The sequence below is a fragment of the Canis lupus genome, chromosome 7 (assembly GCF_048164855.1).
Source record: "Canis lupus baileyi chromosome 7, mCanLup2.hap1, whole genome shotgun sequence".
Classification (NCBI taxonomy): Eukaryota; Metazoa; Chordata; class Mammalia; order Carnivora; family Canidae; genus Canis; species Canis lupus.
This window is the reverse complement of record NC_132844.1, coordinates 57,355,876-57,599,668: the sequence shown is the minus strand read 5'-3', so window position 1 is coordinate 57,599,668 and position 243,793 is coordinate 57,355,876. Positions and strand designations below refer to the sequence as shown.

The 243,793-nt window shown below is 41.3% G+C and overlaps 3 protein-coding genes across 25 annotated transcripts; 1 reads left to right on the top strand and 2 right to left on the bottom strand.

Annotated features, from left to right (window-relative positions):
* The first annotated feature begins 2,937 nt into the window (after nucleotides 1-2,937).
* Nucleotides 2,938-37,205, top strand: MEP1A (meprin A subunit alpha). The gene is made up of 14 exons (XM_072831596.1): nucleotides 2,938-3,027; nucleotides 3,114-3,138; nucleotides 3,226-3,276; nucleotides 8,329-8,369; nucleotides 8,881-8,956; nucleotides 16,316-16,433; nucleotides 20,002-20,177; nucleotides 24,495-24,716; nucleotides 25,483-25,632; nucleotides 28,589-28,804; nucleotides 31,959-32,432; nucleotides 33,384-33,557; nucleotides 34,300-34,597; nucleotides 36,407-37,205. Exons 1-14 carry the CDS (start codon nucleotides 2,959-2,961, stop codon nucleotides 36,561-36,563), a joined length of 2,247 nt encoding a protein of 748 aa, XP_072687697.1. The 5' UTR covers nucleotides 2,938-2,958; the 3' UTR covers nucleotides 36,564-37,205.
* Nucleotides 37,206-46,652: 9,447 nt separating this feature from the next.
* Nucleotides 46,653-148,844, bottom strand: ADGRF5 (adhesion G protein-coupled receptor F5). 12 transcript variants are annotated; one of them, XM_072832743.1, is made up of 24 exons: nucleotides 148,618-148,836; nucleotides 148,140-148,490; nucleotides 147,405-147,551; nucleotides 103,291-103,416; nucleotides 96,524-96,578; nucleotides 86,356-86,526; nucleotides 84,345-84,521; nucleotides 84,104-84,213; nucleotides 82,571-82,629; nucleotides 81,573-81,715; nucleotides 77,700-77,921; nucleotides 76,310-76,513; nucleotides 68,726-68,896; nucleotides 66,712-66,831; nucleotides 66,350-66,559; nucleotides 63,872-64,084; nucleotides 61,988-62,146; nucleotides 59,893-60,101; nucleotides 57,414-57,593; nucleotides 54,257-55,651; nucleotides 52,956-52,997; nucleotides 52,806-52,865; nucleotides 52,121-52,205; nucleotides 46,653-50,227 (listed from the first exon to the last, which is right to left on the bottom strand). In XM_072832743.1, the coding sequence occupies exons 4-24, from the start codon at nucleotides 103,390-103,392 to the stop codon at nucleotides 50,148-50,150; spliced, it is 4,167 nt and encodes a 1,388-aa protein (XP_072688844.1). In that variant the 5' UTR covers nucleotides 103,393-103,416; nucleotides 147,405-147,551; nucleotides 148,140-148,490; nucleotides 148,618-148,836; the 3' UTR covers nucleotides 46,653-50,147. The 12 variants fall into 12 exon arrangements, with proteins under 12 accessions (XP_072688844.1, XP_072688847.1, XP_072688846.1 ...); XM_072832746.1 differs by having other exon boundaries at nucleotides 84,104-84,210; XM_072832745.1 differs by lacking the exon at nucleotides 147,405-147,551 and having other exon boundaries at nucleotides 84,104-84,210; nucleotides 148,618-148,844.
* Nucleotides 148,845-182,326: 33,482 nt separating this feature from the next.
* ADGRF1 (adhesion G protein-coupled receptor F1) lies at nucleotides 182,327-236,328 on the bottom strand. Of its 12 annotated transcripts, none has more exons than XR_012034164.1 (19): nucleotides 235,005-236,328; nucleotides 234,794-234,877; nucleotides 234,616-234,700; nucleotides 222,796-222,874; nucleotides 220,627-220,719; nucleotides 219,246-219,303; nucleotides 216,901-217,050; nucleotides 215,484-215,657; nucleotides 213,726-213,826; nucleotides 212,819-212,877; nucleotides 208,747-208,907; nucleotides 207,460-207,623; nucleotides 205,617-205,805; nucleotides 202,524-203,897; nucleotides 200,794-200,835; nucleotides 199,737-199,796; nucleotides 196,002-196,068; nucleotides 185,002-185,377; nucleotides 182,327-183,678 (listed from the first exon to the last, which is right to left on the bottom strand). XR_012034164.1 is itself a non-coding variant. In XM_072832753.1 (19 exons), the coding sequence occupies exons 4-19, from the start codon at nucleotides 222,823-222,825 to the stop codon at nucleotides 183,668-183,670; spliced, it is 2,811 nt and encodes a 936-aa protein (XP_072688854.1). In that variant the 5' UTR covers nucleotides 222,826-222,874; nucleotides 234,616-234,700; nucleotides 234,794-234,877; nucleotides 235,005-236,328; the 3' UTR covers nucleotides 183,545-183,667. The 12 variants fall into 12 exon arrangements, 4 of the variants coding, with proteins under 4 accessions (XP_072688854.1, XP_072688855.1, XP_072688857.1 ...); XR_012034165.1 differs by having other exon boundaries at nucleotides 234,794-234,874; nucleotides 235,005-235,138; XM_072832753.1 differs by having other exon boundaries at nucleotides 183,545-183,678; nucleotides 185,300-185,377.
* Nucleotides 236,329-243,793: the final 7,465 nt, after the last annotated feature.

Sequence of the window (243,793 nt, the reverse complement as noted above, 5' to 3'; positions counted from 1 at the left end):
AAACAAAATAGCCAAGTCCCAAACCCCTACTTTCTGGCTCCTGAATGAACCACTATTCATTCTTTCCAGTTTTTCAAAATTTGGGAAAAACATTTAAGAAGTGAAAGTCTCCTGGGTTTCCCTCCCTTCTACTCAGAGCCAATTATTCTGGTAAAGCTGATGTCTATCAAGTCCCTCCCCACCCATCTTTTAATCATTAAGGATTCTATTTGCTGACATAAGCCATCTTAGCTGTTGGGCAAGTTCACGTTCCTTCGGAGAACACCGGTGGCTTCCCTGGCTGGAGAGGCAGGTGGCAGGTGGCAGGTGGCAGGTGGCTCTCTACCCCTCTTCGAACCTCACGGCCCACGGCGGGAGGGAAGGCAGGCGGCCGCGGATCCCCTCCCGGCGGAGGCTGGCCCCGGAGTCCCGCCTGCTGTTTCACAGCTCGGGAGGCCCCACGTTCGGCCTCGGGAAATGCTCTTCCGACAGGACGTGCTCTTCTGACCACAGGCTGACCCATCTGGCCACGCAGTAGGTCCCAGTAGGCAGGACCTGGACCTTGAAGATTGCTCGGATACCCCCCTGCGTGCACAAGTCGGAGAGTATGGAAACGCACGCAGTAGTACCTGCTGGGGCCGGCCGAGTCTGCAGTGCACACCTCTCCTCAGCACTGCATTCAGGGACATGATGCTGGCAGCTTGAAAGTGACCAAGGTGGGGGCATTTACACCCCGGAAGTCTGCAAACACTGCACATACAGGCTTGTTGAACATTGATCTGCATGATTGAATATGCCCCATTTTTTCTTCCAGTATGAATACATTTTTCTAGTTCTTGACAATTACAAAATTACAAAAAAATTACAATTACAAAAAAAAAAAAAAGAAAGAAAAAAACCCCACACCATAACAAATAGGTTATATGGTACTTTGTGTACATATGTGTGTTTTTTTTTTTTCTGTACATACCTGGAAGTATATCTTTTATTCTTAAAATTTTTTTTTGTTTTTGTATATTTTTTTATTGGAGTTCTATTTGCCAACATATAGCATAACGCCCAGTGCTCATCCCATCAAGTGCCCTCCTCAGTGCCCGTCACCCAGTCACCCCAACCCCCGCCCACCTCCTCTTCCACCACCCCTTGTTCCTTTCCCAGAGTTAGGAGTCTCTCATGTTCTGTCTCCCTCTCTGATATTTCCCACTCATTTTCTCTCCTTTACCCTATAATCCCTTTCACTATTTTTTTATATTCCCCGAATGAATGAAACCATATAATGTTTGTCCTTCTCTGATTGACTTACTTCACTCAGCATAATATCCTCCAGTTCCAACCATGTTGAAGCAAATGGTGGGTATTCGTTGTTTCTAAAGGCTGAGTAATATTCCATTGCATATATAGAAGAGGTGGACTTTTTAACTTATAAGCTATGCACATTTCAACTTATTAGACAGCATCAGGTTGCTGGTCTACCAGCAGTGTGTAAAATTTCCTATTTTCTCACATTCTTGTATGACCAGCCTCCTTCATTTAAGCCAATCTGAGCTTGAGGCGACATTTCATTGTTATTGGAACTGATATTTTTCTGATTGTGAGGTTAAAAATCTTTTTATATGTTTTTTATTGGCCTTTTGGGTTTTTTTGTGAATTCTGTGTTCATATTTTTTTGCCCATTTTTCTCTTAGACCATCTTTTTCTCTTTTTAAATTTCATATTAATTTGTAGGAATTCCTTTATATATCCTGGATAACTTACTCTTCCTCAACTATATGCAGTATGAATATTTTCTTCCATTTGTGGCTTTTAACTATGCTGTTGTGTCTTTTGTCATGAAAAGTTTAAATTTTGATAGATTTACTATGATTTATATGTTTTTTTCTTGTTTAAGCAATCTTTTCTGACCTCAAAGTTAAAAGCATTTTCCTATATTTTTTCAAAGTTTAGATTTTGTATATACATCTTTAATTCACTCAGTTTTGTGTGGGGTGTGTGTGTTTGTGTGTGTGTGTGTGTGTGTGTATGAACAGTGTATGTGTGAGAGTTAAATTTTTTTCTCATATGAAAACGCTGTTGTCTTGTCCCCACATTATTATTGAAAGACCAAAGTTTCCCTATGGATTTTTTGGTTCCTATCATATGTGAAATTCCCATATATGCTTTCATCTGTTTTGATAGTTCTGTTCTGTAGACTACTTGTTCTTTCTTTTTGGCAATATCACACTGTCTACCATAACTTTATAAAAATCCTTAATATTCTATTAGGGCACTTCCTTTCTCCTTGTTCTTTCTTTTCAGTTTTCTTATATGTTATTGGAAGTTTACTTTTTTCATGTGAATTTTAGAAACAGGCTATCTGTTTGTCAAGTTTCACAAAAATCCTAAGATATTTGTTGGAATAATATGATATTCCAATAATAAGATATTTGTTGGAATAATATTTATAGACTAATGTCAAAAAATTACCATCTTTGTTACCTGAAGTCTTCCCATTTGTGAATATTTTGTATGTATAAATAAATATATGTGTGTATGTATGTGTATAGATAGTTTTTACGTCCTTTGATAATTGCTTTAAAATATTTCCATAAAATTGTTATTGATTATTTACTGGATTTAAGTACTTTATGGTTATTTTATAGATTATTTTTATTTCTATTGTGAAGTGGAACTTTTATCTGTTATATGAACAAATTTTGTTCATGTAGAGGAATATTCTATGCTGGTGCATAGAAATGTTACTGATTTTTATATGGTCATCGCAGTATTAACCTTTTCAAACCTGTCCCTGATCTGGGGAGCTTGAGATTTTATGTTAAACTTGATATCTGTCCTTAAAAGGGTTAATGACATTTTCTTTGGTTACTTTTTTTAATGCCATGATACATATGTGAGGGTCAAAGTTTCTAAGATGACAGCCAGAGCAAGGTCCAAAAAGTATTTATTGCAAGTTGTCTTTGCTCAGTCTGTTCATTCGCAACAATGGTTTGGACTAGATCTACTTGTGTTGTCTCTTTCATCTTGTTTTTTGCCCACATAGCAGCTGTATCAGTAAGTAGAGTTCTGCTTTCTTGGGTATTTAGAAATGTTAATTCTAGTTTATGTTAACAATTTTCTGTATATTTATTTTCTTTCAGATTAAGCATATTTCTAAAGGAAATGGTAAGAATTGATTGAAATGCATAGAGTGTTTCTGAAGTTTCTTTTATTCAGCAAGATAAGTAACTATTTCTTTCCTACTTTTAACAGTATATGCTGAAGATTTTGATGAACAAAAGGATATTTCAGCAATCAATTTAGGTGGGTTCAATTTCTGTACTATTAATGCTCTGAAATAATTTTAAATCTTGTGCTACAATTGCTTTATAGCAATTATGATAGGGTATTGGGTAACCTTAGGAGAGAAATATCTATTGGTGCTTCATTTGAATTTGCAGTTTCTGAAAAATGGAAATGTGGGAAGAGAATAATGGTTAGACCTAATTTTCTAGAGGAACTAGTGAATGCCTCATGGATCTAGAAATACATAACATGACTTTGGTTTACAAAAACTTCACGTTTTTTGTATTTATTTATTTTTTAAATGAAAGAAAAGTAGATGATTACTCTGCTTGCAACATACACACGTGTATATGTATGTATGTATACATGTGTAGTATATGCCTAGGGTTATATTTAGTAGGGGGAAAACCCCAGCCCCTCTACTGGTGTATCATATTCATTAGCAGCTGTTTGCTCAGGACTTAGGGATGAGTGTAAAGGTGTTTCCATTTCAACACTTGTCTATAAACATTTTTCTTGAAGAACTCCATCAGTCTGGTCCATTACTGAGAGGAGAGAGAAGCTGGGGTTATCATCTCTTTTCTCTCTCTTACTCTGCTTCTAAAATGAGGAGAAGCCTTTACATTCTGGATATCTTTGGTTAGGTTTGGCAAGAAACAGAGATATTTATGATCTTAAACACCTTGTGGTTTACAAAAGCTTTATCACCAGTTGCATTTATAATTGAGGTTATATGTGAAAAGCCACAGTAAAGGGGATGCCTGGGTGGCTCAGTGGTTGAGCATCTGTCTTTGACTCAGGTTGTGATCCCAGGGTCCAGGGATCAAGTCCCACAATGGGCTCCCAGTAGGGTGCCTGCTTCTCTCTCTGCCTACATCTCTGCCTCTCTCTCTCTTCATTTCTCATGAATAAATAAATAAAATCTTTAAAAAAAACTGTAGTAGAGTAAGTGCTGTTACCATTTTGTAGGAAGATGACAAGGAAGTTCCTTGTGGTTGAGATAGTGATTGGGCTCATCTCCAGGTCTTCTGATTCAGCTCAGTGTGATTTGAAGACTACAAAACTCAAAAAAACCATACCTAAGGGATGAATTTCTGTGGCTTTGTCCCACTTACAGGGAAGGCAGGCTCATTGATATATAATTGGAAAAGCATGAAACAATTTTAAAGAAATAGTTTGATCAGGTAAATTGGTGAATGGGCCCCAAGACTTCAGAGCCAGGCATCAAATTCTCTCTCTTTAGTGCCAGGCAATCAAGGTGTATGGACTTGGGAGGATTTGCTGTAGTTTATACAGAGTTGGGACTAGAATTAGAGTTTTATTGATCTTGCCCTGATTTCTCCAGACCAAATAATTCTTTTACCTGAGAGCCACTCTTTATGCTTCTTCTTCACCAACCCTTCTGAGCTGTGCCTCCAATGAAGAAATCTTACCATGTGGATTTTTTTTTCTTTCCAACCCTGCTGCCAGAATTATTAAGGTTGCCCATACAGCCAGATCCTACATCACAAAAACTGTTTGGGAAAAATCGCAGAAAGGGAATTGTCCTCTTTTTGTCTTCTCTTTATGCTTCACATTTTAACCTTCTACCCCAGCATTTGTTGCCATCAGTGTTTTCATTTCAGTAAAAGCAATTCCCTCTTCTAGATCAGAGGCTCAGAGCCTCTGATTCTTATCTTTCTCTCAACATACTTACCATCTATCAGCAAATGAAATTGGGTTTTCCATCAAATTGTATCACGGGTTGTGACTTAGCACTTTCTCTTTTCCTGCCCCGGCCTAAGCCATCTGGTCTGGCCAGGTTCTTGCAGCCTCTCAACTGCCCTTGCCTTCCTGCCCTCCCCATGCATAGGCTATTCCTCAGAGTAGAAAGAGGTCTCCTCTGGAAGGATTCAGGCAATGTGTGGGACACCTGGGTGGCTCAGCAATTGAGCATCTGCCTTTGACTCAGGTAGTGATCCCGAGGTCCCTGGATCGAGTCCCACATCAGGCTCCCTGCATGGAGCCTATTTCTCCCTCTGCCTGTGTCTCTTCCTCTCTCTCTCTCTATCTCTCATGAGTAAATAAATAAAATCTTAAAAAAAAAAAAAAAGGATTCAGGCCATGTCACTTCTCTTATCCACTCTCTCAGTCTTCCGACATTGGCCAGTGATGATTGACATCTCATCCAACATAGAACACACGCCCTAGAACCTTGATTCCCAAGGTGTATTCCACAGGCAGTATCACCTATACCACCTAAGAGTTCTCTAGAAATGCAGCATCTTTGGTCTATCTGAGACCTACAGAAGCAGCACCTCCATGTGGATGGATCCCAGCAGATTCCCTGCAAATGAAAGTTTGAGATGAACTGACCCTGGCCAGCCATCTGATCTTACTTTTTTACTGCTCTCTCCCCTACTTATTTGGACTCTCCAGCCACCCTGACCCCCTAGCTATTCCTCTACAGAGGTGATTCTCAGTGTGTGGTTCCTCCCAACCAGCAGCATCAGTATCACCGGAAAACTTGTCAGAAGTGAAAATTCTTGGGCTCTGCCCTAGACTTGCTGACTGAGAAACCCTCAAGAGATTTTCATGCTGAAATTTAGAAAGTTGCTCTAAGACATCAAGGTTTTCTTGTATCATTTCTCTCTCTCTCTCTCTCTTTAAAGATTTTATTTATTTATTTGAGAAGGGGGGAGAGAGAGAACACAGAAGGAGAGGGAGAAGCAGACTCCTTACTGAGCAGAGAGCCCAACTCAGGGCTCGATCCCAGGACCCTGAGATCATGACTCGAACTGAGGGCAGATGCTTAACTGACTGAGCCACCCAAGTGCCCCCTGCCTCATTTCTATTTGCTTTTGCTCTTGCCATCAATACTCTTCTTTTATCTCCCACTCCATCAGATTTCTGCTTCAATGCCACCTCCTCAGAGAGGCCATCCTAAACCACCCTTTATAAAATATCAACCCTCCCACCCTTCACCACTTTTCTCCCCTATTTTTTTTATTGCTCTTTTCACTGTCTGCTACTCAACATTTATTTGTCTTTCCTCCGTCTCCAGTCAAGAATGTCACCTCCTTCAGGGCTTCGTTTTGTGCTGGCTTTGGTAGCACATATACTAAAACTTGAGGGCTTTGTTTTATTCTCTGCTACGTCCCTAGCATGTAGAACGAAGTCTTGCACACAATAGGTGCTTAATAAGTCTATGCTGCCCGAGCAGATTGGTCAATGAATCTCCTGAGGCTTATTTTTTTTTTTCATTTTTATTTTTTAGAGAGAGAGTGCATGTGTACTCTAGGATGCAAGCAGGGAGATGATGGGTGGGGGAGGGGGCAGGGAAGGGGCAAGGACAGGGAAGGGGGCAGGCAGAGGGAGAGAGAGAGAGAGAAAAAGGGAGAGAGAGGGAGAGAGAATCTTAAGCAGGCTCCATGGAGTCTGACAGGGTGCTTGATTCCAGGATCCTGAGATGATGACCTGAGCAGAAATCCAGAGTCAGATGCCCAATTGAGCCACCCAGGTGCCCCTCTTGAACCTTATTTTTAATGGATATCTGTTTCTTTGGGAAGTGCTCCCGGATCCCCCATTGCTGCACTCTCTTACCCCTGCAGGACCCCATCTATGCTGACCAACCTAGGGGCCAGGGTCTGAATGAGCTTGTTCCTATCACCCTAGAGGAGCCCAGCTGTCATCTCCATCCCTAATCCAGACCAATGTCAGAAAATGCAGGTGTTTGTTCATGACAAGCCTAAGCCAGAGTGTGAATAGACCAGCACATACTCCACCTCGTGAAAAGGAAATTCAAAACCTGGGTCCTATTTCCTATAGGTAGTGATATAGATGCTGTTTTTGTTTAATTTTGCTGTTATCATATGCAGAAGTTAGGTTTATGGAGGTTAAGAAATATGTGCATGGGGATCCCTGGGTGGCGCAGCGGTTTGGCACCTGCCTTTGGCCCAGGGCGCGATCCTGGAGACCCGGGATCGAATCCCACGTCGGGCTCCCGGTGCATGGAGCCTGCTTCTCCCTCTGCCTTTGTCTCTGCTCGCCCCCCCCTCTCTCTCTCTCTGTGACTATCATAAATTAAAAAAAAAAAAAAAAAAAAGAAATATGTGCATGAGGAAAGAAATCATGGTGCTTTATTTCATCATTAGCAAGTGAAACCATGACTCCTCTTAATACTTAAAACCCTGGTGGTGTCATTTACCATGAATGAGCCATCAGCTTTGCCAAATGGGACCTCTGTGACCGTATGAGGCTATGATGATAACTCTCTAGCTTGATTTCCCAGCTGTAAATCAGGGGCTATTCTCAGAATGAAATACAATCCACTGACCCTGTTTGGAGGACTTTGTGTTTTACAGGGTGGGCTGTTTGTCAAACATGAGGTTTGTCATAAGAAAAGACATTCTTTCAAATCCTCATAAATTTTTCCCACCAGGATCTTCCCTTTTAAGAATCCTATTTGCAAAAACACGATGAGGCCAGAATCAAGGAATACCATAATGGAGAAAGTTTATTATGCTAAGCTCCTGACAGCAGATATTTGGAGATACAGACTGAATGGATCAATACATAGTTGCCTGATCTTTATTGTAAGAGCATCATCTTGACCTTGGCTTTTTATTTTTGTCATGGGACAGAGCAAAACCAAGTCATTTACCTAGGTTCACGAGGAAGGATAGAACAATAGCAGAAAGGACTTTGGATAGGAAGTCAGGAGTTCTTAAGCCCACTCAACTGCTGACCACCTAATGCATTACTTCCTGTCTCAAGACTCCCTTGTGCCCCCTGAAGTCCGAAGAGGTTTGGAGTCAATGATCAAAAAGATCGCTTCTAACTCATTTCTTACTTTTAAGATTCTTGGACAAGGTTTCTTGTTCCAAAATGAAGACAAAGGATGTGATAATACACAATATTGATGGGCTGTTTACATTTACTCAATTAGAGGGAATTTTGAATTGCTTCCAAAGACTTTGATAAAAGACTAACAATGCAAGATTTATAATGGAAAAGATTAATTTTATTATGTAAGATGCCTTTCAGTAATGCTCGTTCAAATATTTCTTCTTCTTTTTAATCTGCCTCTAGCTGCAGGCTTGGACCTCTTTCAAGGAGACATCCTCCTGCAGGTGAGTATCTTCCAAAGACACAATAGCATTCCTCAGGACTGGCTGTTTTTTTATTACTAGGAGCCTCTGCTGTGTCCAACCCTGGGCTGGGCACTGTGGAGAACATGTAAGAATCTAATCTATCATCTATACCCACAAGAGTTTCCACTGTCGCTGATGATGACAAAGACAGATGAAAAATTAACAAACGGTACAAAGAATCTGTAATTATCACATTACTTGTTCACCCAACTTTCCTAGTAAGTGAAGACTGAGAAGGAAATGCACCAATATGTTTAAAATGGCTATCTCAGTTTTTAGAAATTGAAGATCTTCTAAATTCAGTTCTTAATAATTTCTCTGCAGTTTCCAAATTGTCTATAATGAATTAGTATTGCTTTTGTAATCAGAATACAAACACTCTCGTTTGAATCGTATGATAGGTTGTTTGTGGTATGAAAGTTCAGCAGAGGAGGAGGCCAGGGGGCCTCAAGAATTCACCTTCCCAGTCTTCTTTGCCTTGTTTCCACAGAACTCCAGAAATGGCCTGAGAGATCCTGAAGCCAGGTGGAAGTTCCCCATTCCTTACATTCTGGCTGACAATCTGGGTAATGTTAATTGTTTTAATTAGAAGCTTTGGGTTTTACTCTTCTCTCCCCTGCTTCTCCTATTCATCAGCTTCGAATTGGGAGTAACACCAATGCATCTGAGGGTTGCCAAGCCCTCATGATTCTTTATCCTGTGAGATGAAAGGCATAACATTATATTGACCCAGTGCTACTTAACCAGTCTGAGATACAGTTCATTGAATGGTAATTTTAAAAATTACAGAGTATCAAACAATAATTGTAAAAGTGCAGAACACATTAACATGTTAATGAAACCAAAAAGCACCCTGAAGAATAAAAGTACAGAAATATAATTTGGCTTCACAACCATGAAAAAATTTTCGCTTTCAAGACTAGTTTAGCTGAATCTAAATATATTTTCAGCATACTGATTTCTTCCCCTTTTGTTATGAGACAAACATTCTGAACTTTTGAGAAAGAGAAAAATCTGTATTTCATATGTTCAGAGTCCTTGTTCCTCAGTATTAATAATTTCAATCCTCTCTCGGGATAAAGGGCGGGTTAAGTTATAGTTCACTCACTGTTGGAAATAATACTCAGGGGAAATAAGTAAATATTTGAAGCCATGGTGGACCCTGGCTGACCCCAAGCAGGTGACTGACAGCTGAGCAGCCAGGATGATGCAATGCTTACAAGGCTTATACCACATGGATGGAGGTAGATCAAAGGAGAGGGGGAGCCGGGACAAGCTTGCTCAATCTTAACAGACCCTAGATTGCTCCCACTCTCAGGAGATAGAGCTTATGTTTCCCTATTTTCCACCACTGTCATCAGTGCTGATCCCTTTTCTGGAGGAGAGTGAGATATAAACAAATGCTGTTGTTCTCAGTGATTGTTTGGAAATTTGAGGTTTTATTCCTCCCAGTGTTTGGTGGCACACCTTCAAATTCACAGAGCACTCATATTTATTGGAATGCGATTGGAGAAACATCAGCTTTCCAGAGGGGTATATTTTCCCCATTGCAATTTTTCTTCCTGTCTATTGCACCTGCACTATCCTCCCTTCCATCATACATAGACACACTCATTGAATCACCAATATGTGCTGGACATGGTGCCTTCATCAAATATTTGATTTAAGCTTCACCAGGCCTCTGTGCGGTGTTAAGTCAGTGCCTCTCAGACTTTTATGTACATAAGGCTCTGCTGAGGATTTTGTGGAATTGCAGAGTAGGTCGGGGGGTGGGGTCTCAGATTCTGCACCACCCCCCAGGTGATGCTGGTGCTTTTGGGCTGCTGGCCATAGCTTGAGTAGCAAGGTCTCTTTAGCTGCAGGTTGGTGACAGATTAAGAGAGTAAGATGGAAGACAGGTGGCCTGAAATAAGGTAGCAGCAGTAGTGGCTCTTAAGTACCCCACATGAGAATCACTTTTAGTGTAAAAAAAAAAAATTAGATGCCTAGGCCTATACCATTGCAAAAAGCAAACATCCTAGAATTTCATATTTGTATACAATTCTTTTATTAAAGTTAGATTTACACAGAGTAAAATACACAAATCAGTGTAAAAGCCAATGACTTTTGATAAATGCATAAACTTATGTAACCCATTCTCCCATCACTCCAGAAATTTCCCATGTGCTTGTACAGCCAATCTCTACCCACCTCTCCAAGACACTACCATTCTAATCACCTTTCCCTATAGATTGTTTTACCTGATTTATAGATAAATGGAATCATTTAGCATGTACTCTTTTGTATCTGGCTACTTTTGCTTAACATAGTTTTGAAGTTTTTCCATATTGTTGCAGGTCAGTAGTTCATTTTTTTTTTTTTTTTTTTACAACTCAGTAATGTTCCTCAGTAATATGGCAATTTTTTAAAGATTTTATTTATTGATTCATGGGAGACACAGAGAGAAAGGCAGTGACATAGGCAGAGAGAGAAGCAGGCTTCCTGCAGGGAGCCTGATGCAGGACTCGATCCCAGGATCCCGGGATCACGACCTGAGCCAAAGGCACTCAACCACTAAGCCACCCAGGTGCCCCATTAATATGGCAATTGTTTATCCATTTTTCAATTGATGGACATTAAGTTGTGTCAAGTTTGAGCTCTTACGAAAAAAGATGGTATGATCATTCTTGTACAAGTCTGCATGGATAAATAAATATATATGTTTATATATATTTTTTGTCTTGAGCAAATTTCTAGAAATAGAATTGCTTGATCATATGACAAATATATGTTTAACTTTAATAAAAAATGCCAAGCAGTTTTCAAAACTCGCTGCACCATTTTTCATTCTCACTAGCAATGTAGCTGTGTCCCACTTGCTCTACATTTTCAATAACATTGGTGGTGTTAATGTTTCTTAATTGCAGCCATTCTACTGGTTGCAAAATGGAATCTCACTGTGATTTTAATTTGCATTTCCTAATGACTAATGATATTTCCCACATTGCCATGTGTCATTGACCATTTTTGTATGTTTTTTTATGAATGATCTGTTCTACTCTTATTATGCTTTTTTTATCATATTATTTGTCTCTTCATTATCTGTAGAAGAATTTCATATATTATGGACGAAGTCTTGTCAGAGATAGATAGATATCTCGAAAATTTTTTCCTAGTCTGTGACTTACTTTTTTTGTTTATTTTTAAAGCAGTGTATTGATTTATTAATCTTTTCAAAGAAGCAACTTTTGACTTAATTTTTTCTACCTTCTCTGCTTTCCATTTCATTGCTTTTTGCTTATCTTTATTATTTCCTTTCTTCTACTTAATTCCAGTTTAATTTGCTCTTTTTTTATATTAAAGGTTGAAATTTATATCATTGACTTTAAACCTTCACTTTTCTAATGAAATATAATTCTATAATATGACACCTAAAGCTATACATTTTATTTGAAGCTCTACTTTAAGTGTTTTCCACAAATTTTGATATGGTTGTATCTTTATTCAAGTTCAGATATGTTCTAATTTCAATTGTAATTTTTAAAAATCCATGGATCAGTTAGAAGTGTGTTTTTAAATTTACAAATGTCTATAGCACTTCCAGATATTCTGTTACTGATTTCTAGTTTAATTTTGTTAAGGTCAGAGAACATACTGATCTTTTTGAAATTTACTGAGGCATATTTTGTGGCCTATCTTTGTGACTATTCCATGTGTACTGGAAAAGAACTTACATTTGGCTGATTTGGGCTGTGTTATTTTATCAATGTCAAATAGGTCAAGGTGGTTGGTTGTGTTGCTCAAATATTTTTATCTGCATGGAGTTTTGGACTATTTTATCTGCTACTGAGAGAAAGGTGCTAAACTCTTTAACTATAATTGAGTGTTTACATATCTCTTCTTTTAGCATTTTCTTGAAACTCTTCCTTTGGGCAAGCACATTGTTATATCGTCTAGCTAAATTGACTCATCATTTGAGGAAATTTCTCTTGGTAATTTTATAGTAATCCTCTTTATTTTGGAATCTAATTCCAAAATTTAAATATAGCTACACCAGCTTTTTAAAACTTACTGTTTTCACTGTGTATCTTTTTCAGGTTTTCACCCTTAACCTATCAATGTCTTTTGAGTGTCTTTTCTTCAGACAATATATATTTGAGTCTCACTTTTTTTTATCAAATATATCAACTTCTGAATTTCAATTGGAATATTTGGTCTATTTACATTTAATGTAATTATTGATATAAATTGATTTAGAAGTATCGGTTATTATTTGTCTCCTAGTTTTTATTTTATTCTTCTTTTCCTGCCTTCTTTTGGTTAAATCTAACAATTTGATATTTCATTTGGCTCTTGTAGTGGCTTTTTAGCTCAACCCTTTTGTCTTATTTTGTGAGGCTTTGTCACAGGAATTACACAATTTGTAGCCTTCACATGTAACAGTATACTTAGACTTAACAGTGTGCATTTTGCATAAAATATAAGCATTTTACAACAGTATCATTCCATTTATACCCCTTCCTTTCATGTATTGTTGGCTTATATATATTTTCAACCACATATTTTTATTTATTTGTTTATTTATTTATTTATTTATTTATTTTTTAAAGATTTTATTTATTCATTCACGAGAGACACACACACAGAGAGAGGCTGAGACACAGGCAGAGGGAGAAGCAGGCTCCATGCAGGGAGCCCGACGCGGGACTCGATCCCGAGTCTCTAGGATCACGCCCTGGGCTGAAGGCGGCGCTAAACCGCTGAGCCACCGGGGGCTGCCCAACCACATATTTTTATAAACCTCATAATACAGTGTTAACATTTTTTGCCCTTTAATCAGTTGTCTCAGAGTAATTAATGAAGAAAAGTAGTCTTTGTATTTGCTTTTATACTTGCAATTTCTGGTGGTGTTCATTCCTCCTGGAGATCTGAGTTCCTATCTGGTTTCTTTTCTCTTCAGCCTAAAGAACTTCCTCTACCATCTTTTTTTTTTTTAAGTAGGCTCCATAACCAATGTGGGGCCCAATATGGGGCTTGAACTCTCAACCCTGAGATCAAGACCCACGCTAGATCAAAAGGTCAATGCTTAACTGACTGAGTCACCCAGGCACCCCTTCCTTTAACATTTCTTGTTAAAAAAAAACAAAAAACAAATTCTCTTCTTTCTCCAAAATAATCTGTTTACTGTCTTCGTTTTGAAGGGCATTTTTTTTACTGGAAATAGAATTTAATTTAATAGGTTTTTATTCTTCTTTAAAGTTGTAATTATCGTCTTTTTCTTTTCCCCATTTTGTTATGAAAAATCTTAAATATATGAAAAGCTGAAAGAATTGTGCAGTGAACACTCATATACTCATCACCTACATTATACAAACAGCATTCTGCTATATTTGCTTTAACTTATTAATCCATCCTGTCCATCCTCCTATCCATCTATAGATGCATTCAATTTCTGATACATTTCAAAGTAAATTGCAGGGACAGTATGCTTTACTCCAAACACTGCGGCATGTGTATCTTTAACTAAAGTCTAATATTTGTTTATGGTTCTTTTTTCTGTAACTGTACATAGAGTAAAATGGATGGAGTCTTAAGTGTACAGTTCAATGAATTTTAAAATATTTATGAATCTTGTAACTTATACATTACACTTATACAATGTAAAAATATTCATGCAACTACTATTAAGATATGGAGCACTTTTATTATCCCAGAAAATTCTCTCATGTTCTTTCACAGTTATTCTTATCCTTTCAGAAATAACATTTTGTTGTTGTTTTATTTTTTTAAAAAGATTTTATTTATTTATTCACGAGAGACACACACAGAGAGAGAAAGAAACAAAGACACAGGCAGAGGGAGAAGCAGGCTCCATGCAGGGAGCCTGACGTGGGACTCGATCCCGGGTCTCCAGGATCACACCGTGGACCGAAGGCGGTGCTAAACCGCTGAGCCACCCAGGCTGCCTTTGTTGTGTTAATCATAGATGAGTTTGCCTGTTCTAGAATTTCATGCAAACAGACATATTTTATGCTTTTTTCAATTACTCAGTAAAATGTTTTTGAGATTCACGAATGTTGTTGTATGCATCAATAACTTTTCCTTTTTATTATTGAGTGGCATTCCATTGTATGAATACAGTATATGACAGCTTTTTCAACCAATCTCCTGTTGATAGACACCTGGGTTGATTCTATGCTTGAGTTTTTATGAATAACTTACTATGAACATTCTTGTACATGCCTGTTTTGAATATATGGTTTTATATTCATGTCTCCTGTGTAAATATCTAAAGTGAAATTGCTGGGTTATAATACAGATGTAGGTTTAGTGTTGGATCTCTTTTAAAGTACTTGTACCATTTTACAGACTTCGACAAACAATGAATGAATGTTCATTTACTCTACATCCTTGCCAAAATTCATTGTTGTTATTCTTTTTAATTCTAGCCATGCCGGTGAACATATAATGGCAATTAATTGTGGTTTTAGTCTACTTATTGCTGTTTTACTTTCTTTTTGTTTACTTATTGGTCATTTGTATGTCTTCCTTTGTGAATATCTGTTTAGATAGTTTGCCCATTAAAAAAATTAGTTATTTGTCTCTTCTACTTTGAGTTGTAGGAGTCCTTTATATATTCTAGATACAAGTCTTTTGTCAGATATGTATTTTGCAAATACAGTTACATTGTCTCTGGAGTATTTTCCTAACTTTTGTGGAAACTTAGCTGTCTTGGGTACAAATGTTTATATTATAAATGTTACTAAGAATAGATAAAATTTCATGAAAATCTTTCAGTAGGTTTAGTGCATACTCTTGTTGTTGTTATCTATGTTATTTCCACAAGTAATTTATTGATTATTCCACTGATTATTTATTTAATGACATTAATATAATCTTATGACATCTGAGCTGTGGAATCTCCAACTCGGTAGTTTATTAAATGAAATAAGGGCCAGGAAAACATAAGGTAAGTACTTTGTAAAGTGCTAAGAATTATAAACTCTGAGAGAATGCACAAAATCAAATTTACAACAAATACAACTTTATATAACCTAGCTTAATTTTTAACTTAGAGCTCTACTTTCAAGGAGTTGATGGGAGAGAAAAAAGAAAACACACATACTAAGTAAAATATAATCTCTATTCCTCTGGAGTATCTTTCCTCCCCACCTCATGCTTGTCTTACGCAATGCCAGGGTGTGTGTATGTGCGGTGAAAGGAAAAACATTTGATCATTGGTCACTGGTCCTAACCTACAGGTCACTAATAAGCCCCTACTGTTCTGGCCTCTTCAGATTCATTAGGCTTCTGCTGCTTTTGTTCCAAGTTTGGGTTATAAAAATATTTTCCAAGGCTGTTTCCAGTGCTACCTGTTTAGTCTTGTCATCTTTCCACATGTCTTGCAGGGAAGCAGGTTAACATCACATGTGCTTCTTATGCTTCCAGAACCCATAAACCTTTCTAAACTCTGCTCTCTTCCTCCAGCAAGAGGGGGTATCTTATTAGACTGGGGTTAGCACCATTCTTATTGCTTCTCTCCAAGTGCTTTATTTACATAGAAGACAGAAATGAGTTGCAATCATTTCTGTCTTCTGCTCTGCAGTGTGACTCTCCTGAGGCAGTGTACTCAGGATCTTCACTTGAATGAGGAAAGGGGGAGAGAGGAAATGAGGTAGTTTGTTTATAATTTTGTCCAACTACACATACAGGTATATTCTTATCATGTAGGTCTATTTACATTATGCATTTAAAGTTTGCACTTAATGTTTATGTACCCGACTAGTTTTGTAGTTTTAGTTTCCAAGGAATCTACTTACTACCAAAAAATGTAGACCATAGACCTCTGTGAATTTCATGTGGTGGCAAGATCTTCTCTAAACTATGTTATGTGTATTATCTAAGATCTAAGTAATGCTCATTGATATTTTTACTGGTTTCTGCAGGGCTGAATGCCAAAGGAGCCATTCTTTATGCTTTTGAAATGTTCCGCCTCAGGTCCTGTGTGGATTTCAAGCCCTATGAAGGAGAGAGCTCATATATCATATTTCAAAAGTTTGATGGGTAAGTATGAAATTTTACAGAGTATGTAATCATGCATTCTTTTGTTTATAAAACTGATACATGTCTTTCTTTATTTTTGATACATGTCTTTCAAAAGAAGAAACTAGGAAGAAACTAAAAGCAAAATCACATCTTTCTCAGTGAATTTTAAAATTCAATAACATTTTTAATGCCCTAGATGGAGAAGGAGTTGCTTAGACACCTCTGGGCCTAAGGAGATTTATTTCGATTCTTTTCCTGGGTTTAGGTCATGATTTAAATTACAGTACTTTTTCTAAACTCAGTTGTATTAAAATATAAATTATAAACCCCTTTTTATGGTATTCCTTTAAATTATGCTACTCTGTTGGCTGGATTTCTTTGAGAAGTTCTAGATGTAGTTTGTAGTTATTTATTTCCCAGGAAAAATAAATGGTATATCAAGAAAAAGTTTCTCTTTTTCAGTGGCATTTATGTCAATCAACCTGGGCTAGATGAGGCTGGAAAGCCAAGCTAACATCTGCCTTGATTGCATGTTTGTGTCTTTAAGGCCCAACTGGAGACATTCCTCCTGCTGCTCCCAGATTGCCTCTAGGTGTTGCCTGGATTTGGTTGTCTAGTTCTGCTAGTGTTTTTGTTAATTATGGATGGATAACAGAGATGAGGAAGGAAGTTAACACCTGCTTTTGCCCCTTAAGAAAAAAAAATGCAAAATATAGTAGAAAAAAAATAAAATTGTGATGACCACTTAGATACCAGTTAAGTACCTTACTTACTTGAGTAGTTGCTCTCTTGGCTCAGGCTTTTATTAAAACTCAAATTTATGTACACCTAGTATGTGCCGGGAAGTATGTTAGTCTCTAGATACAAAGAAGCATAAGACACAGTCTTAGTTCTCATAAGGTTTAGAGTTGGCAATTGGGGATAGTGGAGAGACAACAAGGAAATAGTTAGATATGCTATGAGGAGTGCTCTGAGCCACAAGAAGACATAGAGACAGAGGAGAAAGAGGGACAAAATGGGGTATGGGAAGGGAGGGAGACCCAGAGAGAAAGGGGAAAGGAAGAAGAAGGAAGAGAAGAGAGACAGAAGAACAAAAGCAAACACGAATCTGGCGTGCCTGGAGAACTCACTAAGTTCTGAGTGTCTGAAGCTTTACATGTAAGGGGCAGAGTGGTGGGCCATGGAGCCAGGACCATAAACAAGAACCTGTTCAGAGATAAACCATATATGAGGAAATCCACCATTCTGTGCATGATTTATGATATGCTCAGGTTTCCATTTTAGAAAAATTACTCTAGCAACAGTGGATAAAGAATTGAAGTGGCAGCATGACTGGTGGCAGGAGACCAATTAAAGAATGTCCCAACTGTCCAGGACAGAAATAAAAAGGGACCTGCACTGAAGAAGAGTAGTTGAAATGAAGGAGCAGGACTGGATTTCAGAACTATGAAAACAGGGGACTTCTCAGAAGCTGGTTGTTAGGGGGCACCTGGGTGGCTCAGTGGTTGAGCATCTGCTTTTGGCTCAGGTCGTGATCTTGGGGTAGTTCTTAGTTCATGTGAGGGGTTAAGAAGAAAGAGGAATCAAGGGTGTCTGTTTGATTTTTGATTCAATGACTGTCGAGTAGTAACTTCATCCTCCGAGCCTGGCAATACTGTCAGAAGAACCACTTTAGGGATAAGATAGTCAATGTGTTTCTGAACATGTCCTGAGGTTCTTGTGGGTCACGTAAGTGGAGATAACCAATAGTATTTGCACAGTTTCTTTTCATGTGAAGGAAAAACATGTAAAGTATAGCTTGGGCCTTGCCAAGAACACAGATTTTGGAGGTTCTCTGTTTTTGACCTTTTCGTCTTGTCCCTTGGCAACATTTTAGCTTCAAGAAAGTGCCAAAGCCTTTAGTTATTTATTGAAGACTTCAGGGAAAAAAAAGTTCATTTTCTTAACACTTTTATATCCACTTTTAGCTACCACTGTCTTTTCTCTCTCTCTCTCTTAAAAATAAAACTAAGCTAATGTGATCACTTTCCAAAAGTTCTTTCCTTCCTAGTGAAATTCTGTCTTCTTTCCAGTTTTTAACTAAATCCCTGAAGTACTTGATAAAGAGGTAGGTCAACTTTGAGGGACATTCTCTGTAAAATCTGAATCTGGGAGATTCTTACTGCCTGTGGCCAGGAGGGGTCTCTGTTACATTTAAATTAGGGGAAGGGAAAAAGAGAGGAAGAAGGTCAGTTGCAGGGGGGAGAAGCTGCACCAAAGTGCCCCAAATCCTTCAGGGTTCTGGTCCCCTGAAGCAAGATGTTAACTGGGTTCTTTTAGAAAGACAACGGAAAAGATTGAAAGCTGCAGAGTTGTGGCATTTTTGCAACTTACATATTTCCATTGGAGGAGGGATGTTAAAAAAAAAAAGGTAAATAGTAAGTGCTTCCTCTGGATTTCGGATATTTCACGGAGTCAACTGATTTGGTAATGAAATGCTACTGTCAGAGAGGCAAATAGATCATGACCATGTTTGCATAACTCAGTGAGGTTACAAAAGATCATTGATTGTATTCTTAAAATTGGTGAATTTCATGGTATGGAAGTTATACCTTAACATGTTATTAGAAGATAATTAAGATCTACCTCAGAGTAGAAATCAAATCCATTAGCATTTGAGGGTATATGGTATTAACAATCTCCAGGAAGATGATGGCAAAGTAAGACAATGTGATTGTCACCAAAGAACTTGGAGTCCATTGGTCTCTTTTAAAATTATGAGCAAATCTCTGAATCTGTTGAGCACTGGTTAGAGTATAGATCCTCTTCCACAACTTAAAGCAGATAAGGAAACAATTCATGGAAGGCTTTGGATTTGCTAAGAGAGGTGAAAAGTTGGATTTATAAAAAAAAAGAAAAGACAAAATAATTGGGGAAAAAAGGGGAGCAAAATGCTGCACCATGTGGAATTTAGAGAATCTGGGAGAAGATCATGAATCTACTGTTTTTTTTTGAGAAGTTATGGGTCCTTCTTGCCCAGAGCCCTTCAGAAATGGTAGGTGGCCAGCTATGTGCTTTCATAACTCTGCAGATCCACTGACAGCCAAAGAAATGAATTGGCTTCTTCAATGCGGTTCTTGTTTGTGATCAAAGAACTTATACCTGTCCATTTAGGAAATTTGAAAATTCATTTAAGTATAAAGAAGAAAATTTAAATCACCCATAGCCACCACCTAGAGACAACTTAATACTGTGGTACAAAAGCAATGGTATTATTCTGTGGAATGCCCTTTGGGTTTGTGAAGGTGAGAAAGGATGCCAACTTTTACTTCTTTCTACCTGGTGCATTATTAGGATTGATTTGCCTCTGAGAATATGTCACTTCGATAATGCACCACAACTTTCAAAGCCTGCTTATTATTTCCTCCAGGAAATGTTGCTCATTTAGCCAGTCCCCTATTTTGAACTATTAGCTTATGAGGATGCTACTGATAATTTCTTTTTTAAATCAAACCTAACTTCCTTCAAATTTGTGTTCTGGAACCCTGTGAGTTACAGCCCCTTCAGAGTTCTTTAGGAGAAAATTTCCCTCTTCTCTTCTTTAAAGATGCTGGTCTGAGGTTGGCGATCAACACGTGGGACAGAACCTTTCCATTGGCCAAGGATGTGACTATAAGGCCATTATTGAACATGAGATCCTCCATGCTTTGGGATTTTACCATGAGCAGTCAAGAACTGACCGAGATGACTATGTGAACATCTGGTGGGATGAAATTCTTCCAGGTGTGTAGAATCCCAAGTACTTGGGTGGGATTTGCTGTCATCTTTATCACTTGCTGGGACCAACCCTGGGATGTCCAGTCTCATCTGTGTGCAGATAGAAGCATCAGCTGGGAACACAGATAGGAAAAGGATTTGTTGGCCTTTCCTGTGGGCTGTGCTCATCTGATTATAACTGACACCAGATAAGGGCCTTAGGGAATTGTATATGTTGGCTAACTCAATGTTAACTGAAACTTAATCAGAAACTTTTGCTTTGTTTCAGTGTTTTCATTGAAAAGCTATCTAAAATGCTGTCTATTTTCCTGTTGTAGTAAACTGACATCCTCTGAGGATGTCATAGTCATTTTTCCGGATGTGAGATCACATGTAGGTCTAGGAGTCTGCATGAAGTTTAGTTGAACATCCGATGACCCTAATATATACTCAAGAACTTTCTTGGTGCTTTACCAAATCAATGATAGGTGTTTAAAAACAAAATAAAACAACAACAAAAATAAATTCTTTCATTTGAAATTGTCACTTCAATTGTGTTCATTCTGGCTGATAGCCTGAGTTCTAGTTAACCAAAATTTACTGGCCTTTCTTACTCCTGTCTTACTCCTTCCTCTCTTCTAAGTACCTCTCTCCTTCTGCCTCCAGCCACATTATGCAAAGGATAATACAGTCTCAGTTCACTTATTGTTAGTCAAGTATGTTATTCTAACAATTTTTGTGTTCCTTAGCTTCTTTAGACCTCCTTGGATGCCACCTTTCCTAGTTGTTTGAGACAACTAAGTAAAGTGTTTTTGAGCATACTAAACACTTAAAAAATTATTTATTTATTTAAGAGAGAGCATGAGCAGGGGGAGGGGCAGAGGGAGCCTGAAGCCTTGCAGCTGATCCCAGGACCCTGAGATCCCAAGATCCTGAGATCATGACCTGAGCTGAAGGCAGACACTTAAACCAACTGACCCACCCAGGCGACACCCCGCCCCTTTTTATAGATTTTGTTTAATTATTTGGGAGAGAGAAATTGAGAAAAAACACTTTTATTGATCAGTTTCCCAATGTGCTGGGGAACAAAGTCAGTATTGTGTTTCTGAAAGCACCTGGTTTTTATTTAGGAATTAGTTCAGGAAGTGGAAAAACATTCTTTTTGGCAGCAAATTATTAATAAAACCTTAATGTATTAAAATGCCTCATCTATTACCATATGTGGCTTTCACAAAGCAAATAATTGCTTTATAATTATCTGTTTTAGTTAGATTCTAATTTCATATATGAGTTCATATATAGCAGTGTATTTATAATGATTTTATATTTAGGGACTTGTAAGATCTTGTCATACTTTAAAATTAAATACAAAGCTCCAAAGAGCTTCTGCCAAAACTAACTAATTTTGAAGTAAGGTGGATCAACGGTTCTCACATGAGGTAGGGTTAGGGATGGCTAATCATATCAAAATCACCTAAAGGGTTTCTCAATCTGGGTCCTTCCCACTACCTCATATTCTGATATGTCTATGAATGTGAAGTGGTGAGGAAAGAAGGAAAACTGTGTGGTTTGTGAAGACCTGATACAGCCAGGATTGACCCTGCACACACACACACACACACACACACACACACACACACTTCTATCCATCTTACCACCCAACCACTGAGCTAGAGATCAAGTAATATTCTTCTTTGCCTCCCAGTCCAATCTAGAAAAGTATTGTGGGTATTCCCCTAGACCTGAAATAACAGATCAAATTTATTGTATTTGTCTCCTGGATGTAATAGTGTTATAACCGGGTCTCTATAGGAGGTGAAAGAGAGTAGGGTCACTGGTCAAAGGATCTAATCTCCACTTGCAAGACTCGGGGCACTATTTGACTGTCTGTACATGCCTAGAGACTTGGATTTCCTACTTTCCTATACATAAACTTGGTTCTGTTGAATGTCAAATAAGGATGTAGAAAACATTCATGTTTTTAAGTATAAAGAACACAATGATTAGTGCTTTTAAAATGATTTTCAGCCAAATGAAGGTCTCTTTCTCAGAAGGAGCCAACACATTTGCCAGTGTAATTTTCAGACTTGCTCAGTTCTTAGTTGAACATGATTTACCCAACATGTGTTGCTTATTCCTATCTATATTTTCATCAGGTATAATTCCATTTACCTAAATGTCCTGAACTGTTCTCAAATGACATGTCAGATCAATAAGATGGTAAGCAAGGGCAGTATTCTTGCTCAGGTAATTTATAACTTTCTTTGCATCTTGTCTTCAGTTGATGACAATCTTACCCTTCAACCTAAGGCAATACTGCGCTGGCAATGTAGTTCTGTCCTCAAATACATCTCCCATCTCTTAAGCCAGAATTGTGTTTTCTGAATCTGTTCTCTTAAACCAAGGAAAGACTTCAATTTCTAAGGTCTAGCAGGAGCCCACAGACTACAGCCTGTGGGCCATATTCACAGCCATGCCCATTTATTTACATATTTTCTATGGTTGCTTTTGTGCTACAATGGCAGAGTTGAGCAGTTGTGTCAAAGACCATATATCTTGCAAAGTCAAAAATATTTTCTATCTGACCATTTACAAAAGATTTGCTGACTGGCCTCTGGTTTACAGTATCACTTCCTCTTCTAGGCGCTCAGCTTTAAGTTCCCTGAAGGCAGGACCTTGCCTGTCCTAACCACTGCCAGGGGCCACCACTACTTAGCACAACTCCCAGTACGTAGAGAGTAGGCCCAGCAAGAATGTGTTGAATACAATTTTTAAAAAATTATTCAAAACAGAATCCTTGAATGATAAAGAATAAAGTGATCTATCTATTCTAACTTGTTAATTTTAGTGACAGTCAAGGAAAACCTATCCAGTGAATTTGAATGTTCTGTTCTTTTTTTTTTTTTTTTTTTTGAATGTTCTGTTAAGATTTCACAAGGAGTAACCAGGAGAGCCCAGACCAAGCCCCAGTCCTCACACCAGCTGGATATTCTTTACAGTTCTATCCCATAAGTTAGGACAACCTGGGGCCAAATGCTCTGGAAGGAATTACTTTCCACTCCTGTTTGAGTCATTTATTTCTTACAGTCCTGGGCCACCTTTGAAAATGTTTTGATCCCTTTCAAGTTAAGTCTCCATGAAATCCCATGAGTTGGGAGGATGAAACACTGGTATTCTCATTTTACGGTTAAAACAAAGTTTTGATCAGTTGTGTTCATTGGCTTTTCCAAAAGCATTTGGAAACTCCCTCCAGCACCTGCTGGACCACTGCCCGGTAGGCCCATGTTGCATGGGTCTTCTTCACTCCTAAATGCACCTGCATTGATGTCTTTGCAAGGTGGTTACATTTTCTTCTAATTGTTAAAAATGACTAGATGGGAAGCTAGAAAAGGAAAACATGAAGATGGGAAGTCATGATGAGGGAGTCATGAGCATTCTCATTAAGTTTTCCTGTCACTCCCTAAGAAGGAAATTGAAAATCTGTGAACTTCTCATTATTGCAACTGAAACAGTAAATTCCTGATGGCTAGTGGATTAAAAGAACATCTGTTCGGTTTCTCATTTCAGCATTCCACATTGCAACATATATTATCTTACTTGCACTAATCTCATAAAGATCTTTTCCTCTTCTATTTTGAAAGGAAAGTCAATGTTCTTCTTCCTATTTTATTTTTCTCTCCATGAGGCTATTTCTGGAAAAGGATGTGAACCTTAACTGACAGGATACCCCTTTCTTGGCAGTTGCTGACTTTTCCCTCTGCCCCTTGGTCTTCCTTTCTCTAACCCATGAAAGAGCTGGCCAGGTACAGCTTTTGGTGGATGAGGTACTTGCCTATTAGCAAGATGTACCAATCCTGAATATTCTCCTGAATTCAAAAATTCCTTTTCCAGCCATTTGGAACGCCTGCCTCCACTTTGATATTATATCTTCTCTTCCTTAAAACTTTACATGTACACATACACACATATTTATTTATTCCTTTACTTGTAAAATGAACATTTGACTTAAATATATACATATATTTAATAATTTGTATGTAAAATTTATATATTAATTATAGCATTCCTTTTTATATTTATTTTTGAATATATTTTTAACTTTTATAAGTGTATGTACTACTGTATAAAATACTAATATATTATTCATTACTTACTATTAATAATATGTGTTTATTTTATATATATCATACTAGTTATAAACTATGTTAATATGTATATATATTTAAATCAACTCTTCATTCTTTTTCTTTTCTTTCTTTTTTGTCTCTGGGTCTCTGCTTAAGTATCTAGTCAAAGAGGACAGGAGAGGGGAAATAATATAACTGGATTCTCTCTCTCTGATAGGTTACGAGCACAACTTTAACACCTATGATGACACCTTCATCACAGACCTCAACACACCTTATGACTATGAGTCTTTGATGCACTACGAGCCTTTTTCATTTAATAAGAATGAAAGTGCTCCTACCATCACGGCCAAGATCCCTGAGTTTAACACCATCATTGGACAGCGACTGGATTTCAGTGCCACTGATTTGGAGAGGCTGAACCGAATGTACAATTGCAGTGAGTACTGATAGGTCTGAACAGTAGGTAAAAAAAAACCTCAAAGAGTTTCCCCCAGCCCTTCAGTTTCCCATACATTTCCCTTCACTATTTCTTCCTGTTTTAGTTAAGGAAATTGGACAAATTACATAGGCTAGTTTATCTCTAGAGTAGAAAAGATTGTAACACCCACCTCATTATAGGATAATTATGAAAATCAAAGATGTGATTGTGTTTTACAAAGTAAAAGTGTTGGACTGATGATATAAGGAGCTGTGATTGTCTAACATCTTCAGCTTCCTTTTGAAAGGTGCACCCTTATGTAACTCAGGATAAGGGATGAGCTTGAAACTATCTTTTATCCTGAAAATTTCTTTGCCCAATTTAGTTGTTCTAGAGTCATCTAGTGCTCAGAGATGGGATGTTTTCTAAGATGACTCTATTAGTCTTCAGAGACACATTTTTAAAATTCTGTTCAACATATATGTGCAGAAGACCTACTAAGTACAAAGACCTATTTGGTACCTCCTTCCTGATCTAAAGGAGTTCTTGGTTGACATTTACAGCAAAGTATGATGACATTTATCATTTGACTCTTGTGAGGTGGGTAGGGCTACATCTATGTTGGACGTTCTAAGACATAAGGGTGACAACAGGATTTGCATTTGAGGAAAGTCAAGAAAATGTGCTGGATGTAAACAATGCGGTCTTTTTAGCTTAAGACATTAGATAACCTGAAATAAAATGACTAAAATTTTTAACCAGGTGACAAAAATATCATTTGCAGCCACAACTCACACACTTTTGGACCATTGTGCTTTTGAGAAGGCAAACATCTGTGGGATGATTCAGGGTACCAGAGATGATGCTGACTGGGTCCATGAGGACAGCACTAAGCCTGGAGAAGTAGATCACACTTTGGTGGGACGATGCACAGGTAAGTGAAGGCAGAAAGTAAGCACACTGACGTGGTCCACCAGGTTCAATTTGAATATGACAGCTTACATGTTTTGCCTCAGTTGAAATGTTAGTTATCAAACTTGGAAATCCAAACAAGCACAAAGACTGTTTCTCATATCTTAATTATTAACTCAATAAAAAGTATGCAGGTTCTGGGCATGCCAAAGAAAGATGCATTTAAATGATGACAAAGCTAATACAGACATGTGGTTGATAAGGCATGATTTTGTAAATAAAGGTAAAATATCTAGAGCAGAGCCCTCCCATAGAACCATAATGCAAACCACATGCATAACGTGGAATTTTCTAGGAGCCATATAAAAAGAAACGAGAAATTCTTTTTAATGATACATTTTATTTAACTCTCTATATCCAAAATATTAGCATTTTTAACAGAATTTTTTAAAGATTTTATTTATTCATGAGAGACAGAGAGAGAGAGAGAGAGAGAGAGAGAGGCAGAGACAGAGGCAGAGGGAGAAGCAGGCTCCCTACAGGGAGCCTGATGTGGGACTGGATCCCGGGTCTCCAGGATCACACCATGGGCCGAAGGCAGGCACTAAACTGCCGAGCCACCCAGGGATCCCCAGTATTAGCATTTTGATATGTAATCAGTAGTAAAGTTATTAATAAGCTACTCCACACTTTCTATACTAGAAAGGTATTTGAAATCTGATGTGTAGTTTACCCCTATAGCACATCTCAGTTTGGACTGGCCACAATTCAAATACTCAGTAGCCACAGAGGTCTGATAGCATACATTGAATGACATGGCTCCAGATAGTTCTTACGTGTGGTTTGTATAGTGAAAAAGCTGTAAAATCACACAGACCTGGATTTGAAGTCTGGCTTCACAACCTGCTAATTCTAACCACAGATAGTTGTTTTTGTTGGTGTTGTTTTTTAAGTCTCTGCTTTTGTAAGCCTCTCTGACCATTCCAGGATATTGATACTTACCAGTGAGTTTGGAAGGAGCTAATGCATAGAGAGCCTCCAGCTGCAGACCCAGCAGCTTCCCTCTCCATTTTCTTCCAACTTCCCTTTCTGTCTAGAGGTTCCACTTATATTTTTATTTCCATTTTAGCATCTTTCTATTTTGTGCCTGCCCCAGAAATAATCCTGACCCTACAGACTATAATCAGTTTTTAAAAGCTAGACTGTTACAAAGTCCCTTAGTAACTGTGTGAAGTTGGCCCCTTCCCAAAAGGTACCCAGCTTGTCACCCATGCCAGGCTGTTGGGGTCAGAGTTCACAAGCAATTGCCACCTTTCCTCCAGCCTTGACAAAAGGCGAAAATTTCTCACCCATCATATTATCAAACACATAATCTCAAGTGTCTGAATTTCTTTCTAAATTTCCATCATAGCTTCTCATCCAATCTCTTCTGTGGACTTGCTACTAGGCTAGTATACCATTCCTAGCTAAACAGAAGAGTGACTGTCATATGAAGGAACACATTAGAACAGTGTTCCAGCACCTTACTAGGAAAAGAAAAGACCATACCTCAGAAGAAATATCTAGAAAAGTTTTACCAGTCATCATGCTTCTTCCACAAGAGGCATTTAATGGGAGTGCATTCCCTCTGTTAGAGAGCACCAATGGTGTTGAGATAGATGTGTATACTCAAAGAGCACAAAAGATCACTTGGGATAGAAGGCACCTCCCATTTGAAACCAGGAGAGATGAATGGATACCTTCGAGCTAGTGGCAGTGCCTGGGCAAGAACTCAGGTCTCTTGACTACCAAGTGTGGGTTATTAGGCTTTCATTTCCTACCCATGAGCATATCTGCTTGGAATTCCTCAGCAAGGACCATCTGGAGATCTTAGCCATGTGAGTTCTTATTTTATTTAACCCAAGCACTCAGTAATTCACAATGCGGAGAGCTCAGGCTAGCAAGTTCAAGAAAATATAATTTTTCCAGATGTAATATAAATGATAAAGCCATTATATATTTTTAAGCTTTAAGTAGAAAGCCTATTCAAAAGCTGATGCTTGCTGCCGTCATGGAAGGTACGATGCCTCATGGATGAGGCAGGATGAAGCGGAAAGTCATGTCGCCAAAGTACCTAGAACTGTACTAGATGCTCACTTCATTTTTACTTTATGAGATATTTTGAGTGGATTCTTTAGTAAGAAGTTGAATTCTGGAGTACAGTTTAAAGGACTTCTTTATATGCAAGGATTGTTCTTTGTGCTTTACTCTGATGTGACAATCGATTTTCTAAATGACATTTTCCTTTAGCTGCCTGCGTATTTGGGAGGAGAGAGTTCTGAGATATAGGAGTTGAGCATACCCAAGCTTGGTTACAAGCAGACACTTTTCACCCTTGTTTTCAGTGTTCTTTCGAGCCTTCTTTACATTCAAGAGAAATCTTCATGTAGTCCCTCAATATGCCTTGAATGTCCCTCTTATGACACAGTAAAGTTGACTCTTTGCTACCGATAATGCATCCAATTACAGGCTAGAAACAGGTGAGACTGAACCCTTATCGTTGTGAATATTTCTATTCCAAGTCCTAAACATTGGAATCCCATAGTCTGTCACACAACTAAAAGATCAGCTCTTTTCCTTGGAGTGAAATCTCTAAACAGGAAAGCCAATAAGAAAATTGTATTCATCTCAGAGGCGCTAAATTCCATCAACCTTCTCTTTGATGGAATTAGCCTGTGTCTCCTTAAGTCAGAGGTATACAGTTCACAAGCTTGGGGGCAAAGGCATCAAGAGAGGCAGTGGAGAGCTGGGCCTCCGGCCAGGGAATCTGTCCGTGGAGACAGAACGAAGACAAACCACCTTGGTTTCGTTATCCCCACAAGAGTCCTGGCCTTGGTTGCCCGGGAAATGGCTGTGGCTCACTACCCCACTTGGCAGGAGTCCGGGGCCCCCGGGGTGCGGGCAGCTGGAGAGGGGTCATTGGGCTGCTCTCACCGCAGGTGCTGGCTACTTCATGCACTTCAGCACCAGCTCGGGGATGGCAGAAGAGGCAGCCCTGCTGGAGTCTCGGATTCTTTACCCCAAGAGGAAGCAGCAGTGCCTGCAGTTTTTCTACAAAATGACAGGAAGCCCTTCCGATCGACTCGTCGTCTGGATCAGGAGGGATGACAGCACCGGCAATGTGCGCAAGCTGGTCAAAGTGCAGACCTTCCGAGGTACCTGGAGACATTCATGGGGGCGCCGATTCGGCTTAAATCTGGGGTCCCACTCCTTCCTCTCCCTCCCCTTCCCCTCTCTTTGTTACTTCTTCTCCTCTTCCTCCTCCCTCTTGTTCCTCTCTAGTCCTCCACCTCCCTCATCCTCTTCTAAGAGCCCAGCATAGCATCTGGTACCTTTTAACCTCTCAATGGGTATTTCAGCCACTCGGAAATCAGACACCGCATCGGGTATTTGGGTGAAGCTGAAATATGCTTTTGGAAGAGGCCGATCAGAAAATAGAAATCCAATTATCACTGCAGCTCTGGAGACAGCCAGGGCAGAGAAAATGGGCAATTCAGGGCTAGAGCTGGAAGCAGAAGGGAAGTGGGAGCTGATGCTGCTACTGAGAGTGGTTTGGTAGTTGACAAGTGTTTCTGCATCTGTTTCCAAAAAACTGAATGAATAGCGTTATTTAATACACTGAACTAACTTGAAGCCAACTTATAGAGTTGGAAGGAAATAGGACATGTGTATATATTAACTTCATTACCATAATTTAAATATTCCTAAATGTTATTTTATGTATTTTTTTAAGAGGGTCAGTATGAAAATACTAAGCTAGGTAGTTGGGTTTGAGGGTAATCTGGGTGTAAATCGAGATCCAGGGTTATAAAGTTAAGTTTTTACATTCTTTTGTGGTGGTGGTGGTGGTGGTTCATTCACAATCAGAAAAGGAGAGGCACCCATTCCTATTTTTCCATTCAACAAAGAATTTCTCAATTAACATAAGTCCGGAGAGGGGAAGCATCATTTGAGTACTTCTAGAAGAAGCTGTTGCTCTTGAAATGTGGAAGCTTCCTTAGAGGTCACTCTTTAGAACAGGTGCCTGAATCACCTCTACCCAGGCCCTCTTTGGGCTACCTAGGAATGCTACAGGTAATGGTTTCGAGGGGTTCACTTTTCTGGCTGCAATGTGTAGAGCATCTTTATCAAATGATGGATGACAGCTAGGTGCCCTTTAAGAGTTGAGAATTTGCTATGTTATCAAGGATTGTACATATTTAATGAGAAAATGAATTAGAGCCTTGGTAATATTGATGGGATCTATTATTGCTCACTTCTATATAAAGCTGGAAATGCTATCCTCATAAGCATAGCATCAGCCAAACAACCTTCTTATGCTTAACTCAGTTCCCTACACTGCTATGCTTTGAGTTGCAATGAATTCAAAGTGTGTCTCTGTTCAAAGTTTCCTAGAAGTGCCATATGAATGGATTTTTAAAGTAGCTCATTCTGATACTGGCTCGTAAATGAAGCTTTTCTAAAAGATTAGTTGAATATCATTTAATGTTTATGTGATATTCAACTTAAGATATTTATAGCTTAAAAATTTAAACATATGGACATTTTTATTTTATTTTATATGTGTATTATATTTTTCCAATTTTTAATTTAATTTATTTTTTAATTTAAATTTTGTTAACATACAGTCCAATATTGGTTTCTAGGGTAGTAGTCAGAGATTCATCATTTACGTACACCTGTGTTGTGCTCATCACAACACAGAAAGAGGAAAAGTACTTCCAAAGCCCTCTGGCCAATTGCATTTAGATTAATTGTCTATAATACTCATCTGTTTGAATTCATTTTAGCCAATATTATCCACACTTGGGGTGCAGCATTTTTCTTTTCCTTTCTAAACCCAGTGCTTAGATATACCCTGGCAAAATATCAAAGTAGGGGCAGATCTTTAGGGAATTATGAGTTGCTCTGGCCTGGTGGTTTCCTCTCCCTAGACCCTTAAGCAACTTTCTTTCTTTCTTTCTTTCTTTCTTTCTTTCTTTCTTTCTTTCTTTCTTTCTTTCTTTCTTTCTTTCTTTCTTTCTTTCTTCCTTCCTTCCTTCCTTCCTTCCTTCCTTCCTTCCTTCCTTCCTTCCTTCCTTCCTTCCTTTCTTTCTTTCTTTCTTTCTTTCTTTCTTTCTTTCTTTCTTTCTTTCTTTCTTTCTTTCTTTCTTTTTTCTTTCTTTCTTTCTTTCTTTTAGATTTTATTTATTTATTTGAGAGAGAGAGCACACATGACCAGGAGGAGGGACAGAAGGAGGGAGAAGTATATTCCCTGCTGAGCAGGGAACCCCATGTGGAACTTGATCCCAGAACCCTGAGATCATGACCTGAGCCGAAGGCAAATGCTTAACTGACTGAGCCACCCAGGTGCCCCTCCTTTCGGGTTTCTTCTGCTATGCAGCACAGAACCCCATGTTCTAGAACAGCCTTCTCACTTCTTACTTCAGCTTTTTATTCAAAATTCTCGCTTCCAGCTCAGTCTCAAGAAAAAAGCAAGTAGACATAATTTTCATTAGAATATGAATATCTGGAGAGTGGTAACTCCTTTTGTATTATTTGTTTTTTAAAAGAGGAAGAAGAGAAAAAATCGGATGTTAGTGGGTGAGTCAGTCTTTCATAGGAGAGATCCAGCTTGTCCTGCATGTGAACATTTACTCCAGAGCCATATACTCCAGATACCATATATCTCTCTGGCATCAGGTCATAGGTTGGACCCCATAAAATTGCCATTATTTGATTTTGAGCTTACAAAATGACTATTTTTATGATTCAGCCTATTACTTGGGTATTCAGTGCAAACATTAAGGGTTGAGGTACATTTATACCATGAAACCCAGCTTTGAAAGACAGAACCTATGGAATTGAATAATAATGGAAAACAAATTCTGATTAAGATTTGAATATGAATATTAGAATATTGCATGAATATTAAAATGATAGTGTGTCTTTTTATAGCTGTTTCCCCTCGGTAGGTATGTGGCTTTGGAAAAGTTCCTTACCATGTTTATAATAGTACATGTCTCATAGAGATATTGTGAGGATTAAATTAAATAATTCATACAAAGCACTTGGTATGCAGGGCACCTCAGTGGCTTGGTTGGTTAAGCGTCTGACTCTTGATTTCAGCTCAGGTCAGGATCTCAAGGTCGTAGCACAGAGTCTGCTTTCCCTCTCCCTGTGCTCCTCCCTCCACTGGACCTCTCTCTCTAAATAAATAAATAAATAAATAAATAAATTCTTTAAAGCATTTGGCATGCTACCAGGCTCATAGGCCATGCTTAATAAATGTTGGCTGCAGTAGTCACCAACCTTCTTCTCTGTCCTCAGGAGACTTGGACCAAAATTGGAAAATTGCCCATGTGACACTCAGAGAAGAGAAGAAGTTTCGCTACCTATTCCAGGGCACGAAAGGTGACCCCCAGAACTCGAATGGGGGAATTTACCTGGACGATATTACTCTGACAGAAACCCCATGCCCTGCAGGTGTTTGGACAATACGGAATTTCTCCTCTGTCCTTCAGAACACGGTTAAAGGGCAGAAGCTCCTGAGCCCTCGATTCTACAATTCAGAGGGATATGGTTTGGGGTTGACCTTATACCCTCATGGCAGAGTCGACTCCGGTGGATCTGGCTTCTTGGGAATTGCTTTTCATTTGTGCAGTGGGGAGAATGATGCCATCCTGGAGTGGCCAGTGGAGAACAGACAGGTGATAATGACCATACTTGACCAGGAACCTGATGCCAGGAATAGAATGTCCTCAAGCATGGTGTTCACTACCTCCAAATTCCATACATCTTCAGGTAGGTGCTCTAAAATCTGCCCCTCAACCCGAAAGGGCCAGCAGATGTGATTCCCATCTCTATACAAGGATGACTGGGTGGCACAGCAGTTGAGCATCTGCCTTTGGCTCAGGTCATGCTCCCAGGTCCAGGGTTCAAGTCCCACATTGGGCTCCCTGCATGGAGCCTGCTTCTCCCTCTGCCTATGCCTCTGCCTCTCTCTCTCTCTCTCTGTCTCTCATGAATAAATAAATAAAATCTTTTTTAAAAAGAGAGAGAGAGAGAGAGAGAGAGATTAACATTCCTCTCACATTTCCTACTTGAGTATATCAACAACATAGTCATGTTGGAATATTAAGTTAAAATTTTCAATGTCATCTTATCTCCCTTCTTTCGAATTCACTTATCAAGCATTTATTTTTTCCCTTCTCTCGAATTTACTTATCAAGCATTTTACCTCCCTTCTCTCGAATTCACTTCTCAAGCATTTATTAAGTGCTTATACTGTGCCAAACTCAGAGCCAGTTACCTAGAATATAAGCAAACAAGGCAATTCCTGCTTCATTGAACTCAGTCTAAATGAGATGACAGATACTGCTAATCATTTATCAAATACTCAGAATTTCAGTGACTTTTAAAATCTTGGTGATCATCAGCATGTTAATGACCAATAAAGAAATGGGCAGACTTTTTTTATTTTTCAAATGAAGAGCCTTAAAGCTTAAAAGGAAGAGGCTCTCACTGTCCCTCTGTCCTCATTGAGGAAGTGACTCAGTAATGGACAATTGACCATTAAGAGCTCTGGTTCTCTGCCCCTCCCTGCTCCTAATCCCGAATCTTAATTCTCTGGAAAGTGTAAATAATCTGATTTTTTTTCAATATATTTTTTTCTAACTAAGTTCTATATACTCATTAAAGACCAGTTGGAGAGTGAAGTAAAAGAGGTAATGTGATGTTGTTTATTGTTTGCAGCAATAAATAACTCCGTCATCTGGGACAGGCCATCCAAAGTGGGATCCTATGATAAGGACTGTGACTGTTTTAGAGGCATCGACTGGGGCTGGAGTAGTGTCGTCTCCCACCAAATGCTAAAAAGGAAGAGTTTCCTTAAAAATGATGACCTTATAATGTTTGTGGACTTTGAAGGTACTTTTGCTGATCTTCCTGAATAAGTAATCCTATGCTCTGGGGGTTTCACAGATTTTGCACTGATTTCTGAGTATCTCATGGAGGATGAAGTTTTTGTTCTGTTTTGTTTTGTTTTGTTTTGAGGACCAAGTTCAGAAAAAAAAAAAAAAAAAAAGATGTGCTCCAGGAGAGCAATTGCTCAGGGACTCACATCTGTATTTTAACCGTCCTTGAGAGAAACTAAAACTCTGATGCCACCTTTTTTGATAATTTATCAAATATGAGAGTTTGGTGCCTTCAGTTTCGTTTTCATCAGTCTATCTGTGCTACCTTTCTGCTTCTTTTTTCAAGTTAAATAAATAAGAATGTGATTGGACGACTTTGAAAATAAAAATAACTAACCTGAGGGATTCCTGGGTGGCTCAGTGGTTGAGCATCCGCCTTCGGCTCAGGGCATGATCCCAGTCCTGGGATCGAGGCCCGCATTGGGCTCTTTGCAGGGAGCCTGCTTCTCCCTCTGCCTGTGTCTCTGCCTCTCTCTCTGTGTGTGTCTCTCATAAATAAATAATAAAATATTTTTTTTTTCAAAAAATAGCTAGCATGAGAATTAGCTGGATTCAAACCACCTTTCTATGTCCCTCAAGGTGGAGTCCAGGAGGGATGGAGGTGGCCCAGGGAACTTTCTCCAGAAGTAGAAGCTAATTGTAGTCAGATGTTAAGTATAGATCTTCCTCACTGCCCTTTTGTCTATTTCCTCAAGATATCACCTACCTTAACCAGACTGAAGTTCAAACTCAAAACACAAGGCTGATTCCTCAAGGCCTCATTCTCCAAGACGAGGAGCAGGCCTCAAAAGAAGCTTCCGAAAAGGTCTCGTTGGAGAACGCGCTCCCCGGCAGCCTGGACCAGGAGCAGCCCAGCCGGCAGAAGCGGTCAGTGGAGAACACCGGTCCTCTGGAGGACCACAACTGGCCACCATACTTCAGAGATCCATGTGACCCGAACCCTTGCCAAAATGAAGGCATCTGTGTGAACGTGAAAGGGATGGCGAGCTGCAGGTAGGCTCTGTGGCCAGGGGGAGGCAGGTGGGCCTTCAGCAGAGGTGAGCCAGACATTTGCTTAACCCTGGTAAAAAGTGCCGTTCTTGGGTTAGGGCGATGACTACCTCATGGGGTCACCTGGACTTGGCTGTTCCTTGACCCCACAAAGCTGTGCTCCGAGTCAGTGGGCTTAGGCTGTTGAGGCACAGCAGGGATCCTGCCAGGGCAGCGGGGTCCCAAATCTCCTCTCTCTTGACTTTTATCAACAGCATCTTGAATGTTGTTGGGATTTTGAACTCCACTGCAGTGCTCACAAATGTTCCAGAGCCTTGAGCCCAGGAACTACACGACCTGCCTCAGTGGGACTTAGGACCAAGCTTAACTCTTTACTGACTGCCGATGTTATTGTTAATTATTAATTATTACTTCTATCATCTATTTGTTCTGTTGTACTATTACTGTAGTTACATTTTTAATAATAGTAACAAGAACATCTGATATTTTTTGACTGCTTGCTATGTGTCAGGTGCTGTCCCGAGCAGTATACATGCATGACCTAAATTATTCCTCATGGCCACCCGGTAACTTAAGGACCCTCCTTGTCCCCATTTGGTGCGGAAGGAGGTTGAAGCTTAGGCTAAATAATTTGTCTAATGTACCCAGATGGCAAATGCTGGAGCTGAGACTTGCATCCACTTCTGTCTGTCTGCACTGTTTGCTATATTTAATATTTCTTTTTATAATGTTTATGGTTTGCATAAAATATTCCATGAAAGGATATATATGATGATGGAAGCAACAGTTTCATTTGGCAGAATAGTAACAGAGGTAGCGACTTGCCTGCTTAGCCTGCTTGGCTCAAAAAACCTATGTTTCTTCTGAGTACCTTTCATTCTCCACTTTGTTTCTTCTTTTTTAAGCTTTTATTTGGAAATGATTTTAGATTTACAGGTACTTTTGTAAAAATACTACGGAGCCTCCTGTTCCCTAGTGTTAACAGCTTACATAACTGTAGGACCATCAGCGAAGCCAAGAAATGAACATTAATGCAAACAAATGCTATTAACAAATGCATTCACTAGACTACAGACCTTATTCAGATCTCTGCAGTCTTGTCACCAATGTCCTTTCTTTGTTCCAGGACCTAATTCAGGGCCCCTCCTTATATTCAGTTTCACGTCTCCTTAGCCTCCTTCAAGCTGGGACAACCTCTTCCTTCCTCTTTCACTACCTTGACACTTTCAAAGAATCCTGGTCAGTTATTTTGTGAATTTTCCCTCAATTTTGGTATGTCCAGTGTTTTCTCATGGTTACATTGAGGTCATACATTTTTGGCAAGAATAGCAATATGAGGGATGCCCTCATATTTGGGTGGGTCACGTGATCAGTCTGTCATGTGAGGGGCACGTGATGTCAAAGGAGTTATCCAGGCTCTGTCTGGAGAATTTCTCCTGTGACTTACAGTCTGAGCCAGTGTGGACAACATATTAAGTGCCCCAAACCTTCCTCCTGAGTCTTGCATATGGTGGCCAAGAGTATCCAGTCTGGAGACAGGCCTCTAGGGATGAGACTTCAAGTGTGAAACACTTACTAACTCTGTGACCCTGAGTAAGTGATTTAAGATCTCTGTAAAATGAGGATATGAGAATGGTCTGGTAATAACCACCCACTCACGGGACTGTTAGAAGATTGAAGTGACTCCTAAAAAGCACTTGGAACAGGGCCAGACATGCATGGCAACTGCCACTATTGCTGTTGGTGCTGGTAGCTACAAAGTGCCTGAGGCTTGGGTGGATTCCACACTGCCTCTGTGTCCTGTTCCCCCAGGTGTGTCTCCAGTCATGCCTTCTTTTACACGGGGGAGCGCTGTCAGGCCATGCAGGTGCACAGCAGCATCCTGGGCCTGATGATTGGAAGCGTGGCCGGCGTGATCTTCTTGTCCTTCGCCATCATCTCCATCCTTTCTCAAAAGCTGAGGCAGTGACCTGCCTGCTGACATCAGCCAGATCGCAGAAGCCTCTTCTCTACTCAGACCTTCCTTTCTGGGCCTCAGTGCAGTTTGGGGCGGTTTTTATCAGCCTTGCTTTGAACAGACCTCCAAGGACAAAGGCCTCCAGCCTCCTGTATGAAAATTAGGGTTTTTCTGGCCCCCATCCCCACATGGTTCTGTTACCCTGCTATGTGCCCTGAATGTAGCTCATGTGTCCTGTGACAACACTCATTACACTTCATTGTCAATCACTTGTTTAATCGACTGTCTTTAATAGACTGTAAGCTCCACCTGGGCAGGCCGTCATGTACCATGTTTGCTCCAGTGCCTGGAAGCATGCCTGGCTGGCGCATCGTGGGAACTCAATAAATGTGAATGAATGAACTGATAATGAATGAAGTAACTAAGTCATAGAAACTATCATTTCTACTGCAGATAAAATATATGTGATGACACCTACATGCTGTTTATATTAAAATCAAATACATATTTTTCATCAGACACAATAGTATTCGTTGAAGGCTTGTGAGTTAGAAGAAGGATTCCTCCTTGCAGCAGGACCTTGTGGCATGCGCATTTCTTCTCCTCTGATTCTAAAAATAGGTCTTCACAAATTCAATAAATATTGAGTCAATACCTTCTGTGCGTCCGGTATTGCATGTAAATTTGGTGGAGGGGTGGAGAGGGAGAGTTATCCATAGCTCTTCCTCAGATCTTTTTAAGTTTAAAGCATATTTTATGAACTATTCATGTATAAAATTAGTGTGTTAGCAAACTGACAGTATCTGATAGAAGAAAGTTGTAAAAAAGTAGCTTAGGTACACTTTCTTTCCACAGTTCCTAAGGAGATAAAACCATTTGGGGCAAGAAAGTTCCAAGAAAGATCAAATCAAAGATTTGAGAACTGAGATTCCCATCCCAGTAGGTAGAGGCTCCACAAAGAGCTGACTCTGGACGTTTAATAAAAGATAATGTTTCAAGGACCCTGAGTGGTCCTGGCTTCAGGGTCCCAGCTTCCTAAGCACACACTTTATGGCCATTCTAGAAGCAAACATGCTGGGTTAAGAAGAATCCCTTTAATATGAAGGTGTGAGGAGAGATTGTAGCAGGTGCAAAGAGCACCCCTCGGGGACCGACTCCCCAGCCTGAGGGGCATTGGTATCCCCTGGAAGGCTGGTTAAAGCATGGATTGAGGGCACGACTGCCAGGGTTTCTGATTCAGTAAATCTGAGGTATGATCTAAGAATCTGTACTTGTAACAAGTTGCCAGGTGATATTGCTGCTGCTGGTCCCTGGACAGCACTCAGAACTGCTGCCTTAGTGGAAAATGGGTCTGGAAGTCAGGGACACCAGTCAGGCACATCTAACCAGCTGCGCAATTTTAGTAAAATCACGTGAGTTCTTGGTCTTGGTTTCCCAATCTGTCAAATGGAAGTAATGGTCAACCACGTCTTCCCACCTCACTTTAACACATCCAGGGTTGCGGAGCAATAAAATGGGATAATGAGTACGAACATATTTTAGAGCCAAATGCATGCAAATGTTACTGTTTAATACTTAGACAAGATGAGGCACTATCTAGCACCAGCCTAGATTTCTATCTCCAAAGACCAAACTGAAAATAAGCAGCTTTTGCCCCATGGGCTTCACAACCTGCGAACCCACATTGCCTTCCCAGCTAGGCCTGGAGAAGGTTGTGCCCTCCACAGTTATGCAGTGTCTCACCTCAAAAGGGAGCTCCAGTCTTCACTTCAGGCTCCAAATGCTGTTGTTGTTCTTAGTTTTATTAGAAAGAAATGTTCTCTGGCCCACGCCTGGCTTAGATGTGGTGTGGCTCAGAGGGAGAGGCCCCCTTCCAAACTGAGGACAGCATTGCTTATACACATGAGTTATCTCTGGAAGAAGCAGAAACTCAGATATCAAGAGTAACCTAGTATTTTGATCCAGTACTATAGAGGAAAACTGATCGTCAAAACAATGATAAGAAGGTATCAGACTGAGGGTCAAATATTTTGATATTTCCCCGTAGGTTCTCAGATCCAGCAGCACATCTACTAGCTAGGTGCATCTCTTTTGATAATTGATGATCATTTCTATTGATTGATTAAGAATCCTGCACATGATAGATGAGACATTGCATTTATCTTTTCTTTGAGTTTGAAGTTCTGGATCATTCCAGGAGGATTAGCAGATACTTTATCTTTTAAGGTGTTGTGGTGGTGATGGAAAGTAGGCATTCATGTGAGGCTAGAGACAGAGAAGTATATATTTCATCATCTCTAGGCAGTGTGGGATTTGGGATTTAGATGATTGATGTGAAAAAGGAAATTTTCTCTGTATCTGGGTACTTGGTTTCTTGGCCAACATAGTGGGAGGGGGTCAGAGTAGTTTGAAAATCTGAAAATGTCTCCAGATTCCCCCCACCCCATCCCTTATCCTTTTCTGTTTCCTCCTCTGGGTCATTTTCGTCTGTGAACTGGTCTGAGCCAATCTAGCCATTCACGAATGTCAAGTTCTTCAGTAATACCTGGAGCCTGAGATATAAAAAGTGAATGGAACCTATACCACCTTATCTTAAATATTACAATGAACATTAACATGTTTTGTCACACATGAACAGATTTATTATCTATCAAACCCGACAAAAGTCACCTGACCTATTTTGTAAATGTAGTAAAGTCTCTGCTCTGTGATTTTGCTTTCTAACAAACATCTTGCATTAAAGATTCACTCCAGGTGTGTGCAACCAAATAATCTGAGGGCCAGGAAGAGACAATTGTCTACTCCAGGGTCTCTCAAACCTGGGCACCACCGACATTTTGAACTAGATATTCCTTGTTGTGGGTGCTGTTCTGCACGTTGTAGGATGTTAATAGCATCCTGGCATCTGTTCACTGGATGTCGGGAGTGCCACTCCCCTAGTTATAAAAACTAAAAATGTCTCTAGATGTTGCCAAATGTCCCTGGGGAGGGGGGCAAAGTCACCTTTGGTCAGCCAATGGAATAGTCTATCAAATGAGGGAGATGGGGATCAAATAAAGTTGTATTCCAAGTTTTTATTCCAAAGTTAGTTTACCTACTGGTGGTTCGTACCTCTACCTCTACATTTTTGATAATTCCAGTTTACTAATGCAAAAATAATTTATAGCATTCTTTAAACTAACAAAAACCCTCTGGTGTGGTTTGAGGTAGCAATATTGAAAAGTTTTTGCTTTGGATGTTTCTGCAGTACAGACTTTTGTTTAGGGTCCTCCGATGCTAACTACCATGGGGATGTTGCAGAGTACGTTGGCAAGCGTCTTCCCTCCTCCATCTCTGGATTACAGTTGACTTGAATACTGCATCCAGTGTAATAGGATATGGATGTATCTCTGAAAGCAAATTATAGACCATCAAACACCTTTTTTTCTCAAGCTTGTCCTTTCTGATGAATTATGTCATCCATTTTATGACTTGGAGAAAACCTAGGGATCGTGAGCTTCTACTCAGATATTTGAGTAAAGTGAGCAGATTCTAGAGAGAACAAGTGCATCAGTCAGGTCAAAGATCCATTTAATAGGGGAATCTATTGTCCCCTTTTGGTTACCAGGAAAGCCTAATAAGACCAGTGGTCTGGGGGGCTAGGAGGATTATGCAGTGTAAACTAACCAACATCCAACAGGATGTGAAGATCTTTTTTGCTTGACTTTCTTTATTACAAATATTATTTTATGTATAATTAGTCACCTACTTACATTTCCATGTATTTGTGAATTTGGCTAAAATAGCTTTCCTATGTTAGTTATATAAAACATAACATATTTTTTCAGAATCTTCAAGCAAAATCAATTTTCACAGACATGTATTGTGTTTAGCTATGAGTACTGTTTAGCAAACTATCATAAACCCTAATGCATGGGAGATGGGAGAGAGTGGGACAGGATGGTGGTAATCTCTAATGAGTACTGAAGTGGAAGAAATGACAGAAGACAGGGAAATACAAATGAAAACCACAATGAGACAGTACCTCACATCTGTCAGAATGGCTAAAATTAACAAGTTAGGAACCAAAAAATGTTGGTGAAGATGTGGTGAAAGGGGAACCCTCTTACACTGGTGGTGGGAATGCAAGCTGGTACAGCCACTCTGGAAAACAGTGTGGAGGTTCCTCAAAAAGTTAGAAATAGAGTTACCCTATGACCCAGCAATTGCCCTACTAGCTATTTATCCAGCTGTTTTCACTGGTAAATTTTATTTCGCTTGCTGTGTACCTCTCTCCCAGAAGCTTTTGCATGGGAAACCTCATCTGCCCTTGAGATTGGGTGTTCTGTGAGATGGATGTCCAATGTAAGGGAGAATGTGCCAGAGCTATTCTTTGGGGGTGGGTGGCTGGGTGGGTGGGTAGGAGCAGTATCCCAAAGCATATGATATTCTTTTCCGTTCAGAAGTTGTCTGCCCATTACATAAGCCCAGGTCAGTATGTCCCTCTGTCCCTAGGATTAGCCTTCGGGGATGTCGGTACAATTTACTTCTTCTGGGTCTTCTCGGATCACACTTTGGCTGGCAAAGCCAGCAGCCTCCTCTTGAATGCATGTCGGGAAGCTCCACTAGAACTTACCAGCTGGCCTCAGCAGTGGGCGGGTGTGTCAGACGGTCCTGGGGCAGCTGCGGGTTCAGCGTGGATTGAAAGTGAAAACCCAGCTTGGCAGTAGTTTCCCGTGGATGAATTAGAACAGGGGATAGGTCCATCCTCATCCATCCTTTTGAAGGTGCCTTGTTGGGGAAAGTGTAAAATCCCTGGGACAGGCGGAAGGCACCCATTTTGCTTCCTCAAACTACTTTCCAGACTCTTGTCTGGAACAGGGAAACCAGATGATTTGGGAGGGGGGCTCCTTTTAGGTCTGCCTTTGGTTCCATAAATAAGCTGTGGTCAGTCATGGGGGAAAGAACCAGAAGGAAGGAGCTATCCCGGCTCGTTTCTCCCAGAAACGTACACCTGCCTGCAGACTCCCCATGCACAACCGAGACCGTGTGGCTCGAACGTTGACTCTCCCCGTATCTCTCCAAAGCTTTCTGACGTGCTTGGCTCCTGCAAGGACCAGAGCATGAAAGAGCGTCGGGAGGTAGGGACAGTGGGCGATTCCTGCGTTCCTGGGTTCTGCGGTCTAGTAGGCCTCCATCCCACCTTCGCTCCAAATTCGGGGCGCATCGGAGTGGGACGCAGGGGCGGCGCCCCCCCGGATGGCCACTAGGTGGCGACCAAGCCTCAGGAGAAGCCCGCAGGCCTGCGGGGACGAGAGCGGGGCCGGCAGCAGCTGTCGCCCAGGGCCGCGCTGGAGGCTCCCTGTCGGTTCCGCTTGCACGGGGACAGCTGGGACAGCTGCCGGGGAGCTCCTCTGGGCCTGGGGACCGCTCACTGTTCCAGAAAAACAGCGAGCGGCTGTGCGGCTCTCTCACAAGCAGACACCTCCTGCACCGCGCGGGGCCCAGGCTGGCTGGCAGGGGGAGGGGGAGGCAGGGCCCGCCGCGCCCCTGCACGGTGCTGTGGGTGCTGTGGGTGCTGTGGGTGCTGTGGGTGCTGTGGAGCCAGCCGAGTGGGCTGTACCAGCAGGCTTCCCACGACTTGCACCATCCGTTCCTGTTGCTTTGCATGCTGAGAAAAAGCCCCCCCCCCCCCCCCCCCCCCCCCCGGGCTCCTGGGTTGGTTCTGTGTAGTTTAGCAGCAGCCAGCAGTATCACGTTGGGACTTGGCTCTGCAGTAAAGAAGGAAAACCGTGGGGGTGTGAAGGGTCTCACGTCTCCCCCACCCACGGTCCCTTTGTGCAGAGGGAACGCCGGTGACCGTGCAGCTCTTCATCTCGAAGTGTAAAGGGAAAAGGTGTGTATCTGGAAGATGGAAAGATGACTCCAGCCGGATGCTGGGAGACCACAGCCACCCCACGCCGGTACTTGGCCCTACATCACCGGGGTCTGGCACAGGCGGGCCTCAGGGATCGTGCCCCTCAGGCCTCCCTTCTTGCTCCGTCTGCCCCAGAGTTGCTGGGCATAGGAGGCTTACGAAGACTGGTTTCCTCACTAGAATGTGCTAGAGAATCACCTCAGGTATCCATTTATACAGGACATAAGGAAAGATGGGGGTGGGGGTGAGTACCTAGAACCCTTACCCTTGAGGTTGGGAAATGGGAACTAATCAGGTGCTTTCTGACTGCCTCACTTCTTTGGAATCACTGATGAGAACACAGAGAAGGGGTGGGTGCATCACAGGCCTTTGAGATCATGTTCCATGATCTCAAAGTCCACTGCTTGGCATCTGCCGTTATGAGGGCTAATTTGATATGAGTGCCCACAGGGGCAGAGCTGTGTTTGAATGCTGCTGCTGGCTGGCTGCCCTGGAAGACAGGGGCACCTGGAAGTCTGCCACATGGGCCCATTTGATGCTGGGAAAGCGTCCCTCAGAGCAGGCCTCCCCTGGGAACCCTCTAATCACACTTGCAAAGCTCTCCTGCTTCCCCAAACTTTCATCCTCCAGGACCATCTTGTTTCCAGACCCAGGCTCAAAGGGCTCAGAAGGAGTCACAGCTGGAAGTTGATCCACAGGGGCGCCCCCATCCTCCCCATCCTCAAGGGCTTCTGAAGGCCCAAGGGGCTGTGGGATGGGCCTGGGATCCCATATGCACCCTCTGGGCGGTACAGGCAAGGGGCTCAGTGCTGGCCCAGGATCTGAGGCAAGGGAAAGGGTTGGACTCTTCCAGGAAGGGCAGAGGGTCTATGTGAAGGTGTGTCTACCTATGTGCTTGGAGGCCCTAGAAGAAAAGTCATGTTGTTACACATGGGATTAGTGGAAGGAAATCTTCAGTCAGTAATTTGTTTTTAGGACTGCCTATTTCCTCATAGGTACCTGATGAACCATGTCCTACCCTTTCTGATCCAATGTCCTCCCGATGACCCCCCTCGATGCCCAGGGCTTAGAATGCCCCTGAAATCCCTTTAGGGTCACCAGAGTTTAATGCCCCTTATGGCTCTCTGTGGTCAGCCTCTATCTGTCTTTCAAAGAGATATTGGAAATAATCTTTTGTTTGCATAATACTTGGCAGTTTACAAAACCTGTTTATGTCAACCATGCTTTGTGAGCCTGACAACTGCTTTGGGTGGTAGTTAGAATGATCCCCATTTTTTAGATGAGCAAACCAAAGAGCAGAGAGGTTTAGGGAAAGGCTCAGGTGAGTGAGGAAAAGGGTCTTCCTGTTCCAGGAGCTGCATTCTTTCTGCTATACCACACTGAGGAGAAAGCAGGCTCATTCTCCATGAAAGAAGGCTAACGGCGATTCCAGACACTTCCTCCTTCCTGGGGAAGATGTGAAACTAATTTTCTGGGACAAATGCCCTATGCTTGTCAAAAATCTTGGAGGAGGGTTTTTAACAGGGTGGCTTTCAGGCTAGCTTGGAGGGGCAGGAGTTATATGGAAAAGAGGTATTTGGGGAGAGAAATTCTGGATTTCTACCCACCCCCAACCCCCAGGATGTGCCAGGTCTCCGCACAGACCAGCATGGATGATGTGGTACCTGCTTTGTTTTAAATTCATTCTCCTACCCTGCTCTCGGTATACAGAAGGCAGATAGCAGAAAGCATTTGTCTCTGGTTTAAACCCTAAAGCTGTGTTGTGGGGCACTTGGGTGACTCAGCGGTTGAGCGTCTGCCTTTGGTTCAGGTCGTGATCCCAGGGTTCTGGGGTCGAGTCCCGCATTGGGCTCCCTGCATGGACCCTGCTTCTCCCTCTGCCTGTGTCTCTGCCCCTCTCTATATTTCATGAATAAATAAATACAATCTTAAAAAAAATAAAGCTGTGTTGTTCAATGCAGTGGCCTCTAGATACATGTGGCTACTGAACACTTGAAATGTGACTGGACAACGGAGGTGTTTGGTTAGTGAAAAGTACATGCTAGAATTTCAGTACTTAGTACAAAAAAAGGAAAGGAATGTTAACTCCACTCCCCACTATTTCATTAATAAGTTTACATTAATTACATCTGGAAATGATAATGTTTTGGATATATTTGGTTACATAGAAATATTATTGTAATTAGTTTTAACTTTTTACTCCCCTCATGGAACCTGACGTGGGACTCGATCCCGTGTCTCCAGGATCACGCCCTGAGCCGAAGGTGGCACTAAAGCCCTGAGCTACCCGGGCTGCCCAACTTTTTACTTTTTTTTTAAGGTGACTACTAAAAATTTAAAATATACTCGACTTATGATAGTTCCTCAGACAATGCAGCTTACCTGGCACTACCAAATAGTTCAAAGAAAGCTGCAGTCGTTTTTACATAAAGTATTCATAGGAAGCATGCTTTTCTTCCTGTTTATATGAAGGAAGCAGAAACTTCATAAAGTCAGGGGAGAAAAGTCTTCAAAATACAAAAATAAACATCTTCCTTCTGAATGATGTATGCATTACCTTAGAAAGAAAAAAAAGGTGCAAAAGAGCAGAAAAGTCCAAATAAGCTTCTATGACAAGGCAAGCATAGAGAGATGTGTGGGTCTATTGAGGAGGAGATGTTCCCAGTCCCAGGCCACAGCACTTCACAGGAAGCCTTGAAGGATGAGAGGTGCCCAGCACAGAACGAGCATTTTGACTTTATTTTTAAGATCTGGGAGGTGAGTGTTAACCAAAGCTTAGAGGACTCCCTGGCACCTGTGTTGCTTAGGGGTCTCTGATCTGTTGGCCTAAGGGTCAAGGGAAAATCAGCTCTTGGACTCACTCTACCTGGCACACCAGACACGAACCGTGCTGGGGAAGACTGTCAGCCCTAAAAGTTGATATGCCTTTTTTCATCTGGACAAATCAGACTTTTCCCAAACAGCACCCTTTCCCCGAATTCCCACAGAGCTGGATGCCATCTCCTTGGGCAAGGTGACTTCTTTCACATTTGTGTATTGAGCAAACAGAGTTAACACTATAGTACTTGCATCACATGAGCTTTATTAGTGGTCCTGCCAGAGACCCTTTAAGTGTGATTACTGCTGTGGATAAAAATGCTTACAGGTCGCATAGCCACAGCTAAGGCCTCATACAGAATCTACAGAGCTGTGTTGAATCCTGCATGTTGTTTGTTTAAACCATCTGATGAAAAAGCCTGTATAAGCCTCTCCCATTAACTTGGGCAGGACTTGTAAATACATCACTCCCAGGAGTGGAATCCATCATATGACAAAGGTGAAGGAATGTTGTAGATACAATCAAGGCTGACTTTGAGTTAATCACAAGCCTGATTATTCCGGACCTAATCAGGGGAGTCCTTTAAAAGAGAGTCTAGAAACTGAAGAAGTCAGAGATTCAAAGCAGCACAGAAGTCCTGTTGACTTTTAAAAAGCAAAGGACCACGTTGTGGAGAAGGCCACATGGTAGGGGATGGCAGGACACCTCTGGATGCTGAGGGTCTCTGTCCTAGACCTACAAAGGATGGAATGCTACCCAACAACCAGTGAGCTCATCTGAATGAATCCACAGCCCTGGCTGCCTGCCTAAGTTCCACCTGGTAAGAACCTGAGCAGAGGACGCAGTGAAGCCATGCCCAGGCTTCTGATTGCCCCCCAGAAACCATGTGACAGCAGGTGAGTGCTGTTTTGAGCCTCTATGTTTGTGGTAACATGTTACAGAATGATAGAATATGAAAACAGGCAACATGGGCCCATGTGGATGGAATAATCTGTTGCTCACAGAACTCTTGGGACTCTGTTTTCAGCCACTCATGAAAATTCCAACCAAGCCACACACAAATGTTAGAATAGATATTTGTTTATTTTTTCCTGGACATTTAGGTCCTGAAAGCTTTACTTCAGGGTCTCTCGTTTCAACCCTCTGTAAGCTTTCCATGCTGCATGGGAGTGTGGACGGTGTGAGGAAAGACATCAGTGCTGTCAGCCAACTGAGCTCAGCTGGGAGCTCCTGGTACCACCCACCCCTATGCCCGGAGAACCAAAGCAACCATTCGCTGGGTGGAGAGTGGAGTTGAATCCTGGTGGGATTTCTGGTAGGGAAGCCTGCAACAGCAGCAATGGCCTATTTACAAAGGAGCAATTTATAAAAAGAAAGCTTCACGAGATCTCACTAGATATTTTATTGTTATAAGCATGGAAAGGACACAGAGCTGTGTGCTGACATACTACTATGACATGATTTAATATCCCCAGTCATAATGTTAGAAACCTGTAGCTTCTCATTTCAAAACTAACATCTTTCAAATGAGACACGATTTTCATCGACTTTTTAACAATATCACAGAAGGATAACACCCACTGTAAACCCCTCCTTTATTTTGGACACTCAGGGAATCAGACTTCCATTGGCCTGGGTCACCGGCTCCCTTCGGGATGCACAAGGTCTATCTGACATCACCTTCACATGCCACACATCAAAGGCATTCCATCTACATGGGATTTCTGTGACCATAGTGGTCTCCCTCTGTCTTCTCAAATGGTGGGACTTTCTGTCTCTCTCCCCTCAGATAACTCCACCCCCTGCCCCTGTGCCTACGGGTTGCTATGATCTTTCTCCTCTCCGTGTCACTTTTGTTTAACCGTCAACACTGATCTCTCTGAACTTCTCTACACAAATGACAAAAGGCTAGGACTTCTCAGTGTTTCTTCATGTCTGGCTTTAGCAACTTATATCCTGAAAAGCCCATGGATCTTTATTTACTTCTTTCTCCATATGTAAGAAGTAGGGAGGAGGATGGTAGACACATGACTACTTCAAGACATGACCTGTTACACAGGACTTAACAATATTCCCAAAGAATATTTCTGTAGTTTATTTTAATTGCACATTTGTGAATGCTTTAACCTCACAACCTCTGAAGCATAAGCACTTTTGCAAGAAATTGACTTAATAGAAAGCCTTTTAATGCAAGTAAATTTTGGCCCTTGGAACTGACTTTGTTCACCAAGAGGGGTCCGGAACATGAGGAGGCATTGGGCACGTTGCAAGCAGAGCAGACCACACAGCTCACTTTGTACCAACATCAGAGCCGACATTCCTTCTTCCTCTTCCTTAGAAATCTGCTGCTGAAAGCTTTGCAATCACTGTTGATTGTGAACTAATGAACACAGGACTAGACAGGACTCCTGCTTTCACAAAGCTCATGGACTCATGGACTGCTCTCTTTTACAGTTTTGAATTCTATTATTTTAGGATATTCTTGGCAAACGGCAGTGGTTGAGCTATGTATCCTGCAGTTGAGCAGAAAACCAGTAAGAATGTCTCTAAGTTTTTGTTTTCGTAGGTGTTCTGGAATTTGGATCTGGTGTTGTAGCTTGAAAGCTACAAAGTATGTGCGCACGCGTGTGTGCATGTGTGTGTGTTGGGGGTAAGGGAACATGTGTCAGTTAATGCACATGGGCAAAGGGCCAAATCCACATCCTATGAACTCTGCGAAGGTTCCTGCCATTATAGAGGTTCCCCTCACAACACAATGATTCCCGTAGGATCCCTTCGTGGGTGGAAGTTCAGTGTTTCTTGCCCCATTGTGTTTTTGAGCTCCTCCTGGGTGCCATGCCTTCTTTGGCTGATCATGTCAGGATGGTCGGGCTCACACATTGTGCTATATAACCCTGCCTCCGTTATTCCTGAGATTACTCCGGGCCATTCTCTCTCCAACTTCTAATTCTCATTCCATTGACCTCTAGCCTAGCTTCTGGCTCTGTCTCCTCCGTACTGAGTTCTGCCCAGAGGTGACCATCCCTGGAGAATTTTATAGCTTAATCATTTCCTTTTGTGACAATTTCCAGAAAGTGTGGGAGTAGATGTCTACATCATTTGTGAACATGTAGAAACGAAGAGCTTATTTACTTGCAACATTATGAGGACTTCTACTTGCCCCACTTGCTTCGCCCCCTGAAGAAGAGAGGCAGAAGTAGAATATAAAATTAAAGATAAAAAGAAGAGAGGTGAAGGAGTTAAAATATTAAAAGGAAACTCTTTTGAAACTTAATAAATAAAAGGTTGCTACATCACAGCCTCCTTTGTCCTACCTTCCTGATGTTTAGATCTGTTCTGGTTCTCAGTTCTTTTGAAGACCACATGGCCCCCATTTCCCGAGTAGCCCCACATTTTTATTCTGCTTCACTGTCTCTCTGGGATCAGACTTCAATTTGGAATGTATGGTTGCTGTGGCTACATCACATGCTTAACTTTAATATGGATGCAATTTTAATAAATATTTGTATTTTTATGAAATGCACACACCAAAAGAAACACACACACACACATTTGGACATAATTCACAAATAATCAAATCCTTGGGGGAAACTCCACCATCTGCTCATCAAGGTAAAGCATCACTGGGAGCAGAGAGTAGCCAACCATAAAATTTCATTCCAGAAGATTTCCGAGTGGTTGGAACAAACACAAATTAGACAGTACAAAACTCTTAATGTATATTGGACTTGGAACGTAAGGGCTATACCAGACACCAAGGGCCCCTAAAACCACAGTAGCAACCACAATGATAAACAATGCCATAAGATTATTAAAATCTATTCTATGATGCACAGAGAAGTACCTGGTTAAAGCTGTTAAATATAATATACGACAGTCAGGATCTGTTTTCAGTGCAATATATCACATTTATATCACAATATGTCACATTTGGCAAGTGATGGATATAAAAATAGATATTTTTTGCCTTCAAAAAGTGGATCAGACCAAAATGTAAGGCTGCTCCAAAAAACGGTAAAAAATGTAACTAGCAGTTGGATCTGCTTGGATCTGATAAAGCACGGCTATCCCACTTCCTCTGCTTGCTCCGTCCACTGAGCTCAAACCTTAACATGCACCAGCATATGTGTGTGTGTTTAGCATCAGGAGAATTACGTCTCCTTCCATGCATCCCTTGAAAATATTATTATTCACTTGAAAGCATCCCAATGTTAGAATTTCCTCCCTATCTCTTCCCGGTGCCTTTTTTTTTTTTTTTTTTTTTTTAAATTTTTCTCTCCTAGCTAAGAAAATACCAGGAAGATACCAAACTTTCTCCATGGCTCATTTCAGTTTCCGTTTTTGAGTCACTTTTGTATTCTCCATGTTACAGTATCAGAATAATTAAGTTAACATGGAAATTTTAAACTGTGGCTCTTGATTGTTTTTCTCTATTTTTTCACTTTTTTCCTGTTTCCTTCTTTTCTTCCTTCCTTCTTAGAGTTCACTGAAGTATTTCCTAGGTCCTAGCCTCATGCTTATTATTTTAATCAAAGCTTATGCTTGTGCCCAACATGTGAAAAGTAGAAATGTCTCTTTGAATTTCTATTTTACAATATAGACAGGGACATTGGGCCTCTGGGGGCTTGAATTTCACTTAAATACTGTACATGTATAGTATCACACAAGGGGTGGGGGTGGGGCAGCAAATAAACTTAACAATGACTTTTAGTCTGTCTTTACAAAAGGAAGCTTCTTTTCCCTAATGCAAAAGTCTCTTCAGCATTTGCTCCAGGAAGCCTGCGGAGGAAACATTTTACCCATGGCTTTGAAAGGATTTTTTTTTTTTTTCAGAGCATATCCGCTGTCCTTTAAGAAGTCACGTGGGTAGATTTTCCTGTTCTTAGTTCAGCAAGGAGTAAGCACTGGATGTGTTTTCCAGGGATGAGCTGGTTGTTTCTGGGGTGGAAACATTGTACGTTCCTAAAAAACAGAGCAGCAGCTCAGTCTTAAGGACAAGACTTCATGCTCGCTGTGGTATGAATCTCTCCTGCTGGCCTGAGGGAGCTCTAGCTCAAGAGCCAGGTAAGCTCGGCCATGCCTGGAAACAAACCCATGCCTGCCCTCTGCCCAAGACCCAGAAGTGCCAGAGAACAAACAAAGCTGTTGTTCTCAAGCATGCGTGGCAGCCGACAAGACAAGCACTAACTACTTCACATCAAACCAGCAGCCAGATTTCTACAAAAGACAGGGAGATGTGAACATGGGCAGTCCTCCACATGCCACCACATGCATGGGCCTGGAGACATCCACGTGAGGGAAGCTCCTTGGTCCCCTTGGGTTGGGGTGACTTATGAAAGCCCTTGGGGGGGACCCAGAGGCTGAGCTAGAAGGCAAGGGGGGAAAGGGGAAAAAGGAAAGAAGAGGAAAGAAAAAAGGAAGAAAAGGAAGGATTGGACAAGAAGCAGAAGTCAGGGGATGCCAACAAAGGTGCAGCGGAGGGGGCAGCCATGGAGCAACCACATGGGCTGGTGTCAGCAGGAGGCAGGGACTGAGCACAGAACAAGTGGGGGCCGGGTGCCCACCCTACCATCAGATTGGTGAGCTGCCACTGCTAACAAGGTTTCCATCATTGCCTGGGGGGCCCTTTGGGGCCGCTGACAACATAAACCAAAGTTACAGTGATTATAGGACTCTCAAGTGGGCCAACCCAGAGCTGCATTAATGACTCTCGAGAAGCCATCAAATGGCACTGACTGGGAATCTCAGGCCCCAGGACCTCAGGAACACAGTCCTAACTCCAACTTTCATCGGACTGATTCAGAAACAAAGAACACACTTTATTGGCCTTATATATTGCATAATTCTGATTCCGCTGAGAATCATTTAGTGACCATGAGGGGCAAGTGCAATGGTTATACTATACCCTGAAGATTTGATAATTTCACAACAGGCCTAATCAGTGACTTTCAAAATCAAAAGTAAAGATCTTCCACTTTCATGAGTAATGCATCAAACACCAAGTCCTCTGGAGTTTTTAACAGTTTTAACAATAGGCATTCTCCAAATATGATTTTATAGGAAAAGCCTTAGTCTGGAATATGGACACAAGTCTAGATTCTGCATTTGTGAGATCTGTTCATTTTCAAGAAGCTGGAAGCAATTCTGGTGCTTAATTTCCTGGGGGTGGGGGATGGTGGGCAGAGGTTTCAACTTACCAGAATAACTGAGACCCATTGCCAAATCGTTTACTTCATTTATTTGATACCTCCGAGATAACAATTTAAATGTGCATGTTCCTAATAGAATGGATAACTTGGGTAATTCCTCTTGCATATATGCACAATTTTGTAAATGTCAATGTGTACAATAAGTACACTCCAAAAAAAGAAAAGGAAAAAAGGGAGAAAAGAAACTCACAGTATGTGATCCTATAGTAGAGCTTTCTAAATATATTTTTTGCTGCATCTTAACCCATAAACATGAACTTCCTATTCCTATTTAACAGGAATAGCAAAGAACTCCACATTTGACAAGGCCAACAATTTACAGTTCTAATTTTTGTAGTTGATACAGTTTTCACAGACAGCTCTCCACAGGCTTGTCTAGATTCTCTAAATCTTAGCCTTCTTAAGTTATTATTAGTTGCCCACTGAAGGCAGTTGCCCCCTGTATCAGCCTCTTGGTGGTTTGGGAAAATGTAAGCCAGCTCCTGTATTTAACCTCTTGCCCCTACCCCAGACGAGGCAATTGTCAGTAAATGCTGTAAAGTGGGGAGTGGGAAGGTAGGGGTGTGAGATTCCCCATTAGGGCATGTTTGTTTGAGTCAACCCAAAGTTAAGTGCTCTAGGGAGTGACCTAGAAATCACTACGTACCTGTTTTTCCAAATAAATTGTTAAATCTTCTTGATATTGGAGAACTCATAGAAAATACTGGTGTAGATGAACCTAGGGATGTTGACTAAAAAAAAGAGAAGGAAGACAATTACAAAGCAAACGTTAAACCACAGCCCTGTTTTCTCTAGGCTGTTTCGTTTGCTGCCCTCTAGTGGTCACTGCCTGCATCTCTCATTCCACTTGAAAGTGAGAGCCTGGACCAGCAGCAATTTCTACTTCACACAAATTGAGCAGGAAAGCCGCTTTGAAACACTGGACTCTCATCAGAATTAGGAAAATAACTATCAAATACATGTTTTACTGTTCGATAGGGTTTGGTATCTTCCGACATGTGAACACAGTCAAACACGTTTGAGTGCAATAGTTATTTTCCAAAACGAGCTGCAGAAAATCTATTCATCGTCATCCCTCACATTGTGCTCTCTAGTGCCTTATATTGCCCTAGGAGATTTCTTGTCTCTCATTGAATTCTTTTGACCTCCAATTGGTATTATCTGTGCTATCTGATCCCTCTTTAAAGATGTGGGACAGCATCTTAATGACAGTTCTGTGGCTGGCTTTAATAAGCAGAATCAGGTGTGAAGCACAAACAGTGGAATAATCCATGCTGGACCTGGATGTGGAGAGAGAGGTTGCCAACAATCTCTACAAAGGAAAGATTTACCTTTGAGTGCTGAGAAGACCATCTTGACAGTGAAAACTTCTTTAGTAAGGCTTCCTGTACCTGCAATTGTTTAAAAGAAGGCATCATGAGTTCAATATGCCACAAACACCTCTGACTTTTCTAGAAGCATGAAACTGTTATTGTTCTTACCTTCTGATCCCAGAGGCATCCAAAGAGCAAAATGAATAATCCCTGGAAAAGAATTGGGAAGAGGTGGGTTTTAACCATATTCTATTGCCCAGCAAATAGGAAGTACTATTAACCTGGCATTGAATTTGTACTACCTCTCCCTATATCTGTATTTATGGAATGAGTCCAATAGATAGTAACATTAAAAAGGTTACAGTAGGTCCACACCAGGGGACCGTAAATATTATAATTTTAGAAGGATATTATTTTATTTCCTTATCTCCACCCTCCTTGTGGACTGGAGGACCTGCTGGTTGTGCTATCGAATACACCTCTTGTGTCTACAGTAGTGCTCACGTAGTTGTGATGAGGACCTGGGGCACTGGGTGAAGTAATCAGTCCCTTGTAGTCAAGCCATACCATAAACTTCATTAGACATGAGCCTTATAGTTTGAAGCCATGAGCCCCAAGGCAGAAGTCTGGATTTGTGTGGCTTTAGCATGAGCATTGGGGGCACTGTCTCAATTTCTTCTCCTCGCCAGCACATGGGGGCCTATGATTACCATCCATGTGCTGGTTGAATCAGAATTAAGCATTCCTTTCCTTGTGCTCCAAAACCTTGCTGCTTGTACCTCTGCTAAATCTCTTCTACCAATGCAGCTTGTATCATAGTTAGTTATGTGCTATAAGAGAGCAAAGAGTGTGTCTTTTTCATTTTGGTATAATAGAGCAGAATGTCTACCTTACACAGGGCATTCATTCATTCTCCAGCAGATGTTTCTAGAGAACATACTATGTGGTACATGGAATTCATTGTATTTAACAGTTATTGAGTGCCTACTCTGTGCAAAAGTCTTTTTTAGGCACTAGTAGGGATATAGTGATAAATAAGATAGATGCCACCTCTGACTTCGCAGAGATAGAGCTCATTTAATACTTGTGGAAATTAACTGGAGAGATTACCTGGTTTAACAGTGGTATTTTCATTTAGGAGATAATTGGTGGCATCATGATAATGTTGGATAAATAGAAAAATCCTGTGTAGGGAAGGGACTTTCCTCTTACTTGTATTTTCAGGGCTTTTCAAAGTAAGTCATGCATGCAGCTAAATTATAATGCAGGTGATAAGAGGTATAAGGTTCCATGGGAGCAGAAGAATCTGTCCCTTCTAGCTCATTGAGTTCTTGCAATTCCCGCTCTTTAGGGCTAGGGCCTACTCTGAACTAAAATCCTTCCCCATTCCAACCCGTGTTTGTGTTTCTATCATTAATTTGTCACACCAGTACAGATACTTCCTGAGAACCTTGCCCTGCAGAACTTACCTGAAAGGCATTGAGGAGTGTAAATATAATATGGAACACAGCATTGCTTCCTTGGAACACAGTGGCAAGACCAAAACCCCAGGTGAGCCCCAAGAGTGGTGTTAGGACCCCAATGCTCTTGCTGATCTGAAACAAGCTACTCTTCTCCTGCTTGCTTGGCTTGTCTCCAATGGAGGGTCTCAGGATCTTGGAGATGACCACAACCGTGATGGTCATGTTCACCACCACGATGATCAGTGCTGGGATGACAAAGGCCAGCAGGGCCTTGGTATCCTCCCAGTTGAGCCAGCAGGCATTCTTCCTGGTGTAGACTTCTTGGGGTTGGGTGGCCCCCACTGTGATGACTGAGATGACAAGAGGGCAGCCATAGCCAAGAGAAAATGCAATAGTCTTCTGAATGGACTTGCTTGTGTCATGCAGGATGAAAACCAGGCGGTAGAAGAGCATGAGGCCCAGAGTCAGCATCCAGAAAAAGACGCTGAGGTAGAAGAAGTGGATGAAAAAGGTGGCGGCCACACAGGCTGTCTCATTGAGTGGGTAAAAATGGTCGTGGATGGCAGCAGCCACAATGAACCAGATGTCAGCAACCAGAAGAGAGGCTGCAATGTTCACTATGCAGGTGTGGCGCATATAGGAAGTCCGATTCTTGGTCACTGATTTCCACACCACAGCTTCCACCACTAGACAGGCTGCTAAGCTCAAGATGGAAAAGCATAACCCAATGTAGGAAATGATATCCAGTAGTATTCCCAGGAGGGAACCAGGGTACGGAGAGTCGGGGGACATGAGGATGGAGAATGATGTTAGGTGGTCACAGATGCAGGAGACACTGTCCCCATCGACATTGTGCACATAACACCCACTACTATCCCAACCCCCTGTGTGGTTGGCGAGGTTGAAATTCCAGTAGACACATTGTGGTACTCCACCTGAAGGATTGATGTTCTTAAAAGTCATTGAAATCCTAAATGGCATGGTTATGTTGTGGCTAACAGTGGTTGTCATCACTAAGCTGTTGGCAAAATTCTTTCCTTGAACATCCTGAGTGAGGATGGTTTGGAGAGTTGGGAAAGCCACGGTGACAATAGATGAATCTTGCTGCAGGCTTCCCACCTCGCACTTGTCAATGGCCACATTGCCCCAGAGGTCCAAGTCTGAGAAAACAAAGCTCTGTTTGTAGGTTTTTGGATGGCCAGTTTTTATTACCATGCTCCTCATCTGCACGTTAGTTTGGTTGATGGATAAAAAGGTGCTATCTTCTGTCTGTAATGCTCGGGAAAATCTTTCTACTGAATCCAGTAGCTGTGAGCTCTGGTTGGTCTGTTGCTGTTGGGACACCTTCCAGGTACTCAACATGGGCTTGCTGAGGACAGTGTTAACCGTAGAGAGAACGTTCTGTAATTGACATAGCATGGGGTCAAATCAACCACATTCCTTCAATCATAAAAGAGAGAAAAAGTAACATTTCCCCGGAAATTGGTTGCATGGGTATAGGTAAGAGGAAAAGAAAAGAGAATAATGAGGCATCACAGGTTATGGGGCTCTGTGTCCCTCCCCCTTACGGCAGGGAGTTTGTAGAGGATGCGTCCCCAAGACTCTGAGACCTCATTGAACATTTACCAAGAACCACCTCCCACCCCCACTAAGGCCAATTCAGCAAGCTGGTAGAGATATTTAGTAACTTTTATTTTATTTTAAACTTCAAACCTGTAAAGGTGATATTTTACCAGCAAGGGTGAAGTTATTTCAAAAGACCTTCTTCAATGCTGAACACCAAACTGTTGGCAAAAGAATCATTCTGGTTTTTTTATGCTAAATATTTTGATTTTCTCTCCCATAAACTTGGGTGTCATTTTCCATTTGTGCTTTCTCTCAGTATAATTTCTTTGTCCTCCTTTGCCTTGTCCTGTTTAATCTGAAACTATGCACCTTGTAGCTTGTTGAATGCTGGTCCCTGAAATAACATGTCCTAATACCCAGATCCAGTGAATGTGGTCTTATTTGGAGAAAGGGACTTTGTAGATGTAGTTAAGTGAATGATCTTGAGAGGAAATCATCCCAGATTACCTAGGTGGGCCCTAAATCCAATGTCAGGCATCTTTATGAGGGAGAGAAGAGGAAAAGGCAAATAGAGAAGAGGAGGCCATGTGAAAACAAAGTTAGGAGGTATATTGAGGCAGTCCTGAGCCAAAGAGTGCTGGAACTATGCAGAGCTGGAAGAGGCAGAGAAAGTCTCCCCTGGAGACTTTGGAAGGAACGTGGTCTGACAGACACCTTGATTCCAGACTTCTAGCTTTGAGAACCATGAGAGAAAAAGTAAGTTCCTCTCACAGTAAGCCACCCAGTTTGTGGGAATTCATTGCACTCGCTATAAGAGGTCCAATAACCTCCTTGGACCCTTGTTACCCAAGCTGCTTGCCAGATGCTTCTGGCTAGGTTTGGCCACTGGGAAGCATTGGTAGAGATGGGAGGGTGGGAGAAGAAAGAAATTGAAATATATCTTCCTACTACCCACTGCCCTCACCCCCTCACCCCCTATACACACATAATGTCTTCTGCACATCTTTGGTGATAGTTCTGTTGCTCTTGCTAGCAATCCCTCCTCTAAGGCCTGGTTCTCCCTCCACTGTAAGCTCCTCTCTTTTCCCCTTTAGTCCTCAGAGTAGTACTGGCTTCTATGTTTTGCTTTTTTTATCCCTGGCTTTACCACTACAAGTATCCTTTCATTGAAGGCTCATCATTTGAACTCTTCATTTGAATTCTGGGTGACTCCTCTCAGATCCCCGATTGCTTCAAAGTTCATGTTTAATGCTAGACCACTGAGAGTCCCACCTTATACATATTCTGAAAATCTGTTAATTCCTGGTTTTCTCCAAAGCAGGTAAGAATTCATCTATTTTAATGAAGACACTAAGATGGAGATTCGCTAAAGAAATCTTTTTAAGTTCCCCAGATGAATACTAGAATCACTCCCTGTGTCCCTAAAAACCATAGCTGACAAAGCACAAGGCATACTATGTGACCCTAATATCCAGAGTACTGCTCTTAAAAAGACAAAGAAGGAGCTGCAATGGGGAGGAGTTATGTTTCTTGACCACAAGTCCCAAGGGATGAAAAGATGAGACCCAAAGCTCCTATAAGGTCTAAACAAACTCACCATCATCATCTCTGAATTCACTTGGGTTGTAACTGTTGAAAGCAAATCAAGGATGTTAACGATGGCTCCCAGGCTCCCAGGAAATGAGCTGACTTCATGTTTTACCTTGCCTGTGCTAATAGAAAGATCCTTTAGGTATGTTGGGAGCTTCTTATCCTGAGTGGGGCTCTTGGTCAAAGCCTAGTAAAACAAAAGCCAACACAAACAGACAAACAAAAAACATGCCATCAGTTCAGTCATCAAATCCTGCTGATCTACCCATGAAGAAAATCTCTTACATCTGTGGTTTCTTCTCTTCTCCATTCCTATAAATATATCCTATAAGGTGACTTATCTCTTAATTTAATGTGTGTGCTATTCAGAATAGAATAAGACCTCACACATAGAAGGGAAACAGTAAAACACATGTCAACCTGATGACTAGTTAAAGAAAAAGGAAAGTAGATGTGATTCCTAGGGAACTAGATTAAAATTGAGTAAAATTATCCCTTGATGGTCTGAATGGAAGCACATTTGCTACTCTGCTTTCTCTGACTTACTTTGCTGACCATTAGGAGGGGGGACTCTCAATCCCAATTTTCCTGAGACAATTCTGTTTTATATCCACTGTCTCAGTGTAAGTATTACTAATGCCCTCTTTTATTCTCAAAATGTGTCCTTGTTTGGATAGTAAATTATATGGTCACCCCATCTATAATGATCACACTTCTGTTTCCTAATTATCTAAGCCTTGCTTAAAGAATGAATTCCAATTCGACCTTCTCCATAAAGAACTTTGATGAGTATTCCAACCCAGGGGAGTTTCTTTATCTGACTGCATAAGTGTTTGTTTTTAAAAGATTTATTTATTTATCTTTTTAAGAGCGAGAGAGCACGAGCAGGAGGGGTAGAGGGAGAGAAAGAGAGAATCTCAAGCAGACTCCGTGCTCAGTGCAGAGCCCAAAGTGGGGCTTGATCTCACGAACCTGAGATGAGGGCCTGAGCTGAAACCAAGAGTCAGATGCTTAATGGGGTGTGCCACACGGGTGCCCCTGTAAAGCGTTTGTTGTTTAACACACTTTACATTTTCGACATTTCTACCAATGTCATCTTGTGTTTTAGTTTCAATATCTCTTTAGTTAAATTATAAGCTCCTTAATAATTTGAAATGTATTATATTCCTTCTGATATACTATGATGTCTAACATAGTATAAGTCATAAATTGGCACATAGTAGGTATTCAATAAATATATGTTGAACAGATAAACTTAATGGAGCATGATAGACCAACAGGGCCTTTTTCCATTGAAAATGTATCTAAGTATCTAGAATTGGGGCCAAAGCCCAAAATTGATTTCAAATTATAATATTTCTATCTTTCTCGATTAGGAAAATTCATATTACTGATGTATCCTCATCAAACACCAACTCAGAGACCAAGGCTTTCAAACAGAGCTTCCTGATTATCCTAAGCAAAAATAATGTGTACAGAACTACCCAAATGGATTATGTCCTCTAACAAATCAGAGATGAAATTCTGATTTGGTCTCTTTACCCTGATAGCACCTACAATAATGCTTTGCACATAAAGAGAGGCAGATACATGGGCAGAGGGAGAAGCAGGCTCCCTGCAGGGAGCCCGATGTGGAACTCAATCCCAGGACCCCGGGATCACGCCCTGAGCTGAAGGAAGACGCTCAACCACTGAGCCACTCAGGTGTCCCCATAATAGGTATTTTAATGAATTTGTGTAAGACAAGAGGAGAGACAGGATATAATTAGATGAGACACAAACCAATATCACTCCTTTTTCTTAATTCTTTTTCCAATGGTGAGAGTCGTTGGGACCACTTGTCTAACAATGTCATTAACTATAACTCCACTAGTTGCCTCATCAGTATTTATTTATTGTAATTGATAGCATTTTAGGAGGCTCTACTCTTGACAGCTTAAGTATGAGGTAACGTTTATTTATTTTTATGAAAAGAAAAAAATTTTCCCCTACCCCATGTCAGGAACCTCTCTTCTAAGTAATAGAGCCAGGCTAATTCTATCTCTCATAACCAAAGGTTACCTCTAAAGATGGAAGAAATCTCAGACCTATAATAAAGTCCAAGCACATTTTGTTTGCACGGATGAAATTATTTTTTATGTTTCTTCTATTTCTGAAAAGATTAGAGCTGCTTGCTAGATACCAAGATTATTCAAAGGAGAATGGTAAGAGAGGATAATTTTACCTGCACCTTGGAAGTAATAGAAACACAGCACTGAGAGGTCAAGGTACAGCTGGTCCCAGAGCAGAGTACATATTTTGTTGTCTCCATATTTGAACTTAAGAAAAATGTAAAGCATTTCTAGGATTGCATCTTCTTTGGAATTAAACAAATAAAAGTAGTTTTGGAAACAACACAAAGCATCCCACGACCTATTTGCTAAGAAATACGATAAGCTAGACAAATCTCCCCATCAAGAGCTTGGAGTCAAAGACTTCAGGATCACCTTGGCCAGCTGGAGCAGACTATTTATTGGGGCAGAGATGCAGTCATTTTTCTTCACCTCCCATTGGGAGCCTACACATTTGTAAGTTATGATCCCTCCAGTAGGACCTCCAGAGATGTTTGGTACTTTTGAGAAATGGCAGAGTTTCTGGATGACTTTTCCAGGCTCCCCAACACCTATTACGGGATCTCGGCACATGATGTTCTTTCCTGCATTGGAAACATGGAAATAAAATGGACAATTTGAAAGGAGGACAAAAGATCGTCAAAATACGGTCAGTCAGGCCTAGCTAGAATGTTGATGTTTGAATTCATTTTTCTCTTTAGTTTCAGTGACCTCTTCAGAATTACCCCCTTTCTTCATTTTGTGCCTGATTTCCCAAAGCCCCTTTTAGTGCTTTTGACACAAATCTGACTTTCACCTGCACTTGCTTTTCCTAACAGAATTTATTTCTTCTATGCCTCATCCCCATCCTCCAATGCCTGGGAATCTTCTCTCTGCTGCCTGTAAAATTGAAGCAATGGAAAAATCATGATCGCTTAATGTGTGCTCATCCAGATAAGAGATAATCAGGTTACCTGGAATCTTAGGGACATAACGCCTTAATCCAAGGGATTCTCCACTCTGGCATATTCGAATTACCTGGGGAACTTGGAAAATACCAATATCCAGGTTCATTCCAGCCCAAATAACTAAGAACCTCTTGGGGCTGGGATTTAAGCATTGGCTATTTCTCTAACTTTCCCCAGTGATTCCAGTGTGCAACCAAGGTTGAGAAGCACTGCCTTAATTCAAATATATAATGAATAGTGGGAATTTCAGGTACCCATGACCTGAATATTCTAAGCAATGTTTGTAAACATTTGTTCCTTCTGGCTTCCCTTAGAGGTGACTCTATTTCACATCCACTGAAGACCAGACTTGAACAGGAAAATGACATTTGTTGTAGAATCTCTCATCTCCAGGGAACTTTGATTCTCTGATGGGCAGATCCCTTTCTCACCAACTTACAAATTTAGCATTGAGTTCTTAGTCATTGTATAAAATCATGAAATATGTAAGTAATTTCTACTAGGTAAAGGAAGATGAATCATACCTGGTATGAGAAAAAAGGAGAACAAAGATAAATCAATCAAATATGCCAGTGCCTGGATGAAGATAGAGGCATGGGGGACAGTGAAGAAATGATCTTGGCTACCCCTGTAGAAAGTGTGCTTGGTAGGGTCAGGGGACAGTGACTCAGAGACAAGGAACTCTAAATTGCTTCCTACTTTGATGTCCAGGGCTCAGTTACCAACACATGTGATAATTACCACAAATCCCTCAGTAAACCTCTGTCACGATTGGTGACAGAGCCATGACTCCTTCAGATATCAGAGGTCCTATTACAGAGATTTCTCGGGGGGTGGGGGTATTGCTTCTGGTGAAAGCCCTGGACAGTCCTTTATTCACTTTCCTCTATGCTGCTCCTGAGGAGAGTTCTTGGTCATGGGCTATTACAGAAATGGCCATAAACCATGACTTCCTACCTTGAAAAGATTATGTGGAGGGATATTGGTTCAGTGATGACAAAGAATGGGAAAGACAGTAGCCTATTTTTTAGATTGACTCTTTAAATGTAGCCGTGTCCTCAGGTCTAATGGGGACACCCTTCCTTTGCTGAAACCTCAAAGGGGACTTAGCCCCATAAAGACTAGTGCACTGCTCAGTATAGTGCTTTGTCTCTCAGACTTCACTAAAATAGGGCTTCATCCTTAAGACTTTCTTGATCACTTCCTCCCCACTATCACCAGGAGAGTGAAACCTGGCAGCCTCTTCTGACAACCCTTAGGGTCTCTAGTTCAGCCCTTACCACATTAGATGTGATCACTTATCTATCACATCCACCTTTCCCCTGCACCTGAGGCTAGTCCACATGGCTTAAGGTTTGTTTGTTTGTTTGTTTGTTTGTTTCAGATCTCCCACCCTTAGCCCAAGAGCTGCCACATGAAAGTGCTTAACATCTATTTATTGAATGGGTGAATGAGGGAGTGAATGAGTAAATGAATCCCTGCTCATGATTATCACATTTTAAAATAATTTCAAATGCTCTTACCAGGAACCACATTAAGCTTCATAGATGGGCTCCGGACTGAATTATTAGCAGCATTGGTAAAGTGACAAAATATGTCCAGCTTTTTTGGACACCAGGAAACTAATGTCCTTGCCATGAACTTGTATTTGTAGCACACTTGCTTGCCATTAACTTCTTTTTCTGAGATAGAATTATTGAAAGAATTAAGTCACAAGATGAATATCCAAAGCACACATTTTGTTAAACTGATCCAATATGGATAAACATGTCCAAACTCTTCCAAGGCATGCGCTACATTAATTTTTGATGTAGTTTTAAAAATGCCTCCAGCCTTGAAGTAAGCCTGTCCATACTTACATGGTGCTCACCTACGCTCTATGTCCACCATTCATAACTCCAAATCTCTGCCCGTACAGTTTGGATAATCAGAATGCCTTTCAGCATCCCTTTTCTTCACTCTGCCTCTCCAAAACCTGTCATGCCCTGTGCGTTTCTCCTGTCCTGCCTTCACCGCATTGGTTTAGAATCACCTCTTTATGGGTCTGTTTCCTCTATTAGACCATAAAGACTTGGAGAGGAGCACCTGGTCTTATTTATCATTGCATCTCCCTATGCCTAGCTCTGTATTTGGCACATAGAGAGCACTGAATGCATGCACATTAAACACAAAAATATTGAAATGCTTAAATACTTCAGTGACCAGATGGATTCTATATCCTCCTTTTATACAGCCTTCTCTAAATTCTCATCTCTACTGGGCCCTGCTTTTCTGAACTTCCAGTGCTCTTTTGATCTGCATTGCTCATTTTGGAAATTGCATGCTATATGCATTGTCTTTATGACATGAACCCTTCCAGCAGGATAGTAATATATGTGCCCCAACTCTTCTGTCCCCTTTTCATTGCCTTCTATGGTGTTTGCATTGAGTATGTCCCCATAGGTAACTGTTCAAAAAATAAATGAGCTTGTAAATCCCTTCTATGAAGGTATCTCTGTTTTGGGATTTGGGGTTGTGAGCTCATATTTGGTTGACCTTAACCTGTAGGAATTCTGAGGTATCTGGAATCCTGAGGCTTCTGGATTTGAGGGTACATTCTACCATAGAGGATTTGAATTTCTTTTTTTGCCAGCTACCATTGGGTGCTACCCATGGGCGCTATGCACTTTACTTTAGTTACTCCTCAGCTTGGAGTTCCTGGGCCACACAGGCAGTATAAATTCAAACCCAAACCCCAGTGGGGGCAGAGCAGTTGGAATTTTGGGGGGAGAATTTTGCTCACCCTGAGATGAGACCAAGCTCTTAACCGTGGCAGACAAATTTGTTTTTCTGCTTCTCTTGCTGAGTGAGCATGTCACCCTCTGAGGGTCCTGACATTGTGCTGGTGACTTAGGGTGTCATAGTCACTGCAAGGTTCTGGGTTTCTCCTACTGGCCGATGCCCTCAAAGAAGCCCCAGCAGTAGCTAAAGCATTTCTATTTTTCTTTTTCTTAATAGTTTTGGCCCATGGTTATTTCTCTTACTTTCTTGGATGCTCAGTTGTGCATTTAAAGGGATTCTTGTGGTGCTTTTATAGCATGCTGATTCATAGCATGGAGGGAGGGACCACCAGAACACCCGATAGACTGAGGAAGCAGAGGCCTGTGAAAGTATCTTAACACTGTCTTCAATAGCTTCCACTAAAACCCATGGGCTCCACCCTCACAGGCTCTCAAATTCTGCCATAGACCAACAAGCCTTGGGCCACACAGTATGACAGAAGGTAAGAAAGGTTTGTGGCGTTCACACAGTTATATTCTATCACTAATGCAATCCTCATGTCTCTTGGCCTCTATTTTAACAGGAAATTTTGAGATTCTACAGTAATGAAGTAATATGTCCTCACCATGCAGCAATTCATGTCTTACCTGCAGGAAAGGATAAGGAATCCACTTGGAAAGTCACTCTGTAGTTCTCATCCTCGTCAATGCAGCATCTGAAGTGATGGGAACCCTTGCAGGGAACTGTAGCCTCCAGAGGATCAACCATGATGTTTGGCTCTAGAGGCAGTGGGTAAACGGTCACATCTTTCATTACGACACTGTATGAATTCTTGTACCTAAATATGCAGTGATAGGTTCCTGAGTGGAAGGAAACAAAAAATGAGATGGAATGTAATCATTGCTCCACAGAAGCATTGGCCAGGAAGGTTCAGCAGAGGCTTACTACTGCTCCCTGTAGTAGTAAGCACGGGCAAGGACACATCACACTTTCCTGGACACTGGAAGAGAAAATGTTTGATCAACTCTTCTGGATTCTCTACGTATTTGAAGGACCAACCGATAGCCTAAGTATTCACTTACTTTTAAATAAAATTAAGTGGCTTATTTAAAGTTATACAGCCTTTTAGGCATAGAATCACAGTTCCTTTTTCCTTTCTTTTTTTAAGAGTTTATTTTTTTATTCATGAGATGCACACACACAGAGGCAGAGACATAGGCAGAGGGAGAAGCAGGCTCAATGCAGGGAACCGAATGCAGGACTCAATCCCAGGACCCCGGGATCATGACCTGAGCCGAAGGCAGACATTCAACCACTGAGTCACCCAGGCATCCCTCCCAGAGGACGTTATGCCAGAGCCCAGTAGACGATAAGGTGCTACCTGAACAGCAGCCTTAGGACAGTATAGGAAGATTATTACAACATCTACAGTTTAGTAAGACCCTTTGATTTTCTTTACATTCCCTCTCTCTGCCCCAACCCTGGAGGAGCCAGAGCAGCAACTAGCTGGAGGGAAAAACAGGTGGAACAATCACAGAAAACCAACCCCTTTCTATTGCTTTTGGGAGGAAGGGAAATTGAAATTGAATATAAAATAAAAGTGCAGTTAATTTAGATGAGAAGAAATTCTTTCAGTACCCAAGTATGGGACTGTTAAATAGTTTATGTTACTGGAAATGTTACGGCTCCTCCCCAGGTATGGTTCCTCCTTGGTAGGAAAGAGCAATTGGACAGAGTAGATACAAGTTCAGCATAGCTCCTGAATCTATACTCCCAGGGCCAGCCACACAATGACTGGTTATTTCTACAACGTTGCCAAGGCCTTATATGAACAAATAAAGATCTGGACTAATTAACCTTATAGTTAATGAAAGGCTTCAGAATGGAGTGGTCAACAGTTGGCCACTAGAACCAGACAGTCTCAGTTTCACCCTGGCTCTACCATTCACCAGATATATAACCTCTATACCATTCACCAGATATATAACCACCAGATAAGATTTTACTTACCCTCACTGGGCTTCAGTTTCTTCATCTGTAAAACCAGGATACTAATAATACTGTCTTCTAGGCTTATTGTTTTAAACAAACTAATCCACTCAGACACTTAGGACAGCACCTATCACATATTAAGAGCTCAACGAATGTCAGCTGTTATTGCAGATTCTACTAAATTATCTTTTATTCCCTCCAAATCTTTGCATTTCTTTTCAACATAAATAATGTGTAGAGATAAATATGAAATACAAATGTTCCTTTCTTTGGAACCAGGCATATAAATCCTTTACTTAGATTTTTTTCTTTTTTGGTATCATGATTGGATGAAAAACTCCCAAAAGTCTGGTAAAATTACTTTTAAAACCAAACCTCTTGGGGTGCCTGGGTGGCTCAGTCAGTTAAGCGTCTAACTCTTGGTTTGGGCTCAGGTCCTCAGGTCATGAGATCAAGTCCCACATGGGACTCCACACTCAGTGGGGAGCCTGCTTGGTATTCTCTTTCCCTTTCTTTGCCCCTCCTGCTTGTGCTCTCTCTCTCTTAAACAAGCAAATGAATAAATCTTTAAAAATAAAAAAAACAGGGACTACTGGGGGGCTCAACGGTTGAGCGTCTGCCTTTGGCTCAGGGTGTGATACCGGGATTCAGGATTGAGTCCTACATCGGGCTCCTTGCATAGAGCCTGCTTCTCCCTCTTTCTCTGTTTCTGCCTCTCTCTCCGTGTGTGTGTGCGTCTCTCATGAATAAATAAATAAAATCTTTAAAAAAATACAATAAAAATGAATGAATGAATGAATGAATGAATGAATAAATAAATAAATAAATAAATAAATAAATAAATAATAAAACAACTCTCTTAACTTCATGCTCTTGAATCAGAGAGTCAAGTTCCAGAACAGGCTCTGCAACTTAAGATGTAGAAGCTTAGGAGCATTTGTTATTCTCTTTGAGCCTTCATTTCCACACCTGTGAAATGGAAATGGTAACATCTTCCCCTAAAGGGCTCTTGTATGCAGTGTGATGACACAGGCATGTCCCAGGACAGGCCATCCAGGTCTGGTCCCTCTTACAGGATATTTTCAGGGGCCCAGGCAGCAGAATAGGGTCTGGGGTCTTGCTCTTGCTCTCACCGTTCCACTCCCGGGTCACAGTCTTCACTGTCAGCACTGACTCTGCTCCATCAGAAAACCTCCTCGTGGTATAAAACTTTTGGTATATTTTAATTCCAGCAGACGTGTTCCAGTATACCTCATCATAGTTACTCACATCGCTGATGCACTTTATGGAAAAGTTTTGTCCCTCAGAAACAGAAATTGGGTCCGGGGTTATTGTTAGGTTGGCTGAAAGAATGCAAACAAAACAGACAAAAGAAAAACCAACAACAAGCACAATGTTTAGTGTTTCTGGTGACATCGACACATGAGTGAAATTTAAGACAGGCAGAAAGCAATGGACCGTCCTGACTCCACTTGTGTCAATGTGGGATTGGTACCTTGCTGCTCCTGGGCTTTACTTGTTTCTAGGCTGTTCCCGGTGGTGCTCTGAACTGTACTCATTTCCGTATCATGCCTGAGGATCTCGTGCACTTCCCCTTTGTGGCTGGAATTATCGCCTGATGATCAGCAGGGCAAAAGGTTGCAAACTTAGGGATGTTGACTTAACCCGAGCTTCCCTCCAACCTCTTGCATGCTGATGGCTCCGTCTTTTTAGCAGCTCCATTCTCCACCCTTTTAAACACTTTTAAAATACTAATGTGTTGTATTTTAACTTCTCTCTTTATCTCTTCTCCATAAAAGTGTAAACTCTCCTTCCCCAGAATTTAGCACTGAGCATAGTACACAGTCAACACTTACTAAGCCAAAGAGTAATTTCTAGAACTACATATGAAGCAGAGAGATTGTAGAATTTATTGCCCAAATAATTATACAGGACTGTCTCAGGCAAACTGGGAGAGATAGGTACCTTAACTATTAGTTTTTCTACATTTACTCCTCCTTATGAAAATATCCTCACACATGAGGACATTATTCATGAGGAATAATTAATGAGGAATTATTCATCAAGAATGTTAAGAAGACACAAATGTAAGAACTTATATGAACATTCCACTTTTTTTTTTTGCCTCTGCTTCTATCTTTCTACTCTTCTTTGAGTGTGTCATTGACATTTCAAAATGCCATTTGTTTTATCTTCTATAGATGAACAGTTTCATGCCTTGAGCCCATTGATCCTGGCCTGCTTTTCCCATCAGTATAAAATCTGGCTCTTAATCACAATCAGAAGAAATCAAGCCTTCCCATGGTGGCCTCTAGAAGCTGGGATCCCAACGTTCAGAGGCAGTTCCCTAGTCACACATCACGGATTGCTGTATCCCTCCCAATGCCCTCTCTGGCTATAGGGATCTGGTGTAGCGATGTCTTCCTAAGGTTTGGTGGTTTCTGAGCATGGAAAGGTAGAGGCTCATGGAACCATGAATCTGGTTCTATTGATTCTCAGATAAGATCCAAACTACCAGACCAGTGGTTTTCAGTGAAGGCTAACCATGTTTCTATGACAGTCAAAAGCCCACCTAATCAAGAGAACTCTGAGTCGAAACTCAAAGTGTATGAGCACTCTCCTTATAGAAAACTGCAAACTGCTCAACAGACCCATGAACTTATCGTTGATAAGTGCAATCTTAATCTTTATAAAAATGCTAAGTCATGAGAGTAGCAATCGTGAAAAGAAGTAAGAGATATTGTTTATATCACCCTTTCTCCAAATTGTTCAAGGGGGTCTGATGATTTACCTAAGTTGTTCATTTTCTGTCAGATACTGAGGAAAACCAAGTTTGACTGCCCCAATTTCACAGATAGGGGTGAAGTTATAATGTTTTAAGGCATGAGGAGAAGAAATGGCACTTTTAAGAGGTCTAATTCAGTCGAAAGACTTTAGTCAAAAGACCAAAAAACTCTCAGGACAAGTATAAAATAACCGTAGAGTACCAGATTATTAAAGCTTTCTGCAGCACTCTTTCTAGAATAGGTAGAGTGGGAGAGAAGGGATGACAGGGCAGGTCTTCACCTGCTGGTGGTGGCCAATGAGCCAGGCTATCAGAATGCAAGGGAAGGAGGATGGGACCATGAGTGGAAAGGGGAAAAGTAGGGGTGCTACCCTCATTATAAATTCAATGATTAAACAGAACTAACCCGGGTGCAAAATTACTTTCCAGTTCATTCTTGCCTTATCAGTGCTATGTGGGCCTTTCCTTCCCTGCAGCCATGGGTTCATAGCCTTATCCTTCTTTTTTTCTTTCTTTTTTTTTTTTTTTTTTTTTTTTTTAAAGACTTTATCTGAATTCAAATGGGAAAGAGGGAAATCCTCTTCTGTCTTCCACTTGAGATTTACTCCCATCATACTCCTTCTACCAGGGGAAGCCCTGCTTTATTGCTCATAGATATTCCCAAGGGATTGACAGCCCTTGGCTTCAGGTGCCAGGCTAAAGATTCTAGTGAAAGAGTTCTTACCCACAGAGATGAACGTCACTTCTATGCTCTTACTGCCTCTGGCTCCGTAGGTGCTGATGAACTCACACACAAAGATGCCCGTGGTTCCAGCCGACCCACTCGGACACTGGGTTCCATCTGCCTTGAGGGTGTATCTGCTGCAGCTGGACTCTAGGTCAGTTTCAGGGTTGCCTGCAGGGACATAAGCAGTTCTTTTGCTATCACAGTTGGCTGACTCTTCCAACTTAAGAGCAAAGAGGCCAAATCGGTGAAAAGGAGCTATTATTTAAATCAGATTTCCTCTCTTTGGAGCAGGAGGATGGTACAGTGGGTAGGTCTGCAGACTCAGGAGCTGGGTTGCCTGGCTGCAGATCCCAAACTACCACTCACTAGAAGGGTGGTGTTGAAAAAGTCACTAAACTGTTCTGTGCTTCAGCTTCTCCAGATGCAGAATGGGGACAACTAATCATAGCTATAGGCCCAATTGTAGTCACATCAAATGAGTTAATATACAGAAACACTTAGAATGGCACCTGGTCAGGGCCTGCCCCTAACACAGACCATTAGTGATGGTCACTGGGGTAGGAAAAACAATAATTAAAAAAGAGAAGTAAGTTGTTTGGATTTGATTTCAACCACAAGGAAAAAGATGACAGATTTTTACACCATTATTATTGAAAGGAGAAAGAAGTCTGGAACATCTGATATTCATCTAAGAGAAGTTCCATCAGAACCTGTCCTCTCTTATTAATCTATATATTTTCATGGAAGCTTCAACTTCTTGCTTTCTCAGGTTAGCAGCAGTTCCCCCTTCAAAATACCTCCTCTTCCAAATTTTCCTTTCCGGTCCCAAGACTCCATGCCACCCAGCCATCTTTCCTTCTTCCCAATGCCTCATTAACTCCCTCCTGTGATATTCTTCTATTCCAGTCCCTCTGGTCTCTCTTCTCTAACCCTGCCTAACAGCATGTCCTCTTAAGGCCTTCCAATCAAACACTGTCAATCAAACTTCCAAAAATCAAAGAAAAAGAGTAAGCCTTCTGACTAATTCCAACATAAATGCATCATCTTTTCCAGCCTTGCCTGGATGATCACTAAGGTCTGAAATATTTTGACTGCCATGTAACCAGTTTTCCTCCCCAGTCCCCATACATCAATTTCCACCTTCACCCACTTGATAGGATGCACTCCTAGCTCAGAGGAAGTCTTCATTTCTAAGGCTTATCTCTCCACTTGTTTTTTGAAAACCCACTTCTTCTACCTCTTCCAGGACCTCATTCCACTCTTTATCTTTCCTGTCCCTTGTGACTTTAATTTTACCTTGTGTTCTTTCACATCAACCACCCAATCTACCCAAGCCTTTCTTTCCTAGAACAATCCTTCCTCAACCTGAAAGCTCCCCTAGCCAGCACTGTATTTCCTTCCCCTCTTCCTACCATGTGGGTCTTGTATTCACTATCTATGGTCTTTTACTTCCACCAAACCAATGTGATCTGTCTTTTCCCCCCTAAATGCCCCCTCAGGTGTTCCTTTAAGACCAACTGTGATGTCCTCTCTCCCATATCCAGTGGCTTCTTCTCATACTACCCAGCATCCCTTTCCGTGGGCCACCTTCCCTGTCACTTGGCTTGCTTGATTCCATAAGTCTCTCCTGCTTATCTTCTCCTCATTCCCCCTTCTGGGTCTCCTTTGCAGGGTCTTTTCCTTCTGTTCCCTTCACCAATGCCAATGTTCCTTTTCCCCAAGCCTTGTGATATTCACTCTTTCCTTAGTTTTTTCTCCACTCTCTAACTGGACAATGTCATTCACATCCATGGCTCCTATTTTGGATCCTATATCTGGATGGCTCCTGACTCTATCTATAAGAGAAATGTTCTTGTTGTAAACTCTAGAAGCAAATTCCCAAATGCCAGTTTCGTATCTTAGGTATCTCCAACTCAACATGTCCAGTCAAGAACCGATCTTTCTTCTCCCTTGACAAAGCCTGCACATTTTTTTGTTTCTCCTCTTGCCACTGGCAGCTCCCAGAATTAAAAGTCGCAAAGTCATCTTTAACTACTTGTTAAAGCATTTCTTCACATTTCATTTCCATTTGGCTGTAAAAAGCATCTGGTTTATTCCTCTGAAACATCTCAGCACTGTCTTATCCACTCTAACCCATGGTCTCTCACCCCGCCGCATTTTCTGTTATCTGCCAATTATATCCAGTTGAAACTGGATCTCTATTTTCAGTTCTTTGCCCCTTCGATCTGTATTGGCTACATACCTTAAAGACTGTTTTTCTAAAGTTCGGTTCTGATCATCTGACTTCTCTCCTTTTAGCTTTAAATCTTACCATTGTGCACAAAATAAGATGGAATCTCCTTAAGTATGGTATGTGTATTTATTCAATTTCAATCTGCCTCTGTACCCTTTATCTCATTATATAACCCTCTCTTAAAAAAAACACATCTTGTTCTGGGCCTTCAATGTGTCCTATAACTTCACACTCTCATGGCTGTATTCACATCTAGAACATTCCCCTTTCTTCTTCTTCCTCCTGTTGATGCTTACTTATCTTTTGAGGCCCAGTCTTGCTGTCAAGTTGATGTGCAGGACAATGAGTTTCCAGAATGGATAATATAAAGAGATGTACAGAAAAAATTATAATGCATAGCAGAGAGGTTTCATAAGAGGGAAATAAATATATTATGGAGGTTGAAGCAGGGGAGTTTTCTTGGAGACTAGGGGAGATTTCAGAGAGGAATGGAGGTTTGCTCTAGGTCTTAAAAGAAATGGTGGCTGGAGTATTCTGGGGTACAGTTGTATGTGCAAATCAGTTCACCTTGGAGAATGTGGTCTAGTAGCCTGCTTCAGGAGCCAGGCCAGGTGGGGTGGGGGTGGGGTGGTAAAAAGCCCCTAATCCCATTCATAACTCAAGTGGCTCCACTATAGCCTGCTTTGCATACCAGGCATATGGTTCTCAACCAAGGGGTGTTTTTACCTGCCTGGGGGACATTGGCATTGTTCAGAGACAGCTCTGATTGTTACAGCTGGGGGTTCTACCGGTATCTAGTGAGCAGAGGCCAAAGATGCTGATAAACATCCTATAATGCACAGAACAGCTCCCCTCAGCAAAGAATTATCCAGCCCCGAATGTCACTAGAGCTGAGGTTGAGAAACCCTGCATCACACAACCATACAAGATTTTGCTTGAAGAAAGCTTCTACAGTTAAGTTGGAAAATCACTGGTGGGAAAAAATTACAGAATCTGTGGCTTGCCTTTCAGGGGACAAACAGGAAAGGGAGTGTTGATGGGGTGGAGGGGAGTTATGTTGTCATTCTGTGAGGCTCATACCTGTAGGTACAGAAGGCCTCCAAAGAGATGGTATACTCAGAAAACAAAAGCAGGATCTCTGATTGGCAGCATTCACACTGTATCCATCTAGTACCCCACTGCCCCAGTACCCAGGGCTGGGGTCTTTGCCCCTCAGGGTCCTGCTCTAGAAAGTACTGAATGCAGCTAATAAGTTGGTATTGCGCTTTCTGGAGAAGAGGTGGCTTGCGATCACAGGTTTGGTTCTCAACAGAAGCAAACTCTCCACAGAAGATTTCCCATCACACTGAGGAAAAACGAAAGGATGGGTTTTAAAGCTATCAACATTATCAGAAAACAGTTCTTGTGGCAGATTCAGTGTATTCAACTTTATTTTAATTGTTTACATTTATCATCTTGGTTTTTTACCACACAAAATTTTGGAAAAATGAGTACCATTATCAATATTTAATGGACAAAAGTGAGAGTCACTGGCCCTGTGTCAGGAAGAGGACACATGGCAGAGCTGGGATTGTGGCTCTTCAGGACTAGGTATTATCCTCCTGGAGAGCACAGGCCCTTAAGAAAATTTTTTCCAGAACAGAGTAATTGGCTCAAGTTCTCTCTTTTTCTCTTATCCAATTCCGTGGGCATTCCCACAAGTAGAGGAATCACTATATAAAATCAAATTTATCCATGGCTCATTCGGAACACATAGAGAAACATGGAGGGGGAGAAAGAGCAAGGCTGGGGCGGGGCATGCCTCGCTACTGTCAGGGAGAGATCCTGGGCAGTGCACAGAAAGTCTCAGTGTCTCCTGTGTAAAATGAAGAACTGGACTAAATGCGTGGTCCTCACTCCCCTTTGCCCAATAAAATCTACAGTGAAATTTAAGAAGCTATACCACTGCCTGTGATGTGGGGACAAAGGCAAAATAAATGCAGATAAAGTTCGGTTGCCTTATAACCTGCAGCACACTGGCAAATACTTAAGCCAGGCAAAGCTTCCTGCAGGAAGCTCCCAATCTTAATGTTAATGCCTTGCCGGAGGAAAAAACAACCTTAGCCTGACAATAGTCAGGGCTTCAGGATCCTGTAAGTCTTCTTCAACATATGAAAATCTTTTTTTGGAAACTTCCTTCGTCTTTATGTTCCCCAACTCCAAAGTATACAACCAATTGCTCCTCACAACCCCAGTGCATCAATTCCTTCCCATGGGTCCTGTCCCTCTGCTTTAATAAAACCACCTTTTAGCACCAAAAATGGCTCAAGAATTCTTTCTTGGCCATTGGCTCATGGACCCCACATCAAACCACATCACCTGGACCCCAAACCCAGAGATCCTGGCATGGTTTCTCTGGGGTAGAGCCCTGGCAGCCGGACTGTTTCACAAACCTCTGGGGTGACCCTCACGTGCAGCTCGGTTGGAGAACACTGCCTCTGGCGTCCTCAGATGCCATGTACCACTTCCAGCTGCTTCTCTCTTTAGGGCTCACTTCAAACCCTGAAGCCAGCTGGCCTCTAGACTAGGCACTTCATCAAGTGTCTTGAAAGCCACAGACTGATTTCTACTCAGTAAAGAAAAACAGCCATTCTCCCTTCATTATATCTTACCGATGCCCTGTTTGGCAGCAGAAAAACCAAACCAAACCAAACCAAGCCCAAACCATTTGAGACAGCATGCAAGCACACCCGATAATATATGCTTAAACATTTCAATGGGGCAATCAGGAAGAAAAGATGCAAGTAAGGGGACTGTGGAGTTTAAAGTTGTTCCTTTCATGTCCTGCAATGTCACAGCCACGAGGGAGCCGGCACCCTCTTGTCACGATTCAGTTGTTTTATGAACACTCCACGTGATAATGGGCCACAGGAGTATGGTAGGCAGGGCCACGAGGAAGTTTATGAACTCATCTGGGAACTGCTCTAACTTGTGGGCAAGGAGGGGATTAAGGCTCCATTATTTTTTCTCATCCCACCGTATAACAGCTACAGTCAGATTACAAACTCTGTTGCTCTTCATTTCCCACAATTAATCAATCCTTTTCCACGCAGGCAAAGCCAGAGACCCCACACAGTCAGGCTAGATGCTGCAATAATAATAGAAACTATTACCATCTCTATCATTACTAGTGGTAGTAGTGGTATTGATACTATTACTTCTGTACCATTATCATTTGTATCATTAGTTGCTGCCCAATGAGTCAAAAAGGAAGCCCCTTCCTATTCAAAAAAGACCACCCTCTTTACGCTAGAAATTCTATCACTTGCTGATTATTTTCTGTCTTATCCCTTGTGTGTGTGTGTGTGTGTGTGTGTGTGTGTGTTTTAAAAGATTTTATTTATTTATATGAGAGAGAGAGCATGAGCAGGAATGAGGGGCAGAGGGAGAGGGAGAAGCAGACTCCTGGCCCAGCAGGGAGCCCAACAAAGGGCTCAATTGGAGGACCCCAGGATCATGACATGAGCCGAAGGCAGATGCTTAATGGACTGAACCACCTGGGTGCCCCTCCTTTGTGTTTTGAAAATGAAATGCTTCTGAGATGAAGTGGTACATTGAGTTCCTTATGCTTTGGAGTGAATTATTTTGCTAGACTGTCTCCTATTGATCCCAGAAAAATGGGTGCTAAAGAACTGGTGGAATTGGAGAGAGAGAGAGAGAGAATGAGAGCGAGAGAGAGCGCTTCAGAGCAGGGGAGCTGCAAGGGGAGGAGGAAGGCAAGGTGCCCAGGGCAGAGGCTAAGCTCATCAGAGAAGGACAGTGCAGGTCCCCGGGAGGCCAGCCCTTTGGCAGGAAATCCATTGTTCCGCCTGTGCTTCGGCTGCACTGGGCATTAGAAATGTCTGAGCACTGGTGGCCACAGCGAGGTCCCTGAGCATCTGTTCTGCAGACTTCCTGGCTCCTCTGCCAGAGGGCAAGGTTTTCACCTCTCAGAGCTGAACGCTTATTAAGTCAGAACCAAGGGACTCTGCAAGGTCTTTCTCCCATCTGGCAGCTCCTCCAAGGTGCCTACACCTCCTCTTCCTGAAAAATCAAGGAAGTGACTAAATGTATCATGTGCCAACAGTTACCAGATGCCTTTCCCATTCTTCGGAGTATTTAAAGTAAAATACTAAAGCAGCAGGTGGGATGTGCTTTGCGAATAGATGGGCTCAGGATAAGTTGCATGTAAACGAATCACTATTTTATTTTTTTACAACTTAATGGAGTCTGATAGCATGGCAAAGACTTTGTAAAAGAAAACCTTACCACACTGATGTATTTCATGGGAAAAGCCACATTTCACTTTAAAGATATTTTAGTGTAAAGATGAACACATAAAACTGTCATTTCTTAAGGAAGGATCGGGTCGTGTTACATGAAATTTCTAGACAAAAAAAGTCTTCTGCTTCAGAACAAGCTGCCAGATCAGCTTGCTCCAGCACTGGTTCATCAGGCACGGCTAAAATAGTTTTGCCAAGGCAAACACTGGTCTTGTGAAATAAGACCTGAGGTGAGTCTTCTTTTTTCTTACTTTCCTTATTGTGACAACCTTGGATAAGTCAATGTAGACCTCAAGTTCCTTATTTGCAAACTGGAGGCCAAAAAATGCGAGCTTCAAACTTGTGATCAAGGTTCAATGTGCTCAAAAGTGATAACACATTTTTAAAACATTGGTCAATCATAAACCATTACACAAAACAGAGTCAGTATCGCTCTTTTAATTTATTATCATCATCATTCATCAGCGTAAACTGGAGGGTAGAGAATTTCCAGTAATATCTCAGATCTAAAAGGAAGCCAAGCAGGATCAGAAATTGACATGGAACATTTGAGAGATGAACAGGTCTACACAGAGAGGTAAAAACAAACAAACCAGAGATAGAGAATTGGGTAATACAGAAGGATGTGGGACAGAGCCCGAGACGTGAGAAGGACAGACATCAAGAGAAGAGATACAGAAAAGTTCCAAGTCTGACTGCGAAACAAAGCCAATGGCCTCATCCTTAGCCCTTTGCTGAAGATGAAGAGGGAAGGAGGATGGGGGCAAGGTTTTCTACAGGCAGGAGATACTGTGGACCTAAGTCATCAGGTCTTCTCAGCTAGGAACTTGTCTACAATCCAAGCATGACGTTTGTATGCACATATTTTTGGAATGTTGTTTGAGAATAGCGAAGCTGGAGCTGGCATCAAGCCTAGTAACATTTTTACAGACTAAAGTTTGGGAAAAAACAGCCATCTGACATTTCCTCTCCCATCTAGTGCATCTCCCATTTTTACTTGGCCAAGGGGCACAAATGTATATGCAAAAGGCCATCTGACATTCTTACCTGGAATGTTTATTTTCCCCTCCTGCTTCCATTCTATTGTGCTCCAGTTAGCATTAATCTCACTGCAGCAGTTCAAAGATATAGGATTGTTGTCGCACGTCACCTTCATTTCTTCAGTTGCCAGAATTCGGATGGGCGTGACATCTATTTTTTTTCTGGACTCATATTCAAAAATATCTAATGTCAGCTTGCAAATATATTCACCTGCATAGAATAAACAAATGAATTTGTTTAAAAAGATTTATATATTTATTTGAGATGGTGAGAGGGTGGGGTTTGGGGGGACAAAGGGAGAGGGAAACAAAATCTCTAGCAGACTTGCACTGAACACAGAGCCCGACTTGGGCCTCAATCTCAAGACCCAGAGATAACAACCCGAGCTGAAACCAAGAGTTGATGCTCAACCGATTGCATTAGCCAGGCGCCCCTAGAAATGCATTTTTTTATTGCTACGTATATAGATTTCCTTAGACGAATGATAGCCTCATCTCATGTGTCATGTCAGGACTTCACGAAGCATTGTTTTCAAAAGCATCCAAGACTTGCTCTAAGAAAACCCTAAAGAAACATTCAAGAAGTGCAGAAGGTCAATGCAGATCATTTCTGATGGCACAAATTAATGAGGAGAGAGATGTTCTAAGGAAGGAGCAGAAATCTCAGTCTTTGCTAATAAGAAAAAAGGCATGGGGATGGAAGAGGTAGAAAGGAAAAATTGGAAAGCCTTGGAGACCTAGAAGATCGTGGATGATTTTGGCATCTATGTAACTCTGCGGCAAAATCAGAATCAACAAAGATGTAACAGGACCCATGTGTCCGCAACCCAGCTTCTCAGTCAGGGAAAAAGAGATGCCCCTGTTGACATCTGGGTTACAATGGGATTATTAAATTCTAGAGTTCAGGTTTAAAACTTCTGCTTTTAAGTTTGGGGTGGGTGTTGGGGAAGGAGAGCGGGAGGTGGGAGGGTTTACAATGGAATCCAAGAAAAGTGGCCAGAGGGTGAAGGATACATTCACTCCCCCGAGGAGGATGGTAGTTTCACAGGAGTATACCTAGGACAAAACCCATTAAACTGTACCTTTTAAATACGTACAGCTTATTATATGTCAATTCGATCTCAACAAAACTGTTTACAATTTTATAAGGATTAAGAACAAAAGCCAGCTTTTTGTCTCAGTTTTCAACTCATAAGCCCTTGGTAAATGTGGAAATCTGTTTCTGTCTGCAAGGCTAGCTTTGCTTACTCATATGTCATGGAATTCATTTTTAATTTCGGAAAGTTGAGCGTGGTGACTTCTCTTCAAAGAGGAAAACACTATATGTGTCTTCCGTGGTTTGCTTCTTTACGAGCTCTTTATCCCTTTCCCGCACCAGTCATTGGCTGGAAGCCCACCTGCATCCCGCTGGGTGATGTTGTAAATCGTGAGGCGGGAGACTGAGGTCATGTTGTTCAGCACGGTGGTGTAAACCGAGAATCTGCTGCTGTTCTGGATGTCAGAGTGCCTTTCAACATGGTGCCAGGACACGTTAGAGGACAAAACGTCGGTTTCACACATCATGTTTACCGTATCCCCTTCAAAAATGATTTCTGGTATGATGGTGAACTTAGTTTCATCTGAAAACCCAAAGAAAAGATATTAAAATCCCAGTGCAAATGAATGGAATTGATACAACCCAGCAGACACCACCACTACACAGGGCTGTGGTGCTGTCTAGAAGGAGGCAATACATCTCCCTCATTCCAACCCTGGATCTCTTGTGTCTGAGGCCCAAAGAGTTACCACCTGCCAGATACCAGGGATTGGCATCCAGTGTGGAGTCTGGGCACACTCAGTTGCCTTCATTGGGAGTAATGGGGATTCCAAAGCTAATTGCGATATTTCATATAGTCTGGTAGAAAATGCTCATTGGCTTATAAAAAAGCCACACCAGCTCATTTAAACCTCAAGTTTCTTTGCCACTGACTCAATGATATCAACTACTTCCTGTTGATAACAGGTTATCTTATAACACTGAAAGCTCGGTCCTATGTCTCTGATGCATTATAAATGGGGAGAAAATAATTTCTTGTAATAAAGTCTGTTAAGAATTAAGAGTTTTTTAAAAAGACTTCATACCCATGGGCCGTTAAGAAGGAGAACTTTATAGACACACAGGCCCAGATTTGAATCCTGGTTCTGCGCCACACATCTAGGGAATTTACTTAGCCTCTCTAGGCCTCAGCTTTCTTGTCTGGAAAACAGGAGTATTGAGAGCTATGGGGAAGTGATTTGGGTGAAGAGTAGCTTTTATTCTTTTCATAGTAAAAATCTGGAGAACCATGGCATTAAGTCATTTCACAAAGAGAAATAAAGCACATTTGCTATTTGTGTGTGTGTGTGTGTGTGTGTGTGTGTCTGTGTGTTTATGGTTGTCCTTTGCTTACACAATATGTGGGGTTTTTTCCCCTTTAAGCTGTGTTTCTCATTCTACATCTTTCATGAATTCCACATATTGAGGAAATCAGAGGCACTGGATAAGGAAGTTCTGTTAGAGCTGTTGTACATGGGTTTCATGCTCAGGCCAGACCCTTTCCATATTGTCAACATGGGACCATGACACCATAAAATTAATTTGGGGAGCTATGATGTTCTAGTCAAAATATCAAGGGGTCTAAATATCTCATCACTTTTTTAAGGCTCCTATATAAAAGAAGATCTTACAATATCACACCCAACAAGGCCTCCTGTGAGCAAGGTAGCAAATAGACACAGAAGTCATATAGACTTATGTTACTTACTAGGTGTTGTTGAGAAAATTATTTACCCTCTCCTTTAAAATGGAGATCACAGAACCCATTTCACAGGATATGAAAGGACACAATTTGTGTGAAACAGGGGACTTAATAAGAAAAGATACAATAACAATGTGTCTCTTTTCATCATCACAGTGGCTAACAATAACAACTAGTATGACTGCCGGTATCATGTGGTTATATGGAAGTGACCATGAATTTATTAGCAGTGATTAAAGAAAGGGACATTCTGGTTAAGCGCCCCTGCTAATTAATCAAACAATTATTTTAAGGATGAGTATACGACCAAATAAATGGAAATGTTTGAAACATTGTCCTGTACCCTCGGTATTTCATAAAGACTTAAAATAACTTTCGGATATGAGCTCAGTCATTTAGCTTTTTTTTCTTTCTTGTTCTCTTCTTCTCTGCTGCCCCCAAATATAATTATAATTAAAACAAAGTAAAACCAAACAAAACCCAGTCTTTTGACCTTTTGGATATTTATACTCTAGGTAAATAGCACCAATGCTATGGAGAGCAGGATGATGTGGGAGCAATCCTGTGGAAATGCACATGACCTACGTTCATGTTGATGAACGTTTAGGCTGTGCACATCACAGAATCATTCCAGTCTTCCAAGGAGAACAGAGATGGATACATTCTGCAGGAATGGTGGTGAGTGTCATCCACAATGACTCCACTGCTCTGTGGAAAATAAGGCCACAAACTCCAAAGCACTTTTGTGAACTGTACTGTTAGCACCATGTTTCTGGACCGACAATAAGCCACTAATCAGTCACACTGCCAGATACTTACTCTTTTAAAAGGTTGACTATCCTCAACACAACTGAAATTTGGCGGAAGGAGTAATCATAATTGAAGCTTACCAATGCTTGATTCTGATGGTCACCCATGCCCTCAGGGTCATAAATATAAGGAATTCTTCAGGGCAGAACATGTGTTGGTTGGGGGGTTGCGTTAGGGGTCAGGAGATGGGGGGCATCACTGGAAGCCTTCCATAGGAGCTCATACTCTTAGGCTACTTACTCCCCTTCCTTTAATTTACCTGTTTTCTTTCTTTTTTTAAATTTTTTTTATTTATTTATGATAGTCACAGAGAAATAGAGAGAGGCAGAGACATAGGCAGAGGGAGAAGCAGGCTCCATGCCAGGAGCCCGACGTGGGATTCGATCCCAGGTCTCCAGGATTGCGCCCTGGGCCAAAGACAGGCGCTGAACCGCTGAGCCACCCAGAGATCCCTAATTTACCTGTTTTCACCTGTGTTGTTGCTATCTTATGTATTCTGAATTTTTATTTTGCTTTTCTTCTTGCTTGTGTTGTAGTACTTTCTTACAATTATGTATCTTTCAATATTTTGTTTTTAAAAATGATCTGGTGTCTAACAATACCAGAGAATGTAAAGACAAAATTTATGAAGCTGTTGTGAGGATGGATGGCCTAATCCCTGAGAAGGGGTGCCCTTTCTCCCAGATGTGCCTACGACAGTCCTTTCAGAGACCTCCCTGATGGGGGACAGTGTCACCCTAAAGAGGAATCACCTTGAGTCTGGAACCATGGACCCAAATTAGCTAGAATATCCATGAGCAAATTCTTACTTGCCAAATCTAGGCCCAGCTGGCTTTCTTTTCTATTTCCCAAGTAACAATAGGTCCATCCACCTAATAACACAACAGAATACAACTCTGTAGCCATTTGTAAAATGGAGGCATACATCTAACACCCCCATTTTTTTTTATCATTGCTCTATGTGTTCCAAAGCAGGGGTTCTCAAATTTTCCTATGCATCAGAATCACCTGGAGGGCTTGTTAAAAACACCATTGCCCTGGTTGGTCTGGGGTGGCCCTAAGAGTTTGTATTTCTTTTTTAAAGATTGTATTTATTTATTTGAGAGAGAGAGAAAGCATAAGCAGGGGGAGCAGAAGGCAGAGGAGAAGGAGAAGCAGGCTCCCTGCTGAACAGGGACCTGCACCAAAGGCAGATGCTTAACTGACTGAGCCACCTGGCACCACCAAAATTTGTATTTCTAACAAGTTCCCAGGTGGTGCTGATGCTGCTGGTCTGGGGGCCACACTTTGAGAACTACTGCTCTAAAATAACAGTGTCAGTTGTTTCATATCTGTGCATTTTGTAATATCCCAACCCCCACCACACTGTTAGTTTTTGGATGTTTGGGGCCTTCTAATTTTTTTTAAAAAATCCATAAACCCAGATGGCTCTGTGACCCTCTTATAAAATCTCTCTACCCTGCAACCACCCTTCCAATTGCAATGATATTAGCCTGGTTAGGAGTCTCTGCGACCACGCCTCAGATGGGGAGGTGGAACATAAACCTCTGTGCCAGGAACCAGAGTCTCTGTCCATGGAGGACATTAAAATGGAATTTCCTAGTTTCAAGCCTAATGATAAATACCATTACTATATCTAAATGGGATCCATGTATAGAAAAGACATGGAGATGTCCTACTTACTGCTAGTAACGGCTTGAAAGGAACTGTAGTCCATTCTGTAGGTCTGATTCAGGTTCTGCATCACTTGCTCATTTGCTTTATGCATCAATTGAGGTGATGGTGTTGTAGTCTTCACCTCATATGTCACAACCACACTTCCGGGCCTGGATGGAGACCACTCAGTTCAGTAAGGTGGGTAACTGACCTGGAAGAGTCTAGATTCTCAAGGTTTATTTGCAATGGACAAACAAAATGGCAGGAATAGCCTGGGTACTTTTATCTTCAAAGGTTCATTCAAGTCAACCTGTTATTAAGCTCTAGTTGAAAGCCTGAGGCAGGACTTGCACACTCAAATGTACGCAGACAGGTAACACAAATGAACAAAACAGTCAGACGGGAATGAGTGAAGTGAGTCACAGAAGTTGGCCCTAGGATGGCAGGCACAACGCAGATACTGCTGTCACATGGGCATGCTGGCCCAGGGCACCAGATAGGTTGACTGTCAAGGGAAGCCAAAATCCTGAATGTTTCTGTGAACATTGTTTATCTTGAAAATTGGCAACTAACTCCCTAAAACATTGTGCTAACCTGCTTAGGACCACCATGGTGGCCAATTCCAGGGGAAGCCAAGAACACAGCAGCGTGCAACAGGGTGCTTGTGGCTGGTGGACAACTTTTCTTGAATAAAGGCATCATGCATGGGAAATATTTCATTTTATATTTTGGAGCTCTCTAGACTGCAAATTTTTCCCATATCTGTCTGTAAAATTCTTGCATGCACAGAATAAACACAGGGCTTTTGCTCATTTTCCATGGAAGTAGATACATATGTAAGAAGCAAGTTTCTGTTCTCAGCATTGCTTCTGTCTTTAAGCCCCCAGTAACCTGTATTATCATCACCTCTACCAAAGTAGTCCTGTTGAGGGTCTTACATGATGCCCCTTTAATAGGCTTTTTCTCCTTCACTAACATATTGGTCTCTGCCATTGGGTAGAAATGATCTGATTACAGCTTCTTACCTGAACCCTGTCACAGTCACCAATTTGAAGCCTGGTAAAGTACTGTAACCTTTCCAGAACTGGAAAACAAAGTAAGACAAGTGTCATTGTATCAAGGTCCAGTGAGAGATAAGTCAAAAAATTTAAAACAGAGTAAGAAACACATATTCTTTACCACCCCAGGTAAAATTTTTTCCTCTATTTTTTATTAATGCTGGCATCAGCAGATCCTTGAAGAGGTAATTCCTATCTACCTATATCAGGCTGGGTCCTCCAAAAAGTAAGCACCAGATGAAATGTGCGGGGAGTTTTACCCAGGGAAATGCCTAGCAGAGAAAATGGGGAGGTTTCTTTGAATACCAACTCACAGGAGACTCCTTTTAATTCAAGTCACATTTGTAGGCAGATGTTATATGCAAAGCACTGTGCGTGCAGGGCACTGTGCCAGGTACGTGGAGGGGTGGGATCTGAAGATTAATATGACACTCTCTCTTTCCACAAAGGTATATAATTGATTGATGTGTGTGTGTGTGTGTGTGTGTAAGCTTCTCACGCTGTGCAGAACTATTACATGCCAGATATGCAAATCAAGTGCCCAGGAGCTCTTCAGCACTTTGGCATGGCACCCATGGAAAATGAAGATAATTTCTGTGGTATAAAAGGGTAAGCAGGGCAGCCCTGGTGGCTCAGCGGTGTAGCGCCGCCTTCAGCCCAGGGCCTGATCCTGGAGACCCGGGATCGAGTCCCACGTCGGGCTCCCTGCATGGAGCTTGCTTCTCCCTCTGCCTGTGTCTCTGCCTCTCTCTCTCTCTGTGTCTCTCATGAATAAATAAATAAAATCTTTTAAAAAATAAATAAATAAAAGGGTAAGCAGAGGCACTCCTGGCCTGAGGAAGGGGCTTGGCTGCCCAGAGAATTAACGGAAGTCAATATCTCAGCCTACTTGTAATAATTTGTAGCACACCAATTGGGAAGCTGTATTGAAGTTAATTCAAGCAAAGCATTTAGGCTCAGATGAATTAATCCAATGTAAAGCACTTAGAATAGTGTCTGGCACACAGCTAACATTCAGGGAATATTCTCTATTTTTATATGAGTAAATTTAAATCTGTCTTAAGTGAGAATGCCTCCATATCTCTAATATAGAATGGTCTGAAACCCGCAGTACTAGCTTTAGGCTGATCTGCCCAAAAGATGTTAGGGGCTTCATCCAGGGGGTGTGTGAAGACAAATAGAAATGTACCATCAGGCACTTCTAGACCAGGTTCTTGTATCTCTGAATAAGATTCAGTGAATTGATGCCACCAAATCTCAGAATCAATTCTACCCTGGGAAGAAGTTCCACCTACAGGTCATGATGATGTCAAATCATCCCCTGAACGTTATTTGATTTGAGCACTTCTTAATCCATTATCCCAGATGTTATAGGAATAATTTCAATGTCCATATTCATAAATTCTGACAGATTCAAGCAAATCATCCACTGTAAATGCAACAGATTCAGTTCAATCCAAACAGCTGGTTGGTTAAGGGGTTCCCAGGGCTAAAACCTACCGCTGTTTCCAGGTCAGTCTTGTAGGACCTATAGAGAGCAGAGGAAGAATTCTTGAGGTCCTCTTGAAAGCCCACATTGAGTCTGACTGACATTCTTAAAGTAACATCTGCTGAAAAAACGCAGGGCAATATTTCAAAATCTCGTGTTAGCATGTGAATACACACAGGACGGAGAAACATTTGCTTGAGTTGGTATCAAATGGCAAATCAGCAAAGAAACATTTAATGAACAGTTGCTTACCTCCCTGGAGCTGGCAAAAAGGTCCCTTGGGAGGTAGTCCTTTCAGGCAACTGCAACGATGCCCTGCAAGGGAGCTGTCATGCTCTTGACAAGTGGGATTGTGGAGGCACTTCTCCTGAGGCCACCTATAGCCCGTCTCACAGGAGCACCAGATTTCATTTCCAGCAGGTCTGCAGACTAGCATTAGCCAGAACGGTGAGGAGAGAGAGGATGGTCACCACCTTTATATTTATAGATAAGTATTTATACTTGTAGAATATCCTGACTTGACTCCATATTGCCTTCTGGGAAGTTCAAGAGTATTACATGAGATTCATGTGATTCCCATTATGCATCACCATGTAAAGGATGACTGCTCTGACTACCTCAGGGGATGATGCCTACAATGATAACATGAAAAACATATTCCTGGACATACAGTGTATGGTAGCCAGTTTCAAGGATGGGCCCTGACCATCCTATTTCTGAATACTGACACCTTTTTGTAACTCCTTCTCATACTGTACTAGGTTAGGTCTGTGTGTCCACAGAATATGGTGGAAATGATGATATATCATTTCTGATATTATGATGTAAAAGACACTGTGGCTTTCCTCTGTGATCTCTCTCTCTCTCCCCCTCTCTCTCATCACTTGCTATGGGGTAGCCAGCTGCCCAATTGCATGAGGACATGTCATGGAGAGGCTGACCTTGTGAGGTACAAAAGCCTCCTGCCAACAACCACATAAATGGGCTTCAAAGTGGATTTCCAGCCAGAGTTGAGCCTTCAGAGGACTGCTACTCTGGTTGACAGCTTGACTACAACCTCATACAATCTGAGCCAGAGCCACCCAGCTAAGGTCCTCCTGAATTCCTGGCCCTCATAAACCGTATGATACAGTAAATGTTTGTTGTTTTAAGATGCTAACTTCTGGGGTAATTTGTTAAGCAGCAATAGATAACAAATACAGAATACAAATACAATTGTGCCTTTTACATTTCTAATCAAATGTGAACAACCCAAACAGTTTCTGATTCCACTGGGGACATTAGAAAATGCTCTGAAAACAGAACGCTTTGAATTTATTTTTAAAACTCAATTAAAGCCATATCACTAGGAGCTGTCTGTTCTAAGGATCAGCTCCTAGGCCAAGGCCCACAGAGTGACTACCCAAAGGAAAGCCATCAAATCATTGTTCCTGAAATAAGAAGGATGCTCAAGCTCTAGTGAATCTGTGGACATTGATGCAGTTTCATGCTTCAGCACTGACAGGAAGTGGCATCCAAAGGGAGCTATGAAGCAGCCATTTCAGGTTCTGCTAGTACATATGAAAAATTAAAAAATTGGAATGCATAGATGATATTGATGGACTACTTAAAATCTGAGAAATCAAAAAATTTTTTAAAAACAAGAATTTTGTTCTTGCCTCCATTTGAACATCATAAAATCCAGTATCTCTCAGTGCTAGCAAGGCAGGAACTTTATTTAAGACAAGCTTCCCAGGTGGTGGTGCTTGAGAACCAGGACAGCTGGCATAACTTCAGAAAGAAAGCAGTATCCAGAAGGCCCAATCTCATAGCCTGGAGGTTTCTAGATTATGTCTTGCTTCCAATCCGGATGTATACCTGGTTTCTATTTCCTGACCTATGATGCCAGAATGAAGGAAACTTGCCACTTATTAATACCTGAACCAGTCCTTGCTGTACCCACTGATTACCCAGAGGCATGGCACCCAGGAGTTTCTCATGAAAGACTGGGCAGTATCTTGGGATGTATTTTGTGACAACCAATACACAAACCACCAAGCAAACATGTGGCCACCACTTGACATAAGGACCCTGGCTGCAGAATTTGCCAATAGGAGCTTCATTCTGGAAGGATGTGAAGTCATAAAATCCATATCTCAGGGCTTTTTGGCTTATTTCACTTGCCTCCTAAGTACAACAACCTACTCTACTAGTAAGGAGCTCAGACAGCCATTCCCCTGATATATCCAACTTTCCATTCTGAAGCAATGGGTCTTTGACTCACCTGTTGTCACCTCAATGCTTAAAATGTTGGTGGCCAGGTCTGTGCTGTTCCCTGGAATTGGGAAACTGAGGCTGTTCACATAAGCTTTGATAGGCTCCAGGAAGGAGGCATTTTCAAAACTGATCTCCACATCAACAGTGTACTCTGCAGGTACTGGGCTGCTGGAGGCAACTGGAAGGAAAGCACAGGAAACCATGAGAACTCACCATGGATGGCAAAGAGAGAATGTGGCAGGCAGCCCAACATTTCAAGGCAATGACAGGACTATGTGGATGCTGGACGAGGCAGCCTCGAGGGATTTCTAATGAACCTTCTTAGAGAAAAAGAAGTTTGTCAACTTGTCACCACCCAACACCCCCTTCATAGTGTTCCCTCTATGACTTGCTATTTATTTATTTGTTTGTTTGTTTTCAAGGAATTATTTATTCATGTGAGAGAGAGAGAGAGAGCAAGCAGGAGAGGGGGGCAAAGGGAGAGGGAGAGATAATTTTAAGCAGGCTATGCTGAGTGCAGAGCCTGACATGAGGCTCAGTTTCATGACCCTGATCTCAGGACCTGAGCCAAGACCAAGAGTTGGACACTAAATTGACTGTGCCACCCAGGCACCCCATGACTTCACTATTTAAAGGAGGAAGGTGGGACGCCTGGGTGGCTCAGTGGTTGAGCGTCTGCCTTTGTCTCAGGGCATGACCCCGCGATCCTGGGATCGAGTCCCACATCAGGCTCCCTGCATGGAGCCTGCTTCTCCCTCTGCCTGTGTCTCTGCCTCTCTCTCTCTCTGTGTCTCTCATGAATAAATAGATAAATAATCTTTTAAAAAAATAAAGGAGGAAGGTGACTGCTCTTTCTGGTCCCAGTGTCATGGTGTCTGGTCCCAGTGTCATGGTGTCTGAATTTGAAAGATTCACGGGCTAAGTTCAGGACTTGTCCTTGCTCTCCATCCTCTCACCCTCTTTGGTTTCCAAGGTCAAGGATTGCTATGTTGAAATGTTGAAACTAGACCAGAAGGGGCAAGAACAGAAACAGGGAGACCTAACAGGGGGAACTTGGCAACAGTCTAGACAATAAAGCCATGGTCCTGACTCAGAAGAATGAGTCAGCATGTTTCCAACACCATCCACTTGACATTCAAGTATTTTGAGATTTGAACTATGCATGGCTGGAAGACCTCTGGGAAAAGTCATTCAGTTAATTCCCTTTGCTCTTTGCCTACGCACACAGCATGGGCTCTTAGTTCTTACTGTGTATCCCTGGTGTCCAGAACATGATAGGTACTCAATGAAAGCAAAATTCACAGGTTAGAATGTAAAATAAAAGATATCTCCAGCTCTTCATCACCTTTCCAAGTTGTCTCCAGACTGAATGACTCTCTGGCATTCTAGATGCATTTGCTGTCCAGCACACAGCCACCACAGGCAAGCCAGGCAATATATATACCAGAGTGTTTTTTCATAGTTTCCTGTATCACATCATGTGTGGTTCACTAGTTGTAAGCTTCTCAAGGGCAGGGACTATTTCTTCCACTTCTCATGGTTTTACTCCATCTGGCATGGAGCTCACCACATAATAAATGTGTGCCCAATCATTTCTTGTTAAAATTATGACTCTCTGAGATAGCCACAGATTCACCTCCCTGTCACTGCCAGAATCTTTGCCCATTTTTGGCTGAAATATATTACAGGAGCAGAGACCAAGGGCTAGTTTCGTAGCTCATGATGAGCCTTCAAAAACTAGGAGAATTTTTTACACAGATGCATTGAGAAGACAAGTTGTGGCTTATTCTATCTTATCAGCCAAATAAGGAAAAGGTTAGTGAATACTTGCAAAACAATTACTTTAAAATTTAACCCAAAGCTGGAAGTATGATGTATATTTTGCCATAAGTTAAAATTCTAGGTATGTTTTCTAAAAGGGCAAAGAATTTTCCCACAACATTGCCAGATTTGTTTAAAATTTCCCAAGGAATATTGATTTGAAGCACTAAAATAGAGTAAGTTTATTATGGGAAACACCAATGAATAAATTTTTGTTGTAGAAGCTGAAATATCTGTTTACTTATAGTGGTAAACTATGTCTTAGAAAGTTGCTTTTATTCATCAACCTTTCTGAGAATTATTTCATTTTGACATCCATCATTCGACTTGCTGTAATTAGCTCAAACTGTAAAAAAGAGTCTTTGCCAACTTTTTTAAAGGTGAGAATATATTTTAAGGTATGTTTCCTACCTATAAAAATGTAATTACAAGTAGAACAAAGTGACTTTTAAAATCCAATGCAGAAGCACAGTCTGTCATGATACCATGGTGATGCCTCTAATTTCCTGTTTTCTTTCTGATTCTTCAATGGTTCTGTGATGAAAACAAGCTTCCCAGAAGAACTGTTAACCTTAATTTGTGTGATCCTAACTCTAGACACCATACGTTGCCCTCTGGGAACATTTGCAAGGAGGGCGGCCGCATGAGATTTACAAGGTCTGCCTTGAAGCACATTTTTTTTTCCTGAAAAGTAATGCAGCAATGTTTATACCCTCCAGTGTATTTAGTTCCAGGATTCTCTTCACAGTAGGCAGTCTATCTCCTCCCATGAATCTAAACAGGATATCCTAGACGGCAGGGATTTTTGGAAGAGTGGAGTCAATAACAATCCCACATACCCCACTTCATCAACCTCATTGTTGCATCCCAGAGTCTGACCCTGGCATGGCATCAGTGCCTGCCCGAGCACCATTCCTAACTGCTCATCCTTGAGCCCACCTCTTTGAGTTATTTTCAGACATAATTGCAGAACAAGTGTGTGTCTGGAAAGCACATGGTGATTCATGGATGCATCATTCCCCACTGAAACCAAGGCAGTCCTTCCAGTGAGATCTTACAGGGAGCTGAGCCAAAAGCTTAACATACTAAGAGGAAAGTTCCTGTGCCTTTAGCAAATTCTCTTCTATGGGATTTGTGCAACTAAAATGAAAGCACCAGCTTCCAACATCCTCTTCCCCTCATCTACCTTTAATGTTCTTCAACTTCTATACAAGTTTCAGAATAACCTTCCACCTGAGTGACACTTCTCCCTAGAGATCGGTAAGGATGGGGGATGTCCTCTAGAGAAGGAATATCTTCAGCACAAAAATAGTCAATTCTTCAAAACAGTTTCAACAACATCATAATAATTCAGAAGGCTATAGGCGTGCCCTTGGAAGTAATCTATTCCAGTGGTCCGCACATTTGATTGATGATTATGTATACCTAGAGAGTGCAACACACACGGATACTTTGGAGCCTCAGCCCAGGTGAGTCAGAGTGAAATTTTTATGAATTAGGCCTAGAAATCTCAAATTTTTTTTTTTCAATTCCTGCTAGTGATTCTGGTGATCACCCAGGCTTGGGATTTAATGTTTTAATTCAAACGAGAAAACCAAGAAGGTAATCCTGGAGAGCCAATATTAGCACCTAAACTTGTGGGGGGTTTTTTGTTGTTGTTTTTGGTTTTTTTTTTTTTTTTTTTGGTATGTGTGGCTTTTTTTTTTTTTATTGTTTGTTTCTTTTGGGTTTTTTTGCCTTTTTTTTTCTAGATGCCTTTTGCTGCTGCTCCTATGGGGGCAAATAATTAGGTGGTCTCCAAGCATATTTGTTCAGCTCTTCAGTCATAACAGATGGATCACAAATGCTCAAAATAACAACAATAATCATAATAGTAGCTGCCATTTATTCACTGCCCGGTAGGTTCCGGAATCATGAGGAGAGTATGTATACACCAATTTGGAAATGATAAAACTGAGGTTTAATGGGTTGAAGCCACATGAATGGCAAACATCAAAACTGGGATTTGAAACCACATTTTCCTGACCATGTTACTTTAACCATTCCCTGCCACAGTTCCAATGGAAGAAGATAATGAAGGTGATCATTTTGTAAACCCATTGTAAACCACTGTACCATAAAAAGAAAAAAAAAAAAAACAAGGCATTATTATTAAACATGTCTTTAGTACTAGTGTGGAATTCTTAAAGTAAATTTTAAAATAGAAGCATATTCAAGGGCAAAAATACTAATACATGGAGGAATTATCTAAAACTTAATTCTATTTGTTTCAGCATAATAAATGTCTTAGAAATCCACACTGAGGAGGGTACTTCAGTGGCTTGGTGGTTGAGCATCTGCCTTTGGTTCACATCGTGATCCCAGGGGTCCTGGGATCAAGTCCCACATCAGGCTCCCTGCCAGGAGCCTGCTTCTCCCTCTGCCTGTGTCTCTGCCTCTCTCTCTGTGTCTCTCATGAATAAATAAATAAAAATCTTAAAAAAAAAGTAAAGAAAAGAAATCCGCACTAAGGAAGAATGTATTGTGACCCCTTGTCATTGGCACTCATGGATTTTGACATTAAGCCTTGCTAGGTTTATTCATTTGTGCCTTAATTTAAAGATTTATTGATTCATAGTAACTTTACTATTTATGGACATTTCAGGCACTGTGCTAGGGACATGGGGTAAATAAAAGAGGCAAAGTTCTACTTCCATGAAATTTCTAGCCTCATGTAGGAGGTAAAAGTAAGTTGAAACTTCACTGTCGGGTAGTTCTGAAGGGCATGGGGAAAATACAGCAGGATAAAACAACAGCGGAAGGCAAAATGAGGGTAGTGTGCTTTTTTTGGAGAATGGTTAGAAAGGACCTTTGTAAAGCAGTAAACATTGAGCAAAGATGCAATTGAAACAAGGAACTGTCACATGGATATTCGGGGACTACTCTCCCCAGGAAGAGAAAATAAGCACGAAAGCCATGAGACAGTGATTTCCACGGCTCATCTGGAGAACAGCAAGAAGATGCCCCTCCTGATCTGGGTCATTCCTTCTCCTCTTGTGTCACAGCCCCACAGGCAAGACACATGGAGCTGCCACCCGGCCTTGTGTCCCTGTAAGGCCCCAGGGCAAGTGCCTGACTTTAAAGAAAAGTAGCTCAGCTGCTCAGGTGTCAGCATGACCTGCCTGGATGGGACCACTCGCACTCACAGCCCCCAGGCAGGTCCACCCACGATCTGAGTTAAAAATCCCAATTCCTGCTCCTCTGGCCTCTCCCAAATCTGAGGACTTCAGAGTGGAGGAGAGTGATGTTCCTGGTCCTGTTCCAGGCTACACGGGACTCAGGAGGAACAGAGGCCAGTCTTCCCACCTCTCTATAGAAGGCCCTTTAGAGGCCCTATGTGCTCCTCCTTTGCAGCCTCTGGACCATCTGATTCCAGATAGTTTAACATGTTTGCTTTTTCTCGGGCTTCTGTGGCCTCGTGTTGTTTGCCTGAACTTTTCTGATTCACCGATGTCCCAAGTGAAGGTAGGGCATCCCAGGTGTCATCGGTGTCACAGATGGAGGCCTGTCAGCAGGCCCAGAGACACAGACCAACCAGGATTTCCCCTCTCCTTTCCCAGAAATCGCTGCCCACCCCACCACACAGTACTTATCTTAAAGAGACATTTCTGGAAAGTTGGCCACAAACTCCAACAAGTGGTTCTGGGTCTTAATCATAGCTGTTTAAGCAAACAATACTATTTTTGCCTGGCAACTCTAATAGGAATCATGGCTTCTCAGAAGCTGGAGCCTAAGCATATGGGTAAATTAATCTCCCACCTGCCAAAGAATGAAGCCTGCTAATTCCAAGAGAGAAATGAGTTGATGTGATTTTTTTTTCTCTTGACCAAAAGGGACAATGCTTCTTCATCCCCAAAGATTTGGCTCTGCTGTTTCTCACCCTCAGCTTTGTAGCAGGTAAATATTAATACTAGTAAGTAGCAATTTGGCAACAGCACTTATATCCTACTATATCACTGTCAGCAGATAGTCAAAGGATCCTGTTCTCCCTTTAGGTTTTAGAAAGGTTTGTTCACACAAACCCACCAGAAACCCAGGTTATGGCTCGCTGGCAGGTGTGGATGGAGGGGAGGGTGGACAGCATTGTGTGTCATAGAACACTTGACTGTCAAGTCTGGAGAAATTAATCAATTCTGCTAGTTTGTCTTATACCCTAGTCATCAAAGTCAATCCCATGTAAAATTCTTTTCCCACTAAGATGAAGACAATGCTCCTTACTCCCTACCTTACAAAGCTGCTCTAATAATCATGGAATGGAATCTCATGAGCAAGAGCCAGAAACATGTTGAAAACTAGAACTCTGCACTATGAGCATGGACATTAGAGACAGAAAGAGGTGGGGTGAAGTACCTTCTTTCCTGGGCAGGCCATTTAATCTCAGTAAGCCATACTTTGCCATCAGTATAAGGGTAATGTTTTTTTCTGCAGAATTGCTGCTAAGGAGTTGGCATGAAGACCCCTGGCAAATTATGTGGCAGTAAGCCAGGCTGAAACAGCAGGTAGAAATAATAATATTAATTATAGTAAATGTGAGGATTGTAGGACATGCAGAAATCTGCAGGTGGGTCAAGAAATGCTAGTGCTATTCCAATCAGGTCTTGCCTTTTAGAGAGTTAAAGCAGACACACAACACTAATTAGAAATTAAAAGAAGAAAGCAGTCCCAACACATGGAAGGTCAACCCTAAAACCAAGCTCAGACACCAGGCCAAGAGCACCTCCATCTTGAGATCTTACTCTGCCACCACCTTCCACCTGCTTAATGCACTAAATGCCACATGTTATCATAAGAAAGATTAGGGCCACAAAAAAAAAAAAAATCCCAGATCTGTTCCTCAACCTGGAGAATGCACCGCATTTCCTGGATGCAGTTGAAAAAGGGCAAGCTCACCCTGGGGCTGCTAGGTCGCAGAAAGATGGAGATTCCCACGCTGGCAGCCAATAATCCAATGTTCTCACTAGGTATGTACTAAAATGTAAGCATCTCCAGCACAGGGTGATGGATCTTTCTCAAAAATGTATCTGCTAACAGTCGTTCCTTTTGAAGCCAAAGAAGAACACGTGAGGACGTTTCAGCCCAGGGCCTACGAACATTCCCAATGAAGCTCAGAAACCTGGCCTGGAGAACTCACAAAGTGATGCCGAGAACACGTTTGTGTTACATCTAACCAATAAGAAACTTCTACTCTCACTCCCCTCGGAAGATGAACCGTAAGATTAAATTTGGAGCTTATTGGCAAGCCTCCAAGATAAGATTTCTATTCCAGCTCCGGGTTTTACCTCTGGCCTCCGTACCCCCCAGACACCCTGCTGTGCACTCTGGAACACTGCTGCCCTTCATCCGTGTCAGATCTGTCTCCAGTCCTTTTGATCTGCTTCTCGTAGTATCTTTCACACGTGTTCCCTTTTCTCCTTTCCTATTTCCCTCGAGGGGCCAGGGCCAGTGATGGTCCATGGTGCTGGGCCTTCTCGCTGCTCTCCCTAGCACTGACTTCTGCGACTAATTCATGCGGCCACAACCATCTGCCTACTTTTCACTTCAGATCATTTCCATCCTTCCCTTCCCTGTGTCAGTCTGTCAGGTGATCTAGAGACTACTTCCTAGTGTAATCAGGACATAACTCTGGATGCATTATTCTTTCCCTCTGCTCCCCAGAAACCTCTGTGCTCCAACTGGCAGATCCACCCTTATTCTGGCCTCTGGCTCCTGGGTTTTTGTGTAGACTTCTCTTCCCTAATAGAGTTCTGAAATAGTTTTCCAAAAACACCAACTTTTATCTCATGGCATCTCTCCTCCTGCCTTCAGTGATTTTATGGGATTTTCTCTGTACCAGGGATATTTCAGGCTCTTTCAAATGCAATATTATTTTTATAAATAAATATTTGTTTTTAATGAAAACAAAAAACAAAAAAAAAAACCCACAAATAAACCCCTAGATAACCCTAATAACATTTAAATAATATGGACATAATATTTGATCTTCTCAACAACCCTATAAAGTAATAACATATATATTTGTATGCGTATGTATGTCTCTGTGTGTGATATGTATGTGATATATATTAATACACATACATATACTTATATTTGTACACGTGTGTCTGTGTATCAAGGGCCCAGTGAAGCTATATAACGGACCAAAGTCACCTAGGAAGAAGTCCATAGTGCTCTGAGCACAAATGTGCGTGCAAAAGTAGATCCTACTTTTAAAGATGATTCTATCCCAAACCCTAAAAAGCCAATCCAGTATATCAAAAGGACATTCCTTTTGAGGATCCTCTTTCTCTTGGGAATTTTGTTTGTACCTTTCCGGTATTTCATACCCAGAAAGGGGGAAGGAACGTCTATGTGCAAGGGGATACCACCTTGAAAATAAAAACTGAATCCTATCCTCTCACTTAACTAACACACCAAACGGAACACAGACACCTCCGTGAGGCATCTGCGGGATGTAACTTTCCTGCTGGTTTCTTTCATAGGTTTCCTGGAGAGCGATGTTGTCTGATGTAACTTATCTGTGCTCTAGCGCCTGGTCTTTCCATGGCCATTTCTTACTTTGGTGATTTTGTAAAAGTACCAAGGCCAATCCATCTTCTGCAGATGAGGGGTTGAGTCATTAACACTTCCAAAATGACTCTAGAGGCCTAAGAGCACAGAGGATCATGTATAATAAATGGAAAAACATGTTTTTATGGTCATTTATCATTGTCGTGATTGTTTTTAATGAAAGCACATCTGGAAAATTTTGGAATGCCAAATCCTTAGATGTAGAAATGGTTTCCTCCCTGAAGGCTAACCTCTCATGATGTCACCGTGGGTCAGAAGCAGCTGGGCCCGGAAGTACAGAAAGACATTACTTTTACAACCGTATGGTCACCAACTGTCCCTGAGGAAGCTGGCAGCCAGAGCCCTGTAGGAGCCTGGAAGAAACCTGGAGCCAGAACTCACCCACAGATAGTTTGATTTTAAGAAGAAAAGTCTTTCAAAATACTGAACGGGAACATCTCCAGCTCTGTTCCTGTCATAGGGTGCAAGGGGACTCAGGGCTGGAGTAGATGTAATGATGCTTATTGAAAAGCATGGAAAGTGTGGTCTATGTGCTTCAGACAGCTTCAGGGAAGAAGGGGAGGGGGAGAGTGAGGCTCTATAAGGATATGAAACCAAGCCAAAACAGGAAAGAAAGGCAAAAGAAGAGAAAATGAGGGTATGACTTCCCAACAAACATTTTGACACCTTAATAAAATATGATCAAATTGTCATTTCAAGCAACTGGCAAAGTTGGATCGGGATGCTGCTCTGGAAGGAGCTCTCACAGAAACACCTTTACTCTGGCCTCAGGGAAAGCCTGCTCACCTTGACTCTTCTTGACTCTCTTAGGGTCAGCTTCTTGACTCTTTTAGAACCCAAGACTGAAAAAACCAAGCCACAGCACATCTGGACATGATTCAATCATAATCCTCAATGTTAAGAAGTTCTATCTTCTCCACAGTCAGTACAGACACTAAGGCAGCGGGCTTTTAGCGATAGGCACGTATCCTCAACTCACAAAGGGGTTTCTGTGACAGGGATATCCACTCTCTTCATCTGTTCACTCATTTACTAAAAAGCTGGGCTCAATGCCAGGCTATAGAGATAAAGAGGGCTCAGAAGAACTCATGTCTCCTGGGGATGACAAACAGGAAGTAAAATCATTGCAGTGCATTGGGGCAAATCTTGTGCTATGGGGATGTAACAAGAGCAGTGGGAACACAGTGAAGCAGCCCCTCCCTGTCTGAAGAATCAATGGAAAGCCTGACATGGCAGGGGCCCACGTGAGCGGAGACTTAGGTTGGAGTCCCCCAGACCACAAAGTGGGGTGGTAGGTGGGACAGCGACCATGTGAAAGAAAACTGAAGAACAAGGGGGAAAAGCACATGGGGTCTGATAAGACTTGAACAGGTGATTGGATTTCCTCTCCAAGGCAGTTGGGAGCCCATGAAATATTTTATGCAGGGAAATAATGGAATCAGATAGGTGCTCTTCAGAGGTTACCATGAGGAAGTAGGGAGCTAAGGAGAGAGCCCTTGGGGACAGACTCTTCAGGATCTCAGGAGAGCAGTGAGGGAGGAAGTGAGGAGCTTATAACATGTTGCTAAGATCCATTTAATGTCAGTAGGGAGAGTAGGGAATGGAGTCCCCTTCGTAATTACTGCTGGAAATTAAACCCCGATGGGCTTGGAGACTAGATTATGTGGATCACAGGATTTGAAAAGTTATAGCAAATGTCATGTGATCGGACTTGCTAGAAAAGACTGCTCAGCAAAGAGTTTACATACCTGCTCGTTTTTCCCTTAGTGGCTCCTTCTCTGTTAGTTCATGTTCATGGAGAATCTGAAAGGACATTTTAGGAAACCTGTCAGTTAGTGGTAGAGATGTCTTTTTCCATAGCTTTCTGCTCACATGCCCCCCAAAGGAGTGGAGCTTAGGGCCGCGGGTCCCAGTGAGCATCTTGTGCCCTGTGGATGGCAGGTACTCTTTAATGTGAGCTGCTGTTCACTTTTTATAGATCACCCTTTTGACCCAGGAGCAGAACAAATCACCAGATTTGAGTTTCTGCGAGTTTCTGCAGTTTGAGTCAGGTCAAGAAATATAAATTATGGTGATCTTCATTTGCGCTCTCTCCCTTAGGCTGAGTCATTCCAGCGACCTCTTAGACAAGTCTCACGCCCTCTCCTCAGCACTCAGCCTGTCCCCACCCCAATCTTCCTGCTGTATTAGGGCTGTCTAGATGATTCATGTTGAGAAATCATTTTATCCTCCTTCGGTCCTTTTTCTCCTGGATGTCACTTCCTGTGGCAGGGTCTGGGAGAGCTGGCTCTAGAGTCAGACTCCCTGGGTACAAGGCTGTGCCACTTACTAGCTGTGTGATCTTGAGGAACTTCTTGCTGAGCCAAAGTTTTCTTTTCGGTAAAATGGAACAATAATATTACTGGCCTTGTAGAACTATTATAAGAATTAAATGAACAGCCATGTGACACATAGCCCCTAATACAGTTGAATTGTATTGTATAGTATAATAGTTAAGAGCAAGGAATCTGCGGACATTGAGTCAAATCCTAGCTCTGCTATAAAATGACTGTGTGACCTTGGGCAAGTTATTTAACCTCTCTGTGTTTCAGGAGTCATCTATAATATAGGGATAAGAACAGCCTACCTCATGAGGTTGTCATAAGGATCAAATGATTAACAAACGTAAAGCACTGAGAATAGTGTGGTGACATGGTAAGTGCTATTTGGGGACCAGGCATCACACTGTTCTAGGGGCACCATTCACAGGAACTCCTTTGTCTACACACTGCCATTTACTTCAACTCTATAAAGCTCTTCTCCTGGAATCATGCAGCTTCTTTATTTAAGAACTAACTTTGAGGGCAGCCCTGGTGGCAAAGCGGTTTAGCGCCGCCTTCAGCCCAGGGTGTGATCCTGGAGAATCAGGATCGAGTCCCGGGATCGAGACCTGGGATCGAGTCCCACGTTGGGCTTCCTGCAGGGAGCCTGCTTCTCCCTCTGTCTGTGTCTCTGCCTCTCTCTCTCTCTCTCTCTGAATAAATAAATAAATCTTTAAAAATAAAATAAAATAAAGAACTAACTTTGATTGGCTTTGCTGTTGGGATCATTGCCAATTCTGCAGCTGGTAACCACACCTTGACCTGACCTGGGCTCCCTAGCTCATCCCTACTAGGATGTGCTTCCCAATCCAAACTCCCTTCAAGGCTCAATAGAAGTGCCAGATAGCCCTACCTTCTGGGCTGTGTCCTTTACCATGAACTCCACATACCTATGAATACCACCCAAGACAGAGCTCCTTCTACCATCTGTGTGGTCTACCATTAGTTTCTAGTTATCTCTCATCAGAACGATATTAAAAAAATAATTCCTGAGATGTATCCAACACCCCTGTGCCAGGTACTGCTACGTACTTGATGTGTGCTTTGGTATTTAATCCTCATGACCATCTAAGACATCGATACTATTATTACCCACATGTCACTTATGAGAAAGCACAGTTACAAAGAGGTCAAAGGACTTGCCTAAGCTCATGCAGCCTTTAAGGGCAAACCCAGGACTCAAACTCAGCCAGTCTGACTCTGGAGCCTGCATTTGTCCATACAGGCAACTAAGTGATCTTATCAGGAGATACCCCAGGAAACTGTGGTTGGCCTCCGTGACCCAGTCTCTTACTCAGTACCCTTTCTCTCTCTCTGTTGCCTCCTCCTATGCCCTCCTTCTTTTTAATGACAGTATTAACATCCATGAGGATCTGTAGAGGGGGTGTGTACCCGGCATTCATAAATGTTCTTGAAGTAACAAAGAGAGGAATGATGCATGGCAATTGGAATTTCAGAAGCCCAGTTGCTATTTTATTTGCAGTGGGCCTATTTTAGCCCCACTTAAATGCATGAGAACCAAAAAGGAGCAAAGTTAACGCATAGAGATGGTTCCTGTCCAGCTTCCCCTGGAGTCAGCTGGCTTTGGCTCTGTGCCTAGGCAGAAGGCAAGGGTCTTCTGCTGCTTTCCTGCCTCCATCCTCCCTGGGGCCTGAGGGCAGGGAAGGAGGAACCACCAGAAAGTGTTCTTGGTCCACTCTTCATGGGTTGTGATTAGGGGACTCAGCCTAGGAGAAGGTGACCACTGGCAGTCACTGTTGGGAAGCTCTCCAAGGTCTAGATTTCATTTTCTCCATTCTCCAGAAGGACTAAAGAATTAAGGGTAAAAATCAAAGTGCAGTCATTTCCCTCGTACATGGGATTTCCATCTGTGACCATAAAGATCACTTTCCTCAGCTCTCCCAATCCAACTTAGCAGGGCTGGGATATGGGGACAAAACCTACCTCTTTAACATGAGGCCATCTTTTTTGAGAAACACGACTTTTTAACTACTTTCTGCATCCTGATGGTGATATCCGGAAGTGTCAGGGGACATGACTGCAAAGTGCTGCCCTGCAGCTTTGCCATCTACTACTTCTGTTGTCCATTGAGGATACACAATTTCTTGTGAGAATTACCTATTTTTTATTTTAAGCTGGGCCATCATTGGGACAAATGGAGGAAAGACACTGAAAGCAAATAACGTCTCAGGGGAGCCCCCTGGTGGTGGTGGTGGTGGTAGTGGTGGTGGTGGTGGTAGTGGTGAATATCCTTGGCCCTCCCAACTTTGAGGAGGTACAAAGAAAGGGTTTGCCAGGACATGGGGCCTGGATTTCAACAAGGCAAATGCTAGAGTCCCACCCAGCACTGAATCCCACCACCTCCTCTTCTTTGTAGTTGGAAAAGTCATTCACTCATCCTAAGACTCAGTTTCTTACATTATGGAAAGTAATGTTCTGAGGCATACCAGATGCTTGTAGAGTTTTGGCAGCGGTGTGTGTCTGTGTTTTGCAGCCAGCCTGGGGTCACTAGGGGCTATCCTTGCCCTCCTTAGTTCTCATGTGACCCCAGTTCAGGGACCTTTGTGACTCTGGCACTTAACTTTTCTCTCAAACGTTGGGTGCTGAGGAGAACTCGCAGGGGAGCATGGATCTTGCCAGATGAAATAGTTATTTCAGACAAGAAAACAGAACCTCCAGGAGGCCTCCCTCTGCTCGTCCATGTAGAGGTACCCAGATGAGCAGCTGAGGACAATGGCCATCTCTGTCCAAAGAGGATTTCCTGATGGCCAAGTCTCAGCCAGAAGACACAAGGTCACCAATTCCAGGAAATGCCTCACCTTTTGGGCATGATGACTTTCAAATAATTGTGTATGGAGGGAAGAGATGGCCTAAAGAGGACGTGAACAATCAGGATTGAGAGGTGGCGTGTTATGGGCAGAAAACATAATCCCAGGGAAAAGGATGACAAACAAGGTAATCACCAAAGGCCCCCAGAGGTCGCCAAACCTCACTCCTCCTCACCAAGGTACTGTCACTCAGTCCTCTTTTTTTCTTGACCTGGAATCCCCGATTTAACAACTTTGCTTCTGGTTAGATCAATTGTCTCAGCAACGATCAGAATACTAACCTGGGTTTATTTGTACTAGTGTAGGACAAATAACCAACAAATCTGAAGGGCTTGCCGTACACTAGCCACTGTGCCAAGGACATACATGTCCATGCATGAGACTTTCTAATCCTCACGATAAACCAGTGAAGGAGATACTATTTATTCTCATATTATGTAGAGGAGACAGGTTCAAGGAGATGAAGAAACTTGAAATTTCCAAAGCTAACCAGAGCTGGGATTCAGATTCAGCCATGAGGTTGAGGTTGAGAGTCTACATCCTTGCTCTTCAAAATGCAGTCACTGGAGCAGGAACAAAGGTGATTTGTCAGAAATGCCACATCTAGGCCCCACCCCAGACTTCCTAAGCTGAAATCTGTATCTTAGTAAGGTGTGCAGATGGGCTAAGGCACACGCTGAAGTTTGAGAGGCTCCATTATTGCACTTTTAAAGCCCATCCCCTCATATTTGCACCCATGCATGCTCATAGCCATGTTATCCAGAATAGCCTAGAAATGAAAGCAACCCAAGCATCCATGAATGGATACATGATAAACAAAATGTGGGATGTGCGTACAATGGATCATTATTTGAACTTAAGAAAGGAAGGAAATTCGCACGCCTATTACAACAGAGGTAAATTTTTAGGGCATTATGCTAAGTGAAGTAGGTTAGTCACGTAAAGGCAAATACTTTAGGATTCCACTTACATGAGGTACTTAAAGTAGTTGAGGTCATAGAAAGTAAAATAGCGGTTGCTAGGAGCTGGGGGAAGGTGAGGATGGGAAGCTGTTTTTGAATAGGTATAGATTTTCAGTTTCGCAAAGTGAAAAGTCCTGCAGCCTGGTTGCATGGTAATGTGGCTCTATTTAACACTAACAAACTATACACTTAAAAATGGTTGAGACCGTAAATTGTATGCATGTTTATCACAATAATTTTTAAAAGCTCATCATCACAAGTTGCATTTAAAATGATAGGTGATGTTGGCAAATTGAATTTAAAGAAAATATTTTTAAAAATAAAATAAAATAGTAGAAGGGAACTGAGTGGCAGCTTAGGGCAGTATAAGCTGATGAGGCAGGTTCAAGTTCATCTCTCCAGTGAGGGGTATCTTATGCCTTTGGGTTGTATGAAGATACCATATTTCAAAGGCAGATGTAGAGAGCAAAAGTGGGACCCTTTGGGGTGGTGGTAGGAGTTTCCGGGAGATGGAGTGTGAACTCTATCAGCAGCCTTGGAAAGTCACTGACATATCCACTGACCAGCCTATGCGCTCCCCAGATGGATGGAGGAGCTTTGTTAGGGCCACTACAGTGAGGACCAAGCTGGAATAGCAAGAGGGCAAAGCTATGGCCATGAATGCTAGGAAACTCTGGAGCAAAGGTACAGCTGACCCCACTGCTCAGATCATCTCATGCTTGGGCTTTCCCGCTACAGGTCTGAGTAACTAGAGCTCCACACTGACCCTGCAAATTCACAGGAAGTATAATATTTCTCTCCTATTTATTTGAACAAGCTGCTGCATCTGGTCACAGAAGGTGAACTCCACACTGGAGTTTGGGAAAAGAGACACATGGTATACAGCTCCCGAATCATGAGAGAAATAATGAAAAAGACAAAAAAAAAAAAATTGAGGTCAAATGAAAGACATAAAAACAGAAAAGAGGGAAGAGGTGCATAAAGTTATAAAACAAAATCCTAAAAGTAAAATGAAGCATCTTATATATGACATTAAATGTGAATAAATTTATGCTCCCCTAATCAAAGTCAGATTTACTCAGGTATGGTTTAAAAGAAAAAAAAAAAAAAAACTTCAAGCACATGTTGTTTACAAGAGAACCATTAACACATTAAGGGCTACGCAAAAAACAAGAAACAAAGGTCAGGCAAACATATAAATAAAAACTGGATTGGGGGCGCCTGGGTGGCCCAGTAGGTTGAGTATCCAACTCTTAGTTCTGGCTCAGGTCATGATTTTTAGTTGTGAGATTGAGTCCTGAGTTGGGCTCTCACCGAGTGCAGATTCTGCTTAAGATTCTCTTCCCACTCCCTTTGTCCCTTCTCTGCTCATGCTGTTTCTAAGTAATAAATATCTTACAAAAAACCCAGGGTTGATCATTGAAATAGATGACAAAGAATTAAAACAGAAAGCAGAAAGCAAAGCAAAAAGCAACATTCTATAATGCCAAAAGCTACTAATGAAGCTCTAACAATAGTGATAGACTGAATAAAACAGCACTTAAATATCTTTTAAAAAAATCAGTAACAAAAGATGCTACAAATAAATAATAGCAAAAAAAAATGTGTCAGGCACTGTTCTAAGGCACCTAACAAATATTATCTGAACAAATTCTAGCAAACAGGAAATCAATACTTTTATCATCATTCTACAGATGAAGAAACGGAGACACAGAATTACGTCATTTTCCCAAGATTTCATAACTAATAACATGCCCTGTCTCTGGTGCCCGGAGTGGTGTCAGGGAAGGAATAAGTACTAATTTCCATATGGAATAAGGGAATATTTCTCACCCACTTTCATTAAGCTAATCTCCCATTAACTTCTCAAGACAAGACAAAACTACCTGGAATATTTTGTCAGCAAAATATTTAAATGACATCTATGGCCCTTTCAGCTCTATCAGTCTGTGACTGTGACACACACACATACACACACAGTCACACTAATACCTTGTGAAATGTGTTCTAGTGTGATGCTCAAGTTTAAATGCATTCTTTGAGAACATGTCTCCTGACCCACCCTCAAAATCTGCCTTATAGTCATTGTTCTCAGTTTCAGAGTGGGGTTTCAGGTTTAAAGGTGGCCATTTAGTTAAGGAAAGAGGCTGAAGGATGTTCCCTCGACCACCACTGATGCCAGAGTATGGTAAGTTATAGCAAAGTAGACACACGACATCCATTTATGTTCACCACTCCACCCCCACATTTGCAACATTTTCTCAAAGGCCCTAAAAAAATTTCTAAAGCAATTTCCGTCTCTGACATTCCCAGGAAATCAGAAAAATCTGACAAGGAAAAATATAGCAGACATGGGTGTACTCACCAAAGGATGAACAATAGATTCTAAATTCAAGTTCAGTGTAGCTTGGGAAAAATAAATCACAATAAGCATGAAGCACAGTGTGGTTCTCCTTGGGGATTTCATTTCTTTAGGATTGAGTTGCTTTGCCTGAAATGTAAATATGACAGTTTAGAGACAGAAGAATTTGTTTATCAAACATAGAACCAGTAAACCCTGTTTAGAAAGTCACACGGCAAAAGGAGGAGGACAGAAGGAGCATCAAAGTATCAACTTTAGAGAATATTTTCTCCTCCAGGCCGGAGGCTGACAATATGGTCAGGAAGGATGAGGGTTGGGAAAGGCCCTGTACAGAGGACAAAGATAGCAGATGTTTGGGTACCTTTCCTATATATATATGGAGAAGGAGAGACAGAATGAAAGAGAAAGGAGAAAGAGGGGAGGGTACAACGCAGGAAAAAGAGGAAAAGCTACAGAGCAAGAAATACTTCAAACATCGTGATCCAGTACACATAATAAATGAACAAAAGGATCCAGAGTACAATACCTACCTTTGCTACATACAACGCACTCATATTTTCAATTCAATCTTAACCTATCTTGCCCTATCTTTCCTTTTAATTTTGGTAGCAACCCATTAAATTGACCTCCTGATGCATATTGATGGACTATGACCCATTAGTATGAAAACTCCTGGACTTAGTCATAAAAATATAGGTTGTATTTTACAGTCTTTTATAGAACTACGGTGCATAACATAGAATATTCATATAATATGTCCCATCTAATGCACTGATAAGATGCTGGTGATTTCTGATACCTACGTCTTTATAATGCTGGCAATTAAGGTGAAGTTTTTGGTGACTGGATTAATCATTGCTGCATTTAAAAAGTCAAGTATCAGATTGCATCATCCCAACCCTCGAGGGTCTGGGGACCCAGACAAACCACTTTGTACATATTCCTTTCCTCACTCTTTTATGTCCATGTATTTTTGTGAAAAAGAGCACTACATCAAGAGGCCAAAAGATACAGATTAAGATCCAAGATCACCGTAAACTGTGTATCCTTGGGTAAGTCACTTATCTTCACTGAGTCTGATACTCCCCACCTATGAAATGAGGATAGTTTTACCTCCTCTAATTTTCTCACAGACTCTCCTGAGACTTAGATGATTAAAGCCATGAAGAGTCAAAGGGGTGCAGGCTGGTCATTAGTGGAGTCCAGAGGGCGGCCATCAGGAAGGGCAGGCCTTGGCCCAGGCAGTGCGGGGTGAGCCAGGGGACCGTGGCCAGGATAATGCACAGATGGTAGCCAAGACTTACATGCCAGGGAGAATTGTGTTTCAATCACCAGCTGCCGGCTGCCTCCTTTTCCTCTTCCCCAGTGGAAAAGAGAGAAGCATAAGGCCCTGGAAAACTGACCCAATTTGCAGATCTGGCAATCAAATACATTTTTAAAATTCTGCAACTCAATGACTTTCAGAAAACGCTTTGCAATTTAGGTTACGAGAATAGATATCTCAACCAGATGCATCTGCTGTAGGGCACTCATAGCAACCAGTTCTTTGTTCAAAGGGAACAGGCTTTTGTGAGAACTAAGCAGACTGAGCCTGGTGATAACAACTGCTCCTGGGACGAATTGAGTACAAAGGGGGCAATTTAACCTGTTCAGGCCCACCTTAGTGCACTCTACTACCTGGTTCCAGATAGAGGCAGTTAGTCAAGAGGATGAGACATAGTAGCTGAATGGTTAATGAACTTCCTTTGACAAGTGACAGCCAGGAAGGAACCCAGGTGTTAGAGGGTCTAGAGCTGACTCCATATCCTTTCTACCATTTCCCACTGTTGGCCTTGTGGTCAGAATTAGTAAGAATTATAATATCCCCAAATGGTCCTGTCTGGCCCTTTTGTATAGGCCACTGGCCAATACTACCCACTGGCCCCATCTTTCCCCAGCCTCCCTAGGGACAGTTCTTGATTAAATTAACACTCTTCTCTTTGTTGACCTATTTAGTGACAACAAACTCACAAGTCAATAGCGGTGTAGAAGGGACCCTACTGTGGGGAAGGGAACTTTCTCTGGAGGCAGGAGAATGGGAACTGGTACATAGTCATCTCTTGTACAGTTAGGGTGAAGGTTGGGTTCTCCACTTGACAGGAGAATGCCACCTTGTTGACAGAAAGGTAATATTAAAAATATTTGACAACCAGTTTGGTTTGGGCCTGGCCAAGATACCAGCTGAAGATCAATTCTTTTGGTGTTCCTACATTTTGTTGGATACCTGAAGACAAAATGCCTTTACCTATATCAATAATCTTTCATTAACCCTCCGGCTCACAGCTGTGAGGAAGCCAGTGGAGGCAGTTTAACTTGGCTAATGGTGAAAAAAAAATCTAAATTCACCCAATTAAAGGCAGGGAGTAGAACCCCAGAATCAAGGCACTATATATTCAGTAGAGTCCCTTTGATTGCAAATCCCCTAGAAGTTCATATGCACTCTACATTCCTGGATGAAATGGCCAACAATAGCCAAGAAGCACAGAGACAAACAGGCAGAGAGGAAAGAAAATTATCTCCTGTCGTTCTCAATTTCTTTCTCTTTTTAAGTCCTAAATCCTGGATAGTCTCTATTAAAACTCAGCAACATGAATGAGCTGGCTGTGTCTTAGAAAAAGCTGGGAAATATGATCTCATGCTCAGCACAAACCCTGGGGTGATGGGCCACTTCCGGATCTTCTCTGACCCTATTTTCCTGTCTGTGAAGTTAGAAGACGAGGAGAGGGAAGTCAAGCGTCCTGACATCATATGCCAGGAATAAGTCCTCAGGATTCCCAGCAGCACTGCATTTATTTGCAGGATGGGGGTCTGGCTTCCTTGAAGCAGTCCCATAATGACGTTATCTTGAGGAGTGATTATGTGTCAGGAACTGCCACTGCAAGACTGACCTGAAACGGACCAAGGACCTGTTCTCCCACATCTTAGGAACCACCAGTGCTTAAAATCAACTGCTTTCCTGGAAAGCTTTCATCAGCCCCGACTTGCCCAGACTTTGGGGTAGAGGGGAAGCAAGTGGGCTTGGGTGCCTTTGCAAGGTTAGAAGCATGGTCACAAAATAGCCACCTCTGTGAGGTCTGATCCCCCAATGTCATCATCAAGTTGTGATTGCCAGCTCCATCTGAGTAGGGCAACAGTGAGGTTCATTCTGGAAAGGATTAATTTCCTAAGCTCTACACAGCTCTGCCTTTTCATGCTCTCTGGTTTCCTTAGCCCCTCTCCCCTTGGGACCCTCGCCTGGATACTCTTCTGGATCCTCTTGAGGAAGAGGAAGGCGGGGTGACAATGTGAATGCACACTTGCTCAGTCTCTCAACTGGTGCGTCCTCCTGCCTCCAGCCCAGGGCTCTACTCCCTACCCTAGCCCAGCACACAGTCCCTCCCCTTAGCATTGCCTAGAGAAGAATTTCCCTGGAGTGTTTGTGCATCGTCTCCTTCAGTGGTTCTTATCTCTGGCTGTACATCAGAACCATCAGCTGAGGAGTTTCTTTTTTTTTTTTTCATTTGCTTATATGTTGTTTTAAAATCACCATAGGCCAATTGAATTAGAACTTCTGGGGTTTGGGAGTCAATATTCTGCATCCATCTGAGCTGTTTCTGATGCATAGGGAGGTTTGAGGTCTGCAGATCTGTATGTTCAACAATCTATTGCTCTTTCCACATTCCCCTGCACTGCACTCTGGTACCTTCCATCACTGGCCTATAGCTTTCTCTGCTAAAGAAACTATGTAGAACCCGAAGCTCAAAGGGATGCATTTAGGAAGCAATCAGTCAATGGTGAATGAATGAATGGATTAATGGAAGTGTGGGCTCTGAAGTGTTCCACCTCATAGCTTGTTTGTTTTTTTGAGGGGGGGCGGCAGAGGGAGAGGGAGAGAATCTTAACCAGGCTCAATGTTGAGCATGGAGCCCAACACGGGGCTCAATCTCACAACCCGGAGATCATGACCTGAGCCAAAATCAAACTCAGGCACCCCCTACCCAATAGTTTTTGATACAATCCAATAGACAAGTCTGTTACTTGAGATTGTATTTTATGTCTTATCTAGTATCAAATATGTTGCACGCTTATGTGCTGACAAATACAGTGTTTTCTGCAGCCCCCAAATTGTGCTTTGCCAACACAAATGGACATGAGTCATGGTCCTTGCCCCCAGGAAGCTCTCAGTTTCATTGGGAAGGCACCAAACATAGATTGAAAAACGTCAAAGTAAAAACCACTATGTACTGAATGTCTACTATGTACCAAGCACAGTGCTGAGTGCAGTAAATATGTTAGCTCACTTAGTTTGCTTCTCACAATGATACTGTGTGGTAGGTATTTTTATCCTAATTCATAGATGAGAAAATGAAGGCCCTGAGAGGTTGCAGACTTTGCTCAGGACACACAGCTAGTAACTAACAGAGCCAGATCCACCCCCAAGTGAGATGCAGTGTGCAAGTGATAAGCCAGCCTGAAACTGAGGATGGGGGCAAAGCAGGGTGAATTTGGGAGTGGCCAGACTCTGAAGGATGGGTGATGCTTTAACATAAAATGGAGAAAGAAAAGAGAACCTCAGGTAAAGAAGAACAGCATAAGCAGAGGGAACAAAAGGAGCCCAAGGGTGAGGTTTAGCTGTCCCCTGAGCCCTCCGTGGAAGTTCCCTTGAGCAGCTTGCCCAACCACTGTGACGTAGGCTTGGCCATGGTCCTCAGGAGGGCATTGTTCTCCCAAATAATTACTGGCACCAAAGAAGGCAGAGCTATTTTTGCTGTGGCTTGGAAAGAGAATTTGGTGGCAGTAGAGCTCAGGTGATTCCCTCATTCCTGTAGTAGACTAGAGTGGAAAGAGCACCAGCTTTAGCAGAACAGGCTTGTGTTCTGATTCCAGCTCCACCACTCAGTAACCACAGGTGAGACACTTCACCCCACCAAGCCTCAGTTTGCTGATATGAATGACAAGGATCACAGCACCCACCCTGCAGCATTTGCTGCAGGCATTAGAGATCGTGCCCACAAAGCACAAAAGGGCCTGGTCATCGCTGGAATTTGTTATGGGTCGAGTTGTGTCCCTCCAAAATTGATACCTTGAAGTCTAACCCCAGTTCCTCAGAATGTGACCTTATTTGAAGACACAGTTTTTAAACAGGTAATTAAGTTAAAATGAGGTCATTACCATGGGCCCTCATCCAGTATGATCAGTGGCCTTCTAGGAAAAGGAGATTAGGACTCAAACAGATGCCGAAGAAGGACCATGCAAAAATTCCAGAGGAAGATGACCATCTACCAGCCCAAGAGAGAGGCCTCTGAAGAAATCACCCCTGCTGGTATGTTGATCTCTGATTCTCACCTGTAGAACTGTGACAAAATAGATTTCTCTAAACTGTGAAACCACCCAGTCTGTGTTCCAGGTATACAATGCTAAGCTTTCTCCAAGGATCATGTCATTTAACCCCCTTGATGATCCTGTGGTACCATTCAATGTTCTCTACTTTTCAGAGGTAGAAACGGAAAGTTAGAAGAAGGAGTAACTCACCAAGGCCACAGAGCTGACACACAGTAGTGACAAAATTATAAGCTAAGCAGTCAATTCCTTTGGGGAAGATGTACCATTTGGGTTACAAGGCCTTCCTGGTGGAATACTGACAGGAATAAATGGGAAACTTTCTCTGTATGGACACTCGATCAGGCAACTGGGACTATGAGTTCTAGCCTCACTCTGCCACTAACCACTTGTGTGATCTGGGGCAAGTCCCTTTATCTTTCAGGTCTCAACTGTGTTATCAGCAAAGGCAGAGAGTTGACTTCACTCAGTATGGGAGTTGGCCTCTGAAGTCCCATGAATGTTCAAAGAGCCTAAAAATTCTCATGTTTATTTCAAAGGCAAGGTAACCTCACTTTGCCTTCTGAGCCTAACCATAACTCTCTCTTATATTTATTCCACCCACCTCTGACTTACTATATGGTTCAGGTCTTCATTGCCTCTCACTGGCATCACTACAATGGCTTCTGTCTACATGGATACGAGATTAATTTTCTGGAAGTGCCTTCTCACACAGTATTCCCTGTTCAGCTCCTCATTGCTTTTAGAATAGAAGCAATTGTTTTCTTTGATACTCCAGGCCTTCCATGGCTGGGATTTTATATTCCAGAGCAAGCATCTTTAATAAGCATCAATTAGATTTTCAAGATGGTTGATTTTTTAGCATTTCATCATTTCAAATCAAGGTGGTTGATTTTTCACAATTGAAAATGGTGTAAGAGATTTTCCAGTGTTCATGCAAAACTAAAGATGCAAAAAAGAATCTTTGAGAATTAATCTTGGCAGTGGGGAGAGGCAGTTATTACCGTCAAACTATTTTCAATGCTTGGCAAAACCAAAATAATCCTGCCATTTACTTGATTTGGTAACCTCCATCTTTCCCTGCTCCTGGGACTCCGGATAATCACCACATATTCAAATTCTATCCATCCTTCAATGACAAGACAAAAGGTGGCCTCCAGGCTGGAGTTTGTTGATCTGTCCAGCTATAAATAGTCTCTACTTCCTCTGCCACCCACTTAATCTAGGCCCTTAACCTTCCTCCTTGTGTTATATTTATTGTTCTAAGTATATTATGGAGCAATTCTATTTATTCCCTTACCATGTATCCATTTCTGTATTCATTCACTGCACAAGCATTGATTAAATCCTGCTAAGTGCCAGGCGCTCTGCTAGGTGCAGGGAAAGAGACAGGAAACCAAGGAATGATCCCTGTCTCCATGGAGCTTAGAGTCTAATGGCATAGATGAGCATCACTGAAGAATCAGGTACACAATTCATTGTTTCACTATGACTGTGAAAGCGTGACCAAGGAGAATAATCAAAACACTACTCTGTTATTGAGCACTTACTATGTGCCAGGCACCGAGCTGAGCATTTACTGTTTAAATCTTCTAATCCTCACAGCAATTCCAGTGCAGGGGTTTTAGTATGATATGTAATGAACAGCACGCTATCAAATAGATTGAGCCGCAGAATGGTTAAATATTTTGCTCCAAGTCGCACAGCTAGTAACTGCCAGAGCCAGAATGTGAGCCAGAGAAATCTAACTTCAGAGCCCATCCTTTGAGCTACCGTGCTGAACTGTCTAGTAAAGTCTAATTAACAGAGGGACATGACCTAGTTCTGGGGATCTGTGGAAGGTATCCTGGAGGAAGTGCTTAACTGAACTGAAATCTGAAGTGTGAGTTGCAATTAACTGAAAACAAAAGAGAGTTCAGAGGGAGAGGAACATGAGGGTTCCAGGCAGAAAGAAGATCATGCGCAAAGGTCCTGAGGTAGAAAAATGTATGGAACATTCAAGGATTGGCAAATGGGCCAGAGTGCCTAGAATACCAAAAGGAACCAGGGGCTGGATATGAGAGGGCTGCTGAGGTGAGCAGGCACCAGGGCAGGCAGGTACTTGCAACCATAGGAGTGGTGAGATTGATTAGGAAGACAGTAGAGACAGTAGAGATGACATTCTAGGACTGAGGCCCACAGAGTTCCAACAACCAGAGGCCCTATCAAAGAAGATGATTGAGCCAAGACATTTGGGAAGAGACAGTGTAGATTTTTCCCATATGTAACCTGCTTGGCTCTACTGTCACACATAGTAGTGATGGTACATGTGTGACTTTCTTTTTAAGAAAGGAACTAATTCTATTGCATATGAGAACTATATCAAGGGAAGCCATGCCTCTTACTAACGCTTGGCCTGTGACTGGCTAACTAGACAAGTTAAAGAAGCCACTGGCCTGTCTCCCTATTCCCTGCTTTGCATGTTCTAGGACACAGATTACATGTTCACATAGCTATTTTTAAACATGTACTTCTGATCAAAATAGTAGGCGAGAGGGACGCCTGGGTGGCTCAGTGGTTGAATGTCTGCCTTGGGCTCAGGTCGCGATCCTGGGCTCCTGGGATTGAGTTCCACATCAGGTTCTCTGCAGGGAGCCTGCTTCTCCCTCTGCCTATGTCTCTGCCTCTCTCTGTGTCTCTCATGAATAAATAAAATCTTAAAAAATATATAGTAGGCGAGAGACTGGAAATAATATATGCATACATTACATCATTCTACTACTGGAGAATAATTCAAAGCAGATCCTTTTGATTGTAGATGCCAAATGGTAATACCACATTTCAGGAGGAAGGACTTCCATTGCAAATTTTGCTGGGATTATTACTCTTTGCTCATCTCCATGCGGCAACAGGGTATCATCAGTAAACTCCCTCCCAAACTGTAGAAATACAGATTAAAAATCCTCAAGTATAACTTTAAGAGTCTGCCCTCACAGATCTGTATTTTCAACTGCAGAGGTGATAAGACTTATCTTTGCTGACATTATTTAATGAGATGATTCATCTCTCGCACATGCAGAACTAGAAGCTAAATATTTATTTAACACGAACACGAAACACAATGCCAATTAAAGGACTGCCTTGAAAATTTTTTCTATTTAATTTTCCCTTGCCTTGAAATAAGGTCCTACTGCAGCATTGTGTCAGGGTGGCTCAGGACGATCAGATTACAGAAGAACATTTGTTTGTACACAATGGAGTCAAGTTTTCCAAAACACACTGCACATGTGTGCAGCGTTGATAACCTTTTATCCTTCGTTCCTTGTTGTAAATCCCTGGAGGATTTTAACCTTTAAGCAAGAGATTGCCATCTTTATGAAAACATTAAGTTCCTAACTCTGCCCTTATCTCATCTATCTTGCTACTTTCATTTACCATGTGGAGGGGTTTCCCTAAACCCTGGCAAAACAATGCCGGGGGTGCATGCCAGTTGTGATGGAGGGTGGCCCTGTGGTTGGCTATAGTGCTGCTGGATAGAGCATCAGAGGGCTTGGGTATGGGTCCAAACCTTACAGCTCTGTGGTTCTAACCTTCATCAAGTGAGATTCCAAAGAATACTGGAGTATTAATCATAATATGAATGGACCAATCGGAGCAGTATCTGCTCTTGTGCAGGAGCAGAGGCCTGGAGGCCGTCATTCTGGACAGTGGGGAGGTCTGTGGGAGGGTCCGAGGGCTGGGAGGCTGAAATAGAGGTGGGTGGCGGGGGAGGGGGGTCATTCTGAGCATTCCAGGGGCTCAAGGCTGCCATTTACAACATGGTTTAAAATATTCCAACAATTTAATAATTGGCAGGGCCGCCTTAGCCTTCTGTGTCTCCTGCTTTCAGGAGCCCTTTATTCCCTTCATCTCCTGAGACAAGGCATTGTTGTCTTTGGCCAGGGACTTCATTTCTCTGAAATTTTCTTTTCTCCCTCTAGGAATTCTGTCAAACTTTAAGAATAAGGTGTGCATGCCACTCAAAATGAAAAAAAAAGTATTATTTTTCCCCCCAAAATTCAGTACCCTGAGAAGTTGGGAACATTCCAAGGTTCTTTAATTGAGACAGTTTGATATTTGCCAGTGTCATGGGTTCTAGGTTTATGAAGCCACGTAGTACCTCCTCCTTCATGCCGCCCCTCCTCCTCTTGGGTGTCTTATAACTCCAGTTTTTACTCCTTTCCTCCCTCCCCTGTGAGTCCTCCTCCTCATCCACAACTGCCCCACCATGCACTTGCCTAAAACTGTCCTGGGTCCTCCTTTCACCCCCCGCCTTGACATACTCTCTCTTAGGGAGCTCGCCCACTTCCATAATTGTAGTTATCTTACTATGTGAGAGTTCCCAAAACTTTATTTCCACCCTGATCTCTTTGCTACACATCAGGAGCGTCTCCCCAACCATACTATACGCACCTGGGTCAAAATTAAGCTCCTCTAAGACTGAATGTCATTCTTCTCTCCCACTGCTATCTCCTGACCCATATTTTTTCCAGATTTGCCAACAGCTGGCCTCGCTGTCAGGCTTCCCAGGCTCACCCCTGAACAGGTAGTGAGCAGGAGAGGACGCAGCAATTCAACCAGCCACTAAGTCCTGTCACTGCCTCCACTGCTGCTTGCTTTCCCCTGGCTGCCACCCTGGTTCGGACATGATCGTCTCACATCTGGATGGTTGCAGTAATCTGAATGGGCTTCTCACTCTTTCCCCCACCCTGATCAATAACCCCAACACACTATCAGCAGATTCATTTGCCTAGAACACTATTTTTCATAGATTGCTGTCTCCCACATTCAAATTCTTCATTTTCAAATGACCAAGGAATATTTGGACTACTGCATCTGGTGAGCACGATCCCTGAAACCTAAGTGTGAACCCAGCTCTGCTGCGTTTTTCTTCGACCACACTCGCATATGTAGTAGGCTGACAAGCTTTCATTGTGCCTCCTCTTGCTAAATGTGTCTTAAATATTAACCATAAATACTGGTCAAATGGATTGCTGCCTATCAGCTTCTTCTCAAACCATTCTTGGCAACTGAAATGTCCCATTCCTCCTTTCTGAGCTTTACTCATTCCAGGTCTTGCTATTCCCTTAGTAACAGCAACAATCATTACTATCATTTACTATCATTACTATCATTTATCAAGCTCATGCTACGTGCCAGGCATTAGACTAAGCACTCTGCGAGCACTTGGCTCATTTCATCCTTAAATCCTGTATTGGAAGAACTATCATGGTCCCCATTTTACAGATGAGGAAACTGAGGCATGAGTAAATTAAATAACACACCTGAGGTCACATGGTAAAATAGTTAAATCTGTTGCCCAAGTCTGAACTCTTTAATCTTTACAGCATACTGCCTCTTTTCTCGTCTCCTCCAGAGATGCGTCTTTCTCTTGTCTACACTGCATGTCTCTGCCATGTGGAGCTTTTCACAGTGCATTGTGACTGTTGCAGCATAGCATGGTCATTAGGCATGACTCCAAAGTCAGGCTGGGTGAGCTGGAGTCCCGACTATACTAGTTGCTGGCTTTGTGTGCCTCAGGCAACTTACTTAACTGTAAATCCCTACATCAATAAACTAGCTCCTATAATAGCATTTGATGTAGTTTATGGAACTACCTGAATTAACCACCTTTGTAAAACACTGAGCATAATGGCACATACTAAACACTCATCAAGTATTACCAGTTATTATTAAAATTCCCCATGCCTCTCCGTTGCCTCCTGTTAAGAGTGTAAGCTAAGTAAAGGAAAGGATTCTCTGCCTTGGTAATTCCAGAGCACTTAGCAAATCTATCCAGCAGATGCTTCCACCAAACTGTGCCTTTGAAGGTTTCAGTTTGGAGATGATTTTTAGGAAATAGGTAAGATTTCAGTTATTGAAACTTCACGACTGGAATCATACAATGTGAGCTGAAATGCTGAGTTGATAAATAACTTGTGAATTCTGGGAATAGCGTTCCCAGAGCCCATGCAGATATTTTGGTCAGCTAGCCTTCCCACGATACCTACTCATGAACATTGGGACATTGACATAAGCTGATAGAGCCCCTCCTCGTGTTCTCTATACAGGACACAAACATGACAGTGATGAGCAAAACTAGTTTGCACTATATTGAGAGATGTTGGCAGGGAAGGGGGACGGTCCTTGGAGCATGTTTTATGATTAAAAACACCCCTGATTTTCTATCTATCTATCTATCTATCTATCTATCTATCTATCTATCTATCTATCATCTATCTCAATCCAGAAAGCAGTGGGTCATATAAACTGCTACAGTTAGTGGCGAATTTCCTTGTAATATAGACTTTTAAAAAGTTTAAGTAAAAAACACTTGAAACTTACAGAAAAAATAAAACTGAATACTGTGATCCTTACACCTCTGATTTAACAAATGCTACATTTTACATGTTTGCCGTAGATTTTGTTTTTAAGAAGTAAAATGGTCCGGATATAGTTAAGGCTCCTTTGTGTACCTTCCTGACCCCAGTTTTTCTCCTTCCCTTCCTAGAGGGAAGGTAATATCTTGAAGTTGCAGTTTAGTATTTTCATTCTGGTTTTGTACTTTTACTTTTGTGTATGTCTATGTGCTCCTTATACTATTGTCTTGTTTTAAAACTTTACACAAATGGTATTTACTTTATGTATCTTTTTGCATACCTGGTTTTTTCCAGTTCAGTTTTTGAAATTTGTCTGTGTTGATTCTTACAGATCAAGTTCATTTCCTTAATTGCTATAAAATACTGTTTATTTTTGTAATAGTGATTAAATTTTATTTTATTGATAGACTAAGCACTTTGCAAACACTTGGCTCATTTCATCCTTAAACCCTGTATTGGTAGAACTATCATGGCCCCCATTTTTTTTTCTTCTGCATGTGCACATCGATATGTTTTTTCTAGGAATGTTTAGGTTTGGGATACTTTCATGTTTTCAGAAAAAGAGTTATGTTTCCATCTCAACCGAAAAGCAGATAACAATGATGCTTTCATAAAATTTTAACATTTCAATATAAGCATTTCTGAAAAAGGAGAACTTATCCTGAAAAGGAGAATTAGTATCTTTGTCATCCTTTTTTTCTGGGGATTGGGACACACATGTTAAAGTGACATTGAATAAAATGGATGACCCACCATAATCATTTGGCACAAGAAGAGCACATCCTGTTTACCTAGAACATTTCATCTGGTTTTGTAAAATCTACAAGTAACAGTGAGCCAGTATATCTGCCATGAAATCAGCAGTGTGGCATTGCCATTGTCGGGAACTGGACAACTGCATTCTCACATGCAGGTGTGAGATGGGTCTGTCCCTGTCATAGGCAGCAGCAGCCAGAATCTTAACACAAGTTGCTCGTGTGCTCACAGCTGCTGGCGCTTCCAGCCCCAACTTCTCCGGCACACGAACAGGGCTTGCTTCTGCTTCTCCATGTAGCTACTTTATCCCTTACAGTTAGGACTCAGTGGTTTGCAACCCTAGCTATATAAAAGAATCACTTTGGAGATTAAAACACACACGCGCGCGCGCGCGCGCACACACACACACACACAAACAGACAACATGCCTCTTGCCCAGAGATTCTAATTTAGTTGCCCCAGAGATATGTCTAGGCATTGCTTTCCTTGTGATACTAATGGACAACAGGTGTTGGAATCTGCTAAAATCTGGTCCAGGCAATAGCTTGATCTATCTATAGGATCCTGGCAAAACTGGGAATCTGTTGCTACAAAGCAGACAGAACCCATCCAAATCATGTTAATTATTCCACAAGCCTTCTAGCCTCACATTACTACCCAAAAATGGGGTTGGAAAGCCAGAGACCTGGGTTTTTTTCTTATCTTGTGCCCCAAAAAGATCCAGTGTGTGATGCGGGCAGACCACTTGGTGTCTGAGTCTTTCGTTTTTGTGTTTCATAAAACGAGATGGGACATCTGCTTCCCCTGTGATGGGGTGAAAGAAGGGGCAGTCTCTGCATGGGGCTAGCGCCAGGCAGTATGGTCAAGTGATTAAATGGATTAGCCACACCCAGGAGAGGGATCCGGGTAGGCAAATTTAACAGGATGCTCAAGAAGCACTATAGAATGTCCAAAATTGGCAGGGCCAAGTGACCTTCTAATTGGGATAGCAAAACCTTGGACAGGACAAGAAAATACCAAATAACAACTGAAAGTATCTTGTGATTATTCTTGGATTTGACATTGCTTATTTGCAACTTCTTTCCAGACCCCCCCTCCATGACCCATATCAACTTGTTCATAATGATTTTTTCTTTTTTACTTGTAACATTGTATACTGGAGAAAATAAAAGGTCATTCTTTTACAGAAGGGTGAAAGAGGTAAAAACTGAACTTATCTGTTTAAAAAATTTATTATCCATTAAATTAAAAGTGAATCTCTCCCACTCTCATCCTATCTTCCCTGGACCAACCACTTGATCTAACTGGCTTTTAGCTAGCTAGCTGGCTAGCCATTCATCCATCTATCCAATTCGTTTTCCTTTCCTTTCCTTTCCTTTCCTTTCCTTTCCTTTCCTTTCCTTTCCTTTCCTTTCCTTTCCTTTCCTTTCCTTTCCTTTCCTTTCTTTTTCTTTTTTTCCAAAACAAGGTTGCTTTTGATGGCCATTAGGAGGGAAGGCCAGACCTCCAGTTGGAAAATCTAGAGTTTAGTCTGTAGGAAGCTATTATTAATATTATTTGCCGAAGCCAAAATCAACACAAAAGTAATAATGATAAAAATGAATAAAACTGCTTTGGACTTTTCTAAGTGATAAAAGAGCTGTTCAAAAAAAAAAAAAAGAGCTGTTCACATACACACACACACACACACACCCCTCCCCCCATGTATCAATTTATATTTTGTTTTTTTGTTTTTTTTTTTTATTTTTTTTATTTTTTTAATTTTTTTTTTTTCAATTTATATTTTGGTGAGAGAAGGTGCTGTTAAAGATCGATAAATGAATCTGACAATGGTGATTTATTGCACTCTGTGCCTTGGCTTGTCCTCAGAGCTGAGAAGACAGAAATAACTGGTACGATGCATAGCACACTATTGATGGGATAATTGGGGAGAGGAGAAGAAAAGAGTGGGTAATGGAGGGTGTTAGAGATATTCTAGTACAGTAGGAATATCTTCATGTGCTACTGGTACAATTCAGACATGAAAGACCAAAGCCATGAGCCCTTTATGAAAGGAAGAACTGAGTGCCAGTGAAGTGGCACAGCCTGGCTTTCTACAAAGCTTAAGAAAACATGGTTTAAGCAAGCCACACATCAGAGAGCCTTCCTCCTTCTAGAATGCACAAGACAAGTCTACTCAGTTCCTAAAGCCAGCACTTTTCTTGACTTCCTTCCCAGCACTGACTGTAAACCCTTTCCCCTGGGTTATGGGGGAGAGGTGACAGTTTAACATTTTGGAGATCACTCCTTGTCTGGAGGACTGCCTGGGAGCTGAGAGAATACTCGGTGCTGCTCCTAATAAACATGGTGTAGCTTCTTGCTTTGTCAGCACAACTGCCACATGGCTGCCTGGCCATGGAAACACTCATGACAGCATTGATGAATTCTCTGGTCTTTATAGTATTTTCTGGCTCAGGGATGGGAAAATTCCAAGAAAGAAAGAAAGAAAAAAAGAAAAGAAAGAAAGAAGAAAGAAAGAAAGAAAGAAAGAAAGAAAGAAAGAAAGAAAGAAGAAAGAAAGAAAGAAAAGAAAGAAAGAAAGAAAGAAAGAAAGAAAGAAAGAAAGAAAGAAAAAGAAAGAAAGACAAAAGGAAAGCTCTCTTTATTATAGAGAAAACCCTTAAAAGATACCAGCTGGTTGAATGATGCACAATCTCCCTAAACACAGTCTCATCAATTTGGCCAACAGCCTGCACAATGCTCTTGACCAAATATGCTTTACTCTGGCAACATCCATGTTAGAGCTACACAAAAGATGACCAGGCAAAGAGGATAATAACTGGACGATGTCTTAAAAGGAGGGTCGAAGTGACTGAGGTGCCACTGAGGTCTTGCTACAGAGGGAGGAGAAGAACAGCAGGAGAATACGCGTACCTGTCCAGCACCGCCGTCCCCAGGCTGGCTTCTGCTCTGATCAGACGACTAAAACCATCCAGGTTTCCACTATGAGGCCATTTGCCCCGCAGTCTTCAAGGAAACCTACACCCGATGAAGGCAAAGCCGAGCAGGATTCATTGTGAGGGCTCGGGCAGGACTGGCAGCTGGGTGCCGAGCTCGGCCTCCCCTCTCTCCCGCGCCTCCCCTGCCCGTGGTGCTCCTCCAAGCCTCACAGCGCCATCCGTGAGAGGCTCGCTGCTGTTTGAAAAACAAGAAGTGATTTCCTGGTCCTCTTCCCCGGATGGCGTGTGCGATTTCCCTTACGCCCATGGGAAGTCCTTCAGATCCTTCTTATCTAGAAACCTCTCCACCGAGTGGCCAGACTTGTTTGGCCAATGCCCCTAGTCCTGGCTTTGCTTTCACCAAAGAAAAAATCAGAAAAATGAAACTAAAGCAACCCCCAAATGGGTTAGAGCTAAGATGTAGGATGCCTTGTTTAAACCTTCGAACGATGTTCTCTAAATTAGATTGTGTTTTCAGAGTGGAAGGAAAACAAAATTATTGATGAGTCCTTGTGTCTCACAGTGTCAAGAAGTCAGAGAATTAAAAAAAAACAATTCCTAGAGTATGAAAAGACCTAAAGCTGCCATTAGCTTTAGCCCTAGACTTGAGAGAGAGAGAGAGAGAGAGCTGTACTTCCAATCTGCCACATGAAGGGGACAGCTGGTTCTCTCAGATTTCCAGGAAAACTCTATGGATATTTATGTGACAAATGCTGTGATGCTTAAAATACCATCTTGATAACAGCACTAATATTTAAAGATAAGAAGATGCATGGAAAAGGGCCAGTTGGTGGATTGCATTCAGGTCATTGGCTTTTGTTTTTGTTTTTGTTTTTTTAATAATTAATTTATTTGACAGAGAGAGAACACAAACAGGGGGAGTAGCAGGCAGAGGGAGAGGGAGAAACAGACTCCCTGCTGAGCAGGGAGACTGACACGGGGCTCAAACCCTGGGATAATGACCTGAGCTGAAGGCAGATGCCTAACCAGCTGAGCCACCCAGGGGCCTCAGGTCATGGGTTTAAAGACAAATTATGATCAGAGGTGTTGACCTGGAAGTGACCTCCCCATCCTCATTTTAGAAGTTAGGAAACCAAGACCCATGGAGAAACAGTGACTTGCCCAAGGTCAGAACACAGATGACAAGCAATAGATGCCCATTCACCTGTTCTTATACGTGAGTGTGGGGAATGTTGTTTGATTTCCTACTCTGCACTGCGACCTGTGGAGAGAGGCTAGTGAACGAGGCCTGGACCCCAGGAATCTGCATTGTAAATTAAGTCTCCAGTTTGAGTCTGATGCATGTAGTCTCCAAACTGTTTAGAGAGACCCTTGTGATGTCACACCAAGGACTCTGGTGTCGAACTGTAGGGATTCAAACGATAGTCCCACAGGTTTCTATTTCTGTGGCCTTTCACACATTACAGGACTCCACGGAGACTGGGTTTTGTTTTGTGTGATAGTGGATAACGGTACCACTGAGTTCACAGGCTCGAGTGTGAGCCTGGCAGAGAGGAGGAGCTCTCTGGGGACCTGGGCTCTCATTCTACAAGCTCATACTCTTTTCCTGTTCCACCCCCAACTTTCTCTCCTTTTTGCCCACCTTCCCATCTGCTCAAAGACATCACCCTTAGACATGCTGACAACTACCAGTGGTACTCAGGCTTAAGACAAAAATGAAGAATTTTGACAAAAAAGAGGATGAATTTCAAGGAGGACATGGGCAGTGATGAGCACTGGGGGCTACGTGGACACACTGAGTCACTATATTGTACCTTTCAAACTAATATCACCCTGTATGTTAACTAGCTGGAATTTAAATAGAAACTTTAAAAAAAAATAAGGAAATATAGGCCATCCCAATCAGGTGGTGACTCTCACTTGGAAAAATGAACAAAGGAGGATGAACCTCCACAATGTCATTCTGCTTCTCGGCACTGGTTCTCAACTGTATTCTCTAGTCCACTCCATGTCGTTGTTAGGACTTGGTTGGACAGTTTGGTAGTCAGGGCCCCACAAAGAAAATATGGAGTCAGGATGGCTAAAATAAAACAGCACTGACATCCTGTTTTGCAGCCCAGACAGGACCGCACTAGCATTCTGTTTCGCAGGCTTTGCAGAAATGACTTCTGCAAAATGTCCTAAAATAAGACAGTAAACCACAAAGCATTTGTCAATATCCTGGTCAAGGGGCAGTTAAGACCTAAGCCCCGTGATGTCAACAACAACAAAAAAACATCAGCACATGGACAGCAACCTAGTAGGTAGACAGATATATGACCAAAGATCTGATGGGCATGACTTGGCAACCCTGATGGTTTACGATAGTTCTGCAAAAGAGCTCATAGAAATCCCTAACTCCCAGGAGGCAACTTTCTCAGGGACCCCCTCTCTCTCTGGGAGTGTAATATTATTGCTCAATAAACTTTGCTTTGCTGCCCACCACTCTTGGTCTGGTCTACCCCTTCATTCTTTGAAGCGGGGTGACCAAGAACCACGGGCACTAAAGGGAGAGAAATCCTGAAGTATCATCATTGGGAGATTTGGTGTTTGCCCATCCCAGCTGACTCTCCAGGTCCTCCTTGCCGCAAGCCCAAGTGTGGCTGGGGAGCTCAGGGAAGGGAACTTGCTCCCTAAGGCCAGGAGTGCATCGTGATTGGTCTAAAGCACACTGGTCTCATTCTCCTGGCTAGGCAGCGGAGCTTGCTTGGACATGAGGCCAGTCGTGGATGCACATTACCTCTGGATTTACCATTAGGGGCACAATAAAAATCCTTATTATGTAAACCAGTTCCAGTTGGGTTTTCTGTTATTTGTAGCTAAAAGCTAAAAATAGTTAATGTGGTGAATCACCATGAAGAATACATCTTTCGAGTCTATATAAAATACTATTCTTGCCCTAAAAAAATATTAGGAAGAGCATTAAAGCACATACTCACAGAGCCGGATGGCTTCAATTGTATTCCAAAATATTCCAAATTAATTTCCCGTGTTAGGTATTTGAGGTATTAACTTTTTCTCTAGGAGATGGGCAAAGATACCCCAGATTCTTTCTTATACTAAAAAATCTATAATATTAAATATAAGTAGTGGAAGAGCACCCCAGTCTTGAAAACCCAGAGTAGCCTGGGGATGAGAGTATGGACTCCAGATCTGCCCACTAGTGGCTCTGTGGAAACTCAACAGGTTATTTAATCCTTCTGTGCCTCAGTTTCCTCACTTGCAAAATCAGAGTAACAATAGCTCCTACCTCAGGTTTGCGGTGAAGATTAAAATACTTGTAGCAGTGCCTGGCATGTAGGGAGCAGGTGTAAGTGTTGGCTGTTGTTATCTCTGCCAGAAAGAACCTTTTGCAGTCATAATCGCTACCTGTATGGATTTGATAGTGTCTCCGCCTTTGCTTTCTGCTAGGTTTGCCTATAGCTCAGCAGAGATTGGCCCTTTAAAGAAGCCTTTGAAATATATCTTGTCTTTGTCATGAGATGTGCTCCTTTGGGAGTAACTTGAGTGCATGGGGATAAACGTAGATAAATGACACTGGCTATGTTGGGGAGGAATGAAATAAAACCAGAGGACACTGGACATGAATGTGGTAGTAAAGGACACTAAAAGAATTTTGCTGGCTAACCGCTGTGGAAAGTAACTGTGGGACAGAACTACATGCCCAGTGGCCGGTTAGCCCACTCTAGGAGAAAGGGAAATTTCCAGACCTCAGTACTCACAAAAAAAGTAACAGTGTTGGGGAGCTTGACATCCAAGTCTTTTTGTTACTCTTTTTGTAAATACCAAGGTCTGGCCTGAAGAAACATCCTGCCTTCCAAGCAGCTCTGAGCTCCGGGGGTAAATGCTTCTTCTAAAAAGCTCTGAGATTTCCTGCTTGGGTTGGGTTGTGGGTGGGCTGTGGGTGCAGCTGGCTCTCTGACCTGGAATGGGGTGTTGCCAAGGTGGCTGTCCCTTCACTTCCCTGAGGACCAATTCCTCTCTCACCCACAGGCCGGTTTGTTGCTAGGAACATTCTGTGCTTGTCCACTCACTTTACAATGAAAACAAAGACAAATAAAAAATGGAACCACCATATGGTCTCGGCTGCAACCCAGGATTAGCTGCTGATGGGGAGACTTTGCCCTGTCGCGGCTAAGGTGTCAAGCAGCTGTGACAGAGGTACCTCTCCTGCATTCTAAGATGCTGGAGTCCATGGCAAGTCAAACCCAAGCCTCTTCCAGCAGGCTGTGGTGGTGTAGCCAGAGTAAGTAATTCACCAGTCATGTTAAATGTGTTTGTAGGCATGACATTTCCCTTAGGACTTGAGGGTATGACCTCATTCTGTACAGAGCTGTTTTCTCAGACACAAAGGTTGGCACCAAATTAACACGTATTTCCAGCATGCTCCAGGCTGCTTCATGGCCCAACCCTTCCCTCTTGCTCAACTAGGTAATTGTTAGTCTCCTTTTAAGTCATAGATGTTATTTCTTCCAAGGAGCCTCCTCCACTCCCTCCCAGCCTGAGACAAGTGTTCCTTCCCCCCAGACCCATAATTCCAGGTACATGTCTTTTTGCAGTTACCACATTGCATCTGAATGATTATTTTAATGCATTGATTGTAAGCAGCTGGAGGCAGGGACTAGTCTTATTTATCATATGCCCAGCAACTAGTATCCTGCTGGCACATAGTAGGTGATCAATAAAAGCGGAAAGAAAATGAAACTGCTCCATCTCATCCATTACTGGTCCTCCCTCTTAACATTGGCGTGTCCCATGGCTCAGTCCTTGCAACTCTTTGCTAACACTTATTTCCCAGGTGGGCTCCAGCACGGTTTAAATCTTTGTGCTGATAACTTCCAACTGCACATCTCTATCACAGACCTCGCTCCTGAATTCCTGACCCATATATATCCAACTGCCTACTTGATATCTCTACTTGGATATTCAGGAGGCTCTCAAACTGAACATGACCAAAACTAAAGTCCTGATCTGCTCCCCCTCCAACAGTCTCTCTCATCTTAGTAAAGGGCATAGCCATCCTTCCCAGTGGCCCAGACCACAACTCTAAAAGTCACCCTCGAGCTCTCCCTCGCATAGTCTGTCATTTGTCATCAAATCCTATCATCTCTACCTTCCAAATATATGCATTTCTTACCCCTTCCACCATCATCATTCTCATCAAGCCATCATTATCTCTTGACTGCATTACTATCATGGCCTCTAGTTGGTCTCTGTGCAACACTACGGTCAGAATGGCCCTCATAAAGAGGACACTATGTGATGTCCACCTCTACTCAGCCTTCCTGTGCTCTCATCAGTCATAGTTGAAGTGAAAATCTCTTCAATGGTCTGTAATGCCTACACCCCTGGGCACTGCTTCTTCCTTTGATTCCTCTCCTACTTCTCTCTCTGCTCATTCCTATGGCTTCAGGCGTGCTGGCCTCCTTGCAAGCCAGGCACAACTCCACCTCAGAGTCTTTGCATTTACTGTGCTCTCTGTCTGGAATGCTGTTTTCCCAGAGAGCCTTTTGTATCTCTCCCTCCTTTGTCCAGACAACACTTTCTAACTGAGGCCTTTGCTGACTGCCATATTTAGCATTTCCTAATCCCTCTTCCCTGATTAATTTTTTTCCCATTTCACATATCACCTCTCGTGCACTCTAATGTATCTGTTTGGTTTATTGTCTGTTTCCCCTTCCATCCGCATTACTAGCATGTCAGCTCCTTTAGGGCAGGGAGGCTTATTTTGTTCACTAAAGAAGAGTATTTGAGAGTGTAACACACAAACTTACGAATGCCAATGCTACAGTAGGAGTATATACACAGCACAAGGATGTACATAATGGTTCAACTCGCAAAACCTTCCCACCTCCACATCTTGGCAGGGTAAGTCCTGTTTTTTTAAACCCACAACCAAATGCTGGTAACCCTTTTGACCCCCTGTGGCCCAGGGTCAGCTCTCTTTTGGTGTTTCTCTAACAAGGCCAGGAAAATTCCCCCCGGCACTGACCTGTCCTTATGCAAGGAAGGAACCAACAAATAATTGAGCAGTTTTATAGTATACAAATGGTCTTTTTCTTATCGTTTGTGTGTATATCTTGGCAGCGTCTCTGCTCATTGGAGCTGGTCATATTTATACTCAGCTGGGGCCTCTCAGGTTTGATCTGTACTTGCTATTACTGGGCCCATTCCACCAACAGACAGTTATCATACCTGCTCTGTGTATATATCTTCCAGATAGTTATATTACTTTGCTTTGGAAGATCCCAAAGCTTCCATCTTTTGAACCAATTGAATGCAGTTGACAGACCCATTGTACTCGCCTTTTTATGCTTCTGTCAGAAATCCAAAGCCCACTCCAAATGGAATCTTGTTTTGGACTCCACGCCCACCATTATCTCCCTAATTTTCCCAGAAGAGAGAAGGACAGCACACAGGGGAAATGAAGGCAGATTTAGGACACGGCTCCATGGAGGTGTCACCAACAGTCCTCTTTGGACCTTTATTGACCTTTCCTTGGGCAGGGTTGACCATCAACGGCTGTGAGCCATCCTCAGCCTTCAGCTTCCACCTTCAGTTCTCACAGGTGATGTGCTATGCCTGCAGCATGACATTTGTCAGCCACACCCTGCAGCTGTGATGCACATGAAGTCAGTTATCGATGGACCAAATGTGTCACTGACTCCTCCTCCTTCAGTCCTTCCCCTAATGCTTCTGATGGCTTTAAGGGGAAGAGCAGGTTATTTGAGGACTTGTGTATTCCTTCTTATCTTAGTCTTGGAAGAAATCTATTTGGAAGGAAGCTGCGTTTCCTCTAAAGTGCATATACTCTTCTGTCCATGCACACTGGGTGGCCACTCCTGTTCTAATCTCTGATCCTTTCTTGTGCATCTGATCTACATCAGCAGATATGGTATATCTCAGGTAACAGAGAGCCTCATCTGCAAACATGTGGCAGCCCCGAGTTTGGACTTGTAAAAACTCTGTCTCCGTAAGGGCAACTCCCATCCAGATTCCATGGCTCTCTACTGTTTTCAGGGCCTCTACACTGGGACAACTGCATGGTATGGGCAGGGTGTTTATCCCTGTACCTAATGGCAGGATGGAGTAATGATTTCTGAGTAGAGAAAAAAGACAGTATTAAACCTATGTTAAATTTATAGACTTTTCTTCATGATGCCTGGTTCACGACTTACTTATTAGCACCTGAGATGATGCTCTAAGTCATAAATTAGCCCAATCTTTCCAGCACCTGTATTCTTTCATGGAAGAAAGTTAAACAATTCTTTCTAACATGTTGGGATGCAGCTGAACTGAAAATGTAGTGAATGAATGGCACCATGATGGTCTGAAAAATATGGGGATAAGGGGACATTGGTAATATAGGCTGTCACCTTTGTGGCAGGATTTGTGAAACAACAGAAAACCTACATCCATTTGCCCCTAATTCCTAAAATTACACTTTTGGAGACAAATTACTTTAAGTGAAGGAACAGTCCTACTCTGACATAAGTACCTTTGAAAAGTTGATATATTGCCCATTTCCCGTGAGTTGTACAGAAGCATGACTTAGTTTAAGTCATCAAAGAAGCATTTATATGAAGAGAGTCAGGACAACAGAAGGGCGATGAGGCTAGAGAGAAGTGGGGAATATGGGGGTAGTATTTCAGAGAGCTGTTCTTATCTGTGTCTGAGAGCAAACTTAGAGCTCATGGACAACATCCTGCTAACTATTGGTGGAATTGCTACAGTCCACATAGCCTGGCAGTCTCATTATTTATGTTACTTTGCTCACTTCTCAAAATGATCATTTCATACCTTCTCTTCTCTCCTCACTCTTTGCAGTAGCCTTGCCTCACCCTTCATTGAGAAAACAGAATCGATCCAATGGAAATGCTAATTCTCCTACATACAAATTTTCACCCTGTCTTGCACTTGCTCTTCGTCCCTCCCTCTGGTTTCAGAAGATGTGTCTCCGCTTCTCCTGCTGGCTACCTCTTCCTCTACTTGGCTCTGGGTCCAATTTCCTCTTACTTTCTCAGCACTGGGTCAGTCCCAGCAGCACACAAACATGCTCCTTCCTCTTTAAAGGTCTTGCTTTAACATATGTTCTCTCTCTCTCTCTCTCTGTCTCCATTGACTGAAGTATTTTCCTGCTCCCCCTTACAGCAAAGCTGGAGCAAAAAGCCGAATACATAGATTTTTTTTGTCTCCACATTCTCACCCTCTTCTCTGGTCCCAAAGCCAGTCAGATCAGTCTTCCTCCCCTGGGACAGCCGACCTTTTACAATGTGGAGGTTAGGGGGGCCCTGCCCTTCTGCTCAGATGAAATCCACACATAACTTTTAACTCCCCCTCTCCTAAATTAACCACTGGTAGTCTACTCTTGACTAGAAGCCTTACCAATTGTATAAACAGTCTATTACTACGTGTTATGTATGTTATATGTATTATGTGCTATATTCTTACTATAAAGTAAGCTAGAGAAAAGAAAATGTTATTAAGAAAATCATATGGGGAAGAAAATATATTTGCAGTAATGTACCATATTTCTAGAAAAACATCCATGTATAAATGTACAGTTCAAATCCATGTTGTTGGAGGGTCAGCTGTACTGCACAAAGAGACTTTCATGGTGCTCACCATGGCTTCCATGTTGCCGTAGTCAATGGTCCATTCACTGACCCTGAAGCACTATTTGACTGACTTGGCTGCTTCCTCCTTGAAATCCCATATTCTTCTGGCTTCCATGGCACCCACTCTTCTAATGTTCTCCTATACCCCTCAACCTGGTTCCTCCTATCAATCTCCTTCATGACCTTTCTCTATATGATCTTTAAAAGATGGTGTGTCTCACGTTTAGTCCAGGATCCAACTGTCCTTTCTCACCTATGCTTTCTTCCAGGGTGACATCTGGCTCCATACCCAGAAGACCATTCATGGACAAGAGCAAAATAAAGATATTTTTAGACATAAAGACTGAAAAAATTTGTATCCCACTGACTCTGGCTGAAAGCACTAGTAAAATAGGGTAAAAATAGTCCTGTGCCATGGACTCCTTTGGCCATCTAGTGAAGACTATCGATCCTTCTCAGAATTATGTTTTTAAATACATAAAACAAAGCATGCAGGATTAAAGGAAAATAATTAACCTTGCAATCTGGTTATCAAAATATTAAAACATAATGTGGCTTAGTAATATATTTACTTCTTTGTTAATGCATTCAATTAAAAGAGTTAAACAAGCAGGTTTAGTAACTACACAATTTTAAATAGTAATAATAATAAACTGGAGTTTGAGAATCTGCAACCTGTAATGTGATATGAAAATATCTGGGATTTCTATTGGTGACAAAGTCATAGGGACAGCTGATGCTGTGATGGTTTGTTGCCTATATTCCTAATTAAAGGATGTCCTTTTCACTCATATGTGGAATGTAAGAAATAGTGAAAGGGATTATAAGGGAAATGACGGGGAATGAGTGGGAAAAATTAGAGAGGGAGACAAACCTTGAGAAACTCCTAACTCTGGGAAACAAACAAAGGGTTGTGGAAGGGGAGGTGGGTGGGGAGATGGGGTAGCTGGGTGATGGACACTTGATGGGATGAGCACTTGGGTGTTATACTATATATTGGCAAATTGAATTTAAATGAAAAAATAAAAGAAGTCCTAAATTATAATCGGGGGTTAGTGAAAATAAAAGCATTTTCTCATTCAAATTCGTGGACTCTCTAAATTTTATTCATATAGCATCCATAAGCCTAGGTTAGGGATGTATTTAAGAAAATAGGAAATTGAGCACTCAAGAACTGAACGTCTAAAAACTATTTTTATACTATTAGTTTTAAAAACTATTAGTTAGGGGTGCCTGGGTGGCTCATTTTGTTAAGCATCCAACTCTTGATTGTGTTTCAGGTCATGATCTCAGGGTTGTAGGATGGAGTCCCACATCAGTCTTCACACTGAGCATGGAACCTGTTTAAGACTCTCTCTCTCCCTCTGTCCCTTCCCTTACTTGGGCATCCTCTCTCTCTCAAAAAAAAAAAAAAAAAAAGTTATAAATGAGTAACTTGCAAATGAGATTATAAAGGAAAATAAGAACTAAAATACTAGGTAATGTGAAAGGGAACGTAATAGGTGCTCAATTAATACTTGTTTAATGAATAAATGGGTCAAACAGAGACTGGTTTTATCCTTGTCTGTTTTTCAGCTGGCTAGATACATACCATCAGGGGAATCCAGTATTTGCAAAAGCAAGGTCACAGCATGGTTTTGCTAATACACTGTGCACAGTAATGCTACATGACCTCCTGCTTGTTAATAAGATTACAGGAGCCCCCCTCCATGGAAGGGAACATACTCCACCATCTTAGCCAAACAGTAGAAGTAATTTCTGATATGGAGCTAGAAGTCCCTGGCACATAACCGATGCTCAATAAAATTGCCAAGACTTGCAATATGGAGGTAACACTAGTAGGCCAATGTCAGCTCTGGTCAAACAGAGAAGGCGACTGTAGTAAAACTGCCACCCCTGCAAGTACAAATCTCACCTCCTCCAGAGTCACTGCTCTTGGTTCTTGCATCACATCTAACAGTTATGTCCCTGGACTAACACTTCTCTCAAGTCTTCAAAAGAATAATGCATTCTTTATAAATGCCCTTTCAAGAATACATAATATGTCAGGCACAATGACAGTGTTTGCTTGAGAACGAAATCAGAAAGACTGGCTGACGCCTATGTCTAGGAAGAACAACAAAGTTTCTAAAATTCAGCCCTGCTGAGCAGAAGCATAAAATCGGGGACAGCAGTGGTAAGAATGGAAAATGAAGCATAAATGAACATTAATCAAAACTTCTTAAGTTAAACTCCTTGGGGAAAGCAAGAATGTGCCTTTTAAAAGCATAGCGATGTGGAATGCTGAAAAGGACAGAGCTCAACACAGAGCTCTGGGGAACCCAAATACTCCATCGTTCACAGTATCTTGTTAGACCAAGATACTTGTTTGTCTTAATGTTGGGAAAGCATTCTTTGTTCACTTTGAGTGGCTTACATGTAGATTTATTGAATTCCCCATCTCCCCAGATCTAAGTCATGGATATGGCATCACTTTGGCACCCTGTTTACTCACTGATCTGTTTCTATTTCATATCATTATGGCAAACTCAGAGTCTGTCTAGGCGTCTAGTCAGCCTGGTAATTGAGGTGGTGAATCCAAAGGCAAGGTGCTCTGGATTCTAGCCTATACTTTTTGAGTTTTTCAGAAATAGATGGGTAAGAGACTAGGGGAAAGGTGTTCATAGTGGTTGCTACCTCCCTTTGAAACAGCCTACCATCGGGTATCCTGGCACCCTGTCTCATGGAAGTTGCTCATCCCTCCGTAGCTCTAATAGCCCATACCAGGGTAACCAGAGATCCAGGTTTCTAGGTTCAAGACCTATCCTAACTGCATTCATTGCCTTCTACAAATTAAAGTCTGCCTCTAGGGACCACTAGATTATTTTTAGATGTGCTACATAGCACACAGAACACAGCTACATAGATAGCAACAATTACATGATTATTCCAGGCCCACACCCCTTAAGCTTGCCTCATTTGACCTGGAACATTAACAGAGGGAAAACCATGTATTATTTTTAGTTTTTTCCTGAGTTCCTCTAATGTTATTCAACTTTCCATTTTATTTTGGGCCATCAAGATCTGGCCTTTGTGCTTTACGTGGCAATATGTGTACACACTTAGGGTGTCCTTCTGTCCAGGATTGTTTATTTAAACCTGCTGAGCTCTCACTAAATATGGCCACTCTTATGAATGACCTCTGGCCCTTGAGTCACTTACTAATAAGTCAGCAATGCTCTCATATCATCCCTTCTTCAGTGCCAGAATCGCCTTCTACACTGGGTGCCTGCCCACAGGTTATTTATGAGCACTAATAGCAATAGCATTTGAGTATACTTCTAGTTTTAAAATGAAATATTCTACGTTTAAAATGAAATTTTCCAGGAACCAAGAAATGACTTAAAGAAGAGAATTGGTTGCCTAAGCCCAGTAAAACACACACACACACACACACACACACACGTATACCATTACCACACACACACTCCTATTTCTCTACATTGCAAAATCAGAATGAAGAAAGTGGCTGTCAGTGCAGGGAATTCTGGACCATGGAGACTTCTTGTATATTTGACATCTGCACCCGATCTCTTACTAATTCCTCCCTCTTTTATATGAAAACATTATTGTCAGTAATAATTCTTATTTTCTTGATTAAGTCATTCAGATTCAAAACAACTAAAAAAGAAAACAGTTAATTTTAAAATATTAAAAATCAATAAAATATTTAAGGTGGAACTAAATTTTGTGTCTGCCAAAAGAAAAGAGTATCATTTGCAGGTCAGGTCGTACTCTCCTTTACTGTTATAAATTTTATTTATTTATTTAAAAATTTTTTATTTATTTTATTTTATTTTTAAAGATTTTATTTATTTATTCATGAGAGACAGAGAGAGATAGAGAGAGGCAGAGACACAGGCAGAAGGAGAAGCAGAAAGGAAGCCTGACGTGGGACTCGATCCGCGGTCTCCAGGATCACACCCTGGCTGAAGGCAGTGCTAAACCACTGAACCACCCGGGGCCGCCCTATTTTAAAAATTTTAAAAGAGATTTATTTATTATTTATTTGAGAGACAGACAGCAAGCGAACACATGAGTAGTTAGAGGAAGAGAAACCCAAGCAGGTTACTCGCAGAGCATAGAGCCCGATATGGGGCTCCATCCCAGAACCTTGAGATCATGACCTGAGCTGAAATCCAAGAGTTGGATGTTTAAGGGATTGAGCCACCCAGGCACGCCTTCACCATTTTAAATTTTAAACACAAATAAAACTCCATTGTGGTCCCATAGAATAACAGAATTGAAGCAATTCCCATTCAGCTTGTCTATGCAACCACCATGTTAAATTTATTTATTTTTAATAGATGTTCAAATGCGGGGACATATCATGCCCAAGGGCTACAGACCCTTCAAATAAGCTCAGACACTTACAAGGAACTTATTCTAGAAATAAGCACGTGTAGCTGAGTCCCTTTGTCAAGAGTCACTATATAACTGAGAGTTTTCTAAATTAACTTCTGTATAGAATACAATCTTTATTTAAAACTAGGGAATAAAAGTATGATAATTAGGACCTTATATTACTGAAGTTCACAAGTGATGGCACCCATTGTTTAGAACTTTAAAAAAAAATCTTGTACAAAAGATTTTTTAGGAAGAATATTTTGTCTCCGACAGTGTTTGGAAAGGTTATCATGTGGTGATAATTTTTTAAAGGCTTTTTTTGTTTATGTTATTATTGATTTTGAATTCTCTACAGATTGTGTACCACTTTATTGCCTGTGACTAAGGAGTCCTCTCCCCACATCCTGCCCTCAGGGCCACCAAACCCAGAGGATCTCTTCTTGCAAGCTCCTCACACGAGTGTACGAGTGTACGAGTGTACGAGACTTTGGTGTCAGAGGGCTGCTCATGCTCTCTTCCTTCACTAGCCTCATCTGTTTTAACTGGGAGCAGTCCTTCAGGGTTACAGACCAAACGGGATGGAGGAAGCCACTAGCACAGAGAAGTGGAGAAGAGCTGAAGAAGGACTCACTAAGACCTTTCCCATCTGCCCTGAGGGAAGCTGACCTTGCCTTCCCCTCCCCCACCCCACCAGGCCCCCACCTGCTCCTCACTTCAGCTCCATCTGGAGACCTCTCCCTGGCCAGAGGAAGGAAGCCAAAAAATTCTTCATTCTCAATACAGTTCTGAGCCCCGCAGGCCATCTGAAAAAAAAAGTGTGGAGTGTGGCTCTGACCAAGGGTCAGAAGGGAAACCAGCTTCAGCTCCACTTGACTTGAAGGAAGGAAGCAGGAAGTCCTGCTTGGGGCAGGGGGTGAAGCCATCCTCTGGGCCTGGCTGTCCTATTACCTCCTGACCCTCTCTCTAATCAAGAGCACGAGGGAATGGCTCCAGCACAGAAAGCAGAGCCTCTGTGGCTCTTTCCACTTTGCACTCTCAAGATTAAATACTGCATCTTGCACAAGAAATGACCCTTCTGGTTACTACTAAGTGGTTTATACCACGTCAGTGAGTCAAGGCCCCAATGAGCCTCCACAACTCTGTGGGGTGGGAGAGCAATTGTCCCATTTCACAGACAGGAAACTCAATCACAGAGCTGATTTGGGGAGGATGGAACCCAGACCTGCCTCATGTCCAAGGTCCTGTGTCCTACCCAGGGTGGGGATGACTGGGGACCATCCCTCTCAGGACTCTAGTATCTGTGGATCCCAGGACACTACCTTCAGACCATGGTATTTGTGCGGCTGGATGGACAGCACTGGGGTCCATCTACTGGATGGACGTAGAGCATGATTTTAGAAATGTATAATGTGAACTTCTGGATAACTCAATTGTATATGTGTATGATCAGATGCCAGGTATCCTCTTGTTTTTTTCTTCCAGGTCTGTCTGTTGTACCTGCCCTCTCAGAATATCCCTTCTTGTGAAAGCATTATGAGCAAGGGTGTATTTAAATATGGTAACAGTGATGGTGTGTGGATTTGCATCACACACTCTATGTAATTGCTCAAATCCTCTTTTTCATGTGTTTCTTCTTCTAAGCTATGCATCACTCATTCATTCAGCAAATATTTATGAAACTGATGCTCCAGACACTAACCTAGACCCTGGAGATAAGCAGTAACTAAAACAGCTGTCGCCTATGAGCTTGCATTCTAGTTGGGGAAGCATGCTGGTGAGCCTCCAGCCCTTCTCTCCCCCTGCTCTGTGCCCAGGAGGACGACCCCACATCCTGCAGTGCCTTGTCATCTTGGAGGGCAATGGGAAGGACAGGAAGGTGGGAGATCCCAGTAGGAGACTGCAAGATGGAAAGAAAGGGGAGCCAGGTATTTGCTTCCTCCCGGCACGCTGCGGTTTTGGCAGTGGCTGTGTTCCTCTACCCTCAGTCCAATTCTGAGGAACTCCCTCTACCCTGGCTACAGATCTTGCCAGGCTCCTCTGACACCCCAAAGTCAACCTTCTTGCCCCTATGTGCCCTGGGGGAGGCAATCAAGGACATCTTGATGCCTGCTAGTGCCCTGTTGACTTAACTGCCTCCAGTTTTTCAGTTAGCCTTTGGCACTGTTATTTCTTTCCTGCCAGTAATATAGCCAATAAATAAATAGGCTATATATCAGTTGAGCACAGATGCTATGTAGCAACATAAAGCAGAGTAAGGGCAATAAAGTGTGTGTGTGTGTGTGTGTGTGTGTGTGTATTTTTTTATCTGTAGGTATGGGAGTCTTGCTTTACTAGGTCAGCTGACTGCTCAAGCTCCAGCTGTCTGGATTGAGTGCAGGTAGGGGTTGGAACCGAGGTAGCTCAAAGGTGAGGGGGTACAGCAGGAAAGGGGAGGGCACTGCTTGCCCGAGAGCTTGTGGGGGCTCAGAGCAACTAAGCAGACAAACAAATTGATATATTTGGGGGACTTCAATTTAAAATTCCTATGTGGAAATCAAATAAATGAGAAGAAAGAGAAAGTTAATACAAATTCATTGTTTCTCGGGCTCAATGAAAGTCATTTTCTGCTTATTTCCTTTTTATATAATAACTGTTCATTTCAATTACCTTTTGGTAACTTTCCTTTGAACTCATTGTTTCAAAACTCAAAAATGACTTTCAGTAAATGCTGAATTTTGTTGTAAGAATATGGAATACAAAGCTTCACTAATTAATTTCACTGGTAAACTAAGAGGCAAAATTGAGTAGTATGGAAAAAAATCCTACAATGTATAGTTAGCCCATTTCTTCACTATGAAACAGAGACTGTTAATAGAATTGAATCTGCTTTGGAGCGATGAAGATATCCAGATGCTCCGAAATATTCAGAATGGTGTTCGCATGTTAATACTACAGATAGAGGAATTTAAGCTGGATTGGTAATCAAACCCTCACAGAAACTTGCTTTCTTGTGATTTGTATTTATTTTTGCTCCTGGGAGCCTCACTTTGATTCATCACTCGTGTTAATAATTGTTAATTTGGCTACTTGCTATTTTTCACATCAACCTTTTTCTTCTCCATCTTTGGTGTGAAAAACTTAGTTTGTGACCATGATATTAAAAAAGGTAGATTGGGGTTCCTACATGGTTCAGTGGTTGAGCATCTGCCTTTGGCTCAGGGCGTAGTCCTGGGATTGAGTCCCTCGTCAGGTTCCCTGCCTGGAGCCTGCTTCTCCCTTTGTCAATGTCTCTGCCTCTCTCTCTGTGTCTCTCATGTCTCTCATTTTTATTTATTTAAATAAAATTTTTTAAAGAATAGATAAATAAAAATAAAAAGGTAGGATTTTTTTTTTGGTAAACAAAGAGAAACATTAAGCTTCCAGGATCTTTTCTTCTCCATCCACCCTTTCACTCCTCCTTTGTTTGAGGCGATTTAGGGTTTCCTAGCCTCATCCTGCCTTATCTATCAAGGAGGAAATAACAACCTTTGGGATATATGTTGGCTTTAGCCAGCTGGCCACACTCAAAAGACACCAGTCACCTATTTCCACATTCACAGCCCATTCCATAGACTCAGATTCAAACTGTTTTAAAGGGTCGAGAAACTTGCTCAAAAGCGGAGACTCTAAACCCCTCCAAAGGGGCAAACCCTTTACTGAAGTGTTTGCTTTGGGCAACAAGTGACTTCCTGCTTTGCAAACAGAAGTTTCAAAGGGTTGATTTTTGAAATTCCAAAGAAACTTACAAGTCACCATATTTTGACCACTTATAGATCAAAATCAATCAGAATATTGGGAATATTTGGATTAAATTTTCTTCAACTTCAGAAATATTCAGAAGTTAAAGGAGCATTAGAGCAAAGAAGGTAAGAGATTTAGTAATTCTTTCTTGCAGGAACTTTCAAATTTTAATGCAGCTTAAGAATCACACAAAACAGATGAACATAAGGAAGGAGAAGGAAAAATAAAGTAAAATGAAACCAGACAGGGAGATGAATCACTAAGAGACTCTTAACTCTAGGGAACAAGCTGAGGGTTGCTGGAAGGGAGGGGGTGGGGGGATGGGGAACTGGGTGATGGGCATTAAGGAGGGCACGGGATGGAATGGGCACTGGGTGTTACATGCAACTGATGAATCCCTAAACTCTACCTCTGAAACTAATAATACACTATATGTTAACTAAATTGAATTTAAATATTTTTTTAAAAGAGTCACACAAATAATTTGGTTTAAGTTCTTGGCTGTATGATCAGAGATTCTGTTCTGAGGGACCACAGACCAGCAACACAAACATCACCTGGGAATGTGTTAGAAATATCAATTCTTGAGACCACTCAGACCTCTAGATTCTAACATTCTTGAGGTTGGGCCCAGTGATTAGTGTTTGAACAAGCTCTCCAGAGGTGATTCTGAGGCACACCGAAGTTTTAATAACCACTGAGTAGAGCATGACTTTTTTTTCTTAGTGGTTCTCACTTGGAGGAAAATACTGTTGCCTGGTCCCCAGATGGAGGCCTGTCGAATCAAAAGCTCCTTGTCTGTTAAGAGAAACACTGACAGATAAGGGAGCTGCTGGCTTCGTTCATGGAGAGTTTCTCCTTTCCTCAAAACGACATAGTCACCTTCAGCTAAAACCTTTCATCATTAGGGCTACACATCCATCTTCACCTCCCTCTGCCATTTTGTCCTTTTCTTCCTCTCTCCCCTGAAACCCCCTCGGTGTCCTGCAAGCAGTGTGCTCTCCAGCCTCCCCCCAGAACTGCCTCCTTCTTCCATTTTCACTTGTCCAAGTCCCGATGTCCTTCAAGGTCTGAGTCAAAGTCATTCCTTGCAAGAGGCTGCCTCTGACTCCCTCTAGTTATGTGTACACCTCTGCCCTGGTTTCTGTCAAAGCCCTTACTGAACTGCACAAGAATTGTCTATTGGTGGGCTCATCCACCGTCCTGTGAGCCCCCTTTACCCGACTCTAACCCCCAAGACAGGACCTTGTCTGTCTACTGTTGAGTGCCTGGCACCTAACACAGTGTTGGGCATGGAGGAGGCTAGGGCTCAATGTTTGGTATGAGTGAATCGTCGAGGTGGTGCATGACCAGAGGTGCCTTAAGAGGTTAAGTCCAAGTTCTACCACTTACTAGCCATGTAAATTCAGGCGAATTATTTAATCTCTCTGTTCCTTAGTAGTTGGTGTCGATGATACTTTTGTTGTTATTCTTAATCGCTCTCTCTGGAGGAGAACCAACTCTGCCACAGGGTTTATGCTGAGTGCTTTTTAAGAAATTGTTCACACACTATGTCATTTAATTTTCACAACAATCTATGAACTACTTAGCTATTCCCATCTGAGAGAGGGAGGCTTAGAACAGTCAGTCAGTTGCCAAGCCTTGTATATAAACTATAGACAGTGGAGAGGGAACAAACGGAAGAATTTGAGGCAGTATCTGAACCCCAAACCCAGGACCTGTCATGACACTATACTGTGCTCTAAGACAAGTTGCCGAGACATAAACAAACCAAGAGTTAAACACAGGATGGAAAAAACAAAAAACAAAAAAACACAGGATGGTGTAAGGGATGGTACAAAGCAGTATATGATTCTCCTCCAAACTGTGGCTCAGGGAAGAGGTTACAACTTTGGCAGGAAGATCCCTGCAAAGATGAGCCCAGATGGTAAGACTATTAACCTACCCAGAGGAATGCAGGGAGGGGCCCCTTAAACCAGCAGTGTAAACACTTTTCTAAACACAAGCTGGCAGGTATTTTCTAAATATTGTGACTTACACACAACTCGAGGTGCATCAGACCTTGGAAGCACCATCTCTCATGATACTTGAAAAGTGTGGACGTTGTAGACTCCCCCTCCCCCTCCCCCCCAACCTGCCCTCACACACAGGTGGGACTAGGTCCCGGGTAGAGCCTGGCAATCTGCATTTTGACCAGTGCTCCAGTCAGCTGATCTGCTGGCAATGTCCAGTTGTCTTGTACTCATGTTTTACGTATGTCAGCATAAAAACCCAAAATAGAGATTTTAAAGGGATGAGAGTCTTCAAAGTAAAGAGCAGTCCATCTAAGCCCTCCTCCTGGCCCCATGGGAGATGCAGAGCAGTGTGAGCCTCAGGTACTGTCCTCGAAGCCCTGTTGTGCCCTGCACGCTCCCAGGGGGCAGCAGGTCAGGTGGATTCTGCACTGACTCAGGGCTCAGGCTCATTCCCCTGCGGCCTCCTCAGCTCTCCTGAAGTCAACTTTGCAAATCAATCACTGGCCTCTAGTGACCTGCAGGTACATTGTGTGCAAGGCCAGCTTCCCGGTGAAGTGGCGACCTTGACAAATGATCAGTTCTGGTCCAACAGGCCTCCCCCACCACTTCAGGTGCATGAAAATACAGTGTCATTCATGACACATTCAGGAATTCTCCCTGACTGGCAATTGAAATTCAACGTGAAGTCCAAGCTGTCATTTCAACAAAACACCAATAGGCAGTGTTAAGAACTGGGATTTCAATTTTTGGAAAAGGCGAAGTATTGTTTAAAAATAGCTTAGCTATGTGCACAGCTTAGTTTTACAAAATATATTAAAGTCAGGGGCATCTGTGGGGCTCAGTCAATTGAGTGTCTGACTCTTCATTTTGGCTCAGGTCATGACCTTGGGGTCCTAGGATGAAGACCAGCATTAGGCTCCATGCTCAAAGGCGAGTCTGTTCAAGATTCTCTCTCTCTCTTTCTTTCTGTCCCTCCCCTCATCTCTCTCTCTCTCTCTCTCTCTCAAATAAGTAAATAAATAAATCTTTAAAAAATAATATTAAAATTAAAGCTTACTAATACATCCATTGCAAAACAATGCAGATGTCATCCAAGTTCAGGGATTGGTTTACCAAAATGTCGGTGAAAGGGTGCTTTTGCATTTCCAATTCCTTACAAAACATTTATTGAAAACCTGCTGTGCCAGGTACCACACCAGGGGCTAGGAATAAAAATATGAATAAGATGGCATCCCTGCTGCCTGGGAAAACGTGCACATGAACAATGGCTGTGAATACAAACTTGTATGTATGTATGTCAACTCTAAGAGGCTTGGGAAATTGCTGAGAAGAGCTAGAAGAGAGGTGAGTTCTGCACATGGATGGGGGGCCCTCAAAAGGAAGTTGCTGGGGGGCATTGAAAATGGGCTCTGGGGGACACCTGGGTGGCTCAGCGATTGAGCTTTTGCCTTTGGCCCAGGGTATGATCCCGGAGTACTGGGATCGAGTTCCACATCAGGCTGCCTGCATGGAGCCTGCTTCTCTCTCTGCTTGTGTCTCTGCCTCTCTCTCTGTGTTTGAATAAATAAATAAAATCTTTTTTAAAAAGAAAGAAAATGAGCTCTGGAAGACACGATCGTTTACTTGACAGAGAAAGGAAGAAAGAGGACTCTAGACAAAGGAATGGAGTACAGTGGGGAGGTGGTGCAGATGGAGAGAAGGTGGTCCAGATCACAGCCACCGGGAAGGTGAGGGCACAGCAGATGGAAAGGACCTACAAAGAAAACTGGGAAGGCTCAGTGAGAAAAACACAAGGGAGACTGTGGGTCCCAGCAGGCGGGGACCAGACTGGGGGTGGCAGTCATCAGCAACAGGTGCTGTGGGCAGTGAAATGAGATAGAGGTTCAGGGACAGTAGAGGTCAGAGATAATCTGGGCAAAAGCAATCGCCAGCGTGTATGGGGGAGGGCAGATGGGAAGACAGAGCACAGTGGTTAGCAGGGTGAGTGGTTGGTGATACCTCGAAGACAGGCACAACCAAAATGCTTCAAAAATTTATTTGGCAAGAGAAAAAGGAAGATGGAGGAACAATATGGGGTTGGGGAAGATTTGCTGTTCCTACTGTTTTGAAATGAGAAAGACCTGAGTGGAATTCAATGATAATCAGATAGAGCCAATCAGAGAGGAAAGTAGTGAGGCCTTGGGGGGGTGGGGCGGAGGGGGAGAGGGAGGGAGGGAGAGCTGAGCTCTGGATGCAGGGAAAGGTCATCTCTGGAGACAGGAAGGGAGGAGGAAGAAATGGTGTTGAAGCTGATCCTTGCATGGAGTTGGTGGTGAGAAAGCAAGGGAGTCACTTCCTCTGCGAAGGCAATGCTGTCTCCTGGGAGTGGTGTTTGTGTGTGTGTATGTGTGTGTGTGTATGTGTGTGTGTGTCTATGCACATATATATATATATATATATATCTGTGTGCACTCATGCACTTGCCCATGCTAGTGCTTGGAGATTTGTGGACAGTGGAAACACTGTGAAAATGTCTCTGGGGATACTTAGAGTCCCCAGCTGGGTAAGGGTTTGCGTATCTCTTTGGATTGTCCCAGACTTAGACTACACAGTTATCCTCACTTGTATCCTCACTTATAACTCATGAGTGTGTGTGTCTGTATATATGTGTACACGTCATTACTCTTGATGTTTCTTGTAGGCAAAACTTCTGCTTTCCCCTGGGGCCTGGTAGAGTTTCGGTATGCAGCATAGGGGCAGTAAACTACTTGGTTGACTGGAAAATCTTCAACTCATGGTGTCCCATGTTAGGCAATAAGAGGGTCCTAAATGAGAACAGCAACTGTCATTCTCGGAGGGTTCCGTCCTGGGGACAGGGAACCGAAACTGGGTCAACATTTTTCATAGGAAAGCATATAAGGTAAAGAAAGTAGAGATTTTACCTGGTCTAAGTTGTGATTGGGTGCCTGGTATGATACTGAATGAAAACTTTTAAAATGAAATGTTTTACACACACACACACACACACGTTAACCTGTAGGTGCACACACACAACCCGAAATCTTTCTGCACCTCAGCAAGCTGGAAGCATGATTTTTCTGTGATGTGAGGACACAGGAGTGGTGGACAGGAGAAAGGGTTAAGTCAGGATCTCTAGTAATGCTTCCACTTGTTCTCCGAGGGCTAACAAAGAGAGGAAGCACAGCCTTTGTAGAAGGAAATTCCCAGGCCCTACTTCGGACATTCGCAACCTGCCCTGTGAACCCCTGAGGGTGTCTGATAATAAACACTTGCAAACAAAACAATCCATAAAGGCATTTTTTAACAACATTCTTGCATTTTCACCAAAGGGTTAGAACACCTTTTCCTGCATCTGCAGACCTGGAGGGGGCCTGGACATCCACCTACTGGCAGGGTCCCACAATCCCGGCTCAGAGCTGCCATTTGTATATGTGGTCCCCTTGCCCTTCGGGCCTTTGATCGTGCAGGGGCCCCATCCCCAGACAAGGTGCTGGAATGCAGGTCACAGACCCCACACAGAGTAGGTACTGGCTGCCATGTGCAGACCTGAGACGTACCCCTTCGTCTTCCCTAGTGACCCCTAGATACAACCCTGAGCGTTGCAACCTTATGTACTAATGCAGTGACCTTCCCCAGAGTTAGGGACAGCTTGACAAAGACCTGAAAACTCTACTAGCAAAGCGTGCCAATTAGGTAACAGATTAGGCTTCTTTTTCTGTAGTGGCAAAACAAAACAAAACAATAAAAGATCAAACAAACAAAACCAAAAGAGCAACCCCCAAAGCAGCAACAACCAAAATCCCCGGAGACTTGATGGTAAATATTTTTACAGTAATTTCTTGTCAGGAGCTCAAAGTGTACTAGGCCCAAAATGGAAACCCGTTAGCAAAAGTCTAGTTTGAGTCAGTTTATTTGTAATATTGTATCTTATTCCTCCCAAAACTAATAGGACATGAGGTTTGTTGCACCCATTTTGTGGATAGATAAATCAAAGAACAGAAAGTGGCTTGGGATAATAGCAAAGATCCGAGTGATTCAGATAAATGTGTGATATCTGCTCTCCGTATGTGCGTGTGGCTACATGTGTGTGCATGGATGCTTTTTTACTACAACATGCTTGACAAGCCCTTTATTAATTGTGGTCAAATGCAGGATCTTTGAATGACATCCCTATTTCTGGGCTAGAGGAGAATCCACTTCACGGCACGGGTGCGGATTAGATCTTTGGCTGCCAACAGAAAGCTGAGCCTTTATTTTTAAAATGCCATCACAGGTCTCTGGGATATTTTTAGATGAAATAATCATACATGTCTACTCATTTGCATCTGCCCAGAGCTGGCGGGCGACCTCCATATTGACCCCAGCACTCAGGACCATGTAGACTGAGGGAATGACAGGTTCCAGATCTCTCTTTGGGCGGGGTTACCATGAACCTTCCACTCGGGCCTCCTGCCCTTTGTACTGTAACAATGCACGGAAACACAGCCTCGTTAGAGGAAATTCCCAGGGCCATAGTTTGGACATTAGACAGTTGCTTTGCTATGTTGGCCAGGCTGATGTGCATCTAAAAATAAACACACCGGTCTGCATGGGTTTCTATGATTTTGCCATGCACAGTTGATTATATTTCAAAGGGATTTTTTTTTTTTAACTTTGTTTTTGAGAGAGCAAGCCTAGGTAACCCAGGAGATTAAAATATATCATGGTTTCGGTTTGCTTTGACAAAATGTAGCGTTTGCCGATACCCATTTCTGTGGAAAGGACCTCTGCTCTCTCGCTCTAGGATTCCAGAACAAGACTAAAGAGAGAGCACAGCATACTGAGTTGCTGTCCAACTGACTGCAGAGGATGTGAGGGTTCAAAAACATGATCAGCCAGTTCTTCTGAGTTTAGGAAGAATAAAGCATTAGCAGGGAAGCCTGCGGCAGCCAGCAAGATGACCCACGTAGGACCCTCCTGAGCTAAATTCTCCCCTACTCTAAGTCTCCAGGTCCTTAGCAGGCAGAGAGGCTGCTACAAACACGGCCTATTTAGCAGAAAAGGAGATGGGTGGGAGCCATGGCTCAAGATCTCAACTCCGAGTGGGCAGACAGCCCCAGGCAGCTGTCCTCTCTCCATGAGAGTCCTCTATCCCGCTCATGGTCCCTGCAATTCACAGGAGAGTAGACTTCTGAACAGCTAAGAATACGTATCCATAGAGTAGCGTTTCTGTTTTATGGATAAAGCAGGGATTAGAGACAAAGCTCCAAGTCCTGCTGTTCCTTGCCTCAACCTAGTTTGGGAGAAAATGTACCAAAACATGGCAATTTTCCATCAAATAAGAATGTGTTTGCAGCACCAGAAGTAACCCACAATCTAGTTAAAAAGTAACCCAAGAAGAGTGGTTTGGGGTGAACTTTTCCCACCTCATTGTTCTCATTTCTTTTTCGCTTTTCCTGGAAGTCCATTGTAGCTCTATTGTTGTGGCAAAGACCCTTTATAGAAATGACCGCTGCAGATAGGTCGGGCTAGCTAGTCAGAATGCAGCTGCTATCACTCTACAGCCTGTTGGTTTTTTTTTTTTTTTATTTTTTTTGCAACGCTCCTTTGGTGGTTTGGGTTGGGAACCTGACATCACAAGACTCCTGGTAGCTTTGAGCGGGAAGGACCTAGAGGTCATCACCCGGACTCCACCCAGTGCGGGCATCCCTTCGGGAACACCCCAGCCATGGGCTTCCAGGGTGCTGGCACACTGCCTGGGACAGGGCGTTCACCACACCACAAAGCAGCTCACCCGGTTTTAGGCAGTCCTGACGGTGGGTAAATCCTTCCACCTTTGAACTAAAACCTGTTACCCTATAATTTCTTCTCATCAATCTTCTGTTGACTTCTTTTCCCACATAGAGTGATCTTTAAATATTTGAAGGCAACCTTCACATGTTACAAGACCAATCTTTTACTTTGAATATCTTCTGGTTCCTTCTACTAATCTGCAAATGACAATTTTCTCATTTTCTTTTTCAAGATTTTATTTATTCATGAGAGACACGGAGACAGAGGCAGAGACACAGGCAGAGGGAGAAGCAGGCTCCATGCAGGGAGCCCGATGTGGGACTCGATCCCCAGACCCGAGATCATTCCCTGAGCTTAAGGCAGATGCTCAACCGCTGAGCCACGCAGGTGTCCCCAGTTTTCTCATTTTCACCATCTTGGCCAGCCTCCTCTTTTAAGATCTGATGTAGGGGGCACCTGGGTGGCTCAGATCTGATGTAGGGGGCACCTGCCCTTGGCTCAGGTCGTGATCCCAGGGTCCTGGGATTGAGTCCTACATCAGACTTCTTGCTGGGAACCTCTGCCTATGTCTCTGCCTCTCTCTGTGTCTCTCATAAACAAATAAATAAGATCTGATGTATTGGGGATCCCTGGGTGGCTCAGCAGTTTGGCACCTGCCTTCAGCCCAGGGCGTGATCCTGGAGTCCCGGGATCGAGTCCCACATCGGGCTCCCTGCATGGAGCCTGCTTCTCCCTCTGCCTGTGTCTCTGCCTCTGTGTGTGTGTGTGTCTCTCATGAGTAGATAAATAAAATCTTTTTTAAAAAATCTGATGTATTTCTTGAGGCAACACATTAGGTACTGAAGCTAATTAATCTCTACAACCTTTTGTACTGAAAATTATCTGTATTTCTAGAAATGAAACCAAGACTTAGCAAGATATAGCTACCTATGAAAGGAAATGGCAGAAGGGAGATTCAAAACCACGTCTGCCTCTTTCTAATCCACCACATGACTCTGATTTAAAAAGAAATGTTGCCAGGTACAGCCAAGGTTGATCCCAGGTACATTGTGAGATTGATGGGAGGTCATTAGAAATTTCATATGCAGGCTGACCTTTCTTTTGTTGCTACAACTTGAGCTTCCTAATAGGGATTAATGTTAACTTGAAAGGTTAGGAACCGACCAGCAGAAAACACTTTGGCTGCTGAAAGGCGACTGTAGACAAGGCAGGTGTGTAGGAAGTACAGAGGCAAAAAGATGCAGGAGTAATAGGAAGCAAGAAGGAATCCAGGAGGTCCAGGAGGCATTTCCTTTGGAAGCTCCAGATGATGCAGGAGGGCTTGAAGATGGAAAGAGTCATTCTTTGAGATTGCCCAAGCAACTTGCTTCAGACTGAGCTGGTGGTTGTTTCTAGAGAACAAAAAAGAAGGTATTTGTTCCCCCCCAGCTGTCCAAGCGCCCCATGGGAGTGCCAAGCATGGAGACAAAGAATACTATGCCCTGCCCAACATTGGATTCTAGGCAACATCTGGTTAGGACACAAATCTTTGGGTGGAAAAATAAGAAGGAAATCCTTGTAGCTGTGCCACAGTGAGGGTCAGGGATGGGCTATACGTCTTGAAGCTTTTAGATGTGTCCTTGTACTACTTGGTAGAGCTACATTCTTCCCTTCTTCTGGCTGCTTTCCAAAACAGAGATTGCCTGAGGATGACACGGTTTTTTTCCTTAGCTGCCCTGCTTCAACCAGTTTTATACCCAACAATTAATGTCAAGTGGATTTCCTCAAGCTGCAGGTCACCGCTCCCTTTGAACCACTGCTACACCATGCTTGCCGGCTGAGCGTATGGCTGAGTAATACAATGACTCCCTTAAGATCTCTTCTTGCCAGCTTGACTCAGAGTACAGAGCATCGCCTTTCAAATAATCATCCAGCATGAGAGGAGGTGAGTGCAAAGCACTCTGGACATCATCCAGAGACATCATCTTCTCTATGTGCTCATGAAGGCAAGAGCATCCCTTCCTTATATAGCTCTGTATCTTGCTCACCATTAAAGAAAAATCAAAGTTCAGAGAATGAAGGTGGCCCCACCCTAATTCACATGGCAAGTGAGTTTCAGGGGCAGGACTAAATCAGGGCCCTAAAGCACGGCCCAGCTTGCTTTCTGCTAAATTACACTGCCTTCTAGTGCCCAATGCCTTTACCTGGATATGCCAATATTTATTAGAGATCAGACTTTCAGTTTTCATGTTTTTTAAAAGATTTTATTTATTTGCTCATGAGAGACACACAGAGAGAGAGGCAGAGATACAGGCAGAGGAAGGAGGCTCCATTCAGGGAACCTGATGTGGGACTCGATCCCAGGACCTCCAGGATCATGCCCTAAGCCAAAGGCAGACGCTCAACTGCTGAGCCACCCAGGCATCCCTAGACTTTCAGTTTTCCTTAACGCCTTTTAGGGAGAAGCAGGATAGAGGATGATAAAGGATGTGTCCTCTGTAAGGAATGGAGGCAATGCTCACATCTGTGTCATTTGCTATCATATCCCAAGGACACAGTGCAGTGCCTGGTATGTAGTGGGTACTCGGTACATAGTTGCTGAAAAATGAGTAAGTCTCTGACTTAGAGTGGTAGACAGGAGGGGCACTGGTAGAGAAACACCTAATGGAAGAGGCTATCCATAGAGACATAAAGAAATAGATTCTGTGCCTAGTGGCTCAGTCAGTTAAACATCCAACTCTTGATTTTAGCTCAGGTTATGATCTCAGGATTGTGAGATCAAGCACTACATTGGGCTCCATGCTGAGTATGAGCCTACATAAGATTCTCTCTCTCCCCCTCTCCCTCTGCCCCCTCCACCCCAGTTTATGGGCTCTCTCTTTCTCTATCCCTCAAAAAAAAAAAATAAATAAAAGATTCTGAAAGGTATGGCACATAGTGGATATTCAAAATACTCGGTGAAAAAATGAATCCAGTGAAGTCTCATAAAAGACAGCATGGGAAATATTATGGAGATTGGCAATCTCCTTGGAAAACTTCAAATTATAGCTCTCAATCTGGTAATAAATTTGGGCTCTTCAGTCAATATATCCATTCATTTATTCACTCATTTCTTCATGGATTCAATAAACATTGATTGAGCATATGCTATGCACCTAGCATTGCGCCAAGAGTTATAGATTCCAAAGTAAAAGCCTAATAACTCCCACAGATGAAAATAAGTAAAGCAGTCATGATATAATGTGCTAAAGACTATGAAAAAAGCATTTCACCGAGTGCCATAGAGACTTGATAGATATTTGGTCTGAGGTGGACTAGACTAGGTGGACTAGATGAGGAGAAGGAGGGTTTACTAATCAGGCTGCAATGGTGGTTGGGTAGAGAAGATGAGTGGTGGCTTCCTGGACAGGGAAAACGGCACAGAGAGATGTAGGAGGCATTAGAATTGTCATGTCTTGGGGAAACAGAAAGTGCTCAGTACAGCTGGAAAGATAGGTGGTGAGAGGTGGGATGAAAAGGACCAAATTTAGAAGATCTTGTCTGCCTTCCTTAAGTTGGGGCTTCTCAAACTTCAATGTGCATATGAATCACCCATGGACCTGGTTAAAATACAGATTCACGGAGTCTAGGAAGAGAATTTGCATCTCTAACAAGCTCCCGAGCGATGTGTGATGCAACTGACCCAGAACAGACTACCCTGTAGGTAGCAAGGAGGTAAGCAATGGGGTGCAGAGGAAATATCTCACTGAGGGGAGTGACATTATCGCAACTGCATGTTCCCAAGAACCTGTAGCAGGATATGGAGGATGGAACGGAAAGAGACTGTGCTAAGGTAGAATGTTTAAGTGGCAAGAAATCACAAGCATCTGAACTAAATAGGCTTGGAAAGAATAGTCAGTGTTCAATACATGGATGTAAATTGGCTGATATTCTGTAAAGTCACCATAAAATATTTCCTCCAGAGGAAGGGTTAGTCGTGAAGACAAAAACAAAATAATGAAAACACAAAAGGCAAAAAAAAAAAAAAAATTCTAGAGATATATGTAGTGTTATTTGAATAAAACTTGACCCCTCTCCAAGTCTCAGATGACACATCACCTTGATTCTCAATAGCAACCAAAAGAAGTCACCAGCGAAGGGGTGAGCACCATCCTGGCAGCCAATTATCACAGCAGGATAAATAAAATCAGCCTCTTGGCCATCACTTCATAGACATTGTCACTACTTGCATCTAATATCAGGAATCTGCAGAGAGAGCAATTGTTTCATATTTTCAAATGTGGAATATAACATGGAAGTCCACCAGAACCTAAACAGAATCTCTGTTCGTTTACTTATAACTTATAGGTACTCTAAATTAGGAACATTAGGAACATTTATTTCTATTTCTGTGACAAAATCCTCTGTGATCTCTGGTACATTTTTAACTCAAAAAAAAAAAAATACAACCCTACCTCAGAAAGAAATTTTAAAAAATCATGGTAGGTGTCTATGTTTTGAAAAGAAAAGTCAGGCAGTAAGCTTTTCCCTCTTTTGCAGAAGTCAAAAAAAATGCAACTTCTAATATGATATGCCCTCCAAGGAAAATAAGAATCAGCTCCATGTTTTATGTACCATGCCAGTTGGCATTCTTTTTCCAAAGAGGTTCAAAATCAAAAAAGCCCAAATGTCATCTCTCTGGTCACAAGTTTTTCTCACAGTCCAGTAATCAGTAAATCTCAACAAGACACACATGTTGAAAAGACGCAGCCAGCCAGAGAAGCCATATATACACATATACTTCAGAGCAGCTTGATTCCCACCAAGACAGAACAAAGTAATACAGGGACCTACCTTGCTCTTCTGGGATTTGCAGCCTCCTAAAATTTGACCCTGTACTGGAGATCTTCCCCTGAACCTCCTAGGTGAGGTGAAATTCAAAGGCCTCCCATTCAATCACACGACCACAGGAGGGAGGCGTTTTTACCAGACCAGTTTCAGATCCTCAGGGCTCAAACAGACCTCAGGGAGCAGAGGTGAACTGCCTTCTGTTCTCTGCCGCAGGAAAAAGCTGGAAGACACAGTGTGGCTGGAGGTGGAGGCGGAGGCTGGGGGAGGGGAAGTAATATGGGAACCCGTAATAAATAAAAGATCCTCTCCACATGATTTCCTGTATTTGGTGCCTGTTGCCTCTCTCCAGGCTCCCTAGAGGAAATAAGAAATTTAAACTTGTCTTTTGGCCACTGGAAAGAGGAGAATAAACATGCTAAGGCCCATGAAAATATGAATGAGCTGAGCAGCGGGCAGGGGCTGGTGGGTCAGCTAGCTTTACCTTTTACCAAGTGCTTTCTTCCTGAAATTTCTCCAAGTGTTTAACTCCGCACAAGTCAAGAATGCCCTCATCCTCTCCCACTGAGCCAAAGCATTCTCTGGCCATGGTCCAGATGTGTTACAGAGCCCCCGAAGAGAGGCAGGTCAGAGCAGGCCTGGAAGAGTCTGCTGGCCATCTAGGGAAAGACTCCCTCCTTCCTGCCTCTGGAAATGCTGGCAATGTTCTGCGCCTGATCTTGGGACAACTGTGGAAGTCCTCAGCTGTTTGGCCTGAGGGTTTCAAGAATTATCTGAAGGCTACCGTCGGTTCGTTGCCGGAAGCAGAACCCCCTACATAATTTGCAGGGCTCCGTGCAAAAAAATGAAAATGCAAAGCCACTCCTCCAAAAATTAAGGATTTCAAGATGGTGACATAGAACATTAAACCAAGTATGAAGACCCTTTCGATACAGGCTGCACGCAACTGTACAGCTTGCACACCCATGAAGCCGGTACTGGCTATAGGAAGGGGCTTGGAATTATGGGTGTGTGTGGTTTCAACCAGCTGAGTTAGCAGGAGGCTGGGGCTGTCGGTATTTTGTCCGGAAGAGTGACAGTCAACCCTCGAATGCGGTGCACCCAGAAGCTGGTGCAAGGCGGGGAGGGGTGCGGGGGGGCGGGCAACAGAATGTGCTGGATTGGGGTGTGAGCAAGCATGGACCACAAACGTATCACGCCCGTGGTCTTGCAGATCTTTGGCTCCCCTCTAATCTGTCCTCCCCTCTGCCATCAGAACAATTTCTCTCAAATACAGTCCTCGTGATACGATTCACACGCTGAAAATCTCTGTAGCCTAGGATCAAAGGCCAAACACCTGCGCAGGGCTTCCAGCCCCTTCAGCACCGGGCACTGGCCGACGTCTCCCACCTCACCTCAAGGCCCACCACCACCCTCGCCCCCTTCTCATTTCCTCCGGCCCCACTGCTGGGAATCATTCTATGAAGAGTGCCCTCCCTTGACCCCCAATCCTTCAAATCTCACATCCTCCAGCTAACATTTTTTTCTAATTCCCAGGCCCCCTTGCTTTCCTCCCTCTGCAAACCAGGCTTCTCTCAGAGGGCCGAAGCCTTGGCCCTGATCTGTAAACTCTGCGAAGTCACGGGCTGTGTGTCTTTCAGCCTGGAGCTCCAGCCCAGGAGGATGGGATTTGCGTAAGTTCAGTCTTGGCAGGAGACAGCTGTCCCCCTTTAGGCAAAGGGAAAACTCAGAGGAAAACATAAGATCGTCGTTGAGGTTTTGTAGTTGAAACTCAGGCAGAGGGATCAATTCCGCAGGTGATATTGCAGTGCTCTTGTTCAATATCCATTACCATACCAGTTTGTCGTGTGCTGTCCCTCCCTGTTCTCACAGGGCAATCTCGTGGGTAGGAAATGACCTCTAGTCCGAAAAATGAAACGTTAGACAGGCCGGCCAGGGGAGCAAAGCTAGTAAGGGCGATGGAAAATGGGAAGGTGCTGGAGGTGAGGAGAGAGAGGGAGAGGGGACGACGTGGGTGGGAGGAGGGAAAGAGGGGACAGGAGGGGAGCGTGGGAGCAAGAAAGGGAGGCGGGTAAAGAAGAGGGTGACAAGAAACATGGGGATCCAGCAGAGGCTGGAAAACAGTGGGGTGGAGAGGACAACAGGAAGATGACAGGCTGGGCCAGCATTTAATCCAGAAGGGGAGAACCCAAGGCAAGCACCCTCCTCCCACACAGTGTTGCTACTAGAGTGGCTGAGCATATATTCTGGTTGCTTCTCATGGTTCCCCTGAGCTACCAAGTCACTTCGTGCAGGTGTAAGGGCTGCATTTGTCTAAGAACCCCCGGTTGAGGTTGTCTGATTAGACTACAAGCTACAGTAACAGATCCATAATCTAATGTCTATAAAAGTAATCTAAATATTCGAGATTCTGAATATCTAATTTGAGGCAATTAATAGTAATTTAATATACACATATATCTATAATAAAGCAAAGATTTATTAAACCAAGAGTTTGAATTTTCTTCATAGTGCCTCAATTTTGTTTCTAATTAGGGGGTATTACGTGCATTAAAAAAAGAATTGTCAGGGTACCTGGTGAGTCAGTCAGGCTCAACCCTTGGTTTGGCTCTGGTCATGATCTCAGGATTGTGAGATCCATGTTGGGCTCCATGTTTGGTGGGGAGTCTGCTTGGGATTCGCTCTCTCCCTCTTCCTCTGTCCCACCGTAGCCCCACCTGTGCACACACTTTCTCACATAAACAAACAAACAAACAAACAAACAAACAAACAAATAAAATCTTTGAAAAAAACAGAAGCATCAAGAAAAATAGTGAGAGACTTCATTTAAAGTGGGAAAAGATGGGGCGCCTGGGTGGCCCAGTGGTTGAGCCTCTACCTTTGGCTCAGGTCCTGATCCCAGGGTCCTGGGATCAAATCCTGCATCAAGCTCCCCACGGGGAGCCTGCTTCTCCCTCTGTCTATGCCTCTGCCTCTCTCTCTGTGTGTCTCTCATGAATAAACTAAATAAAAATCTTTAAAAATAAATCAATAAAAATAAAGTGGGAAAAGGTGACTGAGTGTCTGTCACAGAATATCAAGTACTGTCTAACAGACCCTTTGTGAGGAACTGAATCTATAAGAGTCTATACTTTTGATTATCTTTGTCCAGCTATTTTATAATTCTGAAGGATACAGAAACATAGTAATGCAAATGATTCTTGTTCGCAGAAATACACATTAATTTTCTCTAATAAAGACTGTTGATTTCCACCTGATAGAAATGATTATCCCAAGCATTACATTTAGAGCTCTATAGGGTATTAGTTTTGTATTTATTAGCAAATTCAGTTTAATATTCCTGACGGCCTGTGTAGTAATATATCTACTTTTGAGATTTTTCTTTGACCCGCTTTTAACATCTTACCATCCCTTCATTAATTGAGTTAAATAAAATCTTTGTCACACGTTCATTTTATATTTGTAGGAGAGTGAAGATTTCACCTTTTGGGAAATGATCTTTTAATAGGAATCAGGTGACAATTGATGAATACAGTTAAGTAGTATTGGGTATTTGCAATGTCAGAGTTCTGTTTTCTTCAATATTTTGCTTAGTGTGTACATTCCCTGAGTATATAAAATATAAACAGGGAACAAATGAAGCATGTTGACTGTTGAAATAACAGAACTGCCTCAGCTGAAGAATTAGGAGAATACAGCATCTCAGTGAGGGCAGATGTATAGGAAAAGCCCCAAATGTACGAAGCCATAACTGAACACGAGTTCACCAGGTGGAGTAAAAGTGCCAAGGTTTGGACTCATTGGAAATTAGTATCTTGGAGGCAAGAAGATCTTAATAAGCAAAAAGCACATATTTCAGGTATTTGATAGTTCTTTAAAACAGTATTTTTAGGGTGCGCCTGGGTGGCTCAGTCAGTTTCGCACCTGCCTTCAGCTCAGCTCATGATCCCAGAGTCCTGGGATCGAGCCCCACATCAGGCTCCCTGCTCAGTGGGGAGTCTGCTTCTCCCTCTCCCTTTACCTCTCCCCCTGCTCATGCTCTCTCTCTGTCTCTCTCAAAAAAATAAATAAAATCTTTTCAAAAACGGCGTTGCTATCCTTGGTTCAAGGTGAGATTTGCTCACTTCTCCGTGTGAAATGAAACCTTATCTCCTTAGGGCCCCCTTCAGGGTATATTCCAGGGTCCTGCATGAGGAACTGACAGGTCAGCATCCTCTTCCATATAAGAGCTATGCATGCTCTTCCATAAAGGAGAACCTGTGGCGCCACAACGAATATATCTAAAAACTTTCCCTAGCTTTAAAAATGTGTGTATCTTAGGAAGTTTGAAAAAGAAATTACTTTTTGGGATGATGTCAAGTAGACTTTGTTTTAAAAAATTAAACGTAGGCATTCTGCATCTGACTATAAATCCTGTTGGGTTTGGTTGGTTGGTTTGGTTGGTGGGATTTTAGCAACAAACCATCTGAGTTGAGAATATGCGGAGGACTTTTTTTTCTAGTTATTTTTTTCTAGCCTAACTCTATGGCTTTGTGGAAGTGTCCTAAGTTTCTCTAACTTCTGTCCTGTTAGTTAAGGTATGGTCCTTGTTTCAGAATCACTCCCAGCCTTGCATTCAACATCTCAGATGGAAAAAGTGAATAAACAAACAAAGATCATGTCTCTTTCAAGATGTGACTGAGGAAAATCACCTGGTAGCTGGGAGACTTTACTGTGATGATGTCACAGCCCCTGGTGCTGGGGGCCTTCCTGGATCTCCACACCAAGGCTAGCTTCCCCTGAGGCATTCTGTGACCCAGCAGGCACAGCTCGGGCTTGTATTAAAGGCCTGCTCCTTCTTAAGAGCCTTTGCCTCCAGATCCCTTTCTTATCTCTCTGGATGCCATCCTGATCACCATGCCTGCCCCCCAGGCACAGATCCTCGCTTCTCCCTGTTATCCCTTCATTCTTGCCACACTCATCCATCACTCCTTGCTCTTCCACTATTCTTTGAAGGCTGGCACTTGGTTCATACTCTTCTCTCTGCAATCCTTCTCTGTGATTTCTGCAGGCTCCCTTTATTTTTTTTAAGATTTTATTTATTTATTTATTTATTTATTTATTTATTTATTTATTTATTTATGAGAGAGAGAGAGAGAGGCAGAGACACAGGCAGAGGGAGAAGCAGGCTCCATGCAGGGAGCCCGATGTGGGACTCGGGATTCCAGGATCATGCCCCCAAGCGGAAGGCAGACATTCAACCGCTGAGCCACCCAGGCGTCCCTGCAGGCCCACTTTCAAGACCTCAGCCTCTCATTTCCTTGAGTTCCTCCAGGCCAACAACTCTCATGCCCCTTTAGCAAACTACCCTGTGTTTCCACGAAGGCCACCACCCTGTGTTGTTTACATCTGGAACTACTCTAATTACAAAACAGATGATTCTAAGTTTGAATTGTGGGGGGAACAGACACATCCTTCTAACTCCTCTTCCTCACTTCCACTGGGTGTCTACCTTGGATCTTCTATACCACCTTTCTTAGCCTCTACCCATTTCAAGTTACTCTTACTTTCCTATCAAACTTAGATGCTGTGGATCACTATTTATTTTGTTATGAGGGGGTCAGGCAGAGGGAGAAGGAGAATCTTAAGCAGGCTCCATGCCGAGCTTGGAGCCCAATGCAGGGCTTGATCTCATGACCCTGAGATCATCATCTTGAGCCTAAAGCAAGAGTCTGACGCTGACTGAGCCACCCAAGCATCCCTTTTTTCTTAGATTTTATTTTACTCTTCTTCTTTTGAAGGAGAGAGAGGGAGAGAAAGAGAGAGGCCAAGGATAGCAATTTAAATACTTTCTTTGCCAATTTTCCATCATATTTTTCTTTCATGACATTTCAGTGCCACTTGCAACTTCTGCTCCTGGGGGACTTACCAATCCATCTTCTCTGCCCTCTCAGTGACTGATGCGGAAGGCCACAGGACGTTACTGAAGAGGTATTCCCACTGCGGGCCACAGCTGGATCCTCAGAGCTGCTTGACAAGGATTTGCAGGGCTCACCCTACTTATGTTCTTGAGATCTGGCCCCTCATGTCCTCTTCCAATGTGTGTGGTCCTTCACTTTGTAGTCACTCCTTAATCCTTTGGCCTGAAAGCATGTCCATTTTCTTATTCCACAAACACTTCAGTAACAAACTTTACCTTAGCTCTGCCTACCCTTGAATTACCATCCTATCTTTCCTCTTCCACTTTCACCCAAGCTTATCAAAAAACCAATTGATAATCACCCAGCCTCTTCCTCTCTGCAAAGCTCTACAAAACTCTCTCTGTCTCTCTAAATCACCCTCTTTAAAGTCATCAGTGTCTTAAGGCTAATGAGGGCTTTTCTCAGGTCTCATCTTTTTCATCTTGAAACTTTCCACGTGTCGATCAATACTTTCTTGAAACTTCTCTCCCTTCTCCCCTTGCCTCTGTACCACCCAGGGGCTCTACCCTCAGACTTTCCAGCCCCCCCACCCCCACCCCACCTCACCTCCTGGTCTGGCTTTTCCTGATTCCTCTTTGAGTAAGAATCTTTCCCAAAGGACTTCACACCCTTTGTCCTGTCCATGCCACCATTCTTCCAGACGTTTAGATTCAAATCTGGGGTGTGACTTCTACCTTCTTCTTAGCTTCCATCCTTTCCCTGAACCCACATCAGCTTTCAGAACCTGCTGATTATTATTTTGACACATCTTTCCCATATGCTGTTTTCTTTGCATGCCCACTGTTATCTCTGTATGCTTGTATTTATCTTTTCCAGCCTGAACTACTGAAAAATTATCCTGTTTCTCCTTCCCTGGACTCCTTCCTCCCAGCCATTGGCACTCTGCTGTCAGGTTCATTCCCTTAAAGCTATGATTTTGATACTTGGTTCTTCCCAGGATACCTGTGCTGCATGCAGCGTACACACATTGCCTACCAAGAGGCTTTGCTCTTTAGATTGCCATTTCAAACCCTCCCAGTCTATGCCCATTGTGCCTTCCCAGTGTAACTTCTGCTTTTCTGTACTTAGTATTGATTCCAGACCCAAATGAACCACCCTCCCTCCCATGAACCTTTTCCTTTCTGCAGAGAGCTGGGCTTCTAGCTGAAGCCAGCTGAAGTCATCCATTAGTCTCAAACAAGCCCACATGCCCAGCATGATGTCCAACTCCTTCACAAACCTTTCTCTGAGAAGTGTGGCCAGAAGTAATCACTCCTGTCCCTGAAATCCTGGAACACATATTGCCTGTCATTTAGTAGCCTTTCCTTGTCTTATATATTATCCATTTACGATTTCATAATGCAGCTGTTCAAATAATAGAAATAATAATATCAATACCTAATTGAGTGCTTACTATATGCCAAGTGAACATACTAACATACTGACAGATTAACCCATTGCATTCTCCCAAGAAACAAGTCTGTGGAGTGATTTCAGCCTTTTCCATATGATACCTAAAGAATGGCTGGAGTTTCCTTCCCATGTTCTGTGGGAAATCCCTAAAGCCAGCCCTCACACCTCCCATTCCTTTGGGATCTTCAAGGAAGATGTGTGGGAGGGAGAGTTGAGTTATTCTGCTCCATCTTTGCTGGAGGCTGTACTGGAACCAACACCAAATGATTTGCTGCCAAGACATAGCTCTGGGTTCCTGCTTTTGAACCCCACATCTTTCATTTCCCAAAAGTCCTATTAGCATAAGGCTTTTGGGTCACTCAGATTTTCTGAAGGTCTGAGAAAAGGCAGAGGGTAATTACACCAAAGCCTAGAAAACAGCTTACATCGATTACTGGAGGCATGGTCCGTAAGTCCCTCTGTCACCACTCCACAGGGAATTTTTCTAGCCAATGTTTTCCTGAAGCCTCCATCTACATCATGTGTTCAGACTCTTCTTCCTTTTCAGAGCCTCCTGGCAGCTCCCTCTTCTCTTTCCCCTGGGTCCCCTCCTCTCACTGCTGTGTAAATTTCTAATTCTTCACACTCCATGTTGCAGAGCAGTCATCTCTCTTAGTTTTGTACCCACTCATCCAAATGCCCAGGGGGATTCAGCCTTCATCTCCAAACTGAGGTATCTTCTAAAATAGCATCCATCTTGGGGGCACCTGGATGGCAGAGTGGGTTAAGCATCAGACTCTCGGTTTCTACTCAGATCCTGATCTCGGGGTCTTGAGATTGAGCCCCACATCAGGCTCCTCCCTCAGTCCCTCTACCTCTCACCCCAACCAAATAAATAAATAAATCTTAAAATAAATAAATAAATCTTTAAAAAAGTAAAATAGCATCCATCTTTATGCTATTCCCTTAGAAGGCTACAGTGCTTTAGTTAATTTAAATAGCCACATTTTCTTGCTTTCCTCACCTGTGTCTAGCTTATCTTCCTGGCATATGCATGGCTTATCTTTCGTATTATATTTTGAGCATCTTGACTGTATCTTTTACCAGCTTTGTATCCCTCTTGGTGCCACAGACTTGTTAAATAAATAAATAATACAGAATGATAGAAGGCATGAGGACAGAGGACCTTTGAGGATGGATAAAGAGAAGGAAGGATTGACTTCCATCAATGATTACAAAAACTTAAAGGCCTCTTTTTCATGGTTGCAGATAGCCCAAAGCTGGAAAATAGAATAGTGCACAAAAGTGAAATTCACCAAGGTCTTGAAAGTTCTATGTGATTTACAGAATGTACTGCCTCTTTACTTGGCCTAGATTACAAAATGTGTTAAGTACTGAATGACTTAGGAAATGACATGAGATATTCTCCTTCAGACTCGCCCTCCTTTTTTCTGGAATGAGAAATGTAGGAAAAATAAGCTGCCATCAAGGTCCCCCTGGACTGAACCCTCACTTCAGGGTGTGGGTAGCAGTTGGTTGAAACCACTTCCTTTGGTTTATCATTGTTGACATGGCGCTAAAGCTAATGTTTCAGTTCATTCCCAGGGGATGACTCCCATTCTCTCTGCCTCAATAAGCTGTCATTTCTTCTCACAGAAACAATAATTCCCCAGCTATTAATTCTTCAAATCAACTGAAATTTATAAAAAATGTGTTCTTTATTCATCTCTGAGAATCACAAAGAATATTCATTAACATGCATTGTTCCTAATCATCCCCAGCCACCGTCGGGAGAAAAAAGTCTGTCAACACCATCAAGATTTGACAATCCTATTCCAGTCTCCTTGTCAAATTTTGTTCCCAACACTAGCAACTCAAGCAGCTCACAGTAAAAGCAATTATATAATTTCATAACTATTTAAGTTTAGAAACACCTAAGCTTCAGAACATTGACTTCATTGAGAGTTTGAATACAACTTTAAGGTACTCTAGAAAGAATTGCTATCTACTATTATCTCAATTGTCCTTCCCAGATTTCCATATCTGATGAAAATAGGATAAAAATGTGCATAAGACAGTTTAGAAATCACAAAAATGTTCTATTCCAAAACACATTCATTTATTTGAATATGTAGAATGTATTTTTTAACAAAAAAAATTTCTAGAATAATGACAATAGTAATTGCCATCAATTATTGAGTATTTATCACATACCAAAGGCTATGTTAAGTTGAATGTTTCACTTAATTCCAGTAACAACTCTGAAAGGTGGATACAACGACTTCCATCTTTGTTAGGAAACTAAAGCTCATGGAGGTTGTGTAACTGACTCATAGTCACTCAGCTGCACTTTAAAAATGTACGTATTTTTTGACTTTCATGATAAATATCGAATAAATAAAGGAAAGAATGACTCAGTATATGAACCAGTGGCTTCCTGAAATGACCTATACTGCCTATGTAATTGTTCTTATGCAAAGAAAAATAAGCACAAAAATAATTACAATATTAATAATAATAATATGCAGAAAATCAGTAATTTGGGATAAAACAGATTTTTACATTGAATCTGATGTTTGAGTGGAGCTGGTCCAAATAGAGTGGGGAGATGAACCCTTTTGGGAGATAATTCTAGTCACTTTAAATTTTACTTGCAAAAAAAAAAATTTTTACTTGCAAAATTTGGCTCCACTTTGCTCTGTGAGAGAGGTACTACTAGAATTATTCGTTTTAAAGTGTCTTAAAGAAATATTTAGATTGGGAAATGACCATGAACATTACAAGTATTTGCAAATATTATAATATAATAACATGTAATAAGTTAGCATTGTCATAGAAAATACTGTAAGATAGTGTTATTATATAAATTTTACTATATCATATATTGCAAAAATTTTAACCATATCACCAACCCAAATTTAGATCCATATATTTTTATACTTCGTTTTCTTTCAAGTTTTTCAAAGCTGACATAGTGCAAAGAAAATTACAAATAGCACTACATTTCTACATTTGTTTAAATCTCTCTTCAGTAGGGAGCATACTTTGATCCATAAAAAAAATCATCCTGGCGCACCTGTGTGGCTCAGTGGTTGAGCGTCTGCCTTTGGCTCAGGTCATGATCTCGGGGTCCCGGGATTAAGTTCCACATTAGGCTCCCCACAGGGAGGCTGCTTCTCCTTCTGCCTATCTCTCTCTCTCTTTCTGTGTCTTTATTAAAATAATAAAATCTTTAAAAAAAAAGAAAATCATCCTTATAGGACTTTCTTTTTGAATTATTTGTACATAAATCTTTATATTCACATACATATTTTTGTTTTCTTGCTTAATTATATTTCATTGGAATGTCACTTTGCTATACAGGTTTCATGCATTTTCTTTTGATTCACAAAAATACTTTTTCTTTAAAATCTTTAAAAAACATTTGTGATTCTTTTGTAAGTGAAATGGCCAAACTCTGATGTTTACATGAGTAAGCAGAGTTCATTCCAAATAACAAAATAACGAGTTCAGCTCATGTTCAAAACTACCTGAATTTCTGATGAAGCCCACAGTTTGCTGTTTATTTGAAGCTCTTTTGTTATTTCACTGAATTCCCCTATCCATTTGATTTTTTTGTCTAAATTAAATCTTACTGCTTAAAAGCATTCTGTAAGCATTGCCATGACATGTCTAAGGATGGTTGCATGGCCAAATTTGACATTAGTTTTTTCCATTTTCCATCTTTTGGAAATAGATACAAACAATAATGCATATAAATTTTCTGTTGTTCCGTAGAACTCCATTGTTGTCCACAAGCTAATGCTTTGTCTCCTGGCAACAAACCCAAGCTACGTTGAATACTAGATGATGTGTTTTTTCTTCACCTGAATATAATTCTCAACAAACTTTTTTTTAGAGAGAGATAAAAGAAGGGCAGAGGAAGAGGAAGAGAGAGAATCTCAAGCAGGTTCCAGGCCCAGCATGGAGCCAGACCGAGGGCCGGATCCGATAACCATGAGATTATGATCTGAGCCAAAATCAAGAGTCGGGGGCTCAACCTACTGAACCACCCAGACACCCACGAACAAACTTTTAAATCAATGCCTAAAATTGAAATTTGTTTTTTCAGCTTTTCGTCAAAGCCAGAACTCTCACTTATTACAAAAGATCTAAAAACCAGCAAAACACTTATAAATTTTGACTTCTTTATTTCTTCATCCAGTGGTCTTTCATAATTTGTATGATAAATGTAGGTGTACGAGAAGATTTTTATCATTATATAATCTAGTTGATCTAAGGTATGCATACTTTAAAATCTTATGAATTAAATATTTCTATCTTATTACTCATAATTAGTAATCCCTTTAAAATTTTTCCATTCTAGATAGAGATCATTTGTTTAATTATTTTTATCTGTGTTTTTTATCTGTTTGTCCCATTTAGCATCAAATTTCAAAATAATTTCTGCTTAACCTAAAAATTTTCCAGTGTTTTCTGTAAATATTGTTCTATTATTACCACAAAAAATCATCAGTATGCTTGGATGAATATTGGACACAACATTATTCTTTTAATAATAACATCCAATGCCCAATGGCCTATTTCAGTGATTAGATGTTAGCAATTGTTTTCCATTTATTCAGTCTTTTTTTTTTTTTTTAATTCTGATAATTGCTGCTTGCTTCAGGGGAGGTTGCATTATTTATGTTCTTTATTTGTTTTTGAGAGTTTAAGAATTTCAAGTCACAAATATCTTCATTGGCCAAAGCTGACCTTGAAAATGGATTGTACAACATGTACCAGTAGTATCAAAATACCCTGTTTTTGAACTTACGTTATAAAAGCCAATTAGAGGGGCACCAGGCTTAGTCAGTTAAGCATCTGACTCTTGATGTCAACTCAGGTCATGACCTCAGGGTCGTGAGATCAAGCCCTGAGTTGGGCTCCATGCTCAGTTCAACTTTTGTCCCTTTTGTCCCTCTCTCAACTCCCCTCATGTCCCTCCCCACCCCGTGTGTTCTCTCTCAAATAAATAAATAAGTAAAATCTTTAAAGAAAAAAAAAAACAAATAAAAACCAATTAGATAGGTAGAAGGCAGAAAAGTCTTACTGGTTTTGTTAAAATAGTCAAACTTTCATGCAGATACCTATAAATTAAAATTTATTTATTTTATTCATTTTATTTTATTTATTATTTTTATAAATTAAAATTTAAAGGACATCTCTCATTGAGTGCATTAGCATCCATTCCAATATTTATATCCATATACAAATATGTTTAGAGGACAAAAGCCATTTTATCATACCACTTAAATTATCAAGAAGGACTAAGGCAAAAGTTATAAGCTTTTGCAGAGGTAGTCTTATTTATTTGCAGAGACCACACGTCCTCCTTTAAAATTATTTTGCCTGCAAAGTTAACATTTCAGCCTATTCCAAATGTGCTAATGAAGCTACTTCCTCTGAGGTTAGCCCTTCTGCTAATAGCATGACTGTTCCTCCAGTCCTTGGGCTGGACACGTAGGGCTGTCTTTAACTCACTCTTCTCCTTCACCTCATGATGGATGTTAGTTACCAAGTCCTGGGAGACTTATCTCAGCAATGTCCTTCCTATCTGTCCTCTGCCTTTTGATCTTTACCAACACTTCCCTAGTTTGGGCCATCATTACTTCATACCTGGACATCTAAATAGGTTCTCAAATTGGGTATCCTTTACCCAGGCTCTCTCCTGTTCAAGTCAAACCATGCAGTGGTACCACATTCATTCTTCAAAATAATCTGATTTTCACTTGTGGATATCCTATATAGTCTTAAAATTAAGTTCAATTGTTTCTTCTTCCATGAAGCTTTAGCTAATCCTTTCAGCTAGAGGATACCTCCCTCTTGAATCTCCTGGTCTCCTCCGGGAAGGACATTCTTCTTATTTTGTTGTGTCTGATTACTTCTCTTACTCCCTTTACTAAACTATGAGATTCTTGTGGTCAAAGTCTTGGTCTTTCCATTCTTTATCCTTCCTGTATTCCTAACATGATACTATATATACAAACAGCATCATTAAAAATTTGCCAAATTAAATGAAATAGAGATTTATAAAAGCTTTCTCTTCTAAATAAGCCAATTTTAATATCTATTCAGATCAAATATTTTTATGAAAAAAAATTATTTGTCTTGAATATCCAGAAATTTATGGCTCTAATAGAACTTCTTCTGGAAATTAAAGGCAATATTTCTTTAGAGCTCCCCATTGTATGAGTAATACTTCAAATTCCAAATCTGTGAATAAACTCTTTTTAGCCTAATGTATTAGGGTAGTTGTAAGGGTTTGTTTTTTAAAGATTTTATTTATTTATTCATGAGAGACACAGAGAGACAGAGATATGGGCAGAGGGAGAAGCAAACTTCCCGTGGGGAGCCTGATGAAGGATTCAATCCCAGGATCCCAGGGTCATGACCAGAGCCAAAGGCAGACTCTCAACCACTGAGCCACCCAGGCATCCCGGGTAGTTGTAAGTTGTAAGCAGAAATGACCTGGAGCTGTCTTTTCTTCAGCATTACAAAAAGGGAAGAGAAGAAATATTACTGATTTACCTTAACAGAATTCCTCAGTCCTCCAAATCTGAGGGCAAGATAACAGTAATACCTTATAATTCTACCTCAGTTTAGAGATCCCAATATTTGCAAATAACATATTGGATAAAGGTTAGGATCCAAAATATATAAAGAACTTGTAAATCTCAACACCCAAAAACCAAATAATCCATTTTTAAAATAGGCAGAAGACATGAACAGGCATTTCTCCAAAGAAGACATCCAGATGGCCGACAGACACATGAAAAGATGCTCATAATCACTCATCATCAGGGAAATGCAAATCAAAACTACAATGAGTTATCACCTCACACCTGTCAGAATGGCTAAAATCAACAACATGAGAAACAACAGGTGTTGGTGAAGATGTGGAGAAAAAGGAACCCTCATGCACTGTTGGTGAGAATGCCAACTGTTGCAGCCACTGTGGAAAACAACATAGAGTTTCCTCAAAAAATTAAAAATAGAACAACCCTACAATCCAGCAATCACACTACTGGATATTTACCCAAAGAATACAAAAACACTAATTCAAAGGGATACATGCATCCCCATGTTTATAGCAGCATTATTTACAATAGCCAAGATATGGAAGCAGCCCAAGTGTCCACTGATAGACGAATGGATAAGAAAAAAAAAAATATATATATATATATAATATTATTCAGCACTAAAAAAGAATGAAGTCTTGTCATTTCCAAAGACATGGATAGAACTAGGAAGTATAATGCTAAGTGAAATAAATCAGAGAAAGACAGATACCATTTGACTTCATTCATATGTAGAAGTTAAGAAACAAATGAACAACGGAAATTGAGAGAAACCAAGAAACAGACTTTTAACTCAGAGAACAAACTGAGGGTTATTGGATTTGGGGGAAACTGGGCGATGGATAAAATAGGTAATGGGGATTAAGGAGTGCACTTGTGATGAGCCAAGGGTGATGAATGGAAGTGTTGAATCACTATATCGTATACTTGAAACTAATACAATACAGTATGTTACTAACTAGAATTAAAATAAAAACATTAAAAAAGAGATCCCAAAATATTTCCATATAGAGATAATGCTCAGAGCATTTGTAAGTTATTCAAGTCAGATATTACTAAGCTAATTTCCAGAGAGCAAAATAGAGTCATAAAAGGAAAGTGAGAATTCCATCCATCCACCCACTACTAGCATGTTTTAATTTCCTGCACTCTATAGAATATTCCTTAAATTTAAACAATACACTTAAATTTCCATAGAATATGCTAAAATTTTTCCAAAGACTTATTTTGCTAACAGAAGAAAATAGGATCCTGGATTGAAAAAGCCATTAGATAATATTCAGGCTTGAAATAATAAATGGGTCACATCTTGAGCATACCAAATCTACCTAATTACTCAATTGGTAGCAGTTGCCTATAGCATTTAATTGAGAAGAATTATACTACAAAGTCAAGACTAAGTAGTTTGTAAAGAGATCAGTGATGGATTAGCTGTGTCTGCCAAGGATATAGGAGGAGGCATGTGTGCCGTATATTTGATGGGCTTAATCTAGTTCAACTCTCCTGTTGTATAGGGGGGAAGACGGGACCTCAGAAAGTTGGAACGACTGGTTTTAAGAGACATTGTCCTATAAGGAAAGAAACTGGACGAGAATCCAGAATTTTGAATGTAGAGGAAAGTTTCATGTGTACTCCCACTCCATGTCTATATTTGCATACACAGCTATGCCTGTTACCACTGATTACTAGCATCTTCTGTTTAGGGAAACCAGTGACTCCTAAAGAACACACACAAGGGTAATAATCTAATTTCTAATCGAGGAAAAGGTCTCAGTTTTCATGGGCATGAAAACACCTTCAGAAAAAGGAATGACTATTGCTTTTCAGAGGTAGGAGATTGCAGAGTATATTTGTTTTCAAAACTTCTGCTTGAAAAATCTCAACCGGAACTCCAACATCACCAGAGAAAACCTCCCTAAGGATGTTTGTTCCTGTTTGTTTAAATGAGAATATTCTAAGATATTTTGACTACCTGGTCTGCTTGTTCCATGCTAAGGGACATTCTGTCCTCTAGAAAGAGAAAAGAAAGAACAAATCCTAAGCCTGGGAAAAGTGGAAGTAATCTTTTTCCCTAAAGCTAATTGTCTTGCAAAGCCATAAATATGACATGTTGTTAATGGAGGATAATTAATTCATTCCTCATAAATATCATTCTTGTTCCACCAATGTGGCTATTTTCTCCAATGTTCTTATTTGTTCCAAAAGTGCAGACACCTCCTGATAAGATGTGAATCACCTGACAAAACTGAGAAGTCCCTGCCTCAAGAAAGCAAACATTTTGAGATTTACTAGGGCAATTCACATAGAAGGCAAGTGATACATTTATTTCAACACTTTGCTCCTACCCCTCTGAAACATTAAGGCAAATATTTACCTAGGCCATCAGGAAATATGGCTGTGACCGACACAAAATTGATTTTCCACGTACAGATCAGTCTCAGGAAAGTAAGTTATGAAAGAGTAAAATCACAGATACATTGAGGACTTTGTAAAAATTTGGAAAGCAAGGCTATTTTTTTCTTACACAACATCTTTAGTTTGCGCGAGGGGGCTCTGAGACAGCATGACCTGTAATTTTAAATATAAAATAAAAAATCTTAAATGTCTACAGTCAATTATTACCTTGTGTGACTTACACATGACTCCATCACACAGTTCTGACATAATACAAAATATTTGCAGAAACAACAGTATAACACACCTGTAAAGGACAATGGAATAAAGTGAAAACATTACAACCTTGAACTGTCCTTCAATCCTTGACCATTTTGGGGACTGCCAGTAAGCCCCAGAACTCACTTTAAGAGTTTGGAGCTAAAACCATGCCAGGCTTTGTATATTCATCTCCAGGGCCCTTCTCTGAACTGGTGGTTGCAGCAGATAAAGAAGAATGGGAAGATGTGAGAAACATTTAGGAGGTAAGAAGGATTTGCTAGTAGATTGGTGGGAAGAGAGCTTGGTAAAGAAGAGGAAGGATCTGAAAACCAGGCCCAAGATGGCTAGAGGGATTGAGGATACCTGTGAGGGAAACATTTCCTGAAAGAGGGAATACAAAAGAAGGATCCTGTTTGGTGTCTGAGATCAGAAAAGAATCATGGATTACTCCATAGGATATGATGGTAGAAGTCATTCACTTAGAGTCTGGATATAATGAGAGACCTCCGTGGGTTCACCAGATGGGCAGCCCTCTTCCTACTGTCTACACAATTCAGTCCACGGTCTTGGTTTTACATTGCTCCCAAGAACCTGAGATTCCCTATACTTGAGACTCTACCTGTACCACTTCTTGTGTCCTCAGCCCAGTCTGATGGGGGTCCGTAGCACATCTAAGTGTTAAAGTTACTCTGATTCAATCACACACCATCAGCAGAGATGGAGCCCCCAGGATCCCGCAGATTTGAGCAGGAGTGGCCTCCTCCAATTCATGTTCCTGGCCCCTCTTGCTCCACAAGGGATCTCACACATACAGGTATGAAAATCCAGGTTAGCACATCTAGACTCTAACCACACACTCTTGGTCACACAATTGGGGTTAGGAATCTGCTCACCAGTGGTACAATCCATTTGGGGGGCCAAAGCTTACATAGACCCAGAAAACCAGACTGAGGTCTTCAGCAGGGAGCTCCAGGGTCCTGGATCACTGTAGTGAAGACTAGAGAGTATGGCTCATGGGCTTTGGATGGGTTTGTCCCTTTGGCCCTATGAGGAGAGGTGTGGCTAGAGGATGACCTCTCTCTTCACTGCCGTACTCTGGCACAAAACTTCAAGGAATCTGAAAAATTCCTGGTGTGAACCTATCCATGCAGGTCTTCTTTATTTATTTATTTATTTATTTATTTATTTATTTATTTATTTTTATTTACAGAGAAAGAGAGACAGACAGAGAGTGTGTGAGCAGAGTGGGGGAGAGTCAGAGGGAGATGAAGAGAAATAATTCCAAGCAGGCTCCATGCCCAGCTTGGAGCCCAATGTGGGGCTTGATCTCAAGACCCTGAGATCATGACCTGAATTAAAATCAAGAGTCAAGAGTCAGATGCTTAACTGACTGAACCATCCATGTATGCACCCTCCGAGGTCATTATTATGAATGTCTCTTGGTCAAGGAAGAAAGATGAAATACATTTTATTTAACAGTTTGTTTGCTTGATTTATAACTTCAAAATATAAAAATATATGTTCTGTGGGCCTTTATTTATATTCTCATCCCAGTTTTCACAAATAGCAAGGATAGGGTCTGGAGAAGGAAGATTTGAGTCACTTACTTGCTCTTGTTCACTGTCCACATTCTCTCACACTGAGTGTGACTCTTGCCATACCACATGTGTTTTTAGGATTAAGAGATACATATTTACTCATGTCACATAGCCCCTAAAATGCAAGTCAGCTACTGCACCTTATACCAGCTAAGACACAGCCATCATTTCTAACCCTGAGAAATCACTGGCAGTGTTGGACTCACTGTGACAGTGTGTCATGTTTGTCCCAGTCTGACCTGGCAATATGGGCATTTACATAGTGTCTATGTCTCATGAAGGTTTTTTCAAGGTTAATTTTGATTGTCTTTAAATTTTACTCTATTCACATGTATATGCTGATTGGATGACTATCAGGCATCCTAGTGAAGGTAGTAGCCCTTATGCTAGTCATTAGAGTCTGAAGGGACAAAAATGTAAGCAAGATGAATTGGGGATGGTTCCAACTGGAAGAAAAATAAAAAGTGTGGGATAATTTAGATGTTTTATTCTTTTGCCAGCCCAAAGACAAATGAGAATGACCAAGGCAACCAACATCAACCCTCTCACTTACCTGCTTCAAAACTGATGAATTGATGGAGCAGACAAGCAAGTGCTTTGTAAGTAGGAGGAATAATTCTATTTATAAAGAGGGGGAAGAAAATATAATAAAAGGTCGAGTTCTAAAATCCCATTCTGAGGATTGGATCCTCTGCTATTCAATAAAAAGTCACAAGAGAACCTTCACACTCAGCCTTAAACCCTGTACTACAGCCCCTGTGCCTTGAATTCATCCAGAGAAGGCCATGCCACCTTCTGATGAAATTGGTTCATCCTGATACTATGAAGCAAGTCTCCTGGGAACAAGCTGTTGGAGAAAAAGATAGTGTTACTGAATCTGCAGGGGCTAATTTTCAAGGACTTGAAAAAGCAACATTGCATTAAGAAGGGCAACACTGCCAATAACTGAGTTCTTCTAAAGGAGATTTGAAAAGATAGGATAGTAAACACTCAAAGAGAACTAGGCTTTCAAAGAATTGGCGCCCATGGGTGAAAACATAAGGGCTGGTTTTTTTTTTTTTTTTTTTTTTGGTTTTTTTTTTTTTTTTTCTGTTTTAAAGATGGTTCAGATAATTTTATTTCAGAAGAAATGTCAGCTATTATTTGGGAGATGTTGATTATCTGGTTCAATGGGTATAGAGAATCTAAAGTTAGCAGGAAATGAAACCACAAAAATATTTAAAAGAGAGGAATGTGTGACACATTGGTGAGCAAAATTCAGAGATAGCATAGAGTGGGGCTGTGAGAAATATATGGACAAGGTATGAGGGAAAAGTTTAAAGATTCCCAGGTTTAGGTTTGATAATTGCTTATTAAGGCTACTAAACATATTTCCTTGAAAATCAGATTTTTTTTTCCTAAATTAAAGTCTGAATATAACATCAGGATAGAGTCAATTTACTCAAGAACAGATATTATGTATGGAACCTTCAATTTTGCAAGAGGTAAGAGACCTATAAGGCATGGGTCTTGACCTCAGAGAGTTTGTTGTTGTTGTTGTTGTTTTTTACCTAGGAGTGCAAAACCAAGACCATGGACTGAATTGTGTAAATAGTAGCAAGAGAGCTGCCCATTGAGGGAACCCACCTCTGCCATTTACTGCACACATGACATCTAAGCCACTCTGTGCCTCAGCTTCCTCATCCATAAAGTGGGAATAAGGACTGTAAATCTCTCTATGGAATTGTGAAGATTAAATGAGTTATCATATGTAAAAGGGCTTACACCAGTTTCTAGCACATAGTAGGTGCTCAATACTTTTGACTGTAATTATCATTATAGTTATTACTTACTTTTTAAATAGACTTAGACACATAATACTTGATTTTTGTGAAACATACCAAGGACAGGTTTCCTGCCATGCAAAATAGCATGTTTTTGGATATAAAACAAAGAACCATGCTTTTTGTATTCTTTTAATATAAATTATTACAATTATAATGGTTATAATATATTATGAACCATACACTGATAAGCACTTCATGTATAACGTATTTTCTTACATAATGCTCATTACTACTTTTCAAGTTGGGTGTAGATATGTACATTTTATTTTATTATTTAAATGAATGAATTTATTTATCTTTAAATTCAATTTGCCTACATTTAGTATAACACCCAGTGCTCATCACATCACGTGCCCCCCCTTAGTGCCTGTCACTCAGTTACTCCATCCACCCTCCCACCTCCCTTTCTGCAACCTTTTGTTTGTTTCCCAAGGTTAGGAGTCTCTTATGGTTTGTCTACCTCTTTAATTTTTCCCACTCAGTTCCCCTCCTTTCCCTTATAGTCTGTGTCTCTATTTCTTATATTCCACATATGAGTGAAACCATATGATGATCTTCCTTCTCCGATTGACTTATTTTACTCAGCATTATACCCTCCAGTTCCATCCACATTGAAGCATCGTGGATATTTGTCTCTTCTTATGGCTAAGTACTATTGTATATATAGACCACATCTTCTTTATCCATTCATCTGTTGAAGGACATCATGGCTCCTTCTACAGTTTAGTTATTGTGAACATTGTGGCTGTGAACATAGGGGTGCAGGAGCCCTGCTGTTTCACTACATCAGTATTTTTGGGCTAAATACCCAGTAGTGCAATTGCTGGGTCATAGGGTAGCTGTACTAGTTTGCATTCCCACCAACAGTGCTAGAGGGTTACTTTCTCCACATCCTCTCCAACATTTGTTGTTTCCTATCTTGTTAATTTTAGCCATTCTCACTGGTGTGAGGTGGTATCTATTGTGGTTTTGATTTGTATTTCCCTGATGGCAAGTGATGCGGAGCATTTTCTCATGTGCTTGTTGGCCATGTATAGGTCTTCTTTGGAGAAATGTCTGTTCATGTCTTCTGTCCATTTCATGACTGGATTGTTTGTTTCTTGGGTCCATTGAGTTTGATAAGTTATTTATAGATCTTGGATACTAGCCCTTTATCTGATATGTCATTTGCAAGTATCTTCTCCCATTCTGTAGGTTGTTGACTTTTTCTTTTGCTGTGCAGAAGCTTTTTATCTTGATGAAGTCCCAATAGTTCTTTTTTTTTTTTTTTTTTTTTTTTTGCTTTTGCTTTTGTTTCCCTTGCCTTCCGAGATGTATCTTGAAGAAGTTGGCTGTGGCCAAGTTAAGAAATGTTGTTGCCTGTGTTCTCCTCTAGTATTTTTATGGATTCTTGTCTCACATTAGATCTTTCAACCATTTTGAGTTTATTTTTGTGTACAGTGTAAGAGAATGGTCCAGTTTCATTCTTCTATGTATGGCTGTCTAATTTTCCCAACACCATTTATTGAAGAGGCTATCCTTTTTAGGGATATTCTTTCCTGATTTGTCAAATAGTAGTTGACTATAAAATTGAGGGTCCATTTCTGGGTTCTCTATTCTGTTCATTGATCTATGTGTCTGCTTCTGCGCCAGTACCACACTGTCTTGATGATCACAGCTTTGTAATACAGCTTGAAATCAGGCATTGTGATGCCCCCAGCTTTGGTTTTCTTTTTCAATATTCCTTTGACTATTCAGGGTCTTTTCTGATTCCATATATATCTTAAGATTATTTGTTCCAACTCTGTGAAGAAAGTCCATAGTATTTTTAATAAGGATTGCATTTAACATGTAAATTGCCCTGGGTAGCATAGACATTTTCACAATATTTATTCTTCCAATCCCTGAGCATGGAATGTTTTTGCGTCTCTTTATGTCTTCAATTTCTTTCATAAGTGTCTGTGGTTTTTAGGGTATAGACCTCTTTGGTTAGGTTTATTCCTAGGTATCTTATGCTTTTGGGTGCAATTGTAAATGGGATTGACTCCTTAATTTCTCTTTTTCAGACTCATTGTTAGTGTATGATTAGTGTATGTTAGTGCCACTGATTTCTGTGCATTGATTTTGTATCCTGACACATTGCTGAATTGCTGTATGAGTTCTAGCAATCTTGGGGTGGAGTTTTACATAATGGATCACACCAGTAAGAGAAAAAAAAGAACTATATGATCCTCTCAATAGATGCAGAAAAAGGATTTGACAAAATATAGCATCCATTCCTGATCAAAACTCTTCAAAGTATAGGGATAGAGGGAACATTCCTCAATACCATAAAAACCATTTATGAAAAAACCCACAGCAAATATCATTATCAATGGGGAAACACTGGGAGCCTTTCCCCTAAGATCAGGAACACGACAAGGATGTCCACTCTCACCGCTGCTATTCAACATAGTACCAGAAGTCCTAGTCTCAGCAATCAGACAACAAAAAGAAATAAAGGCATTCAAATTGGCAAAGAAGAAGTCAAGCTCTTCCTCTTCACAGATGACATGATGTTGTATAGAAAAACTCCACCCCTAGATTTGACATTTTAATTGAGTCTCTAAAAAGTTAAACACTTGCCCAAAGTCAGGCTCACAGTTAGTGACACAGCTGGCATTTGAACCATGCCATCACTTCTATGCAAATTGGGAAACTCAAGGCTGTATCACTTTCTTATACAAAGCAGTTGTATTCTGCACACAGCCCTCATAGCCATCACTTCTCAAACCCTTTGAAATATATTCAAAAAGCAAGAGAGGGTTGAGCTTGAAAACAAGAGGAGACACAGTTTTCCCTTGAGACCAAGGTCTAGGGCTACGGAACTCACATGCCTGAGAAGAGAATTTTCTCCCTGGCTACTTAGGAGCACAAAGTAGGAGCACTTTAACTTGACCTGGGTTCCAAATATGGTGCTGGCTATCTCTTCCTGGATCTCAGGGTTGCACCTCCCAGGGAGAGTAGAGTCTGCTGATGACATTTTTATTCTCTAACCCATCAAGTGAGGAAGTATTTAATAAGTTACTCATCTGGAAAGCTCAATTGAATGAGTCCCCCCCACACACACAATAATGGTAACAGTGAAAAAAAAAAAAAAAAGGTCTATCAGTCCAAATGAATCATTGTGATAAAATACATTTTCTCCTAGTAAGTTTTGCTAGAAGTATTTCTTTTGTTGAAATATCTTTTGCTTTCCACACTTGTCTCAGGAACCCTTAACATTAAAACATTTATGATCTCATATTCTTAATGTTTATCAATATTAGCCATATTAGGAATTAAATCAGAAATGTAAAAAATATATTTGTTAATTCATTTTGTTTTATTTTATTTCATTTTATTTTTATATTTTATTTTTTTTAATTCCAGTATAATTAATGTGCAGTATTTTATTAGTTTCAAGTGTAGTGTATAATATAGTGATTCAACAATTCTATACATTACTCAGTGCTCATCATGATACGTATGTTCTTATTCCCCTTCACCTATTTCACTCATCCCTCTACCCACCTCCCCTCTGGTAACCACCAGTTTGTTCTCTGTATTTAAGAGTCCAGTTTTTTGGTCCCTTTTTTTGGTTCATTTGTTTTGTTTGTTAAATTCCACATTTGAGTGAAATTTTATGGTATTTGTCTTTCTCTGACTGACTTACTTCACTTAACATTATACCCTCTAGATCCATCCACATTGCAAATGGCAAGATTTCATTCTCTTTTATGATTGAGTAATATTCCATTGTATATACATGCCACATCTTTACCCATTCATCTACTGATAGACACTTGGGCTGCTTCCATAATTTGGTTGTAGTAAATAATGTTACAGTAAACATAGGGGTGAATGTATCTTTTTGAATGAACAAATATCCAGTAGTAGAATTACTGAATCATATGGTAATTTCTATTTTTAATTTCTTGAGGAACCTCCATACTGTTCTCCACAGTAGCTTCCCTGGTGTGCATGAGGATTCCTTTTCTCCTCATCCTTGCCAACACCGGTTTCACAGGTGTGAGGTGTTATCTCACTGTGGTTTTGATTTGTACTTCCCTGAAGAAGAGTGATGTTAAGCATCTTTTCATGTGTCTGTCTGTAGGTCATCTGTACGTCTCCTTTGGAAAAATACCTGTTCATGTCTTCTGCCCATTTTTTTAAATTTTTTTTTATTTATTTATTATAGTCACAGAGAGAGAGAGAGAGGCAGAGACATAGGCAGAGGGAGAAGCAGGCTCCATGCACCGGGAGCCTGACATGGGATTCGATCCCGGGTCTCCAGGATCGCGCCCTGGGCCAGAGGCAGGCGCTAAACCGCTGCACCACCCAGGGATCCCTTTCTGCCCATTTTTAATTAGATTATTTTTTGGTATTGAGTTATGTAAGTTCTTTATATATTTTGGATACTAATCCCTTATTGGATGTGTCATTTGCAAATATCTCTTCCCATTCAATGGGTTGTTTTCTGGTTTTGTTTATTGTTTTCTTTGCTGTGCAGAAGCTTTCTATTTTGATATAGTCCCAAGGGTTTATTTTTGCTTTTACTTCCCTTGCCTGGGGAGATATAACTAGAAAAATTTTGCTACATCCAAGGTCAAAGAAATTACTGCCTGTGCTCTCTTCTAGGATTTTTATGGCTTCAGGTAGTACATTTAGGTATTTAATCTATTTTGAGTTTACTTTTCTGTATGGTGGTCCAGTTTCATTCTTTTGCATGTAGCTATCCAGTTTTTCCCAACATCATTTGTTGAAGAGCCTGCCTTTTCCACTGTGTATTCTTGCCTCATTTGTTGTACATTAGTTGACCATATAATCATGGGTTTATTTCTGGACTTTCCATTCTATTCCAATGATCTATGTGTCTATTTTTGTATCAGTACCATACTGTTTTGATTACTACAGCTTTGTAGTATACTTAAAATCTGGGATTGTGATACCTCTAGTTTTGTCTTTCAATTGTTTTAAAGATTTCGTCCATTTATCTGAGATAGAGAGAACACGTGAGAGAGAGCATGTAAAAGCAGGAGAGAAGAGCAGAAGGAGAGGGAGAAGCAGACTCCCGCTGAGTAGGGAGTCTGACATGGGACTGGATCCCTAGACCCCAGGATCATGACCTGAGCCGAAGGCAGACGCTTAACTGACTGAGCCACCTAGGCACCCTTGTTCTTCATTTTTGGTAAATCATTTAAAGTGGCAATAATCAACCCCTCACATGTCTTTTTGAATATTTTATTTATTTATTCATAGGAGACACAGAGAGAGGCAGAGACATAGGCAGAGGGAGAAGAAGGCTCCCCACAAGGAGCCCGATGTGGGACTCGGTTCCAGATCCCGGGATCAGGACCTGAGCCAAAGGTAGACGCTCAACCACTGAGCCACCCAGGCATCCCAACCCCTCATATGTTATCAAAAATAACACTTTTATGAAAAATAATTATGCTTTCCAAAACAAAAACAAATTGAGTGATAAGGTGGTATTTGTTTACATTTATGCAAACGTCTTTTAGTTTAATAGAAGATGGCTGGACTCTCATATTTACTTGTGTATTCAACCCATGCTATTATATCATATGTCATGCAGCCTTTGGAAAGACTCATTGTACAAATAAGACAAAATGAGAGGGGAAAAAAGGCAAATTATATTTTAACACTATGCTGAAAATAAGTTGGATCTCATGGACTTTTCAGAGACTCTAATCACTAGACCATGCTTTAAAAACTTCTGCCTTAAGGATTAAAAAGACAGGAGAATGCAAACTAGAGAAACACAAAATGAAAAATCATTCAGAGATTAAGAGATAAGACAGGGAGAACACTGAAAATCTTTAGTAAGTTTTGAAATGTTAGTGTGAGTAAAGAAAACTCCTTGGTTAAAACCCTATTTCTTTCTTTAGGTGGTTACACCAACTTTGAAATGCTTATTAGCAATTAGCCACTGTTGACAGTTTTTCAGTTGCTCTTTGGGAAATCACCTCTCAACAGAAGCCAGGACCTGGTGCATCATTTGCATAGCCCAGTGCAAAATGCAAACATGGGCTCCTTGTTCAAAGAACTTCAAGACAATTATAGCAGAACATTAATCCATTCATGGGCCCTTCAAAATGTAGGACCCTGTGCAACTCACAGTTCACACACCAGGGAAGCTGGTCCTGATGGGAGTACTTGGAAAGAATTGTTTCCTGGGCTACACTGGTAGTGAATAGGGAATTATCATCCTTGGACATGAATGAAATCACAGGAAAGCCACACATCTTTTTCCATCCCTTTTTCCATACCTTTCTAGGCCCACTGAGCACTTTCTCTCAAATATAATAATTTCCATCAATCTTCTCAAGTTATCTAGAAAAGAATCTTTGGAAATCTCACAGAATTTGAATGCTATGTTTTTGGAAGGTGGATATGTCTTCCCTGATACTAGGCTTAGAGTTTGGGTAATAGCTTCCATCCATTCAACCATCCATACATTTATCCATCCGTCTGTCCATCCATTTATTTTTTGACATAACACTTATTAGTTACCTGCTATGTGCAAGAGTTTATCCTAGGATCTGGGGAGCTCATTGAAAGCTTCAATTACGAGTGTTAATACAGGGTGCTTGGGTAATTCAGTTGGTTAAGCACCTGACTCTTGATTTTGGCTCAGATCATGATCCTAGGGTTGTGAGATTGAGCCCTGTGCCGAGCTCCATGCTCAGTGGAGTCTGTTTGAAGTTATCTTTCTCCATCTCTCTTTGCCTCTACCCTCCAAAATAAATAAACAAATCTAAACAAAATTCTCTCTCTCCCTCTGCCCCTCCACTCCACTCTCTCTAAATAAACACACACAAAAAGGTATTAATGCATTCTCATGGAAAGCTTAGAACAATTTCCTTAGCATTAATTTTAAGAAGAAAGACTAGCCTTGTTTCAAATTGTACATAAGGATTATAAGGCTTTTGAGGTCTTAGTAGGTACTGTTACATTAAGTATCAAATACTTAATAAGGCTCTGGGACACCTGGGTGGCTCAGTCAGTTGAGCATCCAATTCTTGATTTTGGCTCAGATCATGATGTCAGTGTTATGGGATCAAGTCCTGTGTCAAGTTGATGCTCAGTGAGGAGTCTGCTTGAGATTCTCTCCCTCTCCCTCTGCTCCCCCACACCCCAATTTGCTCTCATGTGTGCTCTCTCTCTCTAAAGTAAACAAATAAATAAAATGTATTTTTAAAAAAGAAGGCGGCTCTGAGCCTAGCTTCTGCCCATGTGACATATAGTCTGCTTGTTACCAATTTCCTCTGGATGCTCTGGAATAATCAACCTTTAAACTTAAACTTTTATAGGGGTTTCACCTTCTTCAAAACCTTTGTGCAGTGAGGTTCCTTAGCAGCTAGCATCTTGGAGGGCCTATCATAATGGGAGTAACCTCCTTAATCTTTTTCCTCAAATACTCAACAGTACAAGCTTTCATTTGTGCAGCCCGGATCATTCCTTTACTGACCTCCAAAAGAATCTTATGCCTCCCTGCCTCCACACATTTGCCTTTTCTCCTTGGTCCACATGGAAGGCCTTCCCCCCTCCTCCATCTCCTGCCACACATCCAAATGCTTCTACTTTTTCAAATTTGATGCCCAGGTATTTTACCTCATTAATCCTACTTTTATGAATCTAAGGAAAGGAAATGATGAAAGATACAGACATGCGTACTATATATTAGTATATTATTTACATTACAAAAATTGAAACGAATTGCCTCTTTTTCCTAATTCTAAGAGCTGTACTTTAACACATTTCACCTCTCTAATGCATATTACAAATGATGTATTCCTAATGTAATTTTTCCTTTATCCTACAAAATGCTATTTTAAAACCATGTTTCATTTAAAAATCATTGACAACTTAAAATAAAGGAAAGTATTAATGCTCCTGTGAAAATAGGGAGTAGAGTCCACAAAACCACCCTCACTTCTGATGCCAAGTTGGAGTTTGGGGATTCTTAAGGCCACCTTCAGTTTTAATAATCCACAAAGGTTCACAGAATTCACCAAAAACTATTATACTTGGGGTAATGGTTTATTGTAGTGAAAGAATACAGGTGAAAATCAGCCAAAGTAAGACATGCATAAGGCAGAGTTCCAGAAAATTCCAAATGTGGAGCTTCTATTTGTGTCCTTCCAGTAGAATCATGGTCAGCATGAAATCCCCTGGCAACAATGTGTGACAATATGACAAAGTATTGCCAACCAGAGAAGGCCTCCTGATTCTTGGATGTCTGGAGTTTTTATTAGAGCTCAATCACATATATACAGTTGACTGCCTGTGTGACTGTCAATCCCTGTGTTACCAACCCCTCTGGAGGTAAAGCAGAGGCCACATGACTTTAAAGCCTCCGTCATAAATCACATTGTTAGACTGCACAGTGTGGCACAAAAACCCTAAAGTAAACAAAGACACTCTTATCAGGCAGGACATTCCAAAGGCCAAGAGAATATCTCCCAGTAGCCAAAGTAAAGGCCAAACCTCTCTTTGGGTAAGATTAATTCTTTACTACAGAGCTCTGCAAATGAAGGATTGGTTAAATTATTAAATACAGTACAACATCATGATGAAAGAGCATGCACCTCATTAAAATCATGTTTTGAAAATTATTTATGACATGGGAAAATTTTCTGAGCAAATTTGTCTTGCATACACCTTCTAAATTGTGTATGTGTGTGTGTATGTATGATGTCTTTTAGCTAACCTGTGATACATTTACATTCTTCTGCATTAATGATTTTTTCAGTTGCCCACATTCAGTTCCCGTGAAATATATTTTTTATTCTCCCATTCAAGTTTTGCATTTCCTTACGGGATAACAGAGACTTCTCCTTCCTTCCTATTTCTTTATCCCCATACCAGGCCTTGTGTCAATGTTTAAAACCAAAGAATGGAAAATTACCTTGGAAAGCCAATTGTACAGAGAAAGTTTCTTGGTAAGAATTCTCTGTTTCTCTATTAAATTTAATCTTTCATTCCTTCATTCACTGAGCAAACCTTATACAATTTGTGTTAGGACCAGGAGCTATACAGGTGAGTGAGCCATACATACAATCTTACATCCAAAGGGATGAGAATCTCGTGATAGAAAGAGACATATAAAGGATAAGCTACCAGGTAATGACAAAGCTATCTTCTCACCTAATGAAAACCCAAGTGCTTCAGCATATTCTAATCTAGAAACTTAGAAAATCAATGAGAAATTACTGTAGCTGAGCCATAAAGATAGAGCATATATAGTAGAACTGTCATTCTTCCATGGATCCTATATTATACCTTCCAGACCACAACCAGATCCAGGATATAATATTAGGACAGGGACTCAAGCCTCTGTCATCTTATGGACACAGAATCTGAATTCTATTTCTATTCTATTTACTTTGGAATTTGACCATTTCTCCCCTTTCAATTCTCATGTTCAAAAGGCACATTACATTATCCAAGACATTAGACTGGCAGGACAGACATCTACAGGAGACACCTTAAGTGATTCCAGGGTTTCCACATTTAATCTTTGGTAATTTTGCAGTACTTTACCTGGCACCATTTCTGGCTTTGGCATTTGTTTTGGAGCAAAACAAGCAAAACAAAATGATAAAATAGAACAACAACAAAAAAAACCCACATATTTCTTTTTCATCAACATAAGTGATTGATTGAATGGAGGAATAAATTATAAATATCCTTTAATATATATAAGTATAACACACAGGACATTAAGTGGAAAATACCATAATGTCAGGAAAAAAGCTTGTAGAAAATCAGCATATCCTAGTTGAAGAAATAAAATATCACTCCCCACACCCTCATACACAGAATCGGCCTTAAGCCCCAATATTATTTGGTTCTAGGACCCATAAAAATTGTCTTTTGGCACTGTTTCTAATGACCATCAAGCTGCTATGAATGACATCTAAGTTATCTGTTTTCATGCAGTGTTAGGTGTTTTCTTAAGCACTCCCTAAGTCAGCATTGTTATTGCTAAGTTAAAAAATAAGCTCCTCCTTCCTGCTCCATTCAAAGCCCAGGTGTGTGGGGGAAATCTCTACCTACCAGCCAGGCAGCGCACACACGAGCACATGCAGATACGGGTCCACAGACCAAACAGCCACCAAGAAGGAAATACTTTTCATTTTGGTTTGTCCAGAAGGGCTTGGCAAACAATGGAGAGAATTGAGATGGGAAAATACCAAAGAGCTGCTTGAAACATTCATCTATGTTTAAAAAAAAAAAAAAAACAAAAAAAACGGGGAGGTGGGGGCGGGGCGTAACTAGGTGACCGGCACTAAGGAGGGCAAATGATGAGATGAGCACTGGGTGTTATACTATATGCTGGCAGATTGAATTTAAATTAAACACACACACACACACACACACAGGGAGGTGTGAGTGGCTTTGGATCACGGTGTTGAGGCGGATATATAGTCACATTAAATGAAAAGGGCCTCAGGGCAGCCCAGGTGGCTCAGTGGTTTAGCACTGCCTTCAACCCAGGGTGTGATGCTGGAGACCTCGGATCGAGTCCCACGTCGGGTTTCCTGCATGGAGCCTGCTTCTCCCTCTGCCTTTTTTTCTCTCTCCCTCTCTGTGCCTCTCATGAATAAAATCTTAAAAATAAAAAAATGAAAAGGACCTCACTTTCCTCACCTCCTTGGCCATGTTTTTTTTCTGCCACTCCCAGAGCTACTTTTTTCCTACAGCAGATTTATAAATAAATAATAGAAAAAGCAAAATTGCTTTGATCAGAGTGGTGCCCATTTTTCAAGTTGCATGAAGAGTGAAATATCTGTGAACAACCAATTACTTAGTCCACAGATTAATTGGTTAGGGTTGAGAAAATACAGGTCAATCTTCTAGTGGATTCTTTTTTACATTTTCAACATCTAATGATCAACTGAATCATTTTTAGCCTTTATCCAATCACTAGTTTTCCTGTAGACAATTTTGACATAATATAAAAGTTGTATACAATGAGGTAAAGCCAGCCTTTCCTCTTGTCAATCAAGGGTAATACACACCCCACACACTCATGAAGGCACACTTACACACACACACACACACACACACACACACACACAACTTCTCGTAAGTAAAACCAAGAATTACGACATGGAGTTATTTTTAATTTCAAAATCGTTGAATCGTTCCTTGGCCTTTCTTGACTCATTTTGGAAAATATGAATTCCTCAAGGGCATACATTGTGTTGTCAATTTCCTTTCTATCCCCCACAGTACCACATCATTTTGGACATAATAGGAACTCACAATATGTTAAATGGATATATACGTGAATGATTCAGAACATAACTCAATTATTAAAAGATTTTAATTAGCAAATGAAAAGGTATGTTTCAAGTATACACAATTCATATTCGAATCTAACACAATGAGCTAGCTATACCATCAAAGAATAAAACACAGTAGTTGCTGCGAAGGAGTGAGTAATCTAGCAGCTGAAAAAAGATTAAAGGAGACAAAGACCAGCAAATGATAGGAAAGGTATGCAATAAGTACTTACTTGTAAAATCTTGGTGGCCACATGAATATTACAAGATTAAGAGGAGAGAGGAGCTGACCAGAGGCAGGAGCAGCAGAAATGTCTTTTTTTTTTTTTTTTTTTCAGAAATGTCTTCACATAAGATATGGGTGCCTCCTACACCATGAAGAGCCAGGAAGATTTATGAAGGTGGAAGAGAGTGGGTGGGCTTTATAGATGAGTGAAACTACATGGTGAGTGGTTATGACATTTACTAGTGGGGCCTACATATTCCAAATCCATAAAAATAACACCTTGCAAGATGGCAGAGGTTAGGCAAGAACAAGAAACTGACCAGGCAAGCTGAGAAGCTGTAGGCCTGCGATGGGCTGGTATTCATGTGGAAATGCAGGTTAGGTGAGCAACACAAAGGTTCCATAGGGACGGAAACCTCACCTGCCTTGTTCATCTTGCTCACTACTATATCCCTAACTCTCTAATACTGACAACAGTGTTTAGCGCATGATAGGAGCCCCCCAGATTTTTGTTGAGTAGATGAATGAATCTTGGAAAAGGCTCAAAGTGAGTCTCAGGTTTGTATACTTCCAAGCAGAAACATTTTAGAGACCTGCAGAGTGAGTGCTATGTTTGTTTTCCTGAATGGACTGGTCTCCAGTGGTGTTTACTAAAAACACAGCCCATTTCTCCATTAGAGTAAAAGTTAAGGGGAAAAAAACCCTCAAAGAATGTTCTTTCTCTTTCCTTCAGAAGTGCATGCAGGTAAATGTCCTTTTCTAAGCTGACCTACTCTATGCCCAGGCCCAGAAGAATGAAGTTTGATTGCTCATTCCAAAGTTTTCATGACTACCAATGTTAATACAGGTCACAAAAGTGTTCATCCCTTTACATAAAGCCAGTTATTTATTTTGCCTATGTCATCTGTGCACTCCAAGGATTGAGTACGTATGGTAGAGTTTATTGTGCATAATGGCTTCAAGTCTAGTCAAATCCCCAGATTTAGCTTTAACTAAATATAAAGAAAGGATCTGTCCCAAGATTTATGGGATGTATTTAGGAAGAAGAAATTCCCCAACTAAGAAAACATGGAGTGAGTTGTTATATCAATTCATAAGAGGAGTGTAAAAGGGAGACCATGTTTTTTTATTCCTTATCCTAAAACTAAGGGTAACTGATATTTCGGTATTTTCTGAAAATGACACTGTCCTCTAGTGCTCTCCACTTCTTCCACCCAGACCTTCTACTTCTGACAAATAGAAGGAAGTAAAGATATTCTCCTCAGTACATAAATATAAGTATTTATATAAATCATTGTTCTCTCCCTCTTTTTACTTTTTTATCCCTCTTATGCCTTCATGCTTTCCAACTCCCAATAAAGGATCCCTACTTATGTGTTTGTTTTTCCTTTGTTTGCTGGCAGGTCTTACTTGTGCCCATGATCCACACATATGTAGAAATCCTTTATTGGGGAAGTAAGATTGGAGCCTGCGATGTCTGGAGGATGGCTGTGAAGGATGTATGTAGACTCAGCAAAAGACTGCCAACTATGAACTCCATGGCCAGTGTTTTGGTGACCAGTGTTTTATATGATGGCATTTCTTGCTAGGGCTAAGTCAACAGTTGATAGAAAAAGATTAACCAGAGTAGAATAATGTGATAGATACCAGAAAGTATCTCAGTAACCTCTCTCTTACCAGCGTTTCAGTGATTCTTGGATCTTAAGTAGTTTTAGAGCAGAAAGAACATGGGTTTTGGAGTGAGAGAGTTTCTGAGTTTAAATCTCACTTTTATTACTTTTTGCTACTTGTTTCTACAGAAACTTGGTCTCTTGTTTCCTCCTCTATAGAACTGAGAGGATAATTATAAGGAGTATTAAGTGGCATTCTCTGTGTAAAGAATCTGATGTCATATAAATGGGACACAAGATTTTTAAGAGAAGGCTTATTGAGTCTAACTGGTGCTGATGTTTAGTAAGTCGACTTGACTGGACTCTTTCTGGACAAGGTGAAGATGATAACCATGAGCATTCAGCTGGCATTGGCACAAGGAAAATATACCTATACCTAGGCACATGTCCAACCAGGAGGCAGAACCAGGTCTTAAAGCGGGGTGTGTGTGTGTGGGGGCTGAGTGTGTGTGAGCATACCTTATCTTAGACTCCCTGCCACCACTCCTCCTGGAAACATTGTAAGATAACTGAACACACATATACTGTACTGTAGTTTATCCAGAAGAAATATTTGCAAAGAAAAAGCTGGAATTCGGTAATGAAGTCTCACCTCTTGGAAGTAGAAGTTGCGTCCCTACCAAGGTGCCGATGATCTCAGATCTTGAACAAAGTTGCTTATTGCCACATCTATGTCTGCTCTGTAATTTTGCACATGAAACTATTTTATCAGCTGTGCTGGAGGAGGAATCCCAGAGTTAACACGTTGATTGGAACTTCATAACACTACCAGGCCTGGCATGGAGGTGGGAGGAGGAAGGGTGTGTGTGTGTGTGTGTGTGTGTGGAGTTAACGCTTCTCTTGGAGTTATCTTCAGGGTCAGCATCACGATTTTCTGCATATCTACTATGATGACCAAATCAGCAGATTTGAGAGGGGTGTGAAATTTTTGTGAAAATGAAATTCATCCAGACCATTTTTATGCATATAAGTAACCATATAAAACAGTGATTTTTATTTTGAAAATTAGATATAATTCTAAGGCGCTAAAGTTATAAGATCTATACCCTCTGTATTTCATACCTAGTTCAGTCTCATAGAACATTTCCAAATTTCCTTTACGTGAATTTTTGAAATAAACACCAAATATAAGCTTGCAATGTATACAGTGGGCCCCATTTGTGGGCAGAGATAGTCATAACAGATGTATTTCAAATGTTTGACAATGATTATTTCTTGGAGAGCTGGGGGGGGGGCAAAAGTATAATAAGGAAAGGATTTTTACTTTCTATCTTATATACATTTTATATTTGTAATAAAATCAAAGCTGAAAGTAAGAATAGCTAACATATACTAAACACATATTATGTTCCAGAAATTTTGCTACACATGCACTATTTTATTCAATTCTCTTAACAACCCTGTGGGCAGGTCCCATCACTGCCTCAATTTTACCACTGAGGAAACTGAGGCCTTGGGAGAGCTAAATCACTTCCCAGGGACACATGGCTGAGTAGGAGAGCTATAAAGCAAATGTGGTATTCAGATTCTGTACTTCTGGTCACCATACTAAACTTCCTCAACTGAATAAATAAATAAAACATAAAATTCCATTTTGGGAAACAAAGAGTCAATCTCATTACCCCATAGTCACACCTCCAATACATCTTATGCTTATAACTTGGAATGAAAAGTTTGGTTCATGTAAACACTCAATCAAATGTATATAACTGGGCTGCATAACCCTTCCCAGCTCCTGCCATGCCAGGGTGAGGACAATGCACACATGTTGGTGGCAGGGTGAGAGGGGTGGGGCAGGGTGGGGGTGGGTAGAAAACAAGAAAGCCCAGAGAACGATATCTGAGGCTGCTGGCTGGCCTTCCTTAAAGAAAAACACAAAAGCAGAGGGAGAGACAAGCTAGAAAAATCTTGTAATTTGGAAAACTGAGAGCATCGCACATTAGAAGTCCTAACTAGAAGTTACAGTAATGCTTTTTGATAACTTTGAAGTCTGTTTTACATTAACAAAGTAGAATAATTAGTACTTTCTTCTGGTTTGAACTCTTCAGTATTCTTCTTTTCAAAAGCTCTTTTTGGTTTTTTTTTCTTCTGACAAATCAAGGGTCATTAAATTTTTCTATAGGATAATGAGCAAGAAAAAAATATGCATAATGGGTTCCTCTCTTTCATGGTCTTCCTGGTTTCCGCCTCTTTTAAACAAGTGTTTTCTAAGCCATCCACATAGAATGTCCCAGTATGAATATTTTGTTTGATTAAATCCCTATGCACTGACCTTCATACTCTTAAAAGTTGGAGTTTATTTTCCCACTGAAAAAGAGAAAGGAAAAAGAAAATTTAATACCTGTAGTGTACAGACACTAAACAAACTGTTCTATGGACTTCATTTAAGCCTTCCAGTGACCCTGCAAGAAAATTGTGATCTTTCCTATTTTACAAATAAAGAGATAAGAAGATAGCCTGTCCTAGGTGGCCAGTAGCAGAACTGAGATTTGAAGCTTTGTCTATGGTGTATCTTTTCTCTCAGTGCACTGCTTTGATGCAGTAACAATGTTATATGGAATCCATGCTTCATTATGAACATTAGCATTATTAATGTCACTAATAGCCACCATTTGTTGGTTGCTTAGCAAATACCAGGCAATATGCTAAAAGCTTTCAGTTTCTCTGGGCACCTGAGTGGCTCAATCCGTTGAGCATCTGATTTTTGTTTTCAGCTCAGGTCATGAGCTCATGTGTTGTGGGATCAGGTCCCTCCTCTGACTCTGTGCTCAGGGAGGAGTCTGCTTGAAAGTCTCTCCCTCTGCCCTTCCCCCTACTTGTGTGTGCATGTGCAATCTCTCAGATAAATAAATCTTTAAAAAAAAACAATAAAACAAAAAACTTTCAGCTTCTCTCACGTGCTCCCAGCTTTACATAGAGTTATTACTTTTGCTTATGGATTAAATAACGAAGGCTTGGGAATGTAACAAGTTAACACATTTAGTAAGTGTTAAAGCCAGGCCTCAAACTCTTTCTTAACAGTTATTTCACATTACCCAGAATCCCGCCATCCAGCATTAAACACTTCTCTGCTCAGAAGTGTTGGCAATAGAAAATAAAATTGAAAAAAAAAATCCTCACTCTCATGACCTATACACGAGGGGAGGTTCCAGAGACTGGTAATGCTTATCTTCAGCCTCAGTCTGGATCATTCCCTCCCTGAGTTCTCTAAGTCAGTGGTTCCCAAATCTGAGTGTGCGTCAGAGTCACCTGGGTGTCTTGTTAAAATATAAATCCTTAGGCCCCACTCCAGTGCTTCTGCTTTAGGTGGTCTGGGGTGGGTTCAACAATTGGCATTTCTAACAAGTTTCTGGTCGTGCTGATGCCACTGGTTGGGGATAGGCTTGAGGAATCATGGTTTTGGTCTGAGAGAAAGTAGGGCATGGGCAATTCATGTCATGGCAGACTTTAACAAGTAAGCAATTGTCAACCTAAATTCTGGAAATGATTCCGTAAATGTCACTTTGTTTTTATTCCTTTTTTTTAAATTGATGGGGAGGGAGGCTGTATAACATTCCCCACAATCTGGTGAAGCACAGGACAGGTAGGACTGGCTCCCTGGCCCAGCCAACTTCAGTAAAACAAACTCACATTATCACCAGGGCCCGGCAAAGCTTTCATGCCTCAAAGAGTTGTCCTTGGCAGTGCCCAGCAGAACATTGTCATGGAATTCACAACTGCCTTGCTCATGCCCTGTTGGGGGACATGGCTGACATCTAAGAACCAGGAAACCTTATCCATAAAAGCAATGTATCCCTTGGCAGCACATCACACTGGGGTACTCCTCTGCTCTGGTTTCAAGCATCAGGTCAGAATTCCAAAGGGGTGTTGCCTCCCATCTGGTTGGCATAAATGTAGCTGTTGGCAATGCTTTATCTCTGATTCCTACCCAGCAAGATAAGGTCCTGCCAAACCCACTTGGGCTGGTCCTCTTTGGTGATAAATTTCTCTTCTCTCAGCATGTTACCTATGAAGAGACACAAAATCAGAGAAGGGCAGGACTGGCAGGATTCTCTAAGCTTATCTCATGAATGCAGATCTGTGGTTTTACTGATGGGAAACTGCAACTCCGAGAGATGCCTGAGGCGACTGGCAGTGAGGCGTCCCAAGGACTCCTTCCCAGAGACAACCCTCCATGTCCGCGCCAGGAGGCCATTAAGGAAATATAACTAGCACACTTGGTTGGGATCGAACCAGGTGAAATGTAGACCCATTCTGGGAAAAATTCGTTGTCATCTGTGAACAGGGGACTCTTCTCCCATCACTTATGGTTTACTTGTTCCTTAAGTCCCAACCCTTCCTCCAACCTCACTCGAGTGACTGAGAGAGTCTGAAGTAAAAGTATTTGGTAAAATTATGTCATGGTATCTTGGTACCATGGTATCCTTTTATATTTTTTTTTTGGTTTATTTATTTTTAAACATTTTATTTATTTATTTATTCATGAGAGACACAGAGAGAAAGAGAGGCAGAGACATAGGCAGGGGGAGAAGTAGGCTCCCTGCGGGGAGCCTGATGCAAGACTATCCCAGGACCCCAGGATCACTACCTGAGCTGAAGGCAGATGCTCAACCACTGAGCCTAGGTATCCCCCATGGTAATCTTTTAAAAGACAGCCTTGGGAACCCAATATTTATCCCAGAGGGGTACATCTCTGTTCATAAAATATCAGGCACTGTGCTACTTGTGTAGGCGGAGCCCGGGGGGCTTTCTGAACAAGGGAAGTGAGGCCAGGTGGGGTAGAGCAGATTCTCCTCCCTCCGTATTTGTTCCCACCACAGGCAGGTTACCCAAACCCTGAGCCACCACTTCCTTCTCTAGAGGGGGAAAGGATATAGACCTTAGAGTGTTGTTTCGAGGATCAAAGATAATCTAGGCTGAGTCTAGCACAGAAACTGGAGTATCAAAGGCTCCATAGTCTCTATTCCTTCTCCCACCTTTTCTTCATATCACGCTAAGTGCTAAAGCAAGGCTGGCGGTGAGGTGAGGGCTGAGGAGCACCCTGCAAGCTTTCTGGTCCTTCCTGAGGAAGCTTTGAGCGCCTAGTAAGTCCCTGCTCAACATCCAGCCAGTTTTTGTTTATGTTATTTTGCCCCCTCTACCCCTAGGATGTTGGGTACAATATGTAATTTGTAAAGAGTTTGAATTAGCTCAGTCATGGAGTGTGTGGCTCTTTTCTGAAAAAAAACTATAAGATTTGCTATACTACTTCCTCCGAAAAGAAGAGAAGAATACAAAAAGCTCAGAATATTCCCAACCTATTTTGTACCACGTGCTTGAATTAACTCTGAATTTGCCCAAAGCACCCAAGGATATCCCATTGATGCAGCCCAAATTCAAATAAAACACTGCCTTTCTGGCAGGTGGAAATCTCGAGCCAATCGTGGCTAATTCCTGCTTTGGCTTAGAAGCAGGCAGCCTCCCCCCTTCACCAGCACCCTTGAGCATAAACCCAGGAAATAGAGGCATTGTTTGCCATCTTGAAACAGAGCTATTATGTTCTTAGCTCCCTAAGCGCTTTTACTGTACAAAACACACTAGGTACACTGTAAACTGTTCCTAATTAGAGTAGTTGGATTAAAATGCCTTTTATTTCCCCCTGATTCCTGAGTGCATCTCAGGTGTACTTAAGCTTTGAATAATCTGTCCAGGATTTATTTCTTGGTCAGAGTCTGCCCCCTCAAGTTTGATAAAGGCAAGTACAGCACAGCCCCGCTGGCCGTCTTAACAAAAGACAAATGCTTTCCACTAAGAATCATTTGTAAGGACACAGATTTGGGACTCCTGCCAAAATCTGCATCAGTCTGAGAAACCTGCTAGGTGCTACAGAATAACTCTTCACAGCTCTTTCCTAAAATTGCTAGTTCCAGATCTAGAAGAGCTTATCCAATATAAGGCCAGGCAAAGTCTAAATTTGATTCCATTCTGTATGTTCAGTGTGAAACTTTCCCACAGTGGAATTTCTTATTCTGCATATCTATTATATTATTTTATCTTGGTAGAAGATGGGAATGAGCAAGTCAGGGTCTTTATCTACCTTGGCTCTTGTATCCTTGAAATCTCTCTTGAAATGCTTTTCTTAGCTTCCGAGGTGCTACGTTCTCCTGGTCTCCCTCCTACTTCACAGGTTGCTCCTTCTCATTCCCCTCTCTGGATCTTCCTCCTCTCCCTGTATATAGATGATGGGGTTCTCAGGTTCAGTCCTTGGACCTCCTCACTTTTGCCCTGTACTCACTGAATGATTTCATAGGGTCCCATTAGCTTTAAGTACCATCTTTAGCTCAGTAGACTAGCATATCCAGTGGCCTACTTGACATCTCCAGTTGGAGGGCTCATAGGCATCTCAAAGACCCAAAGGAGCTGGCCAAAGCCACATAAGCTTGGAGAGTCCTGGGGCCTTTGAGTTCAAGGAAATGAATCAAGGGGACTTCCAACTTTTAAGATATCCCTTGCCCTCTCCAATATGCAAGAGTGCATACACACACACCCCACATTTATTTATATTTAACCACAGTTACATGGATATGATTTCAAGACTCAAAAAACTACAATTTGCTGCTTCTCGGGGAAAATCTCTGTTAACTGTTTTAGCTTCTTCTTTTGATAGTTACTTCCATTTTTTTAAATATCATGATTATAGTGTTGCATCTTGGTGTCTCAGTTTTATTGATTTCCAAACACAAAGAAAGAAGATGTAGGTCTCTTCTGGCATCCCTCAATATAGACCTCCTATCCTGTATCTTCCCAAACACTTTTATTGTTAGTATCTTGGTTATATCAAAATCACTTTTGCATTATTGGTACCCTGTCTACTATATTCACAGGTGAGCTAGGTAGTATGTTTAATTACTTTTTCTTTTCCACATATTTTGTTTCTGTTCGATGTAACACTTGCTTTTTTTTTTTTTTCACTTGCTTGGATTCCTGTGTTCTCATCAAAAATTCATCCCAACCCATCCCCAGCTATGTAAATTTCTTCTAAATAACTCTCAGATCTATTAGGTATCCTATTATTTTCATCTTCTCGAGCAATCTCTCTGCAGATCCAGCCTGTATCTGCCCCGGGCTTTACTTATTCCCACCCTGGAGGCTCCCTTGGCTCTCTCTTCCAATGCATCTTTCATTTTTGGGGACCCAAGTCTTTTTCTCTCTGGGTTTATTGCCACATTTGGGATAGTCTATTTCCCAATAGCTTTTGGGAAAAGAAGAATTGCAGGAAAATTTATGGAGAATTTCTGGTCTGAAGAGATCTTTATTTTTCCTCACACTTAATTGCTTTTGGGTTGCAATACTCTTTTCTCAATATTTTGAAACCATCCTCCGTTGTTATCTAGATGACGATGTAGCTGTGAAAAGTTTGATAATATTCTGATTTTGACCTTTTACATAAAACCTTTCTTTTTTTTCCTCCTCTGAAAATGTTTGGATCTTCTTTTTTTTCTTCTATGACCTGAAATTTCACACTGATGTTGTCTTAGTTGGTTCAGGCTGCTATAACCAAATACTGTAGACTGAGTGCCTTATAAACAATATTTATTTCTCATAGTTATGAAGGCTGTAAGTCCAAGATCAGGATGTCAGTATTGTCAGGTTCTGGCAATGGCCCTCTTCTGAAATGTAGACTGCCAACTTTGGGCTTTGTCCACACTTAATGGAAGGGGCTAGAGAGCTCTGTGGAGTCTTTTATAAGAGCATTAATCCTGGGGCACCTGAGTGGCTCAGTTGGTTAAGCATTGCCTTTGGCTTGTTCAGCTCATGATCTCAGGGTACTGGAGTCCAGCCCTGTGTCCAGCTCCCTATTCAGCGGGGAGTCTGCTCCTCCCCTCACTCATGGTCTCTCTCAAATAAATAAAATTAAAAAAAAAAAGAACACTAATCCAATTTCAAAGATCCCACCCTCATGACCCAAACACTTCCCAAAGGCCCCACTTCATACTATTATCACTTGGAAGGTTAGGTATTAACATATGAATTTGGAGGGACACAAACCTAACTGCGGATCTCTTTTTGCCTATCATCTCCTTGAGTGTGGCCAGGACTTGTGACTTACTTCCAGCAATAAAATATGGTAAAAGTTATATGATGTCACTCCCTTGATTACGGTATGTTATATATCTCCAATCTTAAGAGCAGACTGGAGTAAGAGACTCTTCCTGAAGGCTTAAGGGCATAAGTGGGCCATGTTGGAGAAGCCCATGTGGCAAGAAGTATAGATGGCTTCTAGGATCTCAGGGTAGCCTCTAGCTAATAGTCAGCAAAAATTCAAGATTCTCATTCCCACAACTACAAGGAAATGAATTCTATCAACAACTTGAAAGAGTTGGAATTCCCTAGTCAAGCCTCCAGTTGAAAATGCAGCCCTTGTTTACAGTCTTTCAAGAACCTGAGCAGAGGACCCAGTTAGCTGCACCCGGACTTCTGGTCTGTAGAAGCTGTGAGATTATGAACGTGACTTTTTTTTGGTTGCTGTTGTTTTTAAAGATTTTATTTATTTATTTATTTATTTATTTATTTATTTATTTATGAGAGACACACAGAGAGAGGCAGAGACATAGGCAGGGGGAGAAGCAGGCTCCCTGCAGGGAACCCAATGTGACTCAATCCCGAATCCCAGGATCATGACCTGAGCCAAAGGCAGATGCTCAACCATTGATCCATCCAGGTGTCCCTGGCTTGTTTTAAGCTCCTAAAAAAATTGTGGCAATTTAAAAAAATATTTTATTTATTTATTCATGAAAGTCACAGAGAGAGAGGCAAAGACACAGGCAGAGGGAGAAGCAGGCTCCATGCAGGGAGCCCGATGTGGGACTCGATCCCAGGTCTCCAGGATCACGCCCTGGGCTGAAGGCAGTGCTAAACCACTGAGCCACGAGGGCTCCCCCTGTGGCAATTTTTAAATTCAGCAATAGCAGCTATTGCAATGTCTTACTCTTTTTCCTATTCTTTTATTGTTTTTAGTAACATTTTGGGAAGGAGCAGAGGTGACTGTTGTATGTAATCAGTGGGTTAGACAAACATGGCATAGGATATGGGATCAAACATGCTTTCTTTTGTCTCTCATCATCATTGTAAAATTTATTCAGTGGGAAAAGCTTTTCCCTCCCACTGCATATGTTCCAGATATTACTCCAACATCTCCAGCATTGTGGTCACTTTCAATAGCAAACACACTCATTTTGGTGATTAGGATGTCCTGTCTCATGTAATAGTAATAAACACAAATAATTTGGCATTAAATTTCTCTTTTCCCCCAGAGGAGTCCTGCTTTGAGTTGGCTGCTTGCACTGCCATATCTCTCTTGATGGACTTTTTTTGTCTACCTTTTCTTATTCTCTTTCTACCCCACCTCGGGCTTTGAGGTTTCTAATCTCCTTTCCCTCAACTCCAGGGAAGAGAGTTTTGTAGTATAAGATGGGGTTGCCTTCATATAGTGCCAGGTCTCTCTCGATAATAAGGGAAGGTGCATGCAGGAACTCTTCAGAAATCCCATATCCCTGACTTCTCTCACATGTAACTCCTTTAACTCACACAAATTCCTCTGTATTCCAGGCGCTCACCTGTGACACCTTTCTCATCCTCTAATCTGGCTTCATCACCAGCTTCTTGCTGTTCTGCTTCCACCACTTTGGGGGGCCTGATAACACAGTATCCAAGACAAACCCATATTGTCTCTCTTTTCTTGCTTATCTCACCATGCACCATGTGTGGAAAGCACATAGACTTGCTTCACCCTGACAAATCCTAGGTATGTAGGCTGGTCTCAATTCAGAAACCATTCAGGGCCCCACTAGCGGAGCTGTGGCCACAGTTTCATGCGAGAATCAGAACTCCCATTCCCCCCTCCCAGTCAGCCCTGTGATCTAATAGAAGACTGAGAAATCTTTCATTAGGTTTGAGGTCAGAGGAAAAGCATCTCTTCTTCTCTCACCTTTTAGAGTAGATGAGGAGGTTTATGGAGTAGCTTTCACCAAGGAAATTCTCAAAAACTTCTCTTTTGATTTGTATATATCTCTGTGGAGTATGAAACCATCTACTGATCCTGCATCATTTCCTTTGAGCATCTCACTATAGCTCTTCACCTGTGCTATGTCTTGGTGCCATGTGGAACCTTGCGTTTTCATTTATTGTATGTATGCCTATTTAATCCACCACCACTAACTAGAAGCGCCCCTTGCTCTCTTTATGTGAATATTATGAAGCTTATTCATGTCGGGAGGCTAACACATATCTTAAGATTGTGCAATTCTCAAAATAGCCCATTCAGAAATCTGTTCTATGTCCTACTTGCACCTGCCTATTGAGTGCTCAATGTGTCCATGGGACTGAATTCAGATGCACTGCCCTGAAGAGGACATGTTGTGGTAGAGAGCCTGGCCTGAGTACCAAATGGTTGACATAAATTTACATGCTCTGATGCCTTCCTCCATCAATAACTCCAAACTGGCATCATGAAAAGGCATCCACGTCTCCTCTCCTGTCAGTAGGAGAACAGTGAAAGAATGTAGGGTAGGGACTGTCCAGCCTAGAGTTTGACCTTTCTGGGCTTGCTTTTCACTAAGCGCTGGCACTCACATCTGACCTCTCTAGCCTGAAAGATAGAACTGATATATTCTGGGTATATCCAGGCAAAGTGAGTCAGAGAATAAGAGGAGGTTACTCTGAACCATTTTGACACCATGAGTAACAGGAACCTTAGAGACATCTAGGATTGGATCTTGGTATGGGCATTGACAATGTCTATGAAAGAGAGGTGTAGGAGTGAGGCTTCACCAAAGAGACTCTGTAAACAGCAACTGTGAATGTGTGAGAGGCCAAAAAAGAAAGGGAGGCCAAGGTGGGTGGACCTAGTCAGGGTGACCACAAATGTCTGCAGATTATGGCCCAGACCACTTTAGGTAGCACCATTAATAGCACAGGGATAAGAATGGCACCCTCTTTAGTACACAGCCTATGAAGCCATATGCAGTGACCTTGTGAGACTGGCCTTCATTATCCCCATGGGGACTTCAAGAAATAACTGGGAGGACATGTTGGAAGACCCTAACTTCAATTAAACAGCCAATAATAATTATAGCTACTTGTTATGGACAGAGTTGTGTCTCTACAAAGTTCATATGTTGAAGCCCTAACCTCCAATGTGACTGTATTTGGAGATGGGGCCACTTAGGAGGAAATTAGGGTTCAATGAAGTGATCAGGGTGGGACCCCTATCTGATAGGATTGATGTTCTTAAAAGAGACACCAGACACCTCTATTTACATACACACAGAGAAGATGCCATGGGGGACCAAACAAGAAGGTGGTGGTCTATGAGACAAGAAGAGTGGTTCCATCAGAAAATAACCCTAAAGACAGTTTGATCTTGGATATCCTAGCCACTAGAACTATTAAACTATTAAAAAGTGAATTTCTGTTGTTTAAACTACCCACTTGGTAGTATTTTCTTAAGACAGTCTGAATTAATATACTACTATAAAAAGCCATGATAAATGAACTTGACTTTATCTCATAATCACAGGGTGCTGAGATTCAGGACATCATGGTTATGCGTAAAATAATAACTAGATCATGCAAGACTACTAGAGGATTCTACAGACCAAAAGGTGTAAGATTATAATTACAATTACATAAACAATGCCATTTTCTTATAGTCTAATTTATTTTATTTTTTTAAGATTTTATTTATTTATTCATAGAGACACAGAGAGAGAGAGAGGCAGAGAGAGAAGCAGTCTCCATGCAGGGACCGTGACGCAGGACTCGATCCCGGGTCTCCAGGATCACACCCCAGGCTGCAGGTGGCACTAAACTGCTGCGCCACGGGGGCTGCCCTTATAGTCTAATTTATATAACCCCTTACCTATTATAATTCAACATCCACAACTACGATCTTGGCACTGCCATTCACCATCCATGTTGCCCTCCTCACATTATTTAGCCTCTTTGTGCCTTTCTTTCTGCAGCTGTAAAACGGGACGGTAATATTCCCTATTCACAAGCTTATTATAAATATTAAATGAGTTAATATAGGCAAGGCATCAAGAATAGTGGACACTTGCTTTAAACACTACCTGTACAGATTTCAAGGATTTCTAAGATTTCTGGAAGCAAGGATAAATCAGAGGGCTAAGTCCTGAGCCCAGTAGTCAAAGTTGAAATTCAGGTGAGCCCAAAAGGTCAAAGTATGGGAAGGAAATAGTGCTTTATGTGGTGTCTATCCACCTGCTGTTCTGTATCTCATCTAAAAGTGGCCCTGGCTATACATGCAAAGAATTCCAAAAGTACTTACAGTGATTATCAAGGAAAACCAGGATGTGTTAGGGTATCTTCTTGAAAGGTGACAACCAAAATCTCTTTCAATTTGCCTCCTACATAGAGAGAATTCTGGGAGTAATGAATCTCATATCTGACCTTATAAATGTTGTTAGGGTCACAGATGATTTCCAAAGGCTGTTATAGGCTGTAGAACTGGACTAGGAATCCAAAGTCCTAAAAGTCCTTAGTACCCCTTTCCTGGCTTCCCAATCTCCACAAGTCACTCCACCTCTCTGAACATCTGTTACCTCATCTCTGCTCTAGATCAGCCTGGACACCTCACTTCACTGGCCTGGGGACCAGATGAAAGCATCCCGTAGACTGAAAAAGACTGCATTACCTACGAAATCATTTATTATACTTCCCAACTAATGGCTACAAAACTGTCTGTAATGGAATTTTTCATTTTATTTCTGATTAAATTTCAAAATTAAGTGACTGAACCTAAAAAGAAAAAATAAACATATAATTCAAGTGAAAAAATTCAGGGAAAAAAAAAGAAAAAATTTGGGAAGCAAATACCTTTTCCCTAGGAAATTTGCACCGATGATTTTTTTATAGAAAGCATGCATGGTCCATCAATTTATCTAAAGTGATTTCATGAAGTTTTCTTACTCCAATTCAGATAACTGGAAATGCCATGGGAATAATGTTATTTGATGAGAAAGGAAATCATAGTTCACGGCAATGAAAAGCTGGTACCACTGACGCAATTTCCAATAAAACCCACTTTTCTACATTTATGAAGCAACTTCTTTGAATCAAACCACATGGAAATAAATGGTTCCATTTAACTGAAGATACAATGAGCCGTGATGAAGCTGCTGAAACCTTTTTATTTTATTCCAAGACTTCTAAATCAGAAAATTCCATTTAAGATTAAGCTAATTTTTTCACTGACATTTAGCTCTAAATGTCAAGTTGCACCAAAAAAATTTTCCTTGATTTTATGGTTCGCAGCCTTATTCAGTTGATAAAAACTGAGTTAGCATGATGTCATTTGAGGATTCACCAGTATGAGAAAGTACATAAATGCCTAAGAGAGGAAAGAGAGGATAAGAGTTATTGTTGCTATGTCAGAATCAAGCATGAGACCAAAATGAAAAGAAGCCTATGTAATCCCTTACACTCTGGTCAGGTCCGGGAAGATGGTAGGGAAAGATGCAGAATGCAATTGTTTGACTGACAGCATTTCATTAATGCCAGAGACTTGTATTTGTCAGACCTCTCTCATTCGAGAAAAGAAGCACCACATCTCTCAGATAGGGCTGGGAAATGACGTAAAGTAGGTTTGAGATCATAAAATGTTGTTGCTAGAAGAAAACTTTGTGATCTCTTCATTTTTCATTTTACTGATGAGGGACAAATGTCCAAAAAGGTTAAGAGATTTGTCAAAAGCACTCAGGCTGGCCGGTGACAGTGACATGGGGACCCAAGGCTTCCGGGTGAGCATGTTGAAAATTTTGGGAGGGAAGTACCTTTGTGAGTTCAGACACTTGAATTTATTTTGGAAGTCAAATAATGTTGCTTGGAACCTAAAATGAGCAGCCTATTTCCCTGCTTTCATAAAGATAGTAACATAATTTAACATGAAATGGAACTCAGGCACCTAAAGATGACTTCAGGTTAACTTGCAATGCAATGTCTCTTCCTCAGCCCCCCCAGTTCCACTCTTCTCCTCCAGGCATACGGCGATTATTTGCAATGCTTACATAGCAGTCCTCTAGGCACTGAATATCACTGATTTTAGCAACAGCTAATAATGAGCATAAAAACAATGCATGTCACAGGTGGAGGGGACAGTGCTTCCTCATCCACAGCAAATGGTGGCTTCTCCCTCTGTGGGAATATTTTAGGTATTTTAGGGAGGAGGGTATGTCTAATGGGGCACAAATACGTGGCCCACGCCTACTGCTCAGTAGCTGGAACAAAGTTGATTCGAACTTCAGGAAGGATACAATTGGTGTTTGTCTAATCACATTTTGTACCCCGTGACCACAATGATCAATATCACCATTTATAGAATGTCTAAGTGAGGAAATGGCTGTGATTTGTGATGAAATTAAAAGGGACACTAGTGGTCTCCATGAGCATCAACTCCCTGACAATGTTCTATCAGCCATGTGTGCCATCCTGATGAACCCCAGACACAGGACCAGCAGATACTCCCCTATTTCTCATGAGGTTTTTAAAAGTAGCCCTTCAATTTTCCTCATATGATATATTCACATTCTTTCATCTACCTTTTGTTAACCTTTGACTTACTGTTAACTCACCTTTGTTCTGCAATGGGTTGAAAGGCTTTGGGAATTTGGGTTTGGCAGATACATCTGATGAGTCTTGCTGCACAGAGAAAAACAAGTCATTCTGACATCAATAGTATTATTTTAGTCATGCTCTGTATTTCTTGACATCTTAATGTCATTAGCAATCCTTTTATTAGTACTCCACTGATGTGGGGCACCATTCTTTTTTCAAGAAATTAGAGTACTCCTTTCTTTCTCTTTCTCCTTTAGGACACTTTTCTCCTTTAAAATGCTTAAGAATGTATTTCTAACTGAATCTTGTGTTCCTGCTTATTCTCACAACTTTTAACAGCAAACTAGAAAGCAATTTTAAGGAAGATGTTATCTTTTTGATGTCCATGCTTATATTTCTTTGGTTCACACACTTACCTCTAAAAGGGGAAACCATGGAGACAAAACAATAGTTTTATAAAAATGGTCTCAAATAAATACTTTGCCTTATTCTCACTCATCTTAGTATTCAAATCTCTTTGTGAATAATCTTTTAGTAACTGGAACAGAGGCTAAACAGTTCAAAATTTTGAAAACTGAATTATCTAAAGGAAATAAAATATTTAAATAAGAAGCATGTACTTATGGGGAAAGGTAAAAGTATTAAGATACATTGTGTCTTTGTCCACCCATGAATTTATTCACTAATTTAATACCTCCTGTTGAGTACTACTGTGTGCTAGACACCAGGAATATTGCAAAAACAAACAAACAAACAAACAAACAAAAATAAAAAGCTTCCATTTCCTGCCACAGTCCACGTCATGAGGAAGCTAAATCAAGATGTGAGAAACAGGTTCTTGTTATATGCAGTGGACAGCTCAATGATAGCTCCTGATTTTCACTGAAATATGTAAATGGCTATCCCACATTGAGCTCTGGAAAAAAATTATCATAGAGAGAGAAATGAGATATGTAAAAAAAAAATCCAAAGCAAAATTGATTTTCTAGAATTCAGGACTGAGTAAATATATAATACTGTAACCCTTAAAGAAAAATTCTATAGTCGTTATCACTGCATTTAAAATTGCATCCTACCCCATTTGGAGAAATGATTCTTAGATTATATAACACATTCAGGACTCTACACAATCTGGGGGAAAGCAGCCTCTTCAGACATGAAGCTAAGTTGTTGATCAAATAACAGGGCCTGGGTCACTGGAACCATTAATAAATAAATCTCTTCTCCCTGGAGGGAGAATCTGTAGGGGTCCCCAGTATCTGTCTCTCAGTGAAGGGTGACAATGGAAGAGCCAAGAAGGAGCCTTGAGACCCCAGCAGGGAGAGGATTTTGAGAAAAACCACACTGTGGGGCCGTCCACACAGTGTGATGGTGTCTTGAGGGATGGTCCTTGCTGAGAACATTGTTGGCTTCTTTCATTCCATTCAGCTAACAACCCAAATTTTCATTGCTCTTTTAAGACTCCTATGTTACCATCCATTTCCCGAACATCTCTTAGTGGATAGCCTTTTCTCCTACTTTAAAAATAAAACAACACAAAAAGGTATCCAGGTCTGAATTCTTTCACACGGTGACCCCATCTGTACCCATCGTCCATCTGCATCAAACTGATGCTTCCCGTGTCCAGGGAAGAGGCTGATCCCTGCGTATTCAGACTAGACACTCCATCCGCCTTCCCCCAGGAATCCTCTTCCCTCAGTCATTCCCCTCCACTCCCCATCTGTCTTCAGCCTCGCTTTGCTGGCTCATCCCTCCCAGCATATGGACTTGCTTATACCCTCGTGACTCAGCTCTACCACCACGGCTGGTCCTGAGTCTGCATCTGGTCTCCACCCTCACTCTCTTTTCTCTCACAACGAGTTTCTTGACAGGAACATTCCCACTGAGGTAACTTGTCCTCGCCTTCTCTGTTCTCAATTGCTGTAATCTGGGTTCCTGTTTTACATCTAAACTCCCTCAGAAAATTACAAACACCCATCTTCTCCTCTGCCAACTATGCATTTATTTTCAAGCAAATGAGCCACCTAACCTGAAAACAAAATCCCATTTTTTTTTGTCATCTGATTTAAAAATGACGTTGGAAAGGGAGTACAAAGACTGAATGCTCCTTAAGACCTCGATGACCACTGCTGCGTTCTGCAAAGCGTCAACACTTTACATTAGAAACAGGGAGAGAAAACACTGTCAGGCATCCTTACTTTTGTTCTTGTTTTAATTTACTTTGGGGTGTGTTTCTCTCTTTGGTTTTCAAATGAGAAAAATTCTGACTTTTTACTTGGCGGTATGGGGGTGTCCTCTCTCACTCTATTGACAGGTTTTTCTATACTGCAGCCACATGGGCTGTATCTCCTTTTCTTAAGCATAGTTAGTGATTTATTCATTTCACATTCTCTGGTTCAAGAGATTTTAATTCTTCAAGACATAAACTCAAAATCACGGAAAGTCAGAACTTTTGCTTTGAGTAACTAGTCCAACAGTTAATGTCAACAGTTGAAAAAAGTTAAAACCGAACAGTACCATGTGATTTTCCTAAAATCACTCAGCCAATTGATTACGGAGTCAGAAATACAAGGCAGATCTGCTGGCTATTGGACCACTGCTCCCTAATTCACAGCAGTGCCGGAGGAAATGCAGACCCAGAGAAAACGTTTAAGGTTAGAGGTTAATTTCCTCACTTTTTAAAAATTATTATTTCAAAAGATTATATTGCCCCTTGTAAAAATCTCTAACACCTGTGTAGGTTTTCAGGCACTTAAGTTAGCTGACTTCTATCAGACACAGAAATCCCTACCTTAGACCTCTTTCCGAAAGGCCTTCAGTGTTTTGCTGAAGAGCAAAAGTCTAAATTAACTTCAAAAATACAAAACATGAACATGAGTGCTTTTGTTGTTAACTATACTCTTCTCCTAGGGACTGCACTTTCCTGGCAAAGAAACAGGAATCCTTTGTTTCCATACAAATGTCTCAGTTTGTAGATTTAAGAGCTCAAGTTGCAAGGGTCAGAGTCAGTTATACCAACTTAAGTGAGAAAACTCAAAGAACAGTTCACATAAAGAAGATAATCAAAATTTCACCCTTTACATTATGCTGAGTGAAATAAGTCAATTGGAAAAAGACAATTATCATATGGTTTCACTCATACGTGGCATATAAGAAATAGTGAAAGGGACCGTAGGGAAAGGAGGGAAACTGAGTGGGGAAAAATTAGAGAGAAACACAAACTATGAGAGACTCCTAATTTTGGGAAACAAGCAAAGGGTTGCAGAAGGGGAGGTGGGTGGAGGGATGGGGTAACTGGGTGGCAGGCACTAAGGAGGGTGCTTGATGGAATGAGCACTGGGTGTTATACTAAATGTTGGCAAATTGAAGTATATATATAAAAAAAAAGATTTTGCCCTTCCTTTCATGAAGCCAAAATGATCTACAGGAGGTGCAGAAAGTCAGGTAGAGAAAAGGGTCTCATGGACTCTAGATATTGGAAGGCAAGTCAGATTAAGCAAATGGCACCGTTCAAAAGTATTTGCCCATTTTGTAACTTTCCATGACTTCTCATTCAGTCGTTCCCTTGTTCATTTTCTCACTCAACTTTGTGAGTAGCGACTCTATGTTGAGCACCAGGCCAAATAGCAGAAATAAAATGGTGACAGAAACTCCAGAGCTTTTGCAAAAGTGGGTTTGCTGTGGGACTGCACACAGAGAGAAGTAAAACAGGAATTGCACACATTGGACCTACAGCAGCAGGAGATAATTACCTTTGATGCTTGCTTCCAAGAGCTGAAAGGAGATAATTTGTTGAACAGCAATTGTCGCAGCTATAGGGCAACAGAGAAATATTGAACAGAGACACATATACAATCATAATACATAAATCCAGAAGAAAACTATAGATTAGAATTGCTATTTGACAGAGGTATTTCCTGGAAGCGCTTAATAGACCATAAGTATGGCTCCTGATGAAAAGATTTCTTTTATTTGTTTGCTTTACTTATAAATAAATCTAGGATTAAACAAAGAACAACAGTACCAAAAGCCAGAATAATTCAGATCCTAGACAATAGTAATTGGCAATAATTGCTGAATTGAAATTTATCTTTGAAGTAAAGGGTTTCCTAACCTGTGAATGGTGCCATCAAGAGAATTACTGAGTCCAATCAAGGACAGAAAATTGCTTCTTTATAAACAGGGATTTTGTGCATGTTCTACAATTGTACTAATTATAAAATATTCTTATCTTCTTAAAAACAGTCTATATCACTTAAGTTACTGTCTTGCCTCTCTCAACAGAATTGCTCAATGGGTGGGAAAAATGATAACACAAGTTTACATATATCTTTTCTATTATCTTTTACTTATACTGATCATCCTTCATTAGAGATTTTATTTAATGTTAAAGGTTATTTAATATTTACCATATAAAACTCTAGAAATGTAGAAGTAGATGCATCTTTCAGCATATCCTATGTAAATGCATACATTTAATAAAGGAGCAAAAGGGAATTCACCCCTCTAGAAAGTACTTCTGCTCTTTAATGATTGCCAAACCATTGATTAAAGTAACAAAATGAAAAGTAAAAATAGTTTCCCTTTTTTTCCTATAATGTTTATATTATATTCTGTGATTCGTTCTATATGGTTTTCTTATCAGCAGTGTTTTCACTGAGTTTGCCTTTTATAAAATTATAGAATTTGATTACAAGAGTATGCATGGTCTCATCTCTTATAAGTGAATAAGAGCCCAGAATTGAAGGAGAAGAGTTAGATCCCTGGATTAGAAGAAGAAAGAGATGAAGAGAGAAATGAGCACAATACCTTACTGTCCAAGAGCATTCCAAAACATAAGATGAAAAAACCCTTTAAAAAAGAAAAAGAAATAAATCACATGCATGGGCTTTTCTCCAGAAAAGAAAGCATTGCTGTGTAATACTATTCCATCACCCAACATTGTTTTCTTACCTGCCTCCCTACTAGACTGTGCGCTCCTTGAAAGCAAGAACACAGGCTGCCTCCACAAAACCTGGCACAACACAAAGCACTCAGAAAAATGTTTCAGTTGAATGTATAAGTAAATAAATGAGTGCATAAGATTTTAAATGCATGGGGAGCTTTCTTTTCCCTTTGAGTCATCCTAAACCCCAAATAATTTCCATATGCTTCTATATCTTAGTCTTTCTTTAGAACAGCATTAAATAAACATTTACTGAGTGCACATAAATCTATGACAGCAGTGGACACTGAGGTCCAACCCTAAGCATAGGGTTGTTCTATCTGCATCAAATCCAGCCCTCAGGGAACCCTTGGCAGAGGCTGTATTGAAGCTTGAGGTCCTCTTCATAGTCAGACCACCCTCAGTTGGTGTCTGTTCACACAGCATATCACCATGGGCTTGCCCTCCACAAAGGTTCCCTAAATCTGCCTCCATTAGGTCCATGCTCCCTGGGCTTGCCTTCTGGTACCACTGAAACGTTCACTGGTGCACTGATATAGGTGGAGAACTGGTTGCTTTTAGAAAACATATTAGCATTTCCTACATTCCCGGCAATGTACTAAGAGCTAAATGATGTCATTTAATCCTCACATTTACTTTATGATCTAGGTAATTATATTATCCCTCTCTAACCGATGACAGAATTGAGAGATTAAGTAATTTTTTTAGAGGTCACAGTTGATAACATGACATATTTGAGCCCAGACCTATTTAACTCCAGAGCTCAAATGTTTAATCACCACTTCCCTGATTCATTGTGCAAAGGTGACCAGAAAACTTTCATCCAACCAGGGTTAAAGGCTCCCTTCCACACTCAATGAAACCTAAAGATTATTTCGTCCACAAGTCTCTGAACATTCTTTGATTGTGGAATATAAAACCCATGCTTTGCAGGAGATGTAAGCAAACTTTCTCTGTAAAGAGCCAGATAGGACATGTTTTAGGCTTTGCAAGTCATACAGTTGCAACTACTCAATGTTGCCAGTGTAAAGAAAGCAGCCGCAGACTATATCTATAAAAATGGGCATGGCTGTGTTCCAGTAAAACTTTATTTACAAAAACAGAGCTGGCTACAGTTTGCCAGCTCCTCCTCTGTCATGTTCTAGAGACTGGGCACCATTCAGAGTCAACAAGCACTCATGATTTCTTTCCCTTCCCCTGTGTGCTTTTGCAGATGTCTGCCCAAGAGAAAGAGGACTGAGTTGGCAGCAAGAGGGATTAATATTAGCTCTATGAACTCAAATGTTTAAAATCCTGGGATGGATTCCTGAAGAAGTCTAATATTCTGCTTTAGTGTGAGAATAACTATTAGAAAATATGGATCCTGTTGCTTATGTGTTTATTTTCTATTCACTGTTGCCAGGCAGTGTTGGTTACACACTGGAGGCAGAGAGATGAGATAGCCTCCAGAGTGGTATTACAAACCTCAGTTCTCTATAATTATTCCAGTCACCTGATGATATAAGAAGTTACGAAAGAAAAAGAAAGAAAGAAAGAAAGAAAGAAAGAAAGAAAGAAAGAAAGAAAGAAAGAAAGAAAGAGTTATTGTTCTCACCTGGAATGCATTGAGTAATGCAAAAATAACATGCCAAGCCAGATTCTGGTTGTCCACTATTGTTCCTATGCCAAAGCCCCAGGTGAGCCCCAGCAGAGGGGTCAGGATGAGGAGGCTCTTCCCCATGCGGACAATAGTGGCCTTGTTTTCCTGACCCGGTCTTTCTCCAACAGTGGGCCTCCAGAGCTTCGTGAGAACTACTAGCACCACAGCCAAATTCACAGCCACAATAGTCAGTGCGGGAACAGCAAAGGCCAGTAAGGGTTTGCTCCTATCAGACCAGTTAAGCCAACACGCATCTTTCCTTTTGTAGGCATTGCTAGGCTGGGTGACTGCAATCGTGATGACAGATATAATGAGAGGGCACCCATACCCCAGGCAGAACCCGACAGCCATCATCAAAGGCATGGCCATGTGATGGAACACAAGGAGGATCCGATAAGCCAGGAGGATGCCAAGCATGAGCATCCAAAAGAACAAAGAGAGGTAGAAAAAGTGCATAAAGAACACTGCAGCTATGCAGACTCCAGAAAGGTTTACGGTGGAACCTTCAGTGGCAGCAACAATAAACCAAACATCAGCAATCAGGAGGCACAGGGCTACATTCACCATGCAAACGTGACGTGTGTAGGAGGTTTGGTTTTTCTTGACCTGCTTCCAAAATAGAGCTTCAATGATTAGGCATAAGGTGAGACTTCCAATGGAGATGCCCAGTCCCACAAAGGTGATCCATTTCACCACGGGGATGATGGCAGGAGGGACAAAGGGTGACATCAGTATGGAGAAGGAGGTCAGGTGAGTACATCGGCACATCACCATGTCTGCTGTTTCATTCACTAGGTGGCAGCCCGCATTGTTCCACTGCAAACGACTGAAATCCCAAAACACACAATGAGGTTGGCTCAGATTTGACTCTATCTTGGAAAAAGTCAGGAAAATCTCATTTATGGAATAGTTTTGGATAACCGTGGATATCATGGGCCCATTGACCTGAGCATTTCCATTTTGAGTAGTAGATAGAATATTCCCCAGGGTCAATGAGGCCATGCTGATAATTGTTTCTGGAAGAGACCACCGGAATTGGTCTGACCCAATCAACACATGGCCTTTGACAGGAATGGAGGCATTTGTGGGGAACAGTTCCGTCTGATAGTTGTAACCCATCTTAAGTTGGCTTGCAGACACCGGAATCCCTTTCCAGTCAATAAATTCCCGAGAAAAATTCAGAGGCAGAGCTGTTGGAGGTACGAGGCTACTGATGTTTTCTAGTGTCTTCAGAAACCTCGAGCTGGCTTGCTGTTCTTCCTGCAGTAACACGGTCCAGTTGGTTACTGATGCTGAACTGAGGATGTGGTCAGCTATACTGATGACATCCTGAAATACAAGGATGAAAGTCAGTTTGTATTTTGAATAAGCAGGTCAGAGGACTAGGAGGGGATAGTCGTCAGGATTAAGTATCACTATTGCCCAGAGAGTTAGCCCAGTTGACCACATCCAAACTCAGCGAAAATGAGTTTAGTGGCTCTGCACAGTGGAAACTTTGGGTAAAGAAACTTGGGTCAGTGGAATTGTGAAAGCTCCAGAGTGATCTCCCCAGAGCGTTTGTATGCACACTGGGATGCCAGCATGGCTGAGAAAGAATCCTGTGATGTGGGCTGCATCAGGGCCCATTTCCTTCCTCAGAGGTGACAAATACGGCCGCCTTCCTGCTCAGGCTGAGGCTGAAAGAGCAACACATTGGACATTGTTTTAAACTGCTTTCCAATGTTACATTTGTTTTGCTGACATCAGAAGTTCTAAATTCATGTCGTCCACATTCAAGTTTTAATTTGTGTGCATATGATAATTAATAGGAGAGACTATAAAGCAAAAGAAGAGAATATAAAGCAAAAATCCTTAAACACTGGACAAGTGACCTGGAAGCATGAAACCCTTGTGGGTTTTAAGGGTCCGTCTTAGTTTAAAAGCTTCCTTTACCAAACAAGTCCTTGAAAGGTGCTGCTTTCTCCAACAGGACCCTGTCTCTGGCCGATGGCTCTGGTTTGCAGGCATTCTGTCCCAGTCATCGTCACTCTGAGTCTGACTCTAAATGAGCCCTCTGTGGCTTCTGGCCCCAAGTCCCATAGCATGCTTCTTTTACTGCCCCTTGGAACCTCTGCCTTCTTATGGTTTCTGTTTGCCTGCCCTGTTTGTGCCCTTCATATTTTTTTTTTTTTAGACTTTCTGTGTCATTTTGTTTTAGTTGGTTTCTTGTAAACAACACATAGTCAGGCTTTAAAAAAAATTGAGTATTTTTTCTTTGATTCACGGAGTTTTAACTTACTTATATTTAATGTCTTCTCTGATATAATGTCACCTTATGTAGTTAAAGTATCATGGTGTGATCATGAATGCTATAATTCTACAATCCAATTTTGTAAAATATTATATACTTTACCATATAAAATGCATACATCCAAAATGTTTGGAAGGACATTTTTTTAACAAATCTTTATTGAGTTCCTGTTTGTGCTACTTTTCATTTTCTAGGCACTGAGATGATACCTAAAATGCAAGCAGTGGCTATTCTAGGGTGACCAGATTACATATCATTTTTTTTTTTTTGCCTATTTGCAATTCTTAGTAAGCAAGTTTTATATGAATAAAATTTAAGCTAATTTTTAAATATCCCGACTAAATCATGAATTTCCCCATTTAAAAGAGGGATTTCTTAAAATATGCACTACTGAAGTCCGAGCTCTCAGCCACAGGAACGACAGGTGGAAAGACATTAAACAGCGGGCACCTGTCTCACGCAGTGTTATACTGTGTCATACAGCATGACATAGTGTCATACAGTGTCATACTGTGTCATACAGTGCAGATGCTCACCCCTTCCTCTAAGCATGCCTAGACATAGGCCCCTCTTGCTTTGAATTCATATAATTGATCCCATGAGTTTTTTTGTACATTGTGGAGAATGCAATAAGGCTCACACAATGACTGTTCCGTGATTCTGTTCTTTTTCATTAGTGCACCTTCAACTCAGGTTTTTGTCATTCCTCCTGAGACTGAGCCTCTAAAGTGAGTCCTATAAGCACAGGTAGACTTTACCTCCATTGTTGAATTGGACACCTTGAAATGGCTTGCCAGTGATAGGGACAAGACGCTGTCCAGAATTGACACTACTGAAGCCAAATTGCCAGCTGTGGTTGATGGGTTTTGCCGAATGACGACGGAAAGATTTCGCACCAAGGATGACACAGCTGTCTCGGTGGCATGGCCTGCCATCACACTGAGATTCTAGGAATAAAAATGGTTAAGTTTTATAGAACAATGAAAGGCTTGTGTTTCACATAAACTATGACCCTAATTATACAGAAACTGATATTCAGTGAGATTCAGTGACTTTTCAAACAGTACCCAGCTAGGAAGCGGAAAGGTAGGGTCTACTGGTACTAAATTCTGTTATGCTCTCTATACTATGCTGAGAAATCCTTGAAGATAGAGGGACATATGTGAAGATCTGACTACACTTTGTCTTGGGTTTGGAGTTTTGCTTCTTTCTTGAGGTTCCTCTCTACTTCCACTATACTGAGCTATCCTGGAAGGCAGCCAAAAAAGGATATTCCTTTCCCTTAAAAACAAGTCAACCCAGGAACAAGATCCCATCTGTTTTCCTTTTTGAGAGACAGAAAGAATGTGAGCATGAGTTGAGGGGGGGGGGGGGGGCACTGGGCAGAGAGAGAGGGAGAAAGAGAATTTTAAGCAGGCTCCACGCTCAGTGCAGAGCATGCTGGGGGCTTGATCTCAAGACCTTGAGATCATGGCCTGAGCTGAAATCAAGAGTTGGACACTTAACCAACTGTGCCATGCAGGCATCCCCTGACCATCTGTTTTCCTTTTTGCTTTTTCTCAGCTGATAGTAGTATTCTCTGCTCAAAGCAGAGAATTTGTACTCAAATACAAAGTAGTATTCTGTGCTCAAAGCACCTGGGATCTGCCTGCCCTCACACCCTGGATTGGACTAGTCCCAGCTATGGTCCATGTCCAGACTGAGGCAAAGAAAGCAAGAGCAAGGATAGACTCCAGAAGCCATCGAGTCTGACCTCTCCCCACCCAGTTTACAGATGAAAAACCTCAGAAAGGAAGCAGTAAACTTCTATAGTCCCTTGAGAAATACCATTCTGACTTCATCTGCAATAGTAGGGTCTCTAGCTGGAAGAGAAGTTCTGCTTAATATGGACATCTATTTGCAAAACAATATCTGTGAACTGGTCTTGGAGTACTTCTTTTCCATGACTTGAGTTCTAATTCTTCATCATTTGCTTCCATCTTTCTATTTACCTTTCCTTAAGAACTTGAACCCTCCTAAGAAAACATCATGTGGAGGTCACAGTCTTGGACTGGAAATCAAGTGACCATGTTTCTAATTTAACACTTTTGCTACCAGAGGGATCATTAACTGGTTAGTCTTTCACTTCTGTAATAATAGGTTGATAAGCCAGATGACCCTTAAGATCCACTGTCATTCTATCATTGCATATGGTTCATCTCTGGCTGCCCAGATTTCTAACATGTGTATATTTTTACTTGTACTGAGTTTGCAGCTTCTGACTCACACCTTTAGTTGGATCTTTGTTTCCCAGGCTTTCTGAACTTCTAAGACCAGCTTAGTTGCTGTTTTACCATCTATCATAGACCATTTTAACATTGATTCATTACTCTGTAGCACCCTCCCAACTAGGACTATCACCTCTGACTTTTTCTAACTCTCTTGGCTTCCACCTAGACCCTGCCAATCATGCCAACACTGCCTATATTTACCAGGGTCTGATAACACCCCGACTTCTGTGCACTGACCAATGGAACAAATTAACATATTAACCTTCACCTAGCCATGCTCACTGAGGGATACCCACTGTGAAACTCAGCATGCAAGACAGAGATGCTTTACCTTCTTCAATTCTTCCAGCTGAGAGTGCACACACATCTCCCTGAGGACCTGCCACCCAGAGGGCTGGCATCTGACCGTAATGTTTCCAGTATAGCCACTGCTACAGGGAAGAGTAAACTCATCATTCCTGGACCCAAATCCAAAGACAATGCTGTTACACTGGGCTGGGAAAAAAATGGAAACCAAAAGGAAAAAGGTGTAAATAGCCTGGCACTCTATACAAAGCATATATCAGTGCATTCGAAGTCATACATTCAGAGACAAAACCCAGACAAAATTCAGGAGTAGAAATTTGTCCTTGATGCCCAGCTTCATCCTTATCAGTACTCTTTCTACTTTCTGATGCCCTCCCCATGGCCAGCCTCTTTCCCTCTAGGTGTTTGACCTGTGCCAAAAATCTTGCTTTTAATGGGCTATAAACTAGTAAACATCAGGTGAAAATAAGACAGGGATGATCACTCTCAGAAAAGAGTTTCATTCCATAAGGATGTGTTGGAAAATCAGAAAATCTTCAAGAAGCTATGGAACAAAGCAGTAATGATATGGTTATAAGATGGGTGGTTGCCATTTTAGGATGACACATTCTGCTTTTTACCCTTTTTAAAAGCTTTTCACATTGTGGCGAGCCACTAGTTATTCTTGCCCCTGGCCCTTAATAGTATATTCTTACCATGATTGGGACCAGGAGAAGGAAACCCTGAATGGACGATCCTCCAGGGCTCTGATGTGTACTTGTTTTTCCCAGTACTGTGTCTTAAGTGCCTAGACACTTTGGCACTTAGTAAATATTGTTGAATAAATGTTGAAAGTGGCACATATGCAGGTATAAGAGGTTTAAGACTGAATGTAAAAAAGGAAAAGGAAAAAAATCTGAAGAAAAGTAGTGGGGTGTCATGTGTGAGTATGTATGTGTGCATGTTAAAGATCTAGATACATGCATATTTTCTTTGGTTCTTTGAATTATGGTTTAGGAATATGTCACCCCCAGGGCTCTTTCAACATGTGTACTGGTGAACTATTGCTGAGTCATGTCCATTAGAGCCTAAAGAGAGGTAGTCTTCCCTTGGTGAGCTGGAGATCAGATCTCTGGTCAGCAAGGATCTGAAATAGGTGGCTGGATTTGAGTTTCATCATGGTGGGGGGAAGACAGCTGCCTGTGTCTACTAAAAGTCAGTCCTAGAACAATTCTGTATCAGAAACCTTTCCAGTCTACTTCCTGAAGAGACAAATGAGTTGCTACTTAGAGGACTCTCATAACCTAAGCCAGGGATGGGAATTCAGTATTACCTTTTGCAAATACTCTGAAGGAGCTGTCTTCTAGTGGGAACAGCTTGTGAAGGCCTTCCTTCACCTTCTTAGCCACCTGTTTAATGGCTGACAGCAGCTCAGATGTGCTGCTGGAACTCACAACTTCAAACCCAGCAAAGATTCTTCCATCTCTGTAAGGACTATGTGGAAAGAAAAATGAGATTCATTTAGTCAGTCACTCAGGGCCTGCTGCATGTATGCACATCACTGGATCCATAGGAACACATCAAATAGATTTGGTCCCTGCCTTCATAGAGCTTACATTCTAGTAGAGAAGATAATACAAACAAGAAGCAAGTAACCACCATATATAAGTAATTATGCAATTGTATATAATATATATATAAATTTAGTTAAATGTTATGAGAGATAAATGCAGTGATAAGAATAGTAGGTGGAGATGAGTCCCACTTTATTTCTTTAAAATTTTTTAAAATATTTATTTATTTCTTTGAGAGAGAGCATGTCTGCATGACTGAGAGGAAGGGCAGAGGGAGAGAATCTCCAGCAGACTCCTTTCTGACACAGAGCCCAATGCGTGGCTCAATCTCACCACCATGAGATCATGACACATGAGATCAAAACCTGAGCTGAAACCAAGGTCTGTTTAACCTATTGTGCCACACGGGTGCCTCAATGAGGCTCACATTAAAATAAAGCTGGCCAAAAAAGGCTTTTCTATGCAGAGGGTCTCTGAAGTTGAGGCCCAAACAATGAGAAGAAAAGTCCAGTGTTACAAAAAACATTGATGTAGGGTGCCAGCTTGTGTGAAGGTCTTGAGGCAGGAAAATGCTATGAGTTAGACAATTAGACAAATAGAAAGACTATCTGCCAGCTCAAGAACTGGAGTTGTTTCTCAATGCAGAAAGGCTTCAGTGTGGGTTTCAATTATCCTAGGGGGAATAAACTGAGTTCAATAAAACAAGTTATAAGACAAAATTGATTGATTAATTAATTTTAGCATAGCTAAGTTTCAATGAGCAAGAGAGAAATGGTAGGAGATGACTTTAGGTAAGTAGCCAGAAGCCAGATTGGGTAGGGCCTTAGAGTTTGAATCTTATTTTTATTAAAAGGTTTCATTCTTTAGTAAAAGTCAGTGCCATGCTCAGAATGAGCCGCTGCATAGAATGAGCTGAAGGGAGGCAAGCAGGGAAACAGGAGGATCCATCAGGGGGCCAGTGTGTGTGGGGAGAAGTGGTCAGGTTGCACATGAAAACTGAGCCATGGGAATCACGAAGGATACTAGGAATGGAGAAAGGATCCTGTCAAGAATGACTGTAAGGGATGGAAAAACAAATTGCAGTGTATTCATACAATGGAATAGCACTGGGAAATAAAAAGGAAGAAACCCTCCTCAAGGGCACTTGGGTGGCTCAGTCAGTAAGGTGTCAACTCTTGGTTTCAGCTCAGGTCAAAATCTCAGAGTTGTGAGATTGAGCCCCAAGACATACTCCATGCTCAGCATGCAGTCTGCTTAAGACTCTCTCTCTCCCTCTCTCTCTAAAATAAATAAATAGATCTTAAAAAAAAAAAAAAAAAAAGGAAGGACCCCTTGGCACTCAGAAAAACAAGGATGACTCTCAAAGACATTATGCTGACGGAAAGAAGCCAGACACACACAAAAACTACACATTGGGTGATTCCTTTTATATGAAGATCTGGAATAGACAAAACTAACCTACAATGATAGAAGTAAGAGCAGTGGTGATTTCTGGTGGGAGGTAGGGGTGGGCATGGAATTGTCTGGAGGTACAAGGTAAATTCAGGGGGTGATGAAAATGTTCTGTCTCCTTAAAAGGTGGCTGGTACAAGCATTTGTCAATGCTTACGAAACTGTATACATAAGGCTTGAGCTCTCACTATGTAAATTATACCTCAATAAAAAATGATTACAAAGGATGACTTCAAGTTTGGGTGTGTACAACTGGAAGACTTGCGTCACTGTAACTGGGATGAACACAGCAGTGGGAGAAGTAGCTTAAAGGTTTTGAGGAGAAAAGTTGGAGGATCCCTGTTTTGGACACATTATGTTTGACATGACTACTAGAAAGTCCAATGGAGATGTTAATTGGCAGTTGGATATTTGGGTTTGGACTTCATGGGAAAGGCTAAGCTCAAGTAATACATTTAGAAACCATCAGCATAATGCATTGTGTTTTGAGGTCATGAAAACAAGTGAGATCATATATATTAAATCCTGCAATAATGCCATAAAGTAAACATTATATTGTCCCCCATTTTGTAGGTAAGGGAGCTAGAGTCCCAAAGAGAAGTTGGGTCAGGTAATGATTAATTATTAACTGATGGATTAGAATCTCTCATGCTCCAAATATCAAATTCTTAATCACTACATTGAACTACACTCACAATGTTTGAATAAATCCAAACACTCTTTTATGTAGTGAGAGTCACAGTGTCTTTGCATTGATACGGCTCTCCTATCAACAAAACATTGTTTACAAAATATTTTCCTGCCTATGATTTCATTTGATTTAATCAAGTTAAATCATATTCCACAAGCTTTAACAGTCCCATTCACCAGAGAAGTAAACTGAGACATTAAGAGATTAAGATTTACTTTAAATCATATACATAGACAATAAGACCTAAATAATTGTATTTTATTGACTTATGCCTACTTTATGATTTTATCTACAAATTACAGGAGATAGCTTATAAAATATATGGAATGGAATATGTGTTAGAAATATAAATGGAAGGGCACCTGGGTGGCCCAGTGGTTGAGTGTCTGCCTTTGGCTCAGGTCATCATCCTGGGGTCCTGGGATCAAGTCCTGCATCACACTCCCCAGAGGTAGCCTGCTTCTCCCTCTGCCTATGTCTCTGCCTTTCTCTGTGTCTCTCATTAACAAATAAATTTTATAAAAAAGAAATAAATATAAATGGAAAACTAGGACCAAGGTAAAGAAAAATATGAATATTGAATACAAAAATTACTGTGATTGTTTCAAGTTTTTCTATGCATTCAGTAACTGCAGTCAGAAAAGAAAATATAATTTATTATATAGAACTTGGTATTAGAAAAAAGAAGCAGTATCTTTCCTAACATTGAATTTTAAAGAAAATTATACATATAGGCCTTTATGTAACAACATAAGAGAATTGGAAGGATAATATCTAAGACAGTATATTTAAAGCAATGCTGTTGAAAATTTCCTATAGCTATTCTTTAACTGTGAAAAATATATATTTTCAGAGTCAAGCTCTCTGACCTCTAAGCCCCTTCCTCTATCAAGTAAACTATTAGTAGTAATCAATGTACACATGGCTAACTAACCAGTTGATTTTTGGAATGAAAGCATAAACAAAAGGACAATTTACTAAATATCTCTTTATTTGCTGTAGACAATACCTAGTCAGTTTTGAGCTATGCATAGGTGATATCTACACAAAAATGGTTTACCCAAGTCTCCTCGCATGGCTCCCAATTATATAACTGTATCATACCCCTCTGTGCTTGTGAACAGAGAGAAATCATCCTTCTGCAACCTAAACCCTCATCTTTACCCCTCATCCTTCCCATACTTGCATACCATGATTTCCTGTTTCATCCCAAGTTCTGCAACAATGGGTTTGCAGTTCCAGTTCCTGAGCTACAGCTTGGAGAATGCCATTCAGTATTTAAGTTTCCTCTTCTGACTTTTAGAAGCATCACAGACTTTTGTCCGGTTTTAGTAAGAATCCTACTAGAAAGGCCGGCTCTTCCCTGTTTTCTGTCTAGATCATTTGGGAATGGCACTAGGCATTCTGCAGGATGGGTGCACAATTCTGGGGATGTCCGTTTTTAAAGATTTATCTATTTATTTTAGAGAGAGAGAAATATAGAGAGAGCATGTGAAAGGAGAAGGGCAGAGGGAGAGAGAGAGAATCTCAAGCAGGCTCCCTGCTGAGCTCAGATTCCCAACACAGGGCTCCATCTTATGACCCTGAGATCATGACCTGAACTGAAAACAAGAGGTGGGAGTTCCGCGAACTGAGCTACCCAGGCACCCCTCTGGGGATGTCCTTCTAAGGCCATTGTGAGTACTTACCGAAATTGGGTGACACGAACTGACTCAAAATCTTGAATTCTTTTGAATGCCTCCTTAAGCTTACAAAGAGAAAAAAGGGCAATATGTTGATCTTTGACCCCATACAAGAAAGATATTTAAGAAAAAAAACTCACGCAGATAATAAGTAAACCAATAGAACCATTGAGCAAAGGAAAGAGATACTACAGGAGGCAGTTGCATATTATACAAATAGAGTTCAAATGACAGTTGAGAATTGTACACACACACACACATCCACACACACACACACATCATTTATTTTTGAGTTTGCTAGTAAAGATTGGAGAACCAATTGCTTAGAAAATAGGGGATTGGGTGCTAGATGATACAAATTTACCCACAATCTGTTTTCTCCTTCACAAAAATAAGCCATAAATCTCCATATGCATTTAAACTGACTCTATCTGGCAAGTAATTGTGTATGTCTTCAGTGAAAATGACATCTGAACCATCATCCTAAGCAGACAGACACTGATTCACTTTTTGGTGACTTCATTACATAGTCCAGAATTTTGCTCAGTAATTCTGTTTAGAAGCGAGGCTTCTTTATGGAATGAATCCCAAATGCTGACAATTGAGCCTGGAGCATGAAATTTTCTTTTGACAAATATAAAACAGAAAATAATCAAGAAGACTTGGTAGACTATGACTCACATAAATGAGCAAAAATGAACACAAGAGAAATGGAAAGAAGTCAATTGTTAAAAATCTCCCAGAAAGAAAACGTTCAACATACGTCAGTTGTGGGCAAAGCGATTAACTGCTCTGTAATAACTCATTGAACATGAATAATTAAGAATATGTATTAAATAAACACGCTGAATTGAAAACATCTGAACTTATGTTTAGCCAACAATTTCTTATGTAGTAAGTAGAAAGCGCTTACTTGAATTTCAATTCCAGTCGCATATTTGGAGTATGAAGGAGAAGATGAATTCAAAAGGTCTTTGGTAAATCTTTCATTAATTTTGAAAGTGCCCCAAACCTCTATGGGAAATAAAAAGAGGTTTATAGATATAAAAATCACTCAGTGGAATTTATTGCAGCATAAAATTACAGAAGTACATTTGAAGCCCATCTACTCAACAGCAGCATTTCAATTTCTTCTTGTAATGTAATGAATGTTCACCTAAAATAATATGGGAAGCAGACACAAAACTAGACTTTTCAGTTGTGGATTTGAAATATAACGAGAAGGTGCTGGTGATCAAGATAACCTTACAAATACGTAAATGTGTGGCCACTCATGTGTGGTTACAAAAGGCAGTCAGTTAACACTAAAATGTGTGTCCATCTAGGCATTGAGCTGAAACATTCTGCCTATGAAAAATTTTTTAAGAAGAAAAAACTATAAGACACTACTTGCTGACTCTCCCATTGCTTTTCTGTGCTGGGGCAGGTTGTTGTTCATTTTCATATGGACAAACTCTGTTTATCCTTCACTTAGGACCTAGTCAAATGTACCTCCTCTGCAAGGCCTCCCCAGATCCCCCAAACGCAAATTCTTTCGCTCCTCTAAACTCCTACAGTACTTTGTTCATACTCCCTTTACAACCTCTTGTACCAACATATCTGTGAGCATTTCTCACGTTTATATAAACACACTCCACTTTGGAAAGAGCCTTGTGAGTATAATCCCTGTCTGATCCATCTCTGTATCTCTTCAAGATGCATCAGACATAGACCACCTTTCAAAAAGTAGGCTTTCATTCAAATTTATTGAAGAAATTACATTGTCTTCTTTCTTGGATTACAGCCTCACCTCCCCAACTGGGCTGCTAATTCATAGAGAGAGAGAAATGTTTCATTGTATCCTCCCAGAATTCACCTCAGATCTGGGTATAAATATGGCGTTTCATAAATATGTGTGGCCATCATGAATTGGCATGGTCCTGGGAAGGGGAGCCAAGAATGCCCAGGAATGCTAGGTTTTTTTGGGTTCTCCCTCTCTTTGCACAGCTCTACCAAAATCCAGAGCTTCAGGAGAACTGGAGTAGTCTCTGAGGAGACTTTCCAAAGTCCTTCAAGCCCTGGAGGCCACATCATTTGGCTCACTTCATCATCTACTGAACATAACCCTTAGGCAACAAAGGTCCCCCAGCTTCCACTGGTTTCCTAGGCTAGACTTTTAACTTCTGTTTTGTTTTGGTAATGCATTCAATACATATATTTGTTGGCCACCTAGAACATATATTTCAGTATAACCACTATGTGTTCTTCCCTACTCTCACACCTCTAGACTTCCCTTTTCTGGAAATTGATGTTGGCAAAAGAAATGAAAAGAAGGCAGGAAAAAAATTTTGTGTACTCAAGCAGTTCTCCTACTTGGGATTCCTGTGAATTCCCCTCAATCTCAATAAAATCATTGAAATGCAGAGCTGAGCTGGATGACCATGAGGTTAAAGTGATGCCCAAACATCAACTCTCATTTCCCTTTTTTCTACACTTATAAAGCTCTCTCTCTGTCCAGCTAAGCCTAGTGGGTTATGTTGTCATGGCCCTTTGACAATCCTGCAAACCATAGCTCTGCTCATGGAGACTAAGAGTTAACACATGGGCAAGAAACTAGAGTTCCCTCTCTGTGCAGGTTGGGTGGGAGGGGCCCCAGCCCAGAACTCTCCTCCTGGCACCCTTATGTGCTTACTTGTTCTCTCACAGAAATTGGTGCTCTGACTGAGGTTGTTGACATGACAGTGACAGCTCTGGAGTGCTCCAGCTGTGTGAAGGTAGCATTTCTGGGGATCAAGGCATGAGGGAGGAAACCAGGTGTAGCCGTCCTCACAGGCACACTGCAAACTCCCATTCTGGTTGCCACAGTCTGCACAAAAAACAGAGCTTGGTTGCATGAGATCTGGTTTATAAACTGACCAGTCCTGAGCTCTCACCCTTAGACTTAGAATCTGAACCAAGTGTTTCTCACCAAGAGCTAGAAGGGTGAAAGTAGGATGGTAATATGTTTAAGGTAAATATATGTCCAATTCAATAGATTCTCAGCCTGATAACAGACACCTAACAAAAACACAAAATCAAGTGGCTGGGCCTGACATCCAAAAGAAGGATGGATGCCCACGGATGCCCTGAAGATAGCCCTTAGAATGGGAAAGAGAAGCAGAAGAGAGGGTGTCAACCTGACAGCTATTTAAGAATTCTAAAAAGTTCTTTACCACCATTTTGCTGGAGGTTCCTCCTACCCACCCAGCACCATTCTCAGGTGATGCTAAACATCAAGAGAGTTTTTTCTTCTTGAGAGTCATGGTGAAAAATTCCATCAGCCAATTCTGTGTGCTCATTCCCTACTGACTGACCTAAAACACCTATCAACAGGTATTCCTTTATAATTGGCCAAAAAATTGGGACAAAGTCACCAGACATTTTTGGGGAAATATGCATTATGATATTTGATATGGAATGATTCTCAAACTTTGTGATATTATGATAGGGAATGATTCCCAGACTTTGTCATGTGTCAGAATCACCTAGAGAGTCTCATTCCAAAGTTTCTGATTCAGTAAGTCTGGGACAGGGCCAAGGATTTACATTTTCATTAAGCTCTCTGATACTGGTTCCGCTGCTAATCTGGGCACCACACTTTGAGAACTACTGCTTTAGGCAAATCATTTAATGTCTCTGAGACCCAGCATTGTGATCATTAGTGCTATCAATTACTTCTTGCTCTTTTCCAGGCACATAGTAGGATTACATATCCTGGCCCCCTGAGGTTGAATGGGGCCACAAGACCAGTATTTGCCAATAAGTTGTAAGCAGAATTAATATGTGTCACTTCTGAGTTAGAGGATTCAACTGCCAATGAGTGTTCTTTTTGGCTCCAACTGAGTACATCTGAGATAGTGTCTGATTCATTAGCCTGAATTCCCAAGTGACCACACAAACACAACCCTGCTGCCAGCCTGCAATAAAGAGGTAGCATGAAGAGGAAATAAAATGTCTTCTTTCAAACCACAGATAATGTGGGGTTGATTGTCTCCATAGCATAACCTAACCTGACCCGACTGCTACCCACCTTCCCCCTTCCATTCCCAGTCCCAAGAGGGCAGATTTACGTGTAGTGGCTTTTGCTCTAATAATCTTCACTGGAGCATGTAACCATAATGATGGAGGCTTCAAAAGCTTCAGAAAATTCTTCAGGTCTCTCTTCTCCTTGGAATCTCTATAGGACACCTGAAGCAGTAGCTCATACTCCCGGACTGGGCCTAAAGAGAGGAAGATAGTCAGGAGCTTTCTTTTTCAATCTGAGAGAGAAATATTGCCAAGGAAGCCACCAGAAAGCAATTGTCACATGTAGCCTGGAGGTCATAGGCTATGTCACGCTGCTTGTTACTGACTTCTACTCATCCAGACACTAAATAAAAATGAGCATCCAGAGGAAACACTTGCAGACAGCTCCACATGTGCTTGATCTATGTTTATCCCCATTTCTGCCAAGCCAGCTCTCCACTCTCCCTGACCCATCCTGGTATCACCCTCCTGACTTTACATGGTTCATCAGGATGCATTCAAGGTCAAGTTTCAGGCACCAAGACCCAAGAAAGAAGAGGTGAGAAAAATCCTAGTTATTCTTCCCTCTTGCTCTCCCGGCTCCAGTCTCCTTGGAGCATGTCCAGTATAAAACCCCCAGTCTTGGGCAGCCCAGGTGGCTCAGCGGTTTAGCCACTTTCAGCCCGGGGCCTGATCCTGGAGTCCCAGGATCGAGTCCCCTGTCAGGCTTCTGCATTGAGTCTGCTTCTCCCTCTGCCTGTGTCTCTGCCTCTCTCTTATGAATAAATAAATAAAATCTTTAAAAAAAGAAAAAAACCCCAGTCTCACACTTCCCTCTCCAAAGAGCCCTTTTTGATCCTCTGAGAAGGTTTCAGTAATTAGCCAACTTTGAGTACCTTATATGAAATGCAAAAGCAAAACCAAAACCAAACCAGACCTTACTTGAGCCTTTATGTACCCTCATCTCTGTCTTATCACTCCTGAGCAGCACCTTTTGTTTTCCTAAGGAGAGGCTGTTACATGTTCTGGACTCAGGAGACTATGAATCCTAGGAGGATCCTCCTACCCGGAACTCATTTAGGCACATTCACATGAAGCATAGTGTGGGATTTCATGAGGTTTCAAGATTGTCCTAAGCTCATTTACACACCTAGATTAGGAATATAAGGACCCTAAAGAGAGAGAAGGAAAGGGTGAACATCCTTCTGTTGTGGGTCTCCTCTGACTGCCACGGGCACTGAAATTTCCTAGAATTCTCAGATTTCTCGTGACAGCCATGCTTTCTGCGGGGATGGAGGAGATGGGGAGCTTCTCTGAAACTGGCCCATTTGTTAGGAGCCTGGGGCACCAGGCAGGAGGGAAATTTATAGAGAAGGAAATCAGCAGATCAACCTCTAGACTTTTCAGAAGGCATTCAAGAGGGTAGCAGGAAGCCAGCTGAGGCTGACATGCCCCAGAACATGTACAAGAATTTCCTGCTACCATTGCTTCCACCATCTCCCTGCATAGAGCTTCAGCCCAGCCTCTTACTCTCTCCTCTCCTCTTCCTTGTAGGCTGGAACCTCTGTCCCAGGTCTTGGGAGCTACACCAAGTAGGCGAAGGTAAGTGGACTTCTGCTCCCACTGCCCAAGCAGGTAAGAAGTGGGAGGAGGCTCATGGCACTGGTTCTAGAGCCAGAGTGTTTAGATTTGAATCATTCCTCCTCCCCCTAGCTCTGTATCTTAATTTTATTGTCTATAAAATAAAGATGACCATTCCGCCTAAATCAGAGGGCCAGTGTAAGGATTTAATTCATCTGATGCACTTAACATAGCGTCTGGCACCTAGTAACACCTCACTAAATATTGTCTTTTCACCGTCAGAGAAAATGTTTTCATAGCATTCCAAGTTGAATTTTTATTTCATTCTCTGAAGAAGTGTAGCCTTGCAGAGTGGTTAGTACAATGACACTATTTGCATACTTTTTATGACAGATCACTTCCCTGGACCAAAGCTTTTGTGGACTGACCCAGGAACATAACAACCATCTGTGTGCACCATGGTTTCCACCAAGAAATATATTCAATGTCTGGAACATCAGAACAACAGATTAAATTTCAGAATGCAACCTATTCCTAGGCTGAGGGTTGGGCCCACTAATTACATTGTTAGGACTGAGATAAGGAAGGAAAGGAAGAATATGAAACAGCTACTTGCCCAATATGATGCAGGTTACTGCGCCTTTATGTATTATTTAATTCTCACAAATGTGTTGCATTTGTCCAGTAAGGATGGCTATTATTCTGGTTTTCCAGATTTGAGGTGTTTAATTGTATGTCAAAGACCTCCAGTCAGTCAGAAGACCTACTGAGGTAGGAACCCTAGTTCCTTGTCTACTGCACCACACTCCCTAAGGTAGGCTCAGCTCACCTGGATGCTTTTTCTTATTCAAAATGAGTCCTCTTTTTGTTTTGATGCCTTCAGTTCTCTGTTTAAAAGAAAATGAGAATTATTAAGGCAGAGCTTTGTAATGATTGTACTTCATAAGGCCTTATTGGATCTCCCAGATGAATTGAAATTATGGATCTAAAATCCAAGTCAGAGATAGTGGAGAGGTGGCCAGAGAAGGCTTCTCTGAGACAACTTTTGAGCACAAACCTGAAGGAGGTAGTGGAGTAAGGATCCCTGGAGAAAGAACTTTCCTGGCAAAGGGAACTGCACATGCAATGGCCTTGGGGTAAGAATATGTCTGGCATGTGAGGAGAGAGTGAGGAGGCCAGAGTAGCACAATGGAGTGGGGAAGGGGAGATGGTAGCACTTGAACTCAGAAAGTATCTCCAAGGAGGTGAGCTGTTGGATCTTTATAGGGCAACAGCTTAATTTTTACTTGAGTGGGATGGGAACCCACTGGAGAGTTCTCAAAAGAGGTGAGAGTGCTCTACTTTACTTTTTAGAAGGCTTAATCCTGCAGCCATGTTGGGAACAGACAGGCAGAGAAGCAATGAGAGCGTCTCAGGAGTTATTGAAATAACACAGGCAAGAGATACTAAAGGTGTGGATCAAGGTGGAAGCCACAGAGGTAGTGAGAAATGTTTGAATTCTGGGTGTATTTCAAAGATAAAGCAAAACAAAACAAAACAGGAGCCAATGGTTTAAATATGGATTATGGGAAGAGTCAAACGTGAAAATAAGTTTTTTTGCCCAAGCATCTGGAGAGACAATGATGCCACTTGTTGAGATGGGAAAGGAGAAGCAGGTTTGGTGAGAAAAAAAATCAGGAATTTAATTTTGGACATATTAAGTTAAGGGGTCTATTGGACACCCAGCTGGAGACACCCACGTAGGTAGTAGACAGACATATAGCTGTAGAGTTCAGGGGAGAAGGTCGAGATGCAGATGTATATTTGGGAGTCATCAGGGTGTAAAGAATACTAAAACCATGATCCTAGATGAAAGCATTGAGAGAGCGAGTGTAGTTGGGGGTGAGAGTCCAATGATTGCCTATGCCAATCTTTACGCCTTTCCTCAGTCAAAGAAATCATAAGAAGGAATGTGCTGAGCTAAACATGATCTCCAAAATGGTTTAGTCTGAGTTCCTTATTTTGCAGTTAGCTCATCTAAATTCCAAGAGATAAAACTGTCTAAGGCTATGCAGCTAATGTTGGTAACGTGGAGACAAGAACCCAAGATTTTTCATTCCAAGTCTATTAAATTATGCAGTTCCAGTTGCCAAGAGAATGATGGGTTTTCAAAGGGCAGAGGGAGAGAAGAGAGGTGGTAGAGAGGGAAAATAGGGCATATGCCAACTCACCCCCGGGAAGCCTTCCCAACCCTCAATGAGTGTGAAGAAAGAGATGAGCCAGAGCACGCGGACTTGCATCTTCAGTTGGCCTCCCTCCTTATCCTGGATTCAACGTAAACAACCAGAGTCACAGTCTGTGGCTAGACAATGGATATATCATGCAAGGCTGAGGCACAAAAACAAGTCATTCAAGCCAGAATTTAAAAATGCACACAGCGGTGGAGACTAACGAGCGGGTCAGAATCCCTGAGTGGTTGATTATTTTTCCACCTCACATGTGTAGCCTGAGATGCCATTATTTCCACTCTGGTAGCAGGAGTAGTAAGCTTCTATCTTTACAAACTGCCTAGAAAATTGCTCGAGAGCTCTCCTCTCAGTGATGAAATTTGACCAAACATAGGCTATTTTAAAATCATGCCTCGCTTAACTTTGCAAACAAATGCATTTAACATCCAGTTTTTTTTATTTTTCATGGTTTCCTTTTCATCTCCATAAAAACAAACATTAAAATAACCGAAGATCTGGGGCACCTAGGTGGCTCAGTGGTTGAGACTTTGGCTCAGGTCATCATCCTGCGGTTCTGAGATTGAGTCTCAAAACAGGCTCTTCTCCCTCTGCTTGTGTCTCTGCCTCTGTGTGTGTCTTTCATGAATAAATAAATAACATCTTTTAAAAACAAACAAACATATAAATAAATAAATAACTGAAGATCCTTAGAACCATGAATATAAGGACAGAATCAGAGTATGTAAGCATAGAAATAATAATGAACAAATCAAAAAAATTTATTTCCTTATAGTTGATGTAATTATCAACAAATTATCCTTGACTTTATGCTTATGTCAGAATAATTTAGACAAAAATCAACACATAGTCATGGTCACAAAAATCAACACAAAGTCATGGTCACATTAGCCATGTGTACCCAGGATTTTCATGTCAACAACAACAACAACAAAATCATGGTAAGTTAGAACTGTTCTTTTTTTTTTTTTTTTTATAATTTTTTTTTTTTTTATTTATTTATGATAGTCACAGAGAGAGAGAGAGGCAGAGACACAGGCAGAGGGAGAAGCAGGCTCCATGCACCGGGAGCCTGACGTGGGATTCGATCCCGGGTCTCCAGGATCGCGCCCTGGGCCAAAGGCAGGCGCTAAACCGCTGCGCCACCCAGGGATCCCAGAACTGTTCTGTCCAATATGGTAGCCACTGGAGCTATGTGGAAATCTAAATTTTAGTTTTAATTACAATAGAATGAAATGAAAATTTCAATTTCTCTGTCACACTAGCCACATTTCAAGTGCTCAACAACCACATGTAGCTAGTGGCTACCAATGTTAGGCAGTGTAGATGCAGAACACTTTGATTATTTTTTTGAAGATTTATTTATTACTTAGAAAGAGAGAAAGAGTGCACAGGGGGAAGGCACAGAAAAAGGAAGAGAGGAGAGGTAATCTCAAGCTGAGTGGGAATTCAGACTTGGGGCTCAATCCCACAACCCTGAGATCATGACCTGGGCCGAAATCAAGAGCCAGACACTCAACTGACTGAGCCACCCAGTTGCCCCAGAACACTCCCATTATTGCCAAAAGTTATATTAGGCACGAAATAGTATTCAGCCTTAAAATAGAAGGAAATCCTGTCACATGATAAGACATGGATAAACCTCAAGGGCATTATATTTTTTAAAAAGAAGCCAATGGGGAAAAGATCTTGTATGATTCCACTTCTATGAAGTATCTAAAGAAGTCAAGCTCACAGAAATAGAAAATAGAATGATGGTCACCAAGGGCTTGGAGAAGGGAAAACAGACACTTGTTATTTAGTAATAACAATAATAATAATAAAAAGTTTCAGTTTTGCTAGAACAGAAAGTTCCAGAGAACTGATGTACAACAATGTGAATATACTTTACATTATTGAAACTGCACACTTAAAAATGGTTAAGGCAGTACATTTTATGTTATGTGGGTTTTTTTTTTACCACAATTTCTGAAAAGTTGTATTGAATATATTGATAGAAATGAAGGTATACTTCCCTCTGGCCTCTCAACATTATTCCACATGGGAAAAGATGAAAAACTCTAATTCCCAAACTCAGTAACCCACCACTAGAATAAGTGTCCTTGGTTAGCTGCACAGAAAACACAGAGTTGGGCCCTTCCTTCCACCCCTTACCTTGTTTCCCAGATGCACTTTAACCCTCATACAAACCCTGCCATGGCTGACAGCGCTGCCTCACACTTTGCTCTAGGATCTACAAAAAAAGAAAAAAGGTGCTAGAGACAAGATAAAAATTACTACAGCCATGACCTACATGTCAGCAGAGACCCTTTCCAGGGCTTTCTAAGGAAGCATGAAAAATAAGCAAGGAAACATATACAACTTGTGTGTTTACCTTTTCCCCTCCTGGTCCTCTCCTGTCCCTACATTCCCACTTGCCAAAACTCCTTCAAAATCTACTGATTTAGCTTTGAGCAGAAGCCTGTGCTCCAGATTGTTCTTCTAGATCTTGCTTTTCAAAACTCATCTCCTCTGGGTCCTATTTCCTCTGGCCAGCTCTGTGCTGGACATTTATCCATAGAGCAGTGTTTTTCAAACATTCTGATCAGGACCCATAAAAAAGATATATATTTTATAATGTGCATATATACATACACGTATAATAAAATGTATGAGTGTGTACATCTAAATAACGCAATAGTTAAATAACAGAACAATTCTGTGAAACAGAGCTTAATTATTTCTGAGATGTGCCCTTGGATATTTCCATTTTTTATTAACTTTTTATTGAAATTCCACTTAGTTAATATTAGTTTCAGGTGTACAATATAGTGATTCAACACTTGTATGCAACACCCTGTGCTCATCACAGCAAGTGCCCTCCTTAATCCCCGTCAACTATTTCCCTCATCCCCCCCACATCCCCTCTGGTAACCATCAGTTTCTTCTCTATAGTAAAGAGTCTGTTTCTTGGTTTGTCTCTCTCTTTTTCCCCTCTGCTCATTTGTTTTATTTTTTAAATTCCACATAAGAGGGAAATCATAGGGTATTTGTGGTATTTGTCTTTCCCTGACTTATTTCAGTTTAACATAATTCTTTTTTATCTCCATTTATGCCTTGCAAATGGCAAGATTTCATTCTTTTATATGGCTGAGTAATATTCTGTTGTATATATATATATAATATATAATATATATATATATCACATCTTCCTTATCCATTCATCAGTCAATGGACACTAGGGCTGGTTCCATAACTTGGCTATTGTACATAATGTTGGTATAAACATTGGGATGTATGTATCCCTTTGAATTAGTATTTTTGTATTCTTTGGATAAACACCTAGTACTGTAATTTCTGGATTGTAGGTTAGTTTTATTTTTTTAAGATTTTATTTATTTATTTTGTTTGAGAGAGAGAGAGAGAGAATGAACAGGTGGAGGGGTAGAGAGAGGGGAAGAGAATCTCAAGCAGACTCTGCACTGAGTGCAAAGCCTTTTGAAGGGCTTGATCTCACAACCCTGAGAACATGACCTGAGCTGAAATCAAGAGTTGGATGTTTACATGACTGAGTCACCCAGGAGCCCCAGGGTAGCTGTAGCTTTAACTTTTTGAGGAACCTCGTACTGTTTTCCACAGTGGCTGCACCAGTTTGCATTCCCACCAACAGTGTAAGAAAATTCCCTTTCTCCACATCCTCATCAACATCTGTTATTTCCTGTGTTGTTGATTTTAGCAGGAAAACACAGGAACATACCTCACACATTCTAACAGGTGTGAGGTGATATTATAGTTTTGATTCATTTTTCTCTGATGGTATGTGATGTTGGATATTTTCTCATGTGTGTGTGTTGGCCATCTTTTGACCATGTCATTTTCTTTTTTTCAGATTTTATTTATTTATTCTTTTTTCTTGTATGTCTGTACGTCTTTTTCTTTTTCTTTTTTTTTTTTTTTTAGATTTTATTTATTTATTCATGAGAGACAGAGAGAGAGGTAGAGACAGAGGTAGGCTCCCTGCAGGGAGCCTGACTCAGGACCTGATCCCAGGACTCCCGGATTACAACCTGAGCCAAAAGCAGGTGCTCAACCACTGAGCCACCCAGGCAACCCCTATCCGTATGTTTTATTTGGAAAAATGTCTATTCGACTCTTTTATTTTTTAATTGGATTCTTCATTTTGGGGGTGTTGAGTTTTGTAAGTTCTTTATATTTTTTGGATACCAACCCTTTATCAAATATATCATTTGCAAATAACTTCTTCCATTCCATAAGTTGCCTTTGAGTTTTGTTGATTGTTTCCTTCACTGTGCAGAACTTTTTTATTTTGATGAAGTCCCAATAGTTCATTTTTGCTTTTATTTCCCTTACTGAAGAGACATATCTAGAAAGAAGTTGCCGTGGGTATCGTCAAAGAGGTTACTACACGTATTCTTCTCTAGGATTTTTATGGTTTCCTGTCTCACAATTAGGGTTTGAATCCATTTTGGATTTATTTTCATGTATGGTGTAAGAAAGTGGTCCAGTTTCATCGCTTTGCATGTTTTACACTTTTCCCAACACCATTTGTTGAAGAGACTTTTTCCCATTGAATATTCTTTCCTGCTTTGTCAAAGATTAATTAACCATATGGTTGTGGGTTCATTTCTGGGTTTTCTGTTCTGTTCCATTGATCTACGTATCTATTTTTGTGCCAGTACCATACTGTTTTTATCACTATAGCTTTGAGATATAACTATTTGTTTTTATTTTATTGGGTTGTGGTTTTTTTTCTGGTTTTATTTTTTTGGTAAACTATCACATCCTACTAAATTGATTTACCAACACCTTCTTCGAGTACAGCCACATCGTAGAGGAAGCTTGTGCTCTTTCCAACACCATTCTCACTTTTTCTCTACTTCCAGGGAAAACTTTTTAATGTCAGTTCCTGACATTGAGCACTTTTTGCACCATAGTCTGTAGTGCTGAAGCTTTCAAAGAGGGCAATAGTCACTGTGCATGTGGGTATAATCTATCCTCTCCTTGTGCCAGAGCCTGCTTCCAAATGGGAGGCCTGGCTCTTATGTAGCTCTTTCTCTCAATCATTTCTCTCTGAAATATCTTTTTTCTCCATCATATTGCCCAAGCTTGAGCCTGCAAACCCAACACCAAAAGTCCCTAATGACAGCGTGGGCATTATGAGGAAATTCTCTTATACTCTTGGCCTCTTTATCCCCTCTTCCTCCCATGTGGAGGGTGTATTCTGGGCTGTCTCCTTGGACTTGCTAGAAATGGTAAATTGTCACTTACAGTCAGAGTTTCAGACCAGTGATTCCTGCTCTGTAGGCCAATCATGAATAGCTGGACTATTAAAAGGAAGGAGGAGGAGAGGGTAGGGAAGGAAGACCAGAGGAAGAAAAGAAAATATTTGGAAGCTCATTAGAAAACATAGATGCCCTTATCCCCCTTAAACCCTACTCAATCCTAGGCCAAACCCAGCCATGTGCATAATTAAATCAACCAAAGGATGCTGACCTCTATGCAGGTTTAAGAGTTGTTATTCTAGCCTGGTTCTGGGATAGGGAACAGGAGTGCAGCACTAAAGCCAAGCCTGTGATTTGAGTTCTACTTTGGGGTTTGGGACCAAAGCTCAAACTAACCAAAGGGTTTTCTGTGCTTCCTTGGTGTATACTTCTGGGATAAGGTTGGAAGACTGAATTTCAAATAAATAATGACTAATATTTTTAGTGTTCAGTATGAGACACACAATATTTGATACACTATTGATCATCCAGAATTATTCTGATGATCAGAACAACATCAGAATTTCAGTTGTTTTTCTGAAATTCAAATTTAACCGGGCATCCTCTATTTGACAGCTAGTCAAAGGTGGGAAAATAGAATTTCAAGGTGCACAGGACCCAAGCACTGTGGCTAGATTGCCCAGGGCTTGGGTACCAGCTTTGACTTGATAAATGTCAAACTGAGGCTTTCATACCTCAGTTTACTGATCTATCATGTGGAGGAAATCGTATTAATTCAGAGATTCTTAGGAGATTTGAATGCATTATTGCATGTAAAGTACATCAAACAGTGCTTGGCAGGTGGTAAGCCTCAATTATGGTCAGCAATTAATATTAGCATTACTAATATTTTAATTTCATCACCTGTGTTTATAGTTACTTGTTGAATTGTGTCAGAATTTGACTTCAATTGTGAGTCAGATTAACTTACCAAGTAAAAGGTGCTCCCAAGTCAATGGCCACCACTATGTAAAGAGAAGGATGGATCCCAGCCTCAAAATGATAAAAAATATTTTTTTACAGTAACTGAATTATCTGACTCAAAAGAGAGTCCTCGACAGTGTGCGTGTCAGAAATACTGTGTCTGTGTGTGTGTGTCTGTCTGTGTGTCTTGGGTAATCTGAAATCCCACTTAACTTTGCTTTTACTAAATGTGACCCCCATGGTATTTTCAGCACTTCCTTTCCAAGCTGAAAGGGTCCTGATTATTTTTTTTTAAGATTGTATTTATTTATTCATGAAGGACACAGAGAAAGAGCCAGAGACATTACAGAAGGAGAAGCAGACTCCTCAAGGGGAACCCAATGAGGGACTAGATCCCAGGACCCTGGGATCATGTCCTGAGTCAAAGGCAGATGCTCAACCACTGAGCCACCCAGGTGTCCCCAAAGTCCTGATTATTAAAAAATTCTCAGAATCTGTGTACTCCTGCCACAGACAAGGAGCTGTTGTTGACATCAAAGTACGTGTGTTTACATCACTCGCTGGGCAGCAGCTGGGGACTGCTGATGCCTGACCCACAGCTGTGTTGGCACCAGCTGCAGTGGGAAGGCTTGACCACAGTAGAACCTCCCTCACTTCCTTGAATTCATTCAAGTGAATTCATTCCTGATAATCCTTGTCCTTCAATCTGCAGAGAACAATCATTAGGTTTCACTACTACGCCTCTGGAGAATGTTGTCCATTGTCTCTCCATTCTTCCAGTTATGTCTTTATGGGTCCCAAATATTATTTATTTATGTCAACACTTGTCACCTTATCAACAGTGGTGCTGAGTTGGAACTGCTCATACCTACACTTCCCAGCGTTTTTAGCAATATTCTAATCTTAGGCACTGTTGAACACTTGGGTTGCTCTCCTGGCACCAATATTTATGGGATTGTTTCTTCCTCTATAAATAGAAGAATTCCCAGTAGAGATGTCCCCCTCTTCTCTGTCCTGGACTCACATGGGCACACGTGCATACCACACACACACACACACACACACACACACACGTGCATGCACACACTAATTGAAACAGCAGATCTCCAGCTAACATCTGAAGGACATCATAACTCAAATAGAACTGATTGTTTTATAGGCAGAAGACCTGTAAAACCTTGGTTTTATTTCATCTTTCATTTTATAGCTTTTTGGTAACATTTTCATTGTGATATGTCTTTGTGGAGGAAGCCTTAGGCCTTTTGCCTTTGAGATGGGTTTCTTTGTACTCCTTTAAGTAGGCAGTTATAGTAGAAGTCAGGTAAAAAAGGTAGGTAGGGACAAAGAAGACAACCAATTCACATCTGGAAAAGTGTTGAGAAATTTGGTGAATCTTGAGCTAGACAAATTTCTTCTGGAAGCACTACAATTTAAAGTTATTTAAAATCTCAGTGAGCATCTGCATAGATATGTGTGCACAGTACAATTTTAAGCACATATTTTACATTTTAGCATATTTTTAGTATGCTTCTGTTGTATAAACATAATGGAAAAGAGCTAGATGAACAGAATCTAACCCCAGGTTTGTCTCTGATCTGTCAGAACCTGTGGAAGCTAAAGAAAAAAAAAACAGAACATGCTGGAACTGTTTCTTCCTCTATAAAATAAGCAATAGGGGAGTATGAGCCCAGAGCAATTCACATTCAAAGTCTATTGTTATATGCCCATTTGTCAGTTTCTCTTTGGACATTATTTATTTAATTATTCTCTCCTATAGTGTCTGTCAATCATCAAGCTAAGTGGGGAAAGATTAAAATTTTTTACTGGGCTTTATACTTGTTTTCTCCTCCAACCGGTTATTAAAATTCTGGAATATGTGTTGAGATAGGCTGGGAACCTACTAAGAATGAAGTCCTTGGGTTGAGAACAAAGGTGTGATTTTTGAGAATTCTAGAATTATAAAGCTGAGAGAGACAAAAGGAACGACTTAGCTCAGTCATTCCTTCCCCAGGATGCTTTACCCATCTGCTAAACTCTAATTTGTTCAACCACTGGATATTGAGAGCCTCCAATTTTCTGGGCACTGTACCAGACACCAGCGGTTCACAGCATAGCTGGGCAAGGCATTCATACACTCTAGCTCCCGTAGTTTTGGGAAACTCCAAAAGCAGTGATCTAGCCCTACTTTTGAAAACAACTGCTGGGTGGCTGGGGTCTCTTTGTTTCTTGTTTAAATCCTGCACCGTTTCCTTGAATGGATCTCCCTTCAGAGCCCAGTTCATGACCCTACCTCCTCGTGGGATCCTTTTAGACCCCAAAATCAAGAAATCTATTTTTTACAAGTGTGGGTGTCCTCTCCCACTCGTGGGAACTTTGGCTACAGAGCATTTCTCATATTGCTGGTGCTGTCAGCCTAGCATGGCTGCGTGCTCCCCACTAACAAAGATCTGGACTTTTTAAAGCTTTTCTGTCTGTACTTTGTATCTCAACAAAGACACAGGATGATCTGTTGTTCTTAGCTCATCACCCAATACTTCTTCCGATGTCCTAGTAGAGTACATTTCCCACAGACAAGTCCAGCTCAATCCCGTTGCAAGAGCCTGATGGCCAGCCTCGGGAGTTGGCTCTCTTCCAACCCCTTGTAACTAAAGATTTTCTCCTGTCATTCATGGGTCAGTAGAGCCAATATTAGCACCAAGCCCTTAGAGGACGATTAATGGCATTCCAGAGAAGGTGCCAAGCTGTTTCTTCCAGCCAAGCCTTCAGCTCAGCGATAGGGACCCAGCCTTCCTGGAATCCCCAGGTCAGATTTATTTCCCATCTTCCTCACAATACTCTGCTTACTTAGCGGGTAAAACCCATGGAATTTAAACTTCCTCTTAGATTGTTCCATTGAAAAAGTACTTGAACAGCACTTAAGGGAGGTGATGGTTACATAATAAGAAATAAGTATAATTCTTTGTCATTTACTAAATGCTTTTGTATGTATAGATTTGGTTATTTTGGCAATCTTACAAGTAAAGTGGGGATTATTTTCATTACATACTTGCAGAAAATGAGAAGGATAGGCCTATATTCTAAATAAAAATAATTTATCAACCTTTTCTCTAAATTTCTCTCCCCAAAGAATTTAATATTTCTCTTGGACTCTGAGCCAATGCATGTTATTGTTTGGGATATGATTTTAATAAGGTCCTGATTGTTAATTTGATCTCCATCTGAGTTTCTTACAAATAAGCTTGCTTTGTTCAGAAAAAAGAAGAATATACTTTTCAAAGCTATCCTCCTAGCAATGTGAGTGTCATCAGTGTCCAAGGATGAAAACACACTTTAGTAGGCCCATTGGAAAGAACCAGAAAACAGGCTTTGTGGCATCTTCTTATGTGAATGATCAGATTAAAGATGCTACAAGCTCTTCTTGGATACCTTTGTAAAGAAATGTAAAATGAATATCCAACTTTCATTCAGAGCTTAAACTGATAAATCTTAACTATTTCAAGTATACTAAAAACATTCTTTCTTTGTTTCCCTATGCCTATTAACCGTATTTTCATAATAATCTCCTAATGAGTAAAAGCAAGTTCCAAAAACATTCCCCAAATGATTCTTCTAGAAATAGAACCAGTTTCCTGGCATTCCACCTATCCTATAAATATTATGTTAGTCCATACTCAAAAACCTCCCAGGCCCCATACTAGATTCAGATAAAAAGTACACACACTATTGTGGCAGATTCGTCATCTGGACTCCTACAATCTGCCCTCAAACATTCCTTCTATCAAGCTTTGTCTTGTGCATCCTTAATTCTGGACAAACTGAGATTTTTTTCCAGGTTCAAGTGCTGCTTCAAAAGGTCTATGCATTTTGAACTTCAATCAAAGTAACCAAATGCCCTCTCCATTTGTCCCCATCTACACACCCCAGCGAGGTGTAGGAATGCTAATTTCATCACCATGTTCCCAGCATCTTTTTTAAAATGTTTGCCAAATTGATAGGCAAAATTTTTGTCTAATTGTTTTATCTTCCATGTCTTTGGTTTTTTATCATTAAGACTAAGCCTTATTTTTGTCAGATGTTTATTAGCCATTTGTTTTGTTTGTTTTTCTGGCTTGACTTTTTAAGTCATTGTTCAAAGTTTTTCTGTTGGGTTGTTTACTTTTTCTTAAGAACTGCTTCTTTGGAACTTTTGTATAACATGAATATTAGCTCTTTGTCACTTCTGTTACAAATATTTGTTCATTTGTCTTTGGTTTTTTAACTTTTCATGTTCTGCACAAGAGCTCAAAGTGTTCATGAAATCACATCTGTCATTCTTTTTCCAGTATGTATTTTAAACTAGGAGTCATGCATAAAAAATTTTTTTATAAAAAAAATATTTTTATACAGACACCTGGGTGGTTCCCCAGTTGAACATCTGCCTTGGGCCCAGTGTATGATCATGGGGACCCAGGATCGAGTCCCATGTTGGGCTCCCTCTGCCTGTGTCTCGGCCTCTCTGTGTGTGTGTGTCTTTCATGAATAAATAAGTAAAATCTTTTTAAAATTTTTTTTAATAAAATGACTGTAAAAATATTCTTATATATTTTCTTCTAAACCTTCTTTAATTTTAATTTTACATTTAAACTTTTAATCCTTTTGGAGTTACTTTAGATTTTGGTATGAAACCAGTGTTTACTTTCATTTTCCTCCAAATGAACAGTTATCCCAACTACATATCTTGACCAAACCATTCTTTAGCAAGATAGCTCAGTAATTCTTTATCAGTTTTAAAGGCCACCTTCGTCATATAATAAAATTCTGACTTAAATATTTGCAAATTTTACTGCTGTGTCTTTTCTTCCACTGCTTAGTGGTTAATTAGTATTTTGGTCAATAACATGGTAGAGTGTTATATGCCCAAGAAATATATCATTAAGTTTCTTATGAGAAACAATTAGCCTAATTTTCTAAGGGATTAAGCATAGGGAAGTCTTCAAGCAAAATTGTGCTAAACTACAAACACAAGTGTGCAGGGTTTTCATGGAAAATATAATCTGCTTATACAAAGTCTCTTTACCCAAAACTTCGCAGGTGTGAATCTGTTCCATTGTGACAAGCTACCTAATACCACAAATTTATAGTAAATGCCTGCTTATCCCTAAACAATAAAGGAACTTTTACAATCAGTTTTTTTATGTTATCTTACAATAAAAAAGCAAATAAGGAAATTCTCTTAGACTTTATATTAAAAGACTTTATTTAAAACAAAATGAAAATCTAGAGTTTCCAAAGTCTGTGGACCTCAGAAATTAAAAATGGACATTTGCACTGAGGACCCAGAGGGGGGCCCAATAACCCCCCATCAACAAGATTTAACTACCGTTTGCACAGTTTGAGGGCTACATGCCTCACTGCTGTTCTCCTCTTTACATATTATTTATTCAACTGACTGCCTGCAGGGAATTTATGACAACTCTCTGAAATACCAGGGCACTTTCACACTTATTAATTCTTACGGATTTTCATTCTCGACATCTTAGAATTCCAGGTTTCCACCTGCCATTGAACAGGAGCCTCTGAGATTTTCAGTGGCTTTCAGAGGAGGGGTATGGTAGGAAGGCCTCCATTCTCCAAGGGTTTGTTCCTACAGTTGTGGATTTCCTCAAGGCTGGAACCAGCTGGGCATGTGAGAGGATATATGCCAGGCCATGTAGACCTTTTGCACCATCCCTCCAAATTTCTAGATTATTTTCACAGCTATGAAGACTGGGTATCTATTCCCTCTTGAACTGTGGAGACCCTGACATCCTGTGATCACTTCCTTGCCTACACACAACTCAAACTCCTCGATGTGTTTGGGAACTGTGTTTCCCCTTTTCTGTAACTATGGGTATTTCCTGCCTAAGAACTTAGAGAGAGAACAAGGTAGAATATTGTTAACGTTGCAAATACATGTTTGGATTGGGTGGAACATGGTTTTGTAAGCAAAACTGAGAATTCAGTGACACTGCCCCAGGAATACTACTTCTCCACCTTCTGCATTCTTCACCTTCATAACATCCCTACCACTGGTGACACCTTTTAATACCCAGGACCCTCTTGCTGCTTCCAGCTTGCCCTGGCTCTGAATCAAAGTGCTAACATCAGTCACTTACACCCCAGTTTAAATGAACGAGTTCATTTATTTTTTTCTAGGAGAATATTTGCATTCCTTTAATTGTGGAATGAATGACATCAAAGTGCATATGGATGCAAAGTATCTTCAGCACAACAAGAGATAAATCCTGTAATGGGAACCCTATCCCTACTTGAAAAAACAATTAAAGAAATTTACTCTCTTTTTAGAGAAGTAGGACATGCATACCTATGAGGCATGTCAGCAACAGTTTCCATCAATTTGTGGCCGTGCACAAAATAGAAGGATTTGCAAGTCAACCTGAGAAGCCTCAACATGCCTACATTTATTTTAAATCTTAATTTAAATCTTATTTTAAATCTTGACGCTGGTCCCTACCATTCTGCAAATTAAGTAACCAGAGCATGAAAAGCTAAATAATGTGCTCAAAGTTACAATAATTGCTAATAGTTGAATAAAGTAGTATGCTTGTGGCCGTTTTTGTGAGACTGTTTTGAATTTTGGTTATGGTTGGATAATTAGCAGTGGCTCTATTACAGAAAAAAAGAACATAAAAGGCTGTATTAATCTTCAAATAAATTATAGAACATATGTTTATCTATTTTTATTATTGTTTTTCTATCTGTAATTTTTCACCTATGTGTATTACTATCAGGATTAGGAAAAGCCACAGACATCATTTCTCCACACCTCTGCATTCTGACCTTCTTTCTATACTTTCTTCAGTAATTTCCCATCATCTAGTATATCAGGTTTACATAAATAAATTTATCTTAAAAAAAAAGAGGGGGGGGGATCCCTGGGTGGCGCAGCGGTTTGGCGCCTGCCTTTGGCCCAGGGCGCGATCCTGGAGACCCAGGATCGAAGCCCACATCGGGCTCCCGGTGCATGGAGCCTGCTTCTCCCTCTGCCTATGTCTCTGCCTCTCTCTCTCTCTCTCTCTGTGACTATCATAAATAAATAAATAAAAATTTAAAAAAAATATTAAAAAAAAAAGACCAATTTAAAAAAAAAAAAAGAGGGGGGATCCCTGGGTGGCGCAGCAGTTTAGCGCCTGCCTTTGGCCCAGGGCGTGATCCTAGAGACCCGGGATGGAATCCCACGTCGGGCTCCCGGTGCATGGAGCCTGCTTCTCCCTCTGCCTATGTCTCTGCCTCTCTCTCTCTCTCTCTCTCTCTATCATAAATAAATTAAAATAAAAAAAAAAAGAGGGGCACCTGGGTGGTTCAGTGGTTGAGTGTCTGCCTTTGGCTCAGGTCATGATCCTGGGGTACTGGGATCGAGTCCCTCATCAGGCTCTTTGCAGGGAGCCTGCTTCTCCCTCTGCCAATGTCTGCATTTTTCTCTGTGTCTCTCATGAATAAATAAATAAAATGTTTTTTAAACAAGAAGAAAGAAAAGAAAAAGAAAAATTGCTGATTTTCAAGGCCTGTCAGTCAGAAAATACAGTGTATGGCTTTATATTTATTAAGGGAAAGGAGCAGGAGAATGATAATATGGATGAATTTTTGGATTTTTCCTAGTTCAAGGAAGGAACTAAGTTGGGAAGTACTTTCCAGATTTATGCTGGTTCAGGCAAAGCTTATTATGAATTCATCTTAAAGTGAAAATACACTTAATCTGCTCAAGCATCTTTTTATTTTAAGAGATGGCTCAAGTTAATGTATTACTGACCAGGGGAAGTCATGAAACTGATATTTTTAACAAGTATCCATGGTGGCGCCTTCTTTATTCCAGTCCATCTACTTCCCAGGCACACCTGAAAAATAATGGATACTGTGTTCTAATCTCTTGTAGAGAGAAGTGTGTGTACAGTGTCAGAAAACCTGGAGTCTGTGAATCAGCAACTCACCTCAATTTACACAGTCACCAAGAAGATGAACTCTCTTGTCTCCGCTCATTGCTTTTTCCATCCTCTATTCATTTATTTAGCCTTCTTCAGGAAATGGGATTTTGAAATCAGAGTTTTCCCCACAGTGGAAGGGAGAATATCTCAGATGAACCAACCGTACTGGTGATACTAGACAAATTCTAAGGAATCAAATGACAGCCATTGGGCTTACCTGGTGATTCCTCTCTTTCACAGCCTTTGGGAGCTTTCCTCCAGTGTATTTGTGGTTCAGTCACTTCTTAATGCTCTTCGGAAAGACATCGTTCATATCTGAACAGCAGCTCACCGGCATTCACACGGGCCCACTGATACATAAGGAACTCCAGGTGCATGTTGCTGCCCTTGTATGCAGACAAGCCCAAGACACACCCCCTTCAAGAAGGAAAAAAGAAATACTTTTCTGCTGACTCCCTCCCACTTGGAGTGAATACCAGGCCTGGTAAGAGGAAGGAGCTCTGAGACCAAGACCTAATGATTTTGCAGCAAACACAGACAGATTTCTGAAACCACAAAAGGAAAATGGAAGAAAAATGCTCTAGGGGAATGCGGAACACTTCTGTCCTAGATCAGTCTGCTAGCAAATGCCACTCTACCAAGCTTTCATGTCCAGCCTCAGGACAACCCGGGTCATACCCCATAAAGCAAAAGGAATGCAATCCTTCATGTATCATTCCAATTGGGGCAGGTGGGTAATTCCAATGGAGTGAAGGTAGGAGTCCATGTTATTTTTCCATTGCTGACTTTCTCACTCAAAGCCGAAGAGCCAACTTAGCCCTTTCCCAGACAAAGGAACCGCAGACCTGCTGGTGGGATAATATGGAATGGAGGCTGGTGAAACAGAACAACAGTGTACATGCTGAAGGTGAATGCTTTCTGTATATTCTTTGCTCTTAGAAAACCTAGAACTAAATCTGATTTTTAACTTTTTAAATAAATGTTTCTTTCCTTCCTAAGGATCCAACAGATTTGAAAACTAGCATTATCTTTATTACAAATGACTTTGAGGTGGCCTTAAGCCACTCCCTATTTTGCAAATGACTTGAAGTGGCTCATAAGGCTAGTGCATCAAAAAAAAATGATATTAAAATAGAAATAGAAATAAGGGAGCACAAACTATGAAATTTCTATATAAACTACACAAACTATAAAAAGGGAAGTTATAAAAGTAGAGTGGCAATTAAGAAAAAGAATGCAAACAAAAACCTATGCAGCGTCCACATGATTTTATAAATCTGAAACTTCATTTTAGGAGCAGAGCTTCCTAGCATTCAAAAAAAAAGGGGGGGAAGCTAATCGGGTATATTGTTCTTATCACAAAAGAGGAAGCATTCAAGTTCTGAGGAAGGAGAAAATGGTCTTCAGAGCACTAAATTCTGATAGAAATATATTTTTTTTAGAAAGAACAATATCCCTAAGACTTTTAGGGCCAAGAAGACCCAAACACAATGTGACCCTCTCATTTCCAACACCAAGTGAACCACATGGTCTGTAGCACAATTCTACATGGTCAAGTCTCAATCTGGTCCAGTAGAAAAGTTGTCCAAAGGACAAAGCCTGCTTGACAATCCCTAATTGCTCAAAGGCATCAACCATTCCTCTTTGTCTCCCATGAGCCCAGGAAGAATAGAACTGATCTCATAATTCAATCAAATCAATTTCATTCTCCTCTGTGCCCTTTTGCCTGTTTTCCTGATCCACCAACCAAATACAGAGAGTCAAGAGCTTCCAGAAGGACTTCATTCAGTTGATCTAGTCCTGAAGTACTAGGACTAGATGCTCTCTTTTCAGTTTGGTGCTGCCCTTTTCCTGTTATCTCTATTAAAATGCAAGTGCCTGTAGGAGCATAAAAGTCACTAATTCCTTAGTGGGAATATGTTCATAAAATGGAACCAATAATCTGCCAATCACTTAGGGAGAAAAGTGGCTGTGGAATTGGAACGGGAAAAAGGGAACGAGTAAGGCAGACAAAATGGCTAATCAATGTGGAGCTTAATGTGGGGGGGTCTTGAAGCTCACAAAGAAGCTCTGTTACTGACATCCAGCTCATTGTGTTGCAAAGCCTAGCAACCTCCCAGGGGCTGGCATATGGCCCTAGGACCCAAAGAGATTCCTATAGTTTCTTATTAGACCAAAAACATTTTAGCAGATAGTAGTAAATTAGGCAACCAATAGACATTAATAATTTCTTGAGCATATTGGTTTGAGGGAAAAATCTGAATCCAAACAAATGAATATATGTAAGAGTTTGTTCATTCCATATTTAATGGAAGGAGATCATAGTATGCCCAATATTTCGTTGTTTCACCAACAGGGTGTGCTTTTGAATTACTGATGACTCACTGGTAAGCCACTTACTCAGCCCTTCTATTTTCCTCCTAATGATCTACCAAGACATGAGACTCTGAACTCCTCAATACTTCCTGGTTAGGTTATGGAGCTCCTCAGTCCCTGCAGAAGATGGGAAGCAAAAGAAAACAGCATGGGTTTTGAGCCCTGTGGTGGCATTGTGACATAGCATTGTCCTGAGCCCAGGAAGAGCTATGTGTGAAGGCAGAGTTGATGAAGGCCTTGCTCCTCTGGTATACAATTGTAATTCTCCTGCTACTACAAAACCTCACAAATGCTCACCTGTGGAGCAGAAGCAAGGTGCTCACCTGAGCACACAAAGGCAGCTAAACAAATGTGTTTTGGTCCATCTCGGTCTACTTTACATCTCTTCTCTGGTAATCATAACCACAGAGCTTCCTTGACTAGGTAGGCTGGGCCCAGCATCCTAGAGAGAACAAGGAGGAAGATCAGAGGCTGAGGAAGCACTTGCAGACCTGTTGTGTCACTTGTTTGCTTGTGCTGGTTTTCTGAATGGTCTGATGGCTTTGGTTTCTCAGCAAGAGTAGAGTCACAGGAATAAACAGCAACAAACCTGAGGCCCTGGAGAAAGGCACTAGCAAACAGAATCACTCATTTGGTTGGAACTTGTTTTCTAAATCTTACCTCATCTTATCACTGGGTGGGTGGAGATATCTGAATGAGGTCAGCAGGTGAACCTGGAGAAGACTCTGGAGGACAGTGTGTATCCATCAGGGATGCTAGGCATTCTTTGCCCTTGGTCTTAGAGAAACTAATCCACAGGCTGCAAACACAATTGGTTGCCTTGAATGATATGGTGACTCTGTGAGATTGGTCCTGAGCTGTTTCAGGTGGCTTCATTCCATATTGTGAAATGACTCAATGCAGTAAGAAATATTTCATGGGTGCCTGGGTAGCTCAGTCAGTTGAGTGTCCAATTCTTGATTTCAGCTCAGGTCATGATCTTGGAGTCAAGGGATTGAGCCCCACATCAGGCTCTGTACTCAGCATAGTCTGCTTGTCTCTCTCCCTCTGCTCTTCCACCTGCCCCCACTCACACTCACTCATTCTCTCTCAAATATATAATTAAATAAATAAAATCTAAAAAAAATTATTTCAAGCGTGTGTGCCTGGGTGGCTCAGGTCATCATCCCAGGCTCCTGGGATGGAGGCCCACATCAGGCTCCCTGCTCGGCAGGGAGCTTCTCTTTCTCCCACTGCTCCCCACCCCGGGTCATGCTCTTTCTCTCTTGCTCTCGTTCTCAAATAAATAAATAAAATCTTTACAAAAAAATAATTCACATTATGGGGCACCTGGATGGCTCAGTCAATTAAGCATCCAACTCTGATTTCAGCTCAGGTCATGATCTCAGGGTCGTGAGAGCAAGCCTTGCGTTAGGCTCCACACCCAGTATGGAGACTCTTAAGCAGTCTCTCACTCTCTCCCTCTGCTCACTTGCTCTCTTTCTCTCTCTCTCCCCCCAAAAAAAGAAAAAAGAAAAAGAAATATTTCAGGTATATTTCAGGTCCCTGAAAGGAACAGTAGACAGAAAGGTTGAGTGTAAAATGTAAATTATAGGGCAGCCTATAGCTCAGTGGTTTAATGCTGCCTTGGACCCAAGGCATGATCCTGGAGACCCAGGATCGAGTCCCATGTTGGGCTTCCCTGCATGGAACCTGCTTCTCCCTCTGCCTGTGTCTCTGTCTCTCTCTCTGTCTCTCATGAGTAAATAAATAAAATCTTTTAAAAAAATGTAAATTATAGTGAGGAAGTTTTCCTAACTAATACGATAAGATTTTATCAAAACAGATATAGTCTCTTAACACACTCAGAACTAGGACTTAAAGAGAAGTGGGCAGGGAATTATTAAGCGAATTGAGGATAAAGCTTGGTTGAAGGGACTTATCAGAAACTCTTGGGGGTGGCATTTAATAATTATTGTAATGCTAATGAGCCTTAAAATAAAGTACATTCAAATAAACAGAAAGTTCACAAAACAGTAGGAAATCTTTTCCCATTGGTATCAGAGACAAGTGTAACAATCTACACACATGAACTCTGGCCCAGGGAGAAAACCAGAGAAGCTATCAGTGATCAAGCACATAGTAACAGCTCACATTTCCTAAGTACTTACTATGTTCCAAGTACTGTTCTGAGTGGTGTCCATGAGCTTTATGTTCCCAGCAGCCTGTGAGGCATTACCACTATCATCCCCACTTCACAGGTGAGGAAATGGAGGTATGCTCCGAGGTATACTCCGCTACTTCTAAAGACAGATGAGAAATGCAATTATTATAGATATATAATATATATCGCATATGTCTATAGATATCTATAAGAAGAGTATTCAATTCTTCCAAAATAACCAAAGAAAAGTGAAAGGCAACATGATGTCTCAGCTGTTAATGAGGCATAGCATTCTTACCATCCAGACCTTTCACAGTAAACTGAAGAGGCACCAAAGCCCTTCAGAATCCACATTTCCATTTCATTCAGGGAGGAAGCTTCAAGTTTTCACTAAAATCCAAGGCTCTGGGCAAGTTTAGCAGGGCCAGACAAAATTCCCCCATTGGCTTTCGGCAGTTCAGAGTGTACAGTATTTGAAGGCCAGAGCTAACACCGAGAAAGAAAGCTATGGACTATAAAAGCAGTAAACTTTGTTTTTTTTCACTCTGCATTAAGAGAATTATACAGCATCAAGCATCCTCCTCTCTAAGCTTCCAGGGGTGGCAGGGAAAGCACACATCTCCCTGCACTCACAGGATGTGGAAAAACATGCAGGTCAGGGCAGCCTCAGTGAAGCTCAATCTGATACAGTTTACAAGAATCCTGCTTTTACTCTGCAGGTTCTGGAATCCCAGACCCTTAACAGTAAGATGCATTTCCCCATTGTCCTATAACAGCAGAAAAAAGAAACACAAACAAGGCTCCAGTACACTCAAGGGTCTGCTGGATTAGAGGCTAAAACCCGAAGGACTGTCACTTAGTCCCCCAGAGAAAAATTCCTGTGGGTGAGAAGCTCTCCCAGGACAAAATAAATCTGATTCTGTGCCTGGACATTTTTGCTTTGACGTTGTGGCTGTACTCAACTTCCTCATGAGGACAAACATCTGAAGATGTGGCCTGAGATTAAGACATTCTTTTTTGCGCAAGTGTTGTTTCTGTTTAGCAAACCGCCAATTGACCCCAGGGCTTCAGAATGTCCTTTAAGCAAAGGGAGACACCTAGTGGCCAAGACTCACCCCATAGCAGAGGCCACCTGTTTACCAAATCCCTGTAGGGTACAGAGGTTTAGATGCCATGAGGGTGAACTGGGACACTTGGTGAGAAGGGAGGAAAAAGAAGAAATGATCTGAATCAGGTAACCTCCGAGATCCTGAGCTACCTGGTCCAGATGCTTGGCAGGGATTCCACTCTCTGTGAAGTTCATTCACTCATCCATTTATTCATTCAACAAACAATTGTGTTAAATATCAACTTAGCTACAAGACACTCTGAGGCCATGGGGACCTCATAATTTATATACACTGCCTTCAAGGACCTTGTAGCTTAACAGAGAGACAAGGCTAGCAACAATCAATTAAAATATACTGTGATAAGGCCAGACCACACTATGTTGTAGTAGTCCATAGAAAAGGCACTCAAACAAATCTCCAAGGGTAAGAATACATGTCTAAACCACAGGTCTCAAACTGGCACCCTGAGAGCCCCATCTGGCCTGCAGATGTGTTTTGTTTGGCCCAAGCAGTATTTTTAAAACTCCGAATTAGTCGCTAACATGTAAACATCAAGGGATTTCACATGAAAATCCAGACTTCAGCTTTTTTTGAAAACTGAGAAGATCTGACAACATTATTTCCATATTCCTGTAGAATGATATTTAACAGGAGCTGGGCAGGGGCTGCTTACTTTCCTGTTCCTTTTTTAAATAACAACAAAGAATTTACTTATTTCAATGAAATTTTGGTAGATTTCATATGAATGGGATGCAAAAGTCAAAATTACAAGAATATATTCGTTGAAAATTAGTCTCCTACTATGCCTTATTCCAAGCCAACAAATCATCACCTACAAAGGCACTCAAATAGTGAGTTAGACATTGAATGTATTCCTACCTCATCCCCACACCAAAACTAGTTGCATTTGTATTATTGATTTTAAAACAAAATATGAAACTACAAATACTAGAAGAAAACAAAAAAAATTGTTTCCATTTTATTCTTTAAATAATATATTCATTTATGGAAAAGACCTTTTGTAAAGAAAGACCGTAACTCAGGCATCACACACAAGTTGATATTTGACCACTTAAAAAGGGAGGGGCGGGATTCTTCCTACCAAAAAATATAATGAACAGCAACCAAATACAAATAAGCAACTGGAAAAATATTTTTGATTTACGTCATAAATGACTCCTTTCTTGAATATGTAATTCTTGTTAATCAATAAGAGGCACAACCAAAGAGACATGTGGGCAAATAGGAATAAACAAAAAAAAAGGATACAAATACTTTTGAGATAAATGAAAATGATGAAAAATTATTTTTCACCTCGCAGATGGGAAAAAAAATCAAAAGAAATGATAATATTTTTGTAGGTAGGAGGAAAGAGGCAGTCTCATATACCACTAGTAGGTTTATAAACTAGTAATTCTGTATCAAATTATAAAATGCACATATCCTTTGGACTAGCAATTCTTTTATTGCACTTCCTCTTATTGCACACATCCTTTTATTGCACTTCACTTTGTTGTGCTCCACACATAATGCATTTTTTTACAAACTGAAGGTTTATAGCAGCTCTGAATCAAGCAAATCTATCAGCCTCATTTTTCCAGCAGCATTTGCTGGAAAACAGAGACATGAGTCTCTGTGTCACATTTTGATAATTCTCATAAAATTACAAACTTCTTCATTATTATTGAATTTGTTATGGTGCCGTGTGATCAGTGATTACAACTGGCTGAAAACTCAGATGATGCTTAGCAATTTTTAGCCAAAAAGTACTTTTTAAGTAAGGTACCACACTGTTTTTTTAGAGATAATGCTCTTGCACACTTAGTAGGCTACAGTATAGTGTAAACATAACTTTTATGTGCAGTGGGAAACCAAACTTTTCATTTGACTTGCTTTATTGCTCTATTCACTTTATTGCAGTGGTAAGGAACCAAACTCGCAGTATCTCTAAAGTATGCCTGTATTTCTAGAAATATAACCTACAAATATGCTTGCTTGTGTGCAAAATTATACAAATATATCATTCAAATGCATACCTATACAAATATATCCAGTGCAGAATTATTTTGTAATATGTGAAAATTAGAAGCAGTATAAAAGTCCATCAATAGATGTGGTGGATTGTATTTAAAACGTATTATATGTTCAGAACATATTTTTTTTTGTTTTAAGCAATTGAAATTCTGAAATTGTTACTATAGTGTAAATTAGCTTAAATTAATACAGACATTGGTACCAAGAGTGGGACACAAGCTTTCATAAGAGAAATATGAAAAGTATGTGGCATTTGCTTCCAGTCTGGCAGATGGGAAGCAAGGAAATTTATTGGAAAAGAATAGAGAGAGGTGTTATATGTAATGCAATGAAACATTTGAGTGAAGCTGGATGGCAGATAATGTGCTAACCAAACTTGTGGCTTTAGGCAAAGAAGTTAGAATCCTTTTTAGTATAACAGTGGCTTTCCTTACAGTGCAACTCTCTTAAAAACATAGTTGGTTTTTTAACTATTTTATTCCAATTAGCTCTATGGCCTGTGATATTGTGACTAATAATAAGAAACATGTGTTTGGTCTCTGTCCCTGTTTCTGGCACAGAGCTCCTAAGTTTTATTAAAACCATTGGAATTTCCTAAGTGATGGATGCAGTAAAATTGTCTTATGTTAAAGAGATGATTTTTGTTTAGCATCTAAGGATGCAGGAGCTGGTTGCCAGGAGAACTGAGTGATTGAAGGATTAGAATTTATGGCCCCACCCTCCTAGGGAAGGGACCGGTGTTGAGGGCTGAATCAAACACCAATGACCAATGATTTTATCAATCCTGTCTGTGTAATGAAACCTACATAAAAATCCAAAAGGACAGGGGTACCTGGGTGGCTCAGTGGTTGAACATCTGCCTTTGGCTCAGGTCGTGATCCTGGGGTCCTGGAATTGAGTCCCACATTGGGCTCCCCACAGGGAGTCTGCTTCTCCCTCTGCCTATATTTCTGCCTCTCTCTGTATGTCTCTCATGAATAAATTTAAAAAAAAAATAAAAAATCCAAAAGGACAGGTTTCTGAGAGCTTCCAGGTTGGTAAACATGTGGCAATTTGGGGACAGTGGCACACTGGGAGAGGGAGGGAGCTTTATGCATCTGTTCCATCTGGCAGTTCCTGAGTAATATCCTTTTATAATAAATTGGTAATCTAGTAAGTAAAATGTTTCTCTGAGTTCTATGAGCCACTGTAGCAAATTGAACAAACCAAAGGAGGGAGTCATGGGAACCTCTGATTTATAGCCAGTTATTCAGAAGTATAGGTAACAACCTGGAGTTGCAATTGACATCTGAAGTAGGGGATGTGGGAGGCAGGCTTGTGGGACTTTAACCTACGGAGTCTGAT

Bases quoted from the DNA above. Each gene is read 5' to 3' on its own strand.
- MEP1A (XM_072831596.1), top strand. From the start codon at position 2,959: ATGGTTTGGACTAGATCTACTTGTGTTGTCTCTTTCATCTTGTTTTTT. The intron at 33,558-34,299 runs GTACTTTTGCTG...TATTTCCTCAAG, and splicing joins AATGTTTGTGGACTTTGAAG to ATATCACCTACCTTAACCAG. The intron at 34,598-36,406 runs GTAGGCTCTGTG...CTGTTCCCCCAG, and splicing joins AAAGGGATGGCGAGCTGCAG to GTGTGTCTCCAGTCATGCCT.
- ADGRF1 (XM_072832753.1), bottom strand. From the start codon at position 222,825: ATGAGGGTTAAAGTGCATCTGGGAAACAAG. The intron at 215,658-216,900 runs GTAAATCTGCCC...TTTTTTGTGCAG, and splicing joins TAGAGCAAAAGCCACTACAC to ACTGTGGCAACCAGAATGGG. The intron at 203,898-205,616 runs GTAAAGTCTACC...CTTGTATTTCAG, and splicing joins TGTCCAATTCAACAATGGAG to GATGTCATCAGTATAGCTGA.
- ADGRF5 (XM_072832743.1), bottom strand. From the start codon at position 103,392: ATGAAATCCCCAAGGAGAACCACACTGTGCTTCATGCTTATTGTGATT. The intron at 77,922-81,572 runs GTAAGTAGGACA...TTGGGTTTTCAG, and splicing joins CTTTCAAGCCGTTACTAGCA to ATGAAACTAAGTTCACCATC. The intron at 57,594-59,892 runs GTGATCCTGAAG...TTGTTTTACTAG, and splicing joins GTCTGCTCCAGCTGGCCAAG to GCTTTGACCAAGAGCCCCAC.